The sequence below is a fragment of the Moschus berezovskii genome, chromosome Y (genome assembly GCF_049115385.1).
Source record: "Moschus berezovskii isolate FMDL1 chromosome Y, NW_MosBer_1.0, whole genome shotgun sequence".
NCBI classification, from domain to species: domain Eukaryota; kingdom Metazoa; phylum Chordata; class Mammalia; order Artiodactyla; family Moschidae; genus Moschus; species Moschus berezovskii.
The window spans coordinates 36,377,450-36,665,807 of record NC_142489.1 but is presented as its reverse complement, the minus strand read 5'-3'; the positions used below and the strand labels follow the sequence as shown (position 1 = coordinate 36,665,807).

The 288,358-nt window shown below is 39.7% G+C and overlaps 1 pseudogene; it reads left to right on the top strand.

Annotated features, from left to right (window-relative positions):
* Window positions 1-264,605: 264,605 nt before the first annotated feature.
* LOC148773100 (serine/threonine-protein phosphatase 2A 65 kDa regulatory subunit A beta isoform pseudogene) lies at window positions 264,606-266,378 on the top strand (annotated as a pseudogene).
* The last annotated feature ends 21,980 nt before the right edge of the window (window positions 266,379-288,358 follow it).

The window sequence follows — 288,358 nt, the reverse complement described above, 5'->3', positions numbered from 1 at the left end:
AGACACCACTGGTTGGTGATAAGATGGGGGAAGTTGTAGAGGAGAATTAAGGGCAGATTTCAGAGTTAGCATCTGGCCTTTTGAGTGGTGGTAGCTGCGCCAGACTTGGCTTCAGTCCTTGGGGAGATATTTCCAAAGGTAATAAATTAATGTGGTCTCTGTCCTCAACGAGCTTTTACAATCTTAAAGCCTCAGCCTATGATACTATACCAAGTACAGCGCCATAGCTTAGAAATGCAGGAGATAGTAATTTAGTGGAGGTTCTGGGAGACTTGCAGGGGATGTGGTCTATCAGACATGTTCTAACACTTAGCATAATTAATAGGGCTCGAGCCAGGACTCATTTTTATGCATATAGACTGTTCTCTTAGGCATATTTCAATTTTGAGATCATATACCCTCATATCAGGGATTTCACTTTCTTGGTGAGTACTTCTCGACTCATAGAAATGGAAGATAGCAATAGCTTGGAAGTCACATCTTTGTATTAGGACTTTTGTATCAATTTTCGAACTCTACCAATTGTGCTGGGTAATTTCCTGCCACTTCTAAACATGGGCAACTTTAGAGTACCTCCTCCTCCTGTACCCGAGGCACTGCAATAAGTGTAAAAACAGACAACCTACAAAAGAACATTTACAGCTCATGATTATTTGCTAATTTTCTTTTCAGTTGAAGTGTCCATAGGTGTGAGTGGGATATAAAAGCCCTCATTATAATTGTGTTATTGTTAATTTCCCCTTTTCTACTTGCTTGCATTTACCTTACATATTGAGGGTCTCCTAAATAGCACAGTTGTCTAGTTACACCTAATTGCTATGTATAGGCATTACACTCATTAGTAATGGACACACCTTTCCACAAGTGCACATGGAACAGCCTCCTGGAAAGATCAAATCCCAGTCCATAAACCTACCGTGGCTAAATTCAAACAAAAAAAAAAAAAAAAGAAAGAAAAATGAAAGAGCAGAACCTCCTTTTTAAGAGAACTGCCATATGATATCGACGTTTCATATTCTTGGTCTCAGCTTTCACTTCTCCACAATATACCAAGTAGGGGATGCTGTCCAAGAGTCCTGTGTACCTAGACATCTGCATTGCCGCCAGGGGTGGGGACGATTCCAGAAGCCTGTCCCCCCTGCAGGCTTCTGAGCTTGTAATCATATTGAATGTACAGAGTGAAATGAAATCAAAACTGTATTTTTGTACAGTTTTGTAGTTTCTACTTCGAACCGACAACCTCCCGGCCTCACAGAGAGCTTACACAGTGCAAATCTGTCTTTACTTGGCTTGGTCAGTGCAGTATTTTTGCACCTGTGGGGCCCACTTTTTTTGTTCTGTAGTTTCAAATATATATGTAAACTGAACAATCTGTAAACTTTTTGTAGAATAAATACTAAGCTGTTGAAATGGGCTGAATGAAACTAAGATTTTTTAACTCTTTCAAAAAAGAAAAAAGAATGAGGGTGTGGCCTCAAGGGGAGGGGGATATATAGGGGTGCTCAGGGCCTCTTGAGAAGCACCTGATGTACTGCAAGTTTCACATTCATGACCTCAAACGGTGCCACAGCGAGATGCAGAAATAGGGCATTTTCAGCAGAAGTAACCAGACCTCCCCAAACCATGCCCAGAAGCAGATCTCCAGATGCAGCAAGAGCAGCTTCTCAAGGCCGCCTCCAGAGCACTAGTTGTTGGCAAGGGGCATGAGGCCAAGAGTAACCCGCTCTTTGCTGCCAGGCTGATATTCCGAAGATCCCCGCTCAGGGCCTGGACCCCAAAACAACATGGACCCAGCCCGGCAGGCATCAAGATGCTCGTGCCCAAGTGCCCCATCAAGAGCAGGAGTGGGGTGGACGGCTTTCAGGATGAAAGCCCTGAGAAGCCAGACACTGTGGAGCAGGGACGGGAGAATTCCCCAGCCCTGGAGGCATTGTTCCAGAATCTGGTCGGGGCCCTCCTGGGTCCAGGGGCTGAGCAGGCGCAAATGGGGCACCAGCCCCTGATACACTGGTTTGTGCCACAGGTGTCCGGCCCTTGAATTCGGGAATGACTATGGGGCTGACGGTGAACAGAAAAGGCAACTCCCTGTTCATGGACACGCTGACGGCCATAGGGACCACCACCCTGCAGACGTTTGTCAGGGGCGTCACAGCCCGCAAAAGGAAGTTCATGAAGGACAGGCTAGACTAGCCCTTTGACAAGAGGCTGTGCTTCAGCGTGAAGCAGACTGAGATCCACTACAGGTACCGAGATATCGTGGTCTGGAATCAGGACAGCTTCATCCATATCGTGCTGTCCATATTGTCACCGTGCTTACTTAAATTGTATGTAATAATCGCTTCAGTCATTCAGTTGTGTCCGACTATTTGTGACCCCATGAACTGCAGAATGCCAGACCTGCTTGTCCATTATCAACCCCTTGAGTATACCAAAACTCATGTCCATTGAATCGGTGATACTCTCCAATCACCTCATTCTCTGTCATCCCTTTCTCTTCCTACCCTCAATCTTTAACAGCGTGAGGATCTTTTCCCTTGAGTCAGTTGTTTGCATCGGGTGGCCAAAGTATTGGAGTTTCAACTTCAACATCAGTCATTCCAATGAACATCCAGGACTGATCTCCTTTAGGATTGGCTGGTTGGATATCTTTGCAGTCCAATGGACACTCAAGAGTCTTTTCCAACACCACGGTTCAAAAGCATCAATTCTTGGCACTCAGCTTTCTTTATAGTCCGAATAACACATCCACACGTGACTACTGGAAAAATGACAGCTTGACTAAACAGAGTTTATTGGCAAATCAGGTCTCTGCTTTTTATTTATGTTGTCTAGGTTGATCATAGCTTTCCTTCCAAGGAATAAGCATTTTTCATTCCATGGCTACAATCACCATCTGCAGTGATTTTGGAGCCTCCCCCCGGGGGGGGGGGGATATTGGCAGCCACTTTTTACCCACCTATTTGCCAGAAGTGATGGGACTGGAGGCCATAATCTGAATTGGAAAAAGTTGAAATTTAAGCCAAAGTTTTCATTCTCCTCATTATGTTAATCAAGAAACTCTTTAGTTGTTCTTCACTTTCTGTCATAATTGTGGTGTCACCTGCATATCTGGGTTGTTGATATTTCTCCCAGCAATCTTGATTCCAGTTTGTGCTTCCTTCAGCCCAGCGTTTCTCATGATGTACTCTGCATAAAAGTTCAATAAGGAGGGTGAAAGTACAGCCTTGACATACTCATTTTCCTATTTGGAAACAAGATGTTGTTCCATGTCCAATACTATCTATTGATTCCTGACCTGCATACAAGTTTCTCAAGGGACAAGTTAGGTGGTCTGGTATTCCGATCTCTTTCAGAATTTCCCACGATTTATTGAGATCCACACAGTCAAAGGTTTTTGCATAGGAAATAAAGAAGAGAGATGTTTTTCTGGAACTCTCTTGCTTTTTCGATGATCCAGCAGATGTTAGCTGTTCGATCTCTGGTTCCTCTGCCATTTCTAAAATCTCCTTGAACTTCTGGAAGTACACGGTTCACCCATTTTTGAATCATGGTTTGGAGAATATTGAACATTATTTTCTAGCGTGTGAGATGAGTGGAACTGCGCGGTAGTTTGGAGCATTCTTTGGCATTGCCTTTCTTTGGGATTGGAATGAAAGCTGACCATTTCCAGTCCTGTGGTCACTGCTGAGTTTTCCCAGTTTGCTGACATGTGGAGTGCAACATTTTCACAGCATCATCTCTTAGGATTTGAAATACCTGAACTGAAATTCTGTCACTTTCACTGGCTTTGTTCATAGTGATATTTCCTAAAGCCCACTTGAATTCCCATTCCAGGATGTCTGGCCATAGGTGAGCGTAAGTGATCACATCATTGTGAATTTTGAGTGAACTCTGGGAGTTGTTGATGGACAGGGAGCCCTGGCGTGCTGTGATTCATGGGGTCGCAGAGAGTCGGACACGACTGAGTGACTGAACTGAACTGAACTAAAAGATCTTCTCTGAACAGTTCTGAGTATTTGTTGCAGCTCTTCTTAATATTTTCTGCTTCATTAGGTCCATACAAATTTGATTCTTTATTGAGCCCTTCTTTGCATGTAATAGTCCCTTGGTATCTCAAATTTACTTAAAGGGGCTCTCGTCTTTCTCATTCTATTTTTCCTATCTATTTCTTTACATTGATCACTCAGGAAGGCTTTCTTAATTCTTCTTGCTATTCTTTGCACCTCAGCAATCAAATGGATAAATCTTTCCATTTCTCCTTTGCTTTTGGCTTCTCTTTTTTTTTCACAGAACACTGTAAGGTTTTCTCAGACAGCTGTTTTGCTTTTTTGCTTTTCATTTTCTTGGGGATGGTCTTGGTTCCTGTCCCCTGTAGAATATCATAAACCTCCATCCATAGTTCATATGTAGTGTACAACATGCTAAAAGCCAGACTTTAAGAAGCACAGGCATGAATAAAGATTGCTGCAAGACATATGAACAGCCTCAAATGAATTTACGCTTATGGCAAAAATTAAGTAGATATAAAGAACCTCTTGATGAAAATTAAAGAGGAGAGTGAAAATTTTGAATTAATATTCAACATTGAGAAAACTAAGATCATGACATATGGTCCCATCCCTGCTTAAAATATGGGTGGAGAAACAATGGAAATACTGATAGACTTTATTTTGGAGGGCTCCAAAATAATTGAAGATTGTGAATGTAGCCATAAAATTAAAAGCACTTAGTACTTGAATTAATAGCTATGAACTACCTAGACAGCCTATTGAAAAGCAGAGACATTGCTTTGCCAGCGAAGGTCCACCTGGTCAAAGCGATGGTTTCTCCTGCAGTAATGTACGGATGTGAAATTTAGACTGTAAAGACAGCTGAACATGGAATAATTGATGCCTTTAAAATGAGGCATTGGTGAAGACTCTTGAGAGTCTCTTGGAAGGCAATGAGGCTAAAGGAAATCAGTCCTGAATATACATTGGAATCACCGACGCTGAAGCACAAACTCCAATAATCCGGACCCCTGATGCACAGAACTGACTTATTGGGAAAGGATCCTGATGCTGGGAAACACTGAAGGCAATAAGAGAAGAGAATGACAGAAGATGAGGGGGTTAGACGGCGTCACTGACTCGATGGACATGAGTTTGAGTAATCTCTGGGAGTTGGTGATTGACAGGGAAACAAGACAAGCTGCAGTTCATGGGGTCACAAAAGTTGAACACGACTAAGAGATTTGACTGAATTGAACTTAAATGAAGAATTACCTACATTTTTACGTGCAAATATGGTGATGCTTGTTTTACTCCATGATATACTGCATTTTTTTCTTCATTTTAAGAAAATCTGGAAGCTGTTTTTTTTTTTTTTCTTTTTGTTTGTTTTGTTTTTAATGTGAAATGTAGACTAGTCTACACCTCATACATGAATCTGTGTGGTGGTTCTCTACTATTAAGTATGAAGTTCTGGAAATTTCACACATGAAAATCTAAGCACTGCTTTTTGAAGACATGGAAAACCAGTATGTATTTGGAACTATCTCTACTGCACAAGTGAAAATATGGACACCACTGTTTCTTCATGAAGTAGAGAGTTAGTTGTATTTCTGAAAACATATCCCAAAACAAAGAATGGATTCCAAGAAGTGGGAAATAGCTTGTATTTTCTGTTTCAAAACATGGGGGGAAGACTTCGTCATGGAATTTGGACTTCTGTACACTTCATATTTGAGTTCAGAATGGATATTTTCCTATAAGAAATAAGGAAATCTCTATATTTCATATGAAGCACTGGTTCTTCAGTTGCAGAAACACCTATGTGCCCTGTTTGCCTATGTTTCAATGTACCTTGCACATTTGTGTGTCTCTAGCCACGTAGGCTTGTGTCCCGTGTTTCTGTGTTTTCCTGTGTGGATGTGCATCCAATCACAGCTGACACAGAGATGATTATCACAAACCACGCGATATGGAGCAAGCAGAAAGAGGCACCAGGCATCCACAGACTGGGGGAGATTGGTCCATTCATCTCTGAGGTAGTCCTGCCTGCTCAAGACAGGACTGAGGAAAGGATGACCGGTGATAACTCAGTACTATGCGTTCACAAATCTGGGTTTACATCAAGAGACATGAAGAATCTCATAGTTTCTGCTGTGGTCATGTGTGTTTGTAGCAGGAAGAGGATGTGGAACACTTGAAGATTCATCCAGTATAACTCCAGTGGTGTGGGGCTTTGAAAACATAGCCTGTGGACCCTTCAGTCTCGGGGAAGTGGGCTGGCCTATGGAAATGGTGGACACGGCTATACCTGGAAATAAGAGTATGAAGAGGCGAAGGTCCTTCAGAAAAGAGAACAAACTGAAAGAAGGAGAAACAGAAAGAAAATTCTGCACTGCAAAATTTTTCCAAATTAGAGGAAGGCCCTGGGAGAGTGCTGCCTCGGATCAGCCACTCACGTAGCACACTCTCACTTTATGAGTGACCAACAATAGCATCATGTGAGACGAATGACATGAAAAGGTAAAATCCTTAATTGTGAAACCACACACATCCAAGAAAACACAGGGTGACCTTAGGCCCTGTCCAGGCACTTCCTTTTATCTGAAACCTCAGAAAGGTGAAGAAAGTGCAGATGTGGGATGGAGGCCTTTCCCCCTTTGGTAGTGTGTGCCCGTGAGGGAGCGAAGATGGGAAAGTAGAACAGTGTGAAGCCAAGTTTCCCTGTAAGAAGTCCAAAATTGCAGTTTGTTTCTGAAGGACCTTTGACAGGAGAATGTTGGGTCCCACAAAAAACAACAGCAACAGATGTCCAAGGGCAAAGGGAAACTAACAAGAATGTAGGAGCAGTGAATTTGCAATTAGAATCAATAAATATGAGCGATGCCTCAAGTGCTCAATAAAATATTTTGTGCACCTATACCCAGAGACCACACAGAGACAGAGTCAGAACTGCATTTGAGAGATTGAGTGTCTCCTGAAGAGACATGGGTCAGAAATGTCCTGACAGGGAAGAGAGACTCTGGCTGCTATAGACCTGGTCATGCAGTTTGTGACATAAACTCTCTCAGAGGAGGTCACCTTTCAAGCTAACATAAAGCCGCCTAACACACAATGCACAAGTTGAAGGATGATTATTCCAAAGAAAGTTTTGTACATTTAAGGAAGTTCTAGGACTCCTACAGTTTTCTCAACCTGGGGATCTGTCAAAGGGACTGAAAACCGCAGGGAATTTGACTCTGGAGGCCAGTGGGATTTGAATATACAACTTCTATAGGAGTGAAACAGACTGTAGGAGGGCGCACACAAAACCTTGCGTGAACGAGGAGTCAAGAATAAGAAGCAGTGTCCCCAAAAAAGACTTAGCCAGACTTGCTTGTGAGTTTCCTGGAGTCTCCAGCAGAGTGTGGGATGCAGAGTAGTCACGGGAATTGAATACAAGAGTGCTTGCTCAAATCCTTTTGAAGGAGGTCCCAAGTACTTTCGTTTTCCATATGATAGTTTGGGCTCAGTTGAAACAACGAGACCTGAACACAGCCACATCCATCAAGAGAAAATCGGATTAAAGATTCACTGAATATGGCCCCACATATCAGAGCAGGACCGAGGCTCACTCAGTCTGTTTCTCCCATCAGGATGTTTTCATAAGCCTCTTATCTTTATCCATCAGAGGGCAGAGAGAATGAAAAGCACAATCACAGAAAGCTAACCAAACTGTTCAAATGGATCACAGCCTTGTCTACCTCAATGAAACTATGAGATATGCCAGGTAGGGCCACCCAGGATGGATTGGACCTGGTGGAGAATTCTGGCAAAATGTGGTCAACTGGAGAAGGGAATGGAAAACCACTTAAGTATCCTTGCTTAGAAAACCCAATGAACGATATGAAAAGCCAAAAAGATAGGACACTGAAAGATGAACTCTCCAGGTTGGTAGGTGTCCTATATACTTCTGGGACTCAGTGAGGAAGTAACTCCAGAGAAAATAAAGAGATGGAGCCAAAGGAGAAACAACACCGAGTTGTGGATGTGAGTGGTGATAAAAGTAAAGTTTGATGTTCTAAAGAATGATATTTCATAGGAAGCTACAAAGTTAGGACCATGATGAAGGTAAAATTTAAGTGGTCAAACAGGAGATGAAAAGTGTGAAGATCAAAGTTTCAGCAATCCATTTGTTCATGAATGGAATGGACAAATTTAATTCAAATGACCATTTTATCTTCTAAAGTGGGCAAGAATCCCTAGAGAAGAAATGTAAGAAGCTACCCTCATCAATAAAAAGAGTGGGAATTGCAGTACTTCATTGCAATATAAAAATGAAATATCTCTGTTTATTTTCAAGGCTAACCATTCAGAAGTACTGTAATCCAAGTCTATGTCATGACCAGGAATGCTAAAGTGGAAGTTGAGCTGAAGGTCAGGGTGAATCTGAGGTTGAGTAGGTCTGCGATTACCAGTAGGACATTCTAGGACTTACACCCACAAAATAAGATGTTATTTTCAACATACAGGACTGTAATGGAAAAGTAGGAAATTAAGAACTACCTAAAGTAAGAGACATGTTTGGCCTTCGGGTACAAAATAAACCAGGGCAAAACCTGACAGTTTTGCCAAGACAAGTTACTGTCATTGGATAAACCCTCTTCCAACAACACGAGACTTGACTCCATATATGCACATCATCAGATGATCAATACCGAAATCAAACTTATAATATACGATGAAGTTGAGGATAGAGAATCCCTTTCAGTTCAGTTCAGTTCAGTTCAGTTCAGTCGCTGAGTCATGCCCAACTCTTTGCCTCCCCATGAACCGAAGCACAAGAGGCCTCCCTGTCAATCACCAACTCCTAGAGTTACTCAAACTCATATCCATTTCATGGGTGATGCCATGGAACCATCTCATCCTCTATCATCCCCTTCTCCTCCTGCCCCCAATCCCTCCCAGCATCAGGGTATGGTCTATCGAGTCAACTTTTCACATGAGATGGCCAAAGTATTAGAGTTTCAGCTTTAGCATCAGTCCTTTCAAAGATCACAAAACACTGATCTCCTTTAGAATCATTCCTTTAGGACTGGTTGGATTTCCTCACAGTCCAAGGGACTCTCCAGAGTCTTCTCCAAAACCACAGTTCAAAAGCATCAATTTTTTGGCACTCAACATTCTTCACCATCAAACTCTCACATCCATACATGACCACTGGAAAAACAATAGCCTTGACTAGATGGACCTTTCTTGGCAAAGTGATGTCTTTGCTTTTTAATATAATATCTAGGTTAGTCATCACTTTCTTTTTGAGGAGTAAATGTCTTTTACTTTCATGTCCATAATCATCATCTTCAGTGATTTTGGAGCCTGTCAAAGTAAATCCTGACACTGTTTCCCATTCAAATCAATGAAGTGATGGGTCCAGATGCATGATCTTAGTTCTCTGAAAGTTGAACTTTAAGCCAACTTTTTCACTCTCCTCTTTCACTTTCATCAGGAGGCTTTTCAGTTCCTCTTCACCCTCTGCCATTTGGGTGGTGTCATCTGCATACCTCAGGTTATTTATATTTCTCCCAGCAATCTTGATTACAGCTTCTTCTTCCAGCCCAGCGTTTCTCATTCCGTTCCGTCGCTCAGTCGTGTCCGACTCTATGCGACCCGTGGACTGTAGCCTACCAGGCTTCTCCATCCATGGGATTCTCCAGGCAAGAATACTGGAGTGGGTTACCGTTTCCTTCTCCAGGGGATCTTCCCAACCCAGGGATCGAACCCGGGTCTCCCGCATTGGAGGCAGACGCTTTAACCTCTGAGCCACCAGGGAAGCCCAAGCGTTTCTCATTATGTACTCTCAATATAAGTTAAATAATCAGGGTGAAAATATGCAGCTCTGACACACTCCCTTCCTTATTTGGAACCAGTCTGTTTTTCCATGTCCAGTTCTAACTGTTGATTCCTGACCTGTATATAGGTTTCTAAAGTGTTAGGTCAGGTGGTCTGCAATTCCCATCTCTTTCAGAATTTTCCACAATTTATTGTGATCCACACAGTCAAAGGTTTTGGCATAGTCAATAATGCAGAAATAGATTTGTTTTCTGGAATGCTCTTGCTTTTTTAATGATTGAGCAGATGTTGGCAATGTGATCTCTGGTTCCTTTGTCTTTTCTAAAAGAAGCTTGAACATCTGGAAGTCCACAATTCATGTATTGCTGAAGTCTCTATACAGTCAGTCAATACAATACTGGGAGTTGACTGTGGCTCAGATCAGCAACACACGTTGAAAAAAATCATACTTATATTGAAGAAAGTAGGGAAAACCCCTTGATCATTCAGGTATAACCTAAATAAAATATATTTTGATTGTAATTGCAAATGCAAATTGATTCAAGGAATTAGATCTGAGAGAGAAGTTTGTGCAGAAGTTTGTGACATTGTACAAAATGAAGCAATGAAGAATATCCCCGGAAGAAAGAAATGCAAAAGGAAAAATGGTTACCTGAAGAAGCCTTAGAAGCAGCTGAGGAAAAGAAAATAAAAAGAGAGAGAAAGAGAGAGAGAGAGAGAGAAGTGGAAGGAAAACAAGAACAGGAAAGTTACACCCACCTAAATGCAGTTTTTGAAGAATAGTTATGATTTATAAGAAAATCTTTCTCATTGATCTATGCCAAGAAATAGAGGAAAATAATAGAATAAGAAAGACTAGAGATCTCCTCAAGAAAATTAAATATACCAGCGGAACATTTTATGCAATGAAGGGCACAATAAAGGACACACATATTAGGGAACAAAGACAAGCAGAAATATAAGAAAAGGTGGCAAAAATACACAGAAGAACTACACAAAGAAAATGTTCAACGCTGAAAAGCACGATGGTATCATCTCTCACCTAGACCCAGGTATCCTGGAATGCATAGTCAAGAAGGCTTTAGGAAACATTAGTGAGAACAAATCTGGTGAAGGTGATGGCTATCCAGTTGAAATATTTCAAATCCTAAAATACGATGCTGTGAAAGTGCTGCACTCAATACGAAGGCAAATTTGGAGAACTCAGCAGTGGCCACAGGACTGAAAATGATCACTTTTCATCGCATTCCCAAAGAAAGAATATGTCAGAGTCTTTGAACTAACACACAATTGCACTCATTTCACATAAAGCAAAAAGTAATGCACGGAATTCTCCAAGGATGTTTTCAACAGTATGTAAAAGAAGAATCTCTAGAGGTTCAAGCTGCATTTACAAAAGGCAGAGGAACCAGAGATCAAATTTTCCATACCCACTGTATGCTCAAAAAAGCAAGCAATTTCCAGAAAAACGTCCACTGCTTTATTGACTATGTCAAAACATCGCTTGTGGAACACAAAAAATGTGGAAAATTCTTCAAGAGATGGGAATATCATACCACCTGACCTACCTCCTGAGAAACATCTATGAAGATAGTGAAACAACAGTTATCATGGACGGGGAACAATGGACTGGTTCCAAAGTTGGGGAAAGCAGACAGTCAAGGCTGTATATTGTCACCCTATTTAGTTTTGTAGACTGCGTCATGTGAAATGCCAAGCTTCATGAAGAACAAGTTAGGATCCAGTTTGCCAGGGGAAATAGCAACAAACACAGATATATGACGACACCACCATTATGACAGAAAGTGAAGAGAAACCAAGAAATCTCTTAATGAAAGTGAAACTGGAGAGTGAAAATTTTGGTTTCAACCTGCACATTCAATGACTGAAGTTCATGGCATCTGGTCCCAATTCTTCATGGCAAAGAGATGGGGAAACAGTGGAAACCATGAAAGGCTTTCCTATCTCGGACTTCAAAATCACTGTAGATGGTGACTGCGGCCATAAAAGCTATGACATATATAGACAGCATATTAAAAAGCAGAAATATTACTTTGCTGAAAAAGGTCCATTTAGTCAAAGCTATGGGTTTCCCAGCAGAAAGGTATGGATGGGAGATTTGTACCTTAAAGCTGACTACCAAAGAACTGATATTTTGATCGATCCTATTGGAAAAGACGATTAATATTTGCACTGCATGTAGAAAAAAAACAAGTGAATCCTAAGAGAAATTGGTCATGAGTATTCGGACAGATGCTGAAGATGAAACTTCAATATTTTGGCCACTTGATGTGAAGAACAGACAACTGTAAAACACTCTGATATTTGGAAAGACTGATGACAGAATGAGAATTGGACGACAAAAAATGAGAAGGTTGGATGGCATCACCGTTTTTCAAAGACTAGCAAGAGAGATATTGCATCACCACTTGATGGAGATGTATTTGAGAAAGCTCTGGGAGCTATATATGAACAAGTAATCCTGGCATGCTTCAGTTGATGGGGTCACAAAGTGTAGGATGAATGAGGGACAGAAATAAGTTGAACTGAATGGTGGTGGGCTGTTTGCATTAAGGGATCCTAGGACAGTGGAAGACTTTGGTGCCCATGAAAGCAGTTCAGAGCCTTCAGGTTTTCAGGCTTAGGGAGAAGGGAATAGCAGTCATCACAAAGATGTTCCACTTCTTGGCCAAAAATCCTGACATAAATTCCTTTCTTTCTCTGGGATCTCTTCCTTGGCTGTGGATGACAGAGAGGGAAAATGTCTCTCTGCACTTGAGAGATGGTTCTGAAAGTCTCACTGGAGGACTTTCAAAAGCATCTCTGATTTTGTTACGGTAATCCTGAGTGAAATGTGCACCATGAGACACACAAGGAGACTGGAATTTAAGCGGGCATCTGGTTGTCCCCCAGCCAAAACTTTAGCTGAATTCATGGTTCATGAACTCCATAAGCTAAAAGCCGGGCAGGGATCCTGAGCTAAAGGAAGATCTACCACAGCCTCATGAGGGCAACAGAAAGAGAGCCTTGGCATTTAGCAAGTTAGGGAGGCCTGGCCTGGAATCATGCCCTCTTGGGAGAGGAATGCCACTTTCTGCACAATGAAGCCATGAGTTGTGGGCCCAGGGCAGGCAGGCACCTCAGGGTGTGATCTGTGTGGGGATTCTGTGTATGTGTGGGTAGAAGTAAACTATGGTGTTGCCAAAAATGGAAGCCACCTGACCTTTTGGGCTTCACTTTCAGTGACTTGTTTCAGCAGAGGTCCTTTGGATCCATATGTACCTTCTTCATGATATTGCTTCAGACACAGTCCTGTCACATTCTCTTTGGCCTTTTGCAAGCCCCGACTTGGCGTTTCCCTGCTACCGGGAGATAACCATAGGGGGAGGGGGAGTGAAAATATCTCCAAACAGGCTCTTTCACAATTAGCAGGCACAGGGGCACCTCCCTCAGAAGTCTTGGGCCTGAGTGGGTACTGGGCCTGCCCTAAGTGCATGACATTGACAAACAATGATTTTGAGAGACCTTGCTGAGATGAGGTGCTTAAAGTCAGTGCAGTCCGAAGCCCCATGTTATTCTGGTGTGGTTGCTGGAAGGAAAGTGCATGGAATGGAATCATATCAGTGTGACTGGCACTGTGAACCAGTCAATACGATGGAGGAATACAAAATAGAACCACTCATTCAGCTGTTCACCACAAGCACTTCCAGCCCACCCAACTCTGAGCAGGTCAGTCCTCCTCATGACATGTCCCAACATTTTGTAACCTTCCAGTATAAAGAGTATAGGTAGAAGAGGACACTAAGTTGATTCACAAGTAAATGTTAAAAAACCACCAGAGAAAATGAGAGGTCCTTACCCAAGTCCATTATCCTGGACAAGCAAAGGTCTAGTTCTGCATCTGTGAAAATTTCCTTTTAGAGTTGGGTGTATCTGTCTGTATCTGCACTCACTGACCCAAAACTGCATGTGAACTGCCAGAACTGGCCTGGCTGGCATTTTGAAGCAAGGGAATCAAGCCCAAGGATGTCAGAGTGGCAGCAAGAGAGCACTCAGGGCCATTGAGGGAGATGCAAAGCAGCCAAGAAACAGAATGGCCCAGATTACAAAGCAAAAAATGGGGGTATGCAGAGCCCCTACAAAGAACTTTCTGTCTTTCTCAAATGAAACAGTACTCTTTCAGCCACAGGACCAGGCACATCTTTCTTTTATGTAAGGTTTGGGACCCTGATGACTCTGTAGCATAAGCTGATGCTGCCTGCTGAGTAGAATTGCCCAAGAAAGGCAGTACCAAAGAAGCTCAAACTACCACTCGGTTACACTCAACTGGCACATGAGTAAAGTAATGTTGAAAATTCTCCAACCAGACTTCAGCAATACATGAATCATGGACTTCCAGATATTCAAGCTGGCTTTAGAAAAGGCAGAGGGACTAGAGGTCAGATTACCAACACCCTCTGACTCATCAAAAAAGCAAGAGAGTTCCAGAAAAACATCTATTTCTGCTTTATTGACTATGCCAAAGCCTTTGAGTGTGTGGATCACCATAAATTGTGGAAAATTCTGAACGAGATGGGAATACCAGACCACCTGACATACCTCCTGAATATCTGCCAGAAGGTCAGGAAGCATCAGTGAAAACTGGACATGGAACAACAAACTGGCTTCAAATAGGAAAAGGCTGTATATTGCCACTCTGTTCATTTAACTTATATGCGGAATACGTCATGAGAAACACTGGGCTGGATGAAGCAGAAGCTGGAGACAAGATTGCCGAGAGAAATATCAATAACCTCAGATATGAAGATCATACCATGATTATCACTGAAAATGAAAAAGAACTAAAGAGCCTCTTGATGAAAGTGAATGATGAGAGTGAAAATTCTGGCTTAAAGTTCATCATTCAGAAAACGAAGATCATGGCCTCTTGTCCCATCACTTCATGACAAATAAATGGGGAAAGAAGTGAAAAAGCAGCTGCCTTTAATTGTTTGGGCTCCAAAATCACTGCAGATGGTGACTGCAGGCATGAAATTAAAAAAACATTTCTTCCTTGGAAGGAAACATGACCAATGTAGACAGCATAGTAAAAAGCAGAGACATTACATCGTCAACAAAGGTCCATCTAATGAAGGGTATGGTTTCTCCACTAGTCAGGTATGATTGTGAGATTTGGAATATAAAGAACGCTGAGCACTGAAACATTGATGCTTTCCAAATGTGGTGTTGAAGAGAACCCTTGATAGTCTCTTGGACTTCAAGGACATCCAACCAGTCCATCGTAAAAGAGAGCAGTCCTAAGTATTCTTTGTAAAGACTGATGTTGAAGCTGAAACTCCAGTAATTTGGCCACCTTATGCAAAGAACTGACTCACTGGAGAAGAGACTGATGCTGGGAAAGATTGAAGGCAGGAGGAGAATGGGATGACAGAGGATGAGATGGTTTGATGGCATCACAGACTCAATGGAGATCAGTTTGAGCCCACTCCTGTAGTTGATGCTATACAGGGAGGTATGGCATACTGAAGGCCTTGGGCTCATGAATAGTAGGACACGACTGAGGGCCTGAACTGAACCTGCAGAATTTGCCAGTTTCCAACATCACTCAAATCTTCACAAAATTTTTAAGCATCAGTGCTTTGCAGTGAATGGCTTAGGATGATTCTTCTGCTGCTCCCATCCCCACAGGGCTGAGGTGATACAGTTAGCTGGCACGTGTTCTCATGTGGAAGCAGGAAGAAAACAGAACCACTTTGAAAGGGCCTCTGTACAGTAAATGAGCTGACTTCAATGTCCCTGCACTGATGAGTCATGTCCCATAGCGGGATGCTGACCTTGATATCCCTTAATTAGAGATTCTTCATCTGCAATTCTCTTTAGAGAGAATTCCGTCTCTAAATATGGAATTCTCTGTATGTCGCGTATTGGCGTATGGGCAAAATGTTTCTAAGTGAAGCACAGAACTCAGTGTTTGAAATACAAATGTATGCATGTAAATTCTCCGCATGAAATATGGAATTCTATATATTGCATACGTGAATTTCTCAACCCTCAATTTCCAGAATGAAAACGGAAATCTTACTTGGTCTTAGCCAAAAGCGTGCACAGTTTCGTTTTCAATTGTTTGTGAATCCATTTGGTGAGGGATAACACATCTGTTTACCAAACCTTTGAAGGAATGGCTGATGCAATATGCAGTGGGAGAGTGCATTTCCATCTCTTTATAAGCTGCATATTATAGCGTGAATCTTCCCCTCTCTTCATTGCCTACAGCTGTGCACTAATGAAGGCATCCCACAAAAAGGTAGATTTCATCCTGTCTCCTGTATAGTGCCTAAAGTCATAGGAATGACTTTACCAAGAGTGTTCCCAAAGTTTGGAGCACGTTAAACAAGACTAATGGTTCTAATGGTGGGAATCACACATAGACACACACACACACACACAATGATTTCCTAATTAAGTAAAAAATCTTACTGGTTGTAGTTCAGACAAAAACCCTCCCAAATCAGTCAGCATATGTTACTGCAAATTAACATCTGGATAACTAATATACTTTTACACCTGTTCATTAAGCTAATTACTGAACACTGCTGAATGTCACCAGAACACTATGCTTAACAACGTGTGTAGCTAATATTGTATATCTTCAATTGGATCTCAATACCTAGTCATTTAATAGATACTTTAGGAAGAACAAGTAAAGTTGGCTTGGAAGATTAAGGGAGGGTTTCCCTCATTTGAAATAATCGTTTAAATGTCAGAATTGAAGTATAGTTCTTCCTTCATCCCTGTACTTGACAAACGTTGTGCTGGGAGCCCTTCTGGCTAAACTTTAACCTCTGTGAATACCTTACTCAATCTCTAGTTAATCCCTTTACCCACAAATCAGCTCGGACTTTGTAAGTAGGGACTGATCAAGTACCTACAGGCCATTGCATACACCCAGAGGAACTCCTGTTGTATCAAATTTTCTAATTCATGTCACAAATCAGTAAGTCCAGCAAGAAACCCCGAGAGCTAAGTGTGTCAAACAGGACCACTGGGAAAACATCACTGTAGGAATTACAAGGCTAAAACCCAGTGCTGCTAGGCGAATAGGGCATTTTTTTTTTTTTTATTATTATTGAGAATAGAGTTTGGACATTCATCATATCCAGTCTTTTCTTTCTTAATGTGGTCCATTTCAGACTGGTACAAGTACTGCATACAATTCAGCTTAATGCAGAAGGCAATTAGCTATTTTGAACAAGAGGGAACAAAATAACACCCCAAGAGATGTGGAAACAGGTCCTCAACTTGACAATGTAGGCTTTTTCAGTCTGGGTTTTAAGTATACTGAGCATGTCTAGAAGAAGGTCAGCATTCTAGATCCCACCAAGGACTTATTCAAATGACAGAAACTGGGAGACTCTCTTATAATAATTTAAAAGAAACTTTCAAAAGATGGTTCTTTCTTCTAAAAAAGAAACTTCTAATCCCCTAGATATTTCTACATAATTGACCAATAATTGTCTCCAATTTAGCACATCTCTTGCCTGACTCCAAAACCTGCTTTAGTCTTTTTCTCAAAAAAATGGCAACTCAATTCCAATTGTTTAAAAAAAAAAAAAAAAAAGATGGCACAGTCATCATTGACTTTTTTCCTTCACAGGCCACATTTCAGTCTTTGGCAAATCTAGCATTTGAACACTTCTCATCATCTTCACTTATACTGAAGGGTTTCAAGCCATCATTACTGCTAACCTTCTTTATTTATTGTTTTTCCGTCATTAAGTCATGTCTGACTCTTTGTGACCCCAAGGACTGCAGTACACTAGGCTTCCCTGTCCATCACCAACTCCTAGAGCTTGCTCAAAATCATGTCGATCCAATCGGTGATACCATCCCACCTTCTCATCCTGTCATCCCCTTCTCCTCCTGCCTTCAATCTTTCCCAGCATCGGGACCTTTTCCAATTAGTTGACTCTTTGCTTCAGGTGGTCAAAGTATTGGAGCTTCAGATTCAGCATCATTCCTTCCAATGAAATTTCTGGACTGATTTCCTTTAGGATTGGCTGGTTTGATCTCCTTGCAGTCCAAGGAACTCTCAAGCGTTTACTCTACCAGCAGAGTTAGAAAGCATCAGTTCTGTCACTGTATCCTGTCAATTCATTTTATTCCACCATTTAGTACCCCTCAATGATTCTCTGTATCATTTTGAGTAAAAATAAAAGTCTTTGCAGTAAAAAAGAAGAAGAAAAGAAAAAAATTATGAAAATCTCTTTACTTCATGTGAAAATCTGTATGCATAATTTTTACATGAAAATGAGAAATTAATGTATTTCACCTATACAAACCTGGATGCTAAATTTCCTACATGACATCTGGAATTTTGTGTATTTCATTTATTAAATGCTAGCGATCAATTTTAGTACACAAAATACGGATTTTGATTGTTTCACATATGTAAATCTGGGCACTGATTTTCTTCCTTTAAGTATGGAATTCTCTGTGTTTCACACATGAAAACCCTAGCGCAGATGGAATCCATGAAAAAATGAATTTCCTATATTCTATTTAGCAAAACATCGGCCCAAATTTTCAATTGTCTGTATTTCACAAATGAAAATCTAGCTCTGATTTTCCTACATGAAATATGGATTTCTGTATTTTCTGTATTTGAAACTCTAGGCATGGTGCTTTTTTCCATGGAGTATGAAATCATTTTGTTTCACATCACCGATACAGCTGCCAAATTTCCTACTAGAAATATGGAATTACTTATTTAACATAGGCAAATCAATGTCTATATTCCTATTTGAAAGATCAATTGTCTACAATTTACATATGAATATTTGGTGAAGATTCTTTTCCTACATTACATATAGAATTTTCTACACTTCACAGATGAAAATCAGGATAGTTGTTTTTCCTACAAGGAATGAGGAGTTCCTTTTTTAAAGCAAGAACATATGGGTGCAGATTTTCCTGCATGAAAAATGGAAATCTCTGCTTTTCAATTCTTTACCATCTATGCTAACTGGGAACTTGAATGGTTTTAGGAAGGCTTGTAAGCTCTTTCTAAAATTAAAGCTGAGAAAAGATGTCCATTTCATCATAGGGCTCTGGAATGTAGAAACAGAGAATCAAAGGATACCTGGTGCAATGGGCATGTTTGACCTTGGTGTATGAAATGAGGTGGGACAAAGATTAGCAATGTTTTGGCAAATAGAAAGGTAAAAATGAAAATAGTGACAGACAGGTTTCTTTGGCTCCAAAATCTCTGGGGAGAGTGATCACATCCCTGAGAATAAAAGACCCCTTCTCCTGGGAAGAAAATCTATGATAAGCCTAGACATAGACACAATGTACTGAAAAGCGGAGATATCTCTTTGGCAATAAAGGTCCATTTAGTCAGGACTATGCTTTTAGCAGAAGACATGTACGGATGTGCTAGCTTCACTATAAAGAAGGCTGAGTGCCAAAGCATTGAGGCTTTACAGCTGAGTGCTAAAGATGGCTCTTGAGAGACCCTTGTCTAGCAAGGAGTTCAACCCCACCAATCCTAAAGGAAACTAACCCTAAATATCCATTGGAAAGACTGATGTTGAAACTGAAATTCCAATACTTTGGCTACCCTGGTGTGAAGAAATAATACATGGGAAAAGATTGAGGTTCTGCCTTGCCACTGGAAAAAAAAAATTATCGGCTCTGATATGGGTAGATGGTGGACAGGAGGAGAATGGGGTGACAGGGTGTGAGATCGTTGGACAGCATCACTTAAGTCGATGAACATGTGTCTCACTAAAGTGTTGGAGACAGTAAAGGATAGGGAGGTCGGGAGTGCTGCCATCCACGGTGTTGCAAAGTGTTGGACGTGACTGAGTGACAGAAGATCACCAACAACTGTATTTCACATGTATCATTCGGAATGAGATTGTCGAACTTGAAACATGGAAATCCTTTGTTATCCATAAAAAATTAGATATTCCTGCATGAAATAAGGAATTTTCTCTACTTCATAAATGGATCTTGGTACAGAACTTTCCTTGTAAACTGTGACAGTTTCAATATTTGATGCACCAAAATCTGAATTAAAATATCTTGACATGGAATATGGCCTTGAAAAATGACATGAAACATTTTACATTTCAAATACGAAAATCTAGGGATACATTTTCTTATTTGAAATAACATGTGATTATGGATGTATTACTGAATTTTCTGTTTCATAAATTGAAATCACACCAGACAGTCCTACATGAAAGATAAAATTCTTAGTTTCACATCAGAACCACTACCTGCAGGTTTTAGGACATGAACTATGAAACTTTCTATAATTCACATATGAAAATCTGGGAACAGATTTTTCAATTAAATGTAGGGAATTTTCTGTATATCATATGAAAGTATAGACATAGAGTTTTCTGTATGATATAGGAAAATCTTGATGTAATTTTCAGATTTCTCATTTGAAAATCTGTGTGCTGCTTTCCTTCATGAAATACAGATTGCTGTGCATTTCATATTTGAAAAATGGCATCGATTTTGCTACAAAAAAGTGGAATCTTCTATTTCATATGAGACAATGTGATTTTCATGATTGAGCAATAAAATTCTCTATATTTCACCGAAAGAATCTTCCGACAAGATACATAGAATCTTGCATATTTCACACTTCAAAATCTGAGGACAGATTTGCTCATATGAATTACAACTGCTACTGCTACTGCTAAGTCACTTCAGTCGTGTCTGACTCTGTGTGACCCCATAGACGGAAGCCCACCAGGCTCTCCTGTCCCTGGGATTCTCCAGGCAAGAACAGTGGAGTGGGTTGCCATTTCCTCCTCCAATGTGTGAAAGTGAAAATAAAAGTGAAGTCGCTCAGTCGTGTCCGACCCCTAGTAACTCCATGGACTGCAGCCCACCAGGCTCCTCTATCCATGGGATTTTCCAGGCAAGAGTACTGGAGTGGCTTGCCATTGCTATTATTTACACTGGAAAACCTGTTTCAGATATTTCACACACAAAATATGGAATTGTCCATGATTCGGAAGAGCTGACTCATTTGAAAAGAACCTGATGTTGGGAAAGATTGAAGGCGGGAGAAGGAGATGACAGAGAATGAGATGGTTAAATGGCATCATGGCTTAAATGGATATAAGTTTGTTTAAATTCTGAGAGTTGTTGATGGACAGGGAGGCCTGGCGTACTGTGGTCCTTGGGGTCACTAAAAGTCAGAAACGACTGAGCACCTGAACTGAACTGATGATTCAGAATTTAAGATCTTGGATAAGCAGACAAAGAATCGACTTATTTCTTGTCTGAGTGTCTGATACCTGATTTCCCTATTTAAATATATAATTCTGTGTATTTCATTGATGAAAGTCCATGTGAAGTTTTCCCAAATTGAAATACGGACTAAACTCTATGTGTCACATGAAAGTCTGGGTGCAAATATTTCTACGGGGAAATGTGTACATCTCTATAGTAACATGTGAATTTCTAGATTTTGGATTCCCCACATGACCTATGGAAATCTGTATATTTCACGTGTAAAAATTTCATGAAATATGGAACCTCAGCAATTAATTCACGAAAATATGGGTGCAGATAGTCTCATGTGAATTTTGGAATCCTCTAAATTTCACATATAAAACCAAGTAACTTACTTTCTGACATGAAATATGGTAGTCTTTAATTTTTTTTATTTCACCATTTAGGTGTAGCTATTTCTAGCTGATACATGGAATTCTCTGTATATCAATATTTAGATCTGCTAGCAGATATACCTCCATGCAATATGGAATTCTCTATATTTCACATATGAAAATGATGAGGACGTTTTGACATGAAATAAGGATTTTTGTTCATTTCTCATAAAAAAACCAGGGTACAGATTTTCTGGCAAGACATATGATCTGTATATAGGTCAGATGTTGGTAATTTGTTCTTGGTTCCTCTGCCTTTTCTCAAACCAACTTGAAAAGACAGAGGAACGAGAGATCAAATTGCCAAAATCTGCTAGATCATTGGAAGAGCAAGAGCGTTCCAGAAAGACATCTATTTCTGCTTTATTGACTATGCCAAAGCCTTTCACTGTGTGGATCACAGTTTATTCTGTGGAAAATTCTGAAAGAAATGGGAATACTAGACCACCTGACCTGTTTTTCAGAAACCTATATGCAGTTCAGGAAGCAACAGTTAAAAGTGGACATGGAACAACAGAGTGGTTCCAAATAGAAAAAAAGAGTACTTCAAGGTTGTCAATTGTCACTCTGCTTATAAAACTTACATGCAGAGTACATCATGAGAAACGCTGAGCAGGAAGAAGCACAAGCTGGATTCAAATTGCCAGAAATATCAATAACCTGAGGTATGCTGATGACACCATCCTTATGACAGAGAGTGAAGAGGAACTAAAAAGCCTCTTGATGAAAGTGAAAGAGGAGAGTGAAATAGTTGTCTTAAGATCAACATTCAGAGAATTACGATTATGGCTTCTGGTCCCATTACTTCATGGGAAAAAGATGGGGAAACAGGGGAAACAGTGTCAGATTTATTTTAGTGGGGCTCTAAAATCATGACAGATGGTGACTGCAGCCATGAAATTAAAAGACGCTTACTACTTGGAGGGAGAGTTATGATCAACCTAGATAGCATATTAAAAAGCAGAGACATGACATTGCCAACAGAGGTCCGTCTAGTCAAGGCTATGGTTTTGCCAGTGGTCACGAATGGATGACAGATTTGGACTGTGAAAAAAGCTGAGTGCCGAAGAATTGATGCTTTTGAACTGTGGTTTTAGAGAAGACTCTTGAGAGTCCCTCCTACTGCAAGGAGATCCAACCAGCCCATCCTAAAGTAGATCAGTCCTGGGTATTCATTGGAAGGACTAATGTTGAAGCTGAAACTCCATTATGTCGCCACTTCATGCGAAGAGTTGACTCATTGGAAAAGACCCTGCTGCTGGCAGGGATTGAGGCCAGGAGGAGAAGGGGCTGACAGAGGATGAGATGGCTGGACAGCATCACTGACTCAATCAACATGATTTTGTGTAAACTCCGGGAGCTGGTGATTCAGAGGAAGGCCTGGCGTCTTTCACGGGGTCACAAAGAGTTGTACATGACTGAGCAACTGATCTGAACTGAACTGATAGTTGATTTGCAAAGGGTACCTTTGAACTGGATGCCTTAGTAAAATTTAGATTTTCTCTTACCTACAGACATCATGGGAATGTATTTCAACATATCAATATGACCAGTTAAATATTTTGTAAAGCTGAAATTTCTGTGAATGAAGAACTACTGTTTTTAAAAGTAAATCATAAAGGAGATTTAAAAGAGCACACAGATTGCCATTCATCCATAACAGACTGGTTAAAGACATTGTGTGACAAATACAGTGGACATCTCAAAGAAGCAATGCAATAGAATTAAATACAACAAATTAAAAACAATAGAATATATAAAATGCACAAATACATAACATGGGTCAACGAGACAGAGTTGATTGTTGATGGTTCTGTCCCACCACTTTTATGGTAACTTTTCTTTTGGGGAAATTTTTTTCTATCTTTAGAAGTGCACATATGTAGCAAAATATAACGTACACTCACTTTAATTTTTATTGATGCTTTCTTAATAAATGTGTTATGAATTTAGATATAGCTTTCTGAGGTTTGCATTGCATTTGTCATTAAGGTGTACAAATTTTCAGTTCTACCTTTGAATTCCAAGATGATGTGAGATTCATTAAAAATATTGATGTTTAAGAAAGGTTATTATACCTTTAATACTGAAATTTTTTTGGACTATACTTGCTTTACATTATTTGGTTATTTCCTGCCCTAAAGCAAAATTAGGGAACGCTGTAGTCCTTCAAGTCGTAAACAACTAAACAAGATAGTGATTAAACAGCAACCACATATCTATCTCCTTGTTTTTGACTTCTTTCTAAATCTGGTCACCCCAGTGCATTAAATAGACTTCCCTGTGCTGTACATATAGATTAAAAGTATATGTGTTTCTGTTGTAATCTCCCAGTTGCTAACACCACCAGGTATTTCATCTTTGATAAGTGTATATTTCTTCTCCATTGCTGTGTCCCTATCTATGCTTCTCATAGAGAATCATCTATTCCAGTTTTACTTAGATCCCACTTGTTTGTGTTAATATATGATATTTCATCTTTTGACTTAGCTTCATTGTATCTGAAACTGTCCCTGTCCTTCTACATGTATGCAACTTACCTGATTTCGTTTCATCTTAAGACTCTGGTACGTATGTACCAACTCATTTTATCCATTCCTCTTTAGATGGATATTTCTCTTGCTGCCATGGCCTGCTATTGCAAATATTGTTGCCATCAATATTGAAGTTGTGCATCTTTTGGAATTATGATTTTCCTCATGAAAATTATTGACAATTATTGGAATTTTTTGATCACATGGTAGCTTTATTCTTATTTCTAAAGGAACCCCGTTCTATTCTCCATTTTAATCGATCAATGTGCATTCCTAGCAATAGAACAAGATTGTTCTGTTTACTCCACACCATCTCCATAAATGTCTACAGCATTTGTTTTGTGAGAATTTTATATATAAATATATATATGAATATATATATATGAATATATATATGAGTATTCAGAAAAATGTGAGTTGATACCCCCATTGAAGATTTTATTTCCATTTCTCTCACAGTTAGTAATGCTGAGCATATTTTCCAATATTATTGGACATCTGTATGTCTTCTTAGGAGAAATGTCTATTTTATCATCTATTCATTTGTTCCAATTGGGTTGTTTGTTTTGCTATTATTGAGCACATAAGATGCTTCCATATTTTGGAGACTCTTCTGTTGTCATTATCTTCAGTTGCAAATGTTTTTCCCATAATGAGACTTCATTTTTGTCTTGCTTATTGGTTGGTTGTGCAAAATATTTAAGTTTAATTAGATCTCTTTATTTAATTTTTTTTTTTAATTTCCCAAGGAGGTAGGTCAAAAAGAAAAGCTGTTGCTGCATTTCATGTCACAATGTATTCTACCTATTCTTTCCTCAAATATTTTTGATTTACAGATTCTGGCCTTTTTGTAGGTCTTTAATCCGTCTTGAATTTGTATTTTCTATGCTGCTAAGGAGTGAGTGAACTAGACTGAACTGAAAGGAGTGACTAAATTTGATCCACTGGAGGAGTGAATGGCTAACCACCCCATTATACTTGCTATGGGACTTCCATGAACTATATAAAAAGGCAGAAAGGTATGACTCCAAAAGATGAGTCTCCCAGGATGGTAGGTGCCAAATATACTGCTTGGGAGGAGCAGAGGGTAATAACTAATGTTTCCAAAAAGCAACAAGTGGTTGCCCCAAAGTGGAAATAAGCCTCATTGTTTATGTGTCTGGAGATGAAAGTAAATGAAATGCTGAAAAGAAAAGTACTGCAGGGAAACCTGGAATGTTAGATCCATGAACAATTTAAATTGAATGGGTTGTAATAAGAGATGGCAACAGCCAACACATTGGAAAAGACCCTGATTCTGGGAAAGATCGAAGGCAACAGGAGGAGGGGAAAAAAAGGATGAGATGATTGGATGGCATCATCTATACAATGCATATGAACTCGGGCAAACTCCAAGAGGTGGTGAAGGACAGGAAGGACTGGAATGCTGCAGTTCAAGGCATCCCGAAAGTCAGACACAACTCGGCCACAGAATAACCAGGTGCTGTTCTAACTGTATTCTTTTACTTTTAGCTGTCCAGATTTTCCAGCTTAACTTGTCAAATATAGTTTCTTCTTTCCACTGCATATTGTTGCCTCCTTTGTCATAGATTAGGTGATCATTTGGGCAAGAGATTATCTTAGGGTTTACTATCTGTTCCATTGGCTTTAATCTAAATATTGTGCCAATTGCATGCCAGGTTTAAAACTATAGATTTTTACAGACTGAAGTGAGGAAACCTGAGTCCTGCAGCTCAGTTTTTCTATCTTCAGTTTGCCTGGTTAATCAGTCTTTGTGTTTCCATCAAGTTGTAAAGTTTTTGTTGTTGTTGTTTTTCTATTTCTGTGGAAAATGTCATTGGAAATTTAATCGTGAAGACATTGCATCTGTAAACTCTTCTTTATAGTGTAGCCATTTTCACATATTGATTTTTATAGTCCAAAGAATAGTATATCTCTCATTCCATTTGTGTCATCTCTGATTTGTCTCATCCATACCTTATTCTTTTCGGGTTACGAGTCTTTTCTCTGGTTAGGTAGGCTGATTCCCAAGGATTTTATTTTTCTTGTTACAATGGTGAATCAGATTGTTTCCTTAATTTTTGGTTTTGGTTTTCTCTGGTCATTTATAGTCATGCAGGAGATTTCTTCCTGTTTATTTCTTTTCCCAACAACTTCCGTAAAGTCATTGTCTATTAATTTTCTGGTGCAATCTTACGAGTCTCTGAAACAGTAACTTCTCTCAGCAAACAGTGCCTGTTTTACCTCTTGTTTTTCAGTTTGCTGGTAATTTTTTTTTCCTTCACTGATTGCTGTAGCTAGGAGTCCCAAGATTAGTTGAATAACAGTGATGAGAGTGGCAAATTTTGTCTTTTTCACAACGTTAGGCAACATGCTTTCAGGTTCCACCTCTGAGAAACATTGTAGTGCTGGGTTTATTCATACATGGCCTTTATTAAGTTGAAGATGATCCTTTCTGTTCCCACTTCCTGTACAGCTTTTATCATAAATGAGTCCTTAATTTTGTCAAAAGTGTTTTCTGTATCTGTATTTTAGATCTGTTCAAGACCTCTCCTTGGAAACTTTTATCTTTCATTGGTTTTTTCACCTCTGGCCACCTGATGCAAAGTGCTGTCTCATTAGAGAATGCTCTGATACTGGGAAAATTTGAAGGTAAAAAGAGAAGTTGGTAGGAGATGATGAGAGGGTTAGATAGCATCATAAACCCTATGGACATGACTCTGAACAAATTCTGGGAGATAGGGAATGTAAGACTGATGGGACACATTCCATGGGGTGACAAAGAGATGGGCATGAATAAATGACTGAACAACAATAGCAAAACATTCTTTCCTGCTATTGACAGTAGTAGTTATTAGTGACTACTTCATTTTCTCTCCCACCATACCCTATCTATATCTCAGTTGCACTAATTTCACCACGTACCATGCAAAGATTCGGCCACATTTGCTGTCATTATTGTCCCCAAAATGGTCCAAAGTTTATGTGATTTCTCAACTACACATGATCCAGTGGTCTCCGAACCATTCTTCACCATCCATTTATGTTCCTCAGAAATTCTCTACCTTGCTATAGCCAGATAAAATTGTCACTCACTAGCTAAGTCATGCTCTAGAAAGCAAGTTCGTGAGAATAAATACCCTTTCAGGATTCTGTATTCTAACTTTGTCTCAGTCTTCACATTGTTCGTTTGTCCCATTTCTTCAATCACACTGAAGTTTCAGGCTGTGTTCTGTTCTTCTCAGTGTCACTGTCTGTGCAGAGACGGTTCTTCTGTCTTATTTGATTTTCCTTTTATGATTAATGTCTGTGAGATCTTATTTTAAATTCCTCTGAAACTTTTTTTCACTTTACAGATCATTTTGAGATTTTAATTTTAGATTGACCTTTTTGATGAGCTTTGATAGACTGTCCTCTCCAAAAGTAATAAATTATGACAACCCACATCTATTTTAGCTTGTGATTTACTCGTCTGTATTCAGCCATAAAGGATTGTATTTGAATAATACAATCTGGATGGGTGTGCAAATTAGTCACTGAGTCATGCCCAAATCTGCAACCTCATGGACTGCAGCCCATCAGGCTCATCTATCCATGGACTTTTCCAGGCAAAGATACTGGAGTGGGTTGCATTTCCTTCTCCTAAAAAACATGAACAGTGAAACTAATAAGAAATCAAAATTTTAAATGATAAAATTTAATAAATTCTGAACTTGAAGTGTTAATTCCCTCCAAAGGAAAAAAAAAAAAAGTATCTTGATTGCAAGCTAAAATCACCAACTTTTGTTGTCTGTCCCAAAATCAGGTTAAGAAAAAATCATCAGCTTCTCTGAAAAGCATATTTTTCAATTATTAATGTGACTAGGGAATATTTTAAAAAAGCAAAAAGAAATCTCAGAGATCTATATCATAGATAGTAAATAGAGGCAAATAATGGCATTCCTCTTCAAGACAAATTGAGGCTAGAATATGAATCTTTCTCACTTTCTTTTTCTTGGTGAATGTTATTTGGCATTCCTAGGGGTAAATTTTCTTCAACATCCCTTAAATCCAGGTCCATAGTTGTTTTGTAAGTGAATTATTGCTGAGGATTTTCAGGAGAACGGAATGAGGGAAGCAAGATACAGCAGAGTGAAACTAAATCCAATCTCAGTTGGAGGCAAAATTGCACTGTGTGTAGAATTTCTACATCAAATGTGTCAGTTCAGTTCAGGTCAGTTCAGTCACTCAGTCGTGTCTGACTCTTTGTAACACCGTGAATCACAGCACTCCAGGCCTCCCGGTCCATCACCAACTCATGTGTAAATATGTATATTTTACAAACGAGCATACTAGTAGAGGTTTTCATCTTCATATTTGGAATTCTCGATTTATCAAATATGAAAAACCTGAATGAATGTTTTCTGACAACATGGGAAACTTTGCATATTTGGACAAAGAAAGGCTGGTGAATTTTTATCTGAAATACGAACTGTGAATTTCACATGTAGCATTATAGGTTCAGTGTTGAGACCGGAAATAGAGTTTTGTGTGTGTGTGTGTTTTTCTTAAATAGGAGAACATGTGGATACATTCTCAAACATTTAATTAGAAAATCTGAATGCTTATAAACAGGACTGCACAAAGATATTCATACATATGTTATAGACCTTTGATATTTTGTATATGAAAATACAATTTTTCATATTTTCATATAATATAATTTTTCATATTTTCAAGCATGAAGTGTGACATTCCTATATTTTTAATTTGGTAATCTGAGTGCAGAGGGCATATTATTCTAGTGAATTATGGAATAAACAATATTTCACATTTTAAAAGTTGAACACAACATTTAATTATATAAGTTTGGAATTTTCTGTGAATGATATATGAATAAATGAGCTGCAATTTTAACACGGAATATTGAATTCTCTACATTTCAAATATGAATAACAGGGTATCAGATATTCTCCCTGAAATGTGGAATACTGCATATTTCACATATGAATTTGTGAACATATCTTATCTTACATGAAATATGCAGACTTTTCAACGTGACACATGAAAAGCTACACTTGGATTTTCCTACAAGAAATATAGAAAGCTCTGTGTTTAGCGTAAGAAAACCTGGACACAAATTACCTTTCAGTTCAGTTCGGTTCAGTCGCTCAACCGTGTCCGACTCTTTGCGACCCCATGAATCACAGCACACCAGGCCTCCCTGTCCATCACCAACTCCCAGAGTTTACTCAAACTCATGTCCATCGAGTCGGTGATGCCATCCAGCAATCTCATTCTCTGTCATCTCCATCTCCTCCTACCCCCAATCCCTTCTAGCATCAAACTCTTTTACAGTGAGTCAACGCATAGCATAAGGTGGCCAAAGTATAAAATACATAGACTTCTCTATGTTTTGCATGAGAATATCTGGGGACATATTCTCTACTGAAACATGACATTTTCTACAGTCAAAATATAAAATTCTGGGCATAGTGCTTTAGTTGAACAAGAAATATAACATCCTTGTATATAACTAACATGTGAGAATCTGGACACACCTTATCCTACATGAATAATGGAATACTCTTTCACATTTAAAACGTGGGTGGGATTTTCTTTTCCTCCGTGAACTATAACATACTCTGTATTTCACATATGAAAATTTAGGCAAAAAAAAAAAAAAGGTGAAATTTGGAAATGTTTATATTTCCCAGGCAAAACTCTAAAATCAGTCATCCCAAATGCAACTCTGTGTATTTTGCATACAGCATGACATTTTTTCTATATTTTTACATACAAAATTTTATGTTGGTATTCACATAAGAAAAGCAACTATCTGGTTCTCCTGTATGATGAGCATTGTGTAAAAATGTTCCATCATGAAATGTAGAATTTTTACATTCCACATAAAAATATCTTGGTGCTGATTTTCCAACGTGAAAGGTAGAATCTTATATTTCACACTTGGAAACCTGGGAGTGACTAGCGGTCTCTGAATAATGGAATTGTCTATGTTCATGTGTGTTAATCTAAGTTCAATTATTCCTATATGAAATATGATATTCTCTCTGTACACATATGAAAATCCTAGTGCAGAATGTTATGAAATATGGTTTTCTCTGCATATGACATATGGCAACGTAATCACAGATTTTCTTAAGTGAAAATGGGAATCATCTACATTTCATATTGAAAATGGAGTCTCATAATTTCCATAATGAAGTATGGAATACTCTGTATTTCACATATGAACATCCGCTCAAGGATATTCCGACATGGGATGTGTACTTTTCTATATTTCATATGCCAAATCTGGGCAATAATTTTCTAACAAGAAATATGGATTTTTCATTATTACACATGTGAAAATCTGACTATCTGGAATACACTGCATTTCTTATTTATTTATTTATTTATTTTACCTTATATTATTGTATTGGTTTTCCCATACTTTGACTTAAATCTGCCCCTGGTATGCATGTGTTCCCCATCTTGAGCCCTCCTCCCACATCCCTCCCCATCTCATTTCTCTGGTTCATCTCAGTGCACCAGCCCCGAGCATCCTGTTTCATGCATCGAACCTGGACTGGCGATTCGTTTCACATATGATAATATACATGTCTCAATGCCATTCTCCCAAATCATCCCACCCTCGCCCTCTCCCACAGAGCCCAAAAGACTGTTCTATACATCTGTGTCTCTTTTGCTGTCTCCTATACAGGGTTATTATTATAATCTTTCTGAATGCCATATATATGCATTAGTATACTGTAATGATGTTTTTCATTCTGGCTTACTTCACTCTTTATAATAGGCTCCAGTTTCATCCACCTCAGTAGAACTCATCCAAATGCATTCTTTTTAATGTCTGAGTAATACTTCATAGTGCATATTTACCACAGCTTTCTTATCCATTTATCTGCAGATGGACATCCAGGTTGCCTCTATGTCCTGACTTTTATAAACAGTGCTGCGATCAACATTGGAGTACATGTGTATCTTTCAATTCTGGTTTCCTCAGTGTGAATGCCCAGGAGTGCAATTGCGGGGTCGTATGGAAGTACTATTTCCAGTTTTTTAAGGAATCTCCAGACTGTTCTCCGTAGTGGTTTCACTAGTTTGCATTCCCACCAACAGTGTAAGAGGGTTGCCTTTTCTCCACACCCTCTGCAGCATTGTTTGCTTGTAGACCCTTGGATAGCAGCCATTCTGACTGGCGTGAAATGGTACCGCATTGTGGTTTTGATTTGCATTTCTCTGATTGTGAGTGATGTTCAGCATCTTTTCATATGTTTGTTAGCCATCTGTATGTCTTCTTTGGAGAAATGTCTCTTTAGTTCTTTGGCTCATGTTTTGATTAGGCCATGTATTTTTCTGGAATTGAGCTCAGGAGTTGTTTGCATATGTATCAGATTAATTGTCAGTTGCTTCGTTTGCTATTATTTTCTCCCATTCTGAAGGCTGTCTTTTCACCTTGCTTATAGTTTCCTTTGCTGTGCAGAAGATATTAATTTTCATTAGGTCCTATTTGTTTATTTTTGCTTTTATTTCCAATATTCTGGGAGGTGGGTCATGGAGGATCCTGATGTGATTTATGTCGTAGGGTGTTTTGCCTATGTTCTCCTCTAGGAGTTTTATATTTTCTGGTCTTACATTTAGATCTTTAATCCATTTTGAGTTTATTTTTGTGTATGGTGTTAGGGAGTGGTCTAGTTTCATTCTTTTACAAGTGATTGACCAGTTTTCCCAATACCACTTGTTAAGTAGATTGTCTTTTCTCCATTGAATATTCTTACCTCCTTTGTCAAAAAAAAGTTGTCCCTATGTGCATAGATTTATCTCTGGGCTTTCGATTTTGTTCCATTGATCTTTGTTTCTGTCTTTATGCCAGTACCATACTGTATTGATGACTGTGGCTTTGCAGTAGAGCCTGAAGTCCGGCAGGTTGATTACCCCAGTTCCATTCTTCTTTCTCAGGATTGCTTTGGCTATTCGACGTTTTTTGTATTTCCATACAAATAGTGAAATTATTTGTTCTAGCTCTATGAAAAATACTGTTAGTAGCTTTATAGGGATTACATTGAAGCTATAAATTACTTTGGGTAATATATTCATTGTCACAATATTTATTCTTCCAATCCATTAACAGGGTATATGTCTCCATCTATTAGTGTCCTCTCTGATTTATCTCACCAGTGTTTTTTAGTTTTCTATATATAGGGTTTTTTTGTTTCTTTACATAGATATATTCCTAAATATTTTATTTTTCTGTTGCACTGGTGAATGGAATTATTTCCTTATTTTCTCTATTTTCTCATTATTAATGTATAGGAATGCAAGAGATTTCTGTGTGTTGATTTTATATGCTGCAACTTTACTGTATTCTTTGATTCAGTCAGTTCAGTTCAGACGCTCAGTCGTGTCCGACTCTCCACGACCCCATGAATTACAGCACGCCAGGCCTCCCTGTCCATCACCATCTCCCGGAGTACACTCAAACTCATGTCCATCAAGTCGGTGATGCCATCCAGCCATCTCATTCTCTGTCGTCCCCTTCTCCTCCCGCCCCCAAATTTTCCCAGCATCAGAGTCTTTTCTAGTGAGTCAACTCGTCCCATGAGGTGGCCAAAGTATTGCAGCTTCAGCTTTAGCATCAGTCCCTCCAATGAACATCCAGGATTGATCTCCTTTAGAATGGACTGGTTGGATCTCCTTGCAGTATAAGGGACTCTCAAGAGTCTTCTCCAACACCACAGTTCAAAAGCATCGATTCTTCGGCGATCAGCCTTCCTCACAGTCCAACTCTCACATCCATACATGACCACGGGAAAAACCATTGCCTTGACTAGACAAACCTTGGTTGGCAAAGTAATGTCTCTGCTTTTTAATATACTATCTAGGTTGGTCATAACTTTCCTTCCAAGGAGCAAGCGTCTTTTAATTTCATGGCTGCAATCAGCATTTGCAGTGATTTTGGAGCCCAAAAAAATAAAGTCTGACACTGTTTCCACTGTTTTTCCATCTATTTCCCATGAAGAGATGGGACCAGATGCCATGATCTTCGTTTTCCGAATGTTGAGCTTCAAGCCAACTTTTTAACTCTCCTCTTTCACTTTCATCAAGAGGCTTTTGAGTTCCTCTTCACTTTCTGCCATAAGGGTAGTGTCATCTGCATATCTGAGGTTATTGATATTTCTCCCAGCAATCTTGATTCAAGCTCGCCCTTCTTCCAGCCCAGCGTTCCTCATGATGTACTCTGTATATAAGTTAAATAAGCAAGGTGACAATATACAACCTTGACGTACACCTTTTCCTATTTGGAACCAGTCTGTTGTTCCATGTCCAGTTCTAACTGTTGCTTCCTGACCTGCATACAGGTTTCTCAAGAGGCAGGGCAGGTGGACTGGGATTCCCATCTCTTTCAGAATGTTCCACAGTTTATTGTGATCGACACAGTCAAAGGCTTTGGCATAGTCAATGAAGCAGAAATAGATGTTTTTCTGAAACTCTCTTGCTTTCTCCATGATCCAGCGGATGTTGGCAATTTGATCTCTGGTGCCTCTGCCTTTTCTAAAACCTGCTTGAACATCTGGGAGTTCACGGTTTACATACTGCTGAAGCCTGGCTTGGAGAATTTTGAGTATGACTTTACTAGCGTGTGAGATGAGTGCAATTGTGTGGTAGTTTGAGCATTCTTTGGCATTGCCTTTCTTTGGGATTGGAATGAAGACTGACCTCTTCCAGTCCTGTGGCCAGCGCTGAGTTTTCCAAATCTGCTGGCATACTGAGTGCAGCACTTTCACAGCATCATCTTTCAAGACTTGAAATAGCTCAACTGGAATTCCATCACCTCCACTAGCTTTGTTCGTAGTGATGCTCTCTAAGGCCCACTTGACTTCACATTTCAAGATGTCTGGCTCTAGGTCAGTGATCACGTTATCGTGACTATCTTGGTCGTGAAGATCTTTTTTGTACAGTTCTTCTCTGTATTCCTACCACCTCTTCTTAATATCTTCTGCTTCTGTTAGGTCCATACCATTTCTGTCCTTTATCGAGAACATCTTTGCATGAAATGTTCTCTTGGAATCTCTGATTTTCTTGAAGAGGTCTCTTGTTTTTCCTATTCTGTTGTAATTTTTTGATTAGCTTTAGTAATTTTCTGGTAGATTCTTAAGGGTTTTCTGTGTAGAGGATCAGCTCATCTTCAAACACTATGAGGTTTACTTTTTTTTCAAATTTGGATTCCTTTTATATGTTTTTCTGCCCTGATTGCTGTGGCCAAAAGTTCCAGAGCTATGTTGAATAGTAGTAGTGAGAGTGGGCGCCCTTGTCTTTTTCCTGACTTCAGGGAAAACGCTTTCAATTTTTCACCATTGTGGATAATGTTTGCTGTGGATTTGTCGTATATAGCTTTTATTATGTTGAGGAATGTTCCTTCTATTCCCGCCTTCTGGAGGGATTTGATCATAAATGGATGCAGAATTTTGTCAAAGGCTTTCTCTGCATCTATTGAGATAATTATATGGTTTTTATTTTTCATTTTGTTAATGTGGTGTATTACATTGTTTGACTTGCAGATATTGAAGAATCCTTGCATTTCAAATATGCAAATTTTCATGTGTTGTCATTCATTCAGATTTTCATATATGATATATCAAGAATTCTATACATGAAGATGAAAATCTGCACTAGGAATTTCATATGTAAAATATACACAATTATACATTTGATGTAGAAAATTCTGCACCCAGTCCAATTTCGCCTCCACTTGAGATTAGATTTAGTTTCACTCTGCTGTATCTTGCTTACCTCATTTCGTTTCTCCTGAAAATCCTCACCAAATATTCAATTGAAAAACAAGTATGGACCATGATTTAAAGGAGCTTGATGAAAAATTACCACTCGGAATGCCAAATAACATTCACCAAGAAAAAGAAAGTGAGAAAGATTCATATTCTAGCCTCAATTTCTCTTGAAGAGAAATGCCATTATTTGCTATTTCTTTTTACTTTTCTTTATATATTCTTCCGTTCCGTTCCATCGCTCAGTCGTGTCCGACTCTATGCGACCCCGTGGACTGTAGCCTACCAGGCTTCTCCATCCATGGGATTCTCCAGGCAAGAATACTGGAGTGGGTTACAGTTTCCTTCTCCAGGGGATCTTCCCGACCCAGGGATCGAACCCGGGTCTCCCGCATTGGAGGCAGAAGCTTTAACCTCTGAGCCTTAGCCGTATTAAAAATGAGAAAATATGCTTTTCAGAGAAGCTAATAATTTTTATTTAACCTGATTGTGGGATAGACAACAAAATTTGGTGATTTTAACTTGCAATCAAGATACTCTTTTCCTTTCAGGTGAATTCTTTCTGCAAATTCAGAATTTATAAACTGAAAAATTATATTTATTAGTTCCAGTATTCTTGTTGCCCTGGAGAAGGAAATGGCACGCCACTCCAATATCTTTGCCTGGAAATGTCCATGGGCAGACGAGTTTGTTGGGCTGCAGTCCATGAGGTTGCAGAGTTGGGCATGATTCAGTGACTAAGATGCACATCAATTCAAGTTGTATTATTAAAACACAATCCTTTATGCCTGAATAGAGGCGAGTAGAATCACAGCAAAAATAAATGCGGGTTGTCATAATTTATTCCTTTTGGAGAGGACAGTCTATTAAAGCTCATCGAAAAGGTCAATCTAAAGTTAAAATCACAAATGATTTGTAAAGTGAAAACAAGGAAAAGAGAAGAACAGTGTTTGCACAGACACTGAGACTGAGAAAAACAGAACACAGACCGAAACTTCAGTGTGACTGAAGAAATGGGACAAACGAACAAAGGGAAGACTGAGACAAAGTTAGAATACAGAATCCTGAAAGGGTATTTATTCTCAAGAACGTGCTTTCTAGCGCATGACTTAGCTAGTGAGTGACAATTTTATCTGGCTATAGCAAGATAGAGAGTTTCTGAGGAACATAAATGGATGCTGGAGAATGGTTCGGAGACCACTGGATCATGTGTAGTTGAGAAATCACATAAATTTCGGACCATTTGGGGGACAATAATGACAGCAAATATGGCTGAATCTTTGCATGGTACGTGGTGAAATTAGTGCAACTGAGATATAAATAGGGTATGGTGGGAGAGAAAATGAAGTAGTCATTAATAACTACTACTGTCAATAACAGGAAATAATGTTTTGCTATTGTTGTTCAGTCAGTTATTCATGCCCATCCCTTTGCCACCCCATGGACTGTGTCCCATCAGTCTTACATTCCCTTCTCCCAGAATTTGTTCAGACTCATGTCCATAGAGTTGGTGATGCTATCTAACCCTCTCATCATCTGCTACCCACTTCTTTTTACTTCAAATTTTCCCAGTATTAGAGCATTCTCTAATGAGACAACACTTTGCATCAGGTGGCCAGAGGAGAAAAGAGCACTGAAAGATAACAAAACTTTCCAAAGAAAACTCTTGAAGACATCTAAAATATAGATGCAGAAAGCACCTTTGACACAATTAAACACTTATTTATGTAAAAGACTGAACAGGAAGTGGGAACAGAGATGATCATCTTCAAATTAATAAAGGTCATGTATGGATAAACCCAACACTAAAATACTTCTCCTAGGTGAAAACTGAAAGCATGTTGCCTAAGGTCATGAAAAAGACAAAGTTTGCCACTCTCACCACTGTTATTCAACATAATCTTGGGACTTCTAGCTACAGCAATCAGTGAAGAAGAAGAAGAAGAAAAAAAAAATTACCGGCAAACTGAAAAAGAAGAGGTAAAACTGTCACTTTATTTTGACATTAGTTATTGTGTCAAAGAATTCGAAGATGGCAACATAAAATTAATAACAATGATTTTAGGGAAGTTGTTGGATAAAAAATAAACAGGAAGAAATCTCCTTCATTCCTAAAAATAACAAAAGAAAACCAAAAACAAAAATTAAGGAAATAATCTGATTCACCATTGTAACAGGAAAAATAAAATACTTGGGAATAACCCTGCCTAAACAGAGAAAGGAGTATTGTGCCCGAAAGAATAAGGTATGGATGAGTCAAATAAAAGATGTCACATCCTTTGGAGAGGGTGGAGAGAAAAGGGAACCCTCTTACACTGTTGGTGGGAATGCAAACTAGTACAGTCATTATGGAGAACAGGGTGGAGAATCCTTTAAAAAACTGGAAAAATAGTGCTGCCATATGACAGAGCAATCCCATTGTTGGGGATACACTGAGGAAACCAGCATTGAGAAAGAGATGTGTACCCCAATGTTCATTGCAGCACTGCTTACAACCGCCAGGACTTGGAAGCAACCGAGACAGCCATTGGTAGATGAATGGATAAGAAAGCTTTGGTACATATACACAATGGAATATTACTCAGCTATTAAAAAGAATGCACTTGAGTCAGTTCTAATAAGGTGGATGAAACTGGAGCCTATTATACAGAGTAAACTAAGTCAGAGAGAAAAACACCAATACAGAATATTAACACATATATAATTTAGAAAAATGGTAACAATGGCCCTGTATTTGAGACTGCACAAGATTCAGTTCAGTTCCGTTCAGTCGCTCAGTCGTGTCCGACTCTCCGAGACCCCAAGAATCACAGCACGGTAATGGCATCCAACCATCTCATTCTCTGTCGTCCCCTTCTCCTCCCGCCCCCAACCTTTCCTAGAATCAGAGTCTTTTCCAGTGAGTCAACTCATCGCATGAGGTGGCCAAAGTATTGCAGTTTCAGCTTTAGCATCACACAGATGTAAAAAAACAGGCTTTTGGGCTCTATGGGAGCAGGCGAGGGTGGGATGATTTGAGAGAATAGCATTGAAATGTGTATGTACCATACATGAAATAGATCACCAGTCCAGGTTTGTTGCATGACACAGGGTGCTCAGGGCTGGTGTACTGGAATGACCCTGACGGATGGGATGGAGAGGGAAGTTGGAGAGGGTTCAGGATGGGGAACACATGTACACCCATGGTTGATTCATGTCAATGTATGGCTAAAACACTACAATATTTTAAGGTAATCAGCCTCCAAATAAAATCGATAAATTAATTTTTTTAAAAGGTGACAGAAATGGAATGAGATCTATACTATTCTTTGGATTGTAAAAATCAATATGTGAAAATGACTGCACTACAAAAGGAGATTAAAAATTCAGTGTCATCTCTAATAAATTACCAATGACATTTTTCACAGAATAGAACCAAAAAAAAAAATTCTTTACAACTTGAGGGAAACACAAAGATTTTGAATAACCATGCAAACTTGAGAAAGAAAAACTGAGTTGCAGGACTCAGGTTTCCTCACTTCAGTCTATACCAAAAACATATAGTTTTGAACATGCCGTGCAATTAGCACAATATTGGGATTAAAGCCAATGGAACATATAGAAAACCCTAAACTAATCTCTTGCTCAAATGATCACCTGATCTTTGACAAAGAAGGCAACAATATGCAATGGAAAGAAGATAATATATTTGACAAGGTAAGCTGGAAAATCCGGACAGCTAAAAGTATTAGAATACAGTTAGAAAACGACCTGGTTATTCTTCTGTGGCTGAGTCGTGTCTGACTTTTTGGGATGCCATGAACTGCAGCATGACAGTCCTTCCTGTCCCTCACCACCTCTTGGAGTTTTCCCGAGTTCATACCCATTGCATAGGTGATGCCATCCAATCATCTCATCCCTGTTTCCCCCTTCTCCTGCTGTTTTCAATCTTTTCCAGAATCAGGATATTTTCCAATGAGTTAGCTGTTGCCATCTCCTGTTATATGTCATTCAATTTAAACTGTTCACGGATCTAACATTCTAGGTTACCTTGCAATACTGTTCTTTACAGCCTTCTGTTTTAATTTCATCGCTAGACATATAAAATGAGGCAACCACTTACTGCTTCCTGTAAAAGTTAGTTATTAACCTCCGCTCCTCCCAACTAGCATATTAGTCACGTACCCAAAAAAGATGTCCTTTTCATTATAGGGGACTGGAATGCAAAAGTAGGAAGTCAAGCAACACCTAGAGTAACAGCAAATTTGGCCTTGGAGCACGAAATGAAGCAGGGCAAAGACTAATAGAGTTTTGCTAAGACAATGCACTGGTCATCGCAAACACCCTCTTCCAACAACATAAGAGAAGACTGTACACATGGACATCACCAGATGTTCAACACCAAAATCAGATTGATTATATTCTTGCAGCCAAAGATGGAGAAGCTCTATACAGTTAGCATAAACAAGACCAGGAACTGACTGTGACTCAGATTATGAACTCCTTTAAGTCTGAACTGTCAAATTCAGACCTAAATTGAAGGAAGTAGGGCACACCACTAGACTATTCAGATATGACCTAAATCAAATCCCTTATAATTATACAGACAAAGTGAGAAATAGATTTAAGGGACTAGATCTGATAGATAGAGAGCCTGAGGAACTATGGATGGAGGTTTGTGACATTGTACAGGAGACAGGGACCAAGACAATCCCCATGTAAAAGAAATGTAAAATAACAAAATGGCCGTCAGAGGAGGGCTTACAAATAGCTGTGAAAAGAAGAGAAGCGAAAAGCAAAGGAGAAAAGGAAAGATACAAGCATCTGAATACAGAGTTCCAAAGAATAGAAAGGAGAGATATGAAAGCCTTCCTCAGTGATCAATGCAAAGAAATAGAGAAAGAGGAAAGCAACAGAATAGGAAAAGCAAGAGACCTTTCCAAGAAAATTAGAGATATCAAGGGAACATTTCATGCAAAAATGGGCTTGATAAAGGACAGAAATGGTATGGACCTAACAGAAGCAGAAGATATTAAGAGGAGGTGGCAAGAATACACAGAAGAACTGTACAAAAAAGATCTTCACAGTGAAGATAAACACGATGGCGTGATCACTAACCTGGAGCCAGACATCTTAGAATGTGAAGTCAAGCGGGCCTTAGAGAGGAGCACTACCAACAAAGCTAGTGGAGGTGATGGAATTCCAGTTGAGCTATTTCAAATCCTGAAAGATGATGCTGTGAAAGTGCTGCACTCAATATGCCAGCAAATTTAGAAAATTCAGCTGTGGCCACAGGACTGGAAAAGGTCAGTTTTCATTCCAATCTCAAAGAAAGGGAATGCCAAAAAATGCTCAAACTGCTGCACAATTGCACTCATCTCACATGTTAGTAAAGTCATTCTCAAAATTCTCCAAGTCAGGCTTCAGCAATATGTGAACCGTGAACTTCCAGATGTTCAAGCAGGTTTTAGAAAAGGAAGAGAAACCAGAGATCAAATTGCGAACATCTGCTGGATCATGGAGAACGCAAGAGAGTTCCAGAAAAACATCTATTTCTGCTTCATTGACTATGACAAATCCTTTGACTGTGTGGATCACAATAAACTGTGTAACATTCTGAAAGAGATGGTTATACGAGACCACCTGATCTGCCTCTTGAGTAAACTTTATGCAGGTCAGGAAGCCACAGTTAGAACTGGACATGGAAAAACAGACTGGTTCCAAATAGGAAAAAGGAGTACATCAAGGTTGTATATTGTCATCCTGCTTATTTAACTTATATGCTGAGTACATCATGAGGAACGCTGTGCTGGAATCAAGATTGCCAGGCAAAATATCAACAACCTCATATATGCAGATGACACAACCCTTATGCCAGAAAGTGAAGAGGAAATCAAAAGCCTCAACATTCAGAAAACGAAGATCATGGCATCTGGTCCCATCACTTCATGGGAAATAGATGGGGAAACAGTGGAAACAGTGTTAGTCTTTAATTTTTTGGTTTCCAAAGTCACTGAAGATGCTGATTTCAGCCAGGAAATTAAAAGACGCTTACCCTTTGGAAGGAAAGTTATGACCAACCTCGATAGCATATTAAAAAGCAGAGACATTACTTTGCTAACCAAGTTCCGTCTAGTCAAAGCTATGGTTTTTCCCGTGGTCATGTATGAATGTGAGAGTTGGACTCTGAAGAAAGCTGATCGCCGAAAAATTGATGCTTTTGAACGGTGGTGCTGGAGAAGACTCTTGAGAGTCGCTTGGACTGCAAGGAGATCCAGCCATTCAATTCTAAAGGAGATCAATCCTGGGTGTTCATTGGAAGGACTGATGCTAAAGCTGAAACTCCAATATTTTGGCCACCTCATGCGAAGAGTTGACTCACTGGAAAAGACTCTGATGCTGGGAGGGATTGGGGGTGGGAGGAGAAGGGGATGACAGAGAATGAGATGGCTGGATGGCATCACCGACTTGATGGACATGAGTTTGAGTGAACTCTGGGAGTTGGTGATGGACAGGGAGGCCTGGCATGCTGTGGTTCATGGGGTCGCAAAGAGTCGGACACGACTGGGTGAATCAACTGAACTGAACTGAACTGAACCATCCTGATAGACTAATTTTTTGGTGTCACACCTTGTTGTCTTTTTTATACAGTTCATAGAGGTCCCGTAGCAAGTATCATGGGGTGATTTGCATTCCCTCCTCCAGTGGATCACATTTAGTCTCTCCTTAGCACCATAGGCTAGGACAAATTGCAGATAGTTTAAATATCTACATATAAGGCCAGAAACTGTAAATCAATAATATTTGAGGAAAGCATAGGTAAAATACATTGTGACATGAAGTGCAGCAGCATTTTTTTTTTTTTTACCTACCTCCTTGGGTAATGAAAATAAAACCAAAAATATATAACAAGATATAATTAAAATTAGACATTTTGCACAGGAAACCATAAAGCAAGACAGAAATGAAGTCTCATTAAGGGAAAAATATTTGCAACTGAAGATAATGACAACAGAAGAGTCTCCAACATATGGAAGCAGCTCATGTGGCTTAGTAACAGCAAAATGAACAACCCAATTGGAACAAATGCACGAATGATGAAATAGACATTTCTCCTAAAAGACATACAGATGTCCAATAACATTTGTAAAGATCAGCATCACTAACTGTTAGAGAAAGGGAAATAGTCTTTAATGGTTGTATCAACCCAAATTTGTCTGAATAACCATTATCAAAGAAAAAAATCCACACAAAAAATGCTGGAGAGGGTGCTGAGTAAACAGAACAATCCTGTACTGTTGTTAGGAAAGCACATTGATAGATTAAAATGGAGAAGAATATTGGGGATCTTTTAAAAATAAGAATGAAGCTAACATTTGATCAAGAAATCCCAATAATTGTCATTAATTTTCATGAGGAAAATCATAATTCCAAATGATGCACAACCTCAATATTGATGGCAGCAATATTTGCAGTATCAGGACATGGAAGCAACAGAAATATCCATTCGTCTAGAGAGAAATGGATAAAATGAGTTGGTGCATACATCCCAGAGTCTTAAGATGGAAAAAAATCAGGTAAATTGTATAGATATAGAAGGGCAGAGACAGTGTCAGATACAATGAAGCTAAGTCAAAAGAGGAAAATAAATATCACATATTAACACAAATATGTGGGATCTAGGTAAAACCGTAATAGATGATTCTTTATGAGAAGCATATAGGGACACGGTAATGGAGAAGAAATTTACGGTTATCAAGGATGAAATGTCTGGTGGTGGTAGGAATTAGGAGATTACATCAGACACAGATATACTTCTGATCTATACGTGGAGCACAGTTTAGTACTGTTCAGTCGCTCAGTCGTGTCTGACTCCTTGCGACCCCATGAATCAAAACACGCCAAGTCTCCCTGTCCATCATGTCCTTCGAGTCGGTGATGCCATCCAGCCATCTCATTCTCTGTCGTCCCCTTCTCCTCCCACCCCCAATTCCTCCCAGCATCAGAGTCTTTTCCAGTGAGTCAATGCGTCGCATGAGGTGGCCAAAGTATGGGAGTTTCAGCTTTAGCATCAGTCCTTCCAATGAACACCCAGGATTGATCTCCTTTAGAATGGACTGGTTGAATCTCCTTGCAGTCCAAGGGACTCTCAAGAGTCTTCTCCAGCACCACCGTTCAAAAGCATCAATTTTTCGGCGATCAGCTTTCTTCACAGTCCTACTCTCACATCCATACATGACCACTGGACAGGGAAGTCTTAATGCACTGTGTTGACCAGATTTAGATAGAAGTCAAAAACATGGAGATAGATATATGGTTGTTCTTAAGTCACTATCTCGTTTACTAGTCGTTGTGACGTGAAGAACTGCACTATTCCCTAGTTTTTCTTTAGGGGAAAATTTAACAAAATAATGGAAAGCAAGTATACTCTAAAAAAATTAAGCTTTAAAAGTATATTAACTTTTTTATAAACATCATGATTCCTAATGAATCTTACATTACCTTGGAAGTCAAAAGTAGAAGTGTAAATGTGTACACCTTAATGACAAATGCAGTGCAAATCGCAGAATATTACATTCAAATTCAAAACACACTTATGAAGAAAACAGTAATAAAAATAAAACTGAGTGTACATTATATTTTGCTGCATATATGCATGTCTAATGGTTGAAAAATTTCCCCCAAAAAAAAATTACCTGAAAAGAGGTGGGGCAGAACCATCAACAATCAACTCTGTCTAGTTGACCCATGCTATGTACTTGTACATTTTATATATTATAGTGTTGTGTTTTTTTTTTTATTATTTAATTCTATTGAATTGTTTTTTTAAAATATTCACTATATTTGTCACGCAACATCTTTTACCTGTTGCCATATGTTATGGATGAATGACAGTCTATGTGCTCTTTTAAATCTCCTTTACTTATTTATTTAAAAAGGCAATAGCTCTTCATTCACAGGAATTCAAGCTTTACAAAATCTTTAACCGGTTATATTGATATGTTGAATTACATTCCCATGATGGCTGTAGGTACAAGAAAATCTGAATTTTATTAAGGCATCCAGTTTAAAGGTATCTTTCTCAAATCAGCTATCAGCTCAGTTCAGTTCAGTCACTTAGTCGTGTCTGACTCTTTTCGACCCCCATGAATGGCAGCACACCTGGCCTCCCTATCACCAATAACTTCAGTCCACCCAAACCCATGTCCACTGAGTCAATGATACCCTCTAACCATCTAATCCTCTGTCATCCCCTTCTCCTCTTGATCTCAATCTTCCCCAGCATCACGGTCTTTTCAAATGAGTCAGCTTTTCACATATGATGGCCAAAGTACTACAGTTTCAGCTTTAACATCAGTCCTTAAAATGCACAACCAAGACAGATATCCTTTAGGATGAACTGGTTGAATTTCCTGGAAGTCCAAGGGACTCTCAATAATCTCCAACACCACAGTTCAAAAGCATCAATTTTTCTTCTCTCAGATTTCTTTATAGTCCAACTCTCAGATCATGCATGACTACTGGAAAAACCATAGCCTTGACTAGGCCTACCATGGTTGGCAAAGTAATTCTCTGCTTTTTAATATCCTGTCTAGATTGGTCATAACTTTCCTTCAAAGAAGTAAGCGTCTTTTAATTTCATGGCTGCAATCACCTTCTGCAGTGATTTTGGAACCTAGAAAACTAAAGTCAGCATCTGTTTCCACTGTTTCCCCATCTATTTGCCGTGAAGTGATGGGACCAGTTTCTGAACGTTGTGCTTGAAGCCAACTTTTTATTCTCCTCTTTCACGTTCATTAAGAGGTTATTAATTCTTCTTCACTTTCTGCTATAAGGGTGGTGTCATCTGCATGTCTGAGGTTATTGATATTTCTCCCTGCAATCTTGATTCCAGCTTGTGTTTCCTACAGCCCAGTGTTTCTTATGATGTAATTTGCATATAAGTTAAATAAGCAGGGTGACAATATACAGCTTTGATTTACTCCTTTTCCTATTTGGAACCAATCTGTTGATCCATGTCCAGTTCTATATATTGCTTCCTGAACTTCATACAAGTTTCTCCATATGCAGGTCAGGTGGTCTGGTATTCCCATATTTTAAATAATTTTCCACGTTTCATTGTGATCCACAGTTCAAAGGCTTTGACATAGTCAATAAAGCAGAAATAGATGATTTTCTGGAATTCTCTTACTCTTCCAAAAACCGAGTGGATATTGGCCATTTGATCTCTAGTTCCTCTGCGTTTTCTAATTCCACCTTGAACATCTGGAATTTCACAGTTCCCATGTTACTGATGCCTGGCTGGAAGCGTATTAGATGAATGCAATTTTGTTGTAGTTCAGCATTTTTTGGGATTGCCTTTCTTTGAGATTGGAGTGAAATCTGACCTTTTCCAGCCCTGTGTCCACTGCTGAGTTTTGAAAGTTTGCCGGCATATTGCGTGCATCAATTTCACAGCATCATTTTTCAGGATTTGAAATAGTTCAACTGGAATTCCATCATCTCCAGTATCTTTGTTTTAATGATTCTTCCTAAGACCCACTTGACTTCCATTCCGTTCCGTTCGGTCGCTCAGTCGTGTCCAACTCTATGCGACCCCGTGGATTGCAGCCTACCAGGCTTCTCCATCCGTGGGATTCTCCAGGCAAGATTACTGGAGTGAGTTACCGTTTCCTTCTCCAGGGGATTTTCCCGACCCAGGGATCGAACCCGGGTCTCCCGCATTGGAGGCAGACGCTTTAACCTCTGAGCCACCAGGGAAGCTTCACTTTCCAGAATGTCTGGCTCTAGGTGATTAACAGCACCATCGTGATTATCTGGCTAATGAAGTGGGTTTTTTTTTTTTTTTTGTACAGTCTTTCTGTATATTCTTGCCACCTCTTCTTAATATTTTCTGCTTCTGTTAGGGCCCTACCATTTCTGTCTTTTCTTGATACCATCTTTGCATAAAATATTCCCTAGTTATCTCTAGTATCTTGAAGGGATCTCTAGTCTTTCCTATTCTATTGTTTTCCTCTATTTCTTTTCACTGATCACTGTGGAAGTATTTCTTATCTCTCCTTGCTTTTCTTTGGAGCTCTGCATTCAAAAGGGTCTATCTTTCCTTTTTCCATTTGCTTTTTGCTTCCTGTCTTTTCACAGCCAGTTGTAAGGCCTCCATATAGAGCCATTTTGCTTTTTTTTTTAAATTTCCTTTTCTTGCAGATGGTCTTGAATTCTGTCTCGAATACACTGTCATGAAACTCTGTCCATAGATCATCAGGCAATTTGTGTCAGATCTAGTCCCTTAAACCTGTTTCTCACTTCCACTGTATAGTCATAAGGGATTTGATTTAGGTCATACCAGAATGTTCTTGTGGTTTTCTCCACTTTCTCCTATTTCAGACTGAATTTGGCAATAAGGAGTTCATGATATGAGCAAAGTCAGCTCCCAGTCTTGTTTTTCTGACTGTATAGTACTTCCGCATCTTTGGCTGAAGTAATACAAAAGCTTCTTGAAGAAAGTGAAAGAGGAGAGTGAAAAGGTTGTCTTGAAGCTTAACATTCAGAAAACAAAAATCATGGCATCTGGTCCCATCACTTCATGGGAAATAGAAAAACAGTGGAAACAGTGTCAGAATTTATTTTGGGGGGCTCCAAAATCACTGAGGATGCTGATTGCAGGCAGGAAACTACAAGACGCTTCCTCCTTGGAAGGAAAGTTAGATACCAAACTAGATAGCACTTTAAAAAGCTGAGACATTACTTTGCCAACCAAGGTGTGTCTAGTCAAGACTATGGTTTTTCCAGTGGTCATGAATGGATGTGAGGGTTGGACTGTGAAGAAAGCTGATCGCCGAAGAATTGATGCTTTTGAAAGGTGGTGCTGGAGAAGGCTCTTGAGAGTCCCTTTTATTGCAAGGAGATCCAACCAGCCCATTCTAAAGGAGATCAATCCTGGGTGTTCATTGGAAGGACTGATGCTAAAGCTGAAATTGCAATACTTGGGCCACCTCATGCGACGCATTGACTCACTGGAAAAGACTCTGACGCTGGGAAGGATTGGGGGAGCTAGGAGACGGGAACGACAAAGAATGAGATGGCTGGATGGCATCACCGACACGGTGGACATGAGTTTGTGTGATCTTCGGGAGTTGGTGATGGATAGTGAGGTTGGCATGCTGTGGTTCATGGGGTCACAAAGAGTCAGACACGACTGGGAGACTGAACTGAACTCAACTGAATACAAGCAATCTGATTTCAGCGTCCACCAACTGGTGATGTCAAGTATACAACTATACAAAACAACTCTACAACTTGATAAATCCGCCATGTCACCTCACCCATCAAGTACCCAGTTTAGAAAGTCCTGGCTGACCTAGATAAGGAACATTTTGAAGGACCATGCTCCTTTCTCCCCTCACTTTAATTCTTGTTATCATGTTAATTTTCCTTTTTATTCTTTGAATTCAGTGACAGAATGGAAAACATCATAACCTGTGGTACTCCACATAAGGACAAAGAAAATGCAGAACTCCAGGGCCATGTTATTTCTTTTCTGTCTAGTTTGCTTATGCTCATAGATGTATTGTGATATTCTCTAGGATCTGAGAGTAAGAAAGTTTGGTTTTGAAGTTTTTTTTACTGTTTGATAATAAGGTATTTCTCAAAATTATAATAAAAATGACAAGGAATGGCCCACGGTCTCTGTTCGGGAAATGTTGTGAAAACTTAAAGCAAGGAGTAGAGGCAAATATAATGCCTCAGGATTCAAGCCAATAGTACCTCAGTAAATGGGCTAGGAATGATCCAAAACAATGGATAATCAAGAAGACTGCATGATTGTCCTTGAAATAAGCCCAGGAGAATGTCCTTTACATGAAATTGGCCAAGTACTTAGCTTCCTCAGGTGGTAATAATGACAAGGAAGCGAGCATGCTGCTGGAGGACTATTGTCACTACTATTAGTGACACTAGGGCAATAACAAGTCAATGTATTCCACAGAGTAGCAATCTGAGAGCCATATCGTTTAATGAGTTGTTTGGACAGATAGTTGTAATGGTCTAAAAAAAAAATTTGGGGTGGGAGAAGACGGGGACGACAGAGAATGAGATGGCTGGATGGCATCACCGAATCGATGGACATGAGTTTGAGTGAACTCCAGGAGTTGGTGATGGACAGGGAGTCCTGGCATGCTGTGATTCATGGGGTCTCAAAGAGTCGGACATGACTGAACGACTGAACTGAACGGAACTGAAATGGCCTATTAGTGTGTGTGTGTGTGTGTGTGTGTGTGTGTGTGTGTGTGTGTGTGTGAGTGTGTGTGTGTGATGTCTCTCCACACTTCAAGGCAAAGGATTTTTAAGGAGGGTGGATTGGGTCCCAAGGCTAACATTACTGCCTAAGGAAAGGCTGTCAGTTCTGTTTAGTTCAGTTCAGTTTGTCAGTGGTCTGACTTTTTGTGACACCAAGAACTGCAGCACACCAGGCTTCCGTGTCCATCACCAACTCCTGGAGGTTACTGAAACTCATGTCCATTGAGTCGGTGAAGCCATCAAACAACTTCATCCTGTATACCCATATCTCCTGCCTTAAGTCATTCTCAGTATCAAAGTCTTTTCAAATGAGTTAGCTCTTCACATCAGATGGTCAAAGTATTTGACTTTAGTTTCAGTATTAGTCCCTCAATGCACACTCAGGACTGATGTCCGTTAAGATAGACTGGTTGGATCTCCTTGCATCCAAGGGACTCCCAAGCGTGCTCACAAACACCGCAGTTCAAAAGCATCAATTCTTCTGCACTCAGCTTTCTTTATAGTCCAACTCTCACATCCATACATGACTACCAAAATAACCATAGCTTTGACTAGATGGACCTTTGTTGGCAAAGTATTAGCTCTACTTTTAAAGATGCTGTCTAGGTTAGTCATAACTTTCCTCCCAAGGAGTGTCTTTTATTTCTTGGCTGTACATGTCTATAATACCCAAGATATGGAAGCAACCTAGATGCCCATCAGCAGATGAATGGATAAGAGACCTGTAGTACATATATACAATGGAGTATCACTCAGCCATTAAAAAAAATACATTTGAACCAATTCTAATGAGGTCGATGAAACTGGAGCCTATTATAGTAAGTCAGAACGAAAACCACCAATACAGTATAATGATGCATATTATGGAATTTAGAAGGATGGTACCAGTGACCCTATAAGCAAGACAGCAAAAGAGACACGGATGTATAGAACAGTCTTTTGGACTCTGTGGGAGAAGGTGAGGGTGGGCTGATTTGAGAGAATAACATTGAAACGTGTATATTATCATCTTTGGAAGAGATCAGCAGTCCAGGTGTGATGCATGAGACAGGGTGATTAGGGCTCCTGTACTGGGATGAACTTGAGGGGTCAATGGGAAAGGAGGTGAAGGGGTTTCAGCATTAGGAACACATGTACACCCATGGCTGATTCATGAAAATATAGGGCAAAAAACATATACATAATTAGCCTCCAGATAAAATTTAAAAAATAATAAATATATAGATAGATTTATAGCTGCAGTCACCATCTGTAGTGAATTTAGAGCCCCCTCAAAGAAAGTCATCTACTTTCTCCACTGTTTCCACATCTATTTGCATGAAGATATAGAATCATATGCTATGATCTTAGTTTTCTGAATGTTTAGCTTTAAGCCAGTGTTTTCACTCTTCTTTATCTTTTTCATCAAGAGAATTTTAGATCTTATTCACTTTCTGCCATAAAGGTGCTGTCATCTGCATCTCTGAGGTTATCAATATTTCTCTCAGCAATCTTGATTCCAGCTAGTTCTTCATCCAGTCCAGCATTTCTCTTGATGTACTCTGCATATAATTTAAATAATCACGGTGACAATACAGCGTTGACACGCTCCTTTTCCTACTTTGAACCAGTCTGTTATTCCATGTCCAGTTCTAACAGTTGCTTCCTGAACAGCATACAGATTTCTCAAAAGGCAGGTAGGGGGCCTGGTATTTCCATCTCTTGAACAGTTGACCACAGTTTATTGTGATATACACAAAGGCTGAGGCACAGTTAATAATGCTGAAATATGTTTATGTTTATCTTTCTGAAATCACTTTCTGTTTCAATGATCCAGAAGTTGTTGACAATTTGATCTCTGGTTCTTCTGCCTTTTAATAAAACCAGCTTGAACATCTGGAAGTTCACAGTTCATGTATTGTTGAAGTCTGGCTTGGAGATTTTTGAGCATTATTTTATTAGCTTGTGAGATGAATGCAACTGTGTGGTAATTTGAACATTCTTTGGCATTGCTTTTCTTTGGAATTGGAATTAAAACTGACATTTTCCAGTCCTATGGCCACTGCTGAATTTCCCAAATTTGCTTTTACATTGAATGCAGCACTTTCACAGCATCATCTTTGAAGATTTGGAACAGCTCAAGTGAAATTCCATCATGTCCATTAGCTTGGTACCTAATGTGACTTCCTAGGGCACACTTGAATTCACATTCTAGGATATCAGTGTCTTTGTGAGTGATCACACCATCGTGATTATCTGAATCGTGAAGATCTCTTTGATACAATTTTTCTCTGTGTTCTTGCCACCTCTTCTTAATATCGCTGTCATGGTATAAGCTGTAAATATGAGGAAATATATATTCTCATGTAAGGAAAATACAGATTTCTACTGGCAAAAACAAAGTCAATGTGAAGTGCCAAGACTTAAACAGGACAAGTGAAATACCATTGTGTTAGGAATACAATGTCTCCATGCAAAGAAAAAGGCAATAGAGGAATTCTGTGTGTTTCTCCTTTTTATCCGAACTTCAAGGCCCTAACCAGCCCACACCAGGTACTATTTCTCTGTACACCACTCCTACAAAGTCAAGTGGTATAGATGCCCAGGCCGACTAGAATTCTTTGTTGATAAAATTGAAATGGTACATTTAGGAGAAGCCTAAACTCATATTTTGGACAAACTGCAGGAGATAATATGGGAAAGGGAAATGTAGCATGCTGCAGTACCTAGGGTGGCAAACGGTGATGACAAGGACATGACTTGGCAGCTGAGACACAACAAATACCTGACAGTAAAAGCCTTTGAAAAATTCAGCCTGACGTGTTTTCCCCCAGGCTTAGACCCTGGAGGGCCTTTAGGTTCCCATACTTAGGAAGAAAGGATAACTTACTTCAACCTTTTCTGGGGCTTCGTGGACTCATTTGGGGCCAATGGATTCAGAATGACATGTACCAGGGTCATTTGAAAGTAGCAGCATCATCACGATAAACAATACAATCTTCCTAGAGGTTTGTTGTATTCTACCTGGACTCTGACATCTCTCTAGTAAAAGGCAGTACAACCCAACTGGCTAAGCGTGTTCACAGTAAGAAGCTCTTAATCCTTAAGAAGGTGACAAAAAGGAGTCTTGCAAATATATGCTCATTGACAGATTTCTAGGTTGTTTCTGATGATCACCCTTTTAGAATGCCTTCATCTGCCCACTGCTCCCTTCTGTTGAGCCTTTCAACTCTAACGCCATAATCATTGACCTTTACACGATTCCTCTTCAAGATACATAAACACATTCCTTACAAAATTGTCCTCGTTTTCCAGCAATTAATAGATTTCAATGATTCTGATGAGTGAAAGCACTTTACTTCTCAGAATACTCAACAGTGGTCTCTTTAACAAATATTCTTTGGCGATTTCAACCCAACGCAGCTAGATTACGTGAGTATTATAACAGCCTTCTCATAGAGACACTGTTTAAAGTGCTACCAGCGAAGGAGTCTGCAAAATGGGGAAAAAAGTTCCATGCCCTCCCCTGGCTGAACTCTTACACACTGAGTCTTCATCCTCATATGCAAATTATTATCCTAACCTCAAAATTCATGTTGGTTCTCATTGGCAGTTCTCAAGCTTTTACACTCTAAGACAGTGATCTTTCTATTTTCTCCTACGAATCCTTTCACTATCTACTTCCACCTGCTCACCAAATCATAGAATGACAGTCCAATATAATTGCTTCATGATTCCATTTGGCAAGGGAGATGCATAGAACAACTGGCCAAAAGCTTACCATTTTAGTGCAAGATCGTTCTTTTGAAACCCTGAAAAACAATGAGGCATTATAATGGAACAACCTCTACAATTCTGCTCTCCCTCAATATAATACTTAGAAATGCTGGATAGAACAGCCAAATTATTGGGAAAGTAGAAGCTGGTGAAATAGGCGAAGGCCCAATCAACACCATTAAAACTGCCTCTACATTTAGAGCCATTGACTGAAAAATAAGAAGACACAGCTAACTTTATAGCCGAAAGACACTATACAACCAGTGCTGTATAAACATGTGCATGGAGTCAGGAAACAAGGGAGGATAAGCAATCAGGTTGGTACTTGAGCCACAAGAAAGGACACATATAAGGAGATGGATATGATGGGCTTGGATAATCATCACAGCATGACACATTCAGAGTGTATAATGGGTTCCAATGACTGGGATCTGACATCAGGAAGATGAATCCACTCAGCTGGTGAAAGCTTGGAATGAAGCTGGTTTGTAATGAACAGTAAAGGCTCTAAGAAACTTGAATTCCACTAGTGAAGAACATGTACACATCTATTTGTTTCTGAAACAAGGCAGAAGAATCGGAGTGAATCTGCTCAGAATGATGGCCAGTTCCCAGGACTATCACTATGTGTATCTCATACCCCAAACAACACTCAACACATACTCTAGTTCTTCTTGTTCTATAGGTGCTCCCATCTGGGGGTGAATTTTCCATTCCTGAAGAAGGAAACAGTTCAGTTTAGTTCAGTTCAGTCGATCAGTCATGTCCGACTCTCCGCAACCCCATGAATCACAGCACGCCAGGCCACCCTGTCCATCACCAACTCCCAGAGTACACTCAAACTCATGTCCACAGAGTCGGTGATGCCATCCAGCCATCTCATTCTCCGCCGTCCCCTTGTCCTCCCGTCCCCAACCTTTCCCAGCATCAGAGTATTCTTGCCTGGAGAATCCCATGGACGGAGAAGCCTGGTAGGCTACAGTCCAAGGGGTCGCAAAGAGTCGGACACGACCGAGTGACGGAACGGAACGGAATGGAAGCAATGAAGAGAATGAACTCAGGACAAACAGAATCAGTTCAGACTCAGCCCTCAAGAGTTCCGCTCCCGAAACCTGGGAGAAAAATCCCAACTTCAAGTTGTATTATTGGACACTGAGAAGAATAGCCCCATAACACCTGTCAGTGGAACTACGCCCACTATCTCCAACCCCGTGTCCTTCCTATGTGAACACTGCCAGAACACACTGGGGTGTCACAGGACGCCCACTCTTGTCATGTCCAGCTCTCAAACCAAAGCCACAGGGCAAATGTATATTACACAGACTGGCCATATGTAAAGCCATCACATTTACCATAAGAGTCATTGTTTCAATTCACCTTTTTCACAAGGAGAAAGGTAAATTGAGAAGTCTTGCCTGTTTGATTCCAATGGAAAAAAAAGAGGAAGAAAAACAAAAAAAGGAATATATCGCACATGAAAGAGAGAAATCATTTAACAGATACAGTTTGAAGCCTGAATAACAAGAATGCAAAATTAGATAGAGAAACATGCAGATGGACAAAGTAAACATTTTAACAAGAAATGAGAAATAATATGGAAAAAAAGTGCTCATGAAGAATAAAATAATGAAATAGAAAACACATTAGAAGGAAATAATAGAGAAAAAGTGACACAGAAGAATGCGTTTGTGCCCTGGAAGATTCTATAATGAAAAACACCGAAGCAGAATTGCAAATAGATGAGCAAATTTACAAATAAAGACCAGTTTAAATAATCTCTTTGACAATATAAAAATAGCAGCATTTTGATATTTGGGGTCTCAGAAAGGAAGAAATAGAAAGCAGTTGATATATATAGATAAAATTATGGCTGATTAGTTCCAAAACCTGAAGAAAGAAAGAAACTTAGAAATCTAGCGAGATAAAGAACAGAGAGTTCCATAAAGTTGAATGGAGACTGAAATGAAGACATATCAAAATTAAATGGAAAGTTGAAAATAAAGTGAAATGGAATAAGGGAAAAGAAAGTACACAAGAAAAATCCACAAGGTTATCAGCTGACTTACGATTTCTGAAGTGGGGTTGCAGTGGGCCTTCTTAGGATTGGCAATTGATGTTGGATTTTTTGGATACTCATGGAAGACTTTGGGGCCTGACAAGGCCCATGCTGACCATGCTCGTATTGCCAGAAGTCCATTGATGAAGATCTGTGGTTTGATACTTTGCAATACTACCTCATGGTAACAGAGAATCAAGGTTTGTGAGGGGGTCAGGAGGTGAGACCTGAAGTATGGAGTCCAGGACACTCTCCTTTCCTAAATGGGAAAACTCAGGCTCATGCAGGCCAACTGCAGAGCTTGGATTCGGGTCATGCAGGTAGTAGCTGGCAGGCTGAGACTTGAGACTTGGGGACTTAATGTGTCCAAGCCTCTCTCAACGGAGCTGTGTTTACACCCTGAGAGTCCTTGGTGACTCTGATGGAGCCTAGGCACCCTTGTTGGAATCATCCTTCCCTGAGTCCTGCTGCCACCAGACATCCTGCTGCTCAATCAGTTTGAAATCACCTGAGCTCTTCACTCCCAACCCTCATCCTAGGAAGCCCTGTCAGTTGGTCTGGGTTTCTCTCTGGTGTCCCACTGCATTTTTGTGTTGACTTTGGCATATTCTGTAAATTTGTATATTCACTGCTTAGCCTTTCTCCACCGCCACACAGGCAATGCTGGAAGTGGCTTCAGGCTAGTTGGAGATACTATTAAGCAGATGTTGGAGGAAATGGACAGGTATCTCAAAAGGCAAGCCATTGTGCCTGCTGATGTTATCTCCCACATTGCAGGACACAGCATCTTCAGCTCCTGAAATGTGAGTGTTGCCTGTTTACTTTTGTGTCCCCGTGCTTTGCATATGTGTGTAGATGTGTTGCATGTGTTTGTGTCAACTGTATTTGTGCCTGCTTATCTGTGTGAGTATGTCCAGCCCACTAAAGACACATAGGTGAAGAATAAAGATGTGAGATGTGAAGCAACTAGAAAAGGACATATCCACAGACTTGGGGAGAATGGTCAATGTATCTCTGTGGTACCACAGTCCCGGAGAGGAATGAGGAAATGATGATCGTTGATAACTGGAAGATGGCTCCTCAAATCTGGAATTACCTAAGAGACATAAACATGCTCAACATCTCTGCTCTGTCGTGGGGTGTGTTTGTACTTGGAAATGGGGCTGGAGAGTTTGAAGTGTCACCCAGAGTAAATCAAGTATGGTGGGGCTTTGAATCCACTGCTTGTGGACCCATCAGTCTTTGAGACAGGTACTGGCCTGTGGAAATGGAGGTCATGGTAGTAGGACCTACGATTTAGAAGAGGCCAAGGTTCTCTGAACATGTGTAGAGTCTGGGAGAAGGAAGCCCAGATGGTGAGCCAGCTGCACTGGAGAAACTTTCCACACATGTGAGAAACATACAGGGGATCATCCTGGCTAGTATGTTGCCTAGCATCAGCCAGGACACCCCCTCACATAGTGTGGTACACACTGGGACTTTGTGAGAGAAATGATCTCCTAAAATATTTGCGTAGTTAACATCGGAAGCTTGATTATGCCCAAATGGACTGATTTTTCTTTCCTCTTGATGAACGAAGGTGCCAGAAATCAGTTTTACACAGTCTACATTACTTCCCTACCGTTCATGTATAAAATATGAAATATATATTATTTTCTTTGATTTAATTAATTTGTTTTAATCTTTAATGATTTAATTTGTTTTAATCTTTAATTTAATGATTTAATTAATTTGTTTTAATCTTTACAATTTTATTGGGTTTTTCTGCCTTACAATGATATGAATCAGCCTGCGGTGTATATATCCCACAACACATGAATCCATTTCCACCTCAATCCTCACCCATTCTTCTGCAAAATTTAAGAAAAACTGTGTTGAATGTCCTGCTTAATGTATTGAGTTTGCACTGATCATCTATTCGACATACGGTAATAAACATATTTCAATGTGGTTCCCTCATATTGTCCCACCCTCGCCTACTCCCTCATAGTCTAAAAACTGTTTTACCTCTGTGTCTCTTTTTGCTAAAGACTCGTAGTTACGGCATTCCAAATTCCACTAGTTCAGTTGCTAAGTCATGCTGGACTCTGCAACCCCATGAACCACAGAACACCAGGCCTCCCTGACCATCACAAACTCCCGGAGTTTACCCAAACTCATGTCTATTGAGTCGTTGATGCCAACCAGCCATCTCATCCTCTGTCGTCCCTTTCTACTCCTGTCCTCCATCCACTCATATCAGAGTCAATAATTATTATTATTTCTTTAGCGACAAGGCATAAATTCAATCTTTTCCCATGTATTATTTCTTCACACCAGGGTAGCCAAAATATTGGAATTTCAGTTTCAACATCCGTCTTTACAATGGAAATTTAGGGTTAGTTTCCTTTAAGATTGATGGGGTTGATCTCCTTGCTGGACAAGGGTCTCTCAAGACCCATCTTTCGCACCCAGTTGCAAAGCCTCAATTCTTTGGCACTCAGCCTTCTTTATAGTGAATCTAGCACATACGTACATATCTATGGGTAAAACCATAGCTCTGACTATAAGGACCTTTGTTGCCAAGGAGATGTCTCTGCTTTTTAGTACATTGTGTCTAGGCTTATCATAGATTTTCTTTCCAGGAGCAAGGGTTTTTATTTTCATGGATATGATCACTGTCCCCAGAGATTTTGGAGCTGAAGAAAACTGTCTGTCTCTATTTTCCTTTTTACCCTTTCTATTTGCAAAACATTGCTATTCTTTGTCCTGCCTCATTTCATTTACCAACGCCAACCATCCCCATTGCAACAGGTATCTCTTGACTCTGTTTTTATGTTCCAGAACCCTATAATTAAATGGACATCTTTTCTCGGTGTTATTTCTAGAAAGACTTGCAGGTCTTCCTAAAACCATTAAAGTTCCCTGGTAACATAGAAGGTGAAGAATTGAAAAGCAGAGCCTTCCATTTTTCATGTAGGAAATTCTGCACCCAGGGGCTCATGTTCAAGAAACAGAACTCCTTATTCCTTGTAGGAAAAATAACTCTCCTGATTTTCAACTGTGAAGTGTAGAAAATTCTATATGTAATGTAGGAAAAAAATCTTCACCAAATATTCATATGTAAATTGTAGAGAATTGATGTTTCAAGTAGGAATATAGGCATTGATTTCCCTATGTGAAATAAGAAATTCCATATTTCATGTAGCAAAGGTGGCAACTGTACAGTGAAACAAAAAGACACTTTTTCACTCTCTTCTTTTACTTTCCTTAAGAGGCTTTCAGATTTTCCTCATTTTCTGTCGTAAGTGTGGTTTCACCTGCATCTTTGCAGTTATTGATATTTTCCATGCAGTCTTGATTCTAGCTTCTGCTTCATACAACACATATTTCTCATGATGTGTTCTGCATGTAGTTAAATAAGTAGGGTGACAACATAGCCTTGACCTACTTCCATGCCTTGTTCTAACTATTGTTTTCTGACATGCATACAGGTTTCTCAAGAGACAAGTCAGGTGGTCTGATATTCCCATCTCTTGAAGAATTTTCCACAGTTTATTGTGATCCAGAGAGTCAAAGGCTTTGGCATAGTCAATAAAGCAGAAATAGATGATTTCTGGAACTCTCTTGTTTTTTCAGAGATCCAGCAGATGTCGGCAATTTGATCTCTGATTCCTATGCCTTTCCCAAAACCAGCTTGAACATCTGGAAGTTGACGGTTCATATATTGTTGAACCCTGCCGTGGCGAATTTTGAGCATTACTTTATTAGCACATGAGTTGAAGGCAATTGTATAATAGTTTGGGTATTCTTTGGCATTGCGTCTCTTTGGGATTGGAATGAAAACTGACCTTTTCCAATCCTTGGCCATTGCTGAGTTTTCCAAAATGGCTGTAGCAGCGAGCTGTGGCTGTGTGTCATTTAAGCAGCCAGCTGTCAAGAGGAGATATCCCACATCCAACATAAGGATCAGAGTCTGTTCTTTGCTGTAGGAGCAGTGAAGAGCTACTCCACAACCAAAGTAAGAGAACCCCCAGGAGATGGTAGGTGATGACAGAGGGCATTCGAGGGCAGAAAGATGGAAACGACCATCACAGAAACCTAATTAATCCATCACATGAACCACTGCCTTGTGTAACTCAGTTAAACAAAGACATGCTGTGTAGGGCTATAAATGAGAGGCATCCATACATATCCACTGGGAAAAAAAACCTGCTTTGCCTATATGAACCTTTGTCGACAAAGTGATATCTCTGCTTCTAAGAATATTGTGTCTAGGTTTGTCATAGCGTTTCTTCCTTGGAGTCAGAGTCTTTTATTTTCATGGCTGTAATCACGGTCCCCAGTGATTTTGGAGCCCAAGAACACTGTCGCTTTTTCCATTTTTAACCTTTCTCTGCGAAACTCTACCTTTACCCTTTATTCTGCATCACTTTGTACCCCAAATGCAAACTTCTCTGTTACTCCACTTATAGCTTGACTTCCTGTTTTTACCTCACAATCAGCTATAGTGAAAGGACATCTATTTTTGGTGTTAATTTTATAAATTCTTGGAGGTTTTCCTAAATCAATTAAAGTTCCCTGGTGACATTGATGGTAAAGAATTGAAATACAGAAACTTGCATTCTTCATCTACAAAATCTACACCCAGATATTCATACAAAATTAGGGAATTCCACGTTCACAGTAGCAAACATAACCATCCTGAATTTCAAACGTGAATCATAGAGAATTCCAACTTTCAGATAGAATTGACACCTAGATTTTCATATGTGAAATTTAGAGAATCATATAGGAAAATCTACACCAAGATACTTATATATAAAAAATAGACAATTTATATTTTGTTTAGAAATATTTCCCTTGGTTTCCATATTTGAAATACAGGAATTCCATATTTCAAGTAGTAAATCAACATCTGGATATTCAGTGAAATAAAAAAAAATTCATATTACATGGAAGAAGTTTGTGTATCTACAGTTCATTTATTCATAATTTTTAGTAATTATTCATTTATTTACGGCTGCACTGAGTTTTCATTGCTGTGCACAAAGTTTCTCTAGTTGCAGTAATTTGGGTTAATCTTCATTGCAGTGAGCTAGCTTCTAATGGCAATGCCTTCTCTTTTGGAGCACAAGCTCTAGGGCTCTCAGGTTCAGTAGTTGGGGGCACACAGGCTTATCTACTTTGGTAGAATGTGAGGTCTCCTCAGACCAAGATTCAAACCCATGTCCCCTGAATTGTCAGACAAATTCTTAAGCCACTGGATCCCTGAAGAAGTCCAACGGGCTTTTTTTTTTTTTTAGTACATTAAAAAATATTTATTTAATTGGGGGCTAATTATAATATTAAAGTGAGATTTCATTGACATGAATCAGCCATGTGTTTACATTTGTTCTTCATGTGAACATACCTTCCACCTCACTCCCATCCCTAACCACCAGGTCATCCCAGTGCACCAGCCCTGAACACCTTGTCTCATGTATCGAACATGAACTGGTGGTCTTTTTCACATATGATCATATACGTGTTTCAATGCTGTCCTCTCAAATCAACCCACTCTCACCTTCTCCCACAGAATAGTAAAGACTGTTCTATACATTTGTGTCTCTATTGCCGTCTCGCCTATAGTGTCATTGATATCATATTTCGAAATTCCATTATATGCATTAGTGTACCGTAGTGGTGTTTTTTGTTCTGACTTACTTCTGTCTGTGTAATAGACTTCAGTTTCATCCACCTCATTAGAACTGATTCAAATTAAATCATTTTAATGACTGAATAATATTCCTTTGTGTATATGTACCAAAGATTTCTTATCTATTCTTCTGCCAGTGGACATCAATGTTGCTTCCATGCCCTGGCTATTATAAACAGTGCTGTGATGAACATTGGGGTACACGTGTCTCTTTCAATTCTGGTTTCATTGGTGTGTATGTCAGGTAGTGATACCGCTAGACCATATGGCAGTACTGTTTCCAATTTTTTAATTAATCTCCCCAATGTTCTCCATAGTGTCTGTACTAGTTTGCAGTCCCACCAACAGTGTAAGAGGGTCCTCCTTTCTCCATTCCAGTACAGAATTTATTTTGTGTATATTTTTGGGTAGTATCCGTTCTGACCGTCCTGAGATGGTTCCTCATTGCTGGTGTCATTTTTTTCCATGGGGGTGACCAGTTTTCCTAACGCCACTTGTTTCAGAGACTTTCCTCCAGTGTATATACTTGCCTCCCTTGTCAAAGAGAAGTTGTCCGTTCAATCATCTATACCTTATCTTTGTGCCAGTACCATACGGTCATGAAGATTACAGCTTTGTTGTATAGCCTGAAGTCAAGCAGGTTCATTCCTCCAGGTCAATTCGTCCTTCTCAAGATTGCTTTGGTTATTATAGGTTTTTGGTATTTCCTTACAAATGGTGACATTATTTTTTAATAGTTCTGTGAAAAATACCGTCGGTAGCTTGATAGGGATTGCACTGAACCTATAGATTGCTTTAGGTGGTATAATCATTTTCACTATTTTGACACTTCTAAACCATAAACATGGTATATTTCTAACAAATGTTTATTTCCTCTTTGATTTCTTTCATCAGTGTTTTTTAGCTTTCTATATATAGGACTTTGGTTTCTTTAGGTAGATTTATTCCTAAGAATTTTAATCTTTTCATTTCAATGGTGAATGGGAATGTTTCCTTTATCTTTCTGTTTTCTAATTGTTAGTGTATAGGTATGCAGGGAATTTCTGGGTGTTACTTTTACATCCTGCAACTTTACTATGTTTATTACTTAGCTCTAGCCATTTTCTGGTGGAGTCTTTAGGGTTTTCTAAGTAGAAGATCGAGATATCGTCAAAGAGTGAGATTTTTCATTCTTCTTTTCCAATAGGGATTCCTTTGATTTCTTTTTCCTCTCTGATTGCTGTTGCTAAAATTTCCAAATCTGTGTTTAATAGTAGTGATGAGAGAGGGCATTCTTGTCTTGTTCCTGACTTTAGGGGGAATGCTTTCAATTTTTCACCATTGAGGATCATCTTTACTGTGGGTTTGTCAAACGTAACTTTTATTAAGTTGAGGTATATTCCTTATATTCCTTCTTTCTGGAGGGTTGTTTCTTTTTTTTTCTTTTTGGTCATAAATGAATGGTGAATTTTGTCTAAGACCTCACTGCCTCTTTAGATAATCATATGGTTTTTATCATTTATTTTGTTAACATGGTGTATTACATTGATTACCTTGCAGATATTAAAGAATCCTTGGATCCCTGAGATAAAGCCAACTTGGTAATGAAGTATGATCTTTTTAAAATGGTTTTGGATTCTGTTTGTTAGGATTATTTTAAGGATATTTACATCTATGTCTATCAGTGTTAGTGGCCTGTAGTTTTCTTTTCCTAAGGCATCTTTGGTTTTGGAGTTAGGGTGTTGGTGGCCTCATAGAATGAGTTTGGAAATTTCCCTTACTCTGCAAATTTCTGGAAGAATTTGAGTAGAATAAGTGTCCAGTTCAATTCAGTTCAGTCGCTCAGCCATGTCTGACTCTGTGCCCCCATGAAGCACAGCACACCAAGCCTCCCTTTTCATCACTAACACCCGGAGTTCACTGAAACTCATGTCCGTCGAGTTGGTGATGCCATCCAGCCATCTCATTCTCTGTCGTCCCCTTCTTCTCCTGCCCACAATCCCTCCCAGCATCAGAGTCTTTTCCAGGGAGTGAACTGTTCGTATGAGGTGGCCAAAGTATTGGAGTTTAAGCTTTATCATCAGTCCTTCCAATGAACACCCAGGACTGATCTCCTTTAGAGTGAACTGGTTGACTCTCCTTGCAGTTCAAGGGACACTCAAGAGTCTTCTCCAACACCACAGATCAAGAGCATCAATTCTTCGGCGATCAGCTTTCTTCACAGTCCTACTCTCACATCCATATATGACCACTGGAAAAACCATAGCCTTGACTAGATGGACCTTGGTTGGCAAAGTAATGTCTCTGCTTTTAACATGCTATCTATATAAAGTACTATAAATACTTGAAGAATAATAGAAGCCAAAATAATTCTCAAACTTGTAATGTAGTATATAGAAATGAATGTAAGGGAATGATAAAGAATAGATAAAAAGTTTCATTAATAAAAACATGAATAAAATAAAAAATAATCCAGCAATTTCTCTAGAGTTACTGTGAGCTTAGTGGTGTCAGATCAGCGTCAGATGGTCTCTTTTTCCAACCTTTCGACTGCAAGGAGGTCCAACCAGTCCATCTTAAAGGAGATCAATCCTGGGTGTTAATTGGAAAAACTGATGCTAAAGCTGAAATTCCAATACTTTGGCCACATCATGCTAAGAGTTGACTCAATGGAAAAGGATCTGATGTTTAGAGAGATTGGGGGCAGCAGGAGGATGGAATGACAGAGGATGAGATACCTGGATGGAATCACTGACTCAATGGACATGAGTGTGAGTAAAGCCCGGTAGTTGGTTATGGACAGGGAGGCTTGGCATGCTGTGATTCATTGGGTCACATAGAGTCGGATACTACAAACCAACTGGACTGAAGGACAAACTAACTGACTTGTTATCAAAAGCTATTGTTGTCCTGAATTGCACATTTTCTGCATTAACTTCAGATTTTCAATTTATTGCACCTGTCAATTCTGGGCTAGTTCACCCTTCTTGCTAATTTTTTACTTCCTCATTTGCAATTTTCTTCCCTGACAAGTTTACACATGACTAGTTTGCACCATAACACTAGGGGTCAGCAGGCCCTTATATGGCTTCACTTGCTCAGTGGTGCAGTGGTGAGGGTAGGACATTGAAAATAAATACTGATGCGATATATGGGTTGGGGTGCTTAAGGTAGATGGACCACAGTGGGCCTGCCACTGCAGTAGGTGACATGGACTTTCTCGGTTCACACTGCTCAGGGTCCTGAGTGATCCGTGAGGGCATTGCCCAAAGTGGGCCTTGTGTTTCATGCCCTTCCCATGTCTACGCCACTCAGGCTCTCAGGTGCTCTGCAAGGGAACTGAACATGATCGGTTATATTCTTTGTTTCCTTCCCAGATCCAAATTGCTCAGGCAACTGTGTGGCAGGCAAGGTACTATCTAAGGTAGCCCATGCATCTTATGTACATATCAGGTCCCCGCCACTTGGTTTGTTGTAGGGTAAGGGTGTAAGTGAAGTCAAGGTTCAGAAAAAGAATGAGACTGGCACTTTTCAGGAACAGATCACCTTTAATTAGGCAAGAAAGAGCAGCAGTCATATTAATGAGCTGCTTCACAAACCCAATAAAATTGTATGCATATATATAGGCAAATATGTGGAAAGTCACTGTCTTAAGGGAATCTGTTCTTCTCCAAGGTTGTCTGGAGTAGTTATCACTTAAATGTCTGGGTCAAGGAATTTTGGAGATCAGGCATAGGCTGGACCTGCTGGAAGCTGGGTGTAATCAGCGTTAATGTCCTTTTTTTTTTTTTTTTTTTCAGGTGAGAGAGTTCTTTGCTTTGCATAGAATGGTGGGGATGACCTGGAGGGGAGTTTTAACTCCAGGCTGTTTTCAGCCATGTAAATTTCCTTCATTGTTGGCTTTTCCAGAAGGACAATTTGGAAGAATTCCGTGTGTCTCCAGAAGGGTGATGAACTGATATTTTGACCCTCCTTGCCCATGTGAACTGAGCATGAACCCGGGAAGACATGGTTACCAACTGGCAGCCTGCTCAGAGATTGGTGGGAGATTGGGTCTCTGGGGCTGATATAATAGCAGCCTCGTGCCTTCTGCCTCTGTCTGATGAAAATATTCCTCTCTGCCTCCTTGGAGGAAAGGGCCATAAATGACAACCTGTTTGCACATCTTTGATATTTTGTAATGTGCAATCTTTGTTCTGTGAGTGTCTGTTTTCACTATGTGGCCATAGAGACTTCTCTCAAGAAAGGTCATTTTTTTGAATTTTTGCCTAGGGTGTTCCCATAGTTTAGGTTGCTACATCACCTTAGCTCTGTCAGATCATCCTCAGAGCATTAAAGCTGGGTCCTTATCATAGGGCAGATTACAGAGCCCAGGCATCTCTCCCAGGTGCACCTCAATGATGGTGGACAGGAGTATCTGAGATGTTTCTCTACTGGTAATTACCGTTAGGTACATTTGCTTTTGTTTTTCTTTCTCTTGGTTATGTTCCTCTAAGCGATCCCTGCGTTCTCCACTGTCACTGTCCTGAGAGGTTTTACAATTGTCTGCAAGCTCTCCTCATTGAAAACTTCCTCTCTGAAACCAACCTCAGCCCCTAAATACTTTGTCTTTCTTTGTGTCTCTTTATTTTTCCCTACCTCCTTTGGAAAAAACATTTTGACTTCTGGATAACTTGGACCAGTCAACAGTGTTCCCAGTTTGTTTTCTGGAAGTTCTTCCATGTGCAGTCGATGCTTAGATGATTTGCTGGGGAGAGAGTGGTCTTGTCCTCCTATTGTTCTGATATTTTGGAACCAACTGCCATCCTGCAAGACACATTTTGTTAACTGAAATGCTGTTGTTCTTCAGCGATTAAGCCATATTTGACTCTTTGTATCCCCTTGGACTCTAGTACATCAGTCCTCTCTGCCCCTCACTGTCTCCCATAGTTTCCCTGAGATCATGTCCTATGAATCGCTGATGCAATCCCAAAGTCTCATCCTCTCTCACCCACTGATCCTCCTGCTTTCCACATTTTCTAAAGATCACGGTCTTTTCTAATGAGTCAACTCTTTGCCTCAGGTGGACGAAGCTTCGGGGCTTTATTTTCAGCAACAGCCCTTCCAATGAGTCTTCAAAGTTGATTTTATATACAATTCATTTGTTCGGTATTCCTGCAGTTCAAAAGAATCTCACAAGTCTTCCCCAGCAGAGCAGTTCACAATCAGTAATCCCTTGGTGTTTTCACATCTGTACATACTTTTGGAAAGAACAGAGATATGACTCTACGGGCCTCTGTGGGCCAAGTCATGTTCTAGTTTTTAAAGACACTTTCTAGCATCGCTTGATTAGCATGTGAGATGAGAGCAATTATGGTGTAGTTTGAGCATTCTTTGGCATTAACTTTCTTAGGGATTGGAATGAAAACTGAACTTTTCCAGTCCTGTGGCCACCACTGAGTTTTTCAGATTTGCTGACATATCGAGTGTAGCACTTTTACTGCATCATCTTCCAGGATTTGAAATAGTTCACCTGGAATTCCATCACCTACACTAACTTTGTTCCTAGTGATGCTTAATAAGGCCCACTTGTCTTCACATTCCAGGATGTCTGGCTCTAGTTGAGTGATCACACCTTCGTGTTTTTCTGTGTCCTGAAGATATTTTATGTACAGTCTTTCCCATTCGATTGCTTTCCTCTCTTTCTTTGCATTGATCACTGAGAAGGTCTTTCTTCTTTCTCCTTGCTACTCTTTGGAACTCTACATTCAAATGGGTATCAATTTTCTTTTCTCCTTTGCTTTTCACTTCCCTTGTTTACGCAGCTATTTGTAAGGCCTCCTCAGACAACCAATTTGCTTTTCTGCATTTCGTTTTCTGGGGGATGATCTTGATTCCTGTCCCCTGTACAATGTCATGAACCTCCATCCATAGTTTATCAGGCACACTCTCTGTCAGATCTAGTCCCTTAAAACTGTTTCTCACTTCCACTGTATAGTCATAAGGTATTTGACTTATGTCATACATGAATGGTATAGTGGTTTTCTCCACTTTCTTCAATTTCAGTCTGAATTTTGCAACAAGGAGTTCATGATCTGTGCCACAGTCAGCTCCTGGTCTTGTTTTTGCTGGCTGTATAGAGATTCTCCATCTTTGACTGAAAGAATAAAATCAATCTGTTTTCAGTGTTGAGCATTTGGTGATGTCTTCTCTCTGTCATTTTTAGGCCAGATTAATAAAAATGGCTTAAATTTCTTTTGACCCCCCCAAAAAAAAAATTGGAAAAATTTCAAATACTAATGGTATTTAAATGACATTTACCATAGACTTATAGCATATTTTACTTGGGGATCATAATTTCTACGACTATGTAAGTTTTTAAAACTACTAATGAAGGGGATTATTTGATACTATTGAGTCGGACATGACTGAGCGACTGAACTGAACTGAACTGAACATTTTATGAATAAAAGAATCCATTTTTCTTCATTTTTCTGATCTTCTTGGTTGAAAGAGTTATGAAATATTTTTTCCCACTTTGGTTTTAGTTTCATTTCTTTTCTTTTTATAGCTCTATTTTTATTTTATTTATTGTTTTTTTCATTTTATTTATTTATTTATTTTTGGAGGCAAATTACTTTACATTAATATATTGGTTGGATTTGCCATACACTGACACGAATCTGCCCTGGGTTTACATGTGTTTTCCCTCTTGAGCCACCAGCCCAACTTCTTCTTCCCCATATCCTCCCTCCAGGTCATCCATGTGCACCAGCACCAAGCATCCTGTATCATTCGTCAAAACTGGACTGGTGATTCATTTCACATATGATAATGTACATGCTACAATGCCATTCTCTCAAATCATCCCACCTTCACCCTCTCCCACAGAGTCCCAAAGACTGTCTATACACGTATGTCTCTTTTGATGTCTTGTGGGAAATAGATGGAAAAACAGTGAAAACAGTGTCAGACTTTATTTTTGGGGCTTCAAATTCACTGAAGATGCTGATTGCAGCCACGAAATTTAAAGACGCTTCCTCCTTGGAAGGAAAGTTATGACCAACCTAGATAGTATATTAAAAAGCAGAGACGTTACTTTGCGAACAAAGGTCCATCTAGTCAAGGCTATGGGTTTTCCCGTGGTCATGTATAGATGTGGGAGTTGGACTGTGAAGAAAGCTGATCACGGAAGAATTGATACTTTTGAACTGTGGTGTTGGAGAAGACTCTGTTCATTGGAAGGACTGATGCTAAAGCTGAAACTTCAATACTTTGGTCACATCATGCGATGAGTTGACTCACTGGAAAAGACTCTGATTCTGGGAAAGGTTGGGGGCGGGAGGAGAAGGGGACGACAGAGAATGAGATGGCTGGATGGCATCAACGACTCTGTGGACATGAGTTTGAGTGAACTCCGGGAGTTGGTGATAGACAGGGAGGTCTGGCATGCTGTGATTCATTGGGTCACAGAGAGTCGGACACGACTGAGCAACTGAACTAAACTGAACTGATACAGGGTTAAGGCTACCATTATTCTAAATTCCATATACATGCATTAGTATGCTGTATTGATGTTTTCCTTTCAGGCTGACTTCATTCTGTATAATAGGCTCCAGTTTCATCCACCTCATTAGAGCTGACTCAAATGCATTTTTTTAATGGCTGAAAAATACTCCATTGTGTATATGTACCAGAGCTTTCTTATCCATCCATCTGGAGATGGACATCTAGGTTGGTTCCATGTCCTCGCTATTATAAACAGTGCTGCAATGAATATTGGAGTACATGTCTTTTTTTCAATTCTGGTTTCCTCGGTGTGTACGCCCAGGAGTGTGATTGCTGGATCATTTTTTGAGGAATCACCACATTGTTCTCCATAGTGACTATACTAGTTTGCATTCCCACCAACAGTGTAAGAGGGTTCCATTTTCTCCACACCCTCTCCAGCATTTATTGCATGTAGATCTTTGGATAGCAGCCATTCTGACTGGTGTGAAATGCTATCTCATTTTGGCTTTGATTTGCATTTGTCTGATTATGAGGGATGTTGAGCATTTTTTCATGTGTTTGTTAGCCATCTTTGTGTCTTCTTTGGAGAAATGTTTGTTTAGTTCTTTGACCCATTTTTTGATTGGGTCTTTTTTTTTTTTCTGGAATTGAGCTGTCGGAGCTGCTTGTATATTTTAGAGATTAATTCTTTGTCAGTTGTTTCATTTGCTATTAATTTCTCCTATTCTGAAGACTGTCTTTTCACCTTGCTTATAGCTTCCTTTGCGGTGCAGAAGCTTTTTATTTAAATTAGGTCCCATTTGTTTATTTTTTCTTTTATTTCCAGTATTCTGGGAGGTGGGTCATGGAAGATCCTGATGTGATTTATGTCGGAGAGTGTTTTGCCTATGTTCTTCTCTAGGAGTTTTACAGTTTCTGGTCTTACATTTAGATCTCTAATCCAATTTGCGTTTATTTTTTTGTGTGGTCTTAGGAAGTGATCTAGTTTCATTCTTTTACAAGTGGCTGACTAATTTTCCCATCACCACTTGTTGAAGAGACTGTCTTTTCTCCATTTTATATTCTTGCCTCCTTTGTAAGAGATAAGGTGTCCATAGGGGCGTGAATTTATTTCTGGGCTTTCTATTTTGTTCCATTGATCTTTATTTCTGTCTTTATGACAGTACCATCCTGTCTTGATGACTGTGGCTTTTTAGTAGAGCCTGAATGGGCGGGAGGAAAAGGGGACGACGGAGAATGAGATGGCTGGATGGCATCACCGACTCTATGGACATGAGTTTGAGTGTACTCCGGGAGTTGGTGATGGACAGGGGGCCTGGCTTGCTGTGATTCATGGGGTCGCGTAGAGTCGGACACGACTGATTGACTGAACTGAACTGAACTGAACTGAAGTCTGGCAGATTAATTCCCCGAGTTCCATTCGTCTTCTTCAAGATTACTTTGACTATTCAAGGTTTTCTGTATTTTCAAAAAATTATGAGATTATTTGTTATAGATTTGGGAAAAATATCGTTGGTACCTTCATAGGTATTGCATTGAATGTATGAATTACTTTGGATAGTATACTCATTTTTACTATATTTATTCTTCCAATCCACCAAAACAATATATTTCTCCATCTATTAGTGTCCTCTTTGATTACTTTCACTAGTATTTTATAGTTTTTTATGTACAAGTCTTTTGTTTCCTTAGGTAGATATATTGCTAAGTATTTAATTCTTTTCATTGCAACAGTGAATGGAATAGTTTCCTTAATTTCTCTTTCTATTTTCTCATTATTAGTGTGTAGGAATGCAAGGGATTTTTGTGTTGATTTTATATCCTTCAACTTTACTGTACTCATTGGTTAGCTCTAGTAGTTTTCTGGTAGAGTCTTTAGGGTTTTCTGTGTAGAGAATCATGTCATCAGCGAATACTGAAAGTTTTACTTCTTCTTTTCCAAGTTGTATTCCTTTTATGTCTTTTTCTGCTCTGATTGCTGTGGCCAAAACTTCCAGAACTATGTTGAATAGTAGTGGTAAGAGTGGGTACCCTTGTCTTGTCCCTGATTTTAGGGGAAATGCTCTCAGTTTTTCACCATTGAGGATTATGTTTGCTGTGTATTTGTCATGTACAGCTTTTATTATGTTGAGATATGTCCCTTCTATTCCCACTTTCTGAAGGGTTTTTATCATATGGATCTTGAATTTTGTCGAAGGCTTTCTCTGCATCTATTGAGATAATCATATGATTTTTATTTTTCAGTTTGTTAACATGGTGTATTACATTGATTGATTTGTGGATATTGAAGAATCCTTGCATTCCTGGGATAAAGCCCACTTTGTCATGATGTATGATCTTCTTAATGTGTTGCTGGATTCTGATTGAGAGAATTTTGTTAAGGATTTTTGCATCCATGTTCATCAGTGATATTGGCCTGTAGTTTTCTTTTTTTGTGTGGGATCTTTACCAGGTTTTGGGATTAGGGTGATGGTGGCCTCATAGAATGCATTTGGAAGTTTCCCTTCCTCAGCAATTTTCTGAAAGAGTTTCCTTAGAATAGGCCTTTGCTCTTCACTAAATTTTTGGTAGAATTTAGTTGTGAAGCCCTCTGAGCCTGGGCTTTTGTTTGCTGGAATATTTCTTATCTCAGTCTCTAATTCCGTGCTTGTGATGGGTCTGTTAAGATTTCCTATTTCTTCCTGGTTCAGTTTTGGAAGGTTTTACTATTCTAAGAATTTGTCCATTTCTTCCAATTTATTCATTTTATTGCCATATAATTTCTGATAGAATTCTCTAATATTCCTTTGTATTTCTGTGTTGTCGGTTGTGATCTCTCCATTTCCATTTCTAATTTTATTGATTTTGTCCTTCTCTCTTGTTTCTTGATGAGTCTGGCTAGTGGTTTGTCAATTTTATTTACCTTCTCGAAAAACCAGCTTTTGCCTTTGTTGATTTTTGCTATGGTCTCTTTTGTTTCTTTTGCATTTATATCTGTCCTAATTGTTATGATTTCTTTCCTTCTACTAACACCTGGGTTCCTCATTTCTTCCTTTTCTAGTTTCTTTAGATGTAGAGTTAGGTTATTTAGTTGACTTTTTTCTTGTTTCGTGAGGTGTGCCTGTATTGCTATGAACTTTGCCCTTAATACTGCTTTTACAGTGTCCCAGAGGTTTAGGGTTGTTGTGTTTTCATTTTCATTCATTTCTATGCATATTTTGATTTTTCTTTTGATTTCTTCTATGATTTGTTCATTATTCAGTAGCGTGTTGTTCAGACTCCATATGTTGGCATTTTTAATAGTTTTTTTCCTGTAATTGAGATCTAATCTTACTGCATTGTGGTCAAAAAAGATACTTGGAATGATTTCAATTTTCTTGAATGTACCAAGGCTATATTTAAGGCCCAGGATATGATTTATCCTGGAAAAGGTTCTGTGTGTCCTTGAGAAAAAGTTGAAATTCATTGTTTTGGGGTGAAATGTCCTATAGAGATCTATTAGGACTAACTTGTCTATTGTATCATTTAAAGTTTGTGTTTCCTTGTTAATTTTCTGTTTAGTTGACATATCCATAGGTGTGAGTGGGCTATTAAAGTCTCCCACTATTACTGTGCTATTGTTAATTTCCTCTTTCATACTTGTTAGTAATTTTCTTACATATTGTGGTGCTCCTATGTTGGGTGCATAAATATTTATAATTGTTATATCTTCATCTTGGATTGATCTCTTGATCATTACGTCCTTTCCTTCTTTGTCTCTTTTCATAGTCTTTGTTTTAAAGTCTATTTTATGTGATATGAGTACTGCTACTCCTACTTTCTTTTGGTCTCTATTTGCGTCGAATTTATTTTTCCAGCCCTTCACTTTCAGTCTGTATGTGTCCCTAGTTTGAAGTGGGTCTCTTGTAGAGAACACATACGGGGGTCTTGTTTTTGTGTCCATTCAGCCAGCATTTGTCTTTTGGTTGGGACATTCAACCGATTTACGTTTAAGGTGATTATTGATAAGTATGATCCCATTGCCTTTGTCTTTATTTTTTTTGGTTCGAGTTTATATACCATTTCTGTGTTTCCTGTCTAGAGAAGATCGTTTAATATTTGTTGGAGAGCTGGTTTGGTGTTGCTGAAATCTCTCAGCTTTTGCTTGTCTGTAAAGTTTTTGATTTCTCCTTCATAATTGAATGAGATCCTTGCTGGGTATAGTCATCTGGGCTGTAGGTTACTTTCTTTCATCACTTTAATATATCTTGCCATTCCCTCCTGGCCTGAAGAGTTTCCATTGAATGATCAGCTGTTATCCCTATGGGGATCCCCTTGGGTGTTATTTGTTGTTTTTCCCTTGCGGCTTTTAATATTTTTTTCTTTGTGTTTGATCTTTGTTAATTTGATAAATATGTGACTTGGATTATTTCACCTTGGGTTTATCCTGTTAGGAACTCTCTGGGTTTCTTGGAATTAGGTGATTATTTCCTTCCCCATTTTAGTGAAATTTTCAACTATTATTTCCTCAAGTATTCTCTCATGGTCTTTCATTTTGTCTTCTTCTTCTGGGACTCGTATGATTCGAATGTTGGGGAGTTTAACATTGTCTCAGATATCTCTAATATTGTCCTCATTTCTTTTAATTTGTTTTTCTTTTTCCATCTCTGTTTCATTTATTTGTACAATTCTATCTTCTAGCTCACTTATCCTGTCTTCTATCTCCGTTATTCTACTATTTGTTCCCTCAAAAGTGTTTCTGATCTCATCTATTGCACTGTCCATTGTATATTGACTCTTTTTCACCCTCTAATTCCTTATTAAACATTTCTTGCATCTTCTCAATCCTTTTCTCCACTTTATTTATCTGTAACTCCTTTTTGCTTTCCACATTTTGAATCATTTTCACAATTAAAATTCAAAATTCTTTATCACGTAGGTTCCCTATGTCTTCCTCTTTTGTTTGTGTTGGTGGGCATTTATCCTGTTCCTTTACTTTCTGGGTGTTTCTCTGCTTCTTCGTCTTGCTTATATTACTGTGCTTGGGATGGCCTTTCCGTCCTCTCATAGTTTGTGGAGTTCTCTTTATTATGTAGTTATCTCGTTTTGTGTGGGGTTGGATGGGTGACTTGTCAAGGTTCCCTAATTTGGTTTGCTTGTTTCAGTGTTCTGGTGGGTGGAGCTGGATTTCTCTCTGGATTGCAATGGAGAGTCCAGTAATGAGTTTGAGATGTCAGTGGTTTGTGGTGGCTTTGGGCAGCCTGTATGTTGAAGGTCAGGGCTGTTTTCCTGTGTTGCTGGAGAATTTGTGTGGTATTTATTTCACCGAAACTTGTTGACCCTTGGCTTGTGCCTTTTTTCAGTTTATGTATGGAGGCATTTGATGGGCACCTATCAATTAATGTACCCTGGAACAGGACGTCTCTGGTGTTCTCAGGATTTGGCCTTAAGCCTCTGCCTCTGGTTTTGCCTTATTCTTGCAGTAGGCTCAAGACTTCTCCCTCTGTTACCTCCAAGGCGGTTACTTCTATTGTAAAATCTCTTCTGTTTGCTGGTCTCTTCAGTGTCTAATTCCCATCCTGACACCAGGGGGTGGTGGTGGACACCTGCTCACCTGTTCGGTCCTGCCGTGGGGAGGGAGGAATGCTGCTAACAAATATCACTGGCATCTCTGGGGAGTGCTCACAGTGTCTCCACTACTGTGGGAATGCACCAGCTCGCAGCGTGTGAGTTTTTCCTGTTTATGCTGCTCAGGGTCTAGGTTGTCTGCCAGGTGCTGTCCCTGGCCAGCGCTGGGTTGCATGCACTTCTGAGGTCTGAGCGACTCAGGTTCAGGTCTGCGAGTACTCCACAAAAGCGCAGACTTGGCTGGGCCTGTGTTTTGCGCCTTCCCCGGTCTGAGCAGCTCAGGTGATTAGGCGTTTGGTGAGCGTGGTCACTGTGGCTTATCGCCTTCCTGGTCCCTGCTGCTTGGTTTTGTGGTTGTACAACCGGAGCACGTTCTCAGGTAAATATTGAGCGGCCCAAACCCAAGAAGTCTTAGTTAGCAAGGAAGCCTGACTTCAGCTTGGTATGGGAAGCCTCTCTGGGGCTGCAGCTGCCCCTTCCGGCATTGGCTGCCCTCCATGCCTGTCCCGGTGGGAGCTCGGGGATGAGCCGCCCACAGCCGGCTTGCTTTGCTCAGTCCTTTGTTCTGTGAGCTGGACTGGAAGAGTCTTCAGTTGGGGCTTTTCGCTGCAAAGTCTGCTTTGCTCCCGTTAGAGCGCTCAGCTTGCCCTTGGGGTGTTCAGGCCTGGTCCTCTCTCTAAGCGCTGCCGTCACACCTCCTTGCCCAGCCCCCATCTGCTAGTGGTGGGTGCGGGCATCTGCACCACTTCTCCACTGAGAGTTTCCTCTGGGCACTTAGTCTGTGGGCTTTAATTATTTATGTCTCTTTTCTCCTAGTTATGTGGCCCTCTGAGGTTGCAAGCCTATCCACAGAGTCGCCTGTGTTTCCAGGTGCGTGGAAACTTCTCTTATTTTTTTTTAAACCTCCCTTCCCCGGACGGAGCTCCCTTCCTAACTCTTTTGTATCTCTTTATCTTTTATGCTGTTTCCTACCTCGTTTTGAAGTATATGGGTCGCTTTTCTGGGTGCCTGATGTCCTCTGCCGGTATTCAGAAGTTGTTTTATGGGACTTACTCAGTGTTCAAATGTTATTTTGCTGATGTTGTGGTGGAGAAAATGGTCACCCTGTCCTATTCCTCCACCATCTTCCCATGCTCCCCTTAGTTTCAGTTCCATCATAACCATATTTTGAACGAGGTTATCCTCACATTTAGTAACAATCAAAAGAAGAGTTGATCATAAAAATGTCTCTACAGTATCTTTATTATTCCGAGATAAGAAGAAGCCTATTAAAGCAATGGGTTATATGGGTGATCATAATTTTGACTTCCATTCTGAAATTAGAGGAGCAAATATATTTTCAGACTGCAGAAGTTTAACTGTGCCATTCATATTAAAGCGTTCTACCATTCAGATAGTGACTGATTCAAGTGCCCTAACTTGATATTATTTCTCTTCTCCATCATCAATATCAGATAGACCACAAGAAAATATTGTGATACATCAACCTGCTATTTCTCTTATTGATTTTTTAATGGAAGGGTAATTGTTTTAAAGCCTTTGACTGTGTGGATCACAATAAACTGTGGAAAATTCTGAAAGAGATGGGAATACCAGACCCCTGAGCTGCCTCTTGAGAAACCTGTATGCAGGTCAGGAAGCAACAGTCGGAACTGTACATGGAAGAAGAGACTGGTTACAAACAGGAAAAGGAGTACGTCAAGGCTGTATATTGTCACCTTGCTTATTTAACTTATATGCAGAGTACATCATGAGGAATGCAGGGTTGGAAGAAGCACAAGCTGGAATCAAGATTGCTGGGAGAAATATCAATAACCTCAGATATGCAGATAACACCACCCTTAAAGCAGAAAGTGAAGAGGAACTCAAACGCCTCTTGGTGAAAGTGAAAAAGGAGAGTGAAAAGGTTGGCTTGAAGCTTAACATTCAGAAAACAAAGATCATGGCATCTGGTCCCATCATTTCATGGGAAATAGATGGAAAAACAGTGGAAACAGTGTCAGACTTAATTTTTTGGGCTCCAAAATCACTGCAGATGCTGATTGCAGCCATGAAATTAAAAGACGCTTGCTCCTTGGAAGGAAAGTTATGACCAACCTCGATAGTATATTAAAAAGCAGAGACATTACTTTGCCAACCAATGTCCGTCAAGTCAAGGCTATGGTTTTTCCCGTGGTCATGTATGGATGTGAGATTTGGACTGTGAAGAATGCTGATCGCTGAAGAATTGATGTTTTTGAACTGTGGTGCTGGAGAAGATTCTTGAGAGTCCCTTGGGCTGCGAGGAGATCCAACCAGTCCATTCTAAAGGAGATCAATCCTGGGTGTTCATTTGAAGGACTGATGCTAAATCTGAAACTGCAATACTTTGGCCACCTCATGCGACGAGTTTACTCACTGGAAACGACTCTGATGCTGGGAAAGTTTGAGGGCGGGAGGGGAAGGTGACAACAGAGAATGAGATGACTGGATGGCATCACCGACTCTATGGATATGAGTTTGAGTGAACCCTGGATTTGGTGATGGACAGGGAGGCCTGGCGTGCTGTGATTCATGGGGTCGCGGAGATTCGGACACGACTTAGCGACTGAACTGAACGGAACTGAACTGAATTGTTTTACCGAATTTTGCTGTATTCTGTCAGAATTCAAAATAAATCAGGCATAGATATACCTATATCCCCTCCCTTTCGGAACACCCTCATATCTTCCTCTACATCTCACAATCTAAGTTGAGCATTTTTGACTGGGTGTCACTTAGCATCTGCTCTAAATCAAATGGTTTCAATGTCTACTTGACATACTTTGGCAGCTATGTCTGCTTCTATTTTGCAGTACCACATCGTAACTCCATTATGCAACGGTGATGTTGGACTGAGGGTGTAAACTTCTACCTTTCCAGGTGTGTAGGGTAATGTGCCAGCCCATGACAAACCTTTTCCTAAACTACAACAGGCAGGCCATTCATATTTCCCTGAATTTTGCAAGAATTCCGTGTGTCTCCAGAGAGGTGCTGAACTCATATTTTGACCCTGCTGACGTATGTGAAATTTTCAAGAATTCCATGTGTCTCCAGAGGGGTGCTGAACTCATATTTTGACCCTCCTGACCTATGTGAACTGAGCATGAACCCAGGAAGACATGGTTAGCAACTGGCAGCCTGCTCAGAGCTTGGTGGCAGATGTGGTCTCTGGGGCTGATATAACAGCAGCCTCGTGCCTTCTGCCTTGGTCTGATGCAAACATTCCTCTCTGCCTCCGTGGAGGACAGGGCCATAAATGGAAGCCTATTTGCACATCTTTGATATTTTGTAAAAGATTCTTGAGAGTCACTTGGACTGCAAGGAGATCCAACCAGTTCATTCTAAAGGAGATCAATCCTCGGTGTTCATTGGAAGGACTGATGCTAAAGCTGAAACTTCAATACTTTGGCCACCTCATGCGAAGTGTTGACTCACTGGAAGACTCTGATGCTGGGAGGGACTGGGTTAGAAGGAGAAGGGGACGACAAAGAATAAAAAGGCTGGATGGCATCACCGACTGGATGGACATGAGTTTGAGTGAAGTCCGGGAGTTGGCGATGGACAGGGAGGTCTGGCGTGCTGTGATTCATGGGGTCTCAAAAAGTCGGACACGACTGAGCCAGTGAACTGAAATGAACTGAACTGAATGTGCAATCTTTGGTTCTGTGAGTGTCTGTTTTCACTATATGGTCATAGAGAATTACCTCAAGAAAGGACTTTTTATGCATTTTGGTCTCTGGTGTTCCCATGGATTAAGTTGTTACGTCACCTTAGACCTGTCAGATCATCCTCAGACAATTAAAGCTTTGTCCTTATCATAGGGAAAGTGATACAGTCCGGACATTCCTCCTAGGTCCACCTCAATGATGGTGGACAGGTGTATCTGATTTTTTTCTCTGCTGGAAATTACAGTTAGGTACATTTGTTTTCGTTTTTCTTTCCCGTGGTTATGTTGCTCTAAGCGATCCCAGAGCTCTCCACAGTCACTGTCCTGAGAGGGTTTACAAGCTTCTCCTCATTTACAACTTCCTCTCCAAGACCAGCTTCAGCCCCTAAATACTTTGTCTCTCTTTGTGTCTCCTTTATTTTTTCCTACCTCCTTTTCAAAGGAAAACATGTTTGACTTCTGGGTATCTTGGGCCGTTCAACAGTGTTCACAATTTTTTGTCTGGAAGTTCTTCCATGTGCAGTCGATGCTTAGATGAATTTGTTAGGGAGGGAGTGGTCTTGTCCTCCTATTGCTCTGATATTTTGGGACCAACTGCCATCCATCAAGCCCCATCTTATTAACTGAAATGCTATTGTTCTCCAGCCACTAAGCCATGTTTGACTCTTTGTATCCCCTTGGACTCTAGCACAAGAGGCCTCTCTGTCCCTCATTCTCTCCCATAGTTTCCCCAAGATCATGTCCTTTGAATCGCTGATGCTCTCCAGATGTCTCATCCTCTCTCACCTACTGATCCTCCTGCTTTCAACATTTTCTAAAGATCATGGTCTTTTCTAATGAGTCAGCTCTTTGCCTCAATTGGACAAAGCTTTGGGGCTTTATTTTCAGCATCAGTCCTTCCAATGAGTCTTCAAAGTTGTTTTTCTTTACAATTCATTTGTTTGGTATTCCTGCAGTTCAAAAGAATCTCACAAGTCTTCCCCAGCAGAGCAGTTCTCAATAAGTAATCCCTTTGTGTTCTCATATCTGTACATACCTTTGGAAAGACCAGAGATATGACTCAATGGGCCTCTGTAGATCAAGTCACGATTTAGTTTTTAAAGACACTTTCTATCACCGCATGATTAGCATGTGAGATGAGAGCAATTATGCTGTAGTTTGAGCATTCTTTGGTATTGCCTTTCTTTGGGATTGGAATGACGACTGACCTTTTCCAGTCCGGTGGTCACTGCTGAGTTTTCCAAATTTGCTGGCATATTGAGTGCAGCACTTTCACATCATCATCTTCCAGGATTTGAAATAGCTCAACTGGAATTCCATCATCTACTCTAGCTTTGTTCATAGTGATGCTTCCTAAGGCCCACTTGTCTTCACATTCCAGGATGTCTGGCTCTATGTGAATGATCACACCATCATGATTTTCTGAGTCCTGAAGATCTTCTATGTACAGTTCTTCTGTGTATTCTTGCCACCTCTTCTTAATATCTTCTGCTTCTCTTTGGTTCCTAATATTTGTGTTCTTTATTGAGCCCACCTTTGCATGAAATGTTCCTTCAGTATTTCTAATTATCCTGCAGATATGTCTAGTCTTTCCCATTCTATTGCTTTCCTCCATTTCTTTGCATTGATCACTGAGGAAGTCTTTCTTATTTCTCCTTACTATTCATTGGAACTCTACATTCAAATGAGTATAAATTTCCTTTTCTCCTGTTCTTTACACTTCCTTCTTTCACAGCCATTTGCAAGGTCTCCTTAGACAGCCATTTTGCTTTTTTACATTTCTTTTTCTTGGGGATGATCTTGATTCCTGTCTCCTGGACAATGTCATGAACCTCCACTTATAATTTATCAGGCACCCTCTCTGTCAGATCTAGTCCATTAAAACTATTTCTCACTTCCACTGTATAGTCATAAGTGAATTGACTTAAGTCATACATGAATGGAATCGGGGTTGTCTCCAATTCCTTCTATTTCAGTCTGCATTTGCAACAAGGAGTTCAGGATCTGTTCCAGAGTCAGCTCCTGGTCTTGTTTTTGCTGTCTGTGTAGAAATTCTCCATCTTTGACTGAAAGAATAAAATCAATCTGATTTCAGTGTTGAGCATTTGGTGATGTCTTTTCTCTGTCATTTGTTTGTCCAGATTAATAAAAATGGCTTAAATTATTTTTTTACCAAAAAATAATTGGGAAAATTTCAAATACTAATGGTATTTAAATGATATTTACCATAGACTTATAACATATTTTACTTGAGGATCATAATTTCTACGACTATGTAAATTTTTAAATCTACTAACGGAAGGGGATTATTTGATACTATTTATATTTTATGATTAAAGGAATCCATTTTTCTTTGTTTTTCTGATCTATCTTGGTTGAAAGAGTTATGAAATATTTTTCCCCCTTTGGTTTTAGTTTCAGTTCTATCATAACCGTATTTTGAACAAGGTTAACCTCACATTTAGTAAGAATCAAAAGAAGAGTTGATCAGAAAAATGTCTCTACAGTATCTTCATTAATCCGAGATAAGAAGAAGAAGCATTTTAAGCAATGGGTAATATGGATGGTCATAATTCTGACTTCAATCCTGGAAGTAGAGAAGCGAATGTATTTTCAGCCTGCAGAAGTTTAAGAGTGCCATTCATACTAAAGCGTTCTGCCATCCTGATAGTTGCTGATACAAGTGCCCTAACTTGAAAGTTTTTCTCTTCTCCATCATCAATATCAGTTAGACCACAGGAGCATATTGTGAAATATCACCCTGCTGTTTCTCTCTCTTTTTTTTTTAATGGAAGGGTAATTGTTTTACCGAATTTTGCTGTATTCTGTCAGAATTCAATATAAATCAGGCATAGATATACATATATCCCCTCCCTTTCGGAACACCCTCATATCTCCCTCTCCATCCCACTGTTCACAGGGTTTCACCTATCAGCTGTTCTAAACCAAATGGCTGCAGTGTCTATTTGACATACTGTGGCAGCTATGTCTACTTCTATTTTGCAGTACCACAATTTATCTCCATTATGCAACTGTTATTTTGGACTGAGGGTGGAAACTTTTACATTTCCAGGTGTGTACAGTCATGTGGCAGCCTATGACAAATGCCGGGAACCAGTGAGGGAAATTCTACCCATGGCAAAGGTCAATTGTGGAAGAGGCCTGATGGGCAAAGTCTAATCTGGAATAGAGGAACCCCCTGGACTTACCTGAGCATCTACCCCAAAGAAAACTGGAGTCTGACTGCCTTACTATCTTACGCCTCTTACCAAGTCCTCTAATACTTACGGAGGCTTACCCCCAACCACCTTTCCCTGAAAACATTAATTCAGAGCTGTAGTTTAAAAGTTCTCCTCGGCTTAATAGGAGTGTTCCAATCCAAGCCCCTCTGATAGCTTTCTAACTTGCATGACAAGCTTGTCAGGGCTCTTACAACTATGAATGTAACTGTTTACAGCCTCCCAGCCACACAAGGACAGAAAACCTAATATTCTAAAATACAGGAATTTGTTGAAGAAGTTAAATCATTAGAATAATACCAAAAAAGATTTCATTGTTGAATCAATGCTTGCTACAAGCTTTCCATATTTTCTATCTATTGTACCCTTGTAAATATATTAATCACATATAGAGAAAATAAGTAGTAGCCTTTGATTTAACCACACCAGATCTTAAGGTAATAAATTCCTTTCTTGTAGCTCACTACACCCTTGCCTTATAGGAATGTAACTTTGTCATATGTCTTTGGAGAATAGCACCTGACTTTAGGAAAATCATCTTAAAAGAATATAAGACTTTTTCTAGCTAACTAACCTTTGTTAGGAGAGAGGGCCATAAACTGTTAGCAGGCCTCCTGGCCAGAAGACTATGTAAACCACCTAAAACTTTGGTATATCACGAGACATACAAAAATAAGCCCTGATCCTGGTAAAGGTCAAGACTGCTGACCCCGTGTGATATTGGTGTGACCCTATACCTCCCGTTCTCTATTTTTCATGCATAACTTAGGGTATAAAAGCAGCATTGGAAAATAAAGTTTTGGGCCTTGCTCACTGAAGCTTGGTCTCCCCATGTCGTTCTTTTCCCATCCTTTTCTCTATTCTCCTTTTTCTGGTTGAGATCCTTGGAGCGCTGGGCCCTCTACGTTTACTTATCTGCCTGAGCTTCTAAGACCCACTTGAGGGGCTGCCCTGGTGGAGTGCCTCCAGTGATTCAAGAGGGCGCCTGCGGCCTATGTAAACAGAGCAAACCCCGTGCTCGGGTTTTGTTGGTTTCCTGCATAAACCAAGGAATCATCAGCGCCCCCCCCCCCCTTTCTCTGACACCAACGTCATTCATCCTGCGGATACCCTGGTCCATATCAAGGCTGGTCCCTGATAAACAAACCTTTTTCTAATCTACAACAGGCAGGTCATTCATGTTACCCAGTACTGGAGATCTCTGATACATTGTTGCCTCTCTTTCTAGGTCAATATATCAACCATATTCATTATTTAAAAATCATCCTAATACAACTGGTGTACCAAATAGGTGTCAGATTATGCATGATACTGAATATTAAAATTAATGTTGGGACATGTCAACAAATTCCTACAATTCTCTTATTTGAAGAATAAAGTTATATGCTCATTTTCATAGTGTCAATTTCACTTTGAAATAATTAAGAGTAAATGAGCATTTCAGTTCCTGGATATTTTGCTCTGCTTTAATATAAAATATTCTGTTCAAGGAAACATTCAGTATGCATCAAAGGTACATTACACCTAATGAATTGTTTTTAAAAATAGAAAATGTAAACAACGTGAAAAGGCAAAATGTAAATAAATTGACTTGTGAAATCATCCAGGCAGAACTGACTGGGTGTCTAAGTTAGGATGGTATTGGGGAAGGATCAGAAACAAATTAAATTTAGAAACAACAAATGAGCATATATATATATAGATAGATAGATAGATATAGATATATATATATATATATTAATGTTTTCTCAGTTTTTTTATATTATACCAGTCATTGCAAAGAAAGCTAAGAGGTTAGACAGAAGGTTTTCTTCATTAAAAAAAAATGTGTTTCACTTGAAAATGTAGATGTAGACTACTCGATAATCATGATCAGTATCATACCATGATGGGATGCCAATGATAACATGACATAGTCAAAGACTGCACCCTACAGTCAGCAAAAGATAGGCATTTTACAAGTTGTATTAAAAATGGTCATTCTTGCTCCACTCTCCTTATGTCATGCCTTTATTTGCTCCCACCAACACACCACCCTATATTTTCTCACGTATATTTTGATGTTGCTTTGCTGTTCCTACAAAGATAGATTTAAATCCTTGTGGTGATGCAGCATCTCAGCAAGGTAATCAGTTTTTGGAAGACATGGCATTTCTTTCCCTTACTAGCTGCATTATCTGTTTCACAGAATTTCTAGAGCTACAATCAGGCAACATATTTTCAGTCATAATAAGCCACATTTCACAACTTTTCCTAAACACTTACTTGGGAATGGAAAGAACCTGTCTTCCTTCCTACCAAGTTGCCACAGATGTCCAATCTTCTATGTGTTGTATCTGTACCCAAGTTGCCTTATGTATCTTTCACATCAGCTAAGACATAGTGCTTGCCAAATGAAGTATTTTAAGTATTACCTGAATTAGCAATAAAAGGTGCTAAATAAATTAGCAGTCTAAAGCTATATACATTACTCAACAACATCCCATAGCCTCCAACATTACCATTATTCAGTTCAGTTCAGGTTGAATTCAGTCTCTCAGTCGTGTCAAACTCTTTGAAACCCCCTGAATCACACAATGCCAGGCTTCTGTGTCCTTCACCAACTCCCGGAGTTCAATCAAATCCACCTCCATCGAGTCGGTGATGACATCCAGGCCTCTCATTCTCTGCCGTCCCCTTCTCCTCCTGCCCCTAATATCTCCCAGCATCAGAATCTTTTCCAGTGAGTCAGCAGTTCACATGAGGTGGTCAAAGTATTGGAGCTTCAGCATCAGTCTTTCTTATGAACATCCAGGACTGATCTCCTTTAGCATGGACTGGTTGGGTCTCCTTGTAATCCAAGGGACCCTCAAGATTTTCTCCAACACCACAGTTTAAAATCATCAATTCTTCAGCTATCAGCTTTCTTCACAGTCCAAGTCTCACATCCATACATCATCCCTGGAAAAAATAACCCTGGCTAGACTGATCTTTGTTGGCAAAATAATGTCTCTGCTCTTTCATATGCTATCAAGATTGGTTACAAATTTCCTTCCAAGGAGTGATCTTCCTTTAATTTCTTGCTGCAATCAGCTTCCGCAGTGATTTGGAGCCCCAAAAATAAAGTCTGACACTGTTTCAACTGTTTCCCCATCTATTTCCCATGATGTAATGATCATGGAAACAGATAATGCAGCTAGTAAGGGAAAGAAATGCCATGTCTTCCAAAAACTGATTACCTTGCTGAGATGCTGCATCACCACAAGGATTTAAATCTATCTTTGTAGGAACAGCAAAGCAACATCAAAATATACGTGAGGAAATATAGGGTGGTATGATCTAAATCAAATCCCTTATGATTATACAGTGGAAGTGAGGAATAGATTTAAGGGACTAGATATGATAGATAGAGTGCCTGATGAACTCTGGATGGAGGTTCGTGACATTGTAAAGGAGACAGGGACCAAGATCATCCCCATGGAAAAGAAATGCAAAAAACCAAAATGGCTGTCTGAGGAGGCCTTACAAACAGCTGTGAAAAGAAGAGAAGTGAAAAGCAAAGGAGAAAAGGAAAGATATAAACATCTGAATGCAGCGTTCCAAAGAATAGCAAGGAGAGATAAGAAAGCCTTCCTCGGTGATCAATGTAAAGAAATAGAGGAAAACAACAGAATACAAAAAACAAGAGATCTCTTCAAGAAAATTAGAGATTCCAAGGGAACATTTCATGCAAAGATGGGATCGATAAAGGACAGAAATGGTATGGACCTAACAGAAGGAGAAGATATTAAGAAGAGGTGGCAAGAATACACAGAAGAACTGTATAAAAAAGATCTTCACGACCAAGATAGTCATGATAACGTGATCACTGACATAGAGCCAGACATCTTGGAATGTTAAGTCAAGTGGAACTTAGAAAGCATCACTAGGAACACAGCTAGTGATGGTGATGGAATTCCAGTTGAGCTATTTCAAATCTTGAAAGATGATGCTGTGAAAGTGCTGCACTCCATATGCCAGCAAACTTGGAAAACTCATCAGTGGCCACAGGACTGGAAAAGGTCAGTCTTCATTCCAATCCCAAAGAAAGGGAATGCCAAAGAATGCTCAAACTGCTGCACAATTGCACTCATCTCACACGTTAGTGAAGTCATGCTCAAAATTCTCCAAGCCAGGCTTCAGCAATATGTGAACCGTGAACTCCCAGATGTTCAAGCAGGTTTTAGAAAAGGCAGAGGCACCAGAGATCAAATTGCCAACATCCACTGGATCATGGAGAAGGCAAGAGAGTTCCAGAAAAACATCTATTTCTGCTTCACTGACTATGCCAAAGCCTTTGACTGTGTGGATCACAATAAACTGTGGCGCATTCTGAAAGAGACGGGAATAACAGACCATCTGACCTGCCTCTTGAGAAATCTGTATGCAGGTCAGGAAACAACAGTCAGAACTGTACATGGAACAACAGACTGGTTCCAAATAGGAAAGGGAGTGTGTCAAGGCTGTATATTGTCACCTTGCTTATTTAACTTATATGCAGAGTACATCATGAGGAACGCTGGGCTGGTAGAAGCACAAGCTGGAATCAAGATTGCTGGGAGAAATATTAATAATCTCAGATATGCAGACGACACCACCCTTATGGCAGAAAGTGAAGAGGAACTCAAAAGCCTCTTGATGAAAGTAAAAGAGGACAGTGAAAAGGATGGCTTGAAGCTGAACCTTCAGAAAACAAAGATCAAGGCATCTGGTCCCATCATTTCATGGGAAATAGATGGCAAAACAGTGGAAACCGTGTCAGACTTTATTTTTGGGGGCTCCAAAATCACTGCAGATGGTGATTGCAGCCATGAAATTAAAAGACGCTTACTCCTTGGAAGGAAAGTTATGATCAACCTTGATAATATATTAAAAAGCAGAGACATTACTTTGCCAACAAAGGTCCGTCTAGTCAAGGATATGGTTTTCCCCGTGGTCATGTATGGATGTGAGAGTTGGACTGTGAATAAAGCTGATCCCCGAAGAATTGATGCTTTTGAACTGTGGTGCTGGAGAAGACTCTTGAGAGTCCCTTGTACCGCAAGGAGATCTGACCAGTCCATTCTAATGGAGATCGATCCTGGGTGTTCATTGGAAGGACTGATGCTAAAGCTGAAACTACAATACTTTGGGCACCTCATGCGACGAGTTGACTCACTGGAAAAGACTCTGATGCTGGGAAGGGTTGGGGGCGGGAGGAGAAGGGGATGACCGAAAATGATATGGCTGGATGGCATCACCGACTCTGTGGACATGAATTTGAGTGAACTCCAGGAGTTGGTGATGGGCAGGGAGGCCTGGGGTGCTGTGATTCATGGGGTCGTGGAAGTCGGACACGACTGAGCTGAACTGAATGGGACCAGATTCCATGATTTTAGTTTTCTGAATGTGGAGCTTCAAACCAACTTTTTCACTCTCCTCTTTCACTATCATCAAGAGGCTTTTGAGTTCCTCTTCATTTTCTGCTATAAGGGTGATATCATCTTTATATCTGAGGGTATTGACATTTCTCCCAGCAATCTTGATTCCAGCCTGTGCTTCTTCCAGCCCACTGTTCCTCATGATGTATTCTGCATAGAAATTAAATAGGCAGGGTGACAATATACAACTTTGACACACTCATTTTCCTATTTGGAACCAGTCTGTTGTACCATTTCCAGTTCTAACAGTTGCCTCCTGACCTGTATACAGTTTTCTCAAGAGGCAGGTCAGGTGGTCTGGCATTCCCATCTCTTTCGGAATTTTCCACAGTTTGTTGTGATCCCCACAGTAAAATGATTTGACATAGTCAATGAAGCAGAAATAGATTTTTTTCTGGAACTCTCTTAGTTTTTCCATGATACAGAGGATGTTGGCAATTTGATCTCTGGTTTCTCTGCCTTTTCTGAATCCAGCTTGAACATCTCGAAGTTCATCGTTCACGTACTGCTGAAGCCTGGCTTGGAGAATTTTGAGCGTGAATTTACTAGTGTGTGAACTTTGCCGACCAAGTTCCGTCTAGTCAAGGCAATGGTTTTTCCCGTGGTCATGTATGGATGTGAGAGTTGGACTGTGAAGAAAGCTGATCGCCGAAGAATCGATGCTTTTGAACTGTGGTGTTGGAGAAGACTCTTGAGAGTCCCTTATACTGCAAGGAGATCCAACCAGTCCACTCTAAAGGAGATCAATCCTGGATGTTCATTGGAGGGACTGATGCTAAAGCTGAAACTCCAATACTTTGGCCACCTCATGAGACGAGTTGACTCACTGGAAAAGACTCTGATGCTGGGAAAGGTTGGGGGCGGGAGGAGAAGGGGAAGACGGAGAATGAGATGGCTGGATGGCATCACTGACTCTGTGGACATGAGTTTGAGTGTACTCCGGGAGTTGGTGATGGACAGGGATGCCTGGAGTGCTGTGATTCATGGGGTCGCGGAGAGTCGGACATGACTGAGCGACTGAACTGAACTGAACTGAACTGAAATGTATGCAATTGTGTGGTCGTTTGAATATTCTTTGGCATTGCCTTTCTTTGGGAATGGAATGAAGACTGACCTTTTCCAGTCCTGTGGCCACTGCTGAGTTTTCCAAATTTGCTGTCATATTGAGTGCAGCACTTTCACAGTATCATCTTTCAGGATTTGAAGTAGCTCAACTGGAATTCCATCACCTCCACTAGCTTTGTTCGTAGTGATGCTTTCTAAGGCCCACTTGACTTCACATTCCAAGATGTCTGGCTGTCAGTCAGTGATTACACCATCGTGACTATCTTGGTCATGAAGATCTTTTTTGTAAAGTTCTTCTGTGTATTCTTGCCACTTGTTCTTAATATCTTCTGTTTCTGTTAGGTCCATAATATATCTGTCCATTATCGAGTCCATTTTTGCATTAAACATTCCCTTCGTTTCTCAAATTTTCTTGAAGAGATCTCTTGTTTTTCCTATTCTGTTGTTTTCCTCTATTTCTTTGCATTGATCACTTAGGAAGGCTTTCTTAATTCTCCTAGCTATTCTTTGGAAATCTGCATTCAGATTCTTATATCTTTCCCTTTCTCCTTTACTTTTTGCTTTTCTTCTTTTCATAGCTATTTGTAAGTCCTCCTCAGACAGCCATTTTTCTTTTTTTCTTTTCTTTTCCATGGGCATGATCTTGGTCCCTGTCTCCTGTACAATGTCAAGAACCTCCATCCAGAGTTCATCAGGCACTCTATCTACCATATCTAGTCCCTTAAATCTATTTCTCACTTCCACTGTATAAACATAAGGGATTTGGTTTAGGTCATATTTGAATGGTCTAGTAGTTTTCCCTACTTTGTTCATTTTAAGTCTGAATTTGGTAACAAGGAGTTCATGATCTGAGCCACAGGCAGTTCCTGGTCTTATTTTTGCTAACAGTATAGAATTTCTCCATCTTTGTCTGAAAAGAATATTATCAATCTGATTTCGGTGTTGACCATCTGGTGATATCCATGTGTAGAGTCTTCTCTTGTGTTGTTGAAAAAGGGTGTTTGCTATGACCAGTGCGTTCTCTTGACAAAACTCTATTAGCCTTTGCCCTGCTTCATTCCCTTCTCCAAGGCCAAGTTTGCCTGTTACTCCAGGTGTTTCTTGACTTCCTACTTTTTACATTCCAGTCTTCTATTATGAAAAGGGCATTTTTTGAGTATTAGTTCTAAATGTTCCTGTAGGTCTTCATAGAACCATTCAACTTCGGCTTCTTCAGCGTTACTGGTTGTTGAATAGCCTTGGATTACTGTAATAAATTAATGCTTTTTCTTGGAAATGAATACATTTCATTCTGTCGTTTTGGAGACTGCATCCATGTACACATTTCGGACTCTTTTGTTGACCATGATGGCTCCTCCCTTTCTTCTAAGGTATTTCTACCCACAGTAGCAGATATAATCATCTGAGTCATCTGAGTTAAATTCACCCATTTAGTCCATTTTAGCTCACTGATTCCTAGAATGTCTACATTCACTCTTGACATCTCATGTTTGACCACTTCCAATTTGCCTTGATTCACAGACCTTACATTCCAGGTTTAAGCAATATTGCTCTTTGCAGCATTGGACCTGCTTCTATCACCAGTAACATCCACAACTGGGTACTATTTTTGCTTTGGCTCCATCTCTTCCCTCTTTCTGGAGTTTTTTAATCCACTGATCAACAGGAGCATACTGGGCACCTACCACGCTGGGGAATTCCTCATTCAGTATCCTATTACTTTGCCTTTTCAAACTGTTCTTGGGGTTCTCAAGGCAGGTATACTCAAGTGGCTTGCCATTCCCTTCTCCAGTGGACCACATTCTGTCATACCTCTCCACCATGTCCTGCCTGTCTTGGGTGGCCCCACATGGCATGGCTTAGTTTCTGTGAGTTAGACAAGGGTAACCATTATTGACATTTATATTTAACTGAGAATTAATAAGGTGATGTGTTTTCATTTTAATGCAATGTCTAGGTTTGTCAGAGCTTTTACATCTAAAAGCAAGTGACATTTAATTTGATGACTGCAATCATTATTCTTAGTAATTTTCGAGGCAAAGAAAATGAAGCCTGTCACTGTTTCCACATATTTCAGTTTAGTTCAGAACAGTCTCAGTCGTGTCCTACTGTTTGCTACCCCATGAATTACAGCATGTCCGGCTTCCCTGTCCATCACCAACTCCTGGGGTTCACTCAACCTCATGTCCGTCGAATCGGTGATGCCATCCAGCCATCTCATCGTCGTCCATCCCCTTCTTCTCCTGCCCCCAATTCTCCCAGCATCAGAGATTTTTCCAATGAATCAACTCTTCGCATCACGTGGCCAAAGTATTGGAGTTTGAGCCTCAGCTTCAGTCCTTCCAATGAACACCCAGGACTGATCTCCTGTAGAATGGATTGGTTGGATCTCCTTGTAGGGACTCTCAATAATTTCCTCCAACAACACAGTTCAAAAGCATCAATTCTGCGCTCAACTTTCTTCACAGTTCAACTCTCACATCCATATTGACCACTGGAAAATACACAGCCTTAACTAGACCGACATTGGTGGCAAAGTTATGTCTCTGGTTTTTAACATGCTATCTAATTTGGTCTTAACTTTTCTTCCAAGGAGTAAGCGTCTTTTAATTTCATGGCTGCAATCAGCATCTGCAGTGATTTTGGAACCTAAAAAATAAAATCTGACACGGTTTCTGCTGTTTCTCCATCTATTTCTCATGAAGTGACGGGACCAGATGCCATGATCTGAGCTTTCTGAATGTTGAGCTTTAGTCCAACTTTTTCACTCTCCTCTTCCACTTTCATCAAGAAGTTTTTTAATTCCTCTTCACTTTCTGCCATAAGGGTAGTGTCATCTGCATATCTGTTGTTATGGATATTTCTCCCAGCAATCTTGATTCCCGCTTGTGCTTCTTCCAGCCCAGTGTTTCTCATGATGTACTCTGCATATAAGTTAAATAAGCAGGATGACAATAGACAGCCTTGACATACTCCTTTTCCTATTTGGAACCAGTCTGTTGTTCCATGCCCAGCACTAACTGCTGCTTCCTGACCTGCATACAGTTTTCTCAAGAGACAGGTTTGGTATTCGCACCTTTTCCAAAATTTTCCACCATTTATTGTGATCCCCACAGTCAAAGGTTTTGCATAGTCAATAGAGCAGAAAGAGATGTTTTCCTGGAAATCTCTTGTTTTCTCCATGATCCATCGGATGTTGACAGTTTGATCTCTCTTTCCTCTGCCTTTTCTAAAACCAACTGGAACATCTGGAAGTTCACATGTTTACCCCTTCTATTTGCAGAGTAGTGATGGGACCAGATGGCTTTTTCTTTGTTTTTATGAATGTTGAGTCGTCAGTATGGTTTTGCACTCTTCTCATTCACCCTCATCAAAAGACTCTTTATTTTTTCTTCACTTTCTGTTTGTTTCAGTGTTGCCATCTATATAATCTGAGGCTGTTTATGTTTCTCCCAATCCTTGATGCAAGCTTGTGATTTACTCATCTGGTATTTTATAGTATAGTCCAATGTAGATTCACATAAGCTGAGTGAAAATACAGAGATTTGTCACTTTTTTTTCCCCGGTTTTGAACATTTAGTTGTTTTATATCTGGTCCCAATTCTTTCGGCTTGACTCATTTAAGGGTGCTTTCAACTTTTACTTCCTCAAGAATCTTCCAAGTACCCCACCCCTTTTTGTTTTGGTGTTCTTCTCGACACCTAAGTTTCTCATTGTGGGACATTTATCACTGCTGAGCTTTACCTGTTGGACTTGTTGTTTTTGTTGCACACCTCACTGTGCTTCATTTATTTCCTCCTTTCTGCCTCCACCTAATTAGTTCTTTCTCTGTTTCAGTTATTCTACTGTTGGTTCCTTCCAGGGTGTTGTTTATCTCAGATATTTTATTGTTTTTTACTGCTTGACTCCTCTTTATTTCTTCTAGATCCATGTTAAACATGTTTATTTCTACTCATTCCGGTCCCCCAGTGTATTTACTGGCAATTCTACATCTCTTTCAAGATTTTTATCTTTACTCTCATTATCCTGAATTCTTTTTCAGGAAAACTTCCTAACTCCTCTTCTTTTCTTTGTTTTTTCGGTTTTTTATCATTTACCTTCAGCAGCTGCATATTTCTCTCCCTTTTCATTCTGTTTCAATTACTGTGATTTGGGTCCCCTTTCTGCAGGCTGGAGAATTATAGCTCCACTATGTTGTGGAACCTGTCTTTTGTGGGTGGGATTGGACCAGTGACTTCTCAAGGTTTAATGTTTTGGATCATTTGTGTGTGTTCACTGGCATGCGGATCTGTATCTCTTCTCTCTGAAGTGCAATGAATTGTCCATGGACTGTGCTTTGGGATGTTTGTGGGTCTGGTATGGATTTTATGCTATTCATTATTGTGTTTCTGTTTTACTGGAGAATAGCTGTGGGTACTCTTGTACTGAACTTACTGACTCAAGTGTGGAGATTGCTTTCCATGTAGACAAGGAAACTCTGGGGTGTGTACTTGTCCTTTAATATTCCTTGAGGCAAGGAGTTCAATGTTGATCTAAAGTTCTGGAATCGACCCCCTGGCCTCTGGGTTTCTGTTCCCAGGTTGCAGTAACATCAAAAATCCATGCAATACAGAAGATAAAACCCGAGGTTAATGGTGGCACAACTCTTCTCATCCCGAAAGAATCAAAGGGATTCACAGAATTTCAGACAGCAGAGAAAAGAGAAGAGGGAGAAAGAGGTGCCTAGGGGGAGATATGGGAGAGTTGAACGGGGAGAGAGCAATCAATTCGGGAAAACGAATCCATAAGTGAAATCAGATCGTAAAGATTGTGTTACTAAAGTCACAACATTGATATCAATTTTTGGAAAGTAAAAGTTAAGAACCAAAAATAAAATATAGAATTCTTTAAATAGTGTGAAAAAAGAAAACGGAGTCCAAATTCATTCTCTCATATACAAAAAGTGTTTAAAATATAGATTTACGTGTGTTTTCCTTGAAAGCTAATAATAGTTAATAGAAATAAACGTTTAGGTTATAATAAAGGACTAAAATAGTTTAAAGTTAAAGAAATCGTATAGAAACTGGAGCCTATTATACAGAGTGAAGTAAGCCAGAAAGAAAAACACCAATACAGTACACTAAGGCATATATAAGGAATTTAGTAAGGTGATAAGGATAACCCTGTATACGAGACAGCAAAAGAGACACAGATGTATAGAACAGTCTTTTGGACTCTGTGGGGGAGGGCGAGGGTGGGATGATGGGATAATGGCATTGAAACATGTATATTATCCTATGTGAAACGAATCACCAGTCCAGGTTCTATGCATGATACAGGATGCTCGGGGCTGGTGTACTGGGATGAACTAGAAGGATGGGATGTGGAGGGAGGTGGGAGGCGGGTTCAAGATGGGGAACATATGAACACCTGGGGCAGATTCATGCCAATGTACGGCAAAACCAATACAATAATATAAAGTAATTAGCCTTCCAATAAAATAAATAAATTTTTTAAAAAGAGAGGAAATAGATCTCAGAATTTTAAAGTAGTTGTGTGCTTTTTGGTGTCAATACAGTGTCAGAAAGTCTCTTGTTGAAGCGTGTACTTGTCAAAGGTGACTGTTGTTCCTCACTTGAACAGTCTGGCCGTATATTGCAGACTTATTATATTTAACCTGTCATTTCTGGGTTGGTTTATGCTTCTTTGTTTATATTTCCTTTTATTTGAAAGCCTCTCCATATGTGGTTTTCACCAATAAACGAGGGTGCAGTAGCCTCTTATTCGACCTCACCTGTTTAGTGTTTGGGGGTGAGAGGTGGGACACAGAAAACAAATGCCATTGGATAGTGGGGGTGCTTGAGGTCTATTGATCACATCGGGCTTGTCAATGACAAACGTGGCATGTACTTTCTGGGTCCACCCTGCTCAGACTCTTGGTTGATACATGAGGGCACAGTCCCAAGTGGGCCCTGTGTTTCATGCACTTCTCAGCCAATCAGGCAGTTAGGTGCTTGGCAAGGGCCATGACCACTATTGGCTATGTGCTTTGTGCTCTTCCCAAGTCCAAAACCTCGGGTGACTGGTTGGAAGCAAGGCACAGTCCCAGGTGGTCCATCCATCTTATCCAACTTTCTGGTCTCAGCCATTCAATTTGCTGCCTGTGTTTGCAGAGGGCACAGTCTCAAGTGTGTCATGCGTCTCCTCAGGCTAACTGACCCCAGGCTGTCATGTGTCTGGGCTATGTGAACTGTCCATGAAGTGAGGAATTCATCACTAGCAACTGTCAGCCAGCTTAGAGTTAGCAGGGGATTTGTCTGGGGCCAAGATTCTATTAGCCTATTTCCTTCTTCCTCTGGCACTCGTACGCGTTCCTCTCTCCCTCCGTGAAGGAATGGGTCTTAAATGGACACTGGCTTGGTCTCCTTTGGTATTTTCTAGTACACAATCTTCTGTTCTGTGAGTATGCCATGGTTCAAGATGTGGCCTCAGAGCCTTCTCACAGGAAAGGTCCTTTCTAAAATTTCTGTCTCTAGTGTCCCCATAGTTTAGGTTTGCGTGTTACCTTAGCTTCGTCACATTGTCCTCAGGGCACTAATGCTGATTCTAACCATAGTGTGTTTGATACGTCCCAGACATCCCTTCGATGACCCATGTATGACAGTGGGAGTGAGTATCTGAGTCATTTCTTGGCTAGTGATTGCATTTATTGGCATAATCTGTTTCTTTATTCTTCCACTCTTCCGTTCTATTTCTTCCCCGACTGACACCTATGAGGGAGAGTTTCTTATTTTGTGCAAATTTCTCCTCCTTTAAGACTCCTTCTCCAAGGCGAGTCTCAATCCCTAAAAACATTTCCTCCCTTTCATTACTTATTTTTTCTTACCTACTTTTTAAGAGACTGGTTTTCCTTTATCGGTTTCTAGGGCCCATCAACATTGGTCACAAATTTGTTTCCGGAAGGTGTTCCATGTGCAATCTATCCTTTGATGAATTTGTGTGGGAGAAAGTGGACTCAGGCTCCTACTCCTCTAACATGATGAGACCCCACCGAGACCCTGGAAGATCCATTTTATTAACTGAAATCTTGTTGTTGTTCAGTCACAAAGTCTTGTCAAACTCTTTGTGTCCCCTTGGACTGCAGCACACAAGGCCTCTCTACCCCTCACCATCTCCCAGAGTCTGCTTGAGATCATGTCCATTGAATGAGTGAAGCTATACACTCTTCCCCTCCTCTCTCATCCAAATCATGAAACAAGATTTAATTGGCTCCTAAGAATCAGGGTCTTTTCTCATGAGTCAGTTCTTTGTTCAGGTGGTCAAAGCTTTGGAGACGCAGCTTCAACATCAGTGATTCTAATGAATCTTCAGAGTTGATTTCCTTTAAGTTTGAATGGCTTGATCTCCTTGCAATCTTATGGACACTCACAAGTCATCCCCAGCAGAGCAGTTTGGTGTTCTCACATCTGTACATGTCTACTGGAAAGACCATTAATGCACTCAATGTGCCTCCTTTGGTCAAGTCAACTATTCACTTTTTAACACGCTTACTAAATGTGTGAGTGTCATTCTTCCAGGAAGCACCTGTATTCTAATTTTATAGCTGCCATCACATTCAGAGTGAATATAGAGCCACAAAAGAGGAAATCTGCCATTGCTTCTGACTTTTCTACCTTTATTTCCCATGAAGCAGTGGGACCAGATGCTATGATCTTACTTTGTGTAATACTGAGAATTCAAGTGTACTGTTTATCCTATGTTTTCCTATCAACATTGAGAATTATTTTATTCTTGTACCATTTTTTTCCCCTCAGTGTTTTGGATAAGATATTGTTTTCTAAGAGTATTCTAAGATGATCGTTACTCATCATATATAATACCGCTCTTTTTAAGTTTCCTGTTGGAGCATTTGTGCCATGCTTCTTTGACAACTCTGTAAAATGTTGACACTATACCCAGTCTAAAATGCATTTCTCTATTAACATAATATATTGAGCCTCTTCATGTTATCTTTAATGTGGCAACTACAAAAATACAAAGGAGGACAAGAAGTAATGATATGATGTGGAGGGGGACAGGAAGCCGAACCGCTGTGTCATGAAGGGAGAGAAGTTTTGATCATCAATGATTTCTACTCAAATATTTGGTACCAGAAGTTTAAAGTGATGAAATAAAAATGTACACACTGAATTATGGAAGAGTTATTTTAATGTACACATCATATAATTTCAGTGTTCAACTAGCTAGAGAGCCTGATTATGATCTATGCACAGTGCATGGTGCACCTGTTTAACCCATTAATTTGAATGTTTAAAATTATATCCAACGTGAGGAGAGGAACAGCCGTCTTAGAACAATATCTCTAAGTAAATGAGAGTTGCAGTTTTATGGGCTCAAGGTGTCCTCATATGTATGAACCCCATCACTATTACAGAAAGCATAGTGGGTGATCAGCTCCATTAAGGGACAGCCTTTCAGAATAGGATCTATATTATTCAGCCAGAAAGTTATTAAGCAACGTTGGGCTTCCCAAACAGTTCGTTTAAGATCTTGGGAACAAGCAAAGACTTTGACCACCTAAATAAAGTTGTCTAAAATTATATTTTGACATATACACATATATACACATATGTGCATGTGTGTGTGTGTGTATAAAAAAATGTACAATGGCTTTTAATTCCTGTTAGGCAAAGCAGCAATGGAAAAAAATTAAAACCCAAAAGTAGAATGATTCAAAAGTCTCAATTCAGTTCAGTTCAGTTCAGTCACTCAGTCATGTCCGACTCTCCCCGACCCCATGAATCACAGCACGCCAGGCCTCCCTGTCCATCACCAACTGTCGACTCGGTTATTGAACATACATAAGTGGAAAAAATACGAGGACTCCTTTATATCACTCCCCTCTTTTCTTTTAGTAAATAGCTACCAATTTTCAAATGTTTGTCCAGGTTTAATGACAAAAATAAAGTTATAGAAAAATGTATATATACATAATAGATATACATATATCTATATTAAGTAGACAGATATGTTTGCATAACAAAAAATATTGATATCATGCTTAGATGTCAGATTTATTTCCAGTTCCATGCTCAATCTCATCATGAAATAGCCAAAGTTGTAGTTAACTCAAACACTCTAAGAGCTGGGACAGAAATCGAACCTGCAACTGAGATTTTCAGTCACAGTTATGATCACGCTCTAAATCCAACACTTTATTTCATTTCTTGTTCTAAGCAGTCCCATCTTAAGATTGAAAACTATGAAAACCGAGAGAGAGGAGTAGGAGGTTCTAGACTTCCTCGTGTTCCCAGAGTAATTTTAATCAGAGAAACGAGAAAAGCCAGAAACAAAGGAAAATGATCAAGCAATATAGAATAATAATGCCTGAACATTAAGCAAAGTCAAGGATCTTTAGTTCCTCCTCAAGGGCCATAGATAACATTCTGAGCAATATCCTGTGAACAGTTTTAGAGATACTAAAGCCCCAACCAGGCTGAAATGTAAGTACCTAGGCCACAGAGTAGTTGGAACCAGATGTTCAATCATGTTGACTCCCAATATCCTCAGGAACAGGCCACTAGGAGAATGTTCCCAAACTAATCACACACCCCATGCCTAACCTCACTCTGTCAAAAAGATAGTTCCCCTGAAAGTATTTGGGGAGTGTGGGTCTTTGAAACAGCAGCTGCTAGGACACCTTGCTTGGTTCCACAGTAAACTATTGCACAGAAGTGAGTAACCCAAGTTTGGTTGGGTAAGAGTTCAATTCAGTTCAGTTCAGTTCAGTCAGTCGGTCGAATCCAACTCTTTGTGACCCCATGAATCATAGCACGCCAGGCCTACCTGTCCATCACCAACTCCCGGAGTTCACTCAAACACGCCTCCATCCAGTCGGTGATGGCATCCAGCCATCTCATTCTCTGTCATCCACTTCTCCTCTTGCTCTCAATCCGTCCAAGCATCAGAATCATTACCAGTGAGTCAACCCTTCGCATGAGGTGGCCAAAGTAGTGGAGCTTCATATTTAGCATCAGTCCTTCCAATGAACATCCAGGACTGATTTCCTTTAGAATGGACTGGTTGGATCTCCTTGAAGTCCAAGACTCTCAAGAGTCTTCTCCAACACCACAGTTCAAAAGCATCAATTCTTTTGCAATCAGCTTTCTTCACAGTCCAACACTCAAATCCATTATGATCACTGGAAAAGCCATACCCTTGACTAGACGGACCTTTGTTGGCAAAGTAATGTCACTGCTCTTTAATATGCTATCTGGGTTGGTCATAACTTTCCTCCCAAGGAGTAAGTGTCTTTTAATTTCATGGCTGCAATCAACATCCGCAGTGATTTTGGAGCCCAAAAATATAGTCTGATACTGTTTCCCCGTCTATTCCCCATGAAGTGATGGGACCAGGTTCCATGATCTTAGTTTTGTGAATGTGGAGCTTCAAGCCAAATTTTTCACTAACCCCTTTCACTTTCATCAAGAGGCTTTTGAGTCCCTCTTCACTTTCTGCCATAAGGGTGATGCCATCTTCATATCTGAGAGTATTGATATTTCTCCCAGCAGTCTTGATTCCAGCCTGTACTTCTTCCAGCCCATCGTTCCTCATGATGTACTCTGCATAGAAGTTAAATAATCAGGGTGACAATATACAGCCTTAACGTACTCCTTTTCCTATTTGGAACTTGTCTGTTGTTTCATGTCCAGGTCTAACTGTCTCTTTCTGCCCTGCATACAGGTTTCTAAGGAGCCAGGTCAGGTGTTCTGGTGTTCCCATCTCTTTCAGAATTTTCCACAGTTTGTTGTTATTCTCACAGTCAAAGGCTTTGGCATAGTCAATGAAGCAGAAATATATGTTTCTCCGGAACTCTCTTGCTTTTTCCATGATCCAGAGGATGTTGGCAATTTGATCTCTGGTTCTTCTGTCTTTTCTAAAACCAGCTGGAAAATCTGGAGGTTCACATATTGCTGAAGAATATGTGAACTGGCTTGGAGAATTTTGGGCCAAAGAACTAAACAGACATTTCTCCAAAGACATACAGATGGCTAACAAACACTTGAAAAAATGCTCAACATCCCTAATAATCAGAGAGATGCAAATCAAAACCACAATGAGATACCATTTCACAGCAGTCAGAATGGCTGCTATCCAAAACTCTACATGCAATAAATGCTGGAGACGATGTGGAGAGAAAGGAACCCTCTTACACTGTTGGTGTGAATGCAAACTAGTACAGCCATTATGGAGAAGAGTGTGGAGATTCCTCAAAAAACTGGAAATAGAACTGCCATATGATCCAGCAATCTCACTCCTGGGCATACACACCGAGGAAACCAGAATTGAAAGAAACACATGTACTCCAATGTTCACTGCAGCACTGTTTATAATAGCCAGGACATGGAAGCAACCTAGATGTCCATCTGCAGATGAATGGATAAGAAAGCTTTGGGACATATACACAATGGAGTATTATTCAGCCATTAAAAAGAATACATTTAAATCAGTTCTACTGAGGTGGATGAAACTGGAGCCTATTATACAGAGTGAAGTAAGTCAGAAAGAAAAACACCAATACAGCATACTAACGCATATATATGGAATTTAGAAAGATGCAAATGATAACCCTGTATACGAGACAGCAAAAGAGACATAGATGTATAGAACAGTCTTTGGGACTCTGTGGGAGAGGGTGAGGGTGGGATGATTTGGGAGAATGGCATTGAAACACGTATGTTGTCATATGGAAAACGAATCACTAGTTCAGGGTCAATGCACGTTAAAGGATGCTCGGGGCTGGCGTGCGGGGATGACCCAGAGGGAGGATAAAGGGAAGAGGGAGGTGGGAGGGGGGTCCAGGAGGGAGAACTTATGTAAACCCGGGGCGAATTCATGTCAATGTATGGCAAAACCAACCAATATAATATTGTAAAATAATTTGCCTCCAATAAAAAATAAATTAATTATCAAAATAAAATAAAATAAAATAAACTTAAATGGCTTGCACAGCAAAACGACAAATAAGACAGAAAATGATTCACACTATGGGAGAAAATATTTTCCATTGAAGGAAATTACAAGAGTTTAAATTCCAAAATATGCAAGCAGCTCATGTTGCCTAATAACAGAAAAACGAACAAACCAATTGAAAAAAAATTGGACAGAAGACAAAATACACATTTCTCTCAAAAAGATATAGAGATGCCAAGTATGTATGAGGATATGCTCAAAATCACTAACTGTTAGAGACAAGAAAATAAAAACTTCAATGAGATATCAACTCTCATTGGCCCTAATGGCAAGTATCTAAAAATCTACCAAAAAAATAAATCCTAGAGAGGGTGTGAAGAAAAGAGAATCTTTCTCTCCTCCTGCTTGGTATATACGTTGAAGGAGTCACTATGGAGAGCAATATGGAGGGTCCTTTAAAAAATAATAATGCAACTACCTTATGATCCACAATCCCACTACTGGTTGTATACCTGAAGAAAATCTAAACTCCAAAAGATACATATCCCCAAATTGATGATGGCGATAATTACAATAGCTAGCACCTGGAAAAAACAAGTGTCCACCTACGGAGAAATATATAAAGACAATTTTGCAGGTGATCACCGAAGAATTGATGCTTTTGAACTGTGGTGCTGGAGAAGACTCTTGAGAGTCCCTTGGACTGCAAGGAGATCCAACCAGTCTATTCTAAAGTAGATCAATCCTGGGTGTTCATTGGAAGGATTGATGCTGAAGCTGAAACTCTGATACTTTGGCCATCTCATGCGACGAGTTGACTCAATGGAAAAGAGTCTGATGAAAGGAGGGATTGGGGGTGGGAGGAGACGAGGACAACAGAGAATGAGATAGCTGGATGGCATAACCGACTCGATGGATATGAGTTTGAGTGAAGTCCGGGAGTTGGTGATGGACAGGGAGGCCTGGTGTGCTGTGATTCATGGGGTCACAAAGAGTCGGACGCGACTGAGCGACCTAACTGAACTGAACGGAACGGAACTAAACTGAACTGATATATTAGACTACTACTCAGTCTTTTATTTTTTATTTTATTCATTTATTTATTTTTACTGGAGCCTAATTACTTTACAACATTATATTGGTTTAGCCATACATTGACATGAATCCGTCCCTGGTGTACATGTGTTCCCTTTTTTGAACCCACCCCCCCTCCTCTCCTTATCCTCCCTCTGGATCATCCCCTTGCACCAGTCCTGAGCATCCTGTATCATGTGTCGAACCTGGAATGGTGATTCGTTTCATATATGATAATATAAATGTTTTAATGCCATTCTGCCAAAACATCCCACCCTCACCCTCTGCCACAGAGTCCAGTCTTAAAGAGGAAAGAAATCATGTCAATTGTAGAGATGTCTGTGGATTCAGAGAAGGTCATATCAGTTCAGTTCAGTTCAGTCGCTCAGTCGTGTTTGACTATTTGCGACCCCAAGAAACACAGCACACCAGGCCTCCCTGTCCATCATCAACTCCTGGAATTTACAAAAATTCATCTCCATCGAGTTGGTGATGCCATCCAGCCATCTCATCATCTGTCATCCCCTTCTTCTCTTGCCTCCAACCTTCCTAGAATCAGGGTCTTTTCCAGTGATTCAACTCTTCGCATGAAGTAGTCAAAGTATTGGAGTTTCAGCTTCAACATCAGTCCTTCCAATGAATAGCCAGACTGATCTCATTTAGGATGGACAGGCTGGATCTCCTGGCAGTCCCAGGGACTCTCAAGAGTCTTCTCAAACACCACAGTTCAAAAGTATCAGTTCTTCTGTGCTCAGCTTTCTTCACAGTCCAACTCTCATATGCATACATGACTACTGGAAAAACCATTGTCTTGACTAGATGGACATTTGTTGGCAAAGTAATGTCTCTGGTTTTTTAACGTGTTATCTAGGTTGGTGATGGATTTCCTTCCAAGGAGTAAGTGTCTTTTAATTTCTTGGCTACAGTCACCATCTGAAGTGATTTTGGAGCCCCCCAAAATAAAGTCTGACACTGTTTCCACCTTTCCCCCATCTATTTGCTATGAAGTGATGGGACCAAGTGTCATGATCTTAGTTTTCTGAATGTTGAGCTTTAAGCCAACATTTTCACTCTCTTTCATTTTCACCAAGAGGCTTTTGAGCTCCTCTTTAATTTCTGCCATAAGGCTGGTGTCATCTGCATACCTGAGGTTATTGATATTTCTCCCAGCAATTTTGATATCAGGTTGGGCTTCTTCTGGCCAGCATTTCTCATGATGCACTCTGCATATAAGTTAAATAATCAGGGTGAGAATATACAGTCTTGATGTACTCCTTTTCTTATTGGGTACTAGTCTGTTGTTGCATGTTCGGTTCTAACTGTTGCTTCCTGACCTGCATATAGGTTTCTCAAAAGGCAGGTCAGGTGGCCTGGTATTCCCACCTCTTTCAGAATTTTCCACAGTTTATAGTGATCCACATAGCCAAAGGCTTATGCAGAGTCAATAAAGCAGAAATAGATGTTTTTCTGGAACTCTCTTGCTTTTTCAATGATCCATCAGACGTTGGCAATTTGATCTCTGCTTCCTCTGCCTTTTCTAAAATTAACTTGGACATCTGAATGGTCACAGTTTGCATATGGCTGATGCCTGGCTTGGAGAATTTCATTACTAGCACGTGAGATGAGTGCACTTTTGTGTTAGTTTGAGCATTCTTTGGCATTGGAATGAAAACTGACTTTTTCCAGTCCTGTATCCATTGTAAAGTTGTCCATATTTGGTGACAGGTTGAGTGCAGCACTTTCACAGCATCATCTTTCAGGATTTGAAATAGCTCAATTGGAATTCCATCACTTCCACTAGCTTTGTTTGTCGTGATGTTTTCTAAGGCCCACTTGACTTCACATTCCAGGATGTCTGACTCCAGGTCAGTGATCACACCATCGTGATTATCTTGATTGTGAAGATATTTTTTGTACAGTTTTGCTGTGTATTCTTGCCACCTCTTCTTAATATCTTCTGCTTCTCTTAGGTCCATACCATTTCTGTCCTTTATTGCACCCATCTTTGCATGACATGTTCCCTTGGTATCTCTAATTTTCTTGAAGAGATCTCTTGCCTTTCCCATTCTGTTGTTTTTCTCTATTTCTTTACACTGATGGGTGAGGAAGGCTTTCTTATCTCTCCTTGCTATTCTTTGAAACTCTGCATTCAAATGGGAATATCTTTCCTTTTCTCCTTTGCTTTTCACTTCTCTTCTTCAGACAATCATTTTGCTTTTTTTCATTTCTTTTCCATGGGGATGGTCTTGATCCCTGTCTCCTATACAATGTCATGAACCTCCATCCATATTTCATCCAGCAGTCTGTCTATTTGTTTCTCATTTCCACTGTAAAATCATAAAGAACTAAATTGCAAAAAGTAAAACAAATATTACATATTAACACATATATGGACTCTAAGAAACTGGTAGAGATGATCTTATTTGAGAAGCAGTGATAGGGGCACAGATATAGAGAAGAAATATAAGGATGCAGGGAGGAAACGGTCTGTGGTGGAAGCTATTGGGAGATCGTAACTGACACACATGTGCTTATGATGCCTATATGCAACACAGGGAACTCTACCTAATGCACTGTGGTGACCTAAATTGGGAGGAAGTCTAAAATTGAAGGTTTAGATATATGGTTATTGTTCCATCACTAAGGCATTTCTGATTCTTTTCTACCCCACAGAATTCAATATGCAAGCACTGTGGTTTACAGTAGAAATTAGCAAAGTATTCTTAATCAGCTATACTCCAATAAAATTAACTGTTCAATATATATTAATGTTTTTAAAAAAAATAGTATAAGTCTTGGTGGATCTCACGTCAATTTGGAAGTCAAAATAGGAAATCTAAATGTCAGTATCTTACTGAAAAATTCAATTGTCATCCAACTATATAATACACTTACTAAGAAAATAGTAAAATCAAGCTGAATGTGTTGTACATATATTAGTGTAAATGTGCATGTTAAAAGAATAGAAGTTTTTTGTTTTGTTTTGTTTTGTTTTGTTGTGCCCAAAAGAAAATCTACTTTAAAAGTGGTGGCAACACAACCACTGTCAATAACCTGGATATAATCGACACAGCTTACCTTTGGGTCTGTTTCTTATGTTTTAATTTTTTATGTACTTAATTCTATTCAAAATCTTCTTTAATACATGTATTCTATGTCTCAGAAAATATTTTACTAAGCACTTGTGAAAATCTGGACATAAACTTTTGTGCAAGAATATGGTATTCTCTCTACTTTATATTTGAGAACTTGGCACAGATAATCTCAAATGAAATATGGAATGCTCAATATTAGACATTTGAAACTCTACTCATAGATTTTCCTACAAGAAATAGGGACCTTTGTATATTTCACAAAGAAAAAAGGATTGCATAATTTTCTGTTGAAACCTTTGTTTCTCTATATACTCACATTGAAAATCAGAATGGAGATTTTCTGAAAATAATATGAAATTTTATACATTTTGTATATGGTAACATGAAAAAAAGGAATTCAAACTTGAAATATGAAGTTTCTATATTTCATATATGGATACTAGAATGTTGATTTAAATACACGTTATATAGAATTCTCTAAGTGCCATATATTGAATTCTGGTCTTACCTATTCTGAAATGTGTATTTCATCTTTAATTCTATATATCATGTTGAAAACCTGTGCTCAAAATTTATGCATGTAATATAGAAAAATAAATATCATATATTCATTTATCAAATAAAAGAAAATCAAATTTCATGGAGGGAAATCTGTCCCGAGATTTTCATATGTGAAATTCAGAGATTTCCCAATTTCATAAAAGAAAATCCAAATCCAGATTTTGATATGTAAAGTAAAGAATTCAGTATTATGGGTAGGATAATCTTTGACAAACTTACACATGTGAAACCAAGAGAAATTAATATTGTGTGTACAAATTCTGCACACAATTTTACAGGAGAAATACAGATTTCCATAAATTATGTGTGTGTATATTCATTTCCATATATTATGTGTAAAATAATAAGCTCTTGGAGTTTCATATGCTAAATTCATATGCTAAATACAGAGAATGGTATTTTGTTTGTAGAAATCTGTGCACATATTTTCCCTATGGAAAATACAGTATTTCATATTTTATTAAAAATATACACTGAGACATTACCAATTAAAATATAAAATTCAACATTTCATCTGAGAGTATCTATGCCCAGATGTTCACATGTGAAATACAGGAAAGTCAATATTTCATATTGTGAAATATATAAAATTCCAAGTTTATGTGGGAAAATCTGTACCTACATTCTTATGTGAAATATAAAGATTTCAGACAGAAAGTTCTCCTCTGTACAAATTTTCATTGAGATATAGAGAATCCCATATTTCATCCAGGAAAACCAGGATTTATGTTCTCATATGTCATATACAGAGAATTCCATATTTCATTTAGGATCATCTGCACTCTAATCTGCTAATGTTAAACATAGATTGTTCCATATTTTAGACAGAAAAATAGATAGCAATATTTTTCCTATGTGAAATAAAGCGGATTCCACATTTCATGTAGAAAATCTGCGCTCAAATGTTCAGATATGAAATACAGCAAATTGTACATTTCATTTTGGAACATCTACATCCATATCCAAATACAACATACAGAGGCTTTCATGTACTTCACATAGAAACACCACTGTCCAGATTTTCTTATACAATATATAAAGGATTTCATATTTCATGTTTGGAAATCCAAAATATTATCACATATAAAATTCTAGAAATTTCATATTTCACATATGAAAAGCTTCCTGTAGATTTTCATATACATTTAGGAAAATTACAAATATTGTATATGTAACTAGCCAGCCAGATTTGAATACACAAAACAGAAATATCCATATTTAGTCTATTAAGAACTGAAAACAAATTCTCAATAAGATCAATAGAAATTTTTATATTACATCTCAGTAAAGTGCTCGCGGATTTTCACATGTATGATCACTTGAAATGTATTCTAAGTAGGAATATTTGCACCCATACATCCCTCTGTGAAATATAGAGAAAACCAAGTTTCTCTGAGAAAATCTGTATTCAACTTTTCAAATATGAACTGCAGAGAATTTCGTATTCTCACACTTATACATGTGTAATATTGAGAAATCCATATTCACATGGAAAATATCACCTGGATGTTCATGTATGAGCTATAGATAATTCCACATTTTCTGTTGGAAAATCTGCAGCTAGATATTCATATGTGAAATACAGAGAATTCCATACTTCAGTATGGAAATTCTGGGGCTACATTTTCAATGTTAAATACATTGGATTCCCACTTTCATTTGAGAAAATGTGTGATTAGGTTGTCGTATGTGATATGTAGATAATAGGGACCCATAAAATCGTAAATGCATGTATCATAATTCCATGCCCTATATCAGAAAACTGAGCCCAAAATTTCCTATGTGATGTGAAGGGAATTTTATGTTTCTGAACCAGATTTTTGATAGGTGAAATACAGTAGAGAATTCCATACTTCATGTAAACACTTGTAGATCTTAATATTCATAAGTGACATTTAGAGAAATACATAAGGGTAATTGCCACTCACACTATATGCATAAATGATATCTAGAGAATTCCATATGGAAAAATTGCCACCCAAAATTTGATATGAAAACCATAGAGAATTCCATATTTCATGCAGGAAAATCTGTGATAAGATTTTCATATGAGAAATATACAGAATCTATATTTTATGTAGGGATATCTACTCCAAGTGTTGATATGTGAAATAAAGAGTACCATAAGTATCATATAGAAAAATCACAGCTCTGATGCTCATAAGTGATATAGAAAGAAAGGCGTACTTCACTTAGGAATACATTCATCGTAAATTGATACATGAAGCCTAGAGAATGCTTTACTGCATGAAAATAATCTGTGTCAAGAATTTCATATGTGAAAACATATGATTCTTTTTGGATATAAGAATATTTTCAAATATGGGTGTGTATTTCAAGTTAATCTTGTATATTGTGTGGAAAAATCCATGTTTGGATTTTATTTGCGTAATATATAGAAACCCATATTCTCTTAAGAAAAAATAACTATCCCAGATTTTCCTATGTGAAATAATGAAATTTCCCAATTTCATGTAGGAGAATCAACATCCAGATTTTCATAGGTAATATAAAGAATTCAGTAAGTCATGGAGGAAAATTTTTGATAAGATTTTCGTATGTGAAATATAGAGAATTCAATTTTGAATGTACAAAATTCTGCACAGAGAATTTTAAAGGAGACATGCAGATTCCATATGTAATGTGTGATAATAAGCTCTTGGATTATCATACGTTAAACACAGAGAATTCTGTACTGCATGGGGAAACTCTGTACAAACTTCCATAAGGAAAATATACAGTATTTTATATTGCAGTTAAATATCCTATTCAACATTTCTTCTGAGAAAATTCTGTCGAGATGCTCACAAGTGAAATGTAGGGAATTAAACATTTCATATACAGGTTAACTGGCTCCCTTACAATCATTTATGTAATAAGGAAAATTCCAAATTTCATATATGAAAAAAGGTGGGAAAATGTTCAGATATGAAAGTATAGAGAAACCACTTTTTTACATAGGATCATCTCTACCATTTCATAATTGAAAATAGAAAATTCCATGTTTTATGGGAATCTAATGGACAGAGAATCCTGAAAACTACAATCCAAGGTCACAAAAGGTCTAACGCAAATGCAGCAACTGAGCATGAATAATTCATGTAGGCAAAGAAATTAGTTTAGTATATTAAATTCAGAGAATTCCATATTTAATTAGGAAAATCTGTGTCCAGATATTCATACATGAAATATATCTAATTCAGTTCATGATATAGGAAAACCTTATAGCTTATAAGTGACCAATAGAGGGTTGCAAGTGTCATGCATGGAAATTGCACACCTGGATTTAGACACTTGCACATTTCTTGTTGGAGAATTTACATCCGTATTTGCTCATGTGAAATAGAGAGAATATGAAATTTTCTCTAAATGTTTATTCCAGAGTCCAGATTTTTGAATGATAAATTGCAGAATTCCATATTTCATGGGAGATAATTGACATGCAGGTTTTCATATGTAAAATGGGGACTTCAGTACTATATTTAGAAAATCTTTTAGAAGTTTCACATATGTGAAATATACAGAAGTCGAAGTTTTATGCAGACAATACACTCATTCAGCTGAAAATGACCGTGAAGTATGCAGAATTTCACGGATGATGGAAGAATATCTGGGCCCAAATTTTCCTATGGGCAATACAGAGAATTCTATATATCAGGTAGGAAAATCAGTGATCATAGCTTACATTTGAAATATAGAGTATTCTGTTTATATGTGGGAAAATAGACACCCATATGGGAAAGAAAGATAATTCCATACATCATGTGGAGTAATCAGTGCTTCGATTTTTATATGTAAAAATAGAAAATTCCAAAATTCCTCATGGAAAATCAGTGCCCAAGGTTTAATGTGTGAAGCATACAAAATTCCACATTTCATGAAGGATATTGATGATGAAATTTTCATATTTCCTAAAGTTATTTATTGTGATAAATTGCATAAAATATATACTTAATAGTGGAAATATGTCCTTAGATGTTTAGATATGAAATATAGACAATCCCATATTTTTTGGATGATTACCTGGGCACAGATTTTCACATGTGGAAGAGAAAATTTCTTTGCAATCATAGAACTTTTGCCTAGAGTTTTGTCTAGAGTTTTATACACTAAATACAGGAAATTCCATATTTTATGCATTAAATTCTATCCATACTTTCACATATGAAATATTTTAAATTCAGTAATTCATTTAAAAAACCTCCACACAGGTTTTCATATACAAAATCTGAAAAGTGACATTTTTCTTGTAAGAAAATCTCTGGTTTTCATACTTATGTCATATTGAGAATTCCATACTTCATGTAGAAAAATCTACCATCTGATAAACCTATGTAAAATAAGGAGGATCCCATAACTCATGGAGAAATTTTGGTGTGTAGAATTGATATGTGAAACAAAGTTAATTGCATAGTAAATTCAAGAGGAAAACCTGGACCCATATTTTCATGCATGAAATATAGATAGGAAATATTTAACATGAAAATAAGTCAAGATTTCATATGTAAAACATATCATTCCATATGTTATACATAAAATCTGGGCATGTTTTAAATTTATGAAATATAAAAAAATCCCAATTACATGGAGGAAAGTCTGGACCTGCATTCTTATGTGAAATATAGAGAATTCATATGTAAAATTCTCCTGTGAAAATGTTTTCATACAAATAATAAAAATACCACATTTCATTTAAGAAAAACAGTGCTTAGGTTTTTCCTATGTGAAATATAGACAATTTCAAATGTCATTTAGGATGATCTGCACCCTAATCTGGAGAAGGAAATGGCAACCCACTCCAGTGTTCTTGCCTGGAGAATCCCAGCGACGGCGGAGCCTGGTGGACTGCCGTCTATGGGGTCGCACAGAGTCGGACACGACTGAAGCGACTTAGCAGCAGCAGCAGCAGCAGCAGCACCCTAATCTGCTAATAGCAAATATACAGTGTTCCATATTTTAGATAGACACTGATATTTTCACATGTGAAATTTATAGGATTCCAGGTTTCCTGTAGAAAACATCACCCAGATATTCAGATATGAAATATACAAATCCCAAATTTCATTTTGGAACATCTGCATGTCAAATTCCAAATGTAACATAAAGAGGCTTTCATATCTTCACATAAGAAAAACGTTGCAGAGATATTCATATACAAAATGTACAAACTCCATGGTTCTTGTTTGGAAGTCTGAAGCTATTTTAACATATATAATGTTAGAAATATTATATTTCATATAAAAATAACTGTAAGTAGTTCCACATAAATTCAGTAAAATGACAAATATTTTATATGGAAATCTTTTATATTTTATATGGAATCCCAGTTTGCCTATAAAAAACAGGGAAATTTACATATTTTGCTCTATATATCATGCTAAAAAACCTGTGCCCAGGTTTACATATATTGAATGTAGGGAATTTCATGTTTCATACAGGAGAAGGTGTATGCAGATTTTCGTAGGCAAAACACAGAGATAATGTAAGATAATTTGTTTACAGGATTCCTGTGTTAAACACAGAGAATTCCATATTTCTTATAGGGAAATCAGAGTCCAGGCTTTCATATGAAGAGTAGAAAACTTTTCACGTTTCGTGTAAGATAAGATGAGCCCAAATTTCCTATGTGAAATACACAGCATCCTATATTTCAGGTAGATGGTTGCCATCTGGATTTTCATTAAAGAAAAGGAGAGAATTCCATCTTTCCTGTAAAAACTGGAGCACATATATTCATATATGATATACAGAAAATCTGATATTTCGTGTAAGAAATTTGTGTCCAGAGTTTCAAATGTGAAATAGAGTTTATTCTGTTTCATATGAGAAAATATGCACTCAGTTTTCCATATTAACAATATAGGAAATTCCACGTCATCCTTGAAAGCCTAAGTGATTCCTTTATATTTAAAATATCAAATACTCCTACCTTACACATGAAAATTTGGGTTTAGGACTGCATATAAATTTTTTACTTTCCAAATATATTTATGAAAATTTATCCACATTTTCCTATGAATGATAACACAATCCATATTTCATCTATCAAAACTGTATCCTAATTTTCATATGTGAAATATACACCTCATATTTCATGTAAGAAAATCTTATGTGTAATATACAACTTTCAAAAGTCATGTCAAAAAAGCTTTATTCAGGTGTCCATATATGAAACAGATAATTCGATATATTAAATTGAAAAATTATACTCATATGCAAAATATACACAATTATATATTTTGTGTAGTAAATTCTATCTGCAGAATTTCATATAAATAATATAGATTAATCCATATTTCACCACACCTAGGATGAATATATTAATTATATGTAATGTCATTTTTCATGTCAGAAAATCAAGTCAGTTCTCATATGTTAATTACAGAGAACACAAGCTTCCCTGTTGGAACATCTATGTACAAATTTTCGTATGTGAAATATGGAGATTCGTATACTGCTGTAGAATAATCAGTGCAAGTGTTAGATATGTGTTCATAGAGAACTCCGTATTTCATATAAGCGAAACAACACATTGATTTCCATACAAAAATTTGGAGAAATAAATGACTCATGTATAAAAATTGCATACACAGAATCATACATGAACTAATAGAGTTCTAATTATCACTTAGGAAAAGATGTGTTCAGCTTTTCATGTGCAAAATAGATGACAAAACCTATTTCATGGAGGAAAATCTAAAGTTTTCATAGATGATTTTTCCATCTTCATGTAGGAAAATCAGTGCACAGAGTTCATTAAACATTTACAAAATTTCCGGTTATCTTGTGAAATATACCCACCCAGATTTTAAAATATAAAATTCGAAAATTCCATGTTTCACTTCAAATTATAATGTTTCAACTCACCATCAATATTTTCACACAGGGACTGTAAGGAATTCTTTATTTTCATTTAGGAAAACATGTGTGCAGGTCTTCATGTCAGCAAGAAAGAGAAATCTATGTTTCATATAGAAATACCCTGGGGTTGATTTCCATTTTATGTGAAACATAAAAACTTCCAAAATGTATTCACAAAAATCAAGACCAATATAGTTTCATATGGGAAATTCAGAGATTTTATATTTCATGTAGAAAATTCCATATTTTAAGAAAAAATATTAGGACTTCATTTTATATTGGTAACATATAAAATTCTACATCTCATGTGTGAAAAGCTGCACCTACATTTTTACATGTGAAATACAGAGATTTCACGTTAGTTGTAAGACTATCTTCCCCCATTTTTCAAATCTGAAGCATACAAAATTCAATATTTCATGCAAGCAACATCTCCCCTTTTTATTTTGTCCCAGTTTTTATTTTTCTCTTTTTCACTCCCTCTTCAATCAAGTCAGGCACCTCTTCCACTTCTTCTAATTATCCTGGAAGGTTTCTAACCTGGGGCTTTGCTCCTGAGGAGGACAGCCTTTCAAAGAGGTGGGCAGGTATGGAAGTGCTCACTATGGAGAGCTGAGAAATGGACAACAGTGTTCTGTATTCTCGCATCACCTTGGACAGATACACAGTGCTACTCACGTTGGCATGATTCTATCCTCTGTGCTTTCTTTCCAGAAACCACAGACAAATAGCATAGGGCTTTGTGCTCAGCTGACTTGGAAAAACCCCATCTCTGCCTGCACCTCTCAATATCATTATTTGTCAACGCCATGTCCTCATCACATATAAGTCATGTGCAGTTGAGATATCACACAAATTTGGGGCCAGGTCGATGACAATAAAGTCAAACAAATGTAACTGATTCTAAACATGATAACGAGTAAAATTAAGATACCTGAGATATGGAGAGGGTGAGGTGGATAGAAAATGAAGCAGTTGAGAATAAGTAATGGTCTCAATCACAGAGGAAAGAATTTGTTGCTGTTCCAGGAAGTCATGTCCAAGTCTTTGTGACCCCAAAGACTAGAGCTTGTCAGGCTTTCTTTCACTATCTCCCAGAATATGTTCAGATTCATGTCTATAGAGTTGGTGAAGTTATCTGACTGTCTCAACATCTGCTGCCCACCTCTCCTTTGATCTTCAATATTATCCACTATCTGAGCCTTTTCTAATGAGTCAGTTCTTCGCATTAGGTGGACAAAGGAAGAAAGAACACTAAAAGACAACTAACTTTTAAGAGGAAAAAACTTGAAACAGTTTAGGATAGAGATGTAGTAAAAGTTTTGACGAAATGCAAGACCCATTCATAATAAAACCTGTATATAACTTGTGGGAACAGACGGAACCATCTGTAAACTAATAAAGGCCACATATGGATAAACTCACTGCAAACATGATTCTCAATGGTGAAAACCTGTAAATGACCCCTAATTCATGAATAAGACAAAAATACCCACTATCACCACTGGTATTCAGCATAGACTTTGGACACCTCATTATATCAGTCAGATTAGAAGAAACACAATTTCAAACAAACGGGAAAAGGAGTAAAACTGCCACTGTTTACACGTGCTATGCTACTATGCCTGGAGATCCAAAGATGCCACCAGAAAATTACTAGAGCTGATCAAAGAGTTTAGGGGAGTTGCTAGATATAAAATTAATATGCAGAAATCTCTTGCATTCCTACACACTCACAACAAAATATCAAAAATAGAAATGAAGGAAACAATCCCATTCACCATGGAAACAAGAAGAGTAAAATTCCTGGTAATAAACCTACCGAGGTAGGGGAAAGACTGGCGTGCAGAAAATAATAAAGGATGGAAGAAACAAAGCAAAGCTGACTCAAAGAGATGGAGAGATATACCATTCACATGCAGTGGAAGAAACAATATTGTGAAAATGGGTACACTACAAAAAGCAGTTTACAGTTTCAATACAATTGCTATCAAGATACCAATGGCATTTTTAACAGAACTAGAACAAAATCTTTTTGCAACTAATAAGGAAATTCAAAAGACCTTGAACAGCCATGCAAGCTTGAGAAAGAAAACAGAGCTGAAGGAGTCAAGTTTCCTGACATAAGTCAATACTACAAAGCTACAGTAATCAGTACAGCATGGAATGGGCACAAAGCAGAAATATAAGCCATTGGAATGGGTAGAAACCCTGATCATCGCTTGCCCAAGTGGTCGTCTAATCTCTGACAAATGAGACAACACTATACAATGGAGACTACATAATCTCTTTTATACGTGATGTTGGAATATCTGGACAGCTAAAAGTAAAAGAATGAAATTAGGACACTGGCTTGTTGTGAAACCGTGGAGTGTGGCATGCCAGGCTTCCCTGTCCCACACCATCTCCTGAAGGTTACCCAAGTTCATGTCCATTGCATCACTGATGCAACTCAATCATCTAATCCTTCGTGCCCCCTTCTCCTTTTACCTTCAATCTTTCCCAGCATCAGGGTCTTTTCCAATCAGTTGTCTCTTCACATAAGGTGGGCAAAGTATTAGAGCATAAACTTCAGTAGCAATCCTTCCAATGGGTAGTTCATGGTGATTTTTTAAGATTGACTGATTTCTTCTCTTTGCTGTCCAAGAGACTCTCAAGAGTCTTCTCCAGCACCATGGTTGAAAAACATCAGTTCTTCACGTTGTTCTCCCTCCTTTATGGCCCGTCACACAGCAGTATATGACTACGGGAAAGACCATAGCTTTGACTGTAACGGACCTTTGCCAGCAAAGTGATTTCTTTTATTTTAACACTTTATCTAATTGTGTCATACATTTTCCGTAAAGAAGCATTTATTTTCTAATTTCATGGCTGCAGACACAATCTGCCTTGATGTCAGAGCCCACGAAGAGGAAACCTGCCATTGTTTTTTTCTTTTACCTCTTCTCTTTGCGATGAAGTGATGGGACTAGAGGTTGTGATCTGAGTTTTTATACCATTGAGTTTTATGCCTGCTCTGGCGGGACAAATGGTAAAGCATCTGCTTGCAAGGCGGGGGAGCAGAGTTAGACCGTGGGTTACGAAAATTCCCTGGAGAAGAAAATGACAACCCACTCCAGTACTCTTGCCTTACAAATTGCATGGACAGAAGAGCCTGTTAGGCTATAATCCAAAGGCCTGTTAGGCTATAATCTCAAAGAGTGGGACACGACTAAATGACTTCACTTTCACTTTGCACTCTTCAAAAGCTTGTGCTTACTTCACTCTGTACAATAGGGGTTTCAAGATGGGGAACACATGTACATCCGAGGCAAATTCATGTCAATTGCCAAAACAAATACAACAATATATTAGCCCTCAATTCAAATAAAGAAATTTAAAAAAAGAAAATAAAAAAAAGAAATGAGTAATAAAATAAACCATCCTGTCACCACTGCCAAAAAAAACCCACAAACTTTTGCACTCCTTAACCTTCATTAAGAGGTTCTTTAGTTCATCTTATTTTTCTATCATTAGGAGAAGGCAATGGCAAGCCATTCCAGTACTCTTGCTTGGAGAATCCCATGGATGGAGGAGCCTGGTGGGCTGCAGTCCATGGGGTCGCGAAGGGTTGGACACGACTGAGTGACTTCACTTTCATTTTTCACTTTCACACATTGGAGAAAGAAATGGCAGCCCACTCCAGTGTTCTTGCCTGGAGAATCCCAGGGATAGGGGAGCCTGGTGGGCTTCCATCTATGGGGTCACACAAAGTCGGACACGACTGAAATGACTTAGCAGCAGTAGCAGTAGCAGCAGAGTGATCAGTTCAGTTCAGTCGCTCAGTCGTGTCCGACTCTCCGCGACCCCATGAATCACAGCACGCCAGGCCTCCCTGTCCATCACCAACTCCCGGAGTACACTCAAACTCATGTCCACAGAGTCGGTGATGCCATCCAGCCATCTCATTCTCCGTCGTCCCCTTCTCCTCCCGCCCCCAACCTTTCCCAGCATCAGAGTCTTTTCCAGTGAGTCAACTCGTCGCATGAGATGGCCAAAGAATTGCAGTTTCAGCTTTAGCATCAGTCCCTCCAATGAACATCCAGGATTGATCTCCTTTAGAATGGACTGGTTGGATCTCCTTGCAGTATAAGGGACTCTCAAGAGTCTTCTCCAACACCACAGTTCAAAAGCATCGATTCTTCGGCGATCAGCTTTCTTCACAGTCCAACTCTCACATCCATACATGACCACGGGAAAAACCATTGCCTTGACTAGACGGACCTTGGTTGGCAAAGTAATGTCTCTGCTTTTTAATATACTATCAAGGTTGGTCATAACTTTCCTTCCAAGGAGCAAGCGTCTTTTAATTTCATGGCCGCAATTAGCATCTGCAGTGATTTTGGAGTCCAAAAAAACAAAGTCTGACACTGTTTCCACTGTTTTTCCATCTATTTCCCATGAAGTGATGGGACCAGATGCCATGATCTTTGTTTTCTGAATGTTGAGCTTCAAGTCAACCTTTTCACTCTCCTCTTTCACTTTCATCAAGAGGCCTTTGAGTTCCTCTTCACTTTCTGCCGTAAGGGTGGTGTCATCTGCATATCTGAGGTTATTGATATTTCTCCCAGCAATCTTGATTCCAGCTTGTGCTTCTTCCAGCCCAGCGTTCCTCATGATGTACTCTGCATATAAGTTAAATAAGCAAGGTGACAATATACAACCTTGACGTACACCTTTTCCTATTTGGAACCAGTCGGTTGTTCCATGTCCAGTTCTGACTGTTGCTTCCTGACCTGCATACAGGTTTCTCAAGAGGCAGGTCAGGTGGTCTGGGATTCCCATCTCCTTCAGAATGTTCCACAGTTTATTGTGATCCACACAGTCAAAGGCTTTGGCGTAGTCAATGAAGCAGAAATAGATGTTTTTCTGAAACTCTCTTGCTTTCTCCATGATCCAGCGGATGTTGGCAATTTGATCTCTGGTGCCTCTGCCTTTTCTAAAACCTGCTGAACATCTGGGAGTTCACGGTTTACATACTGCTGAAGCCTGACATGGAGATTTTTGAGCATGAGTGATAGTCACACACATATTCGAGGTTGGTGACATTGTCCCCAGCAATCTTGATTCAGCTTGTAAGTCATCCACCGTGGCATTTCTCATGCTTTGCTATGCGTATAAATTAAACGAACGAGGTGACAATCAACAGCCTTATCGTATTTCTTTCTCAACCCCGAGCTAGTCAGTCATTGCATACTTGACCCTATTGCTTCTGGACCTGCCTACAGGTCAAGTATGAAGGAGACAGGTAAAATATTCTGCTATTCCCATCTCTTTAAGAGTTTTCCACAATTTATATGTTGCCCAGACTATGATTTTACAGTGGTCAATGAAAAACAGAGATTTTCTGGAATTCATTTGGTATTTCTATGATCCAGTAAACGGTGATCATTTGATCTGTGGTTCCTCTGATGTTTCTAATCCCAGCTCAAACTTCTGGAAGTTCTCAGTTCATGTAATGCTGAAGACTAGCTTGAAGGAATTGGAGCATAACTTTACTAGCATGGGAGATGAGTGAAATTGAGTGGTGGTTTGAACTTTATTTAGTACTGTCCTTCTTGGAAATTTGGATAAGGATTAACCGTTTCCAGTCCCCTGATCACTGCTATGTTTTCCACATTTGCCACCATTTTGATTGCAGCACTTTGAGAGCATTTAGGATTTCAACAGTTCCGGTCGAAGTCCATCACCTCCACTAGCTCGATGGTCAGAAATACTTCATAAGACTTGACTTTACATTCCAGAATGAGTGTCTGTGGGTGAATGCTCACACCTTTGTGGTTATCTGGGTTATTATGGTCTTTTTTTTTTTTTTCCTACAGTTTTTCTCTGTATTCTTTCTATCCTGCCTTGATGTCTTCTGCTTCTTTAGTCCTTTACTGTTTCTGTCCTATATTGTGTCCATCTTTGGAGGAAATGATCTTTTGATCTTTTTAATTTTCTTGAATAGATCACTGGTATTGACCTATCTGCTTGCTTTCTTCTATTTATCTCCGTTGTTTATTGAAGATGCCCTCTTGTCTCTTCAATTTCTCTGGAATTCTGCATTTAGTTGGGCTATCTTAATATTTTTTAGTTGTTTTTTGCTTCTCATCTTTCCATAGCTATATATAAACCCTCCTCAGAAAATCAATTTGTCTTTGGGATTTTCTTTTTTTTTTTTAGGATGGTTTTGTTCACTGCTCCCTGTACAACATTTTGAAGCTACTTCTTTAGTTCTTGGGGAACTGTTTACTAGACTTAAGCCCTTGAAACTGTTTGCGATTTCCACTGCATTTTGCACAGGCAGTTTGATTTTTGTTTTACCTGGCTAGCCTAGCGGTTCCAACCCAATCAACTCTTTTCTTTATTTTAAAGCTGAACTTTGTCATGAGAAGCGGATGATGTGAGCCACAATCAACTCTGATGACTCTATACAGCTTCTCCATCTTGATTGCTATTGAGAATAACCAAGCTGATAGTCTTTACAGACCTTTTGGTGAGATTCATGTGTAAAGTCGGCTCTTGTGACATAGTTAAAGAATGTTTGCTCTGACCAGTGCATTCTCTGGGCGTAATTCTATTTGTCTTTGCCCTGCTTCATTTTGTACTTCAAGGTCAAAGTTGCTCCAGTTTGGTCCAGGTATTTATTGACTTCATTCGTTTGCATTGTACTCCCCTATGGTGATGGGGACATCTTTCATTCGGTCTTAGTTCTAGGAGTTCTTGCAGTCTGCATAGAACTGATTAATTTCAATTTCTTTGGATCAGCTTTTGAGACCCAGACTTGGATTACAGTGATGTTGAATGTTTTGCCTCGGAAACGAACTGAGATCATTCTGTTGCTTTTGAGGCTGCTCCCAAATACTGCATTTAAGACTCTTTGTTTGATTATGAGGACTACTCCTTTACTCCTATGAGATTCTTGCCCACTCTTGTTTATTTTGTAATAAACAAAATAGTCATCTGAATTAAATTCACCCATTCCTCTCCTTTTTAGTTCCATGAATCCTAATTGATGTTTACTCTTGCTTTCTCCCATTTGACCCCATCCAATGTACGTTTATTCATGGGCCTATCGTTCCATGTTCTTATGCATTATTGTTCTTTGCAAATCAGATTTTACTTTCATCATCAGACATATCCATAACTGAGCTTCATTTCCTCTTTCATCTCACCACTTTATGTTTCCTACAGCCATTAGAAATCGCCCTTTGCTCTTCCCCAGTAGCATTTTGGACAGCTTCTGCACTGGGAGAGACACCTTTCAGGGTAATATATATTTGCCTTTTTATAGAGTTAATTCATGGATGTATTGGAGTGATTTGCCATTCACTTCTTCAGTGGATCACCTTTAGTCACTCCTTAACATCAGGCAAAAAGACAAACTCAAACTGGATTAAATACCTAAATATAAGGTCAGTCACTCTAAATCTACCTTATTAGAGGAAATCATAGGTGGAACACAATTTGACATAAAATGGAGAATGTCAATTTTTTTTTCTTTTTAAATCTAGCTTCTAAAGCAATGAAGATAAAGTTAAGAATAACCAAGTCGACCTAATTAAACTTAATAACTTTCAGACAGCAACACCATAAGCAAGACAGAAAACAATTTTCATTGTGGGAGAAAACATTTGCAAATGAAGAAAATGAAAACAGATTAATCTCCAAAATAAGCAAATAGCACATGTGGCTGAATAGCAGAGAAACGAACAACCCCATTGGAAAAAAAAATGGACCCAGATGAAATAGACGTTACCCCCAAGAAGACTAACAGGTTATCAATATCATAAGAGAAGATGCTCAACATCACTATTAGAAAAAGGGAAATAAAATCTTCAATGAGGTAACACCTAACACTGTCCTGAGTGACCCTTATCAACAACAACAACAAAAATCTACAAATAAATAAATTCTGCAGAGGGTGTGCAGATAAGGTAACCCTCCCAAGTGGCTTGAATGGAAAAAACCCAGCAGTAATGCAGGAGACTTGGATTCAATCCCATGGTTAGGAAAATTCCCCTGGAGAAGGGAATTGCCCTGAATATTTTAATTCAGATTCTGAATTCAGGAACTCAGAATCCTCAGAAGAAACATTCTGGACTAGAGAATTCCAGTCTGTCACAAAGTGTTGTACATGGCTATGTGATGTTCACTTTCACTTTCTTTCCAGTCCTGCTGGAAGGAATATACATTGACACAGCCACTATGTATTCAGATCAGTATGAAGAGCCTTTAAAAATCTAGGAATGAAGAAACTATATGATCTAGCAATTCCACTGCTGGGATTGTTGGGATTTACCTAAAGAACATCATAATTACAAAAGATGCATAACAACAGTATTGACGGCTCCAGGATTTACAATAGCAGAACTCTGAAGCAACAGAAATGTCCATTTACAAAGGAATGGATAAAGATAATTTGGTATATATATAAAATAGAACATTACACAATCAAAAAAGGAATGAAATCGGGTCACTTGTAGAGAGGTGGATGGATTGAGAAAGAGTCCGGTATAATGAAATAAATTAGAAAAAGGAAAACAAATATCACTTATTAACATATATATCAACTGTTAATACATTATGTATATATAACATATTTTATCATATTATATAATATTTTTATATATGTAAGTCTATATATGTATATACATATATATATATATGTAAAACTGAATGTTCATGGAGAGGACTGATGTTGAACCTGAAATTCCAATACTTTGACACCTGATGTGAAGAACTGACTCTTTTGAGAAGACTCTGATGCTGGGAAAGATGAAAAGCAGGAGGAGAATGGGATGTCAAAGGATGAGATGATTGTATGACATCACCTACCCAATGGACATGAGTTAAAGTAAACTCCAGGATTTGGCGACGGACAGGGAGGCCTGGCGTGCTGCAGTCTATGGGGACGCAAATAGTCCGACACGACTGAGTGACTGAACTGAACTGAAGGCTTAACACAAGGTAATCTGAGTGCCAGTTTTCCTACATAATGTATGGGATCTTCTGAATTTCAAAGATGAAATTCCAAGTGCAAATTTTTCTACATAAATTGTAATTCTCTCTCTCTATGTCATAATTAGGTATGTGGGCAAAATTTACCTATATGAAATAATGGGACTGTATACTTCACATATGAAAATATGTATGTAGCTTTCCTGAAGGAATGTGATATTCTCTGTATTTCACATATGAAAATTTTGGCACATACTTTTCAAAACAAAAATTCTGTATATTTCACAAGAAAATCTGTGTACCTATTTTCTTATATGAAATATGAAACTGTATGTATTTCACATAAAAAATAATGTGGGATTTTCTACATGAAATTTGTAATTTTGCATATTTGACATATGAACATCTGACCATAGGTTTCATTACACCAAATACCTTGTTCTATTTCGTGTATGCAAACCAGAGCACTCACATTTCTGCATTTATACGGAATTCTCTATATATCACATAGGAAAATCTTGGCACTGATTTAACTCAGTGAAATATGTAATTACCTATATTTCACATAGGTAAATCTGGGTTAGGATTTCAATGCAGGTATTATTGCAATCTCTATTTCACAATGAAAATCTGGGCAATGATAGTCCTTCATAAAATATGGAATTCTCTATTATTGACATGTGAAAATCTAGGCACTGAGCTTTTTCCCCTGAAATATGATTTTTTAAAATATTTCACATTGAATGTCTGGATTTAGAATTAACCCCTTGAAAATTAGATTACCCATATTTTACATATGAAAAATATTATCGATTTTCCTACATGAAATATATATTCTCTAGATTTCACATATGAATATTTTGGTGTAGATTATCCTACATGAAATAAAGAATTCTCCACATTTCACATATGAATATCTAGTTGCCAATTTTATGTGAAAGATGGAATTCTCTGTATTTCACATTTGAAAATCTGAACGGATAGTTTTCTCAGAGGGAATGTGGAAGTGACTATTTTTTTTTTTGGGGGGGTGGGGGGCATTAGCTATTTAAAAAAAAAAAACAATTTTAGGAATCTTTACTTAAAAACAACCTTATCTTAAAATCGAGTAACTTTGGTTTTACGAGCAGTAAGCAAAGTAAAGAAGCAAAAATTCATTACAGGAGCATTAAGTTCTACATTAGGTCACAGCCTCTAATCTGAAATCACACCCATAATATAATTTTTCAGGATATCTGGGAAATAGTTATTTCCCAGGATGTCTGAACCATTAGCTACTCTATTTTGACTTTTAATTGTAAAAAAAAAAAAAATAATAATAATAGCCAAAGCAGATTTCACCATTAATGACATCAGTGTTTTTCTAGGTATAAGAAGATGCAAGAATTGGAACTCATAAAACATTTTTCTGAAAAGATATAGCTATCTGAAGGCCTATTTTGCCAATTTTTTTTTTCAGAGCACAGAGTGCCTAATTCCTGATTTTCACCCTGAACTTCTTTCAGGGGGTGTTGAAGGTCAGAAGCTTGCAATGGTCATGATGTAGTCTTTGTAGAGGCAGCTGGCAAGGACCAGCTTCCAGTCAACAGTGTCCCTTCATAGCCACATATCTGACCATATGACACAATTTCATGGCCATTGTGTCCTGTGGTGCTGGGAAGGCTCATTTCCAGGTCTAGAAAAGTGATGGGCCACTCAGTGTGCTAAACTTGGATCAGGCATTGCAAGTAGCAAAAGTCTCTGGACCACTGTCTTACTAATCTCCTGGTCCAGGAAAATATTTCCTCTTGTTGCTTTTTCCCATACCCAGAGTCACATTATTACAATTATTGATCTCATATGGAGCTGTCAGTTCAGCATTATGTCACAGGCTCAGTGAAACAAGTGACATAGAAAATAATATAGCCATAGATAGCAGTTATTAGTAAAATAAGAATTATAAATCAAGAACTTTCATTATATAAAGCCTGGTATACCCCAAGTCACCTGACTTTATTCGTTAAATGATTATAATCTGGTGTTAATCTCCTGGTTGTTTTTTATGGAGCATCCGACCTTTATCTGAAGATTGGTTACTGAGATAAGCCTTAGAAACTAACCTAGAGTGACCTTTGTAATAACTTAATTAAAACTTTTAGCAGTATCATGTAAGAAGCAACTGTCTCAGCAGTGAGTCTTAGTTAACACTAGACATTAACAAAACTAGAAACGTAATTTAACAATTTACAAAACTTAATATTCCATGATTTTTCATTATGGAGGCCCTGTAGCCAGGGAGGCTTTAACCCATCAAATAAAAAATGAGGTTTGTCAGGTACCTGGGAAGTCACTATTTTTCACACATGCATCTGAATGTAAATTTTCCTAAATTTTCCTCGTAAAAAGGAAGTCTCTGTATTTCAATTCTTTACCATCTAAGGGACTAGGGAAATTGAACAGTTCTGTGAAGACCTACGAGACCTGCTGGCATTTTCACCAAGAAAAGATTTCCTTTTCATCACAGGGGAGCAGAATGAAAAAGCAGGAAGTCAAGAGACACCTGGAGTAAGAGGCAAGTTTGGCACTGAGTACAAAATGAGGCAGGACAAGGCTAAGAGTTTTGGCAAATAGAAATGCTAAAAGTGGAAACAGTGACAATTTTCTTGGGCTCCAAAATCACTGGGGACAATGACTACAGTCATGGAAATAAAAGACCCTTGCTCCTGAGAAGAAAAGCTCTGACAAACCTGGGGGCAATGGATTGAAAAGCAGAGATATCACTAACTGATCTTTGTCCACATAGTGAAAGCTATCGTTTTAGAGGAGTTGTGTGTGGCTGTGACATTTCATCTATAAAGAAGGGTGAATGCCAAAGAAATGAGTCTTTGGAACTATGGTGCTGAAGATGACTATACAGAGTCCACTGGACAGAAAGGAGATCAATCCAACCCTACAAGATACTAACCTGAATATTCATTCGATGGATGATGTTGAAGCTCCAATATTTTGGGCATCTGATGTGAAGAGCTGACTCATTGGAAAAGCCACTGATGCTGAGAAAGATTGAGGACAGAAGAAGACGGTGATGGAGGATAAGATGGTTGGATGGCATAACTGACTCAGTGAACGAGTTTGAGCACACTGTGGGTCACAGTGAAGGACAGGGAAGCCTGAAGATCTCATTCCATGGTGTCACAAATAGTTGTGATTGACATCCAGGAGTAGATGGCTCTATCTAATATATGGAATTCCCTATATTTCACATATTTCAATCTGCAAGCAGATTTTCTTCTTCAGCATGCAACATGTGGAGAAAATCGATGCCATGAGTATATTAAAAAGCAGAGACATTACTTTGCCAACCAAGGTACGTCTAGTCAAGGCTATGGTTTTTCCCATGGTCATGTATGGATGAGAGAGTTGGACTGTGGAGAAAGCTGATCACCGAAGAATTGATGCTTTTGAATTGTGGTGTTGGAGAAGACTCTTGAGAGTCCCTTGGACTGCAAGGAGATCCAACCAGTCCATTCTAAAGGAGACAATCCTGGGTGTTCATTGGAAGGACTGATGCTAAAGCTGAAACTACAATACTTTGGCCACCTCATGCAACGAGCTGACTCACTGGAAAAGACTCTGATGCTAGGAAATGATGGGGGCAAGAGGAGAAGGGGACGACAGGGAATGAGATGGCTGGATGGCATCACCGACTCTGTGGACATGAGTTTGAGTGTACTCCGGGAGATGGTGATGGACAGGGAGGCTTGGCGTGCTGTGATTCATGGGGTCGCAGAAAGTCGGACACGGCTGAACCACTGAACTGAAATGAACTGATTCAAAGGTGAAAGAGAGATAACTGCATAACTAACGAAGGAAAATCTGCACCCAGAAATTCAAATGTGGAATATAAATAATATGTTTAAGTCATAAAATATGTGCTCAGATTTAGACATTGAACATGATGAGAATTTCATCTTTCATGGGGGGAAAATCAATGCCCATATTTTCTCGTGTTAAATATACAGTCTCACATTTTATGTAGGAAAACCTGCACCCAGATATTCATATGGAGAGTTCCATATTACATGTATGAAAACTGGCATCCAGATTCCCATATGTGAAATCAAAAGATTTCCAAATTTTCTGTGGAAAAATCAAAATCACGGAATTCAAATATTAAGAGAGAATTAAAAATCATATAGAAATATTGACAGTCCGTATTTCAGATATGAAATATAGATCATTCCTTATCTCATGTAGGGAAGTCTTCAAGCAGACTTTCATTATTGAAACATAGAGATTTACAAATTATTTTAGAACAATCTGTGACCAAATGTTCATATACGAAAAATAGATGATTCTTTATTTGGCAATTCAGGCCAGATTATACGTTCTGAATCATAGAAAATTCATACTTTATGTGTGAAAAATCTGTCCACAAATTTTCATATGTGATATATTGACATTCATATATCACATAAGAAAATCTGTTCCCAATTGTGAAAGAGACAGATTTTTATATTGCATTTTGGAAAGCATCCATTCAAATTTTCTTCACTAAAATAAAAATTTTATGTCTCAAGCAGGACAGATTTTTAGATATAAAATATAAATTTCCATTATTTCTTAAGGAAAATTAATGCCAATTTGTTCAAATATTACATGTAGAGAATTCCATACTTCATGAAGAAAAATCAACAGAGATTTTCAAAGGAGAAATACGAAAAATTACACATTTCATGTTAGAAAATGTAGACTCTATTTTGATGTGTGAAATAGAGAGATTTTTCTCTGTCATGGTAGAAAATTCATCCAGAGTTTCAAAAGTGAAATATAAAGAATTCCACATTTCATGCAGAAAGACCTGTATCCATATTTAATATGTGAAATATAGATTTATATAGCTATGAAATATATATTTTATATTTCTGTATTTTCACTTGGAAAATCTGTCCCCAGATATTCATAAGTGAATCACAGAGAATTTCATATCTCATGTCCTGAAGTCTGCACTTACATTTTCATATGTTAACCTGAGACTCTCATCTTTCAAGTGGGAATATCTGATGTCATATTTCAATACATGAAATATAGAAATTTCCATATTGCACCATAATCATATGTGAGATATAGATAATTGATATCTCCTAGAAGAAAATTTTCTCTCAGACTTTCATGTGTGCAATGTACAATATCCCATATTACATGCCAAAATTTTTATAGAGGTTGTATAATTCTCATAGGAAATTTTAAGCCCAGATATTCATATGTGACATGTATAATTCTATATTTCATATGTATGCCTAGAATTCAATATAGGACACATAAAAAATATAATCCACGTACTTAAATCTTCATTCATATGTTTATATGTAAAATATAGAGATCTCACTTTTCATGTAAGGGTAATTAATATTTAAATAGAAAAATATGAACAGGTTTTCACTGTGAAATATAGAGAGGTTCATGTTTCCTTTAGAAAAATGTATGTCTAGGCTTTCAAATATTAAGTACTGAGCAGTCCATATTTTATATGGGAAAATCTGTACTCAGGTTTCCAAATGTAAAATAAAGAGTATGCCATATTCATGCAAGAAATTTTTTGTCCAGATTTTCATACACGGAACAAAGAGCATTTGCCTCTTGGAGGAAGCTGCCATTTGACCCATCACAGAGCCACCAAGCAGATGATTCACAAACTGCAAAACGATTATACCAAAGAAATTCTCACACTGTTACAAAAGTTCTAAGACCCACAGAAGATTTCCAAACGTGGGTATCTATAAAAGGGACAGAAAACCTCCAGGGAATTTGACTCTGCAGGCCAGTGGGATTTAATTACAGAACTTCCACAGAACTGGGGAAACAGACACTTAGAGGGCACAAAAAAAACCTTGTGTGCACTAGGAGCCAGAAGAAAGGAGCAGCGTTCCCACAAGTGACTGAGTTGGACTTTCCTGTGAGAGTCCAGGAATCTCTGGTGGAAGCGTGTGTCAACACTTTGGTCTCAGACCAAACCACCTGGAGGGAACACGTCTCCCCCATCAACAGAAAATTGGATTAAATATTACTGAGTGTGGTCCGCCAATCAAAATAAGACCCAGATTCCCCCAGTCATTGTCTCCCATCAGGAAGCTTCCAGAACTCTCTTTTCCCTATCCATAAGAGGGCAGACAGAATGAAAACCACAAACAGAGAAAACTAAACAAACTGATCACATGGACTACAGCCTTGTCTAACTCAGTGAAACTATGAGCCATGCTGTGTAGGGCTGCCCAAGATGGACGGGTCATGGTGGTGAGTTCAGACAAAATGTGGTCCACATTTCGAAGAAGGGAATGGCAAATCACTTCAGTATTCTTACCTTGGGAACCCCATGACCAGTATGAAAAGGCAAACAGACATGACACTGAGAGATGAATTCCCCACGTCAGTACGTGCCCAATATGCTACTGCAGAAGAATGGAGAAGTAACTCCAGAAAGAATGAAGAGTCAGGGCAAAAGTGAAAACAGTGCCCAGTTTTGGATGTGACTGGTTATGGAAGCAATGTTCGTTACCATAAACAATATTGCTTAGGAACTGGAATGTTAAGTCCATGATCACGGTAAATTGGATGTGATCAAATAGGAGATGGCAAGAGTGAACACTGACATTTTAGGAATCAGTGAACTAAAGTGGCATGTAAAGGGTGAATTTAATTCAGATGATCATTACATCTACTACTGGGCAAGAATCCCTTAGAAGAAATGGAGTATCCCTTATAGTCAACTAAAGAGTCCAATACCCAGTTCTTGGGTGCAGTCTCAAAAATGACAATGATCTCGGTTCATCTCCAAGGCAAACCATTTAATATCAGAGTAAGCCAAGTCTAAGCACCAACCACTAATTCCAAAGAAGTTGAAGTTGAACGGTTCTATGAGGACCCACAAGACCTTCTAGAACTAATACACCCAAAAAGCTTATCCTTTTCATCATAGGGGACTGGGATGCAAAAATGTCAAGCCGACAATACTACAAAGCTACAGTCATCAAGACAGTATGGTACTGGCCCAAAGGCAGAAATATAGATCAACAGAATAAAACAGAAAGCCCAGAGATGAATCCACACACCTATGGACCACTGATCTTGGACAAACGAGGCCAAAATACACAATGAGAAAAGACAATATCTTGAGCAAGTGGAGTTGGGAAAACTGGTCAACTATGTGTAAAAGAATGAAACTAGAACTAGAACACTTTCTAAGACCATACAAAAAAATAAACTCAAAATAGATTAAATATCTAAATTTAAGACCAGAAACTATATCACCTGAGGAAAACATAGGCAGAACACTCTCTTACATAAATCACAGCAAGATCCTCTATGACCCACCTCCAACAGTAATGGAAATAAAAGCAATAATAAACAATCAGTACCTAATTAAACTTTAAAGTCTTTGCACAACGATGGAATCTATAAGCAAGGTGAAAAGGCAGCCTTCAGAATGGGAGAAAATAATAAACAGCTGACATTAATCAATCTCCAAAATATACAAGCAGCACATGCAGCTCAATGCCAGAAAAGTAAATGAGCCAATCAAAAAATGGGCCAAAGATCTAAACAGACATTTCTCCAAAGGAGACCTACACATGGGTAACAAACGCAAGAAAAGATGCTCCAGGTCATTCATTATTGAAGAAATGTGAATCAAAACCACAAAGAGCTGCTATCTCATGCCAGTTAGAATAGCTGCCATCGAAAAGTGCAAGGAAAATGCACTGGTCATAGAAAACACCATCTCCCAACAACCCAAGAGAAGACACGACACATGAACATCAGAAGATGGTCAGCACCAAAATCATACTGGTTATGTTCTTTGCAGTCAAAGATGGAGAAGCTCTATAGAGTAAGCAGAAAGAAGACCAAGAGCTCACTGTGGCTCTATCATGACCTCCTTATTGCAAAGTTCGGATTTCAATTAAAGAAAGTAGGGAAAACCCATAGGCCACTCAGGTATGACTTAAATCAAATCCCTCAGGTTATACAGTAGAAGAGAAATTAGATTCAAGAGATCAGCTCTGACAAGCAACTTGCTGAAAAAAAATGGTTGGGTGTTCCTAAACTTGTACAGGAGGCCATGATCAAAACCACCCACCAAAATGAAGTGCTGAAAGGCAAAAGGGTTGTCTGAGGAGACCTTACAAATAGTTGAGAAAAGAAGAAAAGCTAAAGGCAAAGGAGTAAAGGAATAAGATGCACCCATTTGAATGCAGAGTTCCAAAGGATAGCAAGGAGATATAAGAAAATACCTCTTCAGTGAACAATGCCCGCCCCCCTCAAAAAAAAAAAAATGAGGGAAAAAATAGAAAGGGAAAAAATGGAGATACTTTTTAAAAAATTAAAGATACCAAGGGAATATTTCATGCAAAGAAGGGCACAGTAAAGGACAGAACTATTATTGACCGTTTCTGAAGCAGTAGCTATTAAAAAGAAGTGGCAATAACAGAAGAACTATTTAAAACGAAGAATTATAGAACAGAAGAACTACATAAAAGAGATCTTCAGTTCAGTTCAGTTCAGTCGATTAGTGGTGTCCGACTCTATGCGACCCCATGAATCACAGCAGGTCAGGCCTCCCTGTCCATCACCAACTGCCGGAGTTCACTTGCACTCATGTCCATCCAGTCAGTGATGCCATTCAGCCATCTCATTCTCTGTCGTCACCTTCTCCTCCTGCTCCCAAACTTTCCCAGCATCAGAGTCTTTTCCAGTGAGTCAACTCATCGCATGAGGTGGCCAAAGTATTGCAGTTTCAGCTTTAGCATCAGTCCTTCCAATGAACACCCAGCATTGATCTCCTTTAGAATGTACTGGTTGGATCTCCTTGCGGTCCAAGTGACTCTCAAGAGTCTTCTCCAATACCACAGTTCAAAAGCATCAATTCTTCGGCAATCAGCTTTCTTCACAGTCCAACTCTCACATCCATACATGGCCAAGGGAAAAACCATAGCCTTGACTAGACGAACCTTGGTTGACAAAGTAATGTCTCTGCTTTTTAATATACTATCTAGGCTGGTCATAATTTTCCTTCCAAGGAGTAAGTGTCTTTTAATTTCATGGTTGCTATCAGCATCTGCAGTGATTTTGGAGATCAAAAAAATAAAGTCTGACACTGTTTCCACTGTTTCCCCATCTATTTCCCATGAAGTGATGGGACCAGATGCCATGATCTTTGTTTTCTGAATGTTGAGCTTCAAGCCAACCTATTCACTCTCCTTTTTAACTTTCATCAAGAGGATTTTTGGTTCCTCTTCACTTTCTGCCATAAGGGCGGTGTCATCTGCATATCTGAGGTTATTGATATTTCTCCCAGCAATCTTGATTCTAGCTTGTGCTTCTTCCAGTCCAGAGTTCCTCATGATGTACTCTGCATATAAGTTAAATAAGCAAGGTGACCATATACAGTCTTCCTGATGCTGCTGCTGCTGCTAAGTCGCTTCAGTCGTGTCGGACTCTATGCGACTCCATATACGGCAGCCGACCAGGCTCCGCGGTGCCTGGGATTCTCCAGGCAAGAACACTGGAGTGGGTTGCCATTTCCTTCTCCAATGTGTGAAAGTGAAAGTGAAGTCTTGACGTGCTCCTTTTCCTATCTGAACGCAGTCAGTTGTTCCACGTACAGTTCTGACTGTTGCTTCCTGACCTGCATACAGGTTTCTCAAGACGCAGGTCAGGTGGCCTGGTATTCCCATCTCTTTCAGAATTTTCCACAGTTTATTGTGATCCACACAGGCAAAGGTTTTGGCATAATCAATGAAGCAGAAATAGATGTTTTCCTGGAACTCTCTTGCTTTCTCCATAATCCAGCAGATGTTGGCAATTTGATCTCTGGTGCCTCTGCCTTTTCTAAAACCTGATTGAACATTTGGGAGTTCACAGTTCATATATTGCTGAAGCCTAGCTTGGAGAATTTTGAGCATGACTTTACTAGCGTGTGAGATGAATGCAATTGTGCGGTCGTTTGAGCATTCTTTGGCGTTGCCTTTCTTTGTGGGTGGAATGAAGACTGACCTTTTCCAGTCCTGTGGCCACTGCTGAGTTTTCCAAATTTGCTGGCTTATTGAGTGCAGCACTTTCACAGCATCATCGGAGCAGCTGTGAAGAGATATCCCATGCCCAATGTAAGAGAATCCCAAATAAGATAGTAGGTATTTTGAGGGGCTATCAGAGGGCAGACACACTGAAATCATAATCACAGGAAACTATTGGGGACCAGCCTCGATATGGCCCAGGGTATCCTAGGGATGAACGGCGTTGGTGTCAGCGAAAGAGAGAGAGAAAGAGAGAGAGAGAGAGAGAGAGAGAGAGACAGGGGCTGATGATTCCTTGGTTAAAGCAGGAAACCAATGAAACCCCAGCACGTGGTTTTCTCTGTTTACCTAGGCCGCAGGCGCCCTCTCGAATCACTGACAGTACCCCACGAGGGCACCCCCTGAGTGGGTCTTAGAAGCCCAGGCAGACAAGTAAACTCAGAAGGCCCAGAGCTCCAAGGATCTCAACCAGAAAAAGGAGAATAGAGAAAAGGACGGAAAAAGAGAAAGAACGACATGGGGAGACCAAGCTTCAATGAGCAAGGCCCAAAACTTTATTTTCCAGTGCTGCTTTTATACCCTAAGTTGTGCACATAAAAAATAGAGAAAGAGAGGTATAGAGTCATGCCAAAATCACGTGGGGTCAGCAGTCTTGACCCTTATCAGGATCAGGACTCATTTTTTGTATGTCTCGTGATATACAAATGTTTTGGGTGGTTTACATCATCTTCTAGCCTGGTGGCCTGCTAACAGTTTATGGCCCTCTCTCCTAACAAATATTAGTTAGCTAGAAATAGTCTTATATTCTTTTAAGATGATTTTCCTAAAGTCAGCTGCTAGACACATGACAAAGTTACATTCCTATAAGGCAAAGGTGTAGTGAGCTACAAGAAAGGAATTTATTAATTTAAGATCTGATGTGGTTAAATCAAAGGCTACTACTTATATTCGCTATATGTGATTAATATATTTCCAAGGATACAATAGATAAAGGAAACTTTGCAGCAAGCATTGATTCAACAATGAAATCTTTTTTAGTACTATTCTAATGATGTGAACCTCTTCAACAGATTCCTGTATTTTAAAATATTAGGCTTTCTGTCCTTGCATGGCTGGGAGGCTATAAACAGTCATACTCATAGTTGTAAGAGCCTGGACAAACTTGTCATACTAGTTAGAAAGCTATCAGAGGGGCTTGGATTGGAACACTCCTGTTAAGCCAAGGAGAATTTTTAAACTACATCTCTGAATTAATGTTTTCAGAGAAAGTTGGTTGGGGGAAGCCCCCGTAAGTATTAGAGTACTTGATAAGAGGCATAAGATAGTAAGGCAGTTAGACTCCGGTTTTCTTTGGGGTAGATGCTCAGGTAAGTCCAGGGGGTTCCTCGAGTCCTGATTAGCCTTTGCTCGTCAGGCCTCTTCCCCAATTGACCTTTGCCATGGGTAAGACTTCCCTCGCTGGCTCCTGGCAGGAAACTAGTCTATCTGATCACATGGACCACAGCTGAATGTGGTCCACTGGAGAAGGGAATGGCAAACCACTTCAGTGTACTTGCCTTGAGAACCCCAGGAACAGCATCAAAGGGCAAAATGATAGGATACTGAATGAGGAATTCCTGAGTTCTGTAGATGCCCGGTATGCTACTGTATATCAGTGGAGAAATAACTCTAGAAGGAATGAAGGGATGGAGCAAAAGCAAAACCAATACCCAGTTGTGGATGTGACCAGTGATAGAAGCAAGGTCCGGTGCTGTAAAGAACAATATTGCATAGGATCCTGGAATGTTAAGTCCATAAATCAAGGCAAATTGGAAGTTGTCAAACAGGAGATGGCAAGAGTGAACGTCGACATTCTAGGAATCAGTGAATGGAAATGGACTGGAATGGGTGAATTTAACTCGGATGACCATTATATCTACTACTGTGGGCAGGAATCCCTTAGAAGAAATGGAGTAGCCATCATGGTCAACAAAAGAGTCCAAAATGCAGTACTTGGATGCCATCTCAAAAGCGACGGAATTATTTCTGTTCATTTCCAAGGCAAACCATTCAATATTACAGTAATCCAGGCCTATGCCCCAACCAGTAAGGCTGAAGAAGCCGAAGTTGAACGGTTCTTTGAAGACCTACAAGACAAGATCAACACAAGCATGCCCTAATTCAAAGCTGTTTCCATGAGCAACAGTTTCAAAGTGGAAATAGGGGAGGCAGGTGTTTCAGTAACTGAAGACCCAGTGGTTCTTACGAAATATAGAGATTTCCATATTTCTTACAGGAAAGTATCATTTCTGATCTTCAACTGTGAAATATAGAGAAGCCCTACTTCCATGAAGGAGGATTAACTGAGTTTTTTATACAGGAAATACAGAGAATTCCGTATTTCAGGGTGAACATTGGTTCTCTTGATATATGTTTGAGCAATACTAAGAATTCCATATCTCTTGAAGAAAGAGTGGTGGCCAGATTTTCCTTTGCTAAATAGAGATGACTTCAATTCCATAACGATTCTTTGTATCTTAAGAAAACCAATGCAAAGGCTTTCATATGTTAAATATAGATATTTCATTTAAGAAAATCACCACCCAGATTTTCGTATATGATATATGGAGAACTCCACATTTAGGGTAAAAAAATAGCATGATACATGATGCTCGGGGCTAGTGCACTGGGGTGACACATGGGGTGACATGGGGAAGGAGGTAGGAGAGGGATTCAAGATGGGGAACACATTTAGACCCGGAGCAGATTCATGTCAATGTATGGCAAAACCAATAAAATAATATAAAGTAATTAGCCTAAGTAATTAGCCTCCAATTAAAATTTAAGAAACTTAAAAAAGAATATGATAAAACATGATTAAAAAAGGAAGAAATCCAATGCCAAGATTTTCATATGTGAAATATAAAGGATTACATATTTCATTTAAGAATATCACCACCCAGATTTTCATATATGATATACAGAAAAATCCACATTTGGGGTATGAAAATAGCATCCAGATGCTTATAACGTGAAATGCCAGAAAATTCAATGTATTGTGGACTAAAATCAGCATCAAGATTTTCACATGTAACATATACAGAGTTTGACATTTAATTGAGTAAAATTGTCACTATGATTTTTTCAGATGTCAAATATGCAGAATTCCATATTTTATGTAGGACTATGACTGCACTGATTTTGGTGTCTGAAAGGTACAGAATCCTAGATTTCGTGTGGAAATGGTTTTTCATATGTGATGTACATAAATTTCAGTCTTCATCTATGAAAATTTTAGCAGATATTTTTGTATGTGATATAAAGAGTATTTATATCTCGTGTAGATACTATGTGGTCAGATTTCAAATGTGAAATATAGAGAATTCTATATTTCATGTGGGCATTTTCCTATAGGAAATATAGAGAATAGTTTCCAAGGTTTTTGCAGTAATAACTGGGCCATGATTTCCATATGTCATACATGAAAAAATTCATATTTCTTGCCTGATAATAAGTTCACACATTTCTATAGGAGAAATGGAGACTTTTCATATTTCAATATGAAAGGCTATCTCCAGATTTCTATATGAGAATTATAGAAAATTACATATTTATGTCAGAAAATAATAATACGGATTTTTATTATGAAATATTCATAATTTCATATGGCAAGGAAATACATATATGTATATATATATATATTCTAACTGTCATCTGTAAAATAGACCTCATCCCATGTTTCCTTTAGGAAAATCTATACTTTGATATCCACATGTGAAACATATCGAATTCCATATTTCACATTTGAAATTGAATGCCTCGAAAACGCTTGCTAATATTTAATTCTGTGAAGTATAGACAATTCAATATTAATTGCAAGAAATATGAATGCTCATATTTCCAATGGTAACACAAAGAATTGCACATATCACGTAGGGAAATATGCACACAAACATTCAAAAATGTATTGTAAAGAATTCAGTGTTAAACGCCTCTATCTAACATATCCACTAAATACCATACCATAATTCCACATTTTATGCAGGAAAATCTGTGCCTGGATTTTCAAGAGATATTTAGAGAATTCCATCTCATTATCTATTTTCCTTAGAGTAACATCACCCAAATGTTCGAGTGTGAACTTAAAAGAACCACATATTTCAGAAAGTAAACCTGTGCTCATATTTTGATAAGTGTCATACAGAGAATTCCTTATTTCATGCAGGGAATTCTACACCCATTGTTTCATATGTCACATTTAGCAAATTGTGGAGAAAAATCAGTGTCCAGATTTCATAAATAAAATTATAAAGATTTTATATTTCATGTCATTGTATCTGAGATATTTCCATATTTGATAAATAGAAAATTCCATATCATGTACAAAAGTTGCACTCAAGTTTTCATATCTGTATGATACACAGCTTCTGTGCTTTTTCAGAAAATCTGCACCCTGGTTTTTTGTGTGAAATGAACAAAAATCCATATTTCTGTGTCAAAACTTGCTCAACAGGTTTTTATATTTGAAATATAGAGAATTTCATATTGCACACAGGTAAATCTGCTTGCAGATCTAAATAGTCAGATCCAGAGAATTCCATATATCAGCTAGATAGAGCTGCCTTGATTTTATATGTGAGATTTAGAGGATTCCAAAATGCACATGAGACTATCTACACCCATATTTTACTGAGTGAATTACAAAGATTCTATATTTCATGTGAGAAATCTTCGCTCATATTTTCAAATGAGAATTAGGAATGATTCCATATTTCATTCAGGGGAAATGACATCCACATTTTCGTATGTTAATTATAAAGGTTTCCATAGTGCATGTGGGGAATCCAAAACCTAGAAATCCAATTGTTACTATAGCAATGTACACATTTTCATGTAGAAATATGGAACCCAGATTTTCATGTGTGAAATATAGTTGATTACATATTTCTTTTTTCCTACTTTATTTCTTTTTTTTAATGTAAAGTAAATAGGCTCCAATTAAACTAAATAAATTAAATCAATAAATAAATATTACATATTTCATGTTGTGAAATCGTCACACGGACTTTCATAAGAGAAATCCAGAGAATTGTAAATTTCAATAGGGAAATTAGGGACCAGACAGTGATACAAGAAATAAGTTGATCCTATATTTGATTGTGTGTCCCAGATCTTATTTCCTGAATCATGGACAATTCCAGTTTTGTGTGAAAATCCTGACACAGGTTTTCAAATGTTAATAATAGAGGCTCTATAATTCATATGAGCAAACATATCCTCAGATTTTCAAATGTGAAAAATACTGAATTCCATATTTCATGCTGGAAGACGTTTATGGTGAAATATAGAGAATTTTATAGCTCAAGCATGAAAATCATATTTTCTCAAATCAGACAGAGGATTCTGTATTTCTTGTAGCAAAATCGATGTCGTTTTTCAAATATGAAATCCACAGCATTCTATATTCATGAAAGAAAGTAATACACAGATTTTCAAATGAGAAATATAAAAATTACATTAGAATTACATTATGTGATTGAACTCTGGGAGTTGGTGATGGACAGGGAGGCCTGGCGTGATGTGATCCATGAGTCGCAAAGAGTTGGACACGACTGAGTGACTGAACTGAACCTAATTGAACTGAATTAGATTTAGATAATTGCAATGTCAATATTTTCATATTTCATGCCAAAAGTTCTGTATGCATACTTTCATATGATATACAGATATACCCAGATTTTCATATGTGATATTTAGAATTTCATATTTCATGTAATAAAATCTGCACATAGAGTGTCCTATGTGAAGCTGAGAATTTTATCGTTTATGTAGTACTATGGCAACCCACTCCAGTGTTCTTGCCTGGAGAATCGCAGGGACAGGGGAGTCTGGCAGGCTGCCGTCTATGGGATCACATAGAGTCGGACATGACTGAAGCGACTTAGCAGCAGCAGCAGCAGCAGATTTCAATATATGAAACATAAAATTCGATAGAGCATCCATAATCATATGATATTTCATATAAGAAAATGTACCCCTAGATTTTCAAATTTGAAATGTAAAATATTTCATGTCATTTTTCATATTCATATTTCATGTCAATATATTTTTATTCAGATTTTTATGCATGAAGTGTTGAAACTCTTTTAGTTTAAGAGGGAAGTTCTGCATGCAGATGTTCATTAATGAAACGGAGAAAATTCCTTGTTTCAAGCAGGAATATCTAATTTTTCTACGGAAAATTCCATGTTTCAGATTCGATTGATATATGTGAAATAAAGTCGTTGATGTTCAGTCATTCAGTCATGCCTAACTCTTTGCAACACTGTGGACTGTAGCACACCAGGCCTCCCTGTACTTCACTGTCTCCAACATTTTGCTGAGACTCATGTTCACTGAGTCAAGTGATGCCGTCCAATCATCTGATTCTCTGTCATCTAGTTCTCCTGTCTTCAGTCTTTCCCAGGATCAGGATCTTTTACAGTGTCAGCTGTTCATATCAAGTGTCCAAAATATTGAATTTTCAGCTTCAGCCTCCGTCCTTACATTGAATACTCATGACCAATTTCCTTTAGGATTGACCGGTTTAATCTCCATGCAGTGCAGGACTGCTGAGTCTTATCAACACTATAGTTAAAAAATGTCAGTTCTTCCAGTGTTCAGCTTTCTGGTCCAAAATCCACAGCCATACATGACTCCTGGAAACACCATAGCTTTGACTAGATGGACATTTGTCAGCAAAATATTTTATGTGGTTTTTCAATAATGTCTATATTTGTCACAGATTTTCTTCCAAGGAGGAAGCGTCTTTAATTTCACCGGTGCAGTCACCATGAGCCCAAGAAAACAAAGCCTGACACTCTTTCCAGTGTTTCCTCGTCTATTTAACATAAAGTGATGGGACCAGGTGCCGTGATCTTCATTTTTCGAATAGTCAGTTTTAAGCCACCTTTTCAACTCCTCTCTTTCTCTTTCATCAAGAGGCTTTTTAGTACCTCTTCACTTTCTGCCATGAGAGTGGTATCATCTGCATATCTGTGACTATTGACATTTCTCCTAGCAAACTTGATTCCAGCTTGTGCTTCATCCAGCCTGGCATTTCACATGATGTAGTCTGCGTTTGAATAAATTGGTGACAATATAGAGCCTTGAGGCACCACTTTCCCCAACTTTGGAACCAGTCCATTTTTCCAAGTCCATGATACTGTTGATCCTTGATCTGCATAAAGATTTCTCAGGAAGCAGGTCAGGTGGCCTGGGATTCCCATCTCTTGAAGAATGTTCCAGTTTTTCATGTTCAACAAGTCAAAGGCTGTGGCATAGTCATTAAAGCAAAAATAGATGTTTTTCTGGAACTGTCTTGCTTTTTCAATCATACAATGAGTGTTGGGAATTTAGTCTCTGGTTGCTCTGCCTTTCCTAATCCAACTTGAACCTCTGGAAATTCTTCATTTGTTGAAACCTTCCTTGGACAATTCAGGCATTACTTTTTGCTCTGTGTGAGATGAGTGCTATTTTACATTAGTTCAAAGAGTCTTTGGCATTGCCTTTTTTTTGGGATTCGGGTGAACTCATCTTTTCCAGTTCTTTGGCCACTGCTGAGTTTTCCAAATTTACCTGCAAATTGAGTGCAGCATTTTCACAGCATCATCAGTTAGAATTATACATAACTCAACTGGATATTCACCACTTCCAACAGCTTTGTTCTTACTGATGATATTCCTAAGGCCTACTTGATTTTGCATTCCAGGATATCTGGGTCTGTCAGGATGCATTCAATTGTAAGGGATCCAATATGTTGTCTTCTTTGTGTGCTGTTTCTCAAGGACTCTCTGTTCCTTATGAGTTCCTGCAAAGCAGGAGCTTCACGCAATTCTCAGGACTGAGATCATGGGAAAAGACACCTGCTTGGATTCCCTTCAGTGACTCCCTTCGGTGACTCTCTTCAGTGACTTTGTACTGAAAGGACTATCCATTTTGTTGCAACTGGTGGGATGTCATTGTTTTTAATGGCTGAATAATCATTTTACTGAAGATATATATGCATGTGTTTCTTCAAATAAAGTACCATGTTTCACTCAACACTTGGGTCCCCTGCTTCTTTCTCATCAACTCCAGTCCCCAGATCCCAGTCTACGCTGACCATGACAACTGGTGCCCGAACAGGGACATGGTGAACACCCTTGGCAAGCAGATGGAGTGACTGGTAGGACCTGGGGAGGTCGGTAAGTGTGGGGTTATGAGACAAACGGCTGGAAATCCCCACCACCTTTCTACTTTACTTCATCATTTATTTAAGGTTCAACGGCTTTTGGTTTCACATCAGCAGATAAAGGCTCATCTCCAAACAGTGGCTGAATAGAATCCGTGGTTCCCTGAGGAAGGCAGTTTGGATTTAGAAATTTGAAACCAGGTTAAAGGAAATGTTGAACGAGCCACAAGATGGGGAGTAAATAGTCCAACAAATTTCTGACCCTTGTGGACCCTCATTAAAGCCGTGACATTTTCATTTCAAGGCAATTCTGACTGCAGCCTCCATATTCGTCAACAAGCTAGTGCTCATTATACGAATATGAATTAGATGATGAGACTTTACATAAAGCCCAAATAGAGCAACATACAATCTTTCAAAACTTTCCCAACATCCCTGTTCTGGCTGTCCCAAGCGCTCTTCTTCCTGTTGTAATGGACACGAAACCGAAGGTCCCCCAATTCGAGGACAAGATGAATCTGATGTTGATACTTCTGATGCTCTCTTTGACACTAAAGCCAACTATATATATAGATATATAGATATAGATAGATAGATAGATAGATGACAATGTTAAGCCCCTAAAACGTACTCATATTTATGAAAACAGACTCTCCACTCATTCTCTTTTACGACAAAGGCTTTCTGATTTACTCGATTTGCAATCTCGAGTCTCTGAGGCTGATTATCTTTTTCTCTATTTTGTGTTAAGAAATGGTAATGCTCAAGGGTAACTAATGACTCAATACAAAGGCATTGATTTTACTCACATACAACAAACGAAAAAGGCTGTAACTATGTACAGCCCTCCTTCTCCATTTACTAAATAACTTCTAAACATTATGGCATCTTCTATTGGAAATTTTATTTTATTCTTTGTATAGACTGGGAGTTGCTCTCTTCTCTACTGTTGTCAGAAAGGAGGCCAAAATGCAATTTGAAAAACTGCTTGTATATGGAGAATGAAAATCAGGAATGTCAGAGAACCATCACTCTCATTCGTGAGATCAGGAATGCTCTTGTCGTAACTTAGGTTCAGAAACTCAGAAAATGCAAATGTTAGCTGACACAATGGCTACTTCCTTTAAAAAGGGGAATGAAGGGTGTTTTGTTTGTGGGGATAAGAGCTATTAAAAAAAACAAAACAAAACTGATTGTCCTAAAAAACACACAGAAAAAAATAAAACTACTAAAAAGCCTCCAGGAGTTTGCCCTCGATGTTGTACACGGGTACACTGGTTCACTCAAACCCATGTCCATCGAGTTAGTGATGTCATCCAGCCATCTCATTCTCTGTCATCCCCTTCTGCTCCTGCCTACAATCTCTCCCAGCACCACAGTCTTTTCCAGTGAATCAACTCTTCGCATGAGGTGGCCAAATATTGGAGTTTCAGCTTCAGCATCAGTCCTTCCAATGAACACCCAGGACTGATCTCCTTTAGGATGGACTGCTTGGATCTCCTTGCCATCCAAAAGACTCTCAAGCCTTTTCTCCAACAACACAGTTCAAAAGCATCAATTTTTCAGCTATCAGCTTTCTTCACAGTCCAACTCTCACATCCATACATGACCACTGAAAAAACCATAGCCTTGATTTGATGGACCTCGGTTGGCAAAGTAATGTCTATGCTTTTTAATATGCTATCTAGAATCCAATATAATGTATTCTCTAATCATATAACTATCGTTAATACAGCTGTTTGTTTTAATTTTTTTTAAACTTACCTCAAGGAGATATTGTGACAAAAGCAGAAAACCATTTCTAGGAACTGAAGGACACTTTTCTTTTTTCTCTTCCTGTTTTGTGTCAAGATGGATGACTAAACAGCGGATGTGGAAAATTAATATTACCGGGAAAGGGACATGATTTTACTACCCAGATGGACCAACGAGTTCATTTGGCTCCTGCTTCAGAAGATTCATTCCAAAGAAGCTAAGATAGAGAGGAAAAGGTGAAATCCCCGGGAGGAGGACATTCCAGTAGAAGCCATGGCGGCTTTAAAAATGTCCAAGAAATGCCACACTCGACGTCTTTGACCTCATGATCTCCCTACTTGGAGACAGATAAAAACTCTTACTAATCACGCTGAAAATCTAGCTTTTGAACAGGAAATGCCTGGAATGCTGAGAATATTTTTGTCTCTACCCTTGCTTCGCTTGCTTTGGCTTGGCCCGCTGAGGCTGACTTGATTAATCACACTTATTGGGTACCATGAACAGTATCAAATGGTAAAATGATAGGATAGAGAATGAGGAATTCCCCAGGTCGGTAGGTGCCCAGTATGCTACTGGAGATGAGTGGAGAAATAACTCTAGAAAGAAGGAAGGGATGGAGCAAAACAAAACCAATACCCAGTTGTGGATGTGACTGGTAATAGAAGCAAGGTCCGGTGCTGTAAGAGCAGTATTGCAAAGGAACCTGGAATGTTAGGTCCATGAATCAAGGCAAATTACAAGTGGTCAAACAGGAGATGGCAAGAGTGAACATAGACAATCTAGGAATCAGTGGATTAAAACGGACTGGAATCGGTGAATTTAACTCAGATGATCATTATATTTACCACTGTGGGCAGGAATACCTTAGAAGAAGTGGAGTAGACATCATAGTCAACAAAAGAGTCCGAAATGAAGTTCTTGCATGCAATCTTAAAAACGATAGATTGATTTCTGTTCATTTCCAAGGCAAGCCATTCAATATTACAGTAATCCAAGCCTATGCCCCAACCAGTAACACTGAAGAAGCCAAAGTTGAATGGGTCTATGAAGACCTACAAGACCTTTTAGAACTAACATCCAAAAAAGATGTCCTTTTCATCATAGGGGACTGGAATGCAAAAGGAGTAAGTCAAGAAACACCAGGAGTAACAGGCAAATTTGGCCTTGAGCATGGAATGAAACAGGGCAAAGGCTAATATAGTTTTGTCAAGAGAACGCACTGGTCATAGCAAACACCGTCTTTCAACAACAGAAGAGAAGACTCTACACATGGACATCACCAGATGGTCAACACTGAAATCAGATTGATTATATTCTCTGCAGCCAAAGATGGAGAAGGTCTATACCGTTAGCAAAAACAAGACGAGGAGCTGACGGTAGCTCAGATCATGAACTCCTTATTGCCAAATTCAGACTTAAATTGAAGAAAGTATGGAAAACCACTAGACAATTCAGATATGACCTAAATCAAATCCCTTATGATTATACACTGGAAGTGAGCAATAGATTTAAGGGACTAGATCTGATAGAGTGCCTGATGAACTCTGGACGGAGGTTCGTGACATTGTACAGGAGACAGGGACGAAGACCATCCCCATGGAAAAGAAATGCAAAAAAGCAAAAGGCTGTCTAAGGAGGCCTTACAAATAGCTGTGAAAAGAACAGAAGTGAAAAGCAAAGGAAAAAAGGAAAGATATAAGCATCTGAATGCAGAATTCCAAAGAATAGCAAGGAAAGATAAGAAAGCCTTCCTCAGTGATCAATGCAAAGAAATAGAGAAAAACAACAGAATAAGAAAAACAAGAGATCTCTTCAAGTAAATTAGGGATTCCAAGGGAACATTTCATGCAAAGATAGGCTCGATAAAGACAGAAATGGTATGGGCCAAACGGAAACTGAAGATATTAAGAAGAGGTGGCAAGAATACACAGAAGAACTGTACAAAACAGATCTTCATGCCCAAGATAGTCACGATAGCGTGATTACTGACCTAGAGCGAGACATCTTGGCATGTGAAGTCAAGTGGGCCTTAGAAAGCATCACAACGAACAAAGCTAGTGAAGGTGATGGAATTCCAGTTGAGCTATTTCAAATCTTGAAAGACAATTCTGTGAAAGAGCTGCACTCAATATGCCAGCAAATTCGGAAAACTCAGCAGTGGCCAAAGGAATGGAAAGGTCAGTCTTCATTCCAATCCCAAAGAAAGGCAATGCCAAAGAATGCTCAAACTACCGCACAATTGCACTCATCTCACATGCTAGTAAAGACATGCTCAAAATTCTCCAAGCCAGGTTCAGCAATATGTGAACCGTTTACTCCCAGATGTTCAAGCAGGTTTTAGGAAAGGCAGAGGCAACCGAGATCAAATTGTCAACATCCGCTGGATCATGGAGAAAGCAAGAGAGTTCCAGAAAAACATCTATTTCTGCTTCATTGATTATGCCAAAGCCTTTGATTGTGTGGATCACAATAAACTGTGGAACATTCTGAAAGAGATGGGAATACGAGATCACCTGACCTGCCGCTTGAGAAACCTGTATGCAGGTCAAGAAGCAACAGTCAGAACTATACATGGAACAACAGACTGATTCCAAATCGGAAAAGGAGTACGTCACCGCTGTATATTGTCACCTTTCTTATTTAACTTATATGCAGAGTACATCATGAGGAACGCTGTGCTGGAAGAAGCACAAGCTGGAATCAAGATTGCCGGAAGAAATATCAATAAACTCAGATATGCAGATGATACCACTCTTATGGCAGAAAATGAAGAGGAACTCAAAAGCCTCTTGAAGAAAGTGAAAGAGAGTGAAAATGTTGGCTTGAAGCTGAACATTCAGAAAACAAAGATCATGGCATCTGTTCCCATCACTTTATGGGAAATAGTTGGAAAATCAGTGGAAACAGTGTCAGACTTTTTTTTTTTTGGGGGGGGCTCCAAAATAACTGCAGATGCTGATTGCAGCCATGAAATTAAAAGACTCTTACTCCTTGGAAGGAAAATTATGACCTACCTAGATAGTATATTAAAAATCAGAGGCATTACTTTGCCAACCAAGTTCTGTCTAGTCAAGGCTATGGTTTTTCCCGTGGTTATGTATGGATGTGAGAGTTGGACTGTGAAGAAAGCTGATCACTGAAGAATTGATGCTTTTGAAGTGTGGTGCTGGAGAAGACTCTTGAGAGTCCCTTGGACTGCAAGGAAATCCAACCAATCCATTCTAAAGTAGATCTATCCTGGGTGTTCATTGGAAGTTCAGATGCTAAAGCTGAAACTGCAATACTTTGGCCACCTCATGCGACAAGTTGACTCCCTGGAAAAGACTCTGATGCTGGGAAAGTTTGGGGGCGGGAGGAGAAGGGGACGGCAGAGAATGAGATGGCTGGATGGCATCACCGACTCTGTGGACATGAGTTTGAGTGAACTCCAGAAGTTGGTGATGGACAGGGAGGCCTGGCGTGCTGTGATTCATGGGGTCGCAGAGAGTCGGACACGACTGAGCGACTGAACTGAACTGAATTGAACTGATTATGCTTATATACCTAGGCCTCCTTTATTACATGTTGTAGAATGGACAGATATAGAACCAATCATAGCCACTAATCACAGAGTACATATGCATCCTCCTTGGAGATTGGAGGTGCCCTCTCTTCCTGAGGAAGATGGAAGACTAATAAACATTTCTCTGGGCTATGAAATCCTTCCTTTATGCATAGTCCCAGAAGAATTATGTATTAATGTTAGTTAACAAAAGTGCGCTTTCATCCTGCCTCCAAAAAAGAATTTCCGTACATTGCTTGGAATGTTTCCTGCCCTGTCCTTTTATGAAAACCATGTCAATAATACCCAAACTTTCGGAACAGGACAAAAGTTGAAATGTAAGGGGTTTATGTATAAGGACTTTATATATATTCCTGTTTACTGGGATAAATGTCAAGCTAAATCATGGAAATTAGTATTTCTGGCCAATTACACCGTTGTTGATTGGTGAACCCATGGAATGTGGCTATCTAACTGCTCAGATGATCTTAATAATACAATATGTGATCATGTTACTCAAGTAGAATGGAAGATTACCAACAGTTCAATGGAAAACTTCCATGTCAAAGGACTCTTTGGCTGGCTTGACAGTGAAAGGGCAACTCCTCGCTCTTGAATCATCCTCAATAAATGAATTGGACCTGAACAATGGGACATCTGGAAACTTGATGTACGTACTGAAATACTTGGAACTTGGACTGGATATTTCACAGGGACCAGTCGTTGTCATAGTAACTCTTCCTTCCATTATAATCATTCATATTTTATACAAGCTTGCATCCCCCTTCCTTTTGTTATAGTCATAGGGAACACACAATTTAATAAGACTTTATGTTTTGTGACTTGTAGAGATTGCACATTGTATACTTGTCTAAATTCCTCTATTTCTTTCTTAAAAAGTGAATCCCTTTTGATTCTTCATTCTTGGTATAGTCTGTGGTTGCCAAGTAGATCTCCGATGCCCCTGGGAAGAAGGTTCCATGGTAGGTCTTGCCTCCCGGTTACTCTCTAAATTATTCCAACGATCTAAGCAGTTGATTGAGTGGCTAATTCTTTCATTTTGGGAATAATAGCCATTTGCATCACTGCTGGAGTTGCAAGCATTGCGTTATAAACCTCAGTTCAAACCCAGAACTTTATTCAAATTTGGACTAAAGATGCTGATACTGTGTGGGCCACCCAGCCTCAGCCGGATGAGAATGTTCAGGATAAAATACAAGAATTAAAAGCAGACATCCAATTGGTCAGATAACAATTAATAGATTTTAAAATGCAAATATTATTAAAATGTGATTGGAATTCTACACAGTTTTGCGTTACTCCTATTTGGTTCAACAATAGTGCTTACAACTGCGAACAAACCAAGTTTCATTTACAAGATATCCATAACAATGTTTCCTTAAGTGTACAATTGTTCCAAAAGAAAATATTTGAAATCTTCTCTAAGAGTCTATCCTCTTCCAAAAATTTGGAAACCTTAGCTGAACAGCTAACTGATCAATTATCTGGGCTAGTCACTTGAGGATGACATCAAAACATTACACATCATATTGGATCTGGAGCCATAATGCTGATAATTATCATGGTGATTATATTTGTAGTATACTGATGCCTTTCAACTAAAATGTTCAGACTAAACAAACTCCATTGGTCAGTGCCTTTTTCACAGAAGCATATGCAGTCACCCACAATTATGAAAAAAAAAAAAAAAAAAAACAGGGAGAATAGTCAGGGGACGTTCAACGTTAAGGGATCCAATATGTTTTCTTCCTTTGTGTACCGTTTCTCAAGGACTCTGTTTATTCTCATTCCTGCAAAACTTGGATGAGCAGATCTGCACGCAGTTCTCAGGACTGGGATCATGGGATAGGACACATGCTTGGATTCACTTCAGTGTCTCAAAGGATTAACCATTTTGTTGCAACTGGTGGAATTTCATTATTTTTAATGGCAGAATAATAATTTTATTGACGATACATAAGCATGAATTTATGCAAAAATAGTACCCTTGTTTCACTCGAGACTTCTGTCCCCTGCATCCTTTTCTGTCAACTCCAGTCACAAGGTCCGGGTCTACGAAGATTGTGACATGAGTCTAGTTGAGTGATGACACCATCATGGTTATCTGGTCATGAAAAGTTTCTTTGTAGTGTTCTCTGTATTCTTGACGCATTTTAATAGTTTCTGCTTCTGTTAGGTCCCTAATATTTCTGACGTTTATTGTGTACTTCTTTGCATGAAATCTTCCCACGGTATCTTTGATTTTCTTGAAGCGACCTCTAGTTTATCTGATTATATTGTTAACCTCTATTTCTTGGCATTGATCAATGAGGAAGGTTTTCTTATCTGCCCTAGCTATTCTTCAAAATTCTACATTCAAATAGGTATATTTTGCCATTCTCATTTCACTTCCACTTCTCTCTCTCTCTCCTTTTTATTTTTTTTTCTTCTTCTCAGCTAGGGTAAGGTGTCTTCAGAAAACCTTTTTGCCTTTGTGCATTTCCTTGTCTTGGGGATAGTCTTCATTGCTGCTCATGTAAAATATCAGGAACCTCTGCCCTTAGTTCTCCAAGAACTGTATTAGATCTCCAATGATAGTCAAAAGGGCTTTTACTTAGGTCATACCTGAATGATCTAGGGATTTTCCCTACTTTTGTTGAAATACACTGAATGCTTCAGTATGAGCTGATGATCTGAACCACAGTCAGCTCTCAGTTTTGTTTTGGATGGCTGCATCGAGCTTCTCCATCTTCAGCTGTAAAGCATATAATCAGTTTGATTTCGGTATTAACCATCTTCTTGTGTGCAAGTGTAGAGCCGTCTCATTTGTTGTTGGAAAAAAGTTTTCTATGACAGTGCTTTGTCGTGGCAAAACTGTGTTAGACATTGTCCTAGTTCATTTTGTACCCAAAGGCCAAACTTGTCTGTGACTCTAGGTATCTCTTGATGTCCTACTTTTGCATTCCATTCCCTTATGATGCAAATGATATCTTTATGTGTGTGTGTGTGTGTGTGTGTTAGTTCTAGAAGATCCTGTTGGTAAACCTAGAACCACTCAACTTCAGCTTCTCACTGACCTTCAGCTCAATTTCTACTTGAACATTGCTGGTCAGGACATAGATTTGTATTATTCTGCAATTGCATAGTTTGCCTTGAGAATCAGCAGAGATCTTTCTGCCATTCTTAAGAATGCACCCAAGAACTGCATTTCACAGACTTTTGTTGACTATGAGTGCTACACCATTTCTTCTCTAGGGATTCTTGCCCACCATAGTAGATAAAAGGGTCATCTCAATTGAATTTGCCCATTCCAGTCAATTTTAATTCACTGATTCCTGAAAGGTTGATGTTCACCATTGATATATCCTGTTTGACGAATTCCAGGTTTACTTGAGTCATGGACATAACTTTCTAAGTTCCTGTGCACTATTGTTCTCTATAGAGTGAGGCTTTACTTCCATCACCAGTCACTACCACATTTGGGTGTTGTTTTTGCTCTGACTTCATCTCTTCGTTATTTTTGGAGTTACTTCTCCACTGATTTCCAGAAGCACATTAGCACCTACCAACCTGGAGAGTACATCGTTCAGTGTCCCATCTGTTTGCCTTTTCATACTGTTCATGGTGTTTCAAGGCAAAACACTGAAGCTATTTGCCATTCACTTCTCCATTGGCCCACGTTTTGTCAGAACCCACCATCATGACACACCCATCCTGGATGGTCCTACACAGTATGACTCATAGTTTCATTGCATTAGACAAAACTGTGATCCAATGCATCAGTCTGATTAGTTTTCTGTGATTGTGGTTTCCATTCTGTCTGCCCTCTAATGTATAAGCATAAAAGGCTTATAGAAGCTTTCTGATGGGAGGGACAGACTGTGAGTGAACCTGAGTCTTTTTATATAGGTGGGGCCATGTTCAGTAAATCTTTAATCTGATTTTCTGTTTGCAGCGGCAGGGGGGTGTGGTGTGGGTGGTTGTGTTTCAGCCCTGTTTGAACTGAGGATAAACTCCGGTATGAGTAATGAAAGTAATTGTGATCTTCTTCAAAAGAGCTTATGCAAGCACTGTTCTATTCAGTGCCCCTCATCCTACTGCAGCCCACTCTCTGCCCACGCCTCTGCTGGAGACTCCTGGACACTCACCGGCAAATCTGTCTCAGTCTATTGTGGGGACATTGCTCCTATTCTTGTCTCCTGGTGCACACAACGTTTTGTTTGTGCCCTCCATCAGTCTGCTTCAGTTCTGTGGAAGTTCTGTAATCAAGTCCTCCAAAGTCAAATTTCCTGTGGGGTTCTCAATCCCTTTGCCAGATCCCCAGGTGAGGAAGTGTGCAGTTCTCCTAGAACTTCCTTAACAGTACAAGACTTTCTTCGGAATAATTACTTTTCAATTTGTGGATGTCTGCTAGCTGGCTTTATTGTGGAATGAATGGCAGACTCCCAAGAGGGCATATGCCATAAACTCCATGACCCAGGTCTGGAGCAGCCAGAGACCCTCTCCCCTGTCAGGCCACTGCTGACCCATGCCTCTACAGGAGATACTCAATCACTGAAAGACAGGTCTGACTGTGTCTGTCAGTCTCTGTGTCTCGGTGTACCAAATGTTTTCTGTGCGTCCTCTGAGTGTGGCTGGAAGGTATTGCTTCTGAATACAATTTCACCCCTCCTACAGTCTTCTTGGGACTTCTCCGTCCCCCCTGGACATTGTGTACATCTTTTTGGTGGGACTTGACATTCTCTTGTCCATCAACATTCACTAGCATGCTGCAATTTTGGAGCTCTCTCAGGAAAAGATAAGTGAACACCTTTCTACTTGGCCATCTTTTCTCCCTCACAGGCACGCACTAGCAAAGGGGAAAAATCATATAGGCCACAGCTGCACTTTATTCACCTTTCTACACCACCAGTTATGCAAGGAGCACCTGGATGAATTGCAGGCTCACACACTGTATCCGAGGATGCCTGTGGTTTCACGATGAAGGAGTCTACCTGATAATGTCATTTGTCTCACATGATGCTATCATTGGCCACATCAGAGAGGGAGTATGCTGCCTGATGGATGGGTCTGAAACAGCAGTAGGCTAGGGCCTTCTTCTAATGTGTAAAAATTCTCCAGTGCAGTAGGCTATCTTTCTATTCCTCCTCCTTCCAGTCTCTGCTCGTTTCGGAAGGAACTTGACTTCTTCAAAGTCTTGGATCCTGTTATAGACATGCCTACCATTTCCACAGGATACCCCACTTCCCATAGACTAAAGGGTTCAAAGGCTATGCTTTAAAATACCCACACCTTTGAATTTACAATGGGAGAGTTCTCAAAGCTTCCCCATTTGCTTCTTGGTAGAAATACACACATCAGTTCAGTTCAGTTCAGTAACTCTGTCTTGTCCGACTCTCCGCGACCCCATGAATCACAGCAAGCCAGGCCTCCGTGTCCATCACCAACTCCCGGAGTTCACTCAAACTCATTTCCACAGAGTCGGTGATGCCATCCAACCATCTCATTCTCTGTCGTCCTCGTCTCCTCCTGCCCCAACCTTTCCTGGCATCAGAGTCTTTTCCAGTGAGTCAACTCGTCGCATGAGGTGGCCCAGTATTGCAGTTTCAGCTTTAGCATCAATCCTTCGAACGAACACCCAGGATGGATTTCCTTAAGAATGGACTGGTTGGATCTCCTTGCAGTACAAGGGACTCTCAAGAGTCTTCTCCAACACCACAGTTCAAAAGCATCAATTCGTTGGCGATCAGCTTTCTTCACAGTCCAACTCTCACATCCATACATGACCAAGGGAAAAACCATAGCCTTGAATAGACAGACCTTTGTTGGCAAAGTGATGTCTCTGCTTTTTAATATACTATCAAAGTTGGTCATAACTTTCCTTCCAAGGAGTAAGCATCTTAATTTCATGGCTACAATCAGCATCTGCATGATTTTGGAGCCCCCAAAAATAAAGTCTGACATTGTTTCCACTGTTTTTCCATCTATTTCCCATGAAGTGATGGGGCCAGGTGCCATGAACTTTGTTTTCTGAATGTTGAGCTTCAAGCCAACCTTTTCACTCTCCTCTTTCACTTTCATCAAGAAGCTTTTGAGTTCCTCTTTACTTTCTGCCATAAGGGTAGTGTCATCTGCATATCTGAGGTTATTGTTATTTCTCCCGGCAATCTTGATTCCAGTTTGTGCTTCTTCCAGCCCAGCGTTCCTCATGATGTACTCTGCATATAAGTTAAATAAGCAAGGTGACAATATACAGCCTTGACGTACTCCTTTTCCTATTTGGAACCAGTCTGTTGTTCCATGTACAGTTCTGACTGTACAGGTTTCTCAAGAGACAGGTCAGGTGGTCTGGGATTCCCATCTCTTCCAGAATTTTCCACAGTTTATTGTGATCCACACAGTCAAAGGCTTGGCATAGTCTATGAAGCAGAAATAGATGTTTTTCTGGAACTCTCTTGCTTTCTCCATGATCCAGCGGATGTTGGCAATTTGATCTCTGGTGCTTCTGCCTTTTCCAAAACCTGCTTGAACATCTGGGAGTTCATGGTTCACCTATTGCTGAAGCCTGGCTTGGAGAATTTTGAGCATGACTTTACTAGCGTGTGAGATGAGTGCAATTGTGCAGTAGTTTGAGCATTCTTTGCCATTGTCTTTCTTTGGGATTGGAATGAAGACTGACCTTTTCCAGTCCTGTGGCCACTGCTGAGTTTTCCAAATTTGCTGGCATATTGAGTGCAGCTCTTTCACAGCATCATCTTGCAAGATTTGAAATAGCTCAACTGGAATTCCATCATCTCCACTAGCTTTGTTCGTAGTGATGCTTTCTAAGGCCCACTTGACTTCACATTCCAAGATGTCTGGGTCTAGGTCAGTGAACACGTTATCATGACTATCTTGGTCGTGAAGATCTTTTTAGTACAGTTCTTCTGTGTATTCTTGCCACCTCTTTTTAATATCTTCAGTTAGGTCCATACCATTTCTGTCCTTTATCGAGCCCATCTTTGCGTGAAATGTTCCCTTAGAATCTCTAATTTTCTTGAAGTGATCTCTTGTTTTTCCTATTCTGTTTTTTTCCTCTATTTGTTTGCATTGATCACTGAGGAAGGCTTTCTTATCTCTCCTTATTATTCTTTGGAACTCTGCATTCAGATGCTTATATCTTTCCTTTTCTCCTTTGCTTTTCACTTCTCTTCTTTTCACAGCTATTTGTAAGGCCTCCTCAGACAGCCATTTTGCTTTTTAGCATTTCTTTTCCATGGGGAGGGTCTTGTGCCCTGACTCCTGTACAATGTCACGAACCTCCATCCAGAGTTCATCAGGCACACTATCTATCAGATCTAGTCCCTTAAATCTATTTCTCACTTCCACTGTTTGATCATAAAGGATTTGATTTAGGTCATATCTGAATGGTCCAGTGGCTTTCCCTACTTTCTTCAATTTAAGTCTGATTTTCGCAATAAGGAGTTCATGATCTGAGTCACAGTCAGCTCCTGGTCTTGTTTTTGCTAACTGTATACAGCTTCTCCATCTTTAGTTGCAAAGAATATAATCAGTCTGATTTCGGTGTTGACCATCTGGTGATGTCCATGTGTAGAGTCTTCTCTTGTGTTGTTGGAAGAAGATGCTTACTATGACCAGTGCATTCTCTTGACAAATCTCTATTAGCCTTTGCCCTGCTTCATTCTGTGCTCCAAGGCCAAATTTGCTGTTACTCCAGGTGTTTCTTGACTTCCTACTTTTGCATTCCCGTCCCCTATAATGAAAAGTACATCTTTTTTGTGTGTTAGTTCTAAAAGGTCTTGTAGTTCTTCATAGAACCGCTCAACTTAGGCTTCTTCAGCGTTACTGGTTGGGGTATAGGCCTGGATTACTCTAATATTAAATGGTTTTCCTTGGACACGAACAGAAACCATTCTGTCATTTTTAAGATGGCATCCAAGTACTGCATTTTGGACTCTTTTGTTGACCATGATGGCTACTCCATTTCTTCTAAGGGATTCCTGCCCACAGGAGTAGATATAATGGTCATCTGAGTTAAATTCACCCATTCCAGTCCATTTTCATTCACTGATTCCTAGAATGTCTATGTTCACTCTTGCCATCTCCTGTTTGACCACTTCCAATTTGCCTTGATTCATGGACCTAACAATCCAGATTCCTATGCAATATTGCTCTTTACTGCACGAGACCTTGCTTCTGTCACTGCCTAATTAGTAATTAATAATAATAAATAAAAATAAATAAAATGATTAGTGTGAAAGTAAAATTTCATCCAAGCAACAAATAATAAAGGAACCCTAATGGCTATACTAATAGTAGACAAATAAGTCTTTTAATCAAAACTTTTTTGACACAAATGACATTTAATATCATACAACCTTTTTTTTTTTAATTTGGAGGATAATTAAAGTATTGTATTGGTTTTTGACATTCATTGATATGAATAAGCCATGGGTTTAAATATGCTCCCCATCCTGATCCCCCCTCAGAATTAAAGTCTGGCTGAAGGAAACACAATTCTCAGCTTTTTGGCTGTGCAGTTTTCCCAGTCAGTAGCACAAATTCCAGGATTTTAAAATAAGTGCTCCTTGTACACCACCTCAACTTTCAAACTACATTTATAATTTCCTACTTCGCCTAGTCCTGAATATCGGAGGCTTACTTACTGTTAGGTACAAATATATGAAGGAATTCATGTTTCTATAAATTGTTGACATCAACTGATAATCCTTCTTTGCTTTTAGAACAAAACATGGAGGGAGGGAAGAAGATGGCAGAGGAATAGGATGCTGAGACCACTTTTTCCCAAGAATTCATCAAAAGAACATTGGAACAGTGAGTATATTACACAAAACAGCTTCTGAATGCTAGCAGAGGACATCAGGCACCCAGAAAAGCAGCCCATTGTCTTCCAAAGATGTGGGAAAAAACATAAAAGATAAAAAGAGAGACAAAAGAGCTAGCGGCAGAGCTCAGTCCCGGGAAGGGAGGCATAAAAAAGAGAAGTTTCTCAACACTAGGAAACACTCTCACTTGTGAGTCTGTGGCGAGCCTTGGAACCTCAGAGGGCAACATAACCAGGAAGAAAAAGAAAGAAATAATCAAAACCCACAGATTACTCGCCCAATGGTAACTCCCAGCGGAGAAGCAGCACAGATGCCCGCATCTGCCATTAGCAAGTGGGGGCTGGGCAGGGAGGTGTAGGCTGCATTGAGAACCCGGCCTCTGGTCCTCAGGGCCTAAGGGCAATCTGAAAGAGCTAACTGGAGATAGCAAAGCAGACTGTGGGGTAGCTACCACGCGAAAAGGTGAAAAGCCCTAAGCTAAGACTCCACCAGACCCTCTCACAGAACAAAGGACTGAGCAGAAATATAGTCGGCTGCAGAGGCCCAGCCCCCACAGAGACAGGCAGGGGAGGGCAGGCAGAGCCAGAAGGGGCAATTGCGGCCCCAGAAAGGCATCGGATACCAAACTGCAGGCAGGCTTCATTGCTGGTCAGGACTTCTTGGGTTTCTGGCTGGTCTACATACGCCTGAGAAGGTGCACTGGCTGTATGCCCAGAACACCCAGCAGCAGGGACCACGGAGGTTATAAGTCGCAGCGATCGCACTGGCCAAACACCTGGTCACATGAGTTGTTCAGACCGGGGAAGGGCACAAAACGCAGGCTCAACCAAGTCTGTGCCTTTGTGGAGTACGCAAGTACCTGAACCCGAGTGGCTCAGACCAGAGATGTGCGTCCAACCCAGCACCTCTGTGGGGGAGGGTGAGGGTGGTATCATTTGGGAGAATGGCACTGAAACATGTATATGATCATATGTGAAACAAATCGCCAGTCCACTTTCGATGCATGATGTAGGATACTCGGGGCTGGTGTATTGGCATGAACCAGAGGGATGGCATGGGAAGGGAGGTGGTAGGAGGTTCAAGATGGGGAACACATGTGCACCTGGGGCAGATTCTTGTCAATGTATGGCGAGACCAATACAATAATATAATTAGCCTCCAATTAAAAGAAATAAAGTTTAAAAATATCAAAAACATAAAAAAAAAATGGCAGTCAAATGGAGTGAGAAATACCTATATCTAGAGTCTGAATTTATTCTGTCTCTTTTAGCTCTGAATTTGAAGTTTTTGCTTTATGGTTTGCAGATTTTACTTGACAAACGCACCGGTACATATTTTACTTGACATGTACACTGTGATGCATTTCTTGTCACTTGCCCAAGTTGGCCAAACACTGACTTTCATTTTTCAATTTAAGAAACAATTTGAAATTGGAGAACAATAACTTTACAATGTTTGTTACTTTCTGCTGTACCACAGTGCAAATTGGCTATCAGTATATATACAGGAGCCTCCCTTTTAAGCAGCCCTCCCATCTGCTCTTGAACCTACTCTGCTACCCGACAATTCACTCGTCTAGGGCACCTCAGAGCCATGAGGAGGAGCTTCTCACCAGCTAACTACTTCATACTTGGTATTGTACATATGTCAGGGCATCTGGCTCAAACCGTCCCACTCTCTACTTACACTTCTCTGTCTAAGTCGGTTCTTTACCTCTGCATTTCCTTTTCCACGCTTCAGAGAGATTCTTCAGAGACAGCTTTCTAGATTCCATATATGTGCATTAATTTACAATGTTGGACTTTCTTTTTCTGAATTACTTGACTCTATATAATAGGCTCCAAATACATCCATATCTCTAGAAATAATCCAAGTTTTTCCTTTTTCTGGATGAGAAATGTTCCATCCTGTGGATGAACCAAAACTTCTTTATCCATTCTTCAGTAGATGGACACCTAGATTGTTACATAATTTGTTTAATGTTAATGGTATTGCAGTGGATACTGGGATACACGTGCTTATTTTTTTTCCAATGGTGGCTTCTTCTGTATATATGTCAAAGAGTGGGATTTTGGGCATGTGGTACTTTTATTAATAATTTTCTAAAGAACATTCATATTCTGCTCTATCTCAGTGGGAGCTGATGAGTGACAAAAGAGTCTGACACAACTGAACGACTGAACTGAACTGAACTGAATTGAAAAACAACGTAGAGTGTTCCCTTTGCTTCACATCATGTCCTTCATTCATTGTTTTCATGTTTATCTCTGTGTGTCTATATATATATATATATGTTGTTAATTTATATTATAAATATTTAAAATGTTATATTTATATTATAAATATGTATATAATTTAAATTACATTTTACATATTTTATTTTATTTATATATTTTAATTATATTTGTATTGCATTTTAAAATTTATATATATTTATTATATATATATATATATATGCACATACACACAAACATATTTCCTTCATTAGTTGGTTACACCAGGCCTTAAATGCTGCATATGGAGTCTAGTTCCATGACCAGGGATCAAATATGGAACCCCTGATTTGGAATCATGGTGTCTTAGCCATTGGACCACCAAGGAAGAGCCCTACTGTCGATTTCTATGATGATCACCACAGAGAATAGTGTGAAATGATACCTCATTGTTGTTTGGATTTTTATGCCTTTACTATGTTGAGGTAATTTTTGCTGTGCTCAGTTTCTGGAACCATTGTTTATCACACATGTTTGTTGAAGTTTATCAAAGGTGTTGTTGTTGTTTTTTTGGCATCTATTGAGGTGATCACTAAAAAGAGGTGGCAAAAATACACGGAAGAACTGTACAAAAAGATCTTCACGACCAAGTTAATCACGAAGATGTGATCAATTACCTAGAGAAAGATTTCCTGGAATGTGTATTCAAGTTGTCCTTAGAAAGCATCACTACGAACAAAGTTAGTGGAGGTGATGGAATTCCAGTTGAGCTGTTTCAAATCCTGAAAGATGATGCTGTGAAAGTGCTGCACTCAATATGCCAGCAAATTTGGAAAACTCAGCTGTGGCCACAGGACTGGAAAAGATCAGTTTTCATTCCAATCCCAAAGAAAGGCAATACCAAGGAATGCTTGAACTACCGCACAATTGTACTCATCTCATATGCTAGTAAAGTTCTCCAAAATTCTCCAAGCCAGCCTTCAGCAATATGTGAACCGTGAACTTCCAGATGGTCAAGCTGGTTTTAGAAAAGGCAGAGGAACGAGAGATCAAATTGCCAACATCCGCTGGATCATGGAAAAAGTAAGGGAGTTCTAGAAAAACATATATTTCTGCTTTATTGACTATGTCAAAGTCTGACTGTGTGGATCACAATGAATTGTGGAAAATTCTGAAAGAGATGGGAATACCAGACCACCTGACTTGCCTCTTGAGAAACCTATATGCAGGTAAGGAAGAAACCGTTAGAACTGGACATGGAACAACAGACTGGTTCCAAATAGGAAAAGGAGTACATTAAGACAGTATACTCTCACCCTGCTTATTTAACTTATATGTAGAGTACATCATGAGGAACGCTGGAATGTAGAACCAGAAGCGGGAATCAAGGTTGCTGGGAGAAATATCAATAACCTCAGATATGCAGATGACACCACCCTCATGGCAGAAAATGAAGAGTAACTATAAAACCTCTTGAGGAAAGTGTAAGAGGAGAGTGAAAAAATTTTCTTAAAGCTAAACAATCAGAAAACTAAGATCATGGCATCTGATCCCATCACTTCATGGCAAATTGATGGGGAAACAGTGGAAACAGTGTGAGAGTTTTTTGAGGGCTCCAGAATCACTGGAGATGCTGATTGCAGCCACGAAATTAAAAGACGCTTACTCCTTGGCTGAAAAGTTACCACCAACCTAGATAGCATATTGAAAGAGTAGAGATATTACTTTGCCAACAAAGGTCCATCGAATCAAGGCTATGGTTTTTCCAGTGGTCATGTACAGATATGAGAGTTGGAGTGTGAAGAAAGCTGATCGCCAAAGAATTGATGCTTTTGAAATGTGGTGTAGGAGAAAACTCTTGAGAGTCCCTTGGACTACAAGATGATCCAATCAGTCTATAATAAAGGAGATCAGTCCTGGGTGTTTATTGGAAGGACTGGTGGTAAAGCTGAAACTCCGATATTTGGCCACCTCATGCAAAGAGTTGACTCACTGGGAATGACTTTGATGCTGGGAGAGATTGGGGTAGTAGGAGAAGGGGACGACAGAGGATTAGATGGCAGGATGGCATCACCGACTGGATGGACATGAGTTTGAGTGAACTCCGGGAGTTGGTGATGGACAGGGAGGCCTGGCGTGCTGTGATTCATGGGGTCGCAAAGAGTCAGACAGACTGAGAGACTGAACTGAACTGAACTGACCTGAACTGAGGTCATCATATGGTTTTAATCCTGAAATTTGTTATGCTGTATCTCATGGTTTGATACGCATCTACTGGAGAATGTCTTCATTTCTGGGGAAAACCTCACATATTAAAACAGTTCGATACTTTTAATGTGTTGTTGGATTCTTCTTGGGATTATTTTATTGAGGATGTTTGCCTCTATGTTTATCTATATGATACTGGTCTATAATTTTCCTTCTCTGTGTTAACTTTGTCTTTGCTATTAGGTGATACTGTACTCGTAGGATGAGTTTGTGGGTTTTCCTACCGTTGTAGTATTTTGGAAAAGTTTAAGAAGCCCATATGTTAACATTTAATTTAATGGTTCATAAAACATCTGTGACATCATGTGTCGTTGAATGTTGTTAGCTGACAGGTTTTCCATAGCAGTTTCAATATTAGGGGTTGTAATGTTGTGTTCATATTTTCTGCTTCCTCTTAGTTGAGTTCCTAAGAAGTAGTCTGTGGCTTCCGTATTCTACATTTTATTGGCTTAAAGTTCTTTCTTGTAATCTATCATGATCCTTTGATATTTCTGTGCTGTTGGTTATAATGTCTCCTTTCTTATGTATAACTTTATTGATTTGTGTGGTCTCCCTCTTTTGTTGATGAATCTGGCTCAAGCTTTATGTATTTTCTTTATTCTCTCCGAGAGCCTCCTTTTAGTAGTATTGATCTTTGCTACTATTTTCATCTTTTTTTTATCCTGTTCTATTCTCCAATACTTTGGCCACCTCATGAGACGAGTTGACTCACTGGAAAAGACTCTGATGCTGGGAAAGGTTGGGGGCGGGAGGAGAAGGGGACGACGGAGAATGAGATGGCTGGATGGCATCACCGACTCTGTGGACATGAGTTTGAGTGTACTCCGGGAGTTGGTGATGGACAGGGAGGCCTGGCGTGCTGTGATTCATGGGGTCGCGGAGAGTCGGACACGACTGAGCGACTGAACTGAACTGAACTGATTCTCTATGTTTTCTTTTTTTCCCAAAGTCAATTTTTGATTTTGTGTTTATTCTTCTTTCTCTAATTGCTTTAGTTGTAAGTTTAGTTAGTGTTTTATCCTGTTTATTGGGTTTTATGCAATCACAAATTCATTGTCATTAGTTTTTATGAGTATATACTTCATGGGAAATAGATGGGGAAACAGTGGATACAGTGTCAGACTTTATGATTTTGGGCTCCAAAATCACTGCAGGTGCTGATTTCAGCCATGAAATTAAAAGACGCTTACTCCTTGGAAGGAAAGCTATGACCAACCTAGATAGCATAAGAAAAAGCAGAGACATTACTTTGCCGACAAAGGCCCGTCTTGTCAGCCTATGGTTTTTCCAGTGGTTATGTACAGATGTGAGAGTTGGACTGTAAAGAAAGCTGATCGCTGAAGAATTGATGCTATTGAATTGTGGTTTTGGAGAAGACTCTTGAGAATCCCTTGGATGGATGGAGATCCAACCAGTCCATTCTAAAGGAGATCAGTCCTGGGTGTTCATTGGAAGGACTGATCCTAAAGCTGAAACTCCAATACTTTGGCCAACTCATGCTAAGTGTTGACTCACTGAAAAAGACTCTGATGCTGGAGATTGGGGATAGAAGGAGAAGGGGAAGGCAGGGAAATAGATGGCTGGATGGCATCACAGACTCTATGTATGTGAGTTTGAGTGAACTCTGTGAGTTGGTGATGGTCAGGGAGTCCTGAGGTGCTCTGATTCATGAGGTCGTAATGAGTCCTACACGACTGACGGACTGAGCTGAACTGATACACACACACACACACACACACACACACACACATTTATTTTTTGTCTCTGATTTTTACATTGATTTCTTGACCATGAAGAGGTGTGTAGATGAGCCTCAATATATTCATGCTTTCAGTTTTTTCTTTGTTATTTATGCTTTTATTTGTTTTTATTTTTTTGTTTTTTCTCCCCCACCCGTGAATGACATGTAAATTATAACACTGTGGTAAAAAAAAAAAAAATGATAAGGCATGATACAATTTTGTTTATCTTACATTTATCAAGTCCTGATTAGTGATCCAGTTTGTGATTTATTCAGAAATATTTCATTTGACCTTGCGAAGAAACTACATTCTTCTGATTTTGGGTGAAATCTACTTCAGTATCAATTGAATTGTCAGGTCTGCTTGTTATTTCAAGTTTGGTTTCTTTTATCACTTCATTTAAAACTTGGAAGATAATTGTTTTCCAATGTCGTTCTGGCTATGCTGTACAAATTCATGGAGCAGGCTACAGTACACGTACGGCAGTTATTGTGCTATCATCCATTTCTTGTTGTTGTTTGGTTGTTCCATGCCCTTTTGAAATGTTTCTTGCATGATCTCCATTTATTTTCAGAGAGGTTTGATCATCTTTACTATCGTTACTCTCAATCATTTTTCTGCGACAACTTCTATTTCCTCTTTAATTATGTGTTATGTGGTTTTACCTTGTTTCTTTGCCTGCAAAATGCTTTACTGTGTTCAGATTTGCTTAGCTTACTATGTAACTAGTCTTTTCTGCCCGGGGTGCAGGATGGTAGTACTTGCTTCCAGTCTGTATCGTGAGTGAATAAGTTTGGTACAGTGGTTTGTGTGTCTTTGGAGGAGGAGGTTCTGGCAACTACATTCTTGTAGCAACAGGTGATGCTTCTCTCTCTCATGGTAGAACCGTGTCAGAGGGGTCTTTTTCAGGTGTGTATGGGATTAGTGGACTTTAGACAGTCCATCTGGGGATGATTTGGCTTGTGTTTCTGTCTTGCATTTTGTGTGGTGTGAGGCAGCAGCTCTGGATAGTATAGGCTTTTTGGTGGAATGGTTCTTCATTTTAGATGGAGGCCTTCACAGAGAATCTCACCAATTAATATTCATTGGAGCCAGGAATTCTCTGGTGGTCTATGATACAGTGCTGAAGCCCTAGGTGATCAGGCCCAACTTCCAGTCAGAGAACCAAGATCACATAGTAAAATCTTAGACAGAAGGAACAAAGGAAGACAGACAAATGGTAAGAAATCAAAATCAAACCACAAGTGAAATAATAGAAGCAGTAATGACAGTAGGGAAGAACTGACAGTAATGACAGTAGGGAAGAGAACCTAACAAATAACTTGTAAGACATAAAACAACACCAGAGCAGAGTGACACATGAAGAATAAAGGCTAAAACTCTGACAAAAACGATAAGGCTTTTCCACAGAACAAGAGAAAATCACAGTTAATATGGAAATATATATTTATTAAAACCAAAATGATAAGAAAAACCATCAACAAAAGGCACAGAAAGCAAGAAACTAAAGTACACAATATAGACATACAAAAAATATATAGGATATAAACAATCTTAAAACACCAAGTAAGCAAGAATAATAAGAATGCTTTCAAGTAAGACAAAGAGTGAACGACCAATTGGCATAGCAGAACATCAGAAGTACAATGAATGTTACCTCGGGTCCCTGCTGTCAGGGTTCTGGTCCTGAACATGAGCCACAGCACAAATCCACCTCTCTAGAAAACTCGCCCAAATGTGGGCAGAACTTAACTCTGGATCTTCAGTAAGGACAGGTCAGACTCTAAACTGGGATAACTCCTGTTGGTTCTGAGAGTTTCAAGAGCCTGGGTATTTTCATTCATTGGAAATCTATTGTTCTTTTTTATCCCATAGAGAAAGCATCTGCAGAGTTGATTGCATGAATTTAATCTGCAGCTTGCTCAGCTGGTGGGAAAGTTTTCAATCCTTTTCCTTCATTTCCCTGATCCTGAGTCTCAGATGTAGTTTGATAACAACCTCTCCGTGTGGTCACCAGAGAAGGCTGCCCCCAAGCCCCTTGTGGAACACTTGGGCCTGCCTTGGTGAGCACAGGAGCAAGAGGTACAGCTGCTGGGACTTTAGAAACCCTGGTGGTATCAGTTTTTCGGAGAAGCCAGCGACCATGGGCAATAAAATCATGGCGCTAATGGGATAGGTTTCTAGCCTGTGGTGGCAGAAGCATGCATGATAGTTCTAGCTAGTCTTTTTCTATTGCCTGATAGTAAGTCTTAGCATGTGGCACGAGGGGGAAATTTAATGCTGTCACCACCTCCTCTGTGTGACTGAGCCCTAAGTTCCCACTTCTTTGTCAGTTTGGGATTTTTCAAAATGCATTCCTTTCTACACAATTTGTCATCCCAGATGCATACCTCCATCTCCACAGTCAAAAGCACTTCCCTCCCAGGTTGTCTTTCTAACCCATGTTTGATCTTCCAAGCCCTTTTACACTAGTTGACCTGCACTGCCATATGGGGCATGCAGGACCACACCACACATTCTCTGTTCGATTTTCACTCTAGGCAAACTATATTTCATCAACTTCATCACGTTGCTTCCTTTCAGTCAAAATTAAATTAAGTTTAGTGAGGTGAGTTGCCTGGATCCTCAATCTACTCCCTGCTTCTGCATCTCTCACCCCAAGACACAGGCTTGGTTCTATTCCTCTCGTCCTCCTCCCATCTTCCCTCTATTCTTCCAGTTATGTCTAGTTTCCATATAGACCTCACTGTTGAGCAAGGTCTTCTGCTAATATCCATTTGATGCTCTGGAGGAAGTGTTTCCTTTATAGAAGGATTATTTGTGATGCCTCCATGGAGAGAGTTGCACTCAATGTCCTCTTATTTTCTGCGAAATCAGAAATTCTGATCTTATTTCTAGGCTAGCTCTGTAATTCCTTTATGCATGCCGGTGAAACAACAAACTTTAGTTGACATGAATTAATCAGTTTGACGGGAGGTTATATACATATACATGCAATTGGTACATCATTGATTTTGAACATGCAAATAAACAGATTTGCTTTTCCTGAAATGTCTGCTAATGAGCAATTGCAATCTTCATAAGGAACTATAGTTCTTTCCAGAATGAGAGGTGGTACAGGAATTGGGCTCAAAAGTCAGTCCCTGAAAATATCTAGCTATTTGTCAAACTGTGCTGACATTTTCCCAGAACACGGATTCCTTATTTCAGCTCTGGAAACTTAACTGTTTTAACTGGGTGTCAAAGGTCAGAGAGTGGCATGGGCATAATTTAATTCTTGTATGGGAAGATGGCAAGGGCCCAGGAATGTAACAATTTGTAGATGTCAGCTTGAAAGAGAGGGAGCCAGAGAATAAAAGGGCGGAACAAAACAAAGCAAAAGAGGGAGGTGTAGTTAGTCACTTAATCTTAATGTAAACCTGAATTGGAGTTTGGATCATAGAAAAAGCAAGGCAATTTCATAAATTATTTACATCTACTTTATTGTCTCTGTTACATAGACAGACTGCTTGTGAAAATGAGGTCTTTCAGTTGTTTCTGACTCTTTGTGACACCATGGACTGATCAAAACTGGGTCTGCTCAATTGTAGGCAGATGGTTTAGCATCTGAGCCACCAGGGAAGCTCTTCGACTGTGTCAGTCACAACAAATTGTGGGACTTTCTTAAAGAGATAAGAATATAGGACCACCCTCCCGGTTTCCTGGGAAATGTGCATGCAGGTGAAGACACAACAGTTGGAATTGGACAAGGAACAATGAACTGGTACATAATAGGGAAGGAAATACATCAAGGCTATATATTGTCACCCAGCTCATTTGACTTCTGTGCAGAGTGCATCATGGAAAGTAATTTGCTGAAAGAATCTGAAGTTGGAAGCACAATTACTGTGAGAAGAATGATTAACCTCAGTTATAAGATGACAGCACAAAAATGGGTAAAATATACCAGGAAGTAAAGATCGTTCTGATGAAGGTGAAAGGAGAGAGTGGAAAAGCTGGATTAAAACACAATATAAAGACAAACACACAAAAAAAATAAGCTCATGGAATTTGGCCCCATCATTTTGAGATATATTGATGGGATACAATTGGATTAGTGACAGGTTTCTCTTTCTTGACCCCCGATATCACTGCCGAATTGACTGCAGCCATGAAATCTAAAGGAACTTGCACCTTGATGAAAAGCTGTGACCAATCTAGACACCATGTGAAAAAGCTGAGAGATTACTGAAAAAGACCTGACTAGTCAAAGTTGATTTTCAGGAAGAACGAGTGGAGGAATGAGCAGAACCACATGAACTGAGTGCCATAATATTGATGTTTTTCAACAACGCCTGGAGAAGATGTGTGAGAGTTCCGTGGTGAGCGTGGAGTTCAAACTGGAAAAGCGTGAATGAAATCATCTCTGACTGTCTGAGAAGGACCGATGCTGAACATGAAGAGCCAATATATCAGCCACATGAGGCCTAGAGCAAAATCACTGGGAAGAAACCGATGCTGGGAAAGATTGGGCACAGGACAAGAAGGGAACGGCAGCGGGCGAGATGGCCGCAAAGCATCATGGATTTGAGAAAGCTCTCGGAGATTTGAAGGGCAGGCGAGCCCCGGGTTCTTGCTGTACACGGAGTCACAAAGAGTCAGACAAGACTGAGTGACTGAACTACATCAAAATATTAGTCTTGGCAGTGCTGGGAGATAGTTCAGATAGCATGTTAAGCCTGTCATTGTACCTGGGATGATAAGTGATATTCAGGACAATTAGAAAGAACAAAGCTCTTGTCAGTTCCCTTCTTTTCCTCCCTCACATTTTACTTCTCACAATGTTTTTCGAGAGCTTCCCAGAAAAGGAGAACTCCTGCGGAGTCATATGGTATCCTGGGACAGAAACCTTACCGCATCAGCCACTTGGATCTACAATCTTGGTCTTAGGCAGAAGCAGGTATTGTCTGTGAGTGTCTGCTAGAACTGCCCATCTTCTGATGTGTTAACAGGCTGATATTTGATCTTAAGGATGAGGTGAGAGTTAAGCACACTTATATCTTCTCAATCAAACTCTGTAATCCTGGGAGAAGCATCTCTGACTTGTGTATTCTAGTTACCCTTAGGAAAGCTTACAAGGGGTTACATTACTAAGCAAGGATGTAGGTAGGAGACTGGTTTCATTTAAACTTTGCTACTTGCCTTCTCTGTACATAGACCATTCCTCTTTTAATGTCACAGTTTTTGTCTTCAGATGAGGGTTGAGAATTGTGGAACTGTGTGAATGCATGTGAAGTCCCATGAAACTGAAGACAGGGAGTACACAGTTTTCCTCTTTGAATCAGATCTCAAGACTATTGCCTTAATCGATTTGCACTATCAGTGCATCTCAAATATTCATACATTCTTTTCATTTATTTATTTATTTATTTTAATTGGAGGCTACTTACTCTGCATTATTGTATTGGTTTTGGCATACATTGACATGAATCTGCCCTGGCTGCACATGTGTTCCCCATCTTGAACCCCAATCCCACCTCCCTCCCCATCCAATTCCTCTGGTTTATCCCAATACACCAGCCCTGAGCATCCTGTATCATGCATCGAACCTGGACTGGAGATTCGTTGCACATATGATCATATACATGTTTCAGTGCCATTATATGATGATTGCCACACAGAGCTGAAACTAGAATTCCTGTATAGTCATCATCTTATCAGTGTGGTAGGGCTTGGATATTGAAGATTTTATCTACGAAGTATGTAGGCCATGTAATCACTTCCTTCTATTTAATTGTCTATTTTAACTGATACCCTTGTGAAGGAGGAAGGCCACTTCTACCATGTGAGAACAGAATTACAGATTTCATCATTAGTTTCTTTGATCCCTAAGAACGTTATTCATATTGGTGAGTGTGCCACCTCCTATAGGAAGATAGTATCCTATTATACGAAGGCCTGGTTGAAACTCCACGCATCTACTTAGCTTCTCTGGTATTGCCAAATTAGTAGGTGGGTGTTTTTGTTATTGTCAGACATCACAGACTTCTAAGGCCCCTCTCAACTTTTGGTGGGCTTATTTTGACAGTGCCATAGATTTTAAGTATCTTAGGATGGAGTAGCTTGGTTATTTGGAGAAGGAAATGGCAACCCACTCCAGTGTTCTTGCCTGGAGAATCCCAGGGACGGGGGAGCCAGGTGGACTTCCGTCTATGGGGTCACACAGAGTCAGATACGACTGAAATGACTTAGCAGCAACAGCAGCAGCTTGGTTATTATCGAAATGCTTTCAATCCCTGAGACTCATCCATTTTTCTTGTACTGTGAAGTACTAAAGCAGACTTTTGAATGGACATTTTAGTTTGTGCCTCTTTATACTATTGAATTAGCCGTTTCTTCAGCCAAAATCTCTAACATAAAAGTCCAAAAGAGAACCCAGACGTACACTCACAATCACATTCTTAATCTGATACACACACACACACACACACACACACACAAAGAGAGTCACAATCTTACATGCCCAAAACACAATTTTGAAAGGAAAAGAAAACCGAAGGACTCACTGAAGGACACCTATGAAATGCACAGAGTTCTCTGTACTCTGTTTCTAGGCCTAATGTTGGAAGTTATTTTGTAGTTAAATGATTTCACTCTAGTGACATTTTAAATCAGAATGTTTCAAAAGATAGAACATTGATCTACATCACATGGGATCTTAGAATATTTTGCATGAAAAACTATTGTGTGATTTAATGAAAATAAAGTTGTAGTGTAACAATATTGAAGTCATATTGACCTCTTTAGGCCCTTCAGTGACACATTTGCTTGCTATACTTTAAGCATCCAATTTCATCCCCTGACCTTCTCCCATCAATTTTTCTACTTTTTGCCCCAATATTCTGTATTTACCTCTCTTAATTTTTTGCTTTCAGTTTTACAATTTTAGGCACCAATTATAAAGTAAATACATAAAGGAAAGAAAATTGAATTCATGTACAATGCTTCCCTAAGGTATTGAGCTATTTTCTCTATAAGCTTTAGAGAATGACAGGTACTGATATTTTAAAGCCATATGGGAATTGATAACAAAGGTAATGGACCATGTAACCAGGTTTCCCTTGGTAGGACAATTGAAGTACAGGTTAATGCAGTTAGTACAGGTTAGTACTGTTTTTGTTTCAGGAAGGAACAAAAACAGTAGCTTTTCAACATGGTATATTGAATGTCCTTCTCCATGTCTTTTCCAAGTTATCACAGAGGACTAAGTGGATTATTCCTGTTCTTTTTGAGAAGGATCTGCCACTCAAAGCAGAACACGAAAAGAAGGTAAAAGGGACTGAGAATGAATAATCAGTACAAGGCAATGAAATAGCAAGTGGAATCACCTTTAAGGTGATATTGCTCAAAGGATGCAAATTTGACAACATCGTCAGTCAGTTAGTCAGTTCAGTCGTTCATTCTTTTCTGACACTTTGCGACCCCATGAATCACAGCATAACATGCCTCCCTGTCCATCACCAACACGTGGAGTTCACACAAACTCAACTCTATCCAGTCGGTGATGCCATCCAGCCATCTCATTCTCTGTCTTCCCCTTCTCCTCCTGCCCCAAATCCCTCCCAGCATCAGAGTCTTTTCCAATGAGTCAACACTTCGCATAAGGTGGCCAAAGTACTGGAGTTTCAGCTTCAGCACCAATCATTCCAAGGAACACTCAGAACTGATCTCCCTTAGAATGAACTGGTTGGAACTCCTTGCAATCCAAGGGACTCTCAAGAGTCTTCTCCAACACCACAGTTCAAAAGCATCAATTCTTCGGCGATCAGCTTTCTTCACAGTCCTACTCTCACATCCATACATGACCACTGGAAAAACCATAGCCTTGACTAGCCAGACCTTGGTTGGTAAAGTAATGTCTCTGCTTTTTATGTGCTATCTAGGTTCATCATAACTTTCCTTCCAAGGAGTAAGTGTCTTTTAGTTTCATTAAAACCCTGAAATCTAAAACAAGAACATTGAACTTTGGGCTTGAAATCATAACTATGGACACCAGTTTCAATAACATTTAGCATTGCTTCAAAATGCTCACCTCTCTAAACATGGCATTCACACTTACATTGAATGTAATTTTTCAGTGAAAGAAAAAGTATGTTTATGGACCACTCCCTTATCTACACAGATATTCCACAGATTTCACTGTTCATTAGCTACAAGAATTAAAGTGGTCAACTCAATTTGGTGTTGTCCTATGTGGGTAACCATCCCATAACAGGGATCTGACTTGATCTTGCCACCATCATCTAAAGGAATGACCCCAAATTAGAGATTTCAAAGATTTCTATGTAATGTTCATGATATCTGGATAGTCCAACAAGACACTTTGTTCAGAGTATTTCATTGTGAAATATATTTGGGATCAACCATTGATATTGGTCCCTGCTTACTCCATGACTTTTCGAGATTATTAAAATTAATGATTCTTTTTTTATATACGTGTCTCCAAAACTACTATTGCATTTTAGGGCACTGGGGCCTGAAACTACATGCTTAAAATGGGTTCTTATAGACTGTAAATTTCATGAGAGCAGCAGTCTTATTATAATTTAAATTCCCACATTTAACATTCATGTAAATATAATAAATATTTATCAACTTGGAAACAGTAATCACTGAAGAGGAAAGGCCAATTATGATAATACTGAAGGTTATAGGAATATGTTGAGTAATGTATATAGCATTTGATTGGTTATGGCACTTCTTTATTGATAACTTAGAAAGTACTTAAAATGTACCATATGCAGGCTCTAATTTTAGCTGATGTGAAAGATACATAAAGAGAGTAGGCCGAAAACCCACGGAAGTCCTGATATCTGGGCTCAACTTGGTAGGAGAGCAAACGGCAGTTCCTTCCAACCCCAAGAAAAAGTTGAGACAAAATTGTGAGAAGGGGCTTAGCATGGCTGAAATTAGGTTGAGAGATTGTAGCTCTGGACGCACAGTATAAGAGAAAGATAATGAAATTATTAAGGAAAAAAGATACCATGTCTTCACAGAACTTGTTAATCACACTGATGTGCTACAATCACCACAAGGAATTTATTCTGTCTCTGTGGGAACCGATAAGCAACATCGAAACATGCATTAGGAAATATAGGGTGGAATCCTGGTGTCAGCAAATAAAGGCGTGCCTTAAGGACAGCATCTTCCCTGGTGGCTCAGACAGTAAAGCCTCTGCTTGCAATGTGGGAGATTCGGGTTCAATCCCTGGGTCGGGAAAGTCCCTGAAGAAGGAAATGGCAACCCCCTCCAGTATCCTTGCCTGGAGAATCCCATGGATGGAGGAGCATGGTAAGCTACAGTACACAGGTGTCGCAAAGCGTCCGACACGACTGAGCTACTTCACTTTCGCTTTCACTTAAGGACAGCAGAACAAAATTGTCCCTATACATTATCACTTGTAAAATACATATCTTGTGCTGACCATGGGCCAGTCACTGATTATGTCATGTTATCTTTGGTGTCACAGTGACAGTACAGTGGTGATCATGATTTTGATGATCATGATTTTATATTTTCAAGTACATAATGAATTTCTATACTGAAGATAACCTGCTGTCTACCCTTTTAAGACTCTACCAGTATCAAATAGAATATAACGTAACTGTGAATACACTAAGGTAAAAACTATGCATTTCCATTTTATTTTATTTTATTTTATTTGTATCTCTTCCTTCAGCCACATACTCCTAATGTAGACACCCGTTCATTTTAGCAGGGATGGTTGCAGAAATCACGTTACATCCGTTACCTCTTTTCCTTTTGTTCTCGTTTTCTTGCTTACAAATATTAGATCAGGTGTCATTGACCTAGGATGCATAATGAATATTTTCTTTTTCTGAAGAGTTTATAAAACAGTGCAGTAAAATAGCCAGACATTAAACTAAAGGCTCACTTTTCTCTTCATTGCTTGAACAAAGAAAATGAAATTATGAAGATGAACATGTAACTTTATTGTTCAAATACAAAAATTGTAGGTATTTGTTGACATCTCCCAACAAAAATTTCAATCTTCATTAGGCTCCATAATATGACATTTATCTGATAGGTCCGTTTTAATTAGCATGGTTTTCACATAACGATCATTCTTGATGAGTTGACTCGAAAGAGAGGAGGCAGATGTATAAGTGATCTTTGGCACTGAGGGCCATAGTTGCCTCTTTTGAAGGTCACGGAAAGGACTGTCATGGGCTGACATATCACTATATCTATCTGGAAACCTAGAAGGCTCCAGTATCAGCCAAGAATAACTGCCCTGAAGTGGAGATACGATGTGGTTCTGAGAAGTCGATGTAGTTGTAGTAGGCAAGTCCTCAACGTGGCCATTTACTTAAATGTAGCTGCTATGTGAGTGCCACTTAAATACGCTCAACTGATTCAAAACAGCAGGTTGACCTCCCACAATCTGTTCTGTTTGGCTAACTGATATTGATGATGGGGAAGGTAAGTCTTGTATTAGCGAATATCTGGCTGATGTGAGGCTTTTGTATGAAAGGCACACTTAAATTGGTGGAGGCTGAAAATGTACTGTCTCCACTAGTTTCAGGAAGAAAATCAGAGTTACAATCATCTATGTTGACACTTGTTTTAGCATGCTTCTACTTGCAATCTCGAACAAATGAAGATATTGCAGACAGGTTGTTAATCCCAAATCTTCTTTCTATTCTTAGTAAAAGCTGAGGATAGCCTTTTTTGAAATTTGGATTATAGTAGATCTGTAACTAAAGTCAAAGGAAACAATTATTTAGTTTTTTTATAAACCAAGGTAAAACTCAAGAGGCAGGTCAGGTGGTCTGGGATTCCCATCTCTTTCAGAATTTTCCACAGTTTATTGTGATCCACACAGTCAAAGGCTGTGGCATAGTCAATGAAGCAGAAATAGATGTTTTTCTGGAACTCCCTTGCTTTCTCCATGATCCAGCGGATGTTGGCAATTTGATCTGGTGCCTCTGCCTTTTCTAAAACCTGCTTGAACATCTGGGAGTTCAGGGTTCACATATTGCTGAAGCCTGGCTTGGAGAATTTTGAGCATGACTTCACTAGCATGTGAGATGAGTGCAATTGTGCAGTAGTTTGAGCATTCTTTGGCATTGGCTTTCTGTGGGATTCGAATGAAGACTGACCTTTTACAGTCCTATGGCCACGGGAAGGACTGATGCTAAAGCTGAAACTGCAATACTTTGGCCTCCTCTTGCGATGAGTTGACTCACTGGAAAAGACTCTGATGCTGGGAAAGGTTGGGGGTGTGAGGAGAAGGGGACAACAGAGAATGAGATGGCTGGATGGCATTACCGACTCTGTGGACATAAATTTGAGTGAACTCCGAGAGTTGGTGATGGATAGGGAGGCTTGGTGTGCTGTTATTCATGGGGTCGTGGAGAGTCGGACACGACTGAGTGACTGAAATGAACTGAACTGAACTGAAGGTAAAACTGCCATAAAAGCTAAACTATTAAAGTTTATTCCTTCATACAGATGGCTAACAAAAACATGAAAAGATGCTCAACATCACTCATAATCAGAGAAATGCAAATCAAAACCACAATGAGGTACCATTTTGCGCCAGTCAGAATGGCTTATATTTCAAAGACTACAAGCAATAAATGCTGGAGAGGGTGTGGAGAAAAGGGAGCCCTCTTCCACTGTTGGTGGGAATGCAAACAGCACAACCACTATGGAGAACAGTGTGGAGATTCCTTCAAAAACTGCAAATAGAGCTGCCATACGACCCAGCAATCACACTCTTGGGCATACACACCGAGGAAACCAGAATTGAAAGAGACATATGTACTCCAATATTTATCGCAGCACAGTTTATAATAGCCAGGACATGGAGGTAACCTACATGTCCGTCTGCAGACGAATGGATAAGAAAGCTGTGGTGCACATGCACAATGGAGTATTACTCAGCCATTAAAAATACATTTGAATCAGTTCCAATGAGGTGGATGAAACTGGAGCCTTTTATACAGAGTAATTTAAGCCAGAAAGAAAAGGACCAATAGAGTATACTAACACAGGTATATGGAATTTAGAAAGGTGATAACGATAACCCTGTAAATGAGACAGCAAGAGAGACACAGATGTATAGAACAGTCTTTTGGACTCTGTGGGAGAGGGCGAGGGTGGGATGATTTTGGAGAATGGCATTGAAACATGTATATTATCATATGTGCAAATAATCACAAGTTCAGGTTCGATGCAAGATACAGGATGTGTGGGGCTGGTTTACTGGCATGAACCAGAGAAATGGGAATGGGAGGGTGGTGGAAGGGGGTTCAAGATGGGGACACATGTGCACCTGTGGCAGATTCATGTCAATGTATGGCAAAATCAATAAAATAATGTAAAGTAATTAGCCTCCAATTAAAATAAATAAATTTAGAAAAGAACAAAAGAGTCCAAAATGTTGTATTTGGATGCAATCTCCAATCAGAATGATCTCTGTTCATTTCCAAAACAAACCATTCAATATTACAGTAATCCAAGCCTATGCCCCAGCCAGTAACACTTAAAAAACAGAGGGTGAATGGTTCTATGAAGACCTACAAGATCATTTAGAATTAACACCTAAAGATGATGTCCTTTTCATTATAGGGGACTGGAATGCAAATGTAGGAAGTCAAAAAACAGCTGGAGTAACAGCCAAATTTGACCTTGGAGCACGGAATGCAGCAGGGCAACGACTAATAGAATTTTGCAGAGAGAACACACTGGTCATAGCAAACAATCCCTTTCAGCAACAGAAGAGAAGACTCTACACATGGACATCACCAGATGGTCAACACCGAAATCAGATTGATTGTATTCTTTGCAGCCAAAGATGGAGAAATTCTATAAAGTTAGCAAAAACAAGACCAGAGATGACTGTGACTCAGATCATAAACTCCTTATTGCCAAATCCAGACTTAAATTTAAGAAAGCAGTGAAAACCACTAAACCTTTCAGATATGACGTAAATCAAATCCCTTATGATTATACTGTGGAAATGAGAAATAGATTTAAGGGACTATATCTGATAGATAGAATGCCTGGTGAACTATGGACGAAAGTTCATGACATTTTACAGGAGACAGGAACCAAGACCATCCCCACGGAAAAGAAATGAAAAAAAGGAAAATGGCTGTCTGGAGAGGCCTTACAAATAGCTGTGAAAAGAAAAGAAGTGAAAAACAAAGGAAGAAAAAAAAAAAGAAAAGGTATAAGCATCTGAATGCAGAGTTCCAAAGAATAGCAAGGATAAATTAAAAAAAAAAAACCTTGCTCAGTGATCAATGTAAAGAAATAGAGGAAAACAACAGAATGGGAAAGACAAGAAATCTCTTCAAGAAAATTAGAGATACCAAGGGAACATTTCATGAAAAGACGACCTCGATAAAGGACAGAAATGGTATGGACCTAAGAGAAGCAGCAGATATTAAGAAGAGGTGGTAAGAATACACAGAAGAACTGTACAAAACAGATCTTCACAACCAAGATAATCATGATGGTGTGATCAAAGACCTAGAGCCAGACATCTTTGAAAATGAAGTCAAGTGAAGATGAAGTCAAGTGGGCCTTAGAAAGCATCACTACGAACAAAGCTAGTGGAGGTGACAGAATTCCAATTGAGCTATTTCAAATCCTGAAAGATGATGCTGTGAAAGGGCTGCACTCAATATGCCAGCAAATTTGGAAAAATTAGCAGTGGCCACAGGACTGGTAAAGGTCGGTCTTCATTCCAATCCCAATGAAAGGCAATGCCAAAGAATAATTTAAACGACCGCACAACTTCACTCATCTCACACACTAGTAAAGTCATGCTCAAAATACTCCAAGCCAGACTTCAGCAATACATGAACCGTGAACTTCCAGATGTTCAAGCTGGTTTTAGAAAAGTCAGAGGCACCAGAGATCAAATTGCCAACATCCTCTGGATCATGGAAAAAGCAAGAGAGTTGTAGAGAAACATCTATTTCTGCTTCATTGACTATGCGAAATCCTTTGACTGTGTGGATCACAATAAAATCTGGAAAATTCTGAAAGAGGTGGGACCTTTCAGACCACCTGCCTTGCCTCTTGAGAAACCTGTATGCAGGTCAAGTAGCAACAGTTAAAAGTGGACATGGAACAACAGACAGGTTCCAAATAGGAAAAGGAGTACATCAAGGTTATATATTGTCACCGTGCTTATTTAACTTCTATTCAGAGTACATCAATAGGAACGCTAGCTGGAAGAAGCACAGGCTGGAATCAAGATTGCCTCGAGAAATATCAATAACCTCAGATATGCACATGACATCACTCTTATGGAAGAAATCAAAGAGTATCCAAAAAGGCTTTGACGAACGTGAAAGAGGAGAATGAAAAAGTTGGCTTAAAGCCAACATTCAGAAAACTAAGATCATGTCATCTGGTCCCATTTCTTCATTGGAAATAGACGGGGATACAGTGTCAGAGTTTATTTTTTGGGCTCCAAAATCACTGCGGATGCTGATTGTAGCCATGAAATTAAAAGATGCTTACTCCTTGGGTGGAAAATTATGAGCAGCCTCGATAGCATATTAAAGAGCAGAGACATTACTTTGCCAAAAAATGTCCGTCTAGTCAAGGGTATGGCTTTTCCAGTGGTCATATATGGATGTGAGAGTTGGACTGTGAATAAAGCTGATCACCGAACAATTGATGCTTTTGAACTATGGTGTTGGAGAAGACTCTTGAGAGTCCTTTGGACTACAAGGAGATACAACCAGTCCATTCAAAAGGTGATCAGTCCTGGGTGTTCATTGGAAGGACTAATGCTGAATCTGAAGCTCCAATACTTTGGCCACCTCATGTGACGAGTTGACTCACTGGAAAATCTCTGATGCTGGGAGGGACTGAGGGCAGAAGGAGAAGGGGAAGACAGAGAATGAGATGGCTGGATGGCATCACAGACTCGATGGAGGCGGGTTTGAGTAAACTCCAGGAGTTAGTGATGGACAGGGAGGACTGGCATGCTGTGATACATGGGGTCGCAAAGAGTCGGACTCCACTGTGCGACTGAACTTAACTGAACTGAACTGAACTCTTAGCCAACCAAACTTGGTTTACTCACTTCTGTGAAATAATTTATTGTAGAACCAAGCAAGGTGTCCTAGCAGCTGGTGCTTCAAAGACCCACACTCCCCGAATACTTTCAGGGGAACGATTTTAATGAGAGTGAGGTTGGGCATGGGGTGTGTGATATAGTTTCGGGACATTCTACTACTGGCCTGTTACTGAGTATATTTGGAGTCAACATCACTGCCCATCTGGTTCCAACTACTCTGTGGTCTAGGTACTTATATTTCAGCCTTGTTGGGTATTTAGTATCTCTAAAACTGTTCACAGGATATTGCTCAGAATGCTATCTATGGCCCTTGAGGAGGAACTAAAGATCCTTGACTTTGCTTAATGGCTAAATCATGATTATTGTATATCGCTTGATTATTTTCCTTTGTTTCTGTCTTTTTTAGTTTCTTCGATTACAATTACTCTTGGAACATGAGGAAGTCTAGAATCTCCTTTTTCTCTCTCTTGGTTTTCATACTTTTCAATCTTAAGAAGGGACTTAGAACAATAAAGGAAATAAAGTGTTGGATTTAGAGCGTGGTCATATGTGATTGAGAATCCCAGTTGCAGGTTCGATTTGTATTCAGGTTCCCCAGCACTTGGAGTGTTTGAGCCAACAACAACATTGGCTCTTTCATGATGAGAAGGATTGGGAAATAATTCTGTCATCTAAGCTTGGTATCAATATTTTCTGTTATGCAAACATATCTGTCTATTTTATATAGATATTTGTATATCTATTATGTGTATATATATGTGTATGTTGCCATTAAACCTGGACAAACATTTAAAAATTGGTAGATATTTATTAAAAGGAAAGAGGGGAGAGATATAAAGGAGTCCTCATATTTTAGATGCCGCCAAAGGAACATATTTGGATGTATTTCCACTTATGTATATTCAATAACCGAATAGACTTTTGAATCATTCTACTTTTGTTTTGTTTTGTTTTTTTTCCATTGTTGCTTTGCCTAACAGGAATTAAAAGCCATTGCACATTTTTTATATACACACCCATACATACAAACATACACATATATGTGTATATGTCAAAATATAATTTTAGACAATTTTATTTAGGTGGTCAAATACTTTGCTTGCTCTCAAGATATTAAATGAACTGTTTGGGAAGCCCAGCATTACTTAATAACTTTTTGGCTGAATAATATAGCTCCTCTTGCTGAAAGGCTGTCCCTTAATCTAGCTCATCTTCCACTATTCTTTCTGTAATAGAGATGGGGTTCATACATATGAGGACATCTTGAGCCCATAAAACCGCAACTCACATTTACTTAGAGATACAGACTGGTTCCAAAAAGGAAAAGGAGTACGTCAAGGTTGTATATTTTCACCCTGCATATTTAACTTCTATGCAGAGTACATCATGAGGAACGCTGGGCTGGAAAAATCACAAGGTGAAATCAAGATTGCCAGGAGAAATATAAATAACCTCAGGTATGTAGAAGACACCACCTTTATGGCAGAAAGTGAAGAGGAACTAAAAAGCCTCTTGATGAAAGCAAAAGCAGGAGAGTGAAAAGGTTGGCTTGAAGCTCAACGTTCAGAAAACAAAGGTCATGGCATCTGGTCCCATCACTTCACGGAAAATAAACGGGAAAACAGTGTCAGATTTTGTTTTTATGGGCTCCAAAATCACTGTGTATGCTGATTGCAGCCATGAAATTAAAAGTTGCTTACTCCTTGGGAGGAAAGTTATGACCAACCTAGATAGCATATGAAAAAGCAGAGACATTACTTTACCAACCAAGGTCCGTCTAGTCAAGGCTATGGTTTTTCCCGTGGTCATGTATGGATGTGAGAGTTGGACTGTGAAGAAAGCTGATCGCCAAAGAATTGATGCTTTTGAACTGTGGTGCTGGAGAAGACTCTTGAGAGTCGCTTGGACTGCAAGGAGATCCAACCAGTCCATTCTAAAGAGATCGATCCCGGGTGTTCATTGGAAGGACTGATGCTAAAGCTGAACTCCCATACTTTGGTCACTTCATGTGAAGAGTTGACTCACTGGAAAAAACTCTGATGCTGGGAAGGGTTCGGGGCAGGAGCAGAAGGGGACGACAGAGAATGAGATGGCTGGATGGCATCACCGACTCGATGGATATCAGTTTGAGTGAACTCCGGGAGTTGGTGATGGACACGGAGGTCTGGCATTCTGTGATTCATGGGGTGGCAAAGAGTCAGACACGATTGAGCGACTGACCTGAACTGATTGTTCTAAGAAAGCTGTTGCTCTTCTCACGTTGGATACAATTTTAAACATTCAAATCATTGGGTAAAGCAGATGCACAGAGCACTGTGCATAGATCAAAAGCAGGCTCTTCTGGCTAGCTGAATTTTGAAATTATATGATGCGTACATTAAAATCACTTCTTTATAGTTCAGTGTGTACATTTTTCTTTCATCCCTTTAAAATTCTGGTACCAAATATTTCAATAGAAATCACTGATGATCAAAATTTCTCTCCCTTCAGGACACAGGGGTTCAGCTTCCTCCCCACCTCCACATCATATCTTTATTTCTTGTCCTCCTTTGAATTTTTCTAGTTGCCACATTAGAGAAAACCTAACCAGATAACATGATCAGTCTCAATATATTATGTTAATAGATTAATATATTATAGGCTGTGCATTTTGTCAACATTTTACAGAGTTGTCACAGAAGCGTGGTACAAATGCTCCAACAGGAAACTTAAAACCAGCAGTATTATATATAATGAGTAGCGATCATCTTAGAATACACTTAGAAAATAATTTCTCATCCAAAACACTGAGGGGAAAACAATGGTAAAAGAATAAAATAATTCTCAATGTTGATAGGAAAACATAGGATAAACAGTACCCTTGAATTCTCAGTAATACACAAAGTAAGATCATGGCATATGGTCCCACTGCTTCATGTGAAATAAAGGTGGAAAAAGCAGAATCAGTGACAGATTTCCTCTTTTGTGGGTCTATATTCATTGTGATGGTGATGGCAGCAATAAAATTTGAAGACAGTTGCTTCCTAGAAGAAAAGTGCTCACAAATTTAGTAAGTGTGTTAAAAAGTGAAGAGTTGACTTGACCAGAGGAAGCACATTGAGTCACATCTATGGTCTTTCCAGTAGACATGTACAGATGTGAGAACACCAAACTGCTCTGCTCGGGATGACTTATGAGTGTCCATTGGATTGCAAGGAGATCAAGATAGTCAAACGTAAAGGAAATCAACTCTGAAGATGCATTAGAATCACTGACACTGAAACTGAGTCTCCAAAGCTTTGACCACCTGAGCAAAGAACTGACTCACGAGAAAAGACCCTGATTCTTAGGAAATAATGAAATCAGGAGGACAAATGGGTTAGAGAGGAGGAGAAGGTTGTATCGTTTCACCCATTCATGGACATGATTTCGGGCAGACCCTGGGAGATGGTCAGGGGCATAGAGGCCTTGTGTGCTGCAGTCCAAGGGGTCACAAAGAGTCTGAAATGGCTTTGTGACTGAACAACAACAAGATTTCAGTTAATAAAATGGATCTTCCAGGGTTGCAGTGGGGTCTCATCATGTTAGAGGAATAGGAGCCTGAGTCCACTTTCTCCCACACAAATCCATCAAATGACAGAATGCACGTGGAACACCTTCCAGAAACCAATTTGTGACAGATGTTGATGGGCCTAGAAATCGATAAAGGAAAACCAGTCTCTTAAATAGTAGGTAAGAAAAAATAAGTAATGAAAAGGAGGAAATGTTTTTAGGGATCGGGACTCGCCCTGGAGTAAGAGTCTTAAAGGAGGAGAAATTTGAACAAAATAGGAAACCCTCTCTCATAGGTGACAGTCGGGGACGAAATACAACTAGAGAGAGGAAGAACAAAAACACAGCTTATGCCAATAAATCCAATCACTAGCCAAGAAATGACTCAGATGCTCCCGTCCACTGTCATACATGGGGCATTGAAGGCAGGTCTGGGATGTATCAAACACACTATGGTTAGAATCAGGCATTAGTGCCCTGAGGACAATGTGACGAAACTAAGGTAACACGCAAACCTAAAACATGGGGACACTGGAGACAGAAATTTTAGAAAGGACCTTTCCTGTGAGAAGGCTCTAAGGCCACATTGAACCATGGCATACTCACAGAACAGAAGATTGTGTACTAGAAAATACCAAAGGAGACCAAGCCAGTTTCCATTTAAGACCCTTTCCTCCACGGATTGAGAGAGGAACGTGTACGACTGACAGAGGCAGAAGGAAATAGGCTACTACTATCTTGGCCCCAGAGACATCCCCTACCAAGTTATAAACTGGATGACAGTTGCTAATGATGAATTCCTCACTTCATGAACAAGTTCACATAGGCCAGGAAACTGAAAACCTGGTGACAGTTAGCCTGAGGAGACACATGGCACACTTGAGACTCTGCCCTCTGGAACAGACAGCAGACTGGCTGGCTGAGACCAGAGAGTTCCAAAAGATGCAAGGCCCACCTGGGACTGTGCCTTGCCTCCAACCAGTCACCCGAGATTTTGGACTTGGGAAGAGCACAAAGTACATAACCAATTGTGGTCATGGCCCTTGCCAAACACCTGACTGCCTGATTAGCTGGGAAGTGCATGTAACACAAGGCCCACTTGGGACTGTGCCCTCATGTATCAACCCAGGAATCTGAGCAGTGTGGACCCAGAAAGTACATGTTACATTTGTCATTCAAAAGCCCGATGTGATCAATCCACCTCACACCCTCAATATCCCAACGGCATTTTTTTTCTGTCTCCCACCTCTCACCCCCAAAACACTGAACAAGCGAGCTCGAATATGGGGCTACTGCACGCTCATTTCATGATGAAAACCAGATATGAAGAGGCTTTCAAATAAAAGAAGGAAATATTAACAAAGAAATATACACAAAGCCAGAAATGACAGGTTCAACTGAATAAGTCAGCAATATATGCCCAGACTGTTCAACTGAGGAACAACAGTCACCTTTGACACGTACAAGCTTCAACAAGAGACTGTTTGTCACTATATTGACACCAAAAAGCACACAACTCCTTTGAAATTCTGCGATTTATTTCCATATGATTTCTTTAACTTTAAACTATTTTAGTCCTTTATTATACCCTAAACATTTATTCTATTAACTATTATTATCTTTCAAACAAAACACACATAAATCTATTTTTTAAAAACCTTCTAATATATGAGAGAATGAACTTAGACTCTGTTTTCCTTTTTTACACTATTTAAACAAGTCTAAATTTAGATTAAATTGCAAACATCCACTGGATCATGGAGAAAGCAAGAGAGTTTCAGAAAAACATCTATTTCTGCTTCATTGACTATGCCAAAGCCTTTGACTGTGTCGATCACAATAAACTGTGGAACATTCTGAAAGTGATGGGAATCCCAGACCACCTGACCTGCCTCTTGAGAAACCTGTATGCAGGTCAGGAAGCAACAGTTAGAACTGGACATAGAACAACAGACTGGTTCCAAATAGGAAAATGTGTACGTCAAGGTTGTATATTGTCACCTTGCTTATTTAACTTATATGCAGAGTACATCATGAGGAACTCTGGACTGGAAGAAGCACAAGCTGGAATCAAGATTGCTGGGAGAAATATCAATAACCTCAGATATGCAGATGACACTACCCTTATGGCAGAAAGTGAAGAGGAACTCAAAAGCCTCTTGATGAAAGTGAAAGAGGAGAATGAAAAGGTTGGCTTGAAGCTCAACATTCAGAAAACAAAGATCATGGCATCTGGTCCCATCACTTCATGGGAAATAGATGGAAAAACAGTGGAAACAGTGTCAGACTTTGTTTTTTTGGGCTCCAAAATCACTGCAGATGCTGATTGCAACCATGAAATTAAAAGACGCTTCCTCCTTGGAAGGAAAGCTATGACCAAACTTGATAGTATATTAAAAAGCAGAGACATTACTTTGCCAACCAAGGTCCGTCTAGTCAAGGCAATGGTTTTTCCCATGGTCATGTATGGATGTGAGAGTGGGACTGTGAAGAAGGCCGATTGCCGAAGAATCGATGCTTTTGAACTGTGGTGTTGGAGAAGACTCTTGAGAGTCCCTTGGACTGCAAGGAGATCCAACCAGTCCATTCTAAAGGAGATCAATCCTGGATGTTCATTGGAGGGACTGATGCTAGAGCTGAAACTGCAATATTTTAGCCACCTCATGCGACGAGTTGACTCACTGGAAAAGACTGATGCTGGGAAAGGTTGGGGGCGGGAGGAGAAGGGGACGACGGAGAATGAGATGGCTGGACGGCATCACCGACTCTGTGGACATGAGTTTGAGTGTACTCCGGGAGTTGCTGATGGACAAGGAGGCCTGGCGTGCTGTGATTCATGGGGTCGCAGAGAGTCGGACACGACTGAGAGACTAAACTGAACTGAACTGAAATTTTATTCTTGGTTCTTAACTTTTACTTTCCAAAAGTTGATATCAATGTTGCAACTTTAGTAACAAAGTCTTTACGATCGGATTTCACGTATGGATTCGTTTTCTGAATTGATTGCTCTCTCCCATTTTAACACTCCTCTATATTCTCCTAGGCACCTCTTTCTCCCTCCTCCCTTTTCTCTGCTGTCTGCAATTCTGTGCATCCTTTAGATTCTTTATGGATGGGGAGAGTTTTGCCACCATTAACCTGGAGTTTATCTTCTATATTGTGAGGATGTGGACTTTTGATGTTACTTCAACCTAAGAATAGAAACCCAGAGGCCAGGATGTCGATTCCAGAAATTTAGAGTAACATCGAACTCCTTACCTCAAGGAACATTAAAGGACAAGCACACACCCCAGAGTTCCCATGTCTACATGGAAAACAATCTCCACACTTGAGTCAGTAGGTTCAGTTCAAGAGAATCCACACCTATTCTCCAGTAAAACAGAAACAAAATGTTGAATATTCTAAAAGAGGGTGCACTGAGCCATACCAAACCCACAGACATCCCAAAACACAGTCCATGGACAATTCATTGCACTTCAGAGAGAAGAGACACAGATCTGCCTGCCAGCGCACAGACACAAATGATCTGAAGCATGAAACCTTGAGAAGTCACTTGTCCAATCCCACCTGCAAAGGACAGCCTTCACAATATAGTGGAGCTATAACCCTCCGGCCTGCAGACATGGGACCCAAATCACAGTAATCAAAGCAAAATGAAAAGGGAGAGAAATATGCAGCTGCTGAAGGTAAATTATGAAAACCCACAAAGGCAAAGAAAAGAAGAGGAGTTAGGAACTTTTCCTGAAAAAGAGTTCAGAATAATGAGAGTAAAGATGATCAAAATCTTGAAAGATACGTAGAGTTGCCAGTAAATACACTGGAGGACCAGAATGAGAAGAAATAAACATGCTTACCATGGATCTAGAAGAAATAAAGAACAGTCAAACAGTAATAATCAATGAAAGAATGAGATTAACAACACCCTGGAAGGAACCAACAGTAGAATAACTGAGACAGAGAAAGAACTAATTAGGTGGAGGTAGAAAGGAGGAAATAAATGAAGCCCGTTGAGGTGTGCAACATGAAAAACAACAACAAGTTAAACAGGCAAAGCTCTGACTGGGATAATGATAAATGTCCCACAATGAGAAACTTAGGTGTCTAGATGGAGAACACCAAAACAAAAAGGGGTGGGGTACTTGAGGAAGTAAAAGTGAAAACACGCTTTAATGAGTCAAGCCACAGTAATTGGGACCAGACATGGAACAATTGAATGTTCACAACTGGGAAAAGAGAGTGACAAACCTCTTGTCACTCTGCTTATGAGAACCGTAAGTAGAGTATACTATTAAAATATCAAAAGAGTAAATCACAAGCTGGCATCAAGGTTTGGGAGAAACATCAACAGCCTCAGATATGTAGATGGCAACACTGAAACAAATAGAAAGTGAAGAGGAAATAAAGAGTCTTTTGATGAGGGTGAATGAGAAGAGTGTAAAAGCATCCTGAAAACTCAGCATTCATGAGAAGAGAGATAAGAGCATCTGGTCCCATCACTACTCTGCAAACAGAAGGGGTAAACATGTGAACTTCCAGATGCTCAAATTGGTTTCAGAAAAGGCAGAGGAAAGAGATATCAAATTGCCAACATTCGATGGATCATGAAAAACGTGAGATTTCCAGAAAAACATCTCTTTCTGCTCTATTGACTAGGCAAAGCCTTTGACTGTGTGGATCAAAATAAACTGTGGAACATTTTGGAAGAGATGGGAATAGCAGGCGACTTGACCTGTCTCTTGAGAGATCTATATGCAGGTGAGGAAAGAACAGTTAGTGCTGGACGTGGAACAACAGACTGGTTCCAAATAGGAAAAGAAGTATGTCAAGGCTGTATATTGTCACCATGCTTATTTAACTTATATGCAGAATACATCATGAGAAACACTGGGCTGGAAGCAGCACAAGTGGGAATCAAGATTGCCGGGAGAAATATCAATACCCTCACATATGCACCACCCTTATGGCAGAAAGTGAAGAGGCATTAAGAAACCTCTTGATGAACGTGAAAGAGGAGAGTGAAAATGTTGGCTTAAAGTGCAAAATTCAGAAAAGCAAGATCATGGCATCTGGTCCAATCACTTCATGATAAATAGATGGAGAAACAGGGGAAAGAGTGTCAGACTTTAATATTTTGGGCTCCAAAATCAATGTAGATGCTGATTGCAGCCATGAAATGAAAAGACGCTTACTCCTTGGAAGGAAAGAAATGACCAAACTAGATAGTATATTAAAAAGCAGAGACATTACTTTGCCAATTAATGTATGTCCAGTCAGGGCTATGGTTTTTTGAGTGGTCATGTATGGATGTGAGAGTTGGACTGTGAAGAAATCTGAGCACGGAAGAATTGATGCTTTGAAAAAAATTCTGTAAAAAATTATCCCTAAGTTAGAAATAAATAAACTAAAAAAATTGATCAAAGCAAGGAATTCTGTATATTTTATATTTCAACATCTAGGTGCAGATGTTTCTTACTGATATAGGAAATACTCTATATCTCCCATATTTAAAATTGTAAGCAGAGTCTCCGATTGGCGGTAATGAATTCTCTATAATTGACGGATGAAAAACTGAGGAGGAATTTTGGACATGGAAAGCTGGGATTTTTGTTCTTTCACATGTGAAAACCAGGGTACACATGGTCTTATAAGCCATGAACTATACTTATTTCAGATATGAATATTTAGTGTAATAATTTTACATGACATATGCATCTAGTCAAAGCTGTTGTTGATCCAGAAGTTATGTATGCATATGAGAAGTGGACTATAAAGAAATCTGAGCAGGAAAATTAATGCTTCTGAACTGTGGTGTTGGAGAAGACTCTTGAGAGTCTCTTGGATGCCTAGGAGAAATCCAACCAGACTTTCCTAAAGGATATCAATCCTGAATATTCCTTGTAAGAACTAGGGCTAAAGGTGAAACTCCAATACTTTGACCAACTGATGTGAAGAACGGACTCATTGGAAAAGACCCTGCTGCTGGGAAAGGTACAAGGTGGGAAGAGGAGGGGCAACAGAATATAGTTGGATGGCATACCGAATCAATGGACATGAGTTTGAGTAAACTCAGTGAGTTGATGATGGATAAGGAGGCCTGACATGCTGCAGTTTAAGGGGATGCAAAGATTTGAACAGGGCTGAGCCACAGAAGTGAACTCAACTGAATATAGACCTGTCCATCTGAATAAGAACCAGTTTTCCCCTCGGTCTCTCCCATCAGGAAGCTTCCACAAGCCTCTTATCTTTGTCCATCAGAGGGAAGACAGAATGAAAATGACAATCACAGCAAACTAACCAAACTGATCATCTGGTCCATAGCCTTTTATAGCTCAATGAAATTATGAGCCAGGCATGTAGGGCCACCCAAGATGGCCGGGTCATAGTGAAGGGTATTGACAAAATATGGTCCTTGGAGAAGAGAATGGAAAACCACCTCAGTATTCCTGCCTTGAGAAAGACATGAGCAGCATGGAATGGCAAAATAGAGAATACAGCAAGAGGAACTCCCAAGGTTGGTAGTTGACAATCATGCTACGGCAGATCAGTGGAGAGGAAACGACAGAAAGAATGAAGGCATGGAGCCAGAGTAAAAACGGAACCCAGTTGCAGATGTGACTGGCGATTGAATGAATTCTGATCCTGTAAACAGTAATATTGCATAAGAACCTGGAAAGTTAGGTCCGTGAATTAAGGTCATTCGGAAAGGGTCAAACAAGTGATGGCAGGAGTGAGCATCGACATTTTAGGAATCAGTGAGTTAAGATGGACTGGAATGGGTGAATTTAACTCAGATGACCATTATGTCTACTACTGTGAGCAAGAAGCCCTTACAGAAAATTGACTAACTGTCATAGTTAACAAGGAGTTAAAAATATAGTATTGGAGGCAATCTCCAAAACGACAGAATGATCTCTGTTCGTTTCCAAAACAAACCCGTCAACATCACAGTAATCCATGCCTGTGCAACAAATAGTAATGTCGAAGAAGCTGATATAGTGCAGCTTTGTGAAGACCTACAAGAACTTCTAGAACTTACATCCATAAAATATGTCCTTTTAATCATAGGGGAATGGAATGCAAAAGTAGGAAGTCCAGAGATACCTGGTGTAACAGACAAATTTGGCTTTGTACGACAAAACGAAGCCAGTGAGAAGAAATAGAGCTTTGCCAAGGGACCACACTGCTCATAGAAAGCACTCACTTCCAGCGACACAAGATAAGATTCTATAAATGGACATTACTAGATGGTCAAAACTGAAACCAGATTGAGTCTTTTCTTTACAGCCAAAAATGGAGAAACTATATACAGTCAGCAAAAATTAGACTGCGATCTCTTGTGGCTCTGATCATGAACTCCTTATTGCCAAATTCATTTTAAATTTAAAATAGTAGGGAAACCACTAGACTATTCATGTAAGACCTAAATGATATCCCTTATGATTGCACAGTGAAAGTGACAAATAGATCCAAGAGATTAGATCTGATAGAGTTCCTGACTAACTACAGACAGAGGTTTGTGAAATTGTGCAAAAGGCAGTGCTCAAGACCATGCTCAAGAAAAATGAATGCAAAAAGCCAAAATGAGTCTCTAAATATTTACCTTACAAATTGCTAAGAAAGGAAGAGAAGCTAAAAGAAAGGAGACAAGGACAGATAGATTCGTGTGTGCAGAGTTCCAAAGAAAAGGAAGGGGAGATTAAAGAAGTCTACCTCAGTGAGCAATCCAAAGAAACAGAGGGAAAAAATGGCATGGAAAAGACGAGGTCTCTTCAAGATTATTAGAGATACCAAGGAAACATTTCATACCACGATGGTCAAAATAAAGAACAGAAATGGTGTGGACCTAAAAGAAGCAGAATACGTCAAGAAGAGGTGTCAAGAATACACCGAAGAACTATAGAAAAAGAATCTTCAACACCCAGATAACATCGATGGTGTGATCATTCACCTAGACCCAGACATCTTGGAATGTGAAGTCAAGTAATCCTTATGAAGCATCATATGGAGAAAACTAGTGGAGCTGATGGAATGTCAGTAGAGATATTTCACAGGCTAAAAGATGATTCTACGACAGTGCTACAAATTTAAAAATCTCAGCAATTGCCACAGGACTGGAAATGTTCAGTTTTCAGTCCAATCCCAAAGAAAGGCCAAGTCCCAAGGAATGTTCACACTACCACATGTTTGCCCCCATGTCAAATGGTAGAAAAGTAATGCTCAAAATTCTCCAATTCAGATTCAAGTGTACATGAACAATGAACTTCCACATGTTCAAGGTGGATTTAGACAAGGGTGGGGAATGTAAGATCCAATTGCCAACATCCACGGGATCATCAGAAAAGCAAGAGATCTCCAAAAAGAAGATTCTTTTTGCAGCTTGAGGCAGTTGTAAAATAACTTAATGTAGTTTTTTACAACAGTGTATTCTATAGTAGTTTTTCATTTTGTGAAATTTTAACTGTTAATATTTTTGGCATTGTACTTTGTACCATTTATTAAATAAAAATTTAAAAAAAAAAAGAAAAGGAAAGGAAAAAAACAAAACCTCTACTTCTACTTCATTCTTTATGCCAAAGCCTGTGACTGTGGGGATGACAACAAATCGTGGAAAAAAAAATAATAAAGTGGTGGGAAAACCAGACCATCTGACCTGTTTCTTGAGAAATCTATATCCAGGTCAAGAAGCAACAGGATACGGGATAACAGGCTACTTTCAAATCAGGAAAAGTTTGTGCCAAGGCTACATATTGTCACCCTGCTTAATTAACCTCTATGCAGTGTAAAACTTGTGAAATGCCAAGCTGGATGATGCACAAGCTTGAATTAATACTGCTGAGAGAAATACAAATAAACTCTGTGAAGTAGATGACATCACCCTTCTGGCAGAAAATGAAGAGTAACTAAAGAGCCTTTTGATGAAAATGAAAGAGAGGAGTGAAAAATTTGGCTTAAAAAAACAACATTCAGAGAACTAACATCATGACATCCAATCCAATCAATGCTCAGCAAAGGGAGAAACAATGGAAAGAGCAAAGGACACTATTTCGGGGGCTCTAAAATTACTGCTGATGTTGACTGCACTACAAAATTAAAAGATGTACTCAACAGTGAAAAACTGAAAGCATTTCCCCGAAAGTCAGTAACAAGACAAGGGTGGCCACTCTCACCACTACTATTCAACATAGTTCTGGAAGTTTTGGCTACAGCAATCAGAGCAGGAAAAGACATAAATGGAATACAAATTGGAAAAGAAGAATTAAAACGTTCACTGTTCACTGATGGCATGATCCTCTACACATAAAACCCTAAGGATTCTACCAGAAAACTACTAGAGCTAATCAATGAATACAGAAAAGTTGCAAGATATAAAATCAACAGACAGAATTCCCTTGCATTCCTATACACTAATAATGATAAAATAGAAAGAGAAGTTAAAGAAACTCTTCCATTCACTGTTGCAACGAAAAGAATTCAATACTTAGGAATATATCTACCTAAGGAAACAGAAGACTTGTATATAGAAAACCATAAAACACTTGTGAAAGTAATCAAACAGGACACTAATACATGGAGAAATATACCTTGTTTGTGGATTGGAAGAATAAATATTGTAAAAATGAGTATATTACCCAAAGTAATTTATACAATCACTACAATCCCTATCAAGCTACCAAAGATATTTTTCACAGAACTAGAACAAATAATCTCACAATTTGTAAGGAAATACAAAAAACCTCGAATAACCAAAGCAATCTTGAGGAAGAAAAATGGAACTGGGGGAATTAACCTGCCAGACTTCAGTCTCTACTACAAAGCCACAGTCATCAAGACAGTATGGTACTGGCATAAAGACAGAAATATAGATCAACGGAACAAAATAGAAAGCCCAGAGATAAATCTACACACCTATGGACACCTTATTTTTGACAAAGGAGGCAAGAATATAAAATGGAGAAAAGACAGTCTCTTTAACAAGTGGTGCTGGGAAAACTGGTCAGCCACTTGTAAAAGAATGAAACCAGAACACTTCCTAACACGATACACCTAAATAAACTCAAAATGGATTAGAGAGCTAAATGTAAGACCAGAAACTATAAAATTCCTAGAGGAGAACGTAAGCAAAACACTCTCTGTCATAAATCACAGTGGGGTCCTCCAAGACCCACCTCCCATAATATTGGAAATAAAAGTAAGAATAAAAAATTGGGACCTAATTACAACCAAAAGCTTCTGCACAGCAAAGGAAACTATAAGCAAAGTGAAAAGAGAACCTTCAGAAATGGGAGAAAATAATAGCAAATGAAGCAACTGATAAAGGATTCATCTCTAAAAATATACAAGCAGCTCCTGCAGCTCAATTCCAGAAAAATAAATGACCCAATCAAAAAATGGACCAAAGAACTAAACAGACATTTCTCCAAAGAAGACATAAAGATGGCTAGCAAACACATGAAAAAATGCTCAATATCCCTCATAATCAGAGAAATGCAAATCAAAACCACAATGAAATACCATTTCACACCAGTCGGAATGACTGCTATCCAAAAGTCTACATGCAATAAATGCTGGAGGGGGTGTGGAGACAAGGGAACCCTCTAACACTATTGGAGGGAATGCAAACTAGTACAGGCACAATGGAGAACAGTGTGGAGATTCCTCAGAAAACTGGAAATAGAACTGCCATATGATCCAGCAATCGCACTCCTGGTCACATACACACCGAGGAAACCAGAATTGAAAGAGACACATGTACCCCAATGTTCATTGCAGCATTGTTTATAATAGCCAGGACTTGGAAGCAACCTAGATGTCCATCTGCAGACGAATGGATAGGAAAGCTTTGGTACATATACACAATGGAGTATTACTCAGCGATTAAAAAGAATGCATTTGTAACATGCATCGACCCTGAACTGGTGATTCGGTTCACGTATGACAACATACATGTTTCAATGCCATTCTCCCAAATCATCCCACCCTCACCCTGTCCCACCGTGTCCCAAAGACTGTTCTATACATCTGGGTCTCTCTTGCTGTCTCATTTACATGGTTATCACTATCACCTTTCTAAATTCCATATATATGCGTTAGCATACTCTATTGGTGTTTTTCTTTCTGCCTTAATATTGTAAAATAATTAGCCTCCAATAAAAATAAATAAATAAATAAAGCTAACTTTGAGACTCCACAAAAGTCTCAGCAAAAAAAAAAAAAAAATGCATTTGAACCAGTTCTAATGAGGTGGATGAAACTAGATCCTATTATACAGAGTGAAGTAAGCCGGAAAGAAAAACACCAATACAATATACTAATACATATATATGGAATTTAGAAAGATGCAAATGATAACCCTGTATACGAGACAGCAAAAGAGACACAGATGTATAAAACAGACTTTGGGACTCTGTGGGAGAGGATGCATGTAGGATGGTTTGGGAGAATGGCATTGAAACATGTATATTATCATATGTGGAACGAATCGCCAGTTCAGTGTCAATGCATGTTACGGGATGCTCGGGGCTGGTATGTGGGGATGACCCAGAGGGAGGATAAAGGTAGGAGGGAGGTGGGAGGGGGATTCTGGAGGGAGAACTCATGTACACACGGAGCGGATTCATGTCAATGTATTGCAAAACTAACCAATATAATATTGTAAAATAATTTGCCTCCAATAAAAATTTTAAAAAAAGAAAAAAAAGGCAGGAAAAAAAGAAAAAAAAAAAAGATGTACTCCTCAGAAGAAAGCTATGACCAAACTAGACAGCATATTGGAAAGCAGAAACATTGCTTTGCCAAGTTCCACATAGTCAAAGCTCTGGTTTTCCCAGCAGTCATGTATGGATGTGAGATTTGGACTCTAAAGATAGCTGAGTGCAGAATTCTTGATGCTTTTTAACTAGCTTGCTGAAGACTCTACATGTGTCTTGGCCTTAAGGAGGCTAAAGGAAATCGATCCTGAATATTCATTGGAAGGATTGATTTTGAAGGTGAAGCTACAATAATTAGGCCACCTGATGAGAATAACTGACTCATTTGAAAAGACTTTGATGGGTGGAAACATTGACTACTGAAGCAGTAAAGGACAACAGAGGATGAGACGGTTGGAAGGAATCACCGAATCGATGGACGTGAGTTTGCGTATGCTCCAGGAGTTGGTGATGGACAGGGAAGCGTGAAGTGCTGCAGTCCGTGGTGTCACAAAATGCTGAACATGATCCAGAGACGGAACTGAACTAAAATCAAATGTAGAATCACCTACATTTTTACATGCGAATATAGTGATGCTGGTTTTACTACATGATGCTTGGCATTATTTTTTTTTATTTCATTCATGGAAATATGGAAGCTGTTTTTCTTAGGTGAAATGTGGAATTTTCTACACCTCATGTATGAAAATCCGGTTAGTGTTTCTCTACCATTAAATGAGGAAATATGTATATTTCATATATGAAAACCTTGTCACTGACTTTCTGAAGATAAGGAGAACCGGTATGAAATTTCAATTTTCCCTATTGAACAAATGAAAATCTGGACAACACTGTTACCTCATAAAGTAGAGAATCTTTGCATTTCTCAAACATATAGCAAAAGAAAGAATTTCTTCCATGAAATGTGTGATGTCCTGTATTTACTGTATTAAAAGCTAGGTGCTAATTTTCCATCTTGAATGTTGGACTTCTCTATATTCCGTATTTGTGATCAGAATGGATATTTTCCTATAAAAAAAAAAACATGGAAATCTCTGTATTTCATATGATGCACCGGTTCTTCAGCTACAGAAACACCTATGTTCCCAGTTTTCCTGATTCCCTGTGCCTTGAACATTTGTGTGTGTCTACACGTGTGAGTTTGTGAGCTGTGTTTTTCTGTTTTGTTTTTTTTTTTTTTTTTCTGTGTGGATATGTGTGTTTCCAAGGCTGATGAAGAGATGAAGGTGACAGATCACAAGATGTTTACCAAACAGAAGAATCTTTGCTCATTTCCAAGACAAACCATTCAATAGTGTAGTAATCCAAATCTGTGTCCTGACCAGTTATGCTGAAGTAGCTGAAGTGGAACAGTTCTATGAAGACTTACAAGACAGTCTAGAACTAACACCCAAATAAAAGATGTCCTTTTCATCATAGAGGAATGGAACGCAAGTGTAGAAAGTCAAGAGATACCTGAGTAACGGACAAATTTGACATTCTAGTACCGAAAGAATCCAGTCAAAGGTTAACAGAGTTCTGCTAAGAGAGCACACAGCTTATAGGAAGCACCCTGGTCGACAACACAAGAGAAGACTCTACACATGGAATCACCAGATGTGCAATACTGAAATCAGGTTGATTCTTTTCTTTGCACCCGAAGATGGAGAAGCTATACATAGTCAGCAAACACAGGACAGAGAACTCACTGTGGCTCAGATCATGAAGTCCTTATTGCCAAATTCAGACTTAAATTTAAAAAAGGAGGTAAAACCACTAGATTATTCAGGTATGATCTAAATCAAATCCTTTAGGATTAAACATGAAAGTGACAAAGAGTTTCAAGGGATTAGATCTGATAGAACGTGTGCCTGAAGAAAAACAGACGGAGGTTTGTGGTTTTGTATAAGAAGCAATGACCAAGCCATCCTCAAGAAAAAGAAATACAAAAATGCATAATGGTTTTCTAAAGATGCCTTACAAATAGATGAGAAAAGAATAGAAGCTGAAAGCAAAGGAGAAAAGGGAAGATATACCCATTTTAAGGCAGCATTCCAAAGTATAGGAAGGAAAGATAAGAAAGGCTTCCTCAGTGATCAAAGCGAAGAAATAGAGGAAAATAATAGGATGGGCAAGACCAGAGATCCCTTCAAGAAAATTAGAGATACCTAAGGAACATTCCATGCAAAGATGGTCAAAATAATGTACTGAATTTTCATGGACTTAATGGAAGCAGAAGATACTAAGAAGAGGTGGCAACAATACACAGAAGAACTATACAAAAAAGGGTGTTCATTACCCAGATAACCAAGATGTTTTGATCACTCGCCCAGATCCAGACGTCTTAGAATGTGAAGTCAAGTAGTCCTTATGGAACATCCATATGAACAAAGCTAGTGGAATTGATGGAATTCTAGGTGAGTTATTTAACAGCTGTATAAGTGCTTCACTCAATATGCCAGCAAATTTGGAAAACTCAGCAATGGACACAGGCCTTGAAAAGTTCATTCCTATCTCATAGAGAGATAATGCCACAGACTGTGCATGCAAACATACAGTTGCCCTCATCTCAAACGGAAGCAAAGTAATGTTAAAAATTCTACAAGCCAGGCTTCAACAGTATATGAACCATGAAATTCCAGATGTTCGAGCTGGATTCAGTAAAGGCAGAGGAACCAGAAAATAAATATCCAACATCTGTGGGATCATCAAAATAACAAGAGAGCTACAAGAACAGCAAACAAACAAAAATCTACTTCTACTTCATGTTTATATGAAAGGTTTTGACTGTGTGGATCACAAGACACTATGGAAAACGCTTAATGTGATAGGAATAGCAGATCCCTTGACCTGCCTCCTAGGTAATCTGTATGCAACTCAAGAAGCAACTGTTACAACTGGATTTAAAGCAATGGGCTGCTTCCAAATAAGGAAAGGATTATGACAAGGCTGCATATTGTCACCCTGCTTATTTAAATTATATGTAATGTCCACTTCAGTCACTCAGTCATGTCCGACTCTTTGTGACCCCATGAACCGCAGAACGTCAGACCTGCTTGTCCGTTACCATTTCCTTGAGTGTACCCAAACTCATGTCCATTGAGTCAGTGATGCTAGCCAACCATCTCATCCTCTGTCATCCCTTTCTCTTCCTAACCTAAATCTTTTGCAGCGTGAAACATACTGTTGGAGGGCACATACAAAACCTTGTTTGCATGAGGAGTAAAGAATAATGAGCAGTGTCCCCAAAAGAGACTGAGCCAGACTTGCTTGTGAGTGTCCAGGAGTCTCCATCAGATAGTGGGATGCAGAGGGGTCTCGGGAACCGAATACAAGAGTGCTTGCTCAAATCCTTTTGAGAGAGGTCCCAATTACTTTCGTTTCCCATGTGACAGTTTGGGCTCAGTTCAAACAACGAGGCCTGAACACAGCCACACCCATCAAGAGTAAATTGGATTTAAGACTCACTGAATATGGCCCCATATATCAGAGCAGGATCGAAGCTCACTCACACTCTGTTTCTCCCATCAGGAAGTTTTCATAAGCCTCTTATCTTTATCCATCATAGGGCAGAGAGAATGAAAAGCATAATCACAGAAAACTAACCCAAGTGTTCAAATGGATCACAGCCTTGTATACCTCAATGAAACTATGAGACATGCCATATAGGGCCACCCAGGATGGATTGGACCTGCTGGAGGATTCTTGCAAAATGTGGTTCAACTGGAGAAGAGAATGGAAAACCACTTAGGTATCCTTGCTTTGAAAACCCCGTCAACGATATGGAAATCCAAAAAGAAAGTACACTGAAAGATGAGCTCTCCAGGTTGGTAGGTGTCCTATATACTTCTGGAAATCAGTGAGGAAGTAACTCCAGAGAAAATGAAGAGATGGAGCCAAAGGAGAAACAACACCGAGTTGTGGATATGAATCGTGATAAAAGTAAAGTTTGATGCTGTAAAGAATGATATTTCATAGGAACCTAGAATGTGAAGTCCATGATGAAGGTAAAATTTACATGGTCAAACAGGAGATGACAAGTGTGAAGATCAAAGTTTCAGCAATCAGTGAATTAAAATTGAGTGGAATGGACAAATTTAATTCAGATGACCATTTTATCTTCTAAGTTGGTCAAGAATCCCTAGAGAAGAAATGGAAGAAGCTGCTCTCATCAATGAAAAGAGTGTGAAATGCAATACCTGATTGCAATATAAAAATGAAACACCTCTGCTTGTTTTCCAGGCTAACCATTCTGTAGCACTGTAATCCAAGTCTGCGTCATGACCAGTAATGCTAAAGTTGAAGTTGGGCTGAAGGCCAGGGTGAAGCTGAGGTTGAGTGGGTCTGTGATTACCAATAGGACATTCTAGGACTTACACACACAAAAAATAAGATGTTATTTTCATCATACAGGACTGGAATGGAAAAGTAAGAAATTGAGAACTACCTAAACAAGCAGAGTTGGTGATGGACAGGGAAGTCTGGCATGCTGTGATTCATGAGGTCACAAAGAGTTGGACATGACTGAACGACTGAACTGAACTGAACTGAACTGAAAGATAAAAACATGTTTGGCTTCCGGGTACAAAATAAACCAGGGCAAAATCTAACAGTCTTGCTAAGACAAGTTACTATCATTGGATACACCATCTTCCAACAACATGAGATGTGACTCCACACATGCACATCATCAGATTATCAATACCAAAATCCAACTGATAGTATAATATGAAGCTGAGGATAGGGAATCTCTTTCAGTTCAGATCAGTTCAGTTCAGTCGCTGAGTCATATCCAAGTCTTTGCGAAACCATGAACTGCAACACAGCCGGCCTCCCTGTCAATCGCCAACTCCTAGAGTTACTCAAACTCATGTCCATTGCGTGGGTGAGACCATCCAACCATCTCATCCTCTATCGTCCCCTTCTCCTCCTGCCCCCAATCCCTCCCAGCATCAGTGTATTGTCTATTGAGTCAACTCTTCGCATTAAGTGACCAAAGTATTAGAGTTTCAGCTTTAGCATCAGTCCTTTCAAAGGTCACCCAACACTGATATTCTTTAGAATCAGTCCTTTATGACTGGTTGGATTTCCTTGCAGTCCAAGGGACTCTCAAGAGTCTCTCCAAAACCACAATTCAAAAGCATCAATTTTTTGGCACTCAACATTCTTCACTATCTAATTCTCACATCCATAAATGACCACTGGAAAAACAATAGCCTTGACTAGACGGACCTTTGTTGGCAAAGTGATGTCTATGCTTTTTTCATATAATATCTAGGTTACTCATCACTTTCGTTCTGAGGAGTAAATGTCCTTTACTTTCATGCCTACAATCACCATCTTCAGTGTCTTTCAGTTCAGTTCAGTTGCTCGGTCATGTCCAAATCTTTGCGACCGCATGAATCACGGCTGCCAAGCTTCCTTGTCCATCACCAACTCTCGGAATTCATTCGAACTCATGTCCATTGAGTCGGTGATGACATCCAGCCATCTCATTGTCTCTCATCCCCTTCTCCTCTGCCCACAATACTCCTCAGCATCACAGTGTTTTCCACTGAATCAAATCGTCTCATTAGGTGGCCAAAGTATTGGAGATTCAGCTTTAGCATCAGTCCTTCCAATGAAGACCCCGGACTTATCTCCTTTAGAATGGACTGATTGGATCTCCTTGCAGTATAAGGGACTCTCAAGAGTCTTCTCCAGCACCAAACTTAAAAAGCATCAATTCTTCGGCGATCAGGCTTCTTCACAGTCCAACTCTCACATCCAAACATGACCACAGGAAAAACCATAGCCTTGACTAGACGGACCTTGGTAGGCAAAGTAATGTCTCTGCTTTTTAATATATTATCTAGGTTGGTCATAACTTTCCTTCCAAGCAGTAAGCGTCTTTTAATTTCATGGCTGCAATCAGTATCCACGGTGATTTTGGAGCCCCCCAAAATAAAGTCTGACACTGTTTCCACTGTTTCCCCATCTATTTCCCATGAAGTGATGGGACCAGATGTCATGATCTTGGTTTTCTGAATTTGGAGCTTCAAGCCAACTTTTTACTGTCCTCTTTCACTTTCATCAGGAGGCTTTTGAGTTCCTCTTCACTTTTTGCCATAAGGGTGGTGTCATCTGCATATCTGAGGTTATTGATATTTCTCCCGGCAATCTTGATTCCAGCTTGTGCTTCTTCCAGCCCAGTTTTTCTCATGATGTACTCTGCACAGAAGTTAAATAAGCAGGGTGACAATATACAACCTTGACGTACTCCATTTTCTATTTGGAACCAGTCTGTTGCTTCATGTCCAGTTCTCACTTTTGTTTCCTGACCTGCATACAGGTTTCTTAAGAGGCAGGTCAGGTGATCTGGTATTCCCATTTCTTTCAGAATTTTCCAAAGTCTATTGTGATCCACACAGTTAACGGCTTTGGCATAGTCAAGGAATCAGAAATAGATGATTTTCTGGAACTCACTTGCTTTCTCCATGGTCCAACAAATGTTGGTGATTTGATCTCTGGTGCGTCTGCCGTTTCTAAAACATGCTTGAACATCTGGTAGTTCACGGTTCACATATTGCAGAAGCCTGGATTGGAGAATTTTGAGTATGACTTTACTAGCATGTGAGATGAGTGCAATTGTGCGGCAGTTTGAGCATTCTTTGGCATTGCCTTTCTTTGGGATTGAAATGAAGATTAACCTTTTCCAGTCCTGTGTCCACTGCTGCGTTTTCCAAATTTGATGGCATATTGAGTGCAGCACTTTCACACCAATGTCTTTCAGGATTTGAAATAGCTCAACTGAAATTTCATCACCTCCTCTAGCTTTGTTTGTAGTGATGCTTTCTAAGGTCCACTTGACTTCACATTCCAGGGTATCTGGCTCTCGGTGAGTAATCACGCCGTCGTGATTATCTTGGTCGTGAAGATCTTTTTTTGCATAGTTCTTCTGTGTATTGTTGCCACCTCTTCCTAATATCTTCTGCTTCTGTTAGGTCCATACAATTTCTGTCATTTATCGAGCCAATCTTTGCATGAAATATTTCCTTGATATCTCTAATTTTCTTGAAGAGATCTCTTGTTTTCCTAGTCTGTTGTTTTCCTCAATTTCCTTACACTGATCGCTGAGAAAGTCTTTCTTATCTCTCCTTGCTAATCTTTGGAACTCTTCATTCAAATGCTGATATCTTTCCTTTTCTCCTTTGATTTTCACTGCTCTTCTTTTCACAGCTATTTGTAAGGCCTCCTCAGACAGCCATTTTGCTTTCTTGCATTTCTCTTCCATGGGGATGGTCTTGGTCCCTGTCTCCTATACAATGACATGAACCTCCGTCCAGAGTTCATCAGTCACTCTATCTATCAGATCTTGTCCCTTAAATCTATTTCTCACTTCCACTGTATAATCATAATGGATATGATTTAGGTTATATCTGAATGGCCTACAGGTAATCACTACTTTCTTCACTTTAAGTTTGAATTTGGAAATAAGGAGTTCATGATCTGAGCCACAGTCAGCTACTGATCTTGTTTATGCTAACTCTATAGAGCTTCTCCAACTTTGGCTGCAAAGAATATAATCAATCTGATTTCGGTGTTGACCATCTGGTGATGTCCATGTGTAGAGTCTTCTCTTGTGTTGTTGGAAGAGGGTTTTTGCTATGACCAGTGCATTCTTTAGGCAAAACTCTCCTAGCCTTTGCCTTGCTTCATTCCGTGCTCCAAGGCCAAATTTGCCTGTTACTCCATTTGTTGCTTGACTTCCTACTTTTGCATTCCAGTCCCCTATAATGTAAAGGACATCTTTTTGGGGATGTTAGTTCGAAAATATCTTGTAGTTCTTCATAGAACCGTTCAACTTCAGCTTCTTCAGCATTATTGATGGGGTATAGTTTTGTATTAATGTAATATCTAATGGTTTGTCTTGAAAACGAATAGAAATTATTCTGTCGTTTTTAAGATTGCATCCAAATACTGCGTTTCAGACTCTTTTGTTGACCATGATGTCTACTCCATTCTTTCTAAGGGATTCCTGCCCACAGTAGTAGATACAATGGTTGTCTGAGTTAAATTCACCCGTTCTATTCCATTTTAATTCACTGATTCCTAGAATGTCTACATTCACTGTTGCCATCCCGGTTTGACCACTTCCAATTTGCCTTGATTCATGGACCTAACATTCCAGGTTCCTTGCAATATTTCTCATTACAGCACCGGAACTTGCTTCTATCTCGAGTCACATCCACAACTGGGTATTGGTTTTATTTGGCTTCATCCCGTCTTTCAATCTGGAGTTATTTCTCCACTGATCTCTAGTAGCATACTGGGCACCTACCGACCTGGGGAATTTCTCATTCAGTGTCCTATCATTGTGCCTTTTTACACTGTTCATGGGGTTCTCAAGGCAAGTATACTGAAGTGGTTTGCCATTCCCTTCTCCAGTGGACCACATTCTGCTGTGGTCCATGTGATCAGATCGACTAGGTCTCTCTGTCTGCCTTCTGATGCTCCTCGCAATACCTACTGTCTTATTTGGGTTTCTCTTACCTTGATCGTGGGATATCGCTTCAGCTGCTCCAGCAAAGCGCAGCTGCTGCACCTTACCTTGGACAAGGGGTATCTCCTCAAGGCTGTCCCTACTGACCTGGAACGTGAGGTAGCTCTTCTCGGCCCTCCTGCGCCACGCCGCCACGGCCTCTTGGATGTGGGTTAGCTCCTCTCAGCTGCCGACCCTGGCCTCGGGCATGGGGTAGCTCCTCTCAGCCACCGCCCCTGGCCTCTGCCACGCTTCTGCTTGCGCAGTCAGTTGTGCCCGGAGCCGGCATCTTTTGCGTTGCTCAGTGACTTTGGAGCCCCCCAAAGTAAAGCCTGACACTGTTTCCACTGTTTCCCCATCTGTTTCCATGAAGTGATGGGACCAGATGCCATGATCTTAGTTTTCTGAAAGTTGACCTCTAAGCCAACTTTTTCACTCCCCTCTTTCACTGTCATCAAGAGACTTTTCAGTTCCTCTTTACCCTGTGCCATTTGGGTGGTGTCATCTTTATACCTCAGGTTACTGATATTTCTCCCGGCAATCTTGATTTCAGCTTCTTCCAGCCCAGCGTTTCTCATGATATACTCTTCATATAAGTTAAATAGCAGGGTGACAATATACAGCCTTGACGTACTCCTTTCCCTATTTGGAAACAGTCTGTTGTTTCATGTCCAGTTTTAACTGTTGATTCCTGATCTGCATATAGGTTTCTCAAGAGGTAGGTCAGTTGGCCAGTTATCACCATCTCTTTAAATTTTTTCCACAATTTGTTGTGATCCACACAGTCAAAGGCTTTGGCATAGTCAATAAAGCAGAAATAGATGTGTTTTCTGGAACTCTCTTGCTTTTTCCATGATTGAGCGGACCTTGGCAATGTGATCTCTGGTTCCTCTGCCTTTTCTGAAAGGAGCTTGAACATCTGGAAGTTCACAGTTCATGTATTGCTGAAGTCCCTATACAGTCAGCCAAAACAATACTTGGAGTTGACTGTGGCTCAGATCAACAACACATATTGGAAAAAAAAAAATCTGTACTTACATTGAGGAAAGTAGGGAAAAACCCTTGATCGTTCGTGTATAACCTAAATAAAATATCTTTTGAGTGCAATAGCAAATGTCCAATTGATTTGAGGAATTAGATCTGAGAGAGAAATTTGTACAGATGTTTGTGACATTGTACAAAATGAAGCAATGAAGAATATCCCCAATAGAAAGAAATGCAAAATGCAAAATGGTTACCTGAAGAAGGCTTAAAAACAGCTGAGGTAAAGGAAACAAAAAGAAAGAGAGAGAGAAGTCGAAGGGAAAAAAGAACTGGAAATTTTCACCCATCTAAATGCAGAGTTTTGAAGAATAGCTATGACTTATAAGAAAATCGCCCTCATTGATCTATGCCAAGAAATAGAGGAAAACAATAGAATAAGAAAGACTAGAGATCTCCTCAAGAAAATTAAATATACCAGGGGAACATTTTATGCAATGAAGGGCACAATAAAGGACACACATATTAGGGAACAAAGAGAAGCAGAAATATTAGAAGAGGTGCAAAAACAGAAAGAAAATGGTCAACCCTGAAAAGCACGATGGTATCATCACTCACCTAGACCCAGATAACCTAGAATGCATAGTCAAGAAGGCTTTAGGAAACATTAGTGGGAACAAATCTGGTGGAGGTGATGGCTATCCAGTTGAGATATTTCAAATCCTAAAATATGATGCTGTGAAAGTGCTGCACTCAATATGAAGGCAAGTTTGGAGAACTCAGCAGTGGCCACAAGACTGAAAATGATCACTTTTCATCGCTTTCCCAAAGAAAGACAATGTCAGACTCTTTGAACTAACAAACAATTGCATTCATCTCACATAAAGCAAAAAGTAATGCACGTAATTCTCCAAGGAAGTTTTCAACAGTATTCAAAGGAAGAATTTCCAGAGGTTCAAACTTCATTTAGAAAAGGCAGAGGAACAAGAGATCAAATTGCCCAAACCCGTTGTATGCTCAAAATAGCAAGCAAGTTCCAGGAAAACATCCACTGCTTTATTAACTATGTCAAAACCTTCGGTTTGTGGAACACAAAACGTGTGGAAAATTATTCAAGAGATGGGAATACCATACCACCTGACATGCCTCCTGAGAAACTTCTATGCAGATAATGAAACAACAGTTATCATGAATGGGGAACAATGGGCTGGTTCCAAGTTGGGCAAAGTAGCAACTCCAGGCTATATATTGTCACCTTATTTACTTATGTAGTCTGCGTCATGTGAAATGCCAAGCTGGATGAAGCACAAGCTGGGATTCCGTTTTCTAGGAGATATAGAAACAAACACAAATATATGATGACACCACCATTATGGCAGAAAGTGAAGAGAAGCTAAGAACTCTCTTAATGAAAGTGAAATTGGAGAGTGAAAATTTTGGTTTCAACCTGAACATTCAATGACTGAAGTTCATGACATCTGGTCCCAACTCTTCATGGCAGATAGATGGGGAAACAGTGGAAAACATTACAGACTTTGCTTTCTTGGACTTCAAAATCACTGTAGATGGTGATTGCGGCCATAAAAGCTAGACAAATATAGACATCATTTTAAAAAGCAGAGATATGATGGAAGATGGCAGAGGAATAGGACAGGGTGACCACTTTCTCCCCCACAAAATCAGCAAAAGAACATTTGAATGCTGAGTAAATCCCACAAAACAACTTCTGAATACTGGCAGAGTATATCAGGCACCCAGAAAAGCAGCCTATTGTCTTCGAAAGGAGGTAGGGGATAGTATAAAAGGTAAAAAGAGAGACTAAAGAGGGACTGATGGAGCTCCATCCTGGGAAGGGAGGCTTAAAAAAAAGAGAGAGAGAGAGAGAAGTTTCCAAACACCTGGAAACACGGGCGAGTCTGTGGATAGCCTCGGAACTTCAGAGGGCCACATAACTGGGAGAAAAAAGGACAAATATAATTAAAACCCACAGACTAAGTGCCCAGAGGAAACTCTCAGTGGATAAGTGGCACAGATGCCTGCACCCCTCACTAGCAGGCAGGGGCTGGGCAGGGAGGTGCAGCGACAGTTCTTAGAGAGAGGACTGGGCATGAACACCCTGAGGGCAAGCTGAGCACACCAAAGTGAGCGAAGCAGATTGTGCAGCGAAAGGCCCCAAACTTAGACTCCGCCAGCCCCACTCATAGAACAAAGGACTGAGAAGAGCGTGCCGGCTGCGAGTGGACCATCCCCCAGGCCCCGCAAAGAGAGGCCAGAGCCAGAATGGGCAGCCACAGCCCCGGGGAGGTTTCCCATACCAAACTGCAGGCAGGCTTCCTTGCTAACCAAGACTTCTCGGGTTTTGGCCAGTCGATATCTGCCAGAGAAAATGCACCGGTCGTAAACCCAGAAAACCGAGCGGCAGGGACCGGGGAGGCAATAAGTCACAACGATTGTGCTCGCCAAATGCCTGGTCACCTGAGCTGCTCAGACTGGGGAAGTCACCAAAGGCAGACCGAACCAAATCTGTGCCTTTGTGTAGTACCAAAGGACCTGAACCTGAGCCGTTCAGACCTGGGAAGTGCATGCAACCCAGTGGCAGCCGCAGACAGTTCCTGGCAGCGCAACCCAGAGCCTGAGCAGCATAAACAGGGAAAGCACACATGCCGTGAGTGGGAGCATTCCCAGAGTAGTCGAGATACTGCAAACACTCCCCACAGACACCAGTGATATTTGTTATAAGCATTCCTCCCTCCCCACAGCAGGATGGCACAGAGAGAAGAAATCCAGCCCCACCCACCAGAACACTGAGACAAGCTTCCCAAACCAGGGAGCCTTGACAAGTCACCATCCAACTCCACACACAACGAGGTAACTAAATAATAAAGAGAACTCCACAAACTGCCAGAAGATGGAAAGGCCACCCCAAGCACAGCAATATAAGCAAGATGAAGAGGTAGAGAAATACCCAGCAAGTAAAGGAACAGAATAAATGCCCACCAACACAAACAAAAGAGGAAGACATAGGGAACCTAACTGATAAAGAATTTCGAATTTAAATGGTGAAAATGATTCAAAATCTGGAAAGCAAAATAGACTTACAGATAAATAACCTGGAGAAAAGTTTTGAGAAGATGCAAGAAATGTTTAATAAGGAATTAGAGGGAATAAAAAAGAGTCAATATACAATGAATAATGCAATAGATGAGATCAGAATCACTCTCGAGGGAACAAACAGTAGAATAACGGAGGCAGAAAACAGTTGATAAGTGAGATAGAAGATAGAATTTTAGAAATATATGATTCAGAGAGGAAAAAAGAAAAATGAATTAAAAGAAATGAGGACCATCTCTGAGACCTCTGAGACAGTGTTAAATGCCCCAACATTGGAATCATAGACCAGTTAGACCGAATAGATCTCTATAGGGCATTTCATCCCCCAAAAATGAATTTCACCTTTTTCTCAAGCGCGCACAGAACACTTTCCAGGATAGATCACATCCTGGGCCATAAATCTAGCCTTGGTAAATTAAAGAAAAAAAATGAAATCATTTCAAGCATCTTTTCTGACCACAATGCAGTAATATTAGATCTTAATTACAGGAGAAAAACTACTAAAAATGTCAACATATTGAGGCTGAACAACACGCTGCTGAATAATGAACAAATCATAGAAGAAATCAAAAGAGAAATCAAAATATGCATAGAAATGAAGGAAAATTTAAACACAACAACCCAAAACCTCTGGGACACTGTAAAACAGTGTTAAGGGGAAAGTTCACAACAATACAGGCACACCTCAAGAAACAAGAAAAAAGTCCACTAAATAATCTAACTCTACACCTGAAGAAACTAGAAATGGAGGAAATGAAGAACAGCAGGGTTAGTAGAAGGAAAGAAATCGTAAAAATTAGGGCAGAAATAAATGCAAAAGAAACAAAAGACCCCATAGAAAAAATTAACAAAGTCAAAAGCTGGTTCTTTGAGAAGGTCAATAAAATTGACAAACCACTAGCCAGACTCATCAAGAAACAAATGGAGAAGAACCAAATCAATAAAATTAGAAATGAAAATGGAGAGATCACAACCGACAACACAGACATACAAAGGATTATTAGAGAATACTATCAGCAACTATATGGCAATAAAATGAATAACTTGAAAGAAATGGACAAACTCTTAGAAATGTACAACCTTCCAAAATTGAATCAGGAAGAAATAGAAAATCTTAACAAACCCATCACAAGCACGGAATTAGAGGCTGTAATAAGAAATCTTCCTGCAAACAAAAGCCCAGGTCCAGATGGCTTCACAGCTGAATTCAACCAAAAATTTAGAGAAGAGCTAACACCTATTCTACTCAAACTCTTCCAGAAAATTGCTGAGGAAGGGAAAATTCCAAACTCATTCTATGAGGCCACCATCACCCTAATCCCAAAACCTGGTAAAGACCCCACAAAAAAAGAAAACTGCAGGCCAATATCACTGATGAAAATAGACACAAAACTCCTTAAGAAAATTATCGCAATCAGAATCCAACAACACAAGGATTCTTCAATATCCAGAAATCAATCAACGTAATACACCACATTAACATTTTATTTTTATTAAAAATAAAAATCATATGAGTATCTCAAAAGATGCAGAGAAAGACTTCGACAAAATTCAGCATCCATTTATGATAAAAACCTTCCAGGAAGTGGGAATAGAAGGGACATATCTCAACATAATAAAAGCTGTATATGACAAACCCACAGCAAACATTATCCTCAATGGTGAAAAACTGAAAGCATTTCCCCTAAAGTCAGGAACAAGACAAGCGTTCTCTCACCACTACTATTCAGCATAGTTCTGGAAGTTTTGGCTACAGCAATCAGAGCAGAAAAATACATAAAAGGAATACAAATGGAAAAGAAGAAAAACTTTCAGTATTCACTGATGACATGATCCTCTACACAGAAAACCCTCGACTCTACCAGAAAACTACTAGAGCTAATCAATGAATACAGTAAAGTTGCAGGATATAAAATCAATACACAGAAGTCCCTTGCCATCCTATACATTAACAATGAGAAAATAGAAAAAGAAATTAAGGAAATTATTCCATTCACTGTTGCAACAAAAAGAATTAAATACTTAGGAAAATATCTATCTAAGGAAACAAAGAACTTGTACACAGAAAACTATAAAATACTAGTGAAAATAATCAAAGAGGACACTAATAGATGGGGAAATATACCGTGTTCCTGGATTGGAAGAATAAATATTGTAAAAATGAGTATAATACCGAAAGTAATTTATACATTCAATGCAATCCCTATCAAGCTACCAACGATATTTTTCAAAGAAGTAGAACAAATAATCTCACAATTTGTATGGAAATAAAAAAAAAAAAACCTCAAATAGCCAAAGTAATCTTGAGGAAGAAGAATGGAACTGGGGGAATTAACCTGCCAGACTTCAGGCTCTACTGCAAAGCCATAGTCATCAAGACAGTATGGTACTGGCATAAAGACAGAAATATAGATCAATGGAACAGAATAGAAAGCTCAGAGATAAACCCAGGCACTTATGGACACCTTATCTTTGACAAAGGAGGCAAGAATATAAAATGGAGAAAAGACAGTCTCTTCAACAAGTGGTGCTGGGAAAACTGGTCAGCCACTTGTAAAAGAAAGAAACTAGATCACTTCCTAACACGATACACCTAAATAAACTCAAAATAGATTAAAGATCTAAATGTTAAGACCAGAAACTATAAAACTCCTAGTGGAGAACGTAGGCAAAACACTCTCCAACATAAATTACAGCAGAATCCTCCATGACCCACCTCCCAGAATATTGGAAATAAAAGCAAAAATAAACAAACAGGACCTAATTAAAATCAAAACCTTCTGCACAGAAAAGGAAACTATAAGCAAGTTGAAAAGGCAGCCTTCAGAATGGGAGAAATTAATAGCAAGTGAAACAACTGACAAAGAATTAATTTCCAAAATATACAAGCAGATCCTGCAGCTCAAATCCTGAAAAATAAATGACCCAATCAAATAATCGGCCAAAGAACTAAACAGACATTCTCCAAAGAAGACATATAGATGGCTAACAAACACATGAAAAAATGTTCAACATCCCTCATAATCAGAGAAATGCAAATCAAAACCACAATGAGATACCATTTCACACCAGTCAGAATGGCTGCTATCCAAAAGTCTGCATGCAATAAATGCTGGAGAGGGTGTGGAGAGAAGGGAACCCTCTCACACTGTTGGTGGGAATGCAAACTAGTGGGACCACTATGAAGAACAGTGTGCATAGTCCTCAAAAAACTTGAAATAGAACTGCCATATGATCCAGCAATTGCACTCCTGGGCATACACATTGAGGAAACTAGAATTGAAACACATGTATTCCAATATTCATTGAAAGACCATTTATAATAGCGAGGGCATGGAAGAAACCTAGATGTCCATCTGCAGATGAATGGATCAGAAAGCTTTGGTACATATACACAATGAAGTATTTTTCCGACATCAAAAAGAATGCATTTGAATCAGTTCTAAAGAGGTGGATGAAACTGGAGCCTATTATACAGAGTGAAGTCAGCCTGAAAGAAAAACATCAATGAAGCATGGTAATGCATAAATATGGACTTTAGAAGGATGGTAACCGTAACCCTGTATCAGTTCAGTTCGGTTCAGTCTCTCAGTCGTGTCCAACTCTCCTCTACCCCCATGAATCACAGGACGCCAGGCCTCCCTGTCCATCACCAACTCCCAGAGTTCACTCAAACTCATGTCCACAGAGTCGATGATGCAATCAAGCCATCTCATTCTCGGTCGTCCCCTTCTCCTCCCTCCCCCAACCTTTCCCAGCATCAGAGTCATTTCTAGTGAGTCAACTCGTCGCATGAGGTGGCCAAATTAATGCAGTTTCAGCTTTAGCATAAGTCCTTCCAATGAACACCCAGGATTGATCTCCTTTAGAAAGGACTGGTTGGATCTCCTTGCAGTCCAAAGGAATTTTGAGAATGTTCTCCAATACTACAGTTTAAAAGCATCAATTCTTCGGGGATCAACTTTCTTCACAGTCCAGCGCTCACATCCATACATGACCAGGGGAAAAACCATAGCCTTGACTAAACGGACCTTTGTTGGCAAAGTAATGTCTCTGCTTTTTAATATGCTATCAACGTTGGTCATAACTTTCCTTCCAAGGAGTAAGCGTCTTTTAATTTTATGGCTTCATACGAGACAGCAAAAGAGACATAGGTGTATAGAACAGTCTTTGGGACTCTGTGGGAGAGGGCGAAGGTGGGATGATTTGAGAGAATGGCATTGTAGCATGTATATTATCATATGTGTAAAGAATCACCAGTCAAGGTTTGACGCATGATACAGGATGCTTTGGGCTGGTGCACGGGGATGACCTGGAAGGAGGATATGGGTAACAGGGAGGTGGGAGAGGGGTTCAGGAGGGGGAACACATGTACACCCGGGGCAGGTTCATTTCAATGTATGGAGAAACCAACCAATGTATTAATGTAAACTAATTTGCCTCCAAAAAATAATAATAAAAAATATGGAATCATATGTCATGATTTTCGTTTTCTGAATGTTCAGCTTTAAGCTAGCATTTTCACTCTTCTTTATCATTTTCATCAAGAGAGTTTTTAGATCTTCGCTTTCTGCCATAAGGGTGGTGTCATATGCATCTCTGAGTTTATCAACATTTCTCTCAGCAATGTTGATTCCAGCTAGTTCTTCATGCAGTTCATATTTTTCTTGATGTACTCTGCATAAAAGTTAAATAATCAGGGTGATAATACAGCGTTGACATCCTCCTTTTCCTATTTTGAATCAGTCTGTTCTTCCATATCTAGTTCTAACTGTTGCTTCCTGAACAGCGTACAGATTTCTTAATAGGCAGGTAAGGTGGCCTGGTATTTCCATCTCTTGAACAGTTGACCACAGTTTATTGTGATACACACAAAGGCTTTGGCACAGTTAATAAAGTTGAAGTCGCTTTCTGTTTCAATGATCCAGAAGATGTTGGCAATTTGATCTCTGGTTCCTCTGTCTTTTCTAAAACCAGCTTGAAAATCTCGAATTTCACAGTTCATGTATTGTTGAAGTCTGACCTGGAGATTTTTGTGCATTACTTTACTACCTTGTGAGATGAATATAATTGTGTGGTAGTTTGAACATTCTTTGGCATTGCTTTTCTTTGGAATTGAAATTAAAACTGATATTTTCCAGTCCTATGCCCACTTTTGAGTTTTCCAAATTTGCTTTTATATTGAGTGCAACACTTTCACAGTATCATGTTTTAAGATTTGGAACAGCTCAAGTGAAATTCCATCAAGCCCACTAACTTTGTACCTAATGAGACTTCCTAAGGCACACTTGAATTCACGTTCTAGGATGTGAGTCTCTAGGTGAGTGATCACACCATCGCGATTATCTGAAGTGTGAAGATCTTTTTGGTACAGTTCTTCTCGGTGTTCCTGCCACCTCTTCTTAATATCTTTTTCATGGTATAAGTTGTAAATATGAGGAAAATATAGTCTCATGTAAGGAAAATAGAGATCTCGACTGGGAAAAACAAAGTCAATGTGTAGTGCCAAGAATTAAAACAGGACAGGTGAAATACCATTTGTTAGGAATACAATGTTTCCACGCAAAAAAAAAAAAAAAAAGGCAATAGAGGCATTCGGTGTATTTCTCCTTTTTATCCAGACTTCAAGGTCCTAACCAGCCCATACCCGGTACTATTTCTCTGTACACCACTCCTACAAAGTCAAGTGGTATAGATGCCCAGACCGACTAGACATCTTTTCTGATAAAGTTGAAATGGTAGCTTTAGGAGAAGCCTAAATTCATATTTTGGACAAACTGCAGGAGATAGTGTGGGAAAGGGAAATGTAGCATGCTGCAGTCCCTAGGGAGGCAAATGCTGATGACAAGGACATGACTTGGCAGCTGAGACACAACAACTACCTGACAGTAAAACCCTTTGAAAAATTTAGCCTGACATGTTTTCACCCATGCTCAGACCCTGGATAACCTTTAGGTTCCTTACTTAGGAAGGAAGGATAACCTACTTCCCCCATTTCACGTGTTTTGTGGAGTCATTTGGGGCCAACAGATTCAGAGTGACATCTACCAATGTCATTTGCAAGTAGCAGCACCATCATGATAAACAACGTAATCTTCCCGGAGGTTTGTTTTATTTTGCTTGGACACAGGCATCTCTCTAGTAAAAGACAGTACGACCCAATTGACTAAGCATGTTCCCGTTAGAAACTCTTAGTCCTTAAGAAGGTGACAAAAAGGGGTTTTGCAAATATATGCGCATTGACAGATTCCTTGGTTGTTTCTAATGATCACCCTTTTAGGTGGCCTAAAATGTCGGTGTTCACTCATGCTATCACGTGTTTGGCCCCTTCTGAATGACCTTAATTCACGGACCTAATCTTCCAGGTTCGTATGCAATATTACTCTTTACAGCATCAGAATTTATTCCATCACCAGTCACATTTTGTCAGAACCCTTCACTATGACCCGGCCATCTTGGGTGGCCCTACATGCCTGGCTCATAGCTTCATTGAGTTAGACAAGGCTACGGACCAGGTGATCAGTTTGGTTAGTTTTCTGTGATTATCATTTTCATTCTGTCTTCCCTCTGATGGATAAAGATAAGAGGCTTGTAGAAGCTTCCTGATGGGAGAGACTAACTGAGGGAAAACTGGTTCTTATTCAGATGGACAGGTCTATGTTCAGTTGAGTTCAGTTTTGTGGCTTAGTCCTGTTCAAATCTTTGCATCCCCTTAAACTGCAGCATGTCAGGCCTCCTTATCCATCACCAACTCGCTGAGTTTACTCAAACTCATGTCCATTGATTCGGTACGCCATCCAACTATATTCTGTTGCCCCTCCTCCTCCCACCTTGTACCTTTCCCAGCAGCAGGGTCTTTTCCAATGAGTCCGTTCTTCACATCAGGTGGCCAAAGTATTGAAGTTTCACCGTTAGCCCCAGTCCTTACAAGGAATATTCAGGACTGATATCCTTTAGGGTGGTCTTGTTGGATTTCTCCTAGGCATCCAAGAGACTCTCAAGAGTCTTCTCCAACACCACAGTTCAAAATCATTAATTTTCCTGCTCAGATTTCTTTATAGTCCACCTCTCACATGCATACATAACTTCTGGATCAACAACAGCTTTGACTAGATGCATATTTCATGTAAAATTACTACACTAAATTTTCATATCTGAATTAAGTTTAGTTCATGGCTTATAAGACCATGTGTACCCTGGTTTTCACATGTGAAAGAACAAAAATCCCAGCTTTCCATGTCCAAAATTCCTCCGCAGTTTTTCATCCATCAATTATAGAGAATTCATTACCGCCAATCGGAGACTCAGCTTCAGTTCAGTTCAGTTCAGTTCAGTCGCTCAGTCGTGTCCGACTCTCCGCGACCCCATGAATCACAGCACGCCAGGCCTCCCTGTCCATCACCAACTCCCGGAGTTCACTCAAACTCATGTCCACAGAGTCGGTGATGCCATCCAGCCATCTCATTCTCCGTCGTCCCCTTCTCCTCCCGCCCCCAACCTTTCCCAGCATCAGAGTCTTTTCCAGTGAGTCAACTCGTCGCATGAGGTGGCCAAAGTATTGCAGTTTCAGCTTTAGCATCAGTCCCTCCAATGAACATCCAGGATTGATCTCCTTTAGAATGGACTGGTTGGATCTCCTTGCAGTATAAGGGACTCTCAAGAGTCTTCTCCAACACCACAGTTCAAAAGCATCGATTCTTCGGCGATCAGCCTTCTTCACAGTCCAACTCTCACAACCATACATGACCACGGGAAAAACCATTGCCTTGACTAGACGGACCTTGGTTGGCAAAGTAATGTCTCTGCTTTTTAATATACTATCAAGGTTGGTCATAACTTTCCTTCCAAGGAGCAAGCGTCTTTTAATTTCATGAGACTCAGCTTACAATTTTAAATATGGGAGATATAGAATATTCCCTATTTCAGTTAGAAACATCTACATCTAGATGATGAAATATAAAATATACAGAAAACCATGCTTTGAGCAATTTTTTAGTTTATTTTTAACTTAGGGATAATTATTTTACAGAATTTTGTTTTCTATTCAACGTTAACATTCACTTGATAATACTGTTTTTCTTGCAAGAAAATATGTGCTTTGATTTTTATACATGAAATAACGTTTATTCCATAATTCATGTAAGTGTTTCTAGTACCCATCTTTTATACATGAATTCCACATAGTCTGTCTCTCATGCTGGAAAGTCTAAAACCAGATTTTCCAAAGGGAAATACAAACAATTACATATTTCATGTAACAAGACCTGTGCTCAGTTTTAGGTCTTGGAAATATTGACAATTTCATATTTCATGTAGGAAAACGGACACCCAGATTTTCTAATGACATATTTATAAATTTCAGAGCATCACGTAGTAAAATCTGCATGCAGAAATTTATAATTTAACTCCATATTTCACGCAGGTAAAAATGGCATCCAGATTTCCATATGTGAAATATTCAGATCTTATATTTCATGTGGGAACAACATAACCTACAAATCCAAATTTTGCTATAGTGATTTACCTAATTCATGTAGAAATATTGGCACCCAGATTTTCAAAATAAATATAGAATTTTTCCCTATATCATGTAGGGATATTTTCACCCAGCCTTTCAAATTTTAATATAGGAAATACTAAATTTAAGTAGGGAATTATGTGGTCACATTTTTTTACAGGCAACATAAATTATGTACATTTGCCTGTTTGGCCCAGATCTTAATTTCTAAATCGTGGAATATTGCAAAAATTATGTATGAAAGTCTGACACAAATTTTCTTATGTGAATAACTGAGAATTCATATTCCATATGAGAATCTTGTCCCCAGTTTGTCAAAGGCAAAATATACAGTATTCCATATTTCACGGCAGAAGGTCTTCCTTCAAATTCTCTTTGCTGAAATAAATAGGATTCCATAGCTGAAGCAATTTTTCTATATGATACAGAAAATTCCATATTTATTGTACGCAAACAGATGCCTGTTTTACAAATGTTAAACCCACAGTATTCCATCCATATTTCTTGAAGAAATGTCAGCACACAAATTTTCAAATGAGAAATATAAAAATTCCACTACTCAGGTTGAAAATCAGTGACCGTATTTTGAGACATGAAATAGAGATTTTCATATTCCCTGCATACAACTCTGCATTCAGAATTTCATAACTGTAATACAAAAATTTGGATATTTCATTCAAAAAAATCTTCATATGTGATATGCCAAAAATTTTCATGTAAGGAAACTCTGTCCCCAGATTTTCAAATATGAATTATAGAGACTTTCATAATTCATGTCTTAAAATCTGCACTAGATATCCATATGTGAAACTGAGAATTTCATCTTTGCTGAAGGACTGTCTGGTGTCAGACTTCAACACAGTTCAGTTCAGTTCAGTTCAGTCGCTCAGTCGTGTCCGACTCTCCGCGACCCCATGAATCACAGCACGCCAGGCCTCCCTGTCCATCACCAACCCCCGGAGTACACTCAAACTCATGTCCACAGAGTCGGTGATGCCATCCAGCCATCTCATTCTCCGTCGTCCCCTTCTCCTCCCGCCCCCAACCTTTCCCAGCATCAGAGTCTTTTCCAGTGAGTCAACTCGTCGCATGAGGTGGCCAAAGTATTGCAGTTTCAGCTTTAGCATCAGTCCCTCCAATGAACATCCAGGATTGATCTCCTTTAGAATGGACTGGTTGGATCTCCTTGCAGTATAAGGGACTCTCAAGAGTCTTCTCCAACACCACAGTTCAAAAGCATCGATTCTTCGGCGATCAGCTTTCTTCACAGTCCAACTCTCACATCCATACATGACCACGGGAAAAACCATTGCCTTGACTAGACGGACCTTGGTCGGCAAAGTAATGTCTCTGCTTTTTAATATACTATCAAGGTTGGTCATAACTTTCCTTCCAAGGAGCAAGCGTCTTTTAATTTCATGGCTGCAATCAGCATCTGCAGTGATTTTGGAGCCCAAAAAAACAAAGTCTGACACTGTTTCCACTGTTTTTCCATCTATTTCCCATGAAGTGATGGGACCAGATGCCATGATCTTTGTTTTCTGAATTTTGAGCTTCAAGCCAACCTTTTCACTCTCCTCTTTCACTTTCATCAAGAGACTTTTGAGTTCCTCTTCACTTTCTGCCATAAGGGTAGTGTCATCTGCATATCTGAGGTTATTGATATTTCTCCCAGCAATCTTGATTCCAGCTTGTGCTTCTTCCAGCCCAGCGTTCCTCATGATGTACTCTGCATATAAGTTAAATAAGCAAGGTGATAATATACAACCTTGACGCACTCCTTTTCCTATTTGGAACCAGTCTGTTGTTCCATGACCGGTTCTAACTGTTGCTTCCTGACCTGCATACAGGTTTCTCAAGAGGCAGGTCAGGTGGTCTGGGATTCCCATCTCTTTCAGAATGTTCCACAGTTTATTGTGATCCACACAGTCAAAGGCTTTGGCATAGTCAATGAAGCAGAAATAGATGTTTTTCTGAAACTCTCTTGCTTTCTCCATGATCCAGCGGATGTTGGCAATTTGATCTCTGGTGCCTCTGCCTTTTCTAAAACCTGCTTGAACATCTGGGAGTTCACGGTTTACATACCGCTGAAGCCTGGCTTGGAGAATTTTGAGCATGACTTTACTAGCGTGTGAGATGAGTGCAATTGTGCGGTAGTTTGAGCATTCTTTGGCATTGCCTTTCTTTGGGATTGGAATGAAGACTGACCTCTTCCAGTCCTGTGGCCACTGCTGAGTTTTCCAAATCTGCTGGCATATTGAGTGCAGCACTTTCACAGCATCATCTTTCAAGACTTGAAATAGCTCAACTGGAATTCCATCACCACCACTAGCTTTGTTCGTAGTGATGCTTTCTAAGGCCCACTTGACTTCACATTCCAAGATGTCTGGCTCTAGGTCAGTGATCACATTATCGTGACTATCTTGGTCGTGAAGATCTTTTTTGTACAGTTCTTCTGTGTATTCCTGCCACCTCTTCTTAATATCTTCTGCTTCTGTTAGGTCCATACAATTTCTGTCCTTTATTGAGCCCATCTTTGCATGAAAAGTTCCCTTGGAATCTCTAATTTTCTTGAAGAGGTCTCTTGTTTTTCCTATTCTGTTGTTTTCCTCTATTTCTTTGCATTGATCACGGAGGAAGGCTTTCTTATCTCTCCTTGCTATTCTTTGGAACTCTGCATTCAGATGCTTATATCTTTCCTTTTCTCCTTTGCTTTTCGCCTCTCTTCTTTTTACAGCTATTTGTAAGGCCTCCTCAGACAGCCATTTCGCTCTTTTGCATTTCTTTTCCATGGGGATGTTCTTGGTCCCTGTCTCCTGTACAATGTCACGAACCTCCGTCCAGAGTTCATCAGGCACTCTATCAATCAGATCTAGTCCCTTAAATCTATTTCTCACTTCCACTGCATAATCATAAGGGATTTGATTGAGGTCATATCTGAATGGTCTAGTGGTTTTCCCTACTTTCTTCAATTTAAGTCTGAACTTCGCAATAAGGAGTTCATGATCTGAGCCACAGTCAGCTCCTGGTCTTGTTTTCGCTAACTGTATACAGCTTCTCCATCTTTGGCTGCAAAGAATATAATCAATCTGATTTCTGTGTTGACCATCTGGTGATGTCCATGTGTAGAGTCTTCTCTTGTGTTGTTGGAAGAGGGTGTTTGCTATGACCAGTGCATTCTCTTGACAAAACTCTATTAGCCTTTGCCCTGCTTCATTCCGTGCTCCAAGGCCAAATTTGCCAGTTACTCCAGGTGTTTCTTGACTTCCTACTTTTGCATTCCAGTCCCCTAGAATGAAAAGGACATCTTTTTTGGGTGTTAGTTCTAAAAGGTCTTGTAGGTCTTCATAGAACCGATTAACTTCGGCTTCTTCAGCATTACTGGTTGGGGCATAGGCCTGGATTACTGTAATATTGAATGGTTTGCCTTGGAAACGAACAGAAATCATCCTGTCGTTTTTAAGATTGCATCCAAGTACTGCATTTCGGACTCTTTTGTTGACCATGATGGCTACTCCATTTCTTCTAAGGGATTCCTGCCCACAGTAGTAGATATAATGGTCATCCGAGTTAAATTCACCCATTCCAGTCCATTTTAGTTCACTGATTCCTAGAATGTCGACATTCACTCTTGCCATCTCCTGTTTGACCACTTCCAATTTGCCTTGATTCATGGACCTAACATTCCAGGTTCCTATGCAATATTGCTCTTTACAGCACCGGACCTTGTTTCTATCATTGGTTACATCCACAACTGGGTATTGGTTTTGCTTTTGCTCCATCCCTTTATTCCTTCTATAGTTACTTCTCCACTGAGCTCCAGTAGCATACTGGGCACCTACCGACCTGGGGAATTCCTCATTCAGTATCCTATCATTTTGCCCTTTGTTACTGTTCACGGGGTTCTCAAGGCAAGTATACTGAAGTGGTTTGCCATTCCCTTCTCCAGGGGACCACATTCGGCTGTGGTCCATGTGATTAGATCAGCTAGTTTCCTGTGATTATGATTTCAGTTTGTCTGCCCTCTGGTGCCCCCTAGCAATACCTACCGTCTTATTTCGGTTTCTCTTACCTTGGTCGTGGAAAATCTCTTCACAGCCGCTTCAGCAAAGTGCAGCTGCTGTACCTTACCTTGGACGAGGGGTATCTCCTCAAGGCCCCCCCTCCTGACCTTGAACACAAGAAACAGAAAATTCAACAGTGTGCCCATCATCATATGTGAAATAGATCCCATAAGGACATGCACACATTGATTTTCACATTTGAAATGGAAAATACTCCATACTATATGTAAACATATTTTTATTAAAATTTGGGTGCCTGAGTAATTGAATCCCTCATAGTTTAAGAAGTAAAATATCCAACCAGACTTTCATAAATGAAATGGAGAGATGCCCATAATTCATAAAGAAGCATCTAATTTTTCTAAGGGCATATACTGAATTCCATATTTCAGTTTCGAAAATCTCCTGATTGACAAATGTGAAACTGAATTATTGCAGTTTTACAGTTGATCAGCCATGCCCAATTCTGCAAGAACATGGACAGCAGCACTCCAGGGTTCCCTGCCCTTCCCTATCTCCAACTCTTTGCTCAGACTCATGTTTGTTGAATGAAGATATTGCCATCTATTGAAGAATTTTCCACAGTTTATTGTGATCCAGAGAGTCAATGGATTTGGCATAGTCAATAATGCAGAAATAGATGTTTTCTGGAAGTCTCTTGTTTGTTGGTTGGTTGGTTGGTTTTAAGAGATCCAGCAGATGTTTGCAATTTGATCTCCAATTCCTTTCCCTTTCCAAACCAGTTTGAACATCTGGAAGTTCACGATTGACATATTGTTGAAGCCTGCCTTGGAGAATTTTGAGCATTACTTTACTAGCACGTGAGATGACGGTAATTGTTTCGTAGTTTGAGTATTCTTTGACATTGCCTTTCTTTGGGCCTGGAATGAAAACTGACCTTTTCCATTCCTTGGCCATTGCTTAGTTTTCCCAATTGAGTGGAGAAGCGAGTTGTGGCTGTATGGCACTGGAGCAGCCAGCAGTCAAGAGGAGATATCCCACACCCAATGTAAGGAACAGAGGTTGTGTTTTGCTGTAGGAGCAGTGAAAAGATACTCCACGTCCAAAGTAAGAGAAACCCCAGTAAGATGGTAGGTGCTGAGAGAGGGCATTCAAGGGCAGAAAGAGTGAAACCACAGTAAGAGAAACCTAACCAATCCATCAAATGGATCACTGCCTTGTCTAAGTCAGTGAAACTACATGTTGTGTAGGGCCACACATGAGAGACATCCATACATATCCACTGGGAAAGAACCTAGTTTTGCCTATATGGACTTTTGTCGACAAAGCGATGTCTCTGCTTCTCTGTACATTGTGTTTAGGTTTGTCATAGCTTTTCTTCCTGGGAGTGAGAGTCTTTTATTTTCACGGCTGTAATCACTGTCCCCAGTGATTTTGGAGCCCAAGAACACTGTCTGTCACTGTTTCCATTTTTAACCTTTCTATTTGCAAAACTCTGCCTTTAGCCGTTTTTCTGCATCACTTTTTACCTGAAGTCCAAACTTGCCTGTTACTCCACGTATCGCTTGATTTCCTGTTTTTACAGCATAGCAATAATGAAAAGGACATCTAATTTTGGTGTTAATTTTATAAAATCTTGGAGGTTTTCCTAAATCTATTAAAGTTCCCTGGTAGCTTTGATGATAAAGAATTGAAATAAAGAAACTTGCATTCTTCATCTACAAAAATCTACACCCAGATTTTCATACAAAATTAGGGAGTTCCACATTAGTAGTAGGAAACATAGCCATCCTGAATTTAAAATGTGAATTATAGAGAATTCCAACTTTCAAATAGAACTGACACCTAGATTTTCATATGTGAAATTTAGAGAATCATATAGGAAAATCTACACTAAGATACTTATATATGAAATATAGACAATATCTAATTTGTTTAGAAATATTGCCCTTGGTTTTCATATTTGAAATACAGGAATTCCATATTTCAAGTAGTAAATCAGCATATGGATATTCAATGAAATACAAAAATTTCATATTACATGGAAGAATTTTATCTATCTAGAGTTCATTTATTCATAATTTTTAGTAGTTATTTTTTTATTTACGGTTACAATGAATCTACATTGCTGTACACAATGTTTCTCTAGTTGCAGTAATTTGGGTTAATCTTCATTGCAATGAGCTAGCTTCTCATGACAATGCCTTCTCTTCTGGAGCATAAGCTCTGGGGCCCTCAGGTTCAGTAGTTGGGGGCACACAGGCTTATCTACTTTGGTAGTATGTGAGGTCTCCTCAGACCAAGATTCAAACCCATGTCCCCTGCATTGACAGGCAAATTCTTAAGCTCCTGGATCACTGAAGAAGTCCAAAAGGCTTTTTTTTTTTTTTTAGTACATTTGAAAAAATTATTTAAGTGGGGTCTACTTATAATATTGATGTGGGTTTTCCGTACATTGACATGAATCAGCCATGTTTTAACTTTTGTTCTTGATGTGAAGATTCCTTCCACCTCACTCCCATCTCAAACCTCCAGGTCATCCCAGTGCACCAACCCTGAGAACCTTGTTTCATGTATCGAACCCAAACTGGTGATCTTTTTCACATATGATAATATGTATGTATCAATGCTGTCCTCTCAAATCATCCCACTCTCGCCTTCTCCACAGAGTCCAAAAGACTGTTCTATACATTTGTGTCTCTATTGCCATCTCGCCTATAGTGTCATTGATATCATATTTTGAAATTCCATTATATACATTAATGTACCATAGTTTTGTTCTGACTTACTTTTATCTGTGTAATAGGCTTCAGTTTCATCTACCTCATTAGAACTGATTCAAATTAAATCTTTTTAATGTCTGAGTCATGTTCCTTTGTGTATATGTACCAAAGATTTATTATCCATTCTTCTGCCAGTGGATATCTATGTTGTTTCCATGTCCTGGCTATTATAAACAGTGCTGTGATGAACTTTGGGATACACGTGTCCGTTTCAATTCTGGTTTCCTTTTTGGGTATGTCAGGCAGTGGGATCATAGGGCAGTACTGTTCCCAATTTTTTAACTAATCTCCACAATGTTCTCCATAGTGCCTGTACTAGATTGCAGTCCCAACAACAGTGTAAGAGGGATCTCCTTTCTCCACACCACTCCAGAATTTATTTTGTGTAGACTTCTGGGTAGTATACATTCTGACCGGTCTAAGATGGTTCCTCATTGATGGTGTCATTCTTTTACAGGGGAATGACCAGTTTTCCTAGTGCCAGTTGTTTCAGAGACTTTTTTCCATTGTATATACTTTCCTCCCTTTTCAAAGAGAAATTGTCCATGGGTGTGTGGCTTCATTAGTGGCTTTCTATTTGTTCCAATGATCTATAATTTATCTTTGTACCAGTCCCATACGGTCATGATGATTACAGCTTTGTAGTATAGCCTGAAGTCAAGCAGGTTCATTCCTCTAGGTACATTCGTCCTTCTCAAGATTGCTTTGGTTACTCTAGGTTTTTTGTATTTCCATACAAATTGTGACATTATTTGTTAATATTTCTGTGAAAAATACCATGGGTAGCTTAATAGGGATTGCATTGAACGTATAGATTGCTTTAGATGGTATACTCATTTTCACTATTTTGATACTTCCAATCCATAAACATGGTATATTTCTCCATCTATTTGTGTCCTGTTTGATTTCTTTCATCAGTGTTTTTTAGTTTTCTATATATAGGACTTTGGTTTCTTTAGGTAGATTTATTCCTAAGTATTTTATTCTTTTCATTTCAATGGTAAATGAGAATGTTTCCTTAATTTGACTTTCTGTTTTCTAATTGTTAGTGTGTAGGTATGCAGGGAATTTCTGGGTGTTAATTTTACATCCTGCAGTGTTATTATGTTTATTGCTTAGCTCTAGCCATTTTCTGGTGGAGTCTTAAGGGTTTTCTTAATAGAAGATCATGATATCGTCATAGAGTGAGATTGTTAATTCTTCTTTTCCAACAGGGATTCCTTTGCTTTCTTTTTCCTCTCTCATTGCTGTGGCTAAAATTTCCAAATCTGTGTTTAATAGTAGTGGTGAGAGAGGGCATTCTTGTCTTGTTCCTGACTTTAGGATAAATGCTTTCAATTTTTCACCATTGAGGATCATCTTTGCTGTGGGTTTGACATATGTAGCTTTTTTATATTGAGGTGTGTTCCTTATATTCCTTCTTTCTGGAGGGTTTTATTTATTTATTCATTTTGTCATAAACGAATGCTGAATTTTGTCAGACCTTACCTGTATCTTAAGATAATTATATGGTGTTTATTATTTAATTTGTTAACATGATGTATTACATTGATTGACTTTTGGATATTAAAGAATCCTTGGATCCATGAGATAAAAAACACTTAGTAATGAAGTATGATCTTTTTAAAATGGTGTTGGATTCTGTTTGTTAGGATTTTGTTAAGGATTTTTGCATCTATGTCCATCAGTGTTAGTGGCCTGTAGTTTTCTTTTCTTAAGCCATCTTTGTCTGATAGGGTGTTGGTGGCCTCATAGAATGAGTTTGGAAATTTCCCTTACTCTTCAAATTTCTGGAAGAATTTGCGTAGAATAAGTGTTCAGTTCAGTTCAGTTCAGTCACTCAGTCATGTCTGACTCTCTGCGACCCCATGAATCACAGCATGCCAGGCCTCCCCGTTGCTGCTGCTGCTAAGTCGTTTCAGTCATGTCCAACTCTGTGCGACCCCATAGACGGCAGCTGGCCAGGCTCCACCATCCCTGGGATTCTCTAGGCAAGAACACTGAAGTGGTTTGCCATTTCCTTCTCCAATGTGTGAAAGTGAAAAGTGAAAAAGAAGTCGCTCAGTCGTGTCCGACTAGTAGCGACCCCATAGACTGCAGCTCACTAGGCTTCTCTGTCCATGTGATTTTCTAGGCAAGAGTACTGGAGTGGCTTGCCATTGCCTTCTCCTTCAGGCCTCCCTGTTCATCATTAACTCCCGGAGTTCACTCAAACTCATGTCCATCGAGGTAGTGATGCCATCCAGGCATCTCATTCTCTGTCGTTCCCATCTTCTCCTGCCCACAACCCCTCCCAGCATCGGAGATTTTTCCAGGAAGTGAACTCTTCGCATGAAGTGGCCAAAGTGTTGGAGTTTCAGCTTTAGCATCAGTCCTTCCAATGAAAACCCAGGACTGATCCCCTTTAGAATGGACTTGTTGAATCTCCTTGCAGTCCAAGGGACACTCAAGAGTCTTTTCCAACACCACAGATCAAAAGCATCAATTCTTCGGTGATCAGCTTTCCTCACAGTCCAATTCTCACATCCATCCATGACCACTGGAACAACCATAGCCTGGACTAGACAGACCTTGGTTGACAAAGTAATGTCTCTGCTTTTTAATATGCTATCTATATCTATATAAAGTACTATAAATACTCAAAAAAATGATAGAAGCCAAAATAACTCTCAAACTTTTAGTGTAGTATATAGAAATGAATCTAAGGGAACGATAAGGAATAGATAAAAATTTCATTAATAAAAATATGAATAAAACAAAAAATAATCTAAAAATTTCACTAGAGTTGCTGTGAGCTTAGTAGTGTCAGATCAGGGTCAGATGGTCTCTTTTTCCAATCCTTGGACTGCAAGGAGGTCCAACCAGTCCATCTTAAAGGAGATCAGTCCTGGGTGTTCATTGGAAGAACTGATGCTAAAGCTGAAATTCCAATACTTTGGCCACATCTTGCTAAGAATTGACTCAATGGAAAAGGATCTGATGCCTAGCGAGATTGGGGACAGGAGGAGGAGGGAATGACAGAGGATGTGATGCCTGGATGGCATCACTGACTCAATGGACATAAGTGTGAGTAAACCTCAGGAGTTGGTGATGGTCAGGGAGGCCTGGCATGCTGTGATTCACTGGGTCACATAGAGTCAGATACTACTAACCGACTGGACTGAAGGACAAACTAACTGACTTGTTATCAAAAGCTATTGTTTCCCTGAATTGCACATTTTCTGCATTTTCAATTTATTGCACCTGTCATTTCTGGGTTAGTTCACCCTTCTTTGCTTATTTTTATTTCCTCAGTTTGCAATTTTCTTCCATGACAAGTTTACACGTGACTAGTTTGCACCTAACACTAGGGGGCAGCAGGCCCTTAAATGACCTCACTTGCTCAGTGGTGCAATGGTGAGGGGGAGGACATTGAAAATAAAGACTGATGCGATATATGGGTCGGGGTGCTTAATGTAAATGGACCACAGTGGGCCTGCCACTGCGATAGGTGACATGGACATTCTCAGTTCACCCTGCTCAGGTTCCTGGGTGATCAGCTAGGGCACTGCCCAAAGTGGGCCTTGTGTTTCATGCCCTTCCCAAGTCTAAGCCACTCAGGCTCTCAGGTGCTCTGCAAGGGCACTAAACATGATGGGTTATATGCTTTGTTTCCTTCCCAGGTTCAAACTGCTCAGGCAAGTGTGTGGCAGGAAAGGTACTGGCCATGCATCTTATGTACCTGTCAGGTCCCAGCCCCTTGGTTTGTTGTAGGGTAAGGGAGTTAGAGAAGTCAAGGTTCAGAAAAGGAATTGTTATGCACTGAGTCTGGTCCCCCCATACTGGTAGAATAAGACACTGGCAGCAATGCAAAAGCAAGAATGGGATTTATTTCTAGCTCGAGTTAGGGCTCATGCCTCCTCCAACACAGTGGAGTGGGACAAGAGCCCTGAGCCCAGGTCACAGCGATTTTTATAGTCTCAGATTACATAAGCACCTATTTTTCTTCAAAAAATCAAGCTGGCAGAAGCTCATTGGCCAGTTTATGCGTGCTCAGGGTTTTTCTGGGGGATTTCCCTTTTTTCTCTGATTGGCCTGATTTTTGGCGCCGGCGGGACTTTTCTAGGGAGGAGATTCTTAGTTTTGGCACCAGCGGGATCTTCTTAGGGAGGAGTATCTGTGAACTTAGCCTCCACCCTGTCTCCAGGAAATTGAAACTTAGGCCTAAGCAAGGTCTTAGGCCTATCCTGGCTACTCAGATGTTAGGGCTCCTAACAGAATAAGACTGGTACTTTTCAGGAACAGATCACCTTTAATGAGGCAAGAAATGACAGCAGTCAGATTAATGAGCTGCTGAACTAACCCAAGAAAATAGTATGCCTATATATAGGCATATATGTGGAAAGTCATTGTCTTAAAGGAACCTGTTCTTCTCCTAGGTTGTTTGGAGAACAACCTTGTTAAATGTCTGGGGCAAGGAATTTTGGAGATCAGGCATAGGCTGGACCCACTGGAAGTTGGGTGTAATCAGCATTAATGTCCATATATTTTCTTCAGGTGAGAGAATTCTTTGCTTAGCATAGAATGGTGGGCAGGACCTGCAGGGGAGTTTTAACTCCAGGCTGTTTTCAGCCATGTAAATTTCCTTCATTGTTGTCTTTGCCAGAAGGACAATTTGCAAGAATTCCGTGTGTCTCCAGAGGGGTGCTGAACTCATGTTTTGACCCTCCTGGATTATGAGATCTGAGCATGAACCCAGGAAAACATAATTAGCATCTGGAAGCCTGCTCAGAGCTTGGTGAGAGATGTGGTCTCTGGGGCTGATATAACAGCAGCCACGTGCCTTCTGCCTCTATCTGATGCAAACACTCCTCTTTGCCTCCTTGGAGGAAAGGGCCATAAATGGCAGCCTGTTTGCACATCTTTGATATTTTGTAATCTGCCATTTTTTGGTCTGAGTGTCTGTTTTCACTATGTGGCCATAGAGATTTCTCTCAAGAAAGGTCTTTTTTTTTTGCATTTTTGTCTCTGGTGTTCCCATGGTTTAGGTTGCTACATCACCTTAGCTCTGTCAGATCATCCTCAGAGCGTTAACACTGGGTCCTTATCTTAGGTCATATTATAGAGCCCAGGCATCCTTCCCAGGTCCACCTCAGTGATGGTGGACAGGAGTATCTGAGATGTTTCTCCACTGGTAATTACAATTAGGCACATTTGCTTTTGTTTTTCTTTCCGTTGGTTATGTTGCTCTATGCGATCCCTGAATTCTCCACTGTCACTGATCTGAGAGGGTTTACAATTGTCTGCAAGCTTCTTCTCATTTACAACTTCCTCTCCAAGACCAGCCTCAGCCCCTAAATACTTTGTCTTTGTGTCTCTTTTATTTTTCCCTAGCTCTTTTTGGGGAAAAAAAAAAAAAAAAACAAGCATGTTGACTTCTGGTTATCTTGGACCAGTCAACAGTGTTCCCAGATAGTTTTCTGGAAGTTCTTCCATGTGCGGTCGATGCTTAGATGATTTACTGGGGAGAAAGTGGTCTTGTCCTCCTATTCCTCTGATAATTTGGGACCAACTGCAAGCCTGCAAGACCCATTTTATTAATTAATTGAAATGCTATTGCTCTTCAGCCACTGAGCCATGTTTGATTCTTTGTATCCCCTTGGACTCTAGCACAAGACGCCTCTCTGTGCCTCACTGTCTCACATAGTTTTCCCGAGACCATGTTCTTTGCATCACTGATGCTCTGCAAATGTCTCATCCTTTCTCACCCACTGATCCTCCTGCTTTCAACATTTTCTAAAGATCAGGGTCTTTCCTAATGAGTCAGCTCTTTGACTCAGGTGGACAAAGCTTTGGGGTTTTATTTTCAGCATCAGTCCTTCCAATGAGTCTTCAAAGTCAATTTTCTTTACAATTCATTTTTTTGGTATTCCTGCAGTTCAGAAGAATCTCACAAGTCTTCCCCAGCAGAGCAGTTCACAATCAGTAATTCCTTGGTGTTCTCAAATCTGTATATACCTTTGGGAAGACCGTAGATATGACTCTACGGGCCTCTGTGGGCCAAGTCACGATTTAGTTTTTAAAGACACTTTCTAGCACCTCATGATTAGCATGTGAGATGAGAGCAATTATGCTGTAGTTTGAGCTTTCTTTGGCATTACCTTACCTAGGGATTGGAATGAAAACTGAACTTTTCCAGTCCTGTGGCCACCGCTGAGTTTTTCAGATTTGCTGACATATCGAGTTTAACACGTTCATAGCAATCTTCCAGGATTTGAAATAGCTCAACTGGAATTCCATCACCTACACGTACTTTGTGCATAGTGACGCGAGAGACGCCGGTTCCAGCGGTACAGACGCGAAAGACGCTGGCTCTGGCACAACTGACCACACGCAGAAGCGTGGCCGAGAAGAGCTATCCCACGCCCAAAGTCAGGGGGGTGGCTGAGAGCAGCTGTCCCACGCCCAGGAGGCGATGGCTGCGTGGGCACAGGAGGGCCGAGAGGAGCTACTCCAAATTCAAGGTCAGGAGGGGTGGCCTTGAGGAGATACCCCTCGTCCAGTGTAAGGTACAGCAGCGTCACTTGGCTGGAGCAGCTGTGAAGAGATATTCCACGACCAAGGTAAGTGAAAACCAAATAAGACGGTAGGTATTGGGAGGGAGCATTAGAGGGCAGACACAATGAAAACGTAATCACAAAATACTGGGTGATCTGATCATATGGACCACAGTCCTGTCTAACTCAATGATATTAAGCCATGCCAGGTGGGGCCACCCACGACGGACAGGTCATGGTGGAGAAGTCTCTGACAGAATGTGGTCCACTGGAAAAGGGAATGGCAAACCATTTCAGTATACTTGCCTTGAGAACCCCATGAACAGTATCAAAAGGCAAAATGATAGGATACTGAATGAGGAATTCCCCAGGTTGGTAGGTGCCCAGTGTGCTACTGGTGATCAGTGGAGAAATAACTCCAGAAAGAATGAAGCGATAGAGCCAAAGTGAAACAATACCCAGTTGTGGATGTGACTGATGATAGAAGCAAGGTCCGATGCTGCAAAGAGCAATATTGCATAGGAACATGGAATGTTAGGTCCATGAATCAAGACAAATTGGAAGTGGTGAAACAGGAGATGACAAGAATGAACGTTGACATTCTAGGAACCAGTGAACTAAAATGGACTGGAATGGGTGAATTTAACTCAGATGACCATTATATCTACTACTGTGGGCAGGAATCCCTTAGAAGAAATGGAGTAGCCCTCATGGTCAACAAAAGAGTCCCAAATGCAGTACTTGGATGCAATCTTAAAAACGACAGAATGATTTCTGTTCGTTTCCAAGGCAAACCATTCAATATTATCGTAATCCAAGTCTATTCCCCAACCAGTAATGCTGAAGAAACCGAAGTTGAACAGTTCTATGAAGACCTACAAGATCTTTTAGAACTAACACCCAAAAAAGATGTCCTTTTCATATAGGGTCTGGAATGCAAAAGTAGGAAGTCAAGAAACACCTGGAGTAACAGGCAAATTTGGCCTTGGAGCACAGAATGAATCAGGGCAAAGTCTAACAGAGTTTTGTCAAGAGAACGCACTGGTCATAGCAAACAAACTCTTCCAACAGCAGAAGAGAACACTCTACACATGAACATCACCAGATGGTCAACACTGAAATCAGATTGATTATATTCTTTGCAGCCAAAGATGGAGAAGCTCTATACAGTTAGCAAAAACAAAACCAGGAGCTGACTGTGGCTCAGATCACGAAGTCCTTATTGCCAAATTCAGACTTAAATTGAAGAAAGTAGGGCAAACCACTAGACCAGTCAGATATGACGTAAATCAAAGCACTTATGATTATACAATGGAAGTAATAAATAGATTTAAGGGACTAGATCTCATAGATAGAGTGCCTGGTGAACTCTGGACGGAGCTTCATGACATTGTACAGGAGACAGGGACAAAGATAATCCCTATGGAAAAGAAATGTAAAAAAGCAAAATGACTGTCTGAGGAAGCCTTGCAAATATCTGTGAAAAGAAAAGTAGCGAAAGGCAAGGGAGAAAAGGAAAGATATAAGCATCTGAATGAAGACTTCCAAAGAATAGCAAGGAGAGATAAGAAAGCCTTCCTCAGCGATCAAGGCAAAGAAATAGAGGAAAACAACAGATTAGGAAAAACAAGAGATTTTTTCAAGAAAATCAGAGATATTAAGGGAAAATTTCATGCAAAGATTGGCTCGATAAAGGACAGAATTGGTATGGACCTAGCAGAAGCAGAATATATTAAGAAGAGTTTGCAGGAATACACAGAAGAACTGTATATAAAAGATCTTCACGATCAATATAATCACAATGGTGTGATCACTCATCTGGAACCAAACATCTTGGAATGTGAAGTCAAGTGGGCCTTAGAGAGCATCAATATGAACAAAGCCAGTGGAGGTGATGGAATTCCAGTTGAGCTACCTCAAACCCTGAAAGATGGTGCTGTAAAAGTGTTGCACTCAATATGCCAGCAAATTTGGAAAACACAGCAGTGGCCACAGGACTGGAAAAGGTCAGTCTTCATTCCAATCCCAAAGAAAAGGAATGACAAAGAATGCTCAAACGACTGCACAGTTGAACTCATCTCACACGCTAGTAAAGTCATGCTCCAAATTCTCCAAGCCAGGCTTCAGCAATATGTGAACCGTGAACTGCCAGATATTCAAACAGGTTTTCGAAAAGGCAGAGGCACTAAAGATCAAATTGCCAACATCTTCTGGATCATGGAGAAAGCAAGAGATTTCCAGAAAAACATCTATTTCTGTTTCATTGCCTATGCCAAAGCCTTTAACTTTGTGGATCACAATAAATTGTGGAACATTCTGAAAGAGATGGAAATACCAGATCACCTGACCTGCCTCTTGAGAAACATGTATGCAGGTCAGGAAGCAACAGTTAGAACTGGACATGGAACAACAGACTGGTTCCAAATAGGAAAAGGAGTACGTCAAGGCTGTATATTATCACCCTGCTTATTTAACTTCTATGCAGAGTACATCATGAGGAAAGCTGGTCTGGAAGAAGCACAAGCTGGAATCAAGATTGCCGAGAGAAATATCAATAACCTCAGATATGCAGATGACACCCCCCTTATGGCAGAAAGTGTAGAGGAACTCAAAAGCCTCTTGATGAAAGTGAAAGAGGAGAGTGAAAATTTTGGCTTGAAACTCAACATTCAGAAAATGAAGATCATGGCGTCTGGTCCCATCACTTCATGGGAAATAGACGGAGAAACAGTGGAAACAGTGTCAGACTTTATTTTTGGGGGCTCCAAAATCACTGCAGATGCTGATTCCAGTCGGGAAATTAAAGGATGCTAACTCCTTGGAAGGAAAGTTATGACCAGCCTAGATAGCATATTAAAAAGCAGAGACATTACTTTGCCAACCAACGTCCGTCTAGTCAAGGCTATGCATTTTCCCAGTGGTCATGTATGGATGTGAGCGCTGAACTGTGAAGAAAGCTGATCACCGAAGAATAGATGCTTTTGAACTGTGGTGCTGGGGAAGACTCTTGAGAGTCTCTTGGACGGCAAGGAGATCCAACCAGTCCATTCTAAAGGAGATCAATCATGGGTGTTCATTGGAAGGACTGATGCTAAAGCTGAAACTGCAATAATTTGGCCACCTCATGTGACGAGTTGACTCACTTGCAAAGAGTCTGATGCTGGGAGGGATTGAGGGTGGGAGGAGATGGGGACGACAGAGAATGAGATTGCTGAATGGCGTCACCGACTCGATAGACATGAGTTTGGGTGAACTCCAGGAGTTAGTGATGGACATGTAATCCTGTCGTGCTGTGGTTCATGGGTTCGCAAAGAGTCTACATGACTGTGCGACTGAACTGAACTGAACTGAACTGACGCTTCCTAAGGCCCACTTGTCTTCACATTCCAACATGTCTGACTCTAGGTGAGTGATCACACCATCGTGATATTCTGGGTCCTGAAGATCTTTTATGTACAGTTCTTCTGTGTATTCTTGCCACCTCTTCTTAATATCTTCTGCTTCTCTTTGGTTCCTAATATTTGTGTCGTTTATTGACCCACCTTTGCATGAAGTTTTCCCTCATTATCTCTAATTATCCTGCAGATATCTCTAGTCTTTCCCATTCTATTGCTTTCCTCCATTTCTTTGCATTGATCACTGAGGAACTCTTTCTTATTTCTCCTTGCTCTTCTTTGAAACTCTACATTCAAATGGGTATAAATGTCCTTTTCTCCTGTGCTTTTCACGTCCCTACTTTTCACAGCTATTTGTAAGGCCTCAGTAATCCATTTTGCTTTTTTCATTTCCTTTTCTTGGGGATGATCTTGATTCCTGTCTCCTGTACAATGTCATGAACCTCCATCCATAATTTATCAGGCACCACTCTGTCAGATCTAGTCCCTTAAATCTACTTCTCACTTTCAATGTATAGTCATAAGCAATTTGCCTTATGTCATACATGAATGGTATAGGGGTTTTCTCCACTTTCTTCAATTTCAGTCTGAGTTTTGCAACAAGGAGTTCATGATCTGTGTCACAGTCAGCTCCTGGTCTTGTTTTGTTGTCTGTATAGAGATTCTCCATCTTTGACTGAAAGAATAAAATAAATCTGATTTCAGTCTTCTCTCTGTCATTTGTTTGGCCAGATTAATTAAAAATGGCTTGAATTATATTTTGACCAAAAAGAAAATTGGGAAAATTTCAAATCCTAAAGCCATGTAAATGATATTTACCATTGAATTATTACATATTTTACTCAAGGATCATAATTTCTGTGACTATGTAAGTTTTTAAAACTACGAATGGAAGGGGATTATTTGATACTATTTACATTTTATGATTAAAGGAATCCATTTTTCTTTGTTTTTCTGATTTATTTTGATTGAAAGAGTTACGAAATATTTTCCCCCCTTTGGTTTTAGTTCAAGTTCTATTATAACCATATTTTGAACTAGGTTATCCTCACATTTAGTAAGAATCAAAAGAAGAGTTGATCATAAACATGTCTCTACAGCATCTTTATTAATCCGAGATAAGAAGAAGAAGCATGTTAAAGCAACGGGTAATATGGATAACCATAACTCTGACTTCCATTCTGAAACTAGAGAACAGAATGTATTTTCAGTCTGCAGAAGTTTAAGTGTGCCATTCATACTAAAGCATTCTGCCATCCATATAGTTGCTGATACAAATGCCCTAACTTGGAATTATTTCTCTTCTCCATCATCAATATCAGTTAGACCACAGAAGCAGATTGTGATACATTACCCTACTGTTTCTCTTACTGTTTTTTTAATGGAAGGTTAATTGTTTTACTGAATTTTGCTGTAATCTGTCAGAACTCAAAATAAATCAGGCGTAGATATACATATATCCCCTCCCTTTCGAAACACTCTCCCATCTCCCTCTCCGTCCCACAATCCAAGTTGAGCATTTTTCACTGGGTTTCACTTAGCAACTGCTCTAAATCAAATGGCTGCAATGTCTTCTTGACATACTTTGGCAGGTATGTCTACTTCTATTTTGCATTACCACATCGTATCTCCATTAGGCAACAGTGATTTTGGACTGAGGTTGGGAATGTCTACCTTTCCAGGTGTGTAGGGTAATGTGTCAGCCCATGACCAACCTTTTCCTTAACTACAACAGTCAGGCCATTCATGTTTCCCAGAATTTTGTAACAATTCCGTGTGTCTTCAGAGGGGTGCTGAACTCATGTTTTGACCCTCCTGACCTATGTGAACTGAGCATGAACCCAGGAAGACATGTTTAGCAACCGTCAGCCTGCTCAGAGCTTGGTGGGAGATGCGGTCTCTGGGGCTGATATAACAGCAGCCTCTTTCCTTCTGCCTCTGTCTGATGCAAACATTCCTCTCTGCTTCTGTGGAGGCCAGGGCCATAAATGGCAGCCTGTTTGCACATCTTTGATATTTTGTAAAAGACTCTTGAGAGTCCCTTGGACTGCAAGGAGATCCAACCAAAGGAAATCAATCATGGGTGTTCATTGGAAGGACTGATGCTAAAGCTGAAACTCCAATATTTTGACCACCTCATGCGAAGTGTTGACTCACTGGTAGTCTCTGATATTGGGAGGGATTGGGGGCAGAAGGAGAAGGGGACGTCAAAGAATGAGATGGCTGGATTTCATCACCAACTCTATGGACATGAGTTTGAGTGAACTCTGGGAGTTGGTGATGGACAGGGAGGCCTGGCGTGCTGTGATTCATTGGGTCGCAAAAAGTCGGACACAACTGAGCCATTGAAATGAACTGAACTGAACTGAATGTGCAATCTTTGATTCTGTGAGTGTTTGTTTTCACTATGTGGACATAGAGAATTCTCTCAAGAAAGGTTTTATTTTTGCATTTTTGCCTCTGGTATTCCCACGGTTTAGGTTGGTACATCACCTTAGACCAATCAGATCATCCTCAGAGCATTAAGGCTGGGTCCTCATCATAGAGCAGATGATACACTCGGGTCATCTCTCGCAGATCCACTTCAATGATGGTGAACAGGAGTATCTGAGTTTTTTCTCTGCTGGAAATTACAGTTAGGCACATTTGCTTTTGTTTTTCTTTCCCTTGGTTATGTTGTACTAAGCGATACCAGAGTTCTCCACTATCACTGTCCTGAGAGGGTTTACAATTGTCTGCAAGCGTCTCCTCATTTAAAACTTCCTCTCCAAGACCAGCCTCAGCCCCTAAATACTTTTTCTCTCTTTGTGTCTCTTTTATTTTTTCCTACCTCCTTTTCAAAGGAGAACATGTTTGATTTCTGAGTATCTTGGGCCATTCAACAGTGTTCACAATTTGTTTTCTGGAAGTTCTTCCATGTGCAGTCGATCCTTAGATAAATTTGTTGGGGAGAGAGTGGTCTTGTCCTCCTATTCCTCTGATATATTGGGACCAACTGCCAACCTGTAAGATCCATTTTATAAACTGAAATGCTATTGTTCTTCAGCCACTAAACCATGTTTGATTCTTTGTATCCCCTTGGACTCTAGCACAAGAGGCCTGTTTGTCCCTCACTATCTCGCATAGTTTCCCCGAGGCCATGTTCTTTGCATCACTGATGCTCTTCAAATGTCTTATCCTTTCTCACCCACTGATCCTCCTGCTTTCAACATTTTCTAAAGATCAGGGTCTTTTCTAATGAGTCAGTTCTTTGGCTCAGGGGACAAAGCTTCGGGGCTTTATTTTAGCATCAGTCCTTCCAATGAGTTTTCAAAGTCAATTTTCTATACAATTCATTTGTTTGGTGTTCCTGCAGTTCAAAAGAATCTCACAAGTCTTCCCCAGCAGAGCAGTTCACAATCAGCAAGCCCTTGGTGTTCTCAAATCTTTTCATACCTTTGGAAAGACCATAGATATGACTCTATGAACCTCTGTGGGCCAAGTCACGATTTAGTTTTTAAAGACACTTTCTAGCACCTCATGATTAGCATGTGAGATGAGAGCAATTATGCTGTAGTTTGAGCATTCTTTGGCATTACCTTTCCTAGGGATTGGAATGAAAACTGACCTTTTCCAGTCCTGTGGCCACCGCTGAGTTTTTCAGATTTGCTGACATATTGAGTGTAGCACGTTCACAGCATCATCTTCCAGGATTTGAAATAGCTCAACTGGAATTCCATCACCTACACTAGCTTTGTTCATAGTGATGCTTCCTTAGGCCCACTTGTGTTCACATTTCAGGATGTCTGGCTCTAGGTGAGTAATCACAGTATCGTGATTTTCTGGGTCCGGAAGATCTTCTATGTGCAGTTTTTCTGTGTATTCTTGCCACCACTTCTCAATATCTTCTGCTTCTTTTTGGTTCCTAACATTCGTGTCCTTTATTGAGCCCACCTTTGCATGAAATGTTCCCTCAGTATCTCTAATTATCCTGCAGATATCTCTAGTCTTTCTCATTCTATTGCTTTCCTCCATTTCTTTGCATTGATAACTGAGAAACTCTTTCTTATTTCTCCTTGCTCTTCTTTGGAACTCTACATTCAAATGGGTATAAATTTCCTTTTCTCCTGTGCTTTACACTTCCCCTCTTTCACAGCCATTTGTAAGGCATCTTCAGACAGCCATTTTTCTTTTTTGCATTTCTTTTTCTTGAGGATGATCTTGATTCCTGTCTCCTGTGCAATGTCATGAACCTCCACCCATAATTTATCAGGCACCCTCTCTGTCAGATTTAGCCCCTTAAAACAATTTCTCACTTCCACTGTATAGTCATAAATGAATTGACTTATGTCATACATGAATGGTATAGGGGTTTTCTCCACTTTCTTCAATTTCAGTCTGAGCTTTGCATCAAGGACTTCATGATATGTGCCACAGTCAGCTCCAGTGTTGTTTTTGCTGTCTGTATAGAGATTCTCCATCTTTGACTGAAAGAATAAAATCAATCTGATTTCAGTGTTGAACATTTGGTGATGTCTTCTCTCTGCCATTTTTTTGGCCATATTAATAAAAAATGGCTTATATTTTGACCAAAAAAAAAAAAAAAAAAAGGGGGGGAGGAGTTCAAATCCTAAAGCCACCTAAATGATATTTACCATAGATTTATAACATATTTTACTTGAGGATCATAATTTCTACGACTATGTAAGTTTGTAAAACTACTAATGGAAGGGAATTGTTTGATACTATTTACATTTTATGATTAAAGGAATACATTTTTCTTTGTCTTTCTGATTTATTTTGGTTGAAAGAGTTACGAAATACCCCCCCCCCCTTTGGTTTTCATTTCAGTTCTATCATAATCATATTTTGAACGAGGTTATCCTCACGTTTAGTAAGAATCAAAAGAACAGTTGATCATAAACATGTCTCTACAGTATCTTCATTAATCCGATACAAGAAGAAGAAGCATGTTAAAACAACAGGTATTATGGATGGTCATAACTCTGACTTCAATCCTGGAACTAGAGAAGAGAATGTATTTTCAGCCTGCAGAAGTTTAAGTGTGATACAAGTGCCTCTCCAACATCAATATCAGTTAGACCACAGGAGCATATTGTGAAACATCACCCTGCTGTTTTTCTTATTTATTTTTTTTTAATGGAAGGGTAATTGTTTTACCAAATTTTGCTGTATTCTGTCAGAACTCAAAATAAATCAGCCATCAGTTCAGTTCAGTTCAGTCAATCAGTCGTGACTGACTCTTTGCGACCCCATGAATCATAGCATGCCAGGCCTTCCTGTCCATCACCAACTCCCGGAGTTCACTCAAACTCATGTCCATTGAGTCGGTGATGCCATCCAGCCGTTTCATTCTCTGTCGTCCCCGTCTCCTCCACCCCCAATCCCTCCCAGCATCAGACTCTCGATATATCTATATCCTCTCCCTTTCTGAACAGCCTCCCATCTCCCTCTCCATTCCACAATCTAGGTGGAGCATTGTTCACGGGGTTTCACCTAGCAGCTGCTCGAAATCTAATGGCTGCAGTGTCTACTTGTCATACTTTGGCAGCTATGTCTACTTCTATTTTGCAGTACCACATCGTATCTCCATTATGCAACAGTCATTTTGGACTGAGGGTAGGACCTTCTACCTTTCCAGGTGTGTACAGTCTTGTGGTAGCCCATGACCAACCTTTTCCTTAACTACAACAGGCAGGCCATTCATGTTTCCCAGTACCGGATATCTCTGATACATTGTTGCCTCTCATTCTAGGTCAATACATCAACCATCTTCATTATTTAAAAATCATCCTAATACAACTGATATACCAAATAGGTGTCAGATTATGCATGATACTGAAGATTAAAATTAAAGTTGGGAGATGTCAACAAATTCCTACAGTTCTCTTATTTGAAGAATAAAGTTATATGTTCATTTTCATAGTGTCAATTTCATTTTGAAATAATTAAGAGTAAATGAGTATTGCAGTTCCTGTACATTTTGCTCTGCTTTAATATAAAATTTTCTGTTCAAGGAAACATTCAGTATGAATCCTAGGTAGGTTACGCCTAATGAATTGTTTGATAAAATAGAAAATGTAAACAAAGTGAAAAGGCAAAATGTAAATAAATTGACTGCTGAAATCATCCAGGCAGAACTGACTGGGTGTCTAATTTAGGATGGTATGGGAGAAGGAACAGATACAAATCAAATTTAGAAACAGCAAATGAGCATATATATCTTAATGTTTTCTCAATTTTATTATATTATGCCAGTCATTGCAAAGAAAGCTGAGAGGTTAGACAGAAGCTTTACTTCCTCAAAAAAAAAAAAAAATGTGTTTCACTTGAAAATGTAGATGTAGCCTACTCGATAGTCATGATCATTCTCATACCATGACTGGGATACCAATGATCACATGACATAGTTAAAGATTGCACCACAGTCAGCAAAAGATAGGCATTTTACAAGTTGTATTAAAAAGGGTCATTCTTGCTTTGCTCTCCATATGTCATGCCTTTATTTCCTCCCACCAACACACCACCCTGTATTTCCTCATGTATATTTTGATGTTGCTTTGCTACTCCTACAAAGATATACTTAAATCCTTGTGGTGAATTCACCATCTCAGCAAGGTAATCAGTTCTTGGAAGACATGACATTTCTTTCCCTTACTAGCTTCATTATCTATCTGTTTCACAGAATTTCTAGAGCTACAATCAGGCAACATATTTTCAGTCGTAATAAACCACATTTCACAACTTTTCCTAAACACTTGTTTGGGAATGGAAAGAACCTGTCTTCCTTCCTACCAAGTTAACCACAGATATCCAATTCTTCTATGTGTTGTATCTGTACCCAAGTTGCCTTATGTATCTTTCACATCAGCTAAGACATAGTGCCTGCAAAATGAAGTATTTTAAATATTTCCTGAATTAGCAATAAAAGATGCTAAATAAATTAGCAGTCAAAAGCTATATACATTACTCAACAACATCCCATAGCCTCCAACATTTCCATCATCCAGTTCAGTTCAATTCAGTTCACTTCAGACCCTCAGTCGTGTCTAAGTCTTTGAAACCCCATGAATCACAGCATGCCAGGCTTCCCTTTCCATCACCAACTCGCAAAGTTCATTTTAACCCACCTCCTTCGAGTAGGTGATGCCATACAGCTATCTCATTCTCTGCCATTCCCTGCTCGTCCTGCCCACAATTTCTCCCAACATCATAGTCTTTTCCAATGAATCAACTCTTCGTGTGAGGTGGCCAAAGTATTGGAGCTTCAGCATTGACATCAGTGTTTCCAATGAATACCCAGGACTGATCTCCTTTAGAATGGACTGGTTGGTTCTCCTTGCAGTCCAAAGGACTCTCAAGATCTTCTCCAAAACCACAGTTCAAAAACATCAATCCTTCATCTATCAGCTTTCTTCACAGTCTAACTCTCACATCCGTACATGACCCCTGGAAAAAACATAGTCCTGGCTAGACGGACCTTTGTTCGCAAAGTAATGTCTCTGCTCTTTTATATGGTCTCTAGGTTGATCATAACTTTCCTTCCAAGGAGTAATCTTCTTTTAAATTCATGGCTGCAATCAGCATCTGCAGTGATTTTGGAGGCCAAAAATAAAGTTTGACACTGTTTCCAATGTTTCCCCATCTATTTCCCATGATGTGATGGGACCAGATGCCATGATCTTAGTTTTCTGAATGTGGAGCTTCAAGCCAACTTTTTACTCACCTCTTTCACTTTAATCGAGAGGCTTTTTAGTTCCTCTTAACTTTCTGCCATAAGCGTGGTGTCATCTGCATATCTGAGGTTATTGATATTTCTCCCAGCAATCTTGATTCCAGCCTGTGCTTCTTCCAGACCAGCTTTCCTCATGATGTACTCTGCATAGAAGTTAAATAGGCAGGGTGACAATATACAACTTTGACACACTCCTTTTCCTATTTGGAACGAGTCCGTTGTACATTGTCCAGTTCTAACAGTTGCCTCCTGACCTGCATACAGGTTTCTCAAGAGGCAGGTCAGGTGGTCTGGTATTCCCATCTCTTTCAGAATATTCCACAGTTTGTTGTGATCCACACAAAGTTTTGGCATAGTCAATGAAGCAGAAATAGATGTTTTTCTGGAACTCTCTTACTTTTTCCATGATCCAGCCAATGTTGGCAATTTGATCTCTGGTTCCTCTGCCTTTTCTAAGACCAGTTTGAACATCTGGAAATTCATGGTTCATGTATTGCTGAAGCCTGGCTTGGAGAATTTTGAGCATATTTTACTAGCGTGTGAGATGAGTGCAATTGTGCGGTCGTTTGAATACTCTTTGGCATGGCCTTTCTTTGGGATTGGAATGAAGAATGACCGTTTCCAGTCCTGTGGTCACTGCTGAGTTTTCCAAATTTGCTGGCATATTGAGTGCAGCACTTTCACAGTATCACCTTTCCGGATTTGAAGTAGCTCAACTGGAATTCTGTCACGTCCATTAGCTTTGTTCGTAGTGATGCTTTCGGCCGACTTGACTTCACATTCCAAGATGTCTGGCTCTAGGTCAATGATCACACCATCGTAACTATCTTGGTTGTGAAGACCTTTTTTTTGTACGGTTCTTCTGTGTATTATTGTCACCTCTTCTTAATATCTCCTGCTTCTCTTAGGTCCATCCTCTTTTTTTCCTTTTTCGAGTCCACCTTGGCATGAAACGTTCCCTTTATATTTCTAGTTTTCTTGAAGAGATCTCTTGTCTTTCCTATTCTGTTGTTTTCATCTATTTCTTTTCATTGATCACTGAGAAAGGCTTTCTTATCTCTCCTTGCTATTCTTTGGAACTCTGTATTCAGATGTTATATATTTCCCTTTCCCCTTTGCTTTTTGCTTTTCTTCTTTTCACAGATATTTGTAAGGCCTCCTCAGACAGCCATTTTTCTTTTTGGTATTTCTTTCCATGGGGATGATCTTGGTCACTGTCTCCTTTACAATGTCACGAACCTCTGTCCATAGTTCCTCAGGCACTCTATCTATCAGATATAGTCCCTTAAATCTATTTCTCACTTCCACTGTATAATCATAAGGAATTTGATTTAGGTCATACCTGAATGTTCTCGAGGTTTTCCCTAATTTCTTCATTTTAAGTCTGAATTTGGTAACAAGGAGTTCATGATCTGAGCCACAGTCTGTCCGTGGTCTTATTTTTGCTAACTGTATAGAATTTCTCCATCTTTGGATGCAAAGAATATAATCAATCTGATTTCGGTGTTGACCATCTGGTGATGTCCATGTGTAGAGTCTTGATTTGTGTTGTTGAAAAAGGTTGTTTGCTATGACCAGTGCGTTCTCTTGGAAAAACTCTATTAGCCATTGTCCTGCTTCATTCCGTGCTCCAAGGCCAAGTTTGCCTGTTACTCCAGATGTTTCTTGACTTCCTACTTTTTCATTCCAGTGTTCTATAATGAAAAGGACATCTTTTTAGGGTATTAGTTCTAAAAGGTCCTGTAGGTCTTCATAGAACTTTTCAACTTCGGCTTCTTCAGCGTTACTGGTTGGTGCATAGGCTTGGATTACTGTAATAGCAAATGGCTTTTATTGGAAATGAACAGAGGTCATTCTATCGTTTTGGAGACTGCATTCATGTACAGCATTTTGGACTCTTTTGTTGACCATGATAGCTCCTCCCTTTCTTCAAAGGGATTCCTACCCACAGTAGTAGGTATAATGGTCATCTGATTTAAATTCATCCATTCCAGTCCATTTTAGTTCACTGATTCCTAGAATGTCTGCATTCACTTTTGCCATCTTCTGTTTGACCACTTCCAATTTGCCTTGATTCATAGACCTCACATTCCAGCTTCCTATTCAATGTTGCTCTTTGCAGCTTCGGACCTTGCTTTATCACCAGTAACATACACAACTGGGTACTGTTATTGCTTTGGCTCCATCCCTTCACTCTTTCTGGAGTTGTTTCTCCACTGATCAACAGGAGCATACTGGGCACATACCACCCTCGGGAATTCCTCATTCAGTATCCTATTATTTTGCCTTTTCATACTGTTCATGGGGTTCTCTAGGCAAGTATACTGAAGTGGTTTGCCACTCCCTTCTCCAGTGGACCACATTTTGTCAGACCTCTCCAGCATGCCCTCCCGTCTTGGGTGGTCCCACATGGCATGGCTTAGATTCTTTGAATTAGACAAGGCTAACCATCATTGACTTTTATTTTTTACTGAGAATTTAGTAAGGTGGTGTGTCTTCATTTTAATGCAATGTATATGTTTGTCATACCTTTTACATCCAAAAGCAAGTGACATTTAATTTCATGACTGCAATCACTCTTCTTAGTTATTTTCGAGCCAAAGAAAATGAAGCCTGTCACTGTTTCCACATATTTCAGTTGAGTTCAGTACAGTCTCAGTCGTGTCCTACTCTTTGCTACCCCATGAATTACACCACGTCAGGCCTCCCTGTCCATCACCAACTCCTGGGGTTCACTCAAACTCATGTCCATCGAATGGTGATGCCATCCAGCCATCTCATCCTCTGCCATCCCCTTCTCCTCCTGCCCCTAATTATCCCAGCATCAGAAGCTTTTCCAATGAGTCAACTCTTCACATCACGTGGCCAAAGTATTGGAGTTTGAGCCTCAGCCTCTGTCCTTCCAATGAACTCCTAGAACTGATCTCCTATAGAATGGATTTGTTGGATCTCCTTGCAGGGACTCTCAATAATCTTCTCCAGCACCACAGTTCAAATGCATCAGTTCTTCTGCGCTTCTTCTTTACTTTCTGCCATAAGGGTGATGTCATCTGCATATCTGAGGTTATTGATATTTTTCCCAGCAATCTTGATTCCAGCCTGTACTTCTTCCAGTCCAGCGTTACTCATGATGTACTCTGCATAGAAGTTAAATAGGCAGGGTGACAATATACAACCTTGATGTACTCCTTATCCTATTTGGAACCTGTCTTTTGTTCCATTTTCAGTTTTAACTGTTGCTTCCTGATCTGAATACAGGTTTCTCAAGAGGCAGGGCAGGTGGTCTAGTATTCCCATCTCTTTCAGAATTTTCGAGATTTTATTGTGATCCACACAGTCAAAGGCTTTGGCATAGTCAATGAAGCAGAAATAGATGTTACTCTGAAACTCTCTTGCTTTTTTCATGATCCAGAGGATGTTGGCAATTAGATCTCTGGTTCCCCGGCCTTTTCTAAAATCAGCTTGACCATCTGGAGGTTCACATATTGCTGAAGCCTGGCTTGGAGAATTTTGATCATAATTTTTCTAGCGTGTAATGTGTGTGCAATTCTGTGGTAGTTTGAGCATTCTTTGGCATTGCCTTTCTTTGGGATTGGGATGAAGAGTGACATTTTCCAGTCCTGTGGTCATTACCGAGTTTCTCAAATTTGCTCCAAATTGAGTGCAGCTCTTTCACCGCGTCATATTTCAGCATTTGAAAAAGCTTAACAGGAACTCCATCATCTCCACTAGCTTTGTTCTTTGTGATGCTTTCTAAGGCCCACTTGACTTCACATTCCAAGATGATTGGCTCTAGGTCAGTGATCACACCATCGTGATTATCTTGGTTGTGAAGATGTTTTTTCTACAGTTCTTCTGTGTTTTCTTGCCACCTCTTTAATTTCTTCTGCTTCTCATAGGTCCATACCATTTCTGTCCTTTATGGAGCCCATTTTGCATGAAATATTCCCTTGTTATCTCTAATTTTCTTCAAGAGATCTCTCGTCTTTCACACTCTGTTGTTTTCCTCTATTTCTTTGCACTGATCACTGAGAAAGGTTTTCTTATCTCGTGTTGCTATTCTTTGGAACTCTGCATTCAGATGCTTATATCTTTTTTCTCCTCAGCTTTTCCCTTCTCTTCTTGTCACAACTATTTGTAAGGCCTCCTCTGACAGACATTTAGCTTTTTTGCATTTCTTTTCCATGAGGATTGTCTTGGTCCCTGTCTCCTGTACAATGTCTTGAACCATTATCCATAGTTCATCAGTCACTCTATCAGAACTAGTCCCTTAAATCTGTTTCTCATTTCCACTGTATAATCATAAGGGATTTGAATTAGGTCATATTTTAATGGTTTAGTGATTTTCCCTACTTTCTTCAATTTAAGTTTGAATTTGGCAATAAGGAGTTTATGATCTGAAACACACTCAGCTCTGGTTTTGTTTTTGCTAACTTTATAGAATTTCTTCACTTTGGCTGCAAAGAATATTAATCAATCTGTTTTTGGTGTTGACCATGTGGTGATGTCCATGTGTAGAGTCTTCTCTTCTGTTGCTGAAAGGGGTTGTTTGCTATGACCAGTGTGTTCTCTCTGCAAAATTCTATTAGTCTTTGCCCTGCTGCATTCCGTGCTCCAAAGCCAAATTTGGCTGTAACTCCGGGTGGTTTTTGACTTCCTACATTTGCATTCCAGTCCCCTATAATGAAAAGGGCATCATCTTTAAGTGTTAATTCTAAACGGTCTTGTAGGTCTTCATAGAACCATTAAACCTCGGCTTTTTATGTGTTACTGGTTGGGGCATAGGCTTGGATTACTGTAATATTGAATGGTTTGTCTTGAAATGAACAGAGATCATTCTGTTCGTTTGGAGATTGCATCCAAGTACAGCATTTCAGACTCTTCTGTTGACCATGATAACTACTCCATTTCTTCTATGGGATTCCTGCCCACAGTAGTAGATATAATGGTCATCCGAGTTAAATTTACCCATCCAGTACATTTTAGTTCACTGATTCCTAGAATGTCTACGTTCACTCTTGCCATCTCCTGTTGGACCACTTTCAATTTGCATTGATTCATGGACCTCACATTCCATGTTCCTATGCAATATTGCTCTTTGCAGCATCGGACCTTGCTTCTCTCACCAGTCACATCCACAACTTGATACTGTTTCTGCTTTGGCTCCATCCTTTCATTTTTTCTGAAGTTATTTGTCAACTGATCTCCAGTATCATATTGGGCACCTACTGACGTGGGGATTTCCTAATTCAATATCCAATATTTTGCCTTTTCATACCGTTCTTGGGGTTCTCGAGGTAAGTATACTGAAGTGGTTTGCCATTCCCTTCTCCAGTGGACAACATTCTGTCAGACCTCTCCACCATGACCTGCCAATATTGGGTGGCCCCACACAGCATGGCTTAGTTTCATTGAGTTAGACAAGGCTATGTTCTGTGTGATCAGATTGACTGTTTTTCTGTGATCACGATTTTAGTGTGTCTGCCCTCTGACACCCTCTCACAATATGTATCATTTTATTTGGGTTACTCTTAATTTGGTTGTGGGTATCACTTCATGTCTGCTCCAGCAAAGCACAGCCATTGCACCTTACCTTGGACGAGGGGTGTCTCCTCAAGGCCGCCCCATCCTTATTTTGAATGTGGAGTAGATTCTCTCGGCCTTCCTGTGCCCGCACAGCCAGTGCCACTTGGACATGGGATAGCTCCTCTTGGCCGACACTCCTGACCTCAGGAGTGGGTAGCTCATCTCAGCCACCGCTGAGAAACACTTTTATTTCAGAAACCAAATAGATTTACTGATGTGATTTATCTACATAAAAATTCATTAGGAATGAGATTTTGTAGGCTTATGGTTTTGGTTGCTATTTATGTAAGGAGACTGTATTTTAAGATTATGCTGAAGTAAACACTGATTGAACATGATGCTTCATTTGCTAGGAGAACAGTAACTTTGTGATGTAACAGGCACCCGTCAATCGCTAGCAGACCAGTGACTTTTTGAACCACTTTGATGGTCTAGGGAGTTTCTCTCTGTAGGACAGCCAAGCAGCATTTGAATTTGCAGTGTGTAAAATCAAAAAAGTGAGAAACTTGTCTGAATAAAGATTTTTCTGAGATGGCACATATTTCTTCAGAAATTCAAGATGTGCCTCCTAACGATGAATGTCCTGGTTCAGAAACCTCCATAAGACCTTTGTATGATTATGCACTTGCTGGAAACTCGGTTTTGCGATCTCTTATTGAAGAATATGCTTTTCAGGCTTTGTATGATGAAGTTCTGATGAAAAGGCCACGTTACACATTTTCTGTCTCTGAAACAGGTAAGCTGAATGATTTTCTTTCACTCACTTTTCCACAAAAATTGTATAATATTGTTGAAAGTGTTCAATTTGAATCTATTTGGTGGGATGAGAGTGGCACTTGTATTTTGATCAATGAAGAACTCTTCTAAAAAGAAGTCTTGAAAAGAAAGGCGCCTTTCAGAATACTTGAAACCAATAAAATGAAAAGTTTAGTTCGACAGCTTAACCTTTATGGGTTCTGTAAAAAGCGACAACCTCTTCAAAGATCTGCTTCACTATCTGACTTTCTGGAAGAAGAAAACAACATCTCTCTTTTGAGCAAGGTATTCCAAAATTTTCACTTATTGGCAATATATAAGATTGAATCATGTAACCTAGAAAACATGTTACCATATGTAGCTAAAACAGAATTTAAAATTGAGATAGCAAATTGTTGAAAAAGCTTTATTTTTTGAAGTTGAGAACAGGTGGAGGATATAGTATTTGATGTTTAACAAATTTTCCAGTCAACTTGAAACAAGATATGAGTCTTCAAGAAATTTAAAGTGGCATTTACTCTATATATACAACATATTTTTCGTTTAAAAGCATAATTGTTTCTACCATGTTAGTTGCTAAAACTAATCTGGAGGCATTTTATTTGATGCAATTTAATTGGCATCATTAAAGGAATATTTTTTTTCTTTTTTAAATTTATTTAATTAGAGGCTGATTACAATATTGTATTGGTTTTGCCATACATTGACATGAATCTGCTCTGGGTGAACATGTGTTCCCCTTCTTGAACCCCCTCCCACCTCCCTCCCCATCCCATCCCTCTGGTTTATCCCATGACACCAGCCCCGTGCATCCTGTATCATGCATCAAACCTGGACTTGTGATTCGTTTCACATATGATAATATACATGTTTCAATGCCATTCTCCCAAATCATCCCACCCTCGCCCTCTCCCACAGAGTCCAAAAGATTTTTCTATACATCTGTGTCTCTCTTGCTTTCTCGTGTACAGGGTTATCGTTATCACCTTTCTAATTTCCATATATATGTGTTAGTATAGTGCTTTGGTGTTTTTCTTTCTGCCTTACTTCATTCTGTAAAATAGGCTCCAGTTTCATCCACATCATTGGAACTGATTCAAATGTATCCTTTTTAATATACACCTTTGTTTATATGTACCATAGCTATTTTATTCATTCGGCTGCAGATGGACATCTAGGTTGCCTCCATGTCCTGGCTATTATAAAGAATGCTGCGAGAAATTTTGGAGTACATGTGTTTCTTTCAATTCTGGTTTCCTCGGTGTGTATGCCCAAGAGTGCGTATGCTGGGTCGTATGGAAACTCTATTTGTAGATTTTTAAGGAATCTCCATAGTGGTTGTGCTTTTTGCTTTCCCACCAACAGTGTAAGAGGGTTCCCTTTTCTCCACACCTTTTCCAGCATTTATTGCTTGTAGATTTTGGATAAAATCCATTCTGACTGGCGTGAAATAGTACCTCACTGTGGTTTTGATTTGCATTTCTCTGATTATGAGTGATGTCGAGCATCTTTTCATGTGTTTGTTAGCCATCTGTATGAAGGAATAAACTTTTATAGTTTAGCTTTTATGGCAGTTTTACCTTGGTTTATAAAGAAACTAAATAATTGTTTCCTTTGACTTTAGTTACTGATCTACTATAATCCAAATTTCAGAAGAGGTGATCCTCAACTTTTAGTAAGAATAAAAATAAAAATTGGGATTAACAATGTGTCTGCAATATCTTCATTAGTTCGAGATTGCAAGAAGCATGTTAAAGCAAGAGTAAACATAAATGGTCGTAACTCTGATTTTCTTCCTGAAACTAGTGGAGAGAGTACATTTTCAGCCTCCACCAGTTTAAGTGTGCCTTTCATACAAAAGCCTCATACCAGCCAGATGGTCACTAATACAAGAGGTCTAGCTCTGTGTGACTTACATTCCCCATAATCAATATCAGTTAGCCAAACAGAACAGATTTTGGGAGATCAACCTGCTGTTTTAAATCAGTTGAGCATTTTTCAGTGGCACTCACATAGCAGCTACACTCAGGTAAGTGGACACGTTCAGGATTTGCCTACTATAACTACATCTGCTTCTCAGAACCACATCGTATCTCCATTACAGAGCAGTTTTTATGAACTGAGGGTGGAGTATTCTAAGTTTCCAGATTAGATATTTTGATATGTCAGCCCATGATAGTCTTTTTCGTAACCTTCAAAAGCGAGGCAACTCATGACCCTCAGTGACAATGATCACTTGTATATCTGCCTCCTCTGGTTCAAGTCAACTCATCAAGAATCATCGTTATGTGAAAACCATGCTAATTAAAACAGACCTATCTAATAAATGTCAGATTATGGAGCCTAATGAAGAACTAAAAAGCCTCTTGTTGACAGTGAAAGAGGAGAGTGAAATGGTTGTCTTGAAGCTCAGCATTCAGAGAGCAAAGATCATGGCATTTGGTCCCATCACTTCATGGGAAATAGATGGGAAAACAGTGGAAGCAGTGTCAGACTTTATTTTTGGGGGCTCCAAAATCACTGCAGGTGCTGATTGCAGACATGATTGAAAGACGCTTGCTCCTAGGAAGGAAAGTTGTGATCAGCCTAGATAACATTGAAAAGTAGAGACATGACTTTGTCAACCAGGGTTCGTCTAGTCAAGGCTTTGGTTTTTCCCGTGGTCATGTATGGATGTGAGAGTTGGACTGTGAAGAAAGCTGATCACCAAATAATTGATGCTTTTGAAGTGTGGTGCTGGAGAACACTCTTGAGAGTCCCTTGGACTGCAAGGAGATACAACAAGTCCATTCTAAAGGAGATCAGTCCTGGGTGTTCATTGGAAGGACTAATGCTAAAACTGAAACTCCAATACTTTTGCCACTTCATGGGATGAATTGACTCACTGGAAAAGACTCTGATGTTGGGAACGATTGTGGGCAGAAGGAGAAGGGGACAACCAAGAATGAGATGGCTGGATGGCATCACCGACTGGATGGACATGAGTTTGAGTGAACTCCGGGAGTTGGTGATGGACAGGAAGGCCAGGCGTGCTGTGATTCATGGGGTCGCAAAGAGTCGGACACGACTGAGAGACTGACCTGAAGTGAATGAACATTGAAATTTTTGGGGGGAGATGTCCACAAATACCTACAATTCTTGTATTTGAACAAGAAAGTTACATGTTCATCTTCATAGTTTCAATTTCTTTTTTCAAATGATGAACAGAAAAATGAGGCTTTAATTTAATGTCTGACTATTTTACTGCACTGTTTTATAAACTCTTCACAACAAGAAAGCATTTGTTATGCATCCTAGGTCAATGACACCTGATCTAATATTTGTAAGCAAGAAAACGCGAACAAAGGGAAAATAGGTAATGGATGTAATGGGATTTCTGAAATCATCCCTGCTGAAATGAATGGGTTTGTACATAAGGAGTGTATGGGTGAAGGAAGAGATACAAATAAAATTAAAACAATGGAAATGCATGGCATGTTCCTTAGTGCCTTCATAGTTACATTATATTCTATTAGATACTGGTATAGGCTTAAAAGAGTAGACAGCTTCAGTATAGAAATTCATTATGTAACTGAAAATATGAAATCTTGATCATCAAAATCATGATCACCACTGTACTGTCACTGTGATACCAAAGGTAGCATGACATAATCAGTGATTGGCACATGGTCAGCACAAGATATGTATTTTACAAGTGATATTGTATAAGGTCATTTTTGCTCTACTGTCCTTAAATGAAAGTGAAAGTGAAGGGGCTCACTCGTGTCCGACGCTTTGCGACCCCCGTGGACTGTAGCCTACCATGCTCCTCCATCCATGGGATTCTCCAGGCAAGGATACTGGAGTGGGTTGCCATTTCCTTCTTCAGGGACCTTCCCGACCCAGGGATTGAAGCCGGGTCTCCCACATTGCAGGCAGACGCTTTACTCTCTGAGCAACCAGGGAAGATGCTGTCCTTAAAGCACGCCTTTATTTGCTGACACCAGGAATCCACCCTGTATTTCCTAATGCATGTTTAGATGTTGCTTATCGGTTCCCACAGAGACAGAATAAATTCCTGGTGGTGATTGTAGCACATCAGTGTGATTAACAAGTTCTGTGAAGACATGGTATTTTTTCCCTTAATAATTTCATTATCTTTCTCTTATACTGTGAGGCGGGGCTACAATCACTCAACCTAATTTCAGTCATGCTAAGCCCCTTCTCACAATTTTGTCTCAACTCTTTTTTTGGGTTGGAAGGAACTGTCATTTGCCCTCCTACCAAGTTGAGACCAGATATCAGATCCTCAGTGTCTTTTGGGTCTACTCTCTGTATCTTTCATATCAGCTAAAATTAAAGCCTGCAAATGATACATTTTAAGTACTTACTAGTTATCAATAAAGAAATGTCATAACCAATCAAATGATATACATATAACTCAACATATTCCTATAACCTTCGTTATTACTGTAATTGGTCCTTTCCTCTTTACTGATAAATTTTTCCAAGTTGATAAATATTTGTTATATTTACACGAATGTTAAATGTGGGAATTCAAATCATAAAATGACTGTGCTCTCATGAAGTTTATAAGAACCCATTCTAAGCATGTAGTTTCAGGCCCCAGTGCCCTAACATTCAAGAGTAGTTGTGGAGACATGTATGAAAAAAAAAAAAAAGAAAGAAACATTAATTTTAATTATCTAGAAAAGTCATGGAGTAAGCAGGGATTAATATCAATGGTTGTTCCCTAATATATTTCACAATGACATACTCTAAACAAAGTGTCTGCTTTTTGAACTATCCAGATATCATGAACACTACCTAGAAATCTTTGCAATCTCAAATTTGGGGTCATTCCTTTAGATGATGGTGGCAACATCAAGCCAGATCCCTGTTTTGGGATGGTTACCCACATAGGACATCACCAAGTTAAGTTCACCATTCTCATTCTTGCAACTAATGAACAGTGAAATCTGTGGAATATTTGTGTAAATAAGTGATTGATCCACAAACACACTTTTTCTTTCACTGAAAAATTACAGTCAATGTAGGTGAGAATGCCATGTTTAGAGAGGTGAGCATTTTGAAACAATGGTAAGTGTTATTGAAACTGGTGTCCTTATGATTTCAGCCCAAAGTTCAATGCTCTTGTTTTAGATTTCAGGATTTTTAAGAAACTAAAAGACTCCTACTCCTTGGAAGGAAACTTATGACGAACCTAGATAGCATATAAAAAGCAGAGACATTACTTTGCCAACCAAAGTCTAGCTAGTCAAGGCTATGGTTTTTTCAGTGGTCATGTATGGATGTGAGAGTTGGACTGTGAAGAAAACTGATCACCAAAGAACTGATGATTTTAAACTGTGGTGTTGGAGAATACTCTTGAGAGTCCCTTGGATTGCAAGGAGATCCAACCAGTTCATTCTAAAGGAGATTAGTTCTTGCTCTTCATTGGAATGACGGGTGCTAAAGCTGAAACTCCAGTCCTTTGGCCTCCTCATGCGAAGAGTTGACTCACTGGAAAAGACTCTGATGCTGGGAGGGATTTGGGACAGGAGGAGAAGGGGAAGACAGAGAATGAGGTGGCTGAATGGCATCACCGACTCGATGGACATGAGTTTGAGTGAACTCCACGTGTTGGTGATGGACAGGGAGGCCTGGCATGTTCGCAAATTCATGGGGTCGCAAAGAGTCAGACAAGAATGAGCGACTGAACTGCCTAACTGACTGACGATATAGTCAAATTTGCTTCCTTTGTATAGTATCACCTTAAAGGTGATTCCATTTGCTATTTTGTTGCCATGTACTGATTATTCGTTCTCAGTCCCTTTACCTTTTTTCATGCTCTGCTTTGAGTGGCAGGTCCTTTTCAAAAAGTACAGAAATGACCCACTTAGTCCTCTGCGATAACTTGGAAAAGACATGGAAAAGACATTCAATATATCATACTGAAAATCTACTGTTTTCGTTCCCTCCTGAAACAAAAACTGTACTAACTTGTACTAACAGTATTAACCTGTACTTCAATTGTCCTACCAAGGGAAACCTGGTTACATGGCCCATTACCTTTGCTATCAATTCTCATATGGCTTTAAAATATCAGTCCCTGTCACTCTCCAAAGCTTATAGAGAAAATAGCTCAATACCTTAGGGAAGCATTTTACATGAATTCAATTTTCTTTCCTTTATTGTATTTACTTTATAATTATTGCCTGAAATTGTAAAACTGAAAAGAAAAAATTAAGTGAGGTAAATACAGAATATTGGGGCAAAAAGTAGAAAAATTAATGGGACAAGGTCAGTGGATGAAATTGGATGCTTAAAATATAAAAAGCAAATGTCTCACTGAAGGGCCTAAAGAGGTCAATATGACTTCAGTATTGTTACAGTACAACATTACTTTCATTTTATCAAATCACAGAATATTTTTTGATTGCAAAATACTCTAAGATCCCATGGGATGTAGAACAAAGTTCTATCTTTTGAAACATTCTGTTTTAAAATGTCACTAGAGTGAAATCATTTAACTACAAAATAGCTTCCAACATTAGGCCTAGAAACAGATAGCAGAGAACTCTGTGCATTTCATAGGTGTCCTTCATGAGTCTTGTTTTCTTTTCCTTTCATAATTGTGTTTTGGGCATGTAAGATTGTGACTCTGCTTTTGTGTGTGTGTGTGTGTGTGTGTGTGTGTGTGTTTGTATCAGATTAAGAATGTGATTGTGACTGTACGTCTGGGTTCTCTTTTGGACTTTTATGTTAGAGATTTTGGCTGAAGAAACGGCTAATTCAGTACCATCAGATCAGATCAGATTAGATCAGATCAGTCGCTCAGTCGTGTCCGACTCTCCGTGACCCCATGAATCACAGCACGCCAGGCCTCCCTGTCCATCACCAACTCCCGGAGTACACTCAAACTCATGTCCATAGAGTAGGTGATGCCATCCAGCCATCTCATTCTCCGTCGTCCCCTTCTCCTCCCGCCCCCAACCTTTCCCAGCATCAGAGTCTTTTCCAGTGAGTCAACTCGTCGCATGAGGTGGCCAAAGTATTGCAGTTTCAGCTTTAGCATCAGTCCTTCCAGTGGCCATAGGACTGTAAAACGTCAGTCTTCATTCTAATCCCACAGAAAGCCAATGCCAAAGAATGCTCTAACTACTGCACAATTGCACTCATCTCACACGCTAGTAAAGTCATGCTCAAAATTCTCCAAGCCAGGCTTCAGCAATACGTGAACTGTGAACTCCCAGATGTTCAAGCAGGTTTTAGAAAAGGCAGAGGCACCAGAGATCAAATTGCCAACATCCGCTGCATCATGGAGAAAGCAAGAGAGTTCCAGAAATCATCTATTTCTGCTTCATTGACTATGCCAAAGCCTTTGACTGTGTCAATCACAATAAACTGTGGAACATTCTGAAAGAGATGGGAATCCCAGACCACCTGACCTGCCTCTTGAGAAACCTGTATGCAGGTCAGGAAGCAACTGTGAGAACTGGACATGGAACAACAGACTGGTTCCAAATAGGAAAAGGTGTACGTCAAGGTTGTATATTGTCACCTTGCTTATTTAACTTATATGCAGAGTACATCATGAGGAATGCTGGGCTGGAAGAAGCACAAGCTGGAATCAAGATTGCTGGGAGAAATATCAATAACCTCAGATATGCAGATGACACTACCCTTACGGAAGAAAGTGCAGAGGAACTCAAAAGCCTCTTGATGAAAGTGAAAGAGGAGAGTGAAAAGGTTGGCTTGAAGCTCCACATTCAGAAAACAAAGATCATGGCATCTGGTCCCATCACTTCATGGGAAATAGATGAGGAAACAGTGTCAAACTTTATTTTTTTGGGCTCCAAAATCACTGCAGATGCTGATTGCAGCCATGAAATTAAAAGACGCTTGCTCCTTGGAAGGAAAGTTATGACCAACCTAGATAGTATGTTAAAAAGCAGAGACATTACTTTGCCAACCAAGGTCCGTCTAGTCAAGGCAATGGTTTTTCCCGTGGTCATGTATGGATGTGAGAGTTGGACTGTGAAGAAGGCTGATCGCCAAAGAATCGATGCTTTTGAACTGTGGTGCTGGAGAAGACTTTTGAGAGTCCCTTATACTGCAAGGAGATCCAACCAGTCCATTCTAAAGGAGATCAATCCTGGATGTTCATTGGAGGGACTGATGCTAAAGCTGAAACTGCAATATTTTGGCCACCTCATGCGACGAGTTGACTCACTGGAAAAGACTCTGATGCTGGGAAAGGTTGGGGGCGGGAGGAGAAGGGGACGACAGAGAATGAGATGGCTGGATGTCATCGCCGACTCTGTGGACATGAGTTTGAGTGTACTCCGGGAGTTGGTGATGGACAGGGAGGCCTGGCGTGCTGTGATTCATGGGGTTGCGGAGAGTCGGACACGACTGAGCGACTGATCTGATCTGATCTGAATACTCCATTGTGTATATGTACCAAGGCTTTCTTATCCATTCATCTGCAGATGGACATCTAGGTTGCTTCCATGTCAAGCCTGCTTTGGTATTTCAAATTACAAGACAAATGGATGAGTCTCAAAAATTGAAAGTATTTCGCCAATAACCAAGTGACTCCACCCTAAGATACTTAAAATATATGGCACTGTCAAAATCAACCCACGAAAAGTTGAGAGGGGCCTTTGAAGTCTGCGATACCTGGAAATAACAAAAACACCCACCTACTAATTGGGCAATACCAGAGAAGCTAAGTAGATGCTTGGAGTTTCAACCAGGCCTTCGTATAATAGGATACTATCTTCCTATAGGAGGTGGCACACTCACGAATATGAATAACATTCTTAGGGATCAAAGAAACTAATGATGAAGTCTGTAATTCCATTCCTACATGGTAGAAGTGGCCTTCCCCCTTCAAAAGGGTATCAGTTAAAGTAGACAATTAAATAGAAGGAAGTGATAACATGGTCCACATACTTCTTAGATAAAATCTTCAATATCCAAGCCCTACCACACTGATAAGATGATGACTATACAGGAATTCTGGTTTCAGCTCTTTGTGGCAATCATCATATAATGGTATTGAAACTGGCAAGGAATCGCCAATCCATGTTTGATGCATGATATAAGATGCTCAGGCTGGTGTACTGAGATGAATCAGAGATATGGAATGGGGAGGGAGGTGGGAACTGGGTTCAAAATAGGGAACCCATGTATACCCGGGGCAGATTCAGGTCAATGTATGACAAAATGTATACAATAGTGCAAAGTAATTAGCCTCCAATTAAAATAAATTTTAAAAAAATATGTATACTTAAGAGGCACTGATAGTGCAAATCTATTAAGGCAAAAGTCTTGAGATCTGATTCAAAGAGGAAGACTGTGTATTCCCTGTCTTCACTTTTATGGGACTTCACATGCATTCACACAGTTCCACAATCCTTAAATTCATCTGAAGACAAAAAATGTGACATTAAGAAAAGAAGAATGGTCTATTTACAGAGAAGGCAAGTAGCAAAGTTTAAATAGATAAATTCTCCTACCTACATCCATGCTTCTTAATGTAACCCCATGTAAACCTTCCTAAGGGCAACTAGGATACACAAGTCAAAGATGCTTCTCCCAGGATTACAGAGTTTGGTTGAGAAGATATAAGTTTACTTAACTCTCACCTCATCCTTAAAATCAAATATCAGTATTTTAACACATCAGAAGATGGGAAGCTCTAGCAGATACTTTTACAGACAATACCTCCTTCTGCCTAAGACCCAGGTTGTAGATACAAGTGGCAGGTGGAATGAGGTTTCCATCTTAGGATACCACATGACTCCACAGGAGTTCTCCTTTCCTGGGAAGCTATCCAAAAACATTGTGAGAAGTACAATGTGAGGGAGGAATAGAAGGAAACTGACAAGAGCTTTGTTCTTTCTAAATGTCCTGAATATCACTTATCATCACAGGTAAAATGACAGGCATAATATGCTATCTAAACTATCTCCCAGCACTGCCAAGACTCATTTTTTGATGTAGTTCAGTCACTCAGTCTTGTCTGACTCTTTCTGACTACATGTACAGCAAGAACCCTGGGCTCACCTACCCTTCAAACCTCCTAGAGCTTTCTGAAATTCTTGAGCTTTGAGTCAGTGATGCTTTGAGGCCATCTGGCCCTCTGCCGTTCCCTTCTTGTCCTGTGCCCACTCTTTCCCAGCATCGGTTTCTTCCCAGTGATTTTGCTCTAGGACTCATGTGGCCAATATATTGGCTCTTCATGTTCAACATTGGTCCTTCTGAGACAGTCAGAGATGGTTTCCTTCACGCTTTTCCAGTTTGAACTCCACGCTCACCACGGAACTCTCACACATCTTCTCCAGGCGTTGTTGAAAAGCATCAATGTTATGGCACTCAGTTCTTGTGGTTTTGTTCATTACTCCACTCGTTCCCCCTGAAAATCAACGTTGACTAGTCAGGTCTTTTTCAGTAATCTCTCAGCTTTTTAACATGGTGTCTAGATTGGTCACAGCTTTTCATCAAAGTGCAAGTTCCTTTAAATTTCATGGCTGCAGTCAATTCAACAGTGATATCGGAGGTCAAGAAAGGGAAACCTGTCACTAATTCAATCGAATCCCATCAATATATCTCAAAATGATGGGACCAAATTCCATGAGCTTATTTTTTGTGAGTGTTTGTTTTTTATATTGAGTTTTAATCCAGCTTTTCCACTCTCCCCTTTCACCTTCATCAGAAGACTCTTTACTTCATGGCGTATTTCAGCCATTTATGTGTTGTCATCTTATAAATCAGGTTATTCATTCTTCTCACAGTAATCTTGTTTCCAGCTTCAGATTCTTTCAGCAAATTACTTTCCATGATGCACTCTGCACAGAAGTCAAATGAGCTGGGTGACAATATATAGCCTTGATGTTTTTCTTTCCCTATTATGTACCAGTTCATGGTTCCTTTTGCAATTTCCACTGCTGTGTCTTCACCTGCATGCACTTTCCCAGGAAACCGGTAAGGTGGTCCTGTATTCTTCTCTCTTTAAGAATGTTCCACAATTTGTTATGACCCACACAGTCGAAGGGCTTCCCTGGTGGCTGAGATGCTAAAGTATCTGCCTGCAATGGGGCAGACCCAGTTTTAATCTCTGGGTCTAGAAGATCCCCAGGAAAAGAAAATGGTAGGTTTCAGTCCATGAGGTCACATAGAGTCAGACAGTACTGAATGACCTCATTTTCACATGCAGTCTATGCCAGTAAAAGAGATAATAAAGTAAATGTAGATAACTTTATGAAATCCCCTTGCTTCTAAGATTCAAACTCCAATTAAGGTTTACCTTTAGATTAAATGACTAACTTCACCTGCCTGTTTTGCTTTGTTTTGTTTTACACCATTTTTTTTCTCTGTGTCTCCATTTCAAGCTATCATCTACCAGTTGTTACATTCCTGGGCCCTTGCATCTACCTATACAAGAATTAAATTATGCCCATGCCACTCTCTGACCTTTGACACCCACTTAAAATAGTTAAGTTTCCAGAGCTGAAATAAGGAATCTCTGTTCTGTGAAAATGTCATGACAGTTTGACAAATAGCTAGATATTTTCAAGGAGTGAATTTTTGAGCTGAATTAATGTAGCACCTCTTATCTGGGAAAGAACTACAGTTCCTCAAGCTGATGAAAATTCTTAATTAGCAGAAATTTGAGGAAACATAAATGTGCTTATTTGCATGTCCACAATCAATGAATTACGTATGTATGTATGTAACCTATCCAATCAAACTGATTAATTCATGTCAACTAAAGTTTGTTCCTTAACCAGCATGCTTAAAGGAATTATAGAGCTAGCCTAGAAATAAGAACAGAAGTTTGATTTCGCAAAAATAAGAGGACATTGAGTGAAAATCTCTTCATGGAGGCATTACAAATAATCCTTCTATAAAGACATACTTCCTCCAGAGCATCAAATGAATATTAACAGAAAACCTTGCTCAACAGTGAGGTTTATATGGAAACTAGACATAACTGGGAAGAATGGAGGGAAGATGGGAAGAGGATGAGAGGAATAAAACCAAGTCTGTGTTTTGGGGTGTGAGATGGAGAAGCAGGGAATAGATTGAGGATTCAGGCAAGTCACCTGACTAAACTTAATTTAATTTTGACTGAAAGGAAGCAAGGTGAAGAAGCTGATGAAATATAGTTTGCCTAGAGTGAAAATCGAACAGAGAATGTGTGATGTGGTCCTGCATGCCCCATATGGCAGTGCAGGTCAACTAGTGTAAAAGGGCCTGGAAGATCAAACATGGGGTTAGAAAGACAACCTGGGAAGGAAGTGCTTTTGACTGTGGAGATGGAGGTATGCATCTGGGATGATAAATTGTGTAGAAAGGAATGCATTTTGAAAAATCCCAAACTGACAAAGAAGTGGGAACTTAGGGCTCAGTCAAACAGAGGAGGTGGTGACAGCATTAAATTTCCCCCTCATACCACATGCTAAGACTTACTATCAGGCAAGAGAAAAAGACTAGCTAGAACTATCATGCATGCTTCTGCCACCACAGGCTAGAAACCTATCCCATTAGGGTCATGATTTTATTGCCCATGGTCGCTGGCTTCTCTGAAAAACTGATACCACCAGGGTTTCTAAAGTCCCAGCAGCTGTACCTCTTGCTCCTGTGCTCATCAAGGCAGGCCCAAGTGTTCCACAAGGGTCTTGAGGGTAGCCTTCTCTGGTGACCACACAAAGAGGTTGTTATCAAACTACATCTGAGACTCAGGATCAGGGAAATGAAGGAAAAGGATTGAAAACTTTCCCACCAGCTGAGCAAGCCGCAGATTAAATACATGCAATCAACTCTGCAGATGCTTTCTCTATGGGATAAAAAAGGACAATAGATTTCCAACGAATGAAAATACCCAGGCTCTTGCAGCTCTCAGAACCAATAGGAGTTATCCCAGTTTAGAGTCTGACCTGTCCTTACTGAAGATCCAGAGTTAAGTTCTGCCCACATTTGGGTGAGTTTTCTAGAGAGGTGGATTTGTGCTGTGGCTCATGTTCAGGACCAGAACCTTGACAGCAGGGACCCGAGGTATCATTCATTGTACTTACTGTTTTGCTATGCCGTGTGGTGGTTCACTCTTTGTCTCACTTGAAAGCTTTCTTATTATTCTTGCTTAATTGGTGTTTTAAAATGGGAGGCCTGGCGTGCTGTGATTCATGGGGTCGTGGAGAGTCGGACACGACTGAGCGACTGAACTGAACTGAACTGAATATCCTGTATATTTTTTGGTATGTATCTATTTGGCACTTTCTTTTCGTGCTTTCTGTGCCTTTTGTTGATGTTGTTTCTTCTCATTTTTGTGTTAACAAATATATATTTCCATATTAACTGTGATTTTCTCTTGTTCTGTGGGAAAGCTCTTATCATTTTGTCAGAGTTTTTTTTTTTTTCTCCTTTATTCTTCAGGTGTCACTCAGCTCTGGTGTTGATTTATGTCTTACAAGTTATTTATTTAGTTCTATTGTTGATTCTGTGTTCTTCCCTATTGTCATTACTGCTTCTGTTATATTACCTGTGGTTTGATTTTTATTTCTTACCATTTGCCTGTCTTCAGTTGTTCCCTCTGTCTAATCTTTTACTATGTGATCTTGGTTCTCTGACCGGAAGTTGGGCCTGATCACCGAGGGCTTCAGCATTGTATCATAGACCACCAAAATATTTCCAGCTCAAATTAATATTAATTAGTGAGAGTCTCTAAGAAGACCTCCATCTGAAACGAAGAACCATTCCACCCAAAAGCCTATACTATCCAGAGCTGCTGACTCACACCACAGAAAATGCAAGACAGAAACACAATCCAAATCATTCCCAGATGGACTGTCTAAAGTACACTAAATCCATACACACCTGCAAAAGACCCCTCTGACACGGTCCCACGATGAAAGAGAGAGAAACATCATCAGTGGCAAATGTAATTGCCAGTCCCTCCTCCTCCAAGGACACACAAACCACTTGACCAAGCTATCCACTCATGGTACAGACTGGAAGCAAATACTACCATCCTGCACCCTGGGAAGAAAAGACCAGTTACATAGTAAGCTAAACAAATCTGAAAACAGTAAAGTATTTTGCAGACAATGAAACAAGGTAAAAACACATAAGACATAATTAAAGAGGAAATAGAAATTGTTGCAGAAAAATAATTCAGAGTAACGATATTGAAGATGATCAAACCTCTCAGGAAATAAATGGAGATCATGCAAGAAATATTTAAGGGCATGGAACAACTAAACAACAAGAAATGTATGATAGCACAATAACCTCCATATGTCTACTGTAGGCTGTTCCATTCCTTTGGAAAGCAGAAGCCAGAACAACATTGGAAAATAATTATCTTCCAACTTTTAAATGAAGTATTAAAAGAAAACAAACCTTAAATAGCAAGCAGATCTGATAATTCAACTGATACTAAAATAGATTTCACCCAAAACCAGAAGAATGCAGTATCTTCGCAAGGTTAAATGAAATATTTCTGAATAAATCACAAACTGCATCACTAATCAGGACTTGGTAAATTTAAGATAATCAAAATTATGTCAAACATTTTTCTTTTTAACCACAGTGTTATGATTTATATGTCATTCATAGGTGCGGGAGAAAAACAAAAACAAATAAACATGACATAAATAACAAAATAAAAACTGAAAAGCATGAATACATTGAGGTTCATATATACACCTCTTCATTACCAAGAAATTAATGAAGAAATCAAAGAGGAAAATATGTGTGTGTGTGTGTGTGTATAAGTACAGTTCAGTTCACTCGCTCAGCCGTGTCCGAATAATTGCGACCTATGAATCACAGCACACCAGGCCTCCCTGTCCATCACCAGCTCCCAGAGATCACTCAAACCCACCTCCATCGAGTCAGTGATGCCATCCAGCCATCGCATTCTCTGCCGTCCCCCTCTCCTCCTGTTCCCAATTCCCAGCATCAGAGTCTTTTCAGTGAGTCAACTCTTTGCATGAGGTGGCCAAAGTATTGGAGTTTCAGCTTTAGCACCAGTCCTTCCAATGGACACCCAGGACTGACCACCTTTAGAGTGGACTGGTTGGATCTCCTTGCAGTCCAAAGGACTCTCAAGAATCTTCTCCAACACCACAGTTCTAAAGCATCAATTCTTTGGCGATCAGGTTTCCTCACAGTCCAACACTCACATCTGTACATGATCACTGGAAAACCATATTCTTGACTAGATGGACCTTTGTTGGCAAAGTAATGTCTCAGTTTTTTATTATGCTCTCTAGTTTGGTCATAACTTTCCTTCCAAGGAGTAAGCGCCTTTTAATTTCATGGCTGCAATCAGCATCTGCAGTGATTCTGGAGCCCCAAAAAATAAAGTCTGGCACTGTTTCCACATCTGTTTTCCATGAAGTATATATTCATACAAACTAATGACAATGAAAATGTGATTGCATAAAACTCATGAAACAGGGTAAAGGACTAACTAAACTTACAACTAAAGCAATTAGAGAAAGAATAAACAAAATGCCAAAATTAGGTTTTGGAAAAAAAATAAAAACATAGAGAACAGAACAGGAAAAATAAAAGATGAAAATAATAGCAAAGATCAATAATACTAATAGTGGGCTCTTTGAGAGAATAAAGAAAATACATAAATCATGAGGCAGACTCATCAACAAAAAAGGGAGAACACTCAAATCAATACAGTTATACATGAGAAAGGAGACAGTATAACCAAAAGCACAGAAATATCAAAGGATCATGATAGACTACAACAACCAAGTTTAACCCAATAAAATGCAGAATTTGAAAGTCACAGACTAATTCTTAGAAACGCAACTAAAAGGAAACAGAAAATATGAACACAACATTACAACCACTAATATTAACACTGCTATGAAAAATTTGCCAACTGACGACATTAAAGGTCCAGATGTTGTCACAGGTGTTTTATGAACTATTAAGTTAAATGTTAACATATGCACTTCTAAAACTTTTCCAAAATACTACAACAGTAGGAAAACCCACAAACTCATCCTACGAGTACAGCATCACCTGATAGCAAAGACAAAGTTTATACCGAAAAGTTAACTAGTATCACATAGACAAACATAGAGGCAAATATACTCAACAAAATAATCCCAAGAAAAATCCAAAAACACATTAAAAGTATCGAACAGATTTAATATGTGTGGTTTTCCCCAGATATACATACATTCTCTGGTAGCTGTGTATCAATCCATGAGATACATCATAACAATTTTCAGGATTAAAACCATATGATCACTTCAGTTCAGTTGAGTTCAGTTGAGTTCAGTCTCTCAGTCTGTCTGACTATTTGCAACCCCATGAATCACAGCATGCCAGGCCTCCCTGTCCATCACCAACTCCCAGAGTTCACTCAACTCATATTCATCCAGTCGGTGATGCCATCCAGCCATCTCATCCTCTGTCATCCCCTTCTCCTACTGCCCCAAATGCCTCCCAGCATCAAAGTCTTTTCCAGTGAGTCAACTCTTCTCATGAGATGGCCAAAGTATTGGAGTTTCAGCTTTAGCATCTGTCCTTCCAGTGAACACCCAGGACTGATCTCCTTTAGAATAGACTGGTTGGATCACCTTGCAGTCCAAGGGACTCTCATGAGTCTTCTCCAACATCACAGTTCAAACGCATCAATTCCTCAGCCCTCAGCTTTCTTCACAGTCCAACTCTCATATCTGTACATGACCACTGGAAAAACCATAGCCTTGATTAGATGGACCTTGTTGGCACAGTAATGTCTCTACCCTTTTAATATGCTATCTAATTTGGTGGTAACTTTCATCCCAAGGAGTCAGTTCAGTTCAGTTCAGTCGCTCAGTCATGTCCGACTCTACGACCCCGTGATTCACAGCACATCAGGCCTCCCTGTCCATCACCAACTCCCGGATTTCACTCAAACTCATGTCCATCAAGTTGGTGGTGCCATCCAGCCATCTCATTCTCTTTCGTCCCCTTCTCCTCCTGTCCCCAATCCCTCCCATCATCAGAGTATTTTCCAGTAAGTCAACTCGTCACATGAGGTGGCCAAAATATTGGAGTTTCAGCTTTAGCATCTGTCCTTCCAATGAACACCCAGGATTGATCTCCTTTAGAATGGACTCGTTGAGTAAGTGTCCTTTAATTTCATGGCTGCAATCAGCATCCACAGTGATTCGGTAGCCCAAAAAAATAAAGTCTGACAATGTTTCCACTGTTTCCCCATCAATTTGCCATGCAGTGTTGGGAACAGTGTCCATGATCTTAGTTTTCTGAATGTTTAGCTTTAAGACAACTTTTTCACTATCCTATTACACGTTCATCAAGGGGCTTTATAGTTCTTCTTCTGACACTTATGTCAGAAAGTGTCATATGAGTATCTGAGGTTATTAATACTTCTCCGAGCAATCTTGATTCTCATTTGTGCTTCTACAGCCCAACGTCCCACATGATTTATTTTGCAGGTATGTTAAATAAGCAAGGTGACAATATACAGCCTTGATGTACTCCTTTTCCTATTTAGAACCAGTCTGTTTTTCCATGTCCAGTTCTCACTGCTGCTTCCTGACCTGCATACAGGTTTCTCGAGAGGAAAATCAGGTGGTCTGGGGTTCCCATCTCTTTCAGAATTTTCCACAGTTTATTGTGATCCACACAGTCAAAGACTGTCATAGTCAATAAAGCAGAAATAGATGTTTTTCTGGAACTCTCTTACTTTTTCCATGATCCAGAGGATTTTGGCAATTTGACCTCTGGTCCCTCTGCTTTCTAAAACCAGCTTGAATATCTGGAAATTCAGGGTTCACGGATGCTGGAGCCTGGCTTGGAGAATTTTGAGCATGTCTTTATTAGCGTGTGAGATGAATGCAATTGTGCGGTAGTTTGAGCATTCCTTGGCGTTGTTTTTCTTTGAGATTGGAGTGAAAACTGATCTTTTCCAGTCCTGTGGCCACTGCTGAGTTTTCCAAATTTGCTGGTATATTGAGTGCAGCACTTTCACAGCACGATCTTTCAGGATTTGAAATAGCTTCACTGGAATGTCATCACCTCCACTAGCTTTGTTCATGCTATGCTTGACTTCACATTCGAAGAAATCTGCCTCTATGTGATTGATCACACCATCGTGATTATCTTGGTATTGAAGATAGATTTTGTACAGTTCTTCTGTGTATTCTTGCCACCCCTTTTAATCATCACCTCAATAGATGCAAAAAAAAAAAAAAAAAAACTTTGATAAAATTCAACAAGCATGTGTGATAAACAATCTTTCCAGAAACTGAGCCCAGCAAACATTACCTCAACATAGTAAAGGCATGCAAATCCAAACTACAATGAGGTATAATTTCACACTATTCTGTGTGGTGATCATCATAGAAATCGACAGTAGGGCTCTTCCTTGGTGATCCAGTGTCTAAGACACCATGATTCCAAATCAGGGGTTCCATGTTTGATTCTTGGTCAGGGAATTAAACTCCATATGCAGCATTTAAGGCTTAATGTAGCCAAATAATGAAGCAAATGTGTGCGTGTATGTGTGTACATATATATAATACAATTTTAAAATATAATACAAATACAATTAAAATATATAAATAAAATAAAATATATAAAATATGATTAAAATAAAATACAAATTTATAGTATAAATATAATATATCAACATTTATATTATAAATAACAAATATTATATATATGTATATATATTATATATATATACACTCACACACATATAAACCTTAAAGCAATGAATGAAGGAGATGATGTGGAGGAAAGGGAACATTCTCTAGTGTTCTGCAGTTCAGTTCAGTTCAGTTGTTCAGCCGTGTCCTACTCTTTGAGACCCAATGAATTACAGCACGCCACGCCACCCTGTACATCACCAACTCCCACCGAGATAGAGCAGAGTATGAATGTTCTTTAGAAAAGTATTAATAAAACTACCATATGTCCAAATTCCACTATTTGACATATACACAGATGAAACCACCATTAGGACAAAAAAAGAAAAAGCATGTGTATCCCAGCATCCACTGCAATACCATTTACATTAAATAAGTTATGTAACAATCTAGGTGTCCTCTACTGATGAATGGATAAAGAAGCTGTGGTACATCCATAGGATGGAAAATTTCTCATCCAGAAAAAGGAAAACCTTGGATTATTTCTTGAGATATGAATGTATCTAGAGCCTATTATATAGAATGAAGTAATTTAGAGAGAAACTCCAATATTGTAGATTAATGCATATATGTGGAATCTAGAATCCTGGTTCTGAAGAATCTGTCTGAAAGGTGGGAAAAGAAATGCAGAGGTAAAGAACAGACTTGGACACAGAAGGGTAAGTAGAGAGTGGCACGATTTGAGCAAGATACTCTGACATATGTACAATACCAAGTATGAAGTAGTTAGCTGGTGAGAAGCTCCTCCTCGGGGCTCTGGTGTGCCCTAGACGAGTGGACTGTGGGGTAACAGAGGAGGCTCAAGAGCAGGTGAGAGGGCTGCTCAAAAGGGAATCTCATGTATATATACTGATAGCCGATTTACATTGTGGTACAGCAGAAAGTAACAAACATTGTAAAGCTATTATTCTCCAATTTCAAATTGTTTCTTAAATTGAAAAATGATAGCCACTCCTTGGCCAATTTGGGGAAATAACAAGAAATGCATCACAGTGCATATGTCAAGTAAAATATATACTGGTGCCTTTGTCAAGTAAAATCTGCACCAAGGACTGCTTTAGTATGTATAGACAAACCATAAAGCAAAAACTTCAAATTCAGAGCTAAAATAGCCAGAATCAATTCAGACTCTAGACATAAGTATTCCTCGCTTCGTTTGATTGCCATTTTTTTTTTCTTGTTATTTAATATTTTAAAAATTTATTCATTTTAATTGGAGGCTAATTACTTTACATTATTTTATTGGTTTTGTCATACATTGACATGAATCTGCCCCGGGTGCACATGTGTTCCCCATCTTGAACCCCCTCCCACATCCCTCCCAATGCCATCCCTCTGGTTCATCCCAATACACTAGCCCCGAATATACTACATCATGCATCGAACGTGGACTGGGAATTCATTTCACATATGATAATATATATGTTTAAATTCCATTCTCGGAAATCATTCCACCCTCACCCTCTCTCACAGAGGCGCTGGGATGGATGCACATCCCTGGTCTGAGCCACTCGGGTTCAGGTACTCAGGTACTTCACAAAGACACAGACTTGTTTGGGCCTTCGTTTTGTGCCCTTCCTCGGTCTAAGCAGCTCAGGTGACCAGGTGTTTGGCCAGCAGAGTCGCTGTGACTCATCGCCTCCCCAGTCCCTGCTGCTTGGTTTTCAGGGCATACAAACAGAACACCTTCTCAGGCAGATGTCAACTGGCCAGAAACATAAGTCCTGGCCAGCAAAGAAGTCTGCCTGCATTTTGGTATCGGATGACTTTCTGGGGCCGTGATTGCCCCCCTACTGGCCCTGCCTGACCTCCCCTGTCTGTCTCTGTGGGGGATGGGCCTTTGCAGCTGGCTAGTTCTGCTCAGTCCTTTTTTCTGTGAGCCGGTCTCGCAAAGTCTTAGGTTAGGGCTTTTTGCCTTTTGGCGGGATAGCTATGCTACGGTCTGCTTTGCTATCTTCAGTTAGCTCTTTCAGATTGCCCTCGAGGAATTCAGGCTGGGTCCTCAATGAAGCCTGCACCTCCCTGCCCAGCCCCAACTTGCTAATGGTGGATGCGGGTGTCTGCGCTGCTTCTCTGCTGGGAGTTACCATTGGGAGAGTAATCTGTGGGTTTTGATTATTTCTCTCATTTTCTTCCCACTTATGTTGCCCTCTGAGGTCGAAACTCTCCATGAACTCACAAGTGAGAGTGTTTCCTGGTGTCCAGAACTTTTTAAACTTCTCCCTTTTTTATGCCTCCCTTCCCAGGACAGAGTTCCATCCCTACCTCTTTTGTCTCTCTTTGTATCTTTTATGTTTTTTCCTACCTCCTTTTGAAGCCAATGGGCTGCTTTTCTGGGTGCCTGATGTCCTCAGCTGGCATTCAGTTGTTTCGTGGAATTTACTCAGTGTTCAAAGGTTCTTTTGATGAATTTGAGGGAGAGAAAGTGGTCTCCCCATCATTTTCCTGCACCATCTCCTTCCCTCCCTCCATTTGTTTATTTCTAAAAGTAAAGAAGGATTATCAGTTGATGTCACCGATTTATAGAAACATGAATTCTTTCATATTTTAGTACCTAATAGTAAGCCTCTGATATTCAGAAGTATCCTAAGTAGGAAATTATAAATGTAGTTTGAAAGTTGAGGTCTGTACAAGGATCATTTATTTTAAAATCCTGGAATTTGTGCTGCTGCTCCTGCTGCTACTGCTGCTAAGTCACTTCAGTCGTGTCCGACTCTGTGTGACCCCATAGACAGAAGTCCACCAGGCTCCCCCGTCCCTGGGATTCTCCAGGCAAGAACACCGGAGTGGGTTGCCATTTCATTCTCCAATGTGTGAAAGTGAAAATTGAAAGTGAAGTCTCTCAGTCGTGTCCAACCCTTAGCAACCCCACGGACTGCAGCCTATCCGGCTCCTCCATCCATGGGATTTTCTAGGCAAGAGTACTGGAGTGGTTTGCCGTTGCCTTCTCCGGGAAATTGTGCTACTGACTGGGAAAAATGCACAGCAAAAATTTTGAGAATCGTATTTTCTTCAGCCAGACTTTAATCCTGAGGGGAGAGCTGCATGGGGAACACATGTAAACCCATGGCTTATTCATAGCAATGAATGGCAAAAACCACTACAATACTGTAATTATTTAACTGCTCCAGCTAAAATAAATAAATATTAAAAATGTTGTACAATCATAATGAATGTGATTTGTCTCAAAACATTTTTGATTAAAAGACTTGTCTACTATTAGTATAGAAAAAAGGGTTCCTTTATTGTTTATTGCTTGGATGAAATTTTACTTGCACACTAATTCTATTTTTTAATTTTTAATTATTATTTTTTATTGGTGGCTAATTATTTTACAATATTATATTGGTTTTGCAATACATTGACATTAATCCTCCCCAGGTGCACACGTGCTCCCCTTCTTGAACCCCCCTCCCACATCCCTCCTCCCTTTATCCTACTCCCAGGTCGTCCATGTGCACCAGCCCCAAACGTCCTGCATCATTTGTCGAACCTGGACTGGTGATTCGCTTCACATGTGATAATATACATGTTTCAGTGCCATTCTCCTAAATCATTCCTCTCCCACAGAGTCCAAAAGACTGTTCTATACACCTGTGTCTCTTTTGCTGTCTCATATACAGGGTCATCGTTACCATCTTTCAAAATTGTTTGCGTTAGTATACTGTATTGTTCTTTTTCCTCCTGGCTTACTTCACTCTGTATAATAGGCTCCAGTTTCATTCACCTCATTAGAAATGATTCAAATGCATTCTTTTTAATGGCTGAGTAAAACTCCATTATGTATAGGTACCAAAGCTTCCTTATCAATTCTTCTGCAGATGGACATATAGGTTGCTTCAATGTTCTTGCTATTACAAACAGTGCTGCAATGAACAATCGAATATACGTGTTTCTTTCAAATCTGGTTTCTTCAGTGTTTATGCCCAGGAGTGCGACTGCTGGATTGTATGGCAGTTCTATTTCCACTTTTTTAAAGGAATTTCCACACTGTTCTCCATAGTGGCTGTAGTAGTTTTCATTCCCACCAACAGTGTAACAGGGTTCCCTTTTCTCCAAACCCTCTCCAGCATTTATTGCTTGCAGACTTTTGGATAGCAGCCATTCTGACTTGTGTGAAATGGTACATCTTTGTCATCTTGATTTGCATTTCTCTGATTATGAGGGATGTTGAGCAGTTTTTCTTGTGCTTGTTAGCCATCTGTATGTCTTCTTTGGATAAATATCTGTTTAGATCTTTGGCCCAATTTTTTATTGGGTCGTTTATTTTTCTGGAATTGAGCTGTAGGAGCTGCTTGTATATTTTGGAGAATAATTCTTTGTCAGTTGTTTCAGTGGCTATTATTTTCTCCCATTCTGAAAGCTGTCTTTTCACCTTGTTTATAGTTTCCTTTGCTGTGCAGAAGCTTTTAATTTTCATTAGGTCCCATTTGTTTATTTTGCTTTTAGTTCCAATATTCTGAGAGGTGGCTCATGGAGGATCCTGCTGTGATTTATGTCAGAGAGTGTTTTGCCTATGTTCTCCTCTAGGAGTTTTATAGTTTCTGGTCTTACATTTAGATCTTTAATCCATTTAGAGATTGTTTTTGGGTATGATGTTAGGCAGTGTTCTAGTTTCATTCATTTACCAGTTTCCCCAACACCACTTGTTAAAGAATCTATCTTTTCTCCATTTTATATTCTTGCCTCCTTTGTGAAAGTGAAGGTGTCCATAGGTGCATGGATATATCTCTGGAGTTTCTATTTTGTTTCATTGATCTATATTTCTGTCTTTATGCCAGTACCATACTGTCTTGATGATTGTGGCTTTGTAGTACAGCCTGAAGTTCAGCAGGTTGATTCCCTCAGTTCCATTCTTCTTCAAGATTGCTTTGGCTATTCACAGTTTTTTGTATTTCCATACAAACTGTGAGATTACTTGTTGTAGCTCTGTGAAAAATACTGTTGGTAGCTTGATAGGGATTGCATTGAATGTATGTTACTTTAGGTAGTATACGCATTTTCACAATTATCGGGGACCAGCCTCGATATGGCCCAGGATATCCTCGGGATGAAAGGCGTCGGCGTCAGTGAGAGAGAGAGAGAGAGAAGAAAAAAAACCCAAGCACGGGGTTTGCTCTGTTTACATAGGCCGCAGACGCCCTCTTGAATCACCGCAGGCAGCCCACCAGGGCACCACCTCGAGTGGGTCTTAGAAGCCCAGGCAGATAAATAAAAGCAGAGGGCCAAGCACTCCAAGGATCTCAACCAGAAAAAGGAGAATAGAGAAAAGGACGGAAAAAGAGAAAGAACGACATGGGGAGACCAAGCTTCAGTGAGCAAGGCCCAAAACTTTATTTTCCAGTGCTGCTTTTATACCCTAAGTTGTGCACATAAAAACTAGAGAAAAGGAGGTATAGAGTCACTCCAAAATCACGCGGGGTCTGCAGTCTTGACCCTTATCAGGATCAGGGTTTATTTTTGTATATCTCATGATACACAAAAGTTTTAGGTGATTTACATCATTTTCTGGCCAGGAGGCCTGATGACAGTTTATGGCCCTCTCTCCTAACAAAGGTTAGTTAGCTAGAAAAAGTCTTATATTCTTTTAAAGTGATTTTCATAAAGTCAGGTGCTAGACACATGACAAAGTTACATTCCTATAAGGCAAAAGTGTAGTGAGCTACAAGAAAGGAACTTATTAACTTAAGATCTGATGTGGTTAAATCAAAGGCTACTACTTATATTCTCTACATGTGATTAATATATTTCCAAGGATACAATAGATAAACTTTGCAGCAAGCATTGATTCAACAATGAAATCTTTTTTTAGTAGTATTCTAATGATTTTTACTTCTTCAACAAATTCCTGTATTTTAGAATATTAGGCTTTCTGTCCTTGCATGGCTGGGAGGCTGTAAACAGTCACATTCATAGTTGTAAAAGCCCGGACAAAGTTGTCATGCAAGTTAGAAAGCTATCAGAGGGGCTTGGATTGGAACACTCCTATTAAGCCGAGGAGAACTTTTAACTACAGCTCTGAATTAATGTTTTCAGAGATAGGTGGTTGGGGGGAAGCCCCCGTAAGTATTAGAGGACTTGATAAGAGGTGTAAGATAGTAAGACAGTCAGACTCTGGTTTTCTTTGGGGTAGATGCTCGGGTAAGTCCAGGGGGTTCCTCGAGTCCTGATTAGCCTTTGCCCATCAGGCCTCTTCCCCAATTGACCATTGCCACGGGTAGGATTTCCCTCGCTGGCTCCCGGCACACAATATTTATTCTTCTAATCCATGAACACGGTATATTTCTCCATCTATTAGTGTTCTATTTGATTTCTTTCACCAGTGTCTTATAGTTTTCTATAGAAGTCTTTTGTCCCTTTCCTCCTCCCAGCCCAACCCCTCCCTATCCCAGTTTTAGCATGGCACTGGACTCAGTCTTGACAGGAAAGGGACGGGCCCAAGATGGCGGCAGCTGACAGCAACCACTCTTTCTACCCCATCACAGTGCTCATATACGAGCTCCGCAACGAGGATGTTCAGCTTTGCCCCAACAGCATCTAGAAGCTGTCCACCATTGCTTTGACCCTTGGGGTCGAAAGGGCCCACAGTAAACTTCTGCCCTTCCTTACAGACACAGTCTACGATGAGGACGAGGTCCTTTTGGACCTGGCAGAGCAGTTGGGCACCTTTACCACTGTGGTGGGTGGCCTCGAGTACATGCACTGCCTGTTGCTGCCCCTGAAGTTGCTGGCCACAGTGGAGGAGACGGTGGTGCTGGATAAGGCAATGGAATCCCTGCGGGACATCTCTCATGAGCACTCCCCCTCCGACCTTGAGGTCCACTTCGTGCCCCTGGTGAAGTGGCTGGCGGGTGGAGCCTGGTTCACCTCCCACCCTTCAGCCTGTGGCCTCTTCTCTGTCTGCTACCCCCATGTGTCCAGTGCCATCAAGGCAGAACTTCAACAGTACTTCCAGAACCTGTGCTCAGATGACACCCCCATGGTGCGGTGACCCACAGCCTCCAAGGTTGGGGAGTTCGCCAAGGTGCTGGAGCTGGACAACATCAAGAGCGAGATCATCCCCATGTTCTCCAACCTGGCCTCTGACGAGCAGGACTCGGTGCGGCTGCTAGAAGTGGAGGCATGCGTGAACATCCCCCAACTCCTGCCACAGGAGGCCCTGGAGGACCTGGTGATGGCCACCCTGTGCCAGGTTGCTGAGGACAAGTCCTGGAGCATCCGTTACATGGTGGCCGACAAGTTCACAGGGCTCCAGAAAGCAGTGGGGCCTGAAATCACCCAGAAGAACCTGGGTCCTTCCTTCCAGAACCTGATGAAAGACTGTGAGGCTGACTGAGGTGAGGGCTACCGCCTCCCACAAGGTCAAAGAATTCTGTGAAAATCTCTCCGCTGACTGTCGAGAGAATGTGATCATGACCCAGATCTTGCCCTGCATCAAGGAGCTGGTGTCTGATGCCAACCATCTCGTCAAGTCAGCCCTGGCCTCCATCATCATGGGCCTCTTTCCCATCCTGGGCAAAGACAGCATGATCAAGCACCTCCTGCACCTCTTCCTGGCCCAATTGAAGGACAAGTGCCCGGAGGTGCGGCTGAACATCATCTCCAACCTGGACTGCATGAACGAGGTGATCGGCATCAGGCAGCTGTTGAAGTCCCTACTCCCTGCCATCGTGGAGCTTGCGGAGGATGCCAAGTGGCGGGTGAGGCTGGCCATCATCGAGTATATCCCTCTGCTGGCGGGACAACTGGAGGTGGAGTTCTTTGATGAGAAATTCAACTCCTTGGGCATGGCTTGGCTTGTGGATTATGTCTATGCCATCCGCAAGGTGGCCACCAGCAACCTCAAGAAGCTGGTGGAGAGGTTCGGGAAGAAGTGGGCCCATGCGACTATCATCCCCAAGGTCTTGGCCATGTCTGGGGACCCCAAGTACCTGCACCGCATGACCACACTCTTCTGTATCAATGTGCTGTCTGAGATCTGCGGGCAGGACATCACCACCAAGCACATGCTGCCCACCGTGCTGCACATGGCCGGGGACCTGTTGCCAACCTCCGTTTCAATGTGGCCAAGTCCCTGTAGAAGATCGGGTCCATCCTGGACAACAGCACGCTGCAGAACGAGGTCAAGCCCGTCCTTGAGAAGCTGACACAGGACCAGGACGTGGACGTCAAGTATTTGGCCCAGGAGGCTCTGACTGTTCTGTCTTTCGCCTGATGCTGGAAGAGGACCCACCGCCGGCGTACAGTGTCCACCCTCCCCCGCCAGGCCCCTCCCTGGGGGGACAGTGGGGGTCCTTTGGCTGTCACTCCCCGTGCATGGTCTGACCCCAGGTCCCTCCCCCAGCACGGTTCCTCCCTCAGACCGGGACTCCGACTCCTCACGTCCAGCCCTCACAGGGCTGGGGGCACACAGTGTGGGACGGAGCAGAGACCTGGGAGGACGGGGCCACACCCGCCAGGTGGGCAGTGGCGCGAGCACCCCGGTCGCCAGCCAGTGCTGCTGCATGGGGGCCCCTCCCCCATCTCCTCTGCCTCCCTCCCTTCCTCCTGGTGGTTTTACGTGTCAGTTGTGCCGTTTTTATTTTATCCCCTTTCCCTCCTTTTCACAAAAATAAATGTCTAGAAATTAAAAAAAGAAGCCTTTTGTTGCTTTAGGTAGTTATATCTCTAAGTATTTTATTATTTTCTTTGCAACAGTGAATGAAATAGTTTCCTTAATTTCTCCTTCTATTTTCTCATTATTAGTATATAGGAATGCAAGGGATTTCTGTGTGTTGATTTTATATCCTACAACTTTACTGTATTCATTGATTAGCTCTAGTAGTTTTCTGGTAGAGTCTTTAGGGTTTTCTGAGTAGAGGATCATGTCATTGGCAAACAGTGAGGGTTTTACCTCTTTTCCAGTTTGGATTCCTTTTATGTCTTTTTCTGCTCTGATTGTTGTGCCCAAAACTTCCAGAACTATGTTGAACAGTAGTGGTAAGAGTGGCCACCATTGTCTTGTTCCTGACTTTAGGGGAAATGCTTTCAATCTTTCACCATTGAGGATAATGTTTGCTGTGGGTTTGCCATATTAGCATAGGCTTAATGAGGGACAAGTCTAATGAAGCCTCCCATAGGAATACTGAAAAGCCCACAAGCATGACAAAATTAGAGCCTCTTTAGCTTACTACTCCATACCAGAAATAATATATAAGAAACTGAGCGATTAGGTACCAAAATCTCACCAAAATACTGGGATATTTTTAGTATCATGTAAATTTAAATCCCTAGGAATTAAGAACAGCATTGTAAACCATATGAGGTTTCTTCCTGTCAGTTCAATTCAGTTCAGTTAAGTTGCTCAGTCATGTCATATCACAAGTAAGACCAGTTAATATGTAATTTTTAATATTTTAAAGGTTAAGATGACATATACTTCCTGTTAACTTGTGGTGTTTTGTCTGATCATACATTGCCCTTGTTTGAGATGTTTTACACAGGTCTTCACGAATGGGATTTTGCAGAGGGAAGTGGAGAAGGAAATGGCAATCCACTCCAGTGTTCTTGCCTGCAGAATCCAAGGGAAGGGGGAGCCTGGTGGGCTTCCGTCTATGGGGTCACACAGAGTCGGACACGACTGAAGTGACTTAGCAGCAGCAACAGCAGTGGGTTTGTCATATATAACTTTTATTATGTTCAGGTATGTTCCTTCTATTCCCATCTTCTGGAGGGTTTTTATCATAAATCCATGTTGAATTTTGTCAAAGGCTTTCTCTGAATCTATTGAGGTATTCATTTTGTTCAGTTTGTTAATGTGCTGTATTACATTGATTGATATACTGATATTGAAGAATCATTGCATTCCTGGGATAAAGCCCACTTGGTCATCATGTATGATCTTCTTAATGTGTTGTTGCATTCTGATTGTCAGGATTTTGTGAAGGATTTTTGCATCTATGTTCATCAGTGATATTGGGCTGTAGTTTTCTGTTTTTGTGAGATCTTTGACAGGTTTTGTGATTAGGGTGATGGTGGCCTCAAAGAATGAGTTTGGAAGTTTCCCTTCCTCAGCAATTTTCTGGAATAGTTTGAGTAGAATAGGTGTTACCTTTTCTCTAAATTTTTGGTAGAATTCAGCTGTTATGCTTTCTGGCCCTGGGCTTTTGTTTGCTGGGAGATTTCTGATTACAGATTCTATTTCGTGCTTGTGATGGGTCTATTAATATTTTGTATGTCTTCCTGGTTCAGTTTTGAAAAGTTGTATTTTTCTAAGAATTTGTCCATTTCTTCCAAGTTGTCAATTTTATGGCCATATAATTTCTGATAGCAGTCTCTTATGATCCTTTATATTTCTGTGTTGTCTATTGTGATCTCTCCTTTTTCTTTTCTGGTTTTATTGATTTGGATTTTCTCCCTTTGTTTCTTGATGAGTCTGGCTCAGTTCAGTTCAGTTCAGTTCAGTCGCTCAGTCGTGTCCGAGTCTCTGCGACCCCATGAATCACAGCACGCCAGGCCTCCCTGTCCATCACCAACTCCCGGAGTACACTCAAACTCATGTCCACAGAGTCGGTGATGCCATCCAGCCATCTCATTCTCCGTCGTCCCCTTCTCCTCCCGCCCCCAACCTTTCCCAGCATCAGAGTCTTTGAGTCTGGCTAGTGGTTTGTAAATTTTATTTACTCTCTCAAAGAGCCAGCTTTTGGTTTTGCTGATTTTTGCTATGGTCTCTTTTGTTTCTTTTGCATTTATTTCTGCCTTAGTTTTAAGATTTCTTTCCTTCTGCTAACCCTGGGGTTCTTCATTTCTTCCTTTTCTAATTTCTTTAGATGTAGAGTTAGGTTATTTAGTTGACTATTTTCTTGTTTCTTGAGGTATGCCTATATTTCTATGAACTTTCCCCTTAGCATGGCTTTCACAGTGTTCCATAAGATTTGGTTTGTTGTGTTTCGATTTTCATTCATTTTTATGCACATTTTGATTTCTTTTTTGATTTCTTCTATGATTTGTTGGCTATTCAGCAGCGTGTTGTTCAGCCTCCATATGCTGGAATTTTTAATAGTTTTTCTCCTGTAGTTGAGATCAAATCTTTCTTCACTGTGGGCAGAAAAGATGCTTAAAAAATTTCAATTTTTTTGTATTTACCAAGTCAATATTTATGGCCCAGGATGCGATGTATCCTGGAAAAGGTTTTGTGTGCACTTTAGAAAAAGGAGAAATTCTTTGTTTTGCTGTGAAATGCCCTATAGATATCTATTAGGTCCATCTGGTCTATTGTATCATTTAAAGTTTGTGTTTCGTTGTTAATTTTCTGTTTAGTTGATCTGTCCATAGGTTTGAGTGGGGTGTTAAAGTCTTCCTCTATTATTGCATTGTTGCTAGTTTCACCTTTCATACTTGTTAGAAAATGTCTTACATATTGCGGTGCTCCTATGTTGGTTGCATGTATTTATAATTGTTATATCTTCTTCTTGGATTGATCCTTTGATCATTATGTAATGTCCTTTTTTGTCTCTTTTCACAGCCTTTGTTTTAAAGTCTATTTAATCTGATACGAGTATTGCTCCTCCTGCTTCCTTTTGGTCTCTCTTTGCGTGGAATATATTTTTCCAGCCCTTCATTTTCAGTCTATATGTGTCCTTTATTTTGAGGTGGGTCTCTTGCAGACAACATATATAGGGGTCTTGTTTTTGTATCCATTCAGCCAGCCTCTGTCTTTTGGTTGGGACATTCAACCCACTTACATTTTAGATAATTATTGATAAGTGTGATCCCGTTGCCATTTTGTTTATTGTTTTGCGTTCGAGTTTATACACCCTTTCTGTGTTTCCTTTCTAAAGAAGATCCTTTAGCATTTGTTGGAGAGCTGGATTGGTGATGCTGAATTCTCTCTGCTTTTCCTTGTCTTTAAATCTTTTGATTTCTCCTTCATACTTGAATGAGATCCTTGATGGGTATAGTAATCTTGGCTGTAGGATATTTTCTTTCATCCCTTTAAATATGTCTTGCCATGGACTCCTGGCCTGAAGAGTTTCTGTTGAATGATGAGCTGTTATCCTTATGGGAATCCCCTTGTGTGTTATTTGTTGGTTTTCCCCTTCTGCTTTTAATATTTGTTCTTTGTGTTTGACCTTTGATAGTTTGATTAATTTTTGTGTTGGAGTATTTCCCCTCGGTTTATCCTGTTGGGGACTCTCTGTATTTCTTGGACTTGGGTGATTATTTCCTTTCCTATTTTAGGGAAGTTTTCAACTATTATCTCCTCAAGTGTTCTCTCATGGTCTTTCTTTTTGTCATTTCTTCTGGGACTTCTATGATTCCAATGTTGGGGCATTTAACACTGTCTCAGAGGTCTCAGAGATGGTCCTCATTTCTTTTAATTAGTTTTTCTTTTTTCCTCTCTGAATCATTTATTTCTACAATTCTATCTTCTATCTCAATTATCAACTGTTTTCTGCCTCTGTTATTCTACTGTTGGTTCCCGCCAGAGTGTATCTGATCTCATCTATTGCATTATTCATTGTATATCGACTCTTTTTTATTTCTTCTAGATCCTTATTAAACCTTTCTTGCATCTTCTCGATCCTTGTCTCCAGGTAATTTATCTGTAACTCCAGTTAGTTTTCAAGATTTTGAATCATTTTCACTATCCATATTCAAAATTCTCTATCAGGTAGATTCCCTATATCTTACTCATTTTTTTGTAAGGCATTTATCCTGTTCCTTTACTTGCTGGATATTTCTCTGCCTCTTCATCTTGCTTATATTGCTCTGTTTGTGGTGGCCTTTCCGTCTTCTGGCAGTTTGTGGAGTTTTCTTTATTGTGTAGTTTCATTGCTCTGTGTGGCCTTCGGCGGGTGGCTTGCCAAGGTTCCCTGGTTAGGGAAGCTTGTGTCGGTGTTTTGGTGGGTGGAGCTGGATTTCTTCTCTCTGGGGTGCAATGAAGTGTCCAGTAATGAATTATGAGATGTCATTCGGTTTGGAGTGGGTTTTTCGGCAGCCTGTATATTGAAGCTCATGTCTATTTTCCTGTGTTGCTGTAGAATTTGTGTGGTATGTCTTTCTCTGGAACTTGTGGACCCTTGGGTGTTGCCTGGTTTCAGTGTAGGTATGGAGGCATTTGATGAGCTCCTTTCAATTAATGTTCCTTGGAACAGTAGTTCTCTGGTGTTCTCAGGATTTGGACTTAAGCCTCTGCCTCTGGTTTTCAGTCTTATTCTTGCAGTAGGCTGAAGACTTCTCCATCTGTCTCTTCCAAGGCAGTACCTTCTGTTTAAGCTTCTTCTGTTTGCTGGTCTCTTCAATGTCTAATTCCCGTCCTGACACAAGGGGCGGTGGTAGAACCCTTTTTAGGCTCACCTGTACAGTCGTGCTGTGGGGAGGGAGATAAGCTGCAGACAAATATCAGTAGCATCTGTGGAGAGTGCTTGCAGTCTCTCGGCCACCCTGGGATTTCCCCCGCTCACGGCGTGTGTGCTGTCCCAGTGTACACTGTACAGGCTTTAGGTTGCTCTGCTAGGAACCGTCTGAGGCCGGCCCTGGGTTGGATGTACATCCCTGGCCTAAGTCACTCAGGTTCTGGTTCTCGGGTACTACACAAAGGTGCAGACTTGGTTGGACCTTCATTGTGTGCCTTTCCCTGGTCCAAGCAGCTCAGCTGACAGGGTGTTTGGCCAGCACTGTCGCTGCGACTTATTGCCTCCCCCTTCCCTGCTGCTCGGATTTCTGGGTGTACAACCAGCACACCTTCTCAGGCAGATATCGACCGGCCAGAACCCAAGAAGTCTTGGTTAACAAAGAAGCCTGCTTTCAGCTTGGTATTGGATACCTCTCTGGAGTCGCGATTGCCTACTTCCAGCTCTGGCTGCCCTCCCCTATCTGTCTCGGCGGGGGATGGTGGATGCGCTGACCACAGCTGGCTAGCTCTGTTCAGTCCTTTGTTCTGTGAGTGGGTCTGGCGGTGTCTTCACTTGGGGCTTTTTGCCTTTTCGCGGGTTAGCTATCACACAGTCTGCTTAGCTATCTTAATTTAGCTCTCTCAGATTGCCTTAAGGTCATTCAGGAGGCCTGGTCCTTACTCTAAGGGATGCAGCCCGTGCCTCCCTGCTCAGCCACCACTTGCTAGTGGGGAGTGTGGGCACCTGCACTGCTTCTCCCCTGGGGTTACTGCTAGGCACGTAGTCTGTAGGTTTTAATAATTTTCTATTTTTCCTCCTGGTTCTGTTGCCCTCTGAGGTTCCAAAGGTTGCCACAGATTCACCAGTGAGTGTTTACAGGTGTTTGGAAACTTCTCTCGTTTTTTAAGCATCCCTTCCCGGGATGGACCTCCATCCCTCCCACTTTTGTCTCTCTTTTATCTTTTATATTATTTCCTACCTCTTTCCAAGACAATGGGCTGATTTTCTGGGTGGCTGATGTCCTATACCGGCATTCAGAGTTGTTTTGTGGGAATTACTCAGCGTTCAAATGTCCTTTTGATGAATTTGTGGGGGAGAAAGTTGTCTCCGCATCCTTTTCCTCCTCCAGTTTCATGTCTCGTCCCTCACACTAATACTTAAAATTTATTCCATTCTAAGATTCTTTTCTTTCAGAGCCCACCGTTCCTATATACATATATATATATATATTTAAATGCATTACGCCATCTTCTATTATACAATCTTAGATGCTATTTTTTACTACTTTCATTAAGTATATTTTAGAGTGATTTGAAAAAGTAACTCTAGAGACATCGAGTGTCATTGTTCAGTCAACAAGTTGTCTTCAACTCTTGTGACGCCATGGACAGTTGCACAACATGCCTCTCTATCTTTCACTATGTCACAGAGTTTGTTCAAATGCATGCCCATTGTATTTCTCATACGGTCCAACCATCTCGTCCTCTGTTTCTCCCTTCTTCTCCTGTCATCAATTTTAAAAGCATCATGGACTTTTCCAGTGAATTGACACTTTGCATCAGCTGGCCAAAACTGAAGTTTCAACTTCATTAGTCCTTTGAATGAATTCTTAGGGGTTGATTTCCTTTAGGATGAATTGGCTTAATCTCAATGCAGTCAAAGAGACCCCTACAAGTCTTTATTTTTGGAGGATTCAAAATCACTACAGATTGTGATTGCAGCCATGAAATTAAAAGACACTTTCTCCTTGGAAGGAAAGTTACAACCAACCTAGATAGCATACTAAAAAGCAGGGATATTCCTTTGCCAACAAAGGTCCATCAAGTCAAGGCTAAGGCTTATTCAGTGGTCATGTATGAATGCGAGAGTTGGACTGTAAGAAAAGCTGAGCACCGAAAAATTGATGCTTTTAACTGTGGTGCTGTAGAAGATTCTTGTGAGCACCTTGCACTGCAAGATCTAACCAGTCCACCCTAAAGGAGATGAGCCCTGGGTATCCATTGGAATGTCTCATGGTGAAGCTGAAACTCCAATAGTTTGGACACCTGATGCGAAGAGCTGACTCATTGGAAAAGACCCTGATGCTGGGTAAGACTGAACACAGGAGGAGAAGGGGATGGTAGAGGATGAGATGCTTGGATGGCATTGCTAATCAATGGACATGTGTTGGGGTGGTCTCTGGGAGTTGGTTTTGGAGGGGGAGGCCTGGCGTGCGGCGGTTGATAGGGTCGCAAAGAGTTGAACATGACTGAGCGACTGAACTGAAATGAAGCGTCTTCGGCAGCAGCACAGTTGAAAGCCATCGAATCTCCTTCTCTCAGTCTTGTTGATATTCCATCTCTCACATCTGCACATGACTACTGGTTAAACAACAGGGGCTTGTGAAGTGGAGGCCTTTGTTACCAAGGTGAATGTCTCTTCTAAATACAATGTCTAGGTTTGCAATACAGATTTCTCCAAGAAGAAATTGTCTTTCACTTTGATGACAGCCCTTCACCAAAGTGGAAAGAATGTGGTCCACTGGAGAAGGGAATGGCAAACCACTTAGTATTCTAGCCTTGAGAACCCCATGAAAACAAAAAGATAGGACATTGAAAGATGAACCATCGGTAAGTTCCCAATATGCTTCTAGAGATCCGTGGAGAAATAACTCCAGAAATAATGAAGCAATTGAGCCAAAGCAGAATCAAGAGCCTGTTGTGAATGGGACTCATGATGGAATCAGGGTTTGATGCTGTAAAGGGCAATATTGCATAGGAACCTGGAATGTTAGGTCCATGAATCAAGGCAAATTTGAAGTGGCCAAACAGGAGATAGCCAGATTAAACATTGACATTCTAGGAATGAGTGAACTAAGATGGATTGGGATGGGAGAATTTAACTCACAGGGCCATTATATCTGTAACTGTGGGCAGGAATCCCTTTGAAGAAATTGAGTAGACACCATAGGCCACAAAAGAGTCCAAAATGCAGTACTTGAGAGCAATCTCAAAAACGACAGAATGATCTCTGTTCTTTTCCAAGGCAAACCATTCAATATCATGGTAATCCAAATCTATGCTCTGATCAGTAATGCTGAAGAAGCTGAAACTGAAAGTTCTGTGAAGACCTGCAAGACCTTCTAAAACTAACACCCAAAAAAGATGTCCTTTTCATTATAGGGGAATGGAAAACAGAAGTAGGAAGTCAAGAAACACCTAGAGTACCAGGCAAGTTGCCCTTGGAGTACAGAATGTAGCAGGGTAAAAGGCTAGTAGAGTTCTGCCAAGAGAACGCACTGGTCAAGCAAACACCCTCTTCCAGCAACACAAGTGAAGACTCTACACATGGACATCGCCAGATGGTCGACACTGAAATCAGATTGATCATACTCTTTGTAGCCAAAATAGAGAAGCTCTATACAGTCAGCAAAACCAAAACAGGAAGCTGACTATGGCTCAGATCGTGAATTTCTTATTGCCAAGTTCAGACAAAAGTTAAAGAAATTGGAGGAAACCACTAGACCATTCCTTATGACTATACACTGGAAGTGCAAAATTCATGTAAGGGACTAGATTCGATTGACAGTGTGCCTAATGAGCTATGGATGGATGTACCTGCCATTGTACAGGAGACAGGGATCATGATCATCCCCAGGTAAAGAAATGCAAAAAATGAAATGATGTCTGAGGAGGCTTTACAAAAACTTTGAAAACAAGGGAAACAGAAAGCGAGAGAGAAGAGGAAAGATATATCCATCTGAATGCAGATTTCTAAAGAAAGGCAAGGAGAGAAAAGAAAGCCTACCTCAGGGATCAATGCGAAAAAAGAATGGAACCAATAGAATGGGAAAGACTAGAGATCTCCTCAAGAACATTGGTGATCCTAAGAGAGCATCTCATGCAACGATGGTCTCAATAAAGCACAGAAACGGTAGGGATCTAGCTGAAGCAGAAACTATTGAGTAGAGGTGGTAATACACAGAAGAACTGTACAAAACATATCTTTACAACCCAGATAATCACGATGGTGTGATCACTCACCTAGAGCCAGACATCTTAGAATGTGAAGTCAAGCTGGCCTTAGGAAGCATCACTACGAACTGATCTAGTGTAGCTTTTGGAATTTCAGTTGAGCTATTTTAAACCCTGAAAGATGATGCTTTAAAAATGCTGCACTCAATATGCCAGCTAATTTGGAAAATTCAGCAGTGGCCACAGGACTGGAAAAGGGCAATATTCATTTCAATCCCAAAGAAAGACAATGCCATAGAATATGTAAACTACCGAACAATTGCACTCATCTTCAGTTCAGTTCAGTTCAGTCGCTCAGTCGTGTCCGACTCTCCACGACCCCATGAATCACAGCACGCCAGGCCTCCCTGCCCATCACCAAATCTCATCTTACATGCTAGTAAAGTAATGCTCTATATTCTCCAAGCCAAGCTTCAGCAATACGTGAACTGTGAACTTCCAGATGTTCAAGCTGGTTTTAAAAATGGCAGAGGAACCGGAGATCAAATTGCCAACATCCGATGGATCATCGAAAAAGGAAGAGAGCTCCAGAAAAGCATCTATATCTTCTTTACCGGCTATGGCAAAGCCTTTGAGTGTGTGGATCACTATAAATTGTGGAAAATTTGAAAGAGATTGGAATACCTGACCACCTGAGCTGCCTCTTGAGAAACCTATATGCAGGTCACGAGGCAACAGTTAGAATTGGTCATGGAACAATAGACTGGTTCCGAATAAGAAAAGGAGTACGTCAAGGCTGTATATTGTCACCCTGTTTATTTAACTAATACGCAGAGTACATCATGACAAGTGCTGGGCTGGAGGAAACACAAGCTGGTATCAAGGTTTCTGGGAGAAATATCAATAAGGTCAGATATGCCAATGACACCTCCCTTTTGGCAGAAAGTGAAAAATAACTAAAGAACCACTTGATGACAGTGAAAGAGGATAGTGAAAAAGTTCACTTGAAACTCAACATTCAGAAAACTAAGATTATGGTATCCGGTCCCATTGCTTCAAGGCAAATAGGTGGGGAAACAGTTGTAACCGTCACTGACTATTTCTTAGGAGCCAAGATTGCTACAGGTGGTGATTGCAGCCATTAAAATTAAAAGACGCTTACTCTTTGGAAGGAAAGTTATGACCAGCCCGGTCAGAATATTATAAAGCAGAGGCATTACTTTGCCAACAAAGGTCCATCTAGTAAAGACTATGGTTTCCCCAGTGGCCAGGTATGGATGTGAGAGTTGGACTATAAAGAAATCTGAGCGTTGAAGAATTGATGCTTTTGAACTGTTGTGTAGGCCAAGACTCTTGAGAGTCCCTTGGACTGCAGGGAGATCCAACCAGTCCATCCTAATGGAGATCAGTCCTGGGTGTTCATTGGAGTGATTGATCTTGAAGACGAAATTGCAATACTTTGGCCATTAAGGGACTCACTGGGAAATTTCCTGATGCTTCGAAATACTGAGGGCACGAAAAGAAAAGGATGACAGAGGACGAGATGATTGGATAGCATCACCAACTCAATGGAAACGAGTTTGCATAAACCAAAGGAGTTGTTAATGGACAAGGAGGTCTGGCGTGCTGTGGTTAATGGGTCGCAAAGAGTCGGATATGACTGAGCGACTGAAGTGAACATTACATATAATTTAAATAAGCAGAGTGACAAAATTCAACCGTGTCATAATCCTTACCCTAATTGAAAGCAGTATGTTGTTTTCCATCCGGCTCTAACTGATGTTTCTTCATCTGAATACAGATATTTTAGGAGGCAGGTCAGGTGACCTGGTGTTCCTATCAATTTAGGAATTTTCCATCGTTTGTTGTGATCCACACAGTCAAAACATTTGTTATAAACAATGAAGTAGAAGAATATATTTATTTGTTTGTTTGTTCCTGGATCTCTTTTGTTATTTTCATGATCCCACAGATTTTGGATATTTGATTTGTGGCTCCTCTTACGGAGAACAAAAACACTGGACATACTGATTTATACCTGGAGCCCTAAGGAAAATCAGTTCCACTTGCTCGTGGTCATGGTTCCCGCCAACACCAAGGTGACACTAGATCTTCAGCATCACTAACGTTGCTATGAAGTTCTGGGAAATGAGTTCTTTAAAAACAAACAAGCAAACAGGCAAGCAAACAAAGGTGAAACCCTTGAAAACTGACTGGGTCATATACAGAGATTTCTGTCCCACTACTCTGAGCTCTACTCCGTCTATCTACCTATTTCTCCATCTTTAGCTGTTAAAAGGACATAAAGAAGGGAACTTTTGTTATTTGTTTAAAGAAAAATGAGCTTCACTGAATTATAAGGTAGGCCAGGTTTCGAGGTTTACCTTTTCCTTCAATTTGTATCTGCCTTGCTGTGATCATGAGAGTCCACAATATTTTAACCGTTTCTCATTCACAACGGCATCTTTGGAATTTCAGAAAGATTCGCTGGAACAAAGAGCCTTTATAATTTATTTTGTATTGAAAGAGATGCAAGAAAATCATGGATAATGTTTTTATTCATTCTACACATCTAACAGTGGAGTAGGAAATGGCCACAGAAAGCAACACTCTTGCCTGGTAAATCCCATGAGCAGAGGACCCTGGTGTTCTACATTCCATTTCGTTGCAGAGTTGGACAAGACTGAACATACAAACATACATGTAACTTAGTGTCAGATGCAATTGTGTTCCATTTATTGTCTCCTAGGACATTGTGTCACTCACACTGAAGGGCTTAACATTTTTCTAAATTATCTCTGTGACTTTATTAAAGTCCACTGGCTGTTTCTGTCCCTTCAAAAAAGAAAAAAGAAGAAGAAGAAATAAACGAAAGTGTATCCTATGCGGAAGGTCTTATGCTTCTTTTTCTCCATCCAAGATTTGAAACTGCTTTCCTAGTATATGAAATAAAGACACTGTTTTGACTTGATAGAAATTGGTCCACTGGGACGTTTCTTTTCCTATTTGGGAATGATAAACTCTAATTTGAGTTTTCCCTTGTCTAGACCAGTAAGGAGCACAATGGAAAGATCTGGCACTGAGAGGAAATGATAATCTTGATACCCATATATATCTCTTCCTTTCTAGAAACAGGCTGCTTTATGCATTGAACAGGTCTGTTGTAGAAAAAAAAGAACCCCAAGAACTTTCCCCCACATATGTGTGGCTTTGAGTCCTGTCTTTCCTATGCTGTCTCATCATTTTTTATGTCACATATGAAAGGGCTTATTAGTTCCATCGTATTACCTACTTCTTTCCATGGCAAGAGTGAGTATATTCCTCATATTCTTTCCCACGAGTTACATGACCTTTACCAAGAATTTTTCAGGAAGGCTGAGACTCCCTCTTCTGAAGGAGTTCTCAGTATTAGTGAAGATTTCCAGGCCTTTTTAGCATATTTGTCTATTTCACACTTTAATGAGATTGATAAGAGGTCATGAGGGTTGTTCAATTGTCTTCATGAGCAACAGATAAGAAGTACTTATGGAGACACCTGATGCTCAGGGGAACATGGAGATGATCTTAGAAAGAAGAAAGGATGGGCTTCACAGTGACATAGCTGAAGGCCTCAGTCACAGTGGTTTAGACTACTCATTGCTACAGTAAAAGAAATGTGGATGGCAATGAAGTCACAAACATATATTTATGGAGCCATAAATATCAGTTCAGTTCAGTTCAGTTCAGTCGCTCAGTCGTGTCCGACTCTCCGCGACCCCATGAATCACAATATATATGTATATATATATTTTCTTTTACTGTAATACAATTGAACTACTTTTGTGACTACTGAATTCTCATCAGAGCTTCCTCCACACTACTATATCAGTCAGCCATCTCATGGACTCATCCTTCTGGGTTGTCCCACAGCACCAGTTTTGCATGTCTTGCTTCATGTAATGAGCTTCAACTGGTTATCTGTTCTCCAGATGTACATGATAATATACATGTTTCAGTGTCTCATGTTTCAATGCTATTCTTTCTTAGCATCCCACCGTCACTTTCTCCCACCTAGTCTCAAATTCTTTTCTTTATATGTGTGTCACTTTCATTGTCTCACTTATAGCATCGTTGTTACCTCTTTCTAAATTTCATGTATAAGGTTTCATGTATTGTGTTGGTGTTCCTCTTTCTGGCTTGCTTCCCTCTGTATAATAGGCTCCAGTTTAATCCACCTCATAGCACTGACTCAAACGTGTCCCTTTTTTAATAGCTGAATATTCCACCGTGTATATGGATAGCATCATCCTTAACCATTCATCTTCGAACCAGACATCAAGATTGTTTCATGCAATGAACATTGGAGTACATATGTTTCATTGAATTCTAGTTGTTTTGGTGTGTATACCCAGAAGTGGGGTCGCTGGGTCATATGGTAATTCTATTTTCTTTTCTTTTTTTTTTAAGGAATCTCCACACTGTCCTCCATAGTGCCCATACTAGTGTACCTTCCCACCAACAATGTCAGAGGGTTCCCTTTCTCCGCCCCCTTTCCAGCATTGTTGGCTTGTAGATGTTTTTGATGGTAGATTTTTGACCAGTGTGAGATGGTACCTCACTGTACTATTGATTAGAGTTTCTCTGATAATGAGTGATGTTGAGAAGATTTTCGAGTGTTTGTTAGACATCTTTATGTCTCCTTCTGAGAAATCTCTTTAGTTCTTTGTCCCGCGTTTTGATTGGATTGCTTATTTTTCTGGTATTGAAATGCATGAGCTGCTTGTATATTTCGGAGATTAGTTTGTTGTCAGTTACATTGTTTACTATTATTTTCTCCCATTTGGAAGGCTGCCTTTTCACCTTGAGTATTGTTTCCTTCATTGTGTAAAACTTTTAAGTTTAATGAGCTCCTATATTTGTTTTAGTTTTTATTTCCATCACTCAAGTGTGTCACAGAGAATCATGCTGTGATTCGTGTTAGAGTCTGTTCTGCCTATGTTTTCCTCTGAGAGTTATATAGTTTCTAGACTTACGTTTATTTCTTTAATCCATTTTAAGTGTATTGTTGTATAGGGTGGTAGAATGTGTTTTAGAGCCATTGTTTTACAGTTGTTGACCATTTTCCCCAGCAGAGCTTTTTAAAGTCGTTGTCTCCCCTCCATTATACATTTTTGCCTCCTTTGTCAAAGATAAAGTGTCCATACGTGTGTGGATATGTTCCTGGGCTTTCTATATTGTTCCATTGATCTATATTTTTGTCTTGTGACGGTACCTTTCTTTCTTTTTTTTTTTATTTCTAAAAAAGAATTTTATTAAAAAAGCACAAATGCAAAGAAATGAACAGAGGAAAATTTATGCGTCGAACCTGGACTGGTAACTTATGATAATATACATGCTACAATTCCATTCTCCCCAATCATTCCACCTTCACCCTCTCCCACAGAGTCCCAAAGACTGTTCTAAATGCCTATGTCTCTTTTGCAGTCTCTTATACAGGGTTCAGGTTACCATTTTTCTAAATTCCATATATATGCGTTAATATACAGTATTGATGTTCTTCTTTCTGGCTTACTTCACTCTGTATAATTGGCTCCAATTTCATCCACCTCATTAAAAGTGATTCAAATGCATTCTTTTTGATGGTTGAGAAATACTCCATTGTGTATATGTACCAAAGCTTTCTTATCCATTCATCTGCAGATGGACATCTAGGTTGCTTCCATGTCCTGGCTATTATAAACAGTGCTGCAATGAACATTGGAGTACATGTGTCTCTTTCAATTCTGGTTTCCTCGGTGTGTATGCCCAGGAGTGCGATCGCTGGATCATATGGCAGTTCTATTTCCAGTTATCTGAGGAATCTCCACACTGTTCTCCATAGTGGCTGTACTAGTTTGCATTCCCACCGACAGTGTAAGAGGGTTCCCTTCTCTCCACACCCTCTCCAGCACTTATTGCATGTAGACTTTTGGATAGCAGCCATTCTGACTGGTGTGAAATGGTATCTCATTGTGGTTTTGATTTGCATTTCTCTGATGATGAGGGATGTTGAGCATTTTTTCATGTGTTTATTAGCCATCTTTATGTCTTCTTTGGAGAAATGTCTGTTTAGTTCTTTGGCCCATTTTTTGATTGGGTCACTTAGTTTTCTGGAATTAAGCTGCAGGAGCTGCTTGTATAATTTGGAGATTAATCCTTTATCAGTTGCTTCATTTGCTATTATTTTCTCCCATTCTGAAGGCTGTCTTCTCACCTTGCTTAGAGTTTCCTTTGCTGTGCAGAAGCTTTTGATTTTAATTAGGTCCCATTTGTTTATTTTTGCTTTTATTTCCAATATTCTGGGAGGTGGGTCTTGGAGGATCCTGCTGTGATTTATGTCGGAGAGTGTTTTGCCTACATTCTCCTCTAGGAGTTTTATAGTTTCTGGTCTTACATTTAGATCTTTAATCCATTTTGGGTTTATTTTGGTGTATGGTGTTAGGAAGTGTTCTAGTTTCATTCTTTTACAAGTGGCTGACCAGTTTTCCCAGCACCACTTGTTAAAGAGACTGTCTTTTCTCCATTTTATATTCTTACCTCCTTTGTCGAAGATAAGGTGTCCATAGGAGCGTGGGTTTATCTCTGGGCTTTCTATTTTGTTCCATTGATCTATATTTCTGTCATTATGCCAGTACCATACTGTCTTGATGACTGTGGCTTTGTAATAGAGCCTGAAGTCCGGCAGGTTAATTCCCCCAGTTCCATTCTTCTTCCTCAAGATTGCTTTGGCTATTCGAGGTTTTTTGTATTTCCATACAAATTGTGAGATTATTTGTTCTAGTTCTGTGAAAAATATTGTTGGTAGCTTGATAGGGATTGCATTGAATGTATAAATTACTTTGGGTAGTATACTCATTTTTACAATATTTATTCTTCCAATCCACGAACACGGTGTATTTCTCCATCTATTCGTGTCCTCTTTGATTACTTTCACTAGTGTTTTATAGTTTTCTATGTACAAGTCTTTTGTTTCCTTAGGTAGATATATTCCTAAGTATTTAATTGTTTTCATTGCAACAGTGAATGGAATAGTTTCCTTAATTTCTCTTTCTATTTTCTCATTATTAGTGTATAGGAATCAAGGGATTTCTGTGTGTTGATTTTATATCCTGCAACTTTACTGTAATCATTGATTAGCTGTAGTAGTTTTCTGGTAGAGTCTTTAGGGTTTTCTGTGTAGAGGATCATGTCATCAGCGAACAGTGAAAGCTTTACTTCTTCTTTTCCAATTTGTATTCCTTTTATGTATTTTTTCAGCTCTGATAGCTGTGGCCAAAACTCCCAGAACTATGTTGAATAGTAGTAGTGAGAGTGGGCACCGTTGTCTTGTTCCTGACTTTAGGGGAAATGCTTTCAGTTTTTCACCATTGAGGATAATGTTTGCTGTGGGTTTGTCATATATAGCTTTTATTATGTTGAGGTATGTCCCTTCAATTCCCACTTTCTGGAGGGTTTTTATCAAAAATGGATGTTGAATTTTGTCGAAGGCTTTCTCTGCATCTATTGAGATAATCATCTATTGAGATAATCATAGATTATCTCACATTATCACACGGCTTTGTCTTCCCATATAAATGGGAAGATTTTTATTTTTCAGTTTGTTAATGTGGTGTATTACGTTGATTGATTTGCGGATATTGAAGAATCCTTGCATTCCTGGGATAAAGCCCACTTGGTCATGATGTATGATCTTCTTAATGTGTTGTTGGATTCTGATTGCTAGAATTTTGTTAAGGATTTTTGGATCTATGTTCATCAGTGATATTGGCCTATAGTTTTCTTTTTTTGTGGGGTCTTTACCAGGTTTTGGGATTAGGGTGATGGTGGCCTCATAGAATGAGTTTGGAAGTTTCCCTTCCTCAGCTATTTTCTGGAAGAGTTTGAGTAGAATAGGTGTTAGCTCTTCTCTAAATTTTTGGTAGAATTCAGCTGTGAAGCCGTCTGGACCTGGGCTTTTGTTTGCTGGGAGATTTTTGATTACAGTTTCAATTTCCGTGCTTGTGATGGGTTTGTTCAGATTTTCTATTTCTTCCTGGTTCAGTTTTGGAAAGTTGTACTTTTCTAGGAATTTGTCCATTTCTTCCAGGTTATTCATTTTATTGCCATATAATTGCTGATAGTATTCTCTAATAATCCTTTGTATTTCTGTGTTGTCAGTTGTGATCTCTCCATTTTCATTTCTAATTTTATTGATTTGGTTCTTCTCCCTTTGTTTCTTGATGAGTCTGGCTAGTGGTTTGTCAATTTTATTCACCTTCTCAAAGAACCAGCTTTTGGCTTTGTTGATTTTTGCTATGGTCTCTTTTGTTTCTTTTGCATTTATCTCTGCCCTAATTTTTATGATTTCTTTCCTTCTACTGACCCTGGGGTTCTTCATTTCTTCCTTTTCTAGATGTTTTAGATGTAGTGTTAGGTTATTTAGTTGACTTTTTTCTTGTTTCTTGAGGTGTGCCTGTATTGTTATGAATTTCCCCCTTAGCACTGCTTTTACAGTGTCCCACAGGTTTTGGGTTGTTGTGTTTTCATTTTCATTCATTTCTATGCATATTTTGATGTCTCTTTTGATTTCTTCTATGATTTGTTCATTATTCAGCAGCGTGTTGTTTAGTCTCCATATGTTGGCACTTTTAACAGTTATTCTCCTGTAATTGAGATCTAATCTTACTGCATTGTGGTCAGAAAAGATGCTTGGAATGATTTCAATTTTTTTGAATTTACCAAGGCTAGATTTATGTCCCAGGATGTGATCTATCCTGGAAAATGTTCCATGTGCGCTTGAAAAAAAGGTGAAATTCATTGTTTTGGGGTGAAATGTCCTGTAGATATCTATTAGGTCTAACTCTTCTATTATATCATTTAAAGATTGTGTTTCCTTGTTAATTTTCTGTTTAGTTGATCTATCCATAGATGTAAGTGGGGTGTTAAAATCTCCCACTATTATTGTGTTATTGTTAATTTCCCCTTTCATACTTGTTAGTAATTGTCTTACATATTGCGGTGCCCCTATGTTAGGTGCATAAATATTTATAATTGTTATATCTTCTTCTTGGATTGATCCTTTGATCATTATGTAGTTTCCTTCTTTGTCTCGTTTCACAGCCTTTGTTTTAAAGTCTATTTTATCTGATATGAGTATTGCTACTCCTGCTTTCTTTTGGTCTCTATTTGCATGGACTATCTTTTTCCAGCCCTTCACTTTCAGTCTGTATGTGTCCCTCGTTTTGAGGTGGGTCTCTTGTAGACAACATATATGGGGGTTTTGTTTTTGTATCCATTCAGCTAGCCTTTGTCTTTTGGTTGAGGCATTCAACCCATTTACGTTTAAGGTAATTATTGAAAAGTACGATCCCGTAGACATTTTCTTTATTGCTTTGGGTTCAAGTTTATACACTCTTTCTGTGATTCCTGTCTATAGAAGATCCTTTAGCATTTGTTGGAGAGCTGGTTTGGTGATGCTGAAGTCCCTCAGCTTTTGCTTGTCTGTAAAGCTTTTGATTTCTCCTTCATATTTGAATGAGATCCTTGCTGGGTATAGTAATCTGGGCTGTAGGTTATTTTCTTTCATCACTTTAAGTATATCTTGCCACTCCCTTCTGGCCTGAAGAGTTTCTATTGAAAGATCAGCTGTTATCCTTATGGGAATCCCCTTGAGTGTTATTTGCTGCTTTTCCCTTGCTGCTTTTAATATTTGTTCTTTGTGTTTGATCTTTGTTAATTTGATTAATATGTGTCTTGGAGTATTTCGCCTTGGGTTTATCCTGTTGGGGACTCTCTGGATTTCTTGGACTTGGGTGATTATTTCTTTCCCTATTTTAGGGAAGTTTTCAAGTATTATCTCCTCAAGTATTCTCTCATGGTCTTTCTTTTTGTCTTCTTCTTCTGGGACTCCTATGATTCGAATGTTGGAGCGTTTAACATTGTCCCAGAGGTCTCTAATATCGTCCTCATTTCTTTTAATTAGTTTTTCTTTTCTCCTCTCTGTTTCATTTATTTCTACAATTCTATCTTCTAGTTCGCTTATCCTGTCTTCTGCCTCTGTTATTCTACTGTTTGTTCCCTCCAGAGTGTTTCTGATCTCATCTATTGCATTATTCATTGTATATTGACTCTTTTTTATTTCTTCTAAGTCCTTATTAAATCTTTCTTCCATCTTCTCAATCCTTTTCTCCAGGTTATTTATCTGTAACTCCATTTTACTTTCAAGATTTTGAATCATTTTCACCATCAAAATACGAAATTCTTTATCAGGTAGATTCCCTATATCTTCTTCTTTTGTTTGTGTCGGTGGGAAATTATCTTGTTCCTTTACTTGCTGGGTGTTTCTCTGCCTCTTCATCTTGCTTATATTGCTTTGCTTGGGGTGTCCTTTCCCTCTTCTTGTAGTTTGTGGAGTTCTCTTTATTATGTAGTTTATTCGCTGTGTGTGGGGTTGGACAGGTGACTTGTCCGGGTTCCCTGGTTAGGGAAGCATGTGTCAGTGTTCTGGTGGGTGGAGCTGGATTTCTTCTCTTTCCTTTAGAAGACAATGGGCTACTTTTCTGGGAGCCTGATGTCCTCTGCCAGTATTCAGAAGTTGTTTTGTGGACTTTACTCCACGTTCAAATGTTCTTCTGATGAATTTGTGGGGAAGAAAGTGGTCTCGCCGTCTTGTTCCTTCCTCCCCAGAACACTGGATTCTTATATTCCACTTGGTCGTGGAGTATCTCTTCCCAGCTGCTCCAGCAAGGCACAGCCGCTGCACCTTACCCTGGACGAGGGGTATCTCCTGAAGGCCGCCCCTCCTGCTTTGAATGTGGATCAGCTCCTTTCGGCCCTCCGGTGCCCAAGCAACCACCGCCTCCTGTAAGTGGTACAGCTACTCTCGGCCACCGCCCTAACCCTGGGCGTGGGGCAGCTCCTCTCAGCCACGATTCTGCACGTGGTCGGTTGCGCCGGGAGCCGGGCGTCTCTCGCGTCTGCGCCGCCGGGAGCCGGGCGTCTCTCGCGTCTGCGCCGCCGGGAGCCGGGCGTCTCTCGCGTCTGCGCCGCCGGGAGCCGGGTGTCTCTTGCGTCTGCGCCGCCGGGAGCCGGGCGTCTCTCTAGGTATCTTTCTTTCTTGATGACTGTAGCAAACCTGAAGTCAGGCAGGTTGATCCCACTATTTCCATTCTTCTTTTTCAAGATTGCTTTGGGTATCAGAGGTTGAAATTGATTGTTCTTGTTCTGTGGAGAAAACAACAACAACAGCAACAACACTGGGAGATAGCGGTGAACCTATGGTGTTTTGGCTGGTGTATTCATTTTCATATATTGATTCTTCTGATCTAAGAACCTGACATATTTCTCTGTCTGTTTCTATTATCTTTATTTCTGCAGTGTTTTAGGTTTCGATATATAGATTCAGGTCTTTGGTTTCTTTAGGTAAATTTATTCCTAAATACTTTGTACTTCTCTTTTCAATGGAGAATGGAATTTTTTCCTTTAAAATTCTGAAGCATTATCAGTTAATGGGTCAGAGAGTTCTTTAACAGTTTCCTTTCTGTGAGAACCTGGGTATGAACTGTAGTCTTCTTTTGAACTTGAAAGCTTATTTTAAAGAGGTAGTGGTGTAAGTCTTTTCAATGTTTGCTGTAAAGGCATGCCATAAAGCAGGTATCTTCAATAAATGTTTTCTCATACTTCCAGGGACCTAGCCAGTAATAAAACGGTTACCAGATTTGCTTTCTTCTGAGGCCTCTTTTGGATGGTGGCACACTATCACACGGCTTTGTCTTCCCATATAAATGTCTCTGTTTTTTGTGTGTCTGCTCTCCTTTCCTTATAAAAACCCAGTTCTGTATATCAAAATATCTACCTAAAAACCCTATTCGCAAAAAGGTTCAGAAAGAAATTATACATTTCTCACAATTTTGACTCTGTACAAAATAAAGTAAGTTCAGTTCAGTAGCTCAGTCATGTTCGACTCTTTCAGACCCCATGAATCACAGCATGCCAGGCCTCCCTTTCCATCACCAACTCCCGGAGTTCACTCAAACTCATGTCCATCGAGTCGGTGATGCCGTCGGCTTCAAAATATACATTTTGAGAGGACAAAATTATTCTACAATATTAATTTCCCTCTTTTGACTTGTGACTGTTGTATACTAATCTGTCTCTGAGTGTTCACCACACTAATCAGATCTACCCAATTCAGAATGAAGATTGTTAAGAAAAATGGGTTGTTTGGGACTCATACAACTGTAAACAAGATTCAGAGTTTCTCGCCAACCTTGATATCCTATACATAAAGACATTAGGGAAAGAAGAATATTTATTTTGTATAAGTATTAAACCAAACTGTGATGCACATATACAAACGACAAAAATTTGTAAAGTCAAAATACATATATAGTATATATGTATACTAGCAAATCAGTTCATTACAATATTTCCAAATTTATAAGTATTCTTCAAACAGACCTGATGACATCTGTCACAGTAATTTGGTCCTTAATTAACTTGATAATCGGGATAGCCATAAGTGTTTGCTAATTTGATTTTATTATTATTATTATTTTAAATGTATTTATTTTAATTGGAGACTAATTACTTTACAATATTGTATTTGTTTTGCCATATATTGATATGAATCCATCCCCATCCCCATCTAGACCGCCCACCCACTCCCTCCCCACTCCATCCCTCTGGTTCATCCCAGTGCACCAGCTAATTTGCTTTATACTGGAAAAGGGTAATCTTCTCACGTACACCTGAGAGAATGTGGTTTTGAAATGAGGCACTCTCTGATCCACATAACTGAGACATAAGATGCTGCTGCTAAAAATACGCGATATTATTAGGCTACGTTATTTCCAAAGATTGGCGTTTAA